The sequence below is a fragment of the Stegostoma tigrinum genome, chromosome 6, assembly GCF_030684315.1.
Source record: "Stegostoma tigrinum isolate sSteTig4 chromosome 6, sSteTig4.hap1, whole genome shotgun sequence".
Lineage (NCBI taxonomy): Eukaryota > Metazoa > Chordata > Chondrichthyes > Orectolobiformes > Stegostomatidae > Stegostoma > Stegostoma tigrinum.
Window position 1 is genome coordinate 107931554 of NC_081359.1, and position 288358 is coordinate 108219911.

The 288358-nt window shown below is 46.0% G+C and overlaps 2 protein-coding genes across 9 annotated transcripts in view; both read left to right on the plus strand.

Annotated features, from left to right (window-relative positions):
* The first annotated feature begins 7920 nt into the window (after positions 1–7920).
* On the plus strand, positions 7921–211455 carry gdpd5b (glycerophosphodiester phosphodiesterase domain containing 5b). Of its 6 annotated transcripts, XM_048533552.2 has the most exons (18): positions 7921–8424; positions 61494–61726; positions 86658–86829; positions 132255–132358; positions 140970–141063; positions 144938–144997; positions 151858–151956; positions 153360–153453; positions 154413–154558; positions 164951–165033; positions 166955–167105; positions 168714–168935; positions 175850–176007; positions 180048–180195; positions 187817–187899; positions 193688–193702; positions 201542–201654; positions 210088–211444. In XM_048533552.2, the coding sequence occupies exons 3-18, from the start codon at positions 86713–86715 to the stop codon at positions 210207–210209; spliced, it is 1809 nt and encodes a 602-aa protein (XP_048389509.1). In that variant the 5' UTR covers positions 7921–8424; positions 61494–61726; positions 86658–86712; the 3' UTR covers positions 210210–211444. The 6 variants fall into 6 exon arrangements, with proteins under 6 accessions (XP_048389509.1, XP_048389508.1, XP_048389512.1 ...); XM_048533551.2 differs by lacking the exon at positions 61494–61726 and having other exon boundaries at positions 210088–211442; XM_048533555.2 differs by lacking the exon at positions 61494–61726 and having other exon boundaries at positions 201542–201692; positions 210088–210200.
* Positions 211456–271987: 60532 nt separating this feature from the next.
* The window catches only part of LOC125453023 (kelch-like protein 24), a 23950-nt gene continuing 7579 nt past the window's right edge, over positions 271988–288358 (plus strand). For 2 of the 3 annotated variants that reach the window (XM_048532035.2, XM_048532037.2), the window contains exons 1-6: positions 271988–272409; positions 274585–275484; positions 276033–276217; positions 278319–278437; positions 284154–284342; positions 287331–287519. In XM_048532035.2, coding sequence (XP_048387992.1) covers positions 274610–275484; positions 276033–276217; positions 278319–278437; positions 284154–284342; positions 287331–287519 — 1557 coding nt within the window. In that variant the 5' untranslated portion in view covers positions 271988–272409; positions 274585–274609. Of the gene's footprint in view, positions 272410–272992; positions 273186–274584; positions 275485–276032; positions 276218–278318; positions 278438–284153; positions 284343–287330; positions 287520–288358 lie in introns of those variants that run through there. The other variant, XM_048532036.2, reaches the window with a different exon arrangement.

The window sequence follows — 288358 nt, forward strand, 5'->3', positions numbered from 1 at the left end:
CAAAAGTGATTTTCTGGGATTTTTAGTGTCATTGAAGAAGGAATGTATACTGACCCTGAAAGTGTGAGAATTCCCCTACTCCTAACCTTCCCCTACAACTTTATCACAGTAACGCCTTACAGTCACAGCCAGGACACCTGACTGGACAGTGTACACAATCCTGTTCTTTACAAACATCAGGCTGCATCGTGTCTACCTGTAGCTGGAGAATAAATAACAGAATTAATCCCTTTATACAATGGTAGCTTTATAGTGAGCTTCCAATGTAACAAGAAGCCTCAAAGAGCTACAGAGGAATCAAAATGCAACACTGAGCAGCATTTTGGGGTCGGTGACCAAAAGCTTGGTTAACCATCTTAAAGGAGCAAATGAGAGAGAGAGAGAGAGAGAGAGAGAGAAATGAAGAGAGTGAGGGCAGGAACTGCAGAACTTTGAGTCAGAGTGTGGGTTAAGGTACCTAAGGCCATAAGACATATGAGCAGAAATTAGGCCACTCAGTCCATCGGGTTTGCTCCACCATTCAATCATGGCTGCTAAGTTCCTCAACCCCATTCTCCTGCTTTCTCCCCGTAACCCTTGATCCCCTTGAATAATCAAGAACCTATCTATCTCAGTCTTAAATGTACTCAATGACCAGAGAATTCCATAGATTCACTGCTCTCTGGCTGAAGAAGTTTCTCCTTATTTCCGTTCTAACAGGTTTTCCCTTTACTCTAAGGCTGTGCCCTCAGGTCCCAGACTCTCCTCCCAATGGAAACATCTTCCCAACATCTACTTTGACCAGGCCATTCTGTATTCTGAAAATTTCAATTAGATCCCCCCTCATCCTTCCAAACTTTGAAAAGTATAATCCCAGAGTCCTCAAATGTTCCTCATATGTTAAACTTTTGCAGTTGAAGAGTGGTTTTATTTAAAAAAACGCCTTAGATAAAATTATGCTTTCGGAACTGCAATAGGAATATTTGACATTTCTAAACCTGGCATAATGCATACATTTTGATAAAAATAACTAAAGTGGATTTATTTGACGCATCTATGAAAGAAATAATGAATAGTTAAGTAGAATCCCTTCAGTGCAAAAAGATGCCACTCAGCCCATCTAGTCTGCCCCAATCATCCAAAGAGCATCCCACCCAGAACGCTTATTTACTTCGGCTAATCCACCTAGCCTGCACATTCCTGGACATGACTGATAACCGAGCATGACCAATCCACTTAATCTGCAAATCTTCGGACTGTGGGTGGAAACCGCAGCACCTGGAGGAAACCCACACAGACACGGGGGGAGCGTACAAACTCCACACAGACAGTCACCCGAGGGTGGAATCAAACCCAGATCCCTGGTGACATGAGGCTGCAGCGATAACAACTGAGCTACTGCGCCACCCAAACACTGAAATTTCATTTTAAGTAAAAGCAAATGGTGGAAGCCTGAAATAAACTCAATGATTGCTGGGGAAACTCAGCAAGTCTGGCAGCATCTGTGGAGAGAGAAACAGAGTTAATGTTTTGAGTCCAGTGACCCTTCTTCAGAACTGAATTCTGAATAAAAGTTATATATATAGGAATCGAAAAGTTGACTCTCTCTCTACAGTTGCTGCCAGAGATTCTGCTGCAATTCCTGCTTTTATTACTGAATTACTGTGTTCTTTTTAAATCTTTTAATTTGTACCTTTGTTCATCATGTTGTACTTAGATTGAATCTTAAATTAAGATGCACTGAATTAAGATGATATTTTCTGCAACTGATTATGATGATTGGAAAAAGACTTCCTCATGACATGACCAATATATGTATGATCTTAGCTATTTTAGAAACATGACTGTTGTTAATGCTGTGTCTCAAACCAAATGCATTTGTTCTCATCATGGCCCAGCAAATGGGTGGAATAGGTTTGTCTACATCACCCTGTTTCTCACTAAATGAAACTGTAATGTGCAGCTGCACAATTCGCCTTTTATCCCCACAATTAAACAAACACAGCTCTCACTTTTCTTGACTTCATAAAATTTCAGCTTTTGACATGATAATACGAATGTGATCCAACTGGAAAAGGTCACAAACAAATTAAAGAGGTGTAACTATCTTGAGAACCACAGGCTGTGGGCCCAGTAAGCAGACAGCTAAAGGCACTGATGGAGTGGTTATTGTGTGAATGTGCAAGAGACCAGAATTAGAGGAGTGTAGAGATTTGTGCTGGTTCTCAGGCTGGAGGAAGGAAGAGAAATAGGGAGACAACTGAGACCATGGAGGGATTTGAAAATAAGGATGAGAACTTAAAAAAATTGATCCATGACAGGACTGGCAGCTAATTTAGGCCAGTGAGTGCAGCGTTGCCCAAATCAGGCACTGATCCAGCCATCCACCATTTATTGCCACAAAGCACAGGAGCAGAAATAGGCCATTCATCATATTGAGTCTGCACTGAGTCTCATCATATTGAGGTATGTTCCAGACCCACAGCAACGTGGTTGATTCTTAACTGCCCTCTGTGCAATTAGGGATGGGCAACAAACGCTGCCTGGCCAGCAACATCCTCATCCCGTGTATGAATATAACAAAAAAAAAGAAAGAAGATATCCATTAGGAGAAAAACCTCATCCCACCTCCTTGACCTGTCCGTCTTCCCTGGACTGTCCTATCCCCTCCCTACCTCCCCACCTATACTCTCCTCTCCACCTATCTTCTCTTCTCTCCATCTTCGGTCCGCCTCCCCCTCTCTCCCTATTTATTCCAGAACCCTCACCAAAAAATCCACTCCCGCACATCCCAGATGTCCAAGTTCTTCAAGGACCGCAACTTTCCCCCTGCAGTGGTTGAGAACGCCCTTGACCGCGTCTCCCGCATTTCCTGCAACACATCCCTCATACCCCGCCCCCGCCACAACCGCCCAAAGAGGATCCCCCTCATTCTCACACACCACCCCACCAACCTCCGGATACAACGCATCATCCTCCGACACTTCCGCCATCTACAATCCGACCCCACCACCCAAGACATTTTTCCATCCCCACCCCGTCTGCTTTCTGGAGAGACCACTCTCTCCGTGACTCCCTTGTTCGCTCCACACTGCCCTCCAACCCCACCACACCCGGCACCTTCCCCTGCAACCGCAGGAAATGCTACACTTGCCCCCACACCACCTCCCTCACCCCTATCCCAGGCCCCAAGATGACATTCCACATTAAGCAGAGGTTCACCTGCACATCTGCCAATGTGGTATACTGCATCCACTGTACCCGGTGTGGCTTCCTCTACATTGGGGAAACTAAGCGGAGGCTTGGGGGCCGCTTTGCAGAACACCTCCGCTCGGTTCGCAACAAACAACTGCACCTCCCAGTCGCAAACCATTTCCACTCCCCCTCCCATTCTTTAGATGACATGACCATCATGGGCCTCCTGCAGTGCCACAATGATGCCACCCGAAGGTTGCAGGAACAGCAACTCATATTCCGCTTGGGAACCCTGCAGCCTAACGGTATCAATGTGGACTTCACCAGCTTCAAAATCTCCCCTTCCCCCACCGCATTCCTAAACCAGCCCAGTTCGTCCCCTCCCCCCACTGCACCACACAACCAGCCCAGCTCTTCCCCTCCACCCACTGCATCCCAAAACCAGTCCAACCTGTCTCTGCCTCCCTAACCTGTTCTTCCTCTCACCCATCCCTTCCTCCCACCCCAAGCCGCACCCCCATCTCCTATGTACTAACCTCATCCCACCTCCTTGACCTGTCCGTCTTCCCTGGACTGACCTATCCCCTCCCTACCTCCCCACATATACTCTCTCCACCTATCTTCTTTTCTCTCCATCTTCGGTCCGCCTCTCCCTCTCTCCCTATTTATTCCAGTTCCCTCTCCCCATCCCCCTCTCTGATGAAGGGTCTAGGCCTGAAACGTCAGCTTTTGTGCTCCTGAGATGCTGCTTGGCCTGCTGTGTTCATCCAGCCTCACACTTTGTTATCCATTAGGAGAACCCTACTTACAGCCAATTATAAAGTTCATGTGTGGAAGGAACTGTCTGAGGAACTGGTGGGTGTGGGTAACAATTACAACATTGAAAAGACATTTGGATAAGCACATGAGTAGGAAAAGTTTGGAGGGGAATGGACCAGGAGCAGGCAGGTGGTACGAGTTTAATTTGGGATTATGTTCAGCATGGACTGGTTGGACTGAAGAATCTGTTTCCATGCTGTGTGACACTGTGACTCTATAGTACCAAGCTAAATGAGGAAAACATTCAATTTTGCAATGATTGATGGCAAGTCAGAAGATTGGGCAGAATATTAAACAGTTAGGAGTCTGCAGTTCATGCACTGGACTGATCAGCCATCTCTATAAACTCAACAAACTGGAGTTGAACTGAGTCACCCTTAAACTCAAGGGACTGTCTCAGAAGAAGTGTATACATCAATATAACTGATGCAAGTGTAATACAGAGATAGCAGGAACCGCAGATGCTGGAGAATCTGAGATAACAAGGTGCAGAGCTGGATGAACACAGCAGGCCAAGAAACTTTTCTGAAGAAGGGTCTAGGCCTGAAACATCAGCCTTCCTGCTCCACTGATACTGCTTGGCCTGCTGTGTTCATCCAGCTCCACACCAAGTGTAATACAGGTTAGGTCTATGTAATTGTAATTTAACCTTTGAATGAGTTTCAATCATTTATCCACACCATCGGCCAGATTGTCTATTTCCACCAATTTAACATTGTCTGACTCCACCGTATTCTCACTGATCAGCAGAAATCCTCATCATGCCTCTACTTGACAATGCAGTCCTGGCTACTCTTCCTCCTAAATCTTAAGGTTACTCAAAAGCCTCTGTTCCTGTTGGCACTGGGGGACAAATGTTTCTGTCTTTGCCAGGGTTGGAGGTTTTGAGATACAGGGAGAGGGTGAATAATCTGGGGCCATTTCCCCTGGAGCTTCAGAGCCTGAGGGATATGAGAGGCATAGATAGGGTGATTGGTCAAGGTATTTTTCCCAGGGTAGGGGAGTCCAAAACTAGAGGGTATAGGTTTTAGGTGCCAGGGGAAAGATTTAAAAGGGACCTAAGGGGCAACTTTTTTATGCAGAGGGTAGTGCAGGTGTGGAGCAAGCTGCCAGAGGAAGTGACGGAGGCTGGTACAATTACAACATTTAAAAGGTGTCTGGATGGGTATATGAATAGGAAGGGTTTAGAGGGCTATGGGCGAAATGCAGACAAATGGGACTGGATCAGCATGGACAAGTCGGGTCGAAGGGTTTATTTCCATGCCATGGACCCAGGTTTGATTCCACTCCTCGGGTGACCGTCTGTGTGGAATTTGTATGTTCTCTCCATGTTTACACGGGTTTCCACCAATGTTCTGTGGTTTCCTCCCACAATGCAAAGATGTGCAGGTTAGATGGATTGGCCATGCTAAATTGCTCATATGGTCCAGGGATGTGTAGGTTAGGTGGGCTATCCATAGGAAATACAGGGTTAGAGGAATGTGGTATGGGGGTGAGTCTGGGTGGAATACTCTTCAGACGATTAGTGTGGACTCAGTGGGCTGAATGGCCAATTTCCACACTGTAGGGATTCTCTCCATACCTTCCCACCCTCCCCTTGCTCAAAGATAATTCCAGCTTGAATCGTTCCCAGTTCTGACGAATGGTCACATAGCTGAAACCTTCACTCTGTTTCTCTCATGATATGGCCAGACCAGCTGAGCACTTTCTGAAGCACGCTCTCTGATTTCTGAAGAAGGGTCTAGACCCAAAACGTCAGCCTTCCTGCTCCTCTGATGCTGCTTGGCCTGCTGTGTTCATCCAGCACTACACCTTGTTATCTCAGGTTCTCCAGAATCTGGAGTTCCTACTATCTCTGAGCACTGTCTGTTTTTATTTCAGTTTTCCAGTACAATATTTTGCTTTTCGTCATCTGAGACTCAGTTGCCTGCATCCTAATTGGCATCAAGTCCCCTTCCCCTAAAGTCACTGTGCTCACTCATTCATGTTGAGATCCTTATAAGCAGCATCTCAATATGAAAACTCTCACCATGGTTTCAAATCCCTTGATGGACTCATCCCTCCTGATCTCTGTAGTCATCTTCAGGTCCTCAGAGGTACAAGATTCAACTAATTCTTGTGCAAGATAACAAAGTGTGGAGCTGGATGAACACAGCAGGCCAAGCAGCATCTTAGGAGCACAAAAGCTGACGTTTTCGGGCCTAGACCTTTCATCAGAAATGGGGGAGGGGGACAGGGTTCTGAAATAAATAGAGAGAGAGGGGGAGGTGGATCGAAGATGGATAGAGGAGAAGGTAGGTGGAGAGGAGACAGACAAGTTAAAAGAGCGGGGATGGAACCTGTAGAGGTGAGTACAGGTGGGGAGGTAGGGAGGGGATAGGTCAGTCCAGGGAAGACGGACAGGTCAAGGGGGCAGGATGAGGTTAGTAGGTAGGAAATGGGGGTGCGGCTTGAGGTGGGAGGAGGGGATAGGTGAGAGGAAGAACAGGTTTGGGAGGCGGCGATGAGCTGGGCTAGTTTTGTGATGCAGTGGGGGAAGGGGAGATTTTGAAGCTTGTGAAGTCCACATTGATACCATTGGGCTGCAGGGGTCCCAAGCAGAATATGAGTTGCTGTTCCCATAATCTTTGGGTGGCATCATTATGGCACTGCAGGAGGCCCAGGATGGACATGTTGTCTGAGGAATGGGAGGGGGAGTTGAAATGGTTTGTGACTGGGAGGTTTATTGCGAACCTATCTCTAATTCTTGTGCAGCCTGTCTTTAGTCTCTCCACTGCTGATAGCTGTGTCTTCAGGTGCTCTGGAACACACTCCCCAAACCTCCACATCTTGTCTTCCTCCATCAGTTTTTTTTTTAAACTTTGGCCAAGATTAGACTAGATTTTGGCCATTGGTGTAAAAGCTGGGGACAGTCAGTAGGTCCGTGGAGAGAGAAACACAGTTAATGTTTTGAGTCTGGTATGACACTTCTTCAGAAATTCAGAACACATTCTCTAGCTTTGGGTAACCTTTCCTACAGACACGCTGTTTTGTTTTTATTGCAGTGGTCCAGAGGCAGGAACTCCTGCTTTTGGAGATATGGGCTCACAACCGTTTAAATTTAACAAGTCAATCTGGAATATAAGGTGATGGTGACCGTGGCAACGACCGGCAATTAGCATTAAAAGAAATCCCCATCTAATCCACAGAATCCCTACAGTGCAGAAAGAGGCCAGTTGGCCCATCAGGTCAGTACTGACCCATCCTGACCCACCTCCCCATTTCCCATGGCTAATCCACCTAACCTGCTCAATTTTGTACTGCGGGAGGAAACCAGAGTACATCCACGCAGACACAGGTAGAATGTGCAAACTCCACACAGACAGTCGCCAGAAGGTGGGCTTGATCCCAGACCCTAGTGCTGTGAGTACTAACCACTGTGCCACCATGCCGGCCACTTAGGGAGGGAAATCTGTCGTAGTTACCCGGCCTGGTCTACATGTGACTGCAGACACAGGGCAGCTCTCAAATCCCTTCTGAGATGGTTGAGTAAGCCAAGGGGCAATTGGGGATGGGTAATAAATTCTGGCCTCGCTGGTGATGGCCACGTCCAATGAAAGGATAAGGAGAAACAAGGTCACTTTGTGATATCGTAAGAACTGCTGATGCTGATGTCTGAGATAACAAAGTGTGGAGCTGGATGAACACAGCAGGCCAGGCAGCATCAGAGGAACAGGAAAGCTGGCATTTCAGGCCTAGAGCCTTCATCAGAAAAAGCTTTTGTGTCAGCTTTTGTGCTCCTAAGATGCTGCTTGGCCTGCTGTGCTCATCCAGCTCCACACTTTGTTATCTCAACATTTCCCCGTTGTTTAACCAAGGAGGACGCTACACCTTTAAATGTGCAAGTACGAGGGGCGGGGTGTGAATTGGCACCGCCTTCTACACGTTGCTTGAGATCGAGGGAGGAAGTGGAGCTCACAGACTCGGTTTACAATTACACCAGTTGAAACAAAACCAGGGAGGAGAAATTGACAGAGAGTTCGGGGATTGACAATGCTATAGACTGGACATTTACAGCGGCATCAAATCTATTGATCCACTGTGTGCTTTATAAGCACAAGAAATCAGTGCCTGTGTGTTTTAAGCGTCTCTTGATTATAACAAGAACAATTTAATTCGTTCCGAGAAGCTCCAACACACGCAGAAATACATCGAAGCCAAGGAGTTACTCTGTAACCTTGCGGAGTTTTCGGCTGAAAGGGACATTGTATCCAATCAACCGGGTCGTGTCTTCAATGTGAGACAAAGACTCGCCTCAGACTCTCTCTGCTGTTACAACCTATTGTTAAATTACTCACAAGTCTCCCCTCTCCCTTACTACCCCACAGAATTTCTTAAAGGAGACTTGGATTTGTGGCTGACACACAAACTGTGACTGTGAATCAATCCGAGGTAAGTTTGTTGGCTTTTTTAAAAAAAAATTCGTGTATCGATTCAGTTCTGTTCCGCAGCTTATTTATTTATTTTAGTGCCGCGTAGCTGGGTCAGGGTCAGTTGGCCAAGGTCCCTCCCTCGTTCTGTGTGGACTGCCTTATTAATCTGTCATTCTTTTCACATTAAATTGAGACCCTTTCGTGATTTCTGCCGTGAACCCTTTTATTTGCTTATTATTTGGGGTGGTGGAAATAGAGGTCAGGTTTTATAAGGCACTTGTTTTCACTGAGGTGTTAAGTATCCGTTGTACATAATTCTGTTTGCTTTTACCTATATAATGCCTAGGATGTTTTAATGTGTGTGTAATTATTGTACGTATTTTAAAATGGAATGGGTATTTTCTCTATCTGACGTCTGGGCTGTTAGATGTTCAGGCATTGCAACCTGACCGGGTGTCCCGCTGATTACTGAGAGTTGCGGGAGTGGGAATCATTCAGATCTCTCTCTCTCTCTCACTGTGTGTGTGTCAGTCTCCGAGTGGACATCAACTGGAACCAGAGACGATAAAACCCGTGCGCCCTGAAGGTGTCCAGACAATGTAGGGCTCAGCTGGGCAGAGAAAAAGGGGTTTCTGTAACTGAAGTGGAGCCTCCTCGTCCTCTGGGACTTAGAGCGCTGGGTCACTTCTTTCAGCTTGAGTTGATCTCGGCTGTTGGTCACGTTCGAGTTGTGACATTGGGCATCCTTTGCTCTGGTCCCTGTCTCCGTTTGTAGGGTTGTGCACCTCCCCTTGGGAATTCTCTGAACCGCCTTTTACGCGGTCTCTGGGTTCACTTGCTCTCAATGTGTTCCCTCGACATTCCCTGTTTTTCATCTTTCACCCGCTGTCCTCATTCTCGATGATCTCCTTGTCCTTGTGTTTTTTTTGTACTTGCTCATTCCCTTTCCTGGGATCCCCTATTCTTTCTCCTGCTGTTTTCTGGCCACTCGGCCACTCTATCCCCCTCCCTCACTTTTTTGCCCTTGTCTGGATTGGGGAAGGAGGAAGGGGGCTAGTCTCATTTGGCTACAGCCAGTGGGCTGAAGGAACTTCATTGTGGCTTTTTCTGCTCCCTGTAACCCTGGCCCACGAAAAGGGAGCAGTTAAGTTGTTGTTCCGAAGTCTCAATTTCTCCCTTTCTCTTGCATCGGTGCCTTGATCCCAGGCTATTCCTTTCTAGAGTGACTCAAATTCACAATATTGCAAACCACACTCTCTCTCTTGCTTTCTGAGAATCCTTTTTAAAATATTTGATGGACCTTGAACATCCATTGGCAAATTGGCATTGAAAACATTTCTTCTGTGTCAATTTCTGTTCTGCAGCTTGCTTATTTGGGGGGTTTGGGAGTAAAAGTCTCATGAAGGATCAGGATGGGCTATTGGAAACATCCAGCCCAAGTCTTGATTTGATGAGGTTACCTCTCTAAGGAGAGATTGAAGGGTTTAAAAAAAAGCAAACTTGCAAGGTATAGGGAGAGACTGTAGAAGTGGGTGACAATTCAGGTGGAAAATTGCCAGTGTGGGTGAGAAAATTTGAGATTGAAGCTGCATGTGACTCAAATTAAGGGAGTGCAGTAGGCACTGGACTAGAGCCCAGGCTAATATTTTGAGGCAGAGGTTTGAATCCCATCATATTGGATGGTGACTGGAATCCAATAAAATGGAATTAAAAGCTAGGCTAATGGTGACTGCATAACCAGTATCGATTTTAATGTAAAAACCCATCTAGTTTACAGTTTGTTTTTAAGGAAGGAAATCTGTCATCCTCATCTGGTCTGACCTACGTAAATCCAGACCCACAGTAATATGGGTCTGAACTGCCCCCTGAAATGGCCTGGCAATCCAATTAGCACAAGGGCAACTAGTGATGAGCAACAAAAGCTATCTTTTCCGATTTGATGCCCATATCAAACAAAGATAATAAAAAATCAAGCAAGAGCGCCTCAAGCCTGGTCTACCAGTCAAAAAGATCATGGCTGATCTGATTGCCCCCTTAAACTTGCCATTCCATCTACCACACCATAACCACTCTCTCCCATGCAGTCAAGAATCTAACCACAAAACCATTCTGATATGTTCACTGTCTCTCCACAGTCAGTCTTGAATTTCTCCAGCAATTTCTGTTTTTTGTGGTCAGATTTTCAGCATCTGACTTCCTGGGTATATTTAAGCATCTAATCACCTCCTTTTGCTTTTTAAGAAAATATTAAATGAAGGTCCTGGCAGTGTGCTCGTGAATTGAAAAGATTCATGACCCTTGCTGAGAGGAAAAATAAAATTGGAGAGAATGATCTGTACGGCTGTGAGAGTCTTTGCTGATTGGGAGGATTTGAATATGAATGTGGGCCTTTTAAATGATAGGAACTGCAGATCCAGGAGAATTAGAGATAACAAGGAGTGGAGCTGGATGAACACAGCAGGCCAAGCAAGATCAGAGGAACAGGAAGGCCAATGTTTCGGGCCTAGACCCTCCTTCGAAAAAGGGTCTAGGCCCGAAACGTCGGCCTTCCTGCTCCTCTGCTGCTGGGCCTGCTGTGTTCGTCCAGCTCCACTCCTTGTTTTCTATGTGCCTTTTAGTGTTGTGATGCTGGAATATGGCAACAGAAGAAAGCAGAACGAGATGCTACAAATCTGGGATAATCATTGATAAATTAAGCAAGAGAAATTTCTTTCTCCGAATAAGTGGGACTGCCCCAATACAGGGTGTGGTACAAGTGAATAGTATTGGTGCCCTTTAAGAGTGTGTGCAAATGAAAGAGGTGACATTGAGGGTTACCATGCTGAAGGAGGAGGCAAAAGAGGACCATAGATGCTAGCATGAATTGGTTGCGCTGAATGGCCTTTAGGGGATGGGATACAGTAGCAGAGTTCAGAAGGTTTCAGATGGATCACTACTCTTCAAATGAATTCTGTGCCCTGCAAGCATCACTGAGAACTCCTAATTGCTACCCATTCTGCAACTCTCCCTGTTTAGCTCATGGATACAGCTTGCTTCAGTGATGTGAGCCGAGCGTTTTAGAGAGAGACCTGCAATGGCAGTGTGTGATATGTATCTCAAATGAAATGTGGCTTCTTGTCTCTTGTATTCTATGGTGACAACAAACCTCTGAAGGTCTGAGCCAAATGCTCACCAATGGGACTAGATTAATTTAGGATAACTGGTTGAATTGGGCAAGTTGCACCAAAGGGCCTGTTTCTGTGCTGTACAATGGACTGTAAAACATGCCCGTCCCTATATTATGGCCTATTTTTCAGGTGGAATACTCCTCATTTGCCTGGATGAGTGCAGTTCCAACAACACCTCAAGAAGCTTGACACCATCCTGGACAAAACAGCTCACTTGATTGGCACCACATCTACCAACACTCTCACGCTCTCCCACTGAAACTCTGACAAGCAGTGTGGTACTATATACAAGATGCACTGCAGAAGTTCACCAAGGCTCCTTGGACAGCACCTTCCAAACTCCTGACCTCTTCTATCCAGAAGAACAAGGGAGCAGATACATGGGAACACCACCTTCTGCAAGTTCCCCTCCATCCTGACGTGGAAATGTATCACCATTCCTTCACTGTTGCTGGATGAGAATCCTGGAATTCTGTCCTGAACAGCATTGTGGGCCCACAGCACAGGACTGCAAAGGCTCAAGAAGACCGCTTGCTACCACCTTCTCAAGGGGCAACTAGGGATGGGCAATAAATGAAGCGAGTGATGCCCTCAATTTGTGGGTGGAGATAAAAATCCACTTTATTGCAAATGGGTTTTTTTTAAGTCAAGATGTGATGAATGTCAAGTCAATGAGACAGAATGGGTTTGATACATCATGACTCCACCCTCCCTCCCAAGTTATTGAAAGAGCTCTACACTGCACTAATCTGATTGTTTTTCCTCATGGCAGACCTCCTGTGTGACCCCTTCTTTTAAATTTTTCCACCATTGGTCAGGCCTTCTGCTGTTGTGGATCCAAGGCTCTGGAATATCCTCCCTGACCCCTTCCACTCCTCATCATTTCTGAAACCCTGTTTTCCCCCCCTCCCCAAGTCTTTTCAACCTCAGTTTTCATGACTCCTTGATGTCTGGAGGCAGCCTTGAGTAGGAAAATGATAGTCAAATTATGCACAGCAAGATCCCACACCAAGCAATTGAGTTACTCACCACTTTGACTGTCCAATTTTATGGATGTGGAGTTTGAATAGTGGACTTTTTCGAGGGACTAGCCCTGCTCTTTATAATAGTGCGCCCCCTTCCTTAGGGGCTAGGTAAAGCATCCATTTAATATCTTGAAAGTTCACACCTTCTGATGTTGCAGGACTAACTCAGCTGTGAGAGTGTAATCAGTTGAGATTCAAGCACTGCAGCTGGTCTTGAACCTGCAAACTTCTGACTCTGAGAAGAACCTGCTTACCCACCGAGCCACAGTTGCTGGTGACCCCAATAGTGCCTTTTGAGTTGAAATTTGTTTGGCACCATTGAACAAATGTTCCACACTGTTTTGACAGCCTCCAGTGCCACTTCCCATCTCGAGTCTCCCTCTAGGCCATCAAAAAAACCCCAAGGGTAGTGTCAATGAATTCACTGACATCTCTCCTCCCTACAGTCACTTTTGTGTTTGGTCCCCTCCCATACATGGGCAATTTGTGGCCTCTGGATCTGTGAGCAATTGTTTTGCTTGGGCAGGACCTTTTTTGGACAATGGTGTTGAGAGGAGCTCTTGACATGATCTCATTGCTTGGGAGGGGAGGAGTGATCACGTGAGCATATCTTAGGTACAAAGAAAGATTAGTGGGTTTGGGCTTTTCTCCCTGGATCAGAGACGCTTAAGTGACCTAATCAGGTTGTTCAAAATTCTGAACAATTTTTACAGTAAAGAAGGACGTTCTGTTTCTATGGGTTAGTGTTTCAGTAACATAAGAGGTCACAGTCTCTAGCTTCTCAGCAAGAGAGCTAAGAGTGAGATGAGGAGAAACCTTTTTACTCGGCTCCTCTGACCCAAGGCTCCAGGCCCCCTTTCACATCAGTCCTGGCAAACAACCTCTCTCTAAGTTTATGGTCACTTGTCCTGCCATTTTTGTTTAATTATTCATTTGTGGAATGTGGGCATTGCTGCCTGGCCAGCATTTCCTGCCTGTCCCTAGTTGCCCTCAAAAAGGTAGTGATGAGCTGCCTTCTTGAACCACAGCAATCCTGCCGCTAGGGGTTGATGCATGATATCCTTGGGGAGGGAATTTCACGGTTTTGACCCAGTGACAGTGAAGGAATGCCGATTTGATATTTCTAAGTCAGGAGGGTGAGTGGCTTGGAGGGGATCTTGCAAGAGGTGGTGTTCCCATCCCATGTGTCTGCTGCCCTTGTCCTTCTAGATGGAAGTGGTTGTGGGTTTGGAAGGTGTTATTTGAGAATCTTTGGTGAATTTCTGCAGTGCATCTTCGTAGATAGTACACACAGCTACCGAATTTCAGTGGGAAGTGGTGCCAATCAAGTGGGCTGCTTTATCCTGAATGGTGCCAAGCTCCTTGTGTTGTTGGAACTGCACCCATCCAGGGCAAGGGGGGTGGGGGGGGAGTATTCCATCACACTCCTGACTTGTGCCTTGTACATAGTGGACAAGAGTTGGATGGTCAGGAGGTGAGTTAGTCGCTACAGGATTCCCAGCCTCTGACCCGTTCTTGTAACCACTGTGTTTATATGGTAAGTCCAGTTGAGTTTCTGGTCAACGGTAACCCCCAGGATGTTGATAGTGGGGGATTTGGTGATGGCAAAACCACTAAATATCAAGGGGTGGTGGTTAGATTGTCCCTCATTAGAGATGGTCATCGCCTGGCATTCGTGTGGCGCGAACAGCACTTGCCATGTGTCAGCCCAAGCCTGGATATTGTCCAGACCTTGTTGCATTTGAACATGGATTGCTTCAGTGGCTGAGGCCTCGAATGGTGCTGAACACTGCACAACCTTATGGAGGTGTGATGTCTAACATGTTCTGTAGCCAGTCCTGTCAAGTGCCTTTTGGCATTTTGCCTCATTTTAAAGGTGCTGTGCAAATATAAGTTAAGTGTCAGTTTAATTCCCAATCCATGTGCTGCCTATTGCATTGCGTTCTCAAATTGGAGTATAACTTATATTTACATAGTGCCTTTTGTGGGGCATTTGAAGGTCAGAGCTTCACAGTTGCTGGTTACACCTGAAAACAACCTCAGCATTATGATGTATGCGATGTGACAATCAATCTTCACACAGTGATCTCCCACAAATAGCAATGTGATAATAGCTGTATAATTTACAATTACATAATTGCTTGCTCGTACAGAACTTGAGTATCAGTCAGGCTTGCACTGCCTCATTTGCACATGCTGGAAGCTACATATTGTCATAGGCAGGGACTTGACTCCCGTAAACAGGAGAACATGTTCAGGCATTGCGTCTTTTTTGAATTTAAAAAGAAAAATATCAGGGTTAGTAATTTTCTTACATATTCTCTGGCTCCTATTTTTTTTCCTAAAACTATAAATTGTTTTTCCCTTCTGAAATTGGACATTCTTGCATCTGTCCTGATGGTCAAGTATAGGTAAAGCTGTCATTGTCTAACCAGTCCATAGAGCTGCTCTCTTGTTGAAGAAGCAACTGGTAGTGGTTTAGCCTGAGAGTCACACCATGTAGTTCGTAGAATCCCTACAGTGTGGAAGCAGGCCATTCAGTCCAAACTGACCCTCCAAAGAGCATCCCACCGAGATCTTAACCCTGCATTTCCCACAGCCAATCTACCTAGCCTGCACATCCCTGGACACTATGGGGTAATTTAGCATAGCCAGTCCTCCTAACCTGCATGTCTTTGGACGGTGGGAGGGAACCAGAATTCCTGGAGCAAACCCACGCAGATATGGGGAGAATGTGCAAACTTCTCACACATAGGCAGTTCTTCGGGTTTTTACTGAGTATCGGTCAGACTTGCAGTGTGCCTTGTTTCCACGTGGCTGAGGCTGGAATGGAACCTGAGTCCCTGGTGCTGTGAGGCAGTATTGTTAACTGCTGAGCCACTACGTTGCCCCAGGCTGTGGGGAAACTTTAGGAAGGAGATTTCCTCATGGTAACTTCAGACAGTGCAGAGCATTGCCAACAGGATAGGTTCAATGCTCTGCATCCCAAATCAGCCATCCAGCCAACTGATCTGATGAGTGGACATGTTTGGACACCATGCCTCCTGTTTTTTTCCCCCTCTCTTTTTTTCGAGCTGACTTAATCTTTAAAATACATTAAGGGAGAAGCTTTGGGAAGGATTTGGGAGAATTCTCAACTGCTTCCCAAATTGGGAATCTTTCTTTTGATGGCTGAGAAAGGGCCTCTGCTTACTGTTCCTTCTGAAAGGCAGACCCAGTGCCAGGAAATCTCTCCTTCTGTGCTCAAGCCCTGGAGTGGGTCTCCAACCTGAAACCTTTTGGTTCAGACAGGAGGTTGGCTGTGGCCACTCTACAGCTGCCCCCTTGTACAGCCAATGTATTGCAATGGCTGATCAGGCTTTGGTTTTCTCTCTCTCTGTGGGGCTGGGGGAATTGAACCAGATTGATGTCAAAAGCATGTTTCCTGTTTTCATAGTTTGGAATTAAGGATCATAGCTTAAAAATAAAGTATAAAACTGAGATGGAATGTTTTTCTCTTGGCTTGAGAGTTTCAGTAATTCCCTTCCTTCCTTTAGAATGCAGAATCTTTAAATATCTTTAATGCTGAAGTACGTAGATTCTCAATGAAAAATTATTGCATTTGAATATAATAAATATCTGGAATTAAGAAGCTAATGATGATCATGAATCTGTTTGTTGTCAAAATCCATCTGGTTCACTAATGCCCTTTAGGGAAGGAAACTGCCATCCTTACCTGGGCTGGTCCACATGTGACTCCAGACCCACAGCAACGTGGTTGGCTCTGAACTGCCCTCTGGGCAATTAGGGATGGGCAATAAATGTTTGTCTAGCCAGTGATGTCCTGAACTGTGAATGGATAAAGAGGGGGGTAAAAAGTAACACGAGCCTGGTGTTGAAGTTAAAATCACATCAGCCACAGTCTTATTTAATGGTGCAGCAGGCTGAAAGGACTGAGTGGCCTGTTTGAGTATCTGACTGCTAAATAATTTTGGGATGTGGGGACTTTGTGTAAGTTGCACATTGGATGTGTCTCTGGGCAACACTGCACACTGTTTGTTTGTTTACAGGCCATTTGGCCCAATTGATCCATGTTGGTATTGGTGCTCCTTCACGGTCACTGAAGCAATCTGTTCCTTTCTTCACCTTCTCCCTGTGGTTTTTCATGTCAATGTTGGACCACTCCCTCGGTGAAGAGATTGCCCCTCAATTCGTTAAAGAGAATTAGTCATGGTTCTCCTCTGACTAGAGTTCGACAGGATGGAAACAGGCCCTTTGGCTGAATCTGTCAATGCCAACTAAGTTTCCTAAACTAAAATTGGCCCACATCTGTCTGAACCTTTCCTATTCATGTACTTGCCCAAATGTCTCTTGAACGTTGCCACTGTACCTGCATCCACTGCTTCGTCTGGCAGCTCATTCCACACGCGAAACTCCTGCTGTGTGAAATGTTGCTCTTCATGACCCTTTTCAATCTTTCTCCCCTCTCCCTAAAAATATTCCCCCTACCTTTTGAACTGCTGTACTTTCGGGAAAAGACTTTTTTTGGTATTCAGCTTATCCTTGTGATTTTTTTGACCTTGATAAGGTCACCCTCAACCTCCTACGCTGGGTGGAAGGAGGTCCCAGCCTCTCCTTAAACTCATTGTGGCATCTTGGTTGGAGGTTTGGCCTTCAAGTCACATTGTCAAAGTCCAGGAGTTGCTCTTCAGGTGCAGTTCTGAGCAAAACCCCCTGAGACCGTGATCACAGCATTGAAAAAGCATCTGGCTTTTTTTTAGTGTCCTGCCTTTTTTTGTTTTTGAATTTTTTTTATCTGCTTGTTAGTTATCAAAACATTGACAGTGAGAAAAGGCAGTTTGACAGGACGGGCCTGTTGACCATCGTGCAATGAATTTTTTTTTGGAAATGCTTTTGACCGTGATTGGAAGCCAGGGATAGGACAAATCAGCGTGTGACGCACACAGCCTCCCAAGTACGTTAACTGTCCCGAGAGGATTCCTGGAGTGTTTGAATCTTTGCTGATTGGGGGTGGCGGTGTGTGTCTGTGTTCGGTGCGCTTACTTAAAATCATTGAATCCTGCAGCGCAGATCAAGGCCATTTGGCCCATTGAGCCTGTGTTGGCCCACTTCAGTCCTACACCTTTCATAATCTGTTCCCTGTATCTATTCAAAATGGTCAATTTAAAGGCACAGCTGATTTTTCTTTTTCCCCTAAAACCTTTTTTTAGAATCTGATTCTGCCAGCCTTTCAAACAGTTATTGCAATGTGCAGTGAAAAGATTGTCCCTGCTCTCCCAGTTTTTTTTTAAAGTTTGTACTTTAAATCCCTGGCCTCTGGTTGTTGACCTTTCTGTCAAGAGGAGAGGGGTTATCCATGCTGGGTCTCTGAGGAACCATCGCTCTTTGTTCAGCGCTGATTAAAAATCTCTTTCGAGCGCAGCAGGGCTAGGAATTGAACAATCCCAGTGCAATTACAAAGCTAGGTTGTGTCTGGTATTCCAAGATAATAAAATGTGAGGCTGGATGAACACAGCAGGCCAAGCAGCATCTCAGGAGCACAAAAGCTGACGTTTCGGGCCTAGACCCTTCATCAGAGAGGGGGATGGGGGGAGGGAACTGGAATAAATAGGGAGAGAGGGGGAGGCGGACCGAAGATGGCGAGTAAAGAAGATAGGTGGAGAGGGTGTAGGTAGGGAGGGGATAGGTCAGTCCAGGGAAGACGGACAAGTCAAGGAGGTGGGATGAGGTTAGTAGGTAGCTGGGGGTGCGGCTTGGGGTGGGAGGAAGGGATGGGTGAGAGGAAGAACCGGTTAGGGAGGCCTCCCTAACCGGTTCTTCCTCTCACCCATCCCTTCCTCCCACCCCAAGCCGCACCCCCAGCTACCTACTAACCTCATCCCACCTCCTTGACCTGTCCGTCTTCCCTGGACTGACCTATCCCCTCCCTACCTCCCCACCTACACCCTCTCCACCTATCTTCTTTACTCTCCATCTTCGGTCCGCCTCCCCCTCTCTCCCTATTTATTCCAGTTCCCTCCCCCCATCCCCCTCTCTGATGAAGGGTCTAGGCCCGAAACGTCAGCTTTTGTGCTCCTGAGATGCTGCTTGGCCTGCTGTGTTCATCCAGCCTCACATTTTATTATCTTGGAATCTCCAGCATCTGCAGTTCCCATTATCTCTTGTGTCTGGTATTGTTCGGGTAAATCTCTTCAGCCAAGGACTTGCTGTACTTCGCAAAGCATCACAAAGAAGGTAAATGTAAACCAAGACCGGGAATACTTGCAAAGTGATTACAAATGACTGGCACAGCCTTGGCCTGAAAATTTTCTTTTGAGTTTTAATGGGATGTGGGTGTCGCAGGCTGGGCTAACAGTTATTGCCCGTCCCTAGTTGCCCCTGAGAAGATGATGACGAGCTGCTTCCTTGCACCGCTTCAGCTCATGTGCTGTAGGTTGACCTGCAATGCCCCCGAAGCAATTCCAGGACTTTGATCCAGCGACACTGAAGGGATGGTGATATTGTTCCAAGGAACGACAGAGAGTGATGAAGGTCCTAGGCCCAAAGCATCAGTTTTCCTGCCCCTAAGGTGCTGCTTGGCCTGGTGTGGTCATCCAACTCCACGCCTTGTTGTCTACGACAGAATGTGACTTGGAGGGGGTGGCATGTCCATGCATCTGCCACCCTCTTCCTTCTAGATGGAAGCGGTTATGGCTTTGCAAGTGCTGTTTCAAGAAGATGGAACATCGAACAATACAGCGCAGAACAGGCCCTTTGGCCCTCGATGTTGCACCGACCTGTGAACTAATCTAAGCCCATCCCCTTACACTATCCCATCAACAGCCTTGTGTAGATATTACTGCTGCTACTGAACATCGGCGGTGGACAGAATGGATGTTTGTGGATGTGGTACCAATCAAATGGATTTGTCTTGGATGGTATTAAGCTTTGTGAGTGTTATGTGAATGGTGTAGTTCCAAGAAGTGGAAAGTATTCCATCACACTCCTGAATGGGATGGCACAGGGGCCCCTGGGGCCAACCCAGCCTTAGATGATTCTGTCTGATGTCTCCCCGTTATCTGTGCGGGTTTCTTCCCACAATCTGAAGATGTGCATCTTAGGCTGGATTAGCCATGTAAATAGCCCATAGTGTCCAGGGATGTGCAGGCGAGGTCCGTTAGCTGCGGGAATTTTGGGGGTAGAGTATGGATCAGGGTGGGGTTTTATTTTGTTAGATCTGGGTGGGATGCTCTTTGAAGGGTTGGTGCAGACTGAACAGACTGGTTTTTATGATTTTAGTTGTGCCTTGTAGATGATGGTCGTTGCTTGGGGAGTCAGGAATTGAATTACTGGCTGCAGAAGACCCCCTCCCCCCACCCCCGACCTGCTGTTGTAGCCCCCTGTGTCTAAATGGCTAGCCCATGCTCATGGACGGGTTGGGCTTGTGAGAAAGTGCTGCGCATCCTCTAGGCCCACGAGGGGGCTAAGCTCCATAAGCTGTTCGCGTTCTTCATGTGTCAGGACATAGTGACCAGTGGCAAAACGTCTCCATCGTTTGGGGGTGAGACTGTGAACTGGAGGATTGTAAACCTCACAGGGCATCGTGGCCCAGCCCAAAGGGACCAGGCAACAAAATACTGCCCCAGCCAGCAATGGCTAAATCTCTCGCTGAAAAGCCATGCAGCAGGTCGGAGCCTCGGGCCTGCTGGTCTGGTGTGGTTCACTGACTTGATTGACATGAGGAAGTGTTGTGTTTGCACATTTAGTGATTGATGCTAACGGACTTGAAGGCAGCCTGTGAGACGGTGGGACACTCAGTATCATGGGACAGTATGTGCTGGGCACTTTACTAGACTTCAGGTGTGCCCTTTGTGTGAACCCTTGTACATAAAAGGACCGAAATTGGGTTAAACTAAACAGTGAGCCTGCATTAATGTACCATCTGTTAGGATATTATTGGTGATGAGACGCAGATAATACTTTAAGCCACAGGCTAATCCCACCACCACCCCTGAGAGCCGATGTCAAAAATCCCATAGCTGCAATTTCAAAGATGTACTACCCTGCCCCTATATTGCCTCCTTTGCAGTGTGCCCAGTTCAATATTTACCCCTTGACAATGATACTGAAACACATTACACTTGTGACCAGGTTTGCTGTTTGTGGGAGATTGCTGTGCACAATTTGGGCTCTGTATTTTGGAGATTACAGCAGGTACTGCACTGAAAAAAGCACCTCCAGTGGTGCTGAAGTGTTTGAGCTCTCCTTGTGCAAGGTGCTATATTAGTTCAGCATCAGTGCCCCATGTTTTAACTTCATAATGTACAGCAGTTCTGTGCTTCAGTTACCTGATATTGGTATTATTTACCTTATACAATGACTCCAGCTTATCTTGAGGATTCTGACTGAGGCTGGAAGAGCGCACTAAAACTCCTCACACTTCATTTCCAAAGTTATTTCTATTTGGTTAACTGTTAATTAAAGTTTCAAAGTTATTGATAGAGTCAGTTTAAAAAGTCTATCTGTATCACATTGATCAGTTTTGTTTTTAAACTGGACACAATTCCTGATTGAGGACGTTTTGCTTTGGTAATACATGAAAATTTTACAATTGGATAAAGAACACAGTCACAGATTTAGAACTATGAATGTCTCTGTCTTTGAATATTACCAAAACACACGCACACCTGCACACACACATGCACATCTATCAGTCAGTGAGAAACAAAAACCGGTTTCTCTGCAGAGTTTGACTTATTCAGGAAAAACAATGTTTTCTGATTCTGATGATCCGTAGATAATTGTCTGGCAGTTACGCTGAATTTTCTTATTCATTCTGCACAATAAAGTACTATTTAAAAAAAAAAACAATATTTTTTAACATTGGCCAATATATATTAATTATTTTCATGTTTTCAGGTTCATAGTTCCTTGGAATTAAAGTTGTAGGTAGACAGGTTAGTGAAAAGGCATTTGATCTGCTTGCCTTTATTGGTCAGCTTGTTGAGTGTAAGAGTTGGGAGGTCATGTTGTGGCTGAACAGGATATTGGTTAGGCCACTTTTGGAATATTGTGTGCAATTCTGGTCTCCCTGCTGTAGAAACGATATTGTGAAACTTGAAAGCGTTCAGCAAAGAAACCAAGGTTGGAGGGTTTGAGCTATGGGGAGAGTCTAAATAGCCTGGGGTTATTTTCTCTGGAGCCTTGCAGGTTGAAAGGTGACCTTCTAGAAGTTTTGGGGCATGGAAAGTGTGAATAGACCATGCCTTTTCCCCAGGGTGGGGGAGTCTTAAACGAGAGGGGAAAGGTAAAGGATCCGAGGGGTAACTTTTTTTTTCCAGAGACTGATGCCTGTATGGAACGAGCTGCCAGAGGAAGTAGAAGGTGGTACACTGACGACATTTATAAAGTTTCTGGGTGGGTACATGAATATGAAGGGCTTTAGGGGATATGGGCCAAATGCTTATTTTAGGATATCTAGTCAGCATGGATGAGCTAGACCGAAGGGTCTGTTTCCATGCTGTACAGCTTTGACTTCTTTTCAATTTGTCCTTTTTTTTTGGAAATGTCTTTGGTGTCAGCAATCGAAACAAATACTTTAGGGGTGGGTTTTCCTTTTGAAGGCAGAAGGATGAAACCTAGATCTTTTAGAGTCTGTTGCTGTGATGTTTTAACACGTGTGGCCAAGTCATTGACCACACATGGTTGTCCCTGGCATCTTAGCAGACCTGGTTTGCTCAGGAAATATTTCTAAGTGCCTTCAAACACGACTACAGAAGAAAGAGGTTTTACCTTAAACTTGAGACTGTGTGTTTTCTGCAGCGATGGAGAGATCAGCTGGGCAGCCCTTGTGTGTTTCATGTCCTCAAAATGGGTAAAATAACATCGTTTGCAAGACAGCCACCTTTTACTTTTTAAAGAAAAAATGCCCGTTGTTGGGGAGTGTCTACAGGGAAACTATTATCTCCAGTTGTGTGATTTCTCAGAAGCCTTGTTGGAGAAAAATCTCCATTGCCTACAGTGACTTTTCAATGACCTATTTTAAAGGAATCACTCCACTCAATTCAATTTGTCAAAATAAATCTAATTTTCCTCAAATTAAGTAATCCAAGACACACACGTTGATGTAACAAGAGCGATTTGGACACTTTTTTAAAACGGCCTAAGTTTATCAATCTATTGCTCTGTTGTTTGCACTTGATCAGCATAGGGCACTGTGCAGCGTAAGTTAGTGAATTTGGTAATCAAATCCTTCATGAATTATTGAAGAAATTGATGGAAATGTTGAGCTGTCTCTCTTTTTGAGAATAATCTGTGCCTGTCTGCCTCTCTGTGCCTGTCTGCCTCTCTGTGTTCAATGAGAGTTCATCATTATGCTGTCAATGAATCCTGTACAATGGGGGAAAATATTTATGAGCTCACAGTGACACCATTTGGCCTTCCATTATCTGTCCTTGCTCTTTGGAAGAGCTTTCCAATTAAGCTCATGACCTTACCAAAGGTGGAAGCTTGTATTTAATTTAGCCAATTGCCCTTGTAAGGATAATGACTAATTGCTGTCCTTCCAGCTTGGCAGGCAGCACATTTCAGATCCAGGAGTTAGATTAGATTAGATTCCCTACAGTGTGGAAACAGGCCCTTCGGCCCAACAAGTCCACACCGCGCCTTGGAGCATCCCACCCAGACCCATTGCCCTATAACCCACACACCCCTGAACACTACAGGTAATTCAGCATGGCCGAGCCACCGTGCCTGCACATCTTTGGACTCTGGGAGGAAACCGGAGCAGACATGGCAAGAATGTGCAAACTCCACACAGACATTCGCCTGAGGCTGGAATCGAACCCAGGTCCTTAGTGTTGTGAGGCAGCAGTGCTAACCACTGAGCCACCATGCTGCCTCACGTTAGTATCCTTTTTTTTAAAAAAGAATCTCTAATTACCTTTCCCATATTGGGTCAGTGCTATTATTGACTGTCAGGATGTGGGTGTGGCTGGCTAAGCCAGTATTTATTGCCCTTTCCTAACTGCCTATGTGGCAGTTAAGAGTCTGGAGTCACATCTAGGCCAGACTGCCTAAGGACAGCAGTTACTTGAGCCTGAAGGGCATTAGTGATGCTATGGCTTTTTAACTCTCCTGACAATGGTTTCATGGTCACTATTAGACTCTTGACTCTAGATTACGTTAACCTTTTGAAGTAAACTAGATTCAAATTCCATCAAAGATAGTAGGAACTGCAGATACTGGAGAATCTGAGATAACCAGGTGTCGAGCTGGATGAACACAGCAGGTCGAGCAGCATCACGGGAGCAGGATGGCTCACGTTTCGGGCCTAGACCCTTCCTGAAACGTCAGCCTTCCTCCTCCCATGATGCTGCTTGGCCTGCTGTGTTCATCCAGCTCGACACCTCATTATCTTAGATTTAAATTCCACCAGTATTTGAACCCTGGATTACCTGGGTCTCTGGGTTCATAGTCTACTGACACCACCACTAGGCCATCGCTTGCCTCTGTCACACTCCATGGTAAAATGGGTATGTTCTATGTGTCCACACCAGGAGGTACATGGTGGGCAGGACATGACAGCAGAGTGCAGGCTGTCACAATCCCTTAATAGGAGAGTGCTCTTTCAGTGACTGAAAATTGACCTGGACCAGCCAGGTAAATATTTCAGATACAAGAGCTAATTGGATGCTCTCGGGGTTCAGTAGTGTCCTTTCCTTTGAGCCAGGGGGCTGGAGTTCAACACCTGCATCCCTCCCCCGCCAACATCCTGTATGCCAGGTGATGGATTCTGCAGGGAATGAGCCATCTTCAAGCTCCCCAAAACTATTACAGCATTCCCCAGTCACAAGATTATTCGCTCCACCGATGCATCATCCAGGACAAAGCAGCCCCATTGATTGGCCCCACATCCACTCCCTCTGCCACCGACTCTCAGTAGCGGCAGTGTGTATTATCTACAAGATGCACTGCAGAAAGTCAAAGATCCTCACTCAGCCCCTTTCAAACCCAGGACCACTTCCAACTGGAAGGACTAGGGCAGCAAATACATGGGAACATCACCTACCTTCAAAATTCCTCTCTAAGTCACTCACCATTCTGACTTTGGGGGATGTATCTGTCCTTAAGTGGTGTTGGGTCAAAATCTGGGAATTCCCTTCCTAATGGCATTGTGGGTGTCCCTAGATAGTACTAGTTACAGCTGTTCAAGAAGGCAGCTCACCACCACCTTTTCCCCAGGGCAGTTTTGGGGAAGTCTAGTTGGTGATTTGTGCATCCCACAAACTAATATCTTTTTACAGCCACTGCAGTGTTTACTTGAAATCAGGCCATGCCTCAATCTTTCAGCTTCTGGCTGCAAGGATATTGATTGTCACTGGACATAAGCTGGAGAGATGTGGGGAGCGTGCTAAATGGCCTGTTGTAGCTGTAAAAGAGCCAATTTAAGCCTGCCACAGTATAGATTGTGGTGACGTGAATAATTTCATTCTGGCTGAGCCATAGCTCAGTTGGTAGAGCATCAGAATTGATGTGGTTGTGTGTTAAAGTATTCTGTATACATCTGCTTGGCTCAATCTTGCAGGTAATCATGTGAAAGACCAAGCTAACAAACTTGACTCAAGTGGGTAGGCCTTGATTGTACTCTATTAGAATTTAGGTAGCTCAGTATCGGTATAATTAAATGCACAGAAACTATATTGTGTTTGTATAGTGTCATTGACGACCTTAGGGCATCTGACTGCACTTCAGAGTCCATTGAGTCCTTTTTGTTTTTCAAGTGTGGCTGCAGTTTGAATCTATACAACTTGGAGAGAAAGTATCTTACAGGTGAGATTTAAGGCATGTGAGAGATTACAGGCAGTCCCTGGGTTGTCTTCTGGTGTCTGCTTACAACAATGCAGGACAATGAAAAGCATATGTTTGAATGTAAATGAAATATTTGTATGTATTTAAACTTTAAAACCATGCTTGGGATTGCGGTTATCGGTATGAACGTAAAACATAGAACATGCCCTTCAGCCCACGATGTTGTGCCGACCATTGATCCTCATATATGCACCCTCAAATTTCTGTGACCATATACATGTCCAGCAGTCTCTTAAATGACCCCAATGACCTTGCTTCCACAACTGCTGCTGGCAACGCATTCCATGCTCTCTCAACTCGCTGTGTAAAGAACCCGCCTCTGACATCCCCTCTATACTTTCCTCCAACCAGCTTAAAACTATGACCCCTCGTGCTAGCCATTTCTGCCCTGGGAAATAGTCTCTGGCTATCAACTCTATCTATGCCACTCATTATCTTGTATACCTCAATTAGGTCTCCTCTCCTCCTCCTCCTTTTCTCCAATGAAAAGAGCCTGAGCTTAGTCCACCTCTCCTCGTAAGACAAGCCCTCCAGTCCAGGCAGCATCCTGGTAAACCTCCTCTGAACCCTCTCCAAAGCATCCGCATCTTTCCTATAATAGGGCGACCAGAACTGGACGCAGTATTCCAAGTGCGGTCTAACCAAAGTTTTATAGAGCTGCAACAAGATCTCACTACTCTTAAACTCAATCCCCCTGTAAATGAAAGCCAAAACACCATATGCTTTCTTAACAACCCTGTCCACCTGGGTGGCCATTTTAAGGGATCTATGTATCTGCACACCGAGATCCCTCTGTTCCGCCACACTGCCAAGAATCCTATCGTTAATCCTGTACTCAGCTTTCAAATTCGACCTTCCAAAATACATCGCCTGGCATTTATCCAGGTTGAACTCCATCTGCCACCTCTCAGCCCATCTCTGCATCCTGTCAATGTCCCGCTGCAGCCTACAACAGCCCTCTATACTGTCAACGACACCTCCAACCTTCGTGTTGTCTGAAAACTTGCTGACCCATCCTTCTATCCCCTCATCTAAGTCATTAATAAAAATTACAAACAGTAGAGGCCCAAGGACAGAGCCCTGTGGAACACCACTCACCACTGACTTCCAGGCAGAATATCTTCCTTCTACTACCACTCGCTGTCTTCTGTTGGCCAGCCAATTCTGTATCCAGGCAGCTAAGTTCCCCTGTATCCCATTCCTCCTGACCTTCTGAATGAGCCTACCATGGGGAACCTTATCAAATGCCTTACTGAAGTCCATATACACCACATCCACAGCTCGACCCTCATCAACTTTTCTAGTCACATCCTCAAAGAACTCGATAAGGTTTGTGAGGCATGACCTGCCCCCGTCAAAGCCGTGTTGACTGCATTTAATCAAGCCATGCTCTTCCAGACGGTCATAAATCGTATCCCTCAGAATCCTTTCTAACACCTTGCAGACGACAGACGTGAGACTTACTGGTCTGTAATTGCTGGGGATTTCCCTATTCGTAAGATGAATGTTCATAACCAGGGGCTACCATGTACTAATGTACTAAGGGCTACCCCGCCCACAGCCTATGCTGCTGACGGAACCCCGCCCACAACCTCCACAGACAGCAACCCCAGAGTAGACAGCCACACTGAGCCCTGCCGCATCTTCACCATCCCCGCAGACCTCCCACTGACTGAGGACGAACGGTCAGTCCTAAGCAAGGGGCTCACCTTTTGTCCCCCTACAACCACACATCAACGAATACCAGTCATGTTTGGACATCGAGCAGTTTAGCCGCCGCCTTCGCCTCCACGCTTACTTCAACCGGGAGCCTAACCCTCTCTCCACTGACCCCTTCACCCGCCTCCAACACAAGTCCTCCTCCTGGACACCACCCCCAGGCCTCCTACCCTCCCTCGACCTCTTCATCTCCAACTGCCGTCGAGACATCAACCGCCTCAACCTCTCCACCCCTCTCTCCCAGTCCAACCTCTCCCCCGCAGAACAGGCAGCCCTCGGCTCCCTCTGCTCCAACCCCAACCTCACCATCAAACCCACAGACAAGGGTGGCGCAGTGGTAGTATAGCGCACTGACCTCTGTCGCCGAGGCCAAACGCCAACTCTCCGACACCACCTCCTACCGCCCCCTCCCGAGCACCAAACCGTCATCTCCAACACCATCCATGACCTTATCACCTCAGGGGACCTCCCACCCACAGCCTCCAACCTCGTTGTTCCCCAACCCCGCACGGCCCGTTTCTATCTCCTTCCCAAAATCCACAAACCTGCCTGCCCTGGTTGACCCATTGTCTCAGCCTGTTCCTGCCCCACCGAACTCATCTCCACCTATCTGGAATACATTTTCTCCCCTTTGGTCCAGGATCTCCCCACCTACGTCCGTGACACCACCCACGCCCTCCACCTCCTCCAGGACTTCCAATTCCCTGGCCCCCAACACCTCATATTCACCATGGACGTCCAGTCCCTGTACACCTGCATTCCGCATGGAGATGGCCTCAAGGCCCTCCGCTTCTTCCTGTCCCGCAGGCCCGACCAATCCCCCTCCACCGACACCCTCATCCGCCTATCCGAACTCGTCCTCACCCTCAACAACTTCACTTTGAATTCCTCCCACTTCCTACAGACTAAGGGGGTGGCCATGGGCACCCGCACGGGCCCAAGCTATGCCTGCCTCTTTGTAGGTTACGTGGAACAGTCCCTCTTCTGCACCTACACAGGCCCCAACCCCACCTCTTCCTCCGTTACATTGATGACTGCATCGGCGCCGCCTCTTGCTCCCCAGAGGAGCTCGAACGGTTCATCCGCTTCACCAACACCTTCCACCCCAACCTCAAGTTGACCTGGGCCACCTCCAGCACATTCCTCACCTTCCTGCACCTCTCAGTCTCCATCTCAGGTAACCAGCTAGAAACTGATGTCCATTTCAAGCCCACCGACTCCCACAGCTACCTAGATTACACCTCCTCCCACCCACCCTCCTGCAAAAATTACATCCCCTATTCCCAATTCCTCTGCCTCCGCCGCATCTGCTCCCAGGATGAGGCATTCCACTCCCGCACATCCCAGATGTCCACGTTCTTCAAGGACCGCAACTTTCCCCCCATAGTGGTCGAGAACGCCCTTGACCGTGTCTCCCGCATTTCCCACAACACATCCCTCACACCCTGCCCCCGACACAACCGACCCCAGAGGATCCCCTCGTTCTCACATACCACCCCAACAACCTCCGGATACAACGTACTATCCTCCGACACTTCCACCATCTACAATCCGACCCCACCACCCAAGCTATTTTTCCATCCCCACCCTTGTCTGCCTTCCGGAGAAACCACTCTCTCTCTCCCCGCGACTCCCTTGTCCGCTCCACACTGCCCTCCAACCCCACCACACCCGGCACCTTCCCCTGCAACCGCAGGAAGTGCTACACTTGCCCCCACACCACCTCCCTCACCCCGATCCCAGGCTCCAGGATGACCTTCCATGTGAAGCAGATGTTCACCTGCACATTTGCCAATGTGATCTATTGTATCCATTGCACCCGGTGTGGCTTCCTCTACATTGGGGAAACCAAGCGGAGGCTTGGGGACCGATTTGCAGAACACCTCTGCTCGGTTCGCAACAAACAACTGCACCGCCCAATCGTGAACCATTTCAACTCCCCCTCCCATTCCTCAGAAGAAATGTCCATCATGGGCCTCCTGCAGTACCACAATGATGCCACCCGAAGGTTGCAGGAACAGCAACTCATATTCCGCTTGGGAACCCTGCAGCCCAATGGTATCAATGTGGACTTCACAAGCTTCAAAATCTCCCCTTCCCCCACTGCATCTCAAAACCAGCCCAGCCTGGCTCTCCTTCCCTAATCTGTTCTTCCTCTCACCCATCCTTTCCTCCCACCCCAAGCCGCACCTCCATTTCCTACCTACCACCTCATCCCGCCTCCTTGACCTGTCCATCTTCCCCGGACTGACCTATCCCCTCCCTACCTCACCACCTATACTCTGCTCTCCACCTATCTTCTTTTCTCTCCATCTTCGGTCCGCCTCCCTCCCTCTCCCTATCCCTCTCTCTGATGAAGGGTCTAGGCCCGAAAACGTCAGCTTTTGTGCTCCTGAGATGCTGCTTGGCCTGCTGTGTTCATCCAGCTCCACACTTTGTTATCTTGGATTTTCCAGCATCTGCAGTTCCCAGTATCACTGCTACCATGTACTAATCTTTACTTTAGAGTTTGGTCTTTTTGATCCAGTGGCGTGTGGGTTTGGTCAAGGTGTTTGAAGGGGTTTGATGTTTAATTAGTTTCTGGAGCTATGTTTTATTTTTGAAATCATTGTGCGAGAGGGTACCCCTGTGGTGTTGATGAGGGTTCGTTTGAATTGGGAGAAAAATTTACAACAGAGCTTTGAACATGAGCTGGCTTGCCTTTTCTCGAAGGAGCAGGAGTTTTTTTTTAATGCTGGGAGGGTAGAATGACACAATCGTATTTAAATAATAATGAAGTCTCTTGTCCATTTCTTATTGTCTTTGTCTATCCCCACACCCGTTACAAATCTTAGGTCATCATGAAGTAGTGGTATTGGAATGCAAGGGTGTACCATCACTGTTGAATTTTTATAAAAATGAAGTTATTTCCTGAAACTGTTTAATTTGCAATTGTTTGTGTGATGCTTTTTTATTAGCCTCACCACTCTGTTTTACAGAAACGGGTGTCTTGCTTCCCATTCTTCAGTGTGCCGAGGGAGTTGTCTTTGGAGGAAGACAATCTCCACAATCTCCAGTTTAACTGACTGACCTGATTAATCCACTGATCCCTGTAAACCTGCTCATCAACTGATTCCAGAACACTGCAGCTTCTCCTATATCCTAAGTTTCTTCATGTCCCATTCGTCCATCATCTGTGTGCTCATGAATCTGCATTGACTAAAGCTTCAGCAACACTTCAATTTTGTAAAATTCTCACCCTCCTCCTTGAATTCTTCCATAGGTTCACCGACTTCGCCACCCCACTCATTTCCGTCATCAACTCCAGACCCCATGATCCTTCAATTTTGACTTCATCCATCCCCGATTTTTTTTTTAAAAAAACATCTGAAATGAAAACAGGTGCTGGAGAAACACAGCGAGATCTGGCTATATATCTGGAGACAAAGTTTAACATTTCAAGATGTTTCATACCGTCGCACAGACCTATGGTCCAGAAAAAGGCCCTTTGGTCCATTGAAACAAAAACAACCACCAAACTATTCTCGTCCCATTTTCCAGCACTTGGCCCATAGCTTTCTGCATTTGAAATGCCAAGATACACATCTAAATCCAGCTTAAACGATGATGAGTGTCGCTCCCTTAACCAGTCTTACAGGCAATGAGTTCCAGTTTCCCAGCACCCTCTGGGTGTAAATATTTTTCCTCACACCGCCTCCAAACCTCCTGCCCCTTATCTTTAAATCTATGCCCCAGTCATTGATACCTCCATCAAGGGGGCGGGTGGTGGGGTGGGGTTGGAGAAAATATTTTCCCATCTACTTTGTCAGTGCCCCTTTATAATTTTTATGCATCTCAATCATGTCTTCTCTGTCTCTTCGGCTCTAGAGAAAACAACCCCAGTCTTGTCCAACTTCTCTTCATAAATGAAACTCTCCAGTCTAGGCAACATGCTGGTAAATCTCCTCTGTGCCCTCTCCAGTGCTGCCATGTCCCTCATCTGATATGGATTCCAGAACTGAGCACATTATTCTAGCTGAGGCCTAACAAACGTTTTATACTGTTCCAGCATCGTTGTCTTTCTTTTAAACTCTTGCCCCCCTTAGCTGAGGCACAATATCCCTTATGCCTCCTTAATCGCTTTGTACCTGTCCTCATACCTTCAAGTCCCTCTGATTCACAGTTGCTGCCTTCAGAACTGAAAAGGGGCAGCCAAGTGATAGGGCTTGTGCTGTTCAAAGAGGGTGTGAATGTCGATGAATTTGTTCTGCAATACCAAAGGAAGTTGCGATTGTTATGGAGAAGAGAGAAGGCATTTGTCCAGAGCAAGTGTTAATTGCGGAATCGAAGTCTAATTTTTGGTTGTTCTCTCAATAGCACCTCGGTCTTCAATTGATTGGAAGTTATCTTGTGAATTCCTGTCTCGCTCATGCTCTTGCTTTCTCCTTTTAAAGATCCCCTAATATCTTGGCACTTGGCATAATGTTTTGTTTGATTATTTCTGGAAAGCCCTTTGGGATAATTAATATGCACTGATGTTTTAAAAATGCAAGCCATTATCTTTTCTCAATATGTTGTTGCTGTCGACTTCTAACAGGCATTTATACTATTGAGTGCTGCCTTCATGAGATGCCTTCTCTGTATGATGGAGAGAGAGATTTTTGCTATGAATTTCGTATGCAGATTTCTTTTGCTCTTTGTTACACTTAACATAGAACAGTACAGTGCAGAACAGGCCCTTTGGCCCTCAATGTTGCACTGACCTGTGACCTAATCTAAGCCCATCCCCCTACACTATCCCATCATCATCCATATGCTTATCTAAGGACTGTTTAAATGCCCCTCATGTGGCTGAGTTCACTGCACTGGCAGGCAGGGCGTTCCACGCCCTTACCACTCTGAGTCAAGAACCTGCCTCTGACATCTCTCAGAAATCTCTGAAATCTATCAACCCTCAATTTGTAGCTATGCCCCCTTGTACAAACTGAAGTCATCACCCTCAGAAAAAGACTCACTGTCCAGTCTATCTAATCCTCTGATCATCTTGTATGTCTCTATTAAATCCCCTCTTAACCTCCTTCTCTCAACTGAGAACAGACCCAAGTCCCTCAGCCTTTCTTCCTAAGGCCTTCGCTCCAGACCAGGCAACATCCTGGTAAATCTCCTCCGCACCGTTTCCAATGCTTCCACATCCTGTAATGGGGCGACCACAACTGCATGCAATATTCCAAATGAGGCCGCGGTAGCGTTTTTGTATGGTTGCAGCATGACATCACGGCTCTGGAACTCAATCCCTCTGCCAATAGAACCCAACACCCCGTAAGCCGCCTTTTAACAGCACTATCAACCTGGGTGGCAAGAACAGTTAGTGTTGATGTAGGCCACTTGAGCCATCAGATCCACACCAACCCTCCAAAGAGCATCCCATCGAAACCAAGCCTCCTATCCTGTCTCTAACCGTGAATTTCCCATGGCCAATCCGTCTTACCCCCACATCTTTGGACCTCTGGGAGGAAACCCACGCAGACACAGGGAGAACATGCAAACTCCCCACAGTCAGTTGCCTGAGGGCAGAATTGAACCAGGGTGCCTGATGTGCTAACCACTGCGCCACCGTGCCGATGCTCCCCTCTTTATTACCCCACCTGCCCAACACAAACCCACTTGCAATTAAACTTCTAAATTTCCCATTTTCTAACTTGCTAACTCTTTGTTACCTGTTAACACAATAGCTGAAGCAGCTATTAAAACAGTGACAAAATACATTGCAAGGAGCAATTGTTGAGTAAAAAGTTTGAAATCTTCTTTTTTCGATTGAAATAACTGCAGAGAGGACAGTATCCTGTCAACAATTCACTCTTTGACAGTACAGTGGCTGTAACCGGTCAGTCTCCTGCACTAAGATTGTAAATCCCTTGATTATATTGGTCAGCTTGTGCCTCTTGATTTGGCCCAGCTTAACAACCTCAATCAATGCCCTTGTTAATGTGCTGAACCTGGTTCCAATCACTGATAACTGTGATAAGACTGTTTCAGCTTATTCTTACCTCGTGTAAAATAATTAAAATTTCTTCACACAAATGGAGAAGATCAATAAGCTTGTCGCCATCTGATTTCACTCCCTCACGTGGGAGAATTTAGTGTTGTGGTCATGTCACTACCCTAGTAAACCAGAGGGCTAGGTTGATGCTTTGGTCACCTCGGTTAGAATCCTACTGTGGGGGGAGGGGGCGGGGGATGTGGGCGTAGCGGAGTGATTAAACAGTACGTTTGAAATCCGGGGGGTTGGGTGGAAGTCTGACAATCCATGATGCAGGAATTTTTTTTTGCTCCGCCAGCAGAGAAGGGCAGAAGGGTCTGCTGATTCCAGCAATGGCAGAGTGAATGATTTGCCAAGGACCAATTTAGCCAATTCTGCCTTTCAATAAACGGGCAGGAGTAAACGCAGTCTCCTTATCTCACATTGCCACTTTATTCGCCAGTGCTTTGAGGCAGGTGCCAAGGGAAGATCTGAGGAGTTGCTGCTCCAAGTTGTGCTGTAGCCTTTGTCAGCAAGGTTTAACAATCTCTCAACTATTTTTAGCATCAAGATCATTGGTTTGTGTATGAGCACATCCTGAGTTTGGTACTGAAGTGCATCACACATTGCTGCAGTGTTTTCTGCCTTCCTCTCTTGGAAATTGTTACCTTCAATAAACCCAAGAGTTTTGCTACATTGGACAGTTTCCTGCTGTAACTTCGTTCAGCCCAACAGACCCAAGCCCGTCCTTCTGGTGTGTGGAATGCACTGCCGGTGTGTAGTGGAGTCAAACATTAGGGATGTTAAAGCAACTCTTGGATTGGCATGTGGATGATAGTAAAATGCGGGGTAGTTTGGTCTGAGGGTAGGATAATAGGTCGGCACAAAATCGTGGGCTGAAGAACAGAACAATACAGCACAGTACAGTCCCTATGTTCTATGTTCTTTATCCTCTAGTCATGCTTGCTTTCCCCCACCTCCCCCCGCCGCTTCTAATCTTGCCCCGTCAGCATATCCCTGTAATTTCTTTCTGCTTATCTAGCTTTCCCTTAACTACATTGATGTTAACCTTTCATCTGAGGGGTTGGCAAATTGTCACCAGGGATGGTGATCACACATAACCAGCTATTGTGTGCAACAATTTCCTGATAATATTGTGATATGTAAGCAGAAAACTGAATCTGTTCAAAGCTAACTTGGGAATTGCAGTTTGAATATGTAATAGTGACTTAAAAATCTCGGCCACTTCGTTTAGAAAGAAATCAATGCCAAGGCTGAGTTTTGAAATAATGTTTCCATGGTGCATCAGTTTGACACAATTTCACTTCACACTTAATATTTTAATCAGCTGCTTTGCGGAGGCACCACTTCAGAAAACCTTTGGTGGCGTGTGCAACTGACGTTCGCTAACAATAAGGTTGCAAGGATTTTATTGCAGACAGACTTGTCAGGTCACACAGCCATAGCAGCACAGAAAGACACCCTTTGGCCCGCCGTGTCCATGCCAGTCATCCAATGTCAGCCTGTTCACATCCCATCTCCCAGCACTTGGCCTGTCATCTTGTGGCTCATCTAAATAATACTGTTAAATGTTTTGAGGGTTCCTACCTCTACCGTTCTGAATCGGTGAATTTCAGATACCCAACATCGTCCAAGTGATAATGGGAACTGCAGACGCTGGAGAATCCAAGATAACAAAGTGTGAAGCTGGATGAACACAGCAGGCCAAGCAGCATCTCAGGAGCACCAAACTTGACGTTTCGGGCCGGGACCCTTCTTCAGAGAGCCTCCAAGTGAAGTATTTTCACCTGCAATCCCTTCTTAAACCCTAGCTCCTTACCTTTTAAAACTCTTCCCCTCTGGTTATTGAACCCCCCCCCCGACTAAGGGGAAAAGGTTTCTCCTAACCTGCTGCATTTGTGATTGTACAACCTCAATCAGGACCCAGTGCACCTTCTCATAAGACTGAAGATCTGGAAGAGATCATTGAGCTACCCAAGTCTGTTTTGCCATTCACTAAGATCAGGGCTGACCTGACTGAGGCCTTTGTTCCACTCTTCTCCCTGTCCCCAGTTGCACTTCACCTTGCCTTGTGCCAATCATAAATTATTCCCGTTTATCCTTTTCATTGGTCCCTCCTCCTCCACTCTCTCTCGGGGAAGGGGATTCACTACCCTTGGCCAAATCATGGAGGTCCATAGAATCCCTATGGTGCAGACAGAGGCCTTTTGGTCCATTGAGTCTGCACTGAGCCTCTAAAGAGTATCCCACCCAGACCATCCCCTGCACCCCTGCGTTTACAATGGATAACTCGTCTAACCTGCCCATTATGGGTAATTGAGCACGGCCAATCCACCTTAACCCATACATTGTTGGACCGTGGGAGGAAACCCACCCAGACACAGGGAGAAAGTGAAAACTCCACACAGTCGCTCAAATCTGGAATCGAACCCGGGCCCCTGGCGCTGAGAGGCAGCAGTGCTAACCGCTGAGCCACCTTGCTGCCCTACTCCTCTCTGTTAAATGGGAAACCCCTTGTCTTTAAATTGCACCCCTCAGATTCTCTGAGGGGCAAACAACCTGTCAAGCCCCCTTGATCAGGCTGACAAGAGGAGGCTGAGAGGTTTGAAGGGATGATTGATTTTGTGATGAGTAATAGAGGTGCAAAGGGTTGGGAGGGGCGGGGAGGGGAATTAGACGGTGAAACTATTTTGTCTGATGTAGGGGGTTCGGATCAAAAGTTAACTTCAGAACTGCCCATCACACTTGGAAGTGACATTGTCCAACTTTTAGAACCCCGAGCACTGAGTAAGAAATCTATGTTGGGCAAGGATGAGGACAGACACAGGAGAGAAGCAGAGAAATGGAGTTGTAAGGTTCAAATTGGGCACCACCTCATCAAATGGCTGAACTGAATCAATCGACAGGGTAGAATGGACCTTTTTTTTCTGATCATCTTGGGTTCTGCCACTGTAAGACAGTGAGATCTATGGCACGTCAGTGTGGTGGAGCAGGACTAAGCAGGCTTGCAACTTCAGGAGTCAACTGAATCTTTGAGCTCGGCTCTGATCCCAGCATCACTCGCCCATGATAAATGTTTGAGGGAAAACAGCCAAATAGTACACGAGATTGTAAGATCTGGAGTATGAGATAACACCGTGTGGAGCTGGTGGAACACAGCAGGCCGGGTAGGAAAGCTGATATTCCAGGTCGGGGCCCTTCAGAAATAGGGGAGGTTGGGGGGAAGAGAGCTCAGAAATAAGTAGAGAGGAAAGGTAGGGCTGGGAAAGGTAGGTGAGTACAGGTAGATAGAGGTGGGGATTGGTCATTGAGGTGGGAGGAACAGGTAGGTGGGAGAGAAGATGGACAGGTTGTGTCAGGTCAAGGAGGCAGGGATGAGAGGGAGGGTTAGTTGTGGGATAAGGCCGGGTGGGGGTGAGGAGACTTTGAAGCTAGTCAAGTCCACTTACTACATAAATTAGGCACCTACAAGTTTTTTTTTAAAAAAGAAACTGTGATATGTAATATGACCCCCCCACCACCCCTGCCCTGGAACATTAATATTAATTGAACATTGGGGATAATACTCCTATCCCAGAGATTCTGTTAAATTTGTCATTGATGGAAGGTGGAGCTTAGTGCAGGATCTAGGCTAAAGAAAAGATTTTGCCTCTGACAGTGTAGCGTTCCTCGAATATTGGCATTGAGTTTTTTTGTGCTCAAGTGTTGGAGTGGACCTTGAAGCCTTGACCACCTTACTCTAGGGTGAGAATCTATATTGTGTATTTTTAACGCCAAGACAGAGATAGTTGACCAGAAAGGGAATCAGGAAGGGAGAAAGGGTAGTAGAGTGGATGTAGGAAATGTCGAGATACCAAGGTGTAGAGCTGGATGAACGCAGCAGACCAAGCAGCATCACAGGAGCAGGAAGTTGGCCTGCTGTGTTCATCTAGCTCTACACCTTGCTATGTCGGATTCTCCAGCATCTGCAGGTCCTATTATGTCTGAGAAATGTTGAATCTACCATGATGCTATTGAATGACAGAGGGGCTGAATGTCCTAACTCTGCTCCTATTTCTCATGGTCTTTAAGGCCTTGTGCAACATGTTGCAGCTGATGAGAGGACCAGAGTCTTCACAGGGGTCATGACTTAGGCATGGGAGTGAACTTTGAGCCATTTCCAAGAGTCATTGTGAGAGAAGAACATTGTGTTTTTTTGTGTATCTGTGAAGTAAGTGGAGGATGAGTAGTGGGGGTGGCATATTAATTGTGCTAATTAGGGCCCTTGCATAATAGCAGTTGTCATTAAGAACTTTGTGGGGAATTTAACAAAATACATTTCTTTGGTGAGGCTCTGATATCCTGTTAATTAAGCAAAAACAAGAGGTCACATCACATACACAAATTTCCTCTAATTGGCCCAATTGATGTGAATTGAAAGAGAGACAAAAGCACTGTCTCTTTGGCGTCTGGCAGTGACACTGCAGCGTTCTGTCAATCTATGAACAGAACTCTGTCACTGTCAGAAACTTGAAAGAAGATGTAGGATGATGAGTTTCCTGTCAGTTGATCTAAACTTTGCAGATCGCCTCCTTTGAAAACAAAAAAACACATTTTTAGTTGGCCACACTTGAACATAGCCACGACCTGTATTAATGTAGCACCTTTCTTAGAATTAATGCCGCAAGAGTTCACAGGACTGTTCTCAGCACAATCTTGGCACAGTGAGATAACACAGCAGACCAAGCAGCATCATTGGAGCAGGAAGGCTGACGTTTTGGGCCTACACCCTCGTTCAGGTATTGGGGTGGATGATCAGTAACCCGACGGAAGGAATTGGATTTCAGGTGCATCCTGAGGGAGAATGGACTGGCAAGGAGGGAGTTCCAGAATTATGAAATTTCAAAGCTCCTTGGGTCATACCTTCCACCACTTCCATCTCCAAGTACAAAGGCAGCAGATACATAGAAACAATGCCACCTACAATTTTGTCTTCCAGTCACTCACCTTACTGACCTGGAAAAAGGTCATCATACTTTCACTGCTGCTGGATCAGAATGCTGGAATTCCATCCCTTAGGGCAGTGTGGGTGCACTTAGAGCACAGGAACTGCGGCAATTTAAGAAGGCAGCTCACCATTGCCTTCTCGAAGGGGGACAACTAGGGATGGGCAATAAGTGCTTGCCAGCTAGCAATATATACGTGCCATGAAAAATTTGCTCCTGATTCCATGCTTGAACACAATTTGAGTGTGTAAGGAATTAGAAATGTCAGTCAGGCTTGCAATGTGTAGAAGCTGCAATGATTACACAGGGTCTTGTTATTTTCAGACAGGCAGAACATGGAAACACATTGAGTCCAAGCCAGAACACAAGGGAAACTCCATTTACTGGTTCATTTCTCGGAGCAATGGCTTAACTAATTAGTCAACTTGCCTGGTTTAAAATTTAAACCAAGCTTGGCAATGAATTGCCATTCACCATTGTTACAGAGATAGTAGGAACTGCCGATGCTGGAGTATCTGAGATAACACGGTATGAAACTGGATGAACACAGCAGGCCAAGCAGCATTGGAGGAGCAGGAAAGCTTGACGCTTTAGGTTGGGACCCTTCTTCAGACCCTTTTCTGAAGAAGGGTCCCCACCCGAAACGTCAAGCTTTTCTGCTCCTCTGATGCTGCTTGGCCTGCTGTGTTCATCCAGCTCTACACCTTGTTACCTGTCATTCATCTTTAACAGATTTTATGTGAGAAGGATGAAAGGGACCTGATTTTTCACATCTGATCTGAAAGTCAGCATGTCCTGAGAGAGTGTAGCAGTTCCTCACTACTGCACTGTGTAGAGTCAGCCTGGAGTGGATGAGAAGACTTCTGGAATACTGCCTTCAATTTTGGTCTAAGATAATAAAATGTGAGGCTGGATGAACACAGCAGGCCAAGCAGCATCTCAGCTTTTGTGCTCCTGAGATGCTGCTTGGCCTGCTGTGTTCATCCAGCCTCACATTTTATTATCTTGGAATTTCCAGCATCTGCAGTTCCCATTATCTCTGATTCAATTTTGGTCTCCCTGCTATAGGAAAAATGCTGTGAGACTTGAAGGTTCAGAAAAGATTTACAAGGGTGTTGGAGGGTTTGGACTATAGAGAGAGGGTGAATAGGCTGGGGCTATTGTCCCTGGAGTGCCAGAGGCTGGGGTGACCTCTGTAGAGTTGTATTAAAAAATCGTGAGGGGCATGAAACGGGTGAATAGTCAAGGTGTTTTCCCAGGGTAGGGGAGTTCAAAACTAGAGGGCATAGGTTTAAGGTGAGAGGGGATAGATTTAAAAGGGGGTCAAAGGGGCAACATTTTCACACCGAGGGTGGTGTATGGAAGAAGCTGCCAGAGGAGTTGGAGGAGTCTGGTACCGTCACAAGATTTAAAAGGCACCTGGATGGGTACATGAAAAGGAAGGGTTTAAAAAGGGAAATGGGCCAAATGCTGGCAAATGGGACGAGATTAATTCAGGATATCTGGTCAGCAGAGACAAGTTGGACCGAAGGGCCTGTTTCTGTGCTGTACAGCTCTGTGACGAGAGGGTGCCTGGGCCAAGCTGAAGATGCAGCCACCTAGTTCAGGAAATAGGAGAGTTGAGGGCGGGTGGGAGCGGGGGTGGGATGGGGAATTAGCCTGGGCAGTGAGTCAATGGAAGAATGAGCACACAGTACTTAAACATGTCGTGTGCAACCCAACTCCTCATGTATTATGCAGGGACGAAGTAACTCGGAGATACGTTATGTACAAGGTAACATGAACTGCTCCAACTACTTCTATTTCTGAAGTAATTCACATTTTTACAAGGGAAAGACTGTCTCAGCAACCTTCCACAATTAATTGACACCAGCAATCTGAAATCTTAAACCTTCAGTGGACTTCATCGAGTGACAGTATGCTTCCTCTGTGCCATTTTTCATCTGTTCATTTCCATTCCTTCACTGTAGCTGTGTCAAAACCCTGGCGTTCCCTCCCTAAAGGCATTGTGGGTCTACCCGTAGCCCATGGGCTGCAGCGGTTCAAGAGGGCAGTTCACTAACACCTTTTTCAAGGGGCAACTAGGGAGGGGCAATAAATGCTGACCCAGACAGTGACACCCTGATCCCATGAGTAAATAGATATGTAATTTCCGTGACAGAAGTCAACACGGCAAAGAGCTCCCAGAGGCGGAGAGAGAGTTTTTGTTTTCGAGAAGTATTTCTTGTAAGTCAAAGTGTTGTTTGTCGTGGATCACCATTTTTGAATTATACTGATCTGTGGAAAGTGACAGGACAGGTGGCATAAATTATGAATATCTTTGCATCCGTTGGACCTTGCAATTAATATTGCAACAGCAGTGTCTATTTGCATTTGGATAACACCTTTTGATCTTGGTCTGCGGGGCTGCCAACAAATATTTTGCTGAGGGAGAGAAACATCAATTTTTATTTTAGCAACATCAAGTCTTATTTAAGAAACCTATCGCTTGTGGTTCCATCATGCCATGTGTGGGATCATGTGACATTGCATTACTTCCTGTGGTGCATCCCTATTCACCTATGTCACAATCTGACTTAACCCATTACACTACACCCTTTTGGTGCAGTAACCTATTATAACCTACACCTACTGAACAAAAGCTTCAAGCCCAGACATGTGAGACAAACGAGTGTTGGAGGTTCTGAGGAGGAGAGAACAAAATGAAACTTGAATGGGATGAGGGAATGGTGGCAGGGGGGGGGTCAGGGAGGGTAGAGGAGAGGGGAGTGGTATTCCAGAACCAATGATCCCAACTGTTGAAGGTGTGACTTCTATGTTGTTCAGAATAATGTCATTGAGTTTTGCAAAGGGCCAGAACTGAAGGGGGTTGAGTGGACTTGGGGCTGCAGGAAGTTGCAGAGATTCATAGGAGTTTGTAAACCGTGATGAGAGTTTTATATTGAGGTTATATCTCTGGGAAGGAGGGAGCTGGTTTGTGGCCAAAGATTGGCTAAGAGTATGTATTGAGCAGCTGGGTGAAGTCTGGCTTAATTGTGTCAGCTTGGAAGCTCTCACCCCAGGATTGTTCTCCTGCCATTGAAAATGACCAAGTGTGTGTTCAGCCTGACTGGTAACTGGGAATGTTATAATATCAGCTCTGTCGTTGACTTTCCAGTGCCTTTTTTTATAGGACCCCCATGGTCCAACATCACAGATGCTATTTTCCAACACCTTTTTTATTTACAGGAGCTGTGTCCCCTCCCCTCCCCTCCCCTCTCTGCTACATCCTGCCTATGTGATGAGACACCTTACGGTAATAAAATGTGAGGCTGGATGAACACAGCAGTGTTCATCCAGCCTCACATTTTATTATCTTGGATTCTCCAGCATCTGCAGTTCCCATTATCACAGACACCTTACGGTGCCCAGATTGCAACATTGTTTTCTTAACTGTTGCTCCGATGAAAGCTACAGTTGCCTTCTGAATTGCAAATTCATGCCCTTCTCTCCAGTCCTCCTGCAGTCTCTCTCTCTTTCCCAAATTTGTGTGTTAGCTCCCTCAGCCCTAAAGTTATTTACCACCACCTCATCCATGGGTTTCTCTTCGAATTCTGACTTCTTCTACATGCCTGCACAACTTCATTCCACCATTAGCAGCCGAGGCCCTAAACTCTGGAATTCATTCTATCGACCTCTCTCTCTCTCTGGTTCTGCTTCTGCTTCTCCCTTCTTCTGTAACAAGTTGTTGCAAAGTACATGTGACTGAGCTGTTGGTCCCTTCCCTGTTCAGTCCACGTGGCTTGTTGCAGCCCTCCTGTGAAGCGCTCGGGGTGTTTCACTACGTTAATGGTGATATATAAATGCAGGGTGTTAGCCTTGTCTCACCACCTAATTTTTCTAAAATCCATTTCCGTGTGGGATTTGGGCACTGCTGACTGGGCTAACGTTCGTTGCCCATCATTAATTTCCCCACAGAAGGTGGTGGTGAATTCCTGGTAAGTGGCATACTGATTGCGTCACTGGACTGGTCATCTGGAACATCAGGATAATGTTCTGGGGGCAAGGGCTCAAATCTGAGTGTGGCAGCTAGTGAAATTTGGATTCAATAGAAGTCTTTTTTTCCTGTTTTAAAAGTCTATTGGGGACCATGTCATCAGAGTTGACTGTTGTCAAAACCCTATGTCGTTCACTAATGTTGTGTGTTTTTTTTTTAAAGAAATTTGGTGTCACAATGCCCATATGCCATTAATCACTTAAAACAAACAAGTCCCTGTGCAATAGGGAGGCCCACAATGCCATGAGGGAGAGAATTCCAAGATATTGACCTTGACAGTGAAGGAATGGTGATGGGTTGCCAAGTCGGGATGGTGAGATGCTCGGAGGGGAACTTGCAGTTGGTGGTGGTCCTGTGTGTCTGCTGCCCTTGTTCCTCTAGATGGAAGTGGCTGTGGGCTTGGAAGGTCGTGGATAATAAGATGTAACGCCTGAGAGAGATGGCCGGCCTTTCTACGGCTAATCCCGTGTGATCTTTCTACTCCTGACTGAAAAGGCAAATGGAGCCTTTGTCTTGAGGGATAAATCTTTGTAGCATACCCTCAGCTTGGCAGTGGAGTCCCAAGGTTGATATATTTTTCTTTAAACTGAATTTTCTGGTGTGGGAGTTGAATCCATGATAATGTGAGGTCTGAGCCAGGAGTGTTACACTCTGAATCACAGGCACAAGGCTGTCTGTGCTTATTTTTCTGTGTGAAAGTCAGACTCCCTATTCGAAAGGAGCTGTGTGTCATGTAATGTCTCTTGGTCCGACTGCTAAGATTACTTTGAGAGATCCACACAATATTGCCACTATTGGAGCTTGTGAGCTGAGGGTACAATAGTCGCGCAGTCCATCTTATCTCTCATCACTCGAAGCATGACATGCTGCTTCTGTTGTAACCTTAATAACATTATCCTAACCCAGTCACTAATGTCAGAGATAATGGGAACTGCAGATGCTGGAGAATTCCAAGATAATAAAATGTGAGGCTGGATGAACACAGCAGGCCAAGCAGCATCTCAGGAGCACAAAAGCTCCTGAGATGCTGCTTGGCCTGCTGTGTTCATCCAGCCTCACATTTTATTACCAGTCACTAATGTGCCTGATTAATATAGTGTTTACACAAACAACAGTTTGTGTAAATTCCATTTGGATTTTTCACTACAATACTGACCGTGCACGGCTCCTTCTATTACGGGAGATAACATAAACCCTATTGCAGCAGGCTCCAACTCTCAGTTGAAGTAAAATCACGCTAGTGGGATTGTTTCTCAGTCTCCGAGTCAGCGATTCCTGAATCCACGATCAGGAGAGTGCATCAGCAGTGTTGGTTTGTTCCTTAATGAGCTGTAATGGCTATCCTGTTTGACCTTGATCCAGTAAAACTGCTATCGGGGATGTAGACTTGGCCAGGCTGGAGCTGGCAATGGTTGTGAGAAGCATGGGCAATCCATCATGCCCTGGCTCTCTGACACAGTTGTTCTGACCCACTTCAAAGCATTTCACATAAAACATGTTCCTTGGACACAGAGTGCTGCAACTTAATGATTACAATCTTCCAGGAACCAGCTGGGCCTGTGCCAGAGTGTCCCTGAGGATTGCCAGCACTGAGTCAGTACCCATCTTGTTTAGGTATGATAGTGAGAGCCTGTTACCCACTTCCACCTCCCCCCACCCCGATTTGATCACTTGTTTAGACTTGTCATTATCACTTGTCCTGCCCAGAACCATAGATGTTATGCAGTGCTGTGCTGGTTTGGTCCATTCGGTGTGCTCCAGCTGGATAAACTAGCCACCCATTCCAGTCCCAGATTTCAGCTCCTGAGCTGTTGTCTTGGGCTGGAAAATGGCAATAACATTCACACCAGACAATGACCACCTACAAGTGAGAGAATCTAGCCATTGCCCCTCGACATTCAATGACATTACCATCACTGCTCCGCCGCGCCCCCCCCCCCCCCCTCCCCAAAAGTTACCATCGACCAGAACCTGAACTGGATTTGCTGTGTAAACACCAGTGTTTACAAGAGCAGGCCAGAAGCTGGGAATACTGTGGTGAGTGGCTCCCCTCCTGGCTTCACGAAGCCTGTCCCACCATCTACAAGGTGCAGGTCAGGAGTGTGATGGAATACCCCCCACTTCCCTGGATGGGTGCAGCCTCAACAACACTCAAGAAGCTTGACACCATCCAGGACAAAGCAGCCGCTTGATTGGCACCACATCCACTTCCTCTACCGCCAGTACTCAGCAGCAGTGTGTACCATCTACAAGACACGCTGCAGAAATTCACCATTGATCAGGCAGTCCTTTCCGAACTCTCAATCACTTCCATCTAGAAGGACAAGGGCAGCAGATCAATGGGAACACCACTCCCTGCAATTTCCCCTCCAAGCCACTCATCATCCTGACTTAGAAATGCATCAGACATTGTTTCATTGTCACTGGATCAAATTCCTGGAATTCCCTCCCAAATGGTATTAAGTGTTTCCCTGTAGTAGATAGACTGCAACAGTTCAAGACAGCTCAACACCACCTTCCCAAGGGCCAAGTAGGGATGGTCAATAAATGCTGACCCAGCCAGCGATAGCAGCTTCCCATGAATGAACAAAAACAAGTCAGGATACCTGCCTCAAGCTGCACCTCCATTTCCTACCTATTAACCTCATCCCATCTCCTTGACCTGTCCGTCCTCCCTGGACTGACCTATCCCCTCCCCACCCATACTCTCCTCTCCCCCTATCTTCTCCTCTATCCATCTTCGGTCCAACTCCCCCTGTCTCCCTATTTATTTCAGAACCCTCTCCCCATTCCCCCCCCCCCCCCCCCCCCCCCCACCTCTGTGTCTAGGCCTGAAACGTCAGCGCTTGTGCTTCTGAGATGCTGCTTGGCCTGCTGTGTTCATCCAGCTTCACGCTTTGCTATCTAGGATACAGATCCTGGTTACTTTTGAATTTGAGGATTTCCTCGTCAACTGGAAAACTGGGCAGTGAATTCCAGGCTCTCCCTAACCCTCTGGGTGACAAAGGATTTCATCTTATCCCTTCCAATGCTTCTCCTAATGGACCTACATCTGTACTATCCAGCATTGGTCTCCCCACTCAAGAAGACAGGCCTTTGAGCAGATTTTCTTCATCCACCTGAATCTCTCCTTAGCATGCTGTCAAACTTTCCTTTAAGAAGCACCCCAGGCCAATTTTTAACTAATTCAAAAGCATTACACACAGCTTTTTATTATTGCTCATGGGCATCACCGGCTAGCCGTTTCTTGTCCACCCCCAGTTGTGACTGGTTTGGGCCATTTTGGCAGGCAGTTAAGAGTTGACCCTATTGCTGTGGGTCTGAAGTCACGTGTAGGCCAGGCTGGTAAGGGTGGCAGATTTCCTTCCCCAAAACACATTGGTAAACCAGATGGGTTTTCCTGATGAACAGCTAACCACCGTCCCTGAGTTGTTATTTAATAAGTTAGCTAATAATACTAGGGTGGCACGGTGGCTCAGTGGTTAGCACTGCTGCCTCACAGTGCCAGGGACCCAGGTTAAATTCCACCCTCGGGCAAACTGCCCGTGAGGAGTTTGCATATTCTCCCCATGTCTGCGTGTGTTTCCTCTGGGTGCTCCGGTTTCCTCCCACAGTCCAAAGATGTACAGGCTAGGTGGGTTGGCCGTGCTAAATTGCCCCGTAGTGTTCAAGGAGGTGGACTTGAGGTGGTTTCTCGGAGGATGCTCTGAGGGTCGGCTTGGACTTGTTGGCTCGAAGGTCCTGCTTCCACACTGTAGGAATTCTATGATTCTGAGTTTTGTGGTCATTGAGTGAATTTAAATCCCACTAACTGCTGCCTAGGTGGGATTTGAACTCGTTTCCAAAGGATTGATGTGGCTCCTGGATTAGTTGGCCAGTGATTTTTATCATTACACCACCATATCTCCCTCCTGTCATAGGGTTGTACAGCACAGAAACTGATCCTTCAGTCCAACTCATTGCCAACCAGGTATCCTAATTTAATATCGAGTCCCATTTGCCAGCATATGGCCCATATCCCTCTAAACTCTTCCTATTCATGTTGCAGTTGTATAGGACTTTGGTTTGGCCACATTTGGAATACTGCACACAGTTCTGGTCACCACATTACCAAAAGGATGTGGATGCTTTGGAGAGGGTGCAGAGGAGGTTCACCAGGATGCTGCCTGGTATGGAGGGCGCTAGCTATGAAGAGAGGTTGAGTAGATTAGGATTATTTTCATTAGAAAGACAGAGGTTGAGAGGGGATCTGATTGAGGTCTAAAAAAATCATGAGAGGTATAGACAGGGTGGATAGCAAGAAGCTTTTTCCCAGAGTGGGGGACTCCATTATTAGGGGTCATGAGTTCAAGGTGAGGGGGGAGAAGTTTAAGGGAGATACGCGTGGAAAGTTCTTTACGCAGAGGGTGGTGGGTGCCTGGAATGCGTTGCCAGTGGAGGTGGTAGAGGTGGGCACAATAGCATCATTTAAGATGTATACAGACAGATACATGAATGGGCAGGAAGCAGAGAGATACAGATCCTTGGAAAATAGGGGACAGGTTTAGATAGAGGATCTGCATTGGCACAGGCTTGGAGGGCTGAAGGGCCTGTTTCAGTGCTTGTAATTTTCTTTGTTCTTTGTTTTGTTCTATTCACATAACCATCCCTTTTAAATGTTGCGATTGTACCAGCCTCCACCATTTCCTCTGACAGCTCATTCCATACACACTGTAATCTCTGCATGAATAAGTTGCCTCTCAGGGTCCTTTTAAATCTTATCCCTTTCACCTTAAACCTATGCCCTCTAGTTTTGGACTCCCCTACTGGGCAGGGTGCTGTGGAAGATCTTAGCTATCCATGCCCCTCACAATTTTTAAACACCTCCCTTAAAGGCACTTTTCAGCCCCTGATGTTCCAAGGAAAGTAGTTCCGGCCTCTCCCTGTAGCTCAAACCCTCCAAGTTCTTTTACAAAAATTTTTCTGAGCCCTTTCAAGTTTCGTGACACTTTGCCTGTGGCGGGGAGACCAGAATTGAATGCAGTATTCCACAAACTGTTTTTCCCCCATACAGTCTCAGGCCCCCGTTCTGCTTGGGTGACTCAGAATTATTTTGTAAGACATAAGGGAGGTGAGGGGAGAGAGAGTGACGAATGCTGGGTCAATATTTAGATAAGAACAGGATAGAGCAAGCTGTTCCTCTCTGTCCTACTCAATCCACTAACCCCGCTCTCAATGTGAATCACAGCTGGCCTGTGTCAGCACAAGCTTTCTACCACAGTTATTTACCTTGGCAAGGGATTTGGGAAGTGGCTATGTAACTTGCTCTGTAACTTGTGCCTAAAAGTAACGCTGGGCAGCGTGTTTATTTTTTATTCCTCGTACAATCCTGTTATTGCCAGAAGAGAGAGCAGGCTCTGCATGGCAGAGATTTAGAGAAGGGAGACTAAGGGATGGATCCTGTGTGAGAACCAAAACCAAACACTCACTCTTAAATTTGGAGGGAGAAAAGGAGAGAGGGACTGCATTGCATTGCATGTGGCAGCTGTGGGTGATTTGAGCTGTGCTTTTCAAAGTGGATCTCTTCCGAGAATTGTTAGACTCCCAACAAGGCCATTTGATTCATCAGTCCCTGTGCTCACCCTTTTCCAAGGAAGATGCAAATTTGTACTGTGTTTCACCAGTCCCCCGGACATCAGCAAGAAAGGTTTACTTGTGCTCCTAGTTCGCGCATTCGGTCCTTTTGAAGCATAGCTATTGTTGTGACAGAGGACAACCGAAGCCAGTTTGTGCACAACAAGCTCCCACAAGCAAATGTGACAAAAATGCCTCAGTCTCAAGCTGGGAACCTTCCCTTTTTGGTGGCCGCATTTGATCGCAGACCTCCATTTGGCACTTGGTTAGTCAATGCCTGCATTTTTGAAGTTCTCATCCTTGTGCTCAAATCTATCTTTGTCGCCCCAACCTCTCTTCCTGTCTCTGTAACCATCTCCAACGCTAAGCCCTTGGAGATATCAATGACTGCTGTTTCAATCCTGGTCCCTTCTGCATTCCTGCACCCTAAATGTGCCAATAGGACTGACTATGTATGTTCAGATGAGTGCATCTCAGTACTGGAATTTCTTAACTTCACGCGTGGTCTCTCTCTTGATCGCACTCATTGCAAAGTTGCAGCAAATCCTAACCTTGACCTCTAGTCCACGTTTTTAGCTGTTTGCTTTAATGCCTTTCTGTGTGGCTCAGAGTTAACTGAATTCTGAATTATGTCTCTGTGAACGTGAGATTTTGTCAGCAGTACAATACAATTAAGCATAGCAACAGGTCCTTCAGCCAACCACACCCAGTGCTGATTCCTCGCCCTTATTTAAACCTGTTACTTTAATGCCCATGCACGGTTCCTGTTCACTTCCCATTTGTGTCTCTCTCCAGATCCAGCTTTCAACATTTTGCTAACATGCCTGCTTCCATCACCCCCTTTGTGAAAAATTTTCCCTTCTTTCTTCCCTAAACTTTTTCTCCGCTCACCTTGAACCTGTGCCCTCTTGTAGCTGGTCTTTCCACCCTGGGAAAAAGTCTCTGGCTATCCACCCTATCTTTGCCTCTGACAATTTTGTAGACCGCTATCAAGTTGCCCCTCAGCCTCTGTTCAGTGGAAAGACAATGTGAGTTTATCCAACCTGTCCTTATATTTAAAACCCACTCCTAAGGCCAGGCAGCATCCTGGTAAACCATCTCCAAAGCACTCGTGTTCCTCTGGTAGTGTGGTGACCAGAACTGTACATAATTTTGTAAATGTGGCCTAACTGAAGTTTTGTCCTACTTTAGTAACTCTCGATCCTGTTGTTTGCCCAGGACTCCTCCAGCTCTGAGTGAGTCAGAACATCGAAATGAAGGTTCAAAATATTTATTCATGGACATAGGCATGGCTGGTGAGGCCAGCATTTATTACCCATCCCCAATTGTGCAAAGTGTAGTTATTGGCTAATCACATTGCTGGGGGCCTTGAGTCTCATGCAGGTCAGACCAGGTAAGGGCAGCAGATTTCCCTTCTCTAAAGGACGTTAGTGAAACTGATGGGGGGGTTTACAACAATTCACAACAGCAACAGTGATCATCAGACTAGTTTACTTGAATCTCCAGATTTTGTTTTATTAAATTCAAATTTGACCATTTTCCTTGGTCAAATTTGAACCCATGACTTTAGAACATCGGTAGAGGACTGCTATTTCAGTGATTTGAGTACTACAGCAAGAGCGCCTCCAAACAACATGAATAAACTTGATTGTGCTTTGCTTTACATAAAAGGACATAATTTTGAACATGTAAAGCAGGAGGTGGGGAGGGGTGAGGTTTAAGGAAAGATGTTTTTCCCCAGAGAGTGTGGTGGGGGTGTTGCGAGGCAGTTTGGAATTCGCTGCCTGGGAGGGGAGTTGAGGTCAGAGTTTTTTTTTAAAGAAGTATTTGGAAGAGCACTTAATGTCCTAACATTCAAAGCTGAGACTAGTGCTGGCTGGTGGGGTTGGTGTAGGTAGTAGCATAGCTTTGGCAGGACAGCCTTCGAGGGCTGAATGGCCTCTTCTGTACGGTATGATTAAATGGTCACCATTAGATCAACTTTCTCATACCAGAATTTTTTTTTAAAAGAAAAGTTTTTGAGTTCCAAGTTAACAGCCTGTTCTGGTGGTATTCAACCCTCATCTCCATGACAGGAGCCTGGGGTCTGGGATTATTTCTGCTGTGATATTACTAGAACATCATCACCACCTCCTCCGCCAACATTCCAGTGCGCTTTCCTGCTGAAAGTGCACACAATTTCTGGAAACGCATCCTGTCAGACAGCATTTTGGGAAGTTCTGACACGAGGGCAGCAGAGATGGATATCTAGCAATTTATCAGGAAACCAAACACGCACAAACTAATCAGCACCCTGTGTGCGTGTCTACCACTTTTGTTGGCTCATTCAAATAGCCATACAGATATCTAACACGGAAACAGGCCTTTTGGCCCAACTCCTCTGCGCTGACCAGATATCGTCAGTTAATCTGGTTCCATTTGGCCCATATCCCCCTCAACCCTGCCTGCTCATAGACCCACACAGAGATGTTTTTAAAATGTAATTATACCTGCCTCTGCCGCTACTTCTGGCAGCTCATTCCATATGAACACTACGTTCTGCATGGAAAAAGTTGCCTCGATGTCCCTTTGTAAATGTTACCCCCCTCTCTCTCTCACCTTTAAACCTGTGCCCTCTGGTTTTGGACTCCCCTACTCCAGGGAAAGGATCTTGGCTATCCACCCTCTCCATGCCCCTCATGACTTTATAAACCTCCTGAGGTCACCCCGCAGCCTCCGATGCTCCAGGGAAAATAACCCAAAACTGTTCAGCCCCTCTCTATAGCTGAAACTCTGCAACATCTTTGTAAATCTCTTGATAGAATCCCTACAATGCTGAAGCAGGCCATTTGGCCCATTGAGTCCAAACCGAGGAGCATCCCACTCAGACCCATCTTGTTAGCCTGAAATCCTGCACTTCCTATGGCTAACCCATGTAGCCGACACACTACGGGCAATTTAGCATGGCCAATCCACTGGCCTGCATGTCTTTGGACTATGGGAGGAAACCGGAGCACCCAGAGGAAACCCACGCAGATATGGGGAGAATGTGCAAACTCCACACAGGGTCCCTGGTGCTGTGAGGCTGCAGTGCTAACCACTGAGCCACCGTGTAGCTCCAAGTCGAACCCCAGCATTTCTGTTGCAGTGCTTGCACACAGGCCCCTGCCGCAGCGATTCCAGAGCTGGGCAATGTGATACCTGGCTCTCTGGAATGCCAGTCTCTGGTAGAAGCAGTTTGCCAGGATTGGAGTGGGCCATTACAAGGAGTAATTGCTGGTCTCCGATTAGCCTAACCTGTAACTCCAACATACCAGCAGTGAGCCAGAAACCTGCTCTGAGAGCAGTGGCTGGCTGCTTTGGACGTGTCCTGCTTTTAGTGCACACCGCAATCTGATGTTCTTGCACTTGGTCATGGGGCTTTCCTAATGAAGGCCGCTCCTGGAGGAAGGCAGTGAGTGACGCTTTCCACTTTGCGAAGCAAACCTTCCACAGCAGAAAACCGACCAACTTAATCCTAACAGGAGTGTCCCAACGCCTGTACTTCAGATCAAAGCTCTGCTGGCACTGTGATTCCTCTGAGATTCTGGTCTGTTCTCACAAGCCTCTAGCACATCGGATCTCATTGGTCAAGGGCCTTGGAGTTCTGACAATCATTTTGGAGTCATTCCCAGAACCTAGAAAGGTATATAGTTTTGTTCTGTTTTACAACCCCTCCAGGTTTGCAGATGATACCTAGTTGGGTAGGGGGGTGGGGTGAACTGTGACGAGGATGCGGAGATCCTTCAGCATGATATTGAATGTTTGGGTGAGTGGGCGAATCAATGGCAAATGCAGTATAAATTTGGATAGATGTGAGGTTATTCACTTTGGAAGCCAAAACGAGAAGGCAGATACTACCTGAATGGCTGTAAATTGGGAGAGGGGAGTGTGCAGCAGGACCTGGGTGTCGTTGTGTACCAGTTGCTGAAGGTAAGCATGCAGGTGGTAAAGAAGGTGAATGCTATGTTGGCCTTCATTGCATGAGGTTTTGAGTACAGGAGCAGGAATGTGTTGTTGCAGTTAAACAGGGCCTTTAGTGAGACCACACCTGGTAGATTGTGAACAGTTTTGGCCTCCTTTTCTGAGGAAGGATGCTCTTGCTCTCGAGGGAGTGCAGCGAAGGTTTACCAGGCTGATTCCAGGGCTGGCGGGACTGACGTATGACAAGAGATTGACTAGGTTGTGATTGTTTTTGCTGGAGCTCAGACGAATGAGGAGGGATCTCGTAGAGACTTAGAAAATTCAAACAGGACTGGACAAGGTAGATGCAGGGAGGATGTTCCCAGTGGTGGGTGTGTCCAGAACCAGGGGTCACAGTCTGAGGATTCTGAGTAGACTATTTAGGACAGAGATGAAGGGACGATTCTTCACCCAAAGAGTGGTGAGCCTATGGAATTCATTACCACAGGAAGTAGTTGATGCCAAAACATTGAATGTATTCAAGAGGCAACTAGATGATAGAGCACCTGGGCTGAATGGGATCAAAGGTTTTGGGGAGAAGGCAGGATTAGGCTATTGAGTTGGATGATCTGCCATGATCATGAAGAATGGTGCAGCAGGCTTGAAGGGCTGAGTGGGCTTCTATGGTTCTATTGGGCAGATTTTTTAAAAAAGCCTTAATTCCTTTATGTTTCATTGATCAATTTTTATCTTTCCTCGCTCCCTCTGACTGATGCAAGGAGATGAGCACTACAAGGTGACTAGTTATAACAATACTGTCGTAATGTTATTACCAGTTAATGACGACAGGATAAGTCATCCAGCATCCCAGGCTAATGCAATGGGGGTATGAGTTCGAATCCCAGGCTGTGAAATTTTGAACGGAATTTCAAAAAGTCTGGGGTCTTAAAACCAAACCAGTCTAATTGTTGTTAAGCCCCACCTGTTTCACTCCTGTCCTTAAGGGAAGGAAATCTGCCAACCCTACCTGGTCTGGACTACATATGACTCCAGATCCAGAGGTCCACTGAGCAATAAATGCTGGATTTGCCAGTGATGCTTCACATTTCTATCATGACTTATTTTAGCTTAATCACATTTGACACCTTGTATTCTTTTCTGTCCTACTCTATTGCAACTACATTGTTTTTATTCCATCTCACCACTCGCTTTGACCCTTTCCATACTAGCCTGTCTTGCTCACCCACTCTACACAGTGAGGCTACTCATGTGTGTCTACAAATCATTCAATCCCATCCTCGCACAACCCCAGCTCACATCCCAGTGAAGGACACAGGATAAGTGAGCTGTTCTTTATCTTTTGTAGCCATCTGCAAACTGAACCTGCCCTGGCAGTGTTGAGGGACCGTGCAGAGGGAGCTGTATTCACTCTCTGACCCCGTGCTGTCCCTGTCCTGGGATTGTTTGATTTGAACGAGTGTACTCAATATTTAACCCTGTGCTGTCTTCGCCCTGGGTGAGGGAGAGGAGAAAGGAGAGCTGCTGCACACGTAAGAACAAAAAGTGTGATGATATTGTACCTTCAGATAGGCAGCTTGGGGGTGATTATTGAAGGGGCAGTTTGAAATGAATGAACTTGGGAGAGAAGGAGAATCCGATTCCCTGTGTGTGGAGATGTGGCCAGTTTGGTGGGTGGTGTGGGATACAGGCGAAGTGGCGAAACAAATCCCATCACCAGACTGAATTCAAGGCAGAGAGTTTGAATTCTGGAGCATAATCGTGTAAAGCGTAGACTCACAGTCCATGGATTGATGTGATTCAAGAAAGCAGCTCATCATCACCTGTTACAGGATGATGAGGGGTGGGCAATAAATATTGTGCCCAACCGGTGATGCTCACATCCTGGGAAGAAGTAAGCAAAGAAATGGAGGCTGCTAGCACCCCTCTCTTCCACTGGTGGCACGGTGACATAGTGGTTGACACTGCTGTTTCACAGCACTCAGGACCCAGGTTCAATTCGGCCTCAGATGACTGTGCAGCCTCCACGCAGACGTTCTCCCCGTGTTTGCGTGGGTTTCCTCTGGGTGTTCCGGTTCCCTCCATAACCTGAGGATGTGCAGGTGGGAATGGATTGGCCAGGCTAAATTGCCCCATAGTGTACAGGCTGGGTGGGTTAGCCAAGGGCAATGCAGGTTCACAGGGATAGTGTAGGGAGGTGTATCTGGGTGGGTCGCTCGTCAGGGGGCTCGGAGTGCGCTTGATGGGCTGCATGGACTGCTTCTACCCAGTAGGGATTCTATGATTGTTCCTCCTGCTGGCTCCCACGGTGACCTAATTTTAGACATCACCACAACACCAATTCTTCATTAGAATGCTGGGATAGGAGTCAACGGGCTGCAATAGGAACTCTTCTTCCTTGAGAGTCCTGCTGTGCTCCAATTCCCCAGTGGAATGGGGACCCGACACATCCTGCCTTGGTAATACACTGGGTGAACTTTGCAGGTTAACATCAGCTGCCATGCCTCTGTTTTATGGATAACTGATGTCTTATTTTGACCTTGCAGTTCTCCTTTTGTGTTTTTTTTTGTTTAAAAAAAACACGACAAGGGCCACTCAGAGGATGCAACCTTGGAAGTTCCGGATTGCTGTTTAATAAATGATGAGTTGGCTCAGTTGCTCTGGAGGGAGCATGACCACAGGGGATAGTATCCTCTCCCAGCCTGCCTGAAGCTGCTGTAAAGGAAATTTGTCACCATCTTGAAGCCCACCCACTGGTACCCAAGCTGTTGTGGCAACGTGGCCAGAAGGCAGGTCTATAATTAGATAGCAAGCTGCCTGTGATCTTGATCCGCACAGTGGGTGACTCCTGAAGTTTTGGAATGAATGAAACCACCAAAACAATTGCTTCCTGCTCACTCCCACTGTCAACCCCGACAGAGGCAGTCAGAGTCGGGGCGCTTGAGATGGTGGGTTGGGGTGGTGAAGGGGTGGAGAGAGGAAGGAAGGAAGGAGGCCCGGGAGGAGTGGAAGGAGCAAGGGAAACATAAAAAATAGGTGCAGGAGTAGGCCATTTGGCCCCTCGAGCCAGCACCACCATTTGATTGGATCATGGCTTATCCTGCAATTATAGTATCCCTATTCTTTCTTTCTCTGCATTCCCCCTTGATCCCTTTAGCCAGAAGGGCCATGTCCCTCTGGATATATCCAGACAAACTATTCCCAACAGCTTCCTGTGGGAGAGAATTCCGCAGGTTCTCAACTGAAGGAATTCTTCCACATCTCAGTGCTATATGGCTTACCCATTATTCTTCGACTGTGATACCTAGTTCTGTACTCTCCCAACATCGGGGGCATTCTCTGTGCATCTAGCCTGAACAGTCCCATCCGGATTTTGTTTCTGAGACTTACCCCACTCCCAACTCTCCAATTCATCCAAATTCCAGTGAGTACAAGCCTAATTGATCTGTTTTTTTTTCCCTCGTATATCAGCCCTGCCTTCCCAGGAATCAGTCTGGTGAACCTTTTGCGAGACTCATTCAGTATGAAGAATGTCCTTCCACAGACTAGAAGAGCCAAAAGTGCATACGATACTCCCAGGTGTGTGGCATCACCAAGGCACTGTATAACTGCAGCAAGCCATCCCAACTCTTGACACTCAAATCCTGGGAAAGCAGCAGGTGGAGGGTTTAGAGAGGAATGTTTAGAATGGGGAAGGTTGGCAGGGGCAGCATGAGAGGTGGGTGTGGTTGGTGTGACAAGACAGTAGTTTGAGAGAGGCAGTGTTAAGTTACTGGAACAAAACACTGCGGAGCCTGAAATCTGAATTCTCAACCAAATATGCTGACAATATGCAGTGTTAAAGGCCTGTTCCAAATGTACTCACCATGTTTTGGTGACGTGGTTGGGAGGCATCACCAGTGATCCCAAGGAGAAACCAGTGACTCAGTCCCCATCAGAATGGAAGGAGATCTCCAGGAGATGGAAGAAAATGGAAGGTTACCCAGAGAAAACACCGCCTATGGATTGGGGAAATTCCATTGTCTTTGAGAGGAGATGAACAGGCGACTAGAAATTCCCCTGGATCTCCAAGATCTTCATCAGTCCATGACCAGGAGTCACAATAGCTGGAGTCATTAGTGACATATAAGCGACTGCTGGACATGCGCATGGACAGCAGTGAATTGAGGGGAATGTAGGTTAGGCTATTTTATTTTTTCATTAGGATTATTCCACGGCACAACATCCTGAGCCAAAGGGCCTGTACTGTGCTGTACTTTTCTATATTCTATGTCCTAATCCTGGATGGGGTTATACCAGTTACAAAGTGTGGAGCTGGATGAACACAGCAGGCCAAGCAGCATCCGAGGAGCACAAAAGCTGACTTTTCGGGCCGAGATGGCCTGAAACGTCAGCTTTTGTGCTCCTGAGACGCTGCTTGGCCTGCTGTGTTCATCCAGCTCCACACTTTGTTATCTCGGATTCTCCAGCGTCTGCAGTTCCCATTATCTCCGGGATTACACCAGTGCTGGCTGGGCATTCCGTTTTATGGTGGTATTTGATGTAAGAAACGATGATACGAATGTGACCTGAATCTTCACTGTTCACAGTATTCAGCATACCCTTTACATCTCTGAGGCTCCCAATGACCAGGGAGTCCAGAACCTGGGTGGGGGGGTGGGGGTGTCACAGCCTAAGGAAATGGTGTGGGCCATTGAGGACTGAGCTGAGGAGAAATGCCTTCACTCGGAGTGGGGAGCCTGCAGAATTCTCTGCCACAGAAAGCGATTGAGGCCAAAACATTGTGTTTAAGAATGAGCTCGATATAATTCTTGAGGGTGTACAGATCCGAGGGAATGGGGAGAAAGTGGGACTGGGGCACTGAGTTGGGTGCTGATCCTATTGAGTCATGGAGCGGGCTCAAAGGGCTGAATGGCCTACTCTTGCTCCTCTGTTCTGTTTCTGAGTGCATGGTGGTCATATTTCATACAAAATGTGGCACTTGCGATAGTGCAGCACTCCTTCGTTGCTGCTTTGAGAGAGTATCAGACCCCAGTGTGACAGCTGGACCCAGAGCATATTCCAGTCTCTGTGCCTGGCTGCATGCAGGGGAGGGGAATGGGAACGGATGGAGGGACTGAGGCCAGTGAGCATGCTTTTCATAAACCATTTCCTCACTGTCCAGAGTCACTACACCCGACCAAGGAGCAGAACTCCAAAAGCTTGTGTTTTCAATTAAAAACCTGTTAGGCTATAACTGGGAGTTGTGACTTCTGAGTCTGTCCTCCCCAGTCCGACACCGGCACCCTGCCCCCTCCCTCAGATTGCTGGTCTGTCCTTTACGTACCGAGCCGTTGCTCTGGGCACTCGTCGAGCTTCCTCTTCGTCGCCTTAGGCTCCCCAGGGTCAGAGAGGGTGCCAGCCAAGAACATTGTCTCAATCCGTCTTAGTTTCTTCTCTCTGATGTCCTGGAATGTCAAGAGAAAGGACTACCAGGTCACTATTGCCTGCAGGCATCAGTGCAGTGCTCAATGAGTGGCTTTTTGTGATGAGCAGTGAAATTGCTGATAACTCTCGCTGGTACTGCACAGCTATTGTGTTTTAAGAGTCTTCTCTGAATGCATTACTGTGTGCTGCGATTCTGCAGGAACCAATATTCAGCTCGAGTTTTAATTTTTTCCCCTGACCGTTTTTCAAAAAAAATTGTTCTTAGGATCGCTCAAATATTCGTCGTCACCCCTCCTCTTCTCTGGTCCATTCTTGTTAAACTGTCTTCCAACCAACTGAATTATTCATGCCCTTTTTTATGCAGGTTTTGGAGCAAAGAACGAGCTTGCATTTATGTAGCACCTCTCCAGCTTCCAAAGTGCTTTTACAGCCAAATTATGTACAAGGGTAGTGTAACCATTGACTAATTTGTGCACTAAAGCCCCAGTGGACAACTGAAATAATGATCCACTAAACTAAGGGGATGTAGGCTTAAGCAGAAGAGTTGATTAAGACAGATAGGAACCCTCCCCTGCTCATTAGAGGCGATCCCTGAATTTTCTGCGTCCATCTGAATGGTCGGTTAACACCCTCTGTTTAATATTCTGCTGGAACATTGGGAACACTAACAGATGCAGTGCTGTTCTGAGCACCTACGGTCATAAAGTCAGAGTCATATAGCACAAAAACAGACCCTTTGGCCCAACTTGTCCATGCTGACCAGATATCCTAAATTAATTTAGTCCCATTTGGCCCATATCCCTCTAAACTCTTCCTGTTCATGTACCCATCCAGATGCCTTTTGAATGTTGTCATTGTACCAGCCTCCTCCACTTCCTCTGGCAGCTCCTTCTGTGCACGCACCACCCTCTATTTGAAACAGTTGTCCCTCCTGTCCTTAAAATCTTTCTCCTCTCGGTTTGAACCTTGAACATGTGTGCTTAAACTTTCAGAATGAGACTTGAACCGAGCCTGCCTTTGAGGTAACACTTCTCCGAATGGAATGTGTAAACGTGACCACCCTCCGGGTCTCTCGTCTGTGCTTTCTCATGCCCGCTTTTTGTCAACTCTTGACACCCTTCAAAGAAGAAAGAACAATACAACACAGGAACAGGCCCTTCAGCCCTCCAAGGCTGCACGGGCACGTTTTGCCCATCCATACTCAAACTGTTTTCACCTACAGGATCCGTATCCCGCGCTGTCCTTGCTGTTTATATATCCATCCAAGTGCTTCTTGAATGCTGCTAATGTGTCGGCTTCCACCACCTTCTCTGGCAGTGTGTTCGAGGCACTCACCACCCTTTGTGTGAAAAACCCGTCTTCTTGCACCTTGAGCCTGTATCCTCTAGTAATTGACCCGTCCACCCTGGGGGGAAAAGCCTCGTACTTTCCATTCTAAACATGCTGTTCACAATCTTAAACTTGTATTAGGTCACCCCTCTTCTTCCTGCATTCAGTGAGAAGAAGCCCAGTCTATCCAACTTTTGTTCAGAGCTAAAATCCCCCATACCACGCAGAATCATCGTAAACCTTTTCTGTACCCTCTCCAAAGCACCCACAATCTTCTGGTAGCGTAGAGACCAGAACTGTACACAATATTCCAAGTGTGGCCTAACTAAAGTTCTATAAAGCTTCAGCAAAACTTGCGTATCCTTGTACTCAGTGCCCCCTCCAATGAAGGCAAGCATCCCATAGGCATTTTTTTTAAAACCTTATCTACCTGTGCTGCCACCTTCAGTGATCTGTAGAACCTGTACACCCAGATCCTTCTGCATATCAATACTTGTAAGGGTTTTGCCATTTGTTGTATAACTTCTACCTGTACCTCCCCTTCCAAAACGCATGAGCTCACATTTTGTCCAGATTTAACTTAATCTGCCATTTTTCTGCCCATGCGTCCAGCAGATCTATATCCTGCTGTATCCTGTGATAATCCTCCTCCCCATATGCAGCTTCGTCAGTCTTTGTGTTGTCAACAAACTTAATAATTAGACCAGTTATGTTTTCTATTAGACTATTGCAATGCGGTTTTCCTTTGGGCCTCTGCAACTGCCTCAGGACGCTGCTTCATATTTTAACTGCTGGTTGCTCATCGACCGTAGCGTTCGGAAAGATTTAAGCTCTTCTTAATTTATGACAGGATATAGTTCCATCCAAATCAGTCTTTATGAATGTCATGTACTCCCCACACGATCTCTAGAATATATCTTTCTGCTGCAAGACAGTCATGTTGCTAGAGAGGAACTTAAACATACTTCTACCTTGGAAACCTTCATAAAACGTGACCTAATGAGCGTAAACAGCAACTCGTATTTATTGAGCAGCCTCTGATGTGACACAGCATCCTCAGTGCTTCGTTGGAATGAAGTAGCATTGACAACCAACAGAGTTAGATGTTTTGATTGAGAATCAGCAAAGCTAATGAAATCAGAAACCGAAATTACTGGGGGGAGAAAAACATCTGCTATGGCAACATCTTTAGAGAGAGAGCAGAGTTCATGTTTCTGATCTGGTGGCCTTTCTTCTAAACTTACTGCCACACTTGCGGAGGGTTTTTTCAGCGACTTCTGTTTTTTTCACTTCTGATTTTCAGCATCCAGAGATCTCTTTTTTTTTTAAAATACTAATGGGAATGTCGGTCCTTACCTCCAGGGGATCGGAGTACAAGAGTAAGAAACTTTTCCTTCAATTGTACAAGGTGCTGGGATGCTACTGACTGGGACTTAGAAGAATGAGAGGTGATTTCATAGAAACATATAGGCTTCTTAATGGGCTTGACAGGGTAAACGCTGAGAGGATGTTCCCCATTGTGGGAGAGTCTCTGGAACCAGGAGGCACAGTTTCAGAATGAAGGGATGCCAATTTAAGACTAAGATGAGGAGGAATTTCTTCTAAGGGTTGAGAGCCTTTGCCTGTGGGGGAAGAGTCCTTGTTTATATTTAAGGCTGAGCTAGATTCAGAAAGGGCATAGAGGGTCTTGGCAGGAAGGTCGAGTATTGGAACAACAGTGACCTTATTGAATGGCATTGCAGGCTCGAGGGGCCGAATGGCCTACGTACGTGGTCCAACACATAAGCAGAAGCTCGTTTGGAGAATGATTAATCAGGAAGCGCTGTTTAAAGTGAGAGTTAGGGAGGGAATTGCAGAGCTCAGGTCCCAGGTGACCTATGGCATGTCTGCCAACCAAAAGTGAAGTGATGAAAAATTGAAATAGCAGGAGAAACTCAGCGGGTCTGGTAGCTTCCTTGGGAGAGAAAGCAGTGTTAGCCCCTCTTCCAAAGAAGGGTCTGTCTGGATCCGAAACGACTTCAGCAATTTCAGGCATCCAGCAGTTCCCACGCTTTTGTTTAATTTTGGGTAAGTGATTAAATCTCTGGGATGCTGACAAGGTTAGAATGAGAGCAGAGAGATGTCAGAGTGTGGCAAGGATGTTACAGAGATGGGCAATCACAATGTATCAAATTGGGCAAGAAACAACATTGAGATTGGTCAGATCGACAACATAACCCTGTAGTCCAACACACACCATAGTTTCTAGCTTTATTCTGGAGACCCTGCCCCAGGCCAGAAACCAACTCCCCAGGTAATACTCAATTCACAGTGCTGATGAAGAAGATGAAACACCTCAGGCCGTCTCTGTCTCTGTCGGACCCAGCCTCTTGTTTCATTTTACAAATCAACCATCTAATTACCAAATTAAATCAAATGGGAGGCAGTGGCCTAGTGGTATTATCGCTGGACTGTTAATCCAGAGACCCAGATAATGTTCCCGGGACCCGGGTTTGAATCCTGCCAGGGCAGATGGTGGAATTTGAATTCAATAAATATCTGAAATTAAGAATCTACTGATGACCATGAATCCATTGTCAATTGTTGGGGAAAACTCATTTGGTTCACCAATGTCCTTGAGGGAAGGAAATTGCCATCCTTACCTGGTCTGGCCTTCATGTGACTCCAGACGCACAGCAATGTGGTTGACTCTGAACTGCCCTGAAGGCAATTAGGGATGGGGCACTAAATACTGCCTGACCGGTGACACCCTCATCCCCAGAATAAATTTTTAAAAAAAACAAATAACCAGCAGTTTCCACCAGGGACAGAATTAAAACAATGTGTTTTACAAAGAAAAGGGAAAAAAACTCCATCAAAGTTGGAGGGGCAGATGATCCGCTGTATTCTCCTGTTGTGCTCACCTTTTTAGTCTGAATAGTTTGTGGGTCTGCTGTGGCTTAGTCTCCAACTTACAGCTGTTTATGTGCTCTCTCCAAAGGATGCCCAGGTTCTGAGGTAGTTGTGGAAGAGGGGCAGGCAAGAACCCAGCCCTGAAATACCAAGACCAGTGAGCATCACCAGCTCTCCACTTGGTGCCAGTTCTGGTTTGCCCTTGAATGGTATTTCAAACACTGGCCGCTTGGCTGTGGGAGGGCTATGAAGAAGATGAGGAGCTGTCCAAGGAGAAAACTGAAACAAGCGAAGTTACAAGAGCTGGGGTGCTCTGTACAGGTGGGGCTGAAGCTGGGGATGTTGTCCTTGGTGTAGGGTGGATGAAGAGAGAATGTTACTGCGACACTGTAAGGAATGGGGATTTTGCTGAAGTGAATATGAAGGAAATATCTCGGAGTGCCAGTCCGTTTGGATAGTTTCACCCAAAGAATACCATTCGGCAACCAAGTGGTCAGTGTTTGAAATGCCTGGTGTTTGTGTGTTTGGTGCTATCGTTGCATGCTGCTTGCCTAGATATCCTCCACCACCTCCCTCACCAGGGGATGCTGCCTGGTCCATGATATATTTGCAAATTGTTTTGGTGATGGTAGGAACTGCAGATGCTGGAGAACCTGAGATAACAAGGTATAGAGCTGGATGACCACAGCAGGCCAAGCAGCATCAGAGGGACAGGAAAGCTGACATTTTTGGGTCTGGACCTATCTTCAGAAAACTCTTCAGCTTTCCTGCTCCACTAATGCTGCTTGGCCTGCTGTGTTCATCCAGCTCTATACCTTGTTATCTTATATTTGCAAACTGCAGTTTTGAAGCTGTCAGTGAATGAAGTGTAGGTGTCATGGAATTTTGGCAGGTTTTGGATTATTAAGGAGTCTGTCAAACTCCATTGTTTCCCATCTTTGCAAACAACAAGATTGTTTTGGCGAAATGTGACAAAGTTCCACATTCTTCAATCAGTGAAGAGAAAATCCTGCTATTAGCCACTGTGATAGTGAGATGGTAAACGGTTAGCTTCACACAGACGCGGATCCCTCAAGAGTTACTTTTAGCAGATCGTAACTTGCAACATGTTTTAAATTTCGGGATTGTATCAGTGATAATGGGAACTGCAGATGTTGTAGAATCCAAGATAACAAAGTGTGGAGCTGGATGGACACAGCAGGCCAAGCAGCATCTCAGGAGCACAAAAGCTGACGTTTCGGGCCTAGACCTTTCATCAGCTTTTGTGCTCCTGAGATGCTGCTTGGCCTGCTGTGTTCATCCACCTCCACACTTTATCTTAAATTTTGGGACTATTGCTTTCTTTAAAAAAAAGCAGATTGTATTCTGGTTTATGAAAGGGAATTGGAAGTTATCTAACAAAGATTTCAAGATCATAGAAATGGCTGGTGGTGCTGGCTTGAAGGGCCGACCGGCGTACTCCTGCACCTATTGTCTATTGTAACTGTGTGTGTGTGTGTGTGTGTGTGTGTGTGTGTGTGTGTGTGTGTGTGTGTGTGTGTGTGTGTGTGTGTGTGTGTCTGTCTTGAATTGGGTTGGCCATGCAGAGAGCTGGCATGGGTGTGGTTGGTCAAATGGGCTCTCTCAGAATGATGGTCATTGTCTAATTCGAGGCCAGGTTTGACCTGAGGAAGCAACTTGAAGGTGACATTGAGGATTGCCTCAGGGTAGGTGCAGAGAACACATGACACAGTCTACAAATGATATGCTCAAAGTGAAGAATTTCAAGTAAGCATCTCTGCCTCGAGCATGGTGACAACGCGAAATTCAATGTCACAAACAGCTCTTTTTAAAGAAACTCCCCCATGGGGGTTGTGTAGGCTGTTGCTGGCTGGTCTGGCATTTATCACCCATCTCTAGTTGTCCCTTGAGAAGTTGGGGGTGTGCTGCAGCGTTGAACTAGTGCAGTCTGTGTGTTGTAGGTAGATCTACAGAGCCCTTAGAGTGGGATTTCCCGGATTTTGACCCAGTGACAGTGAAGGAATGGTGGTATATTTCTGTCTTAGGATGGTGAGTGGCTTGGAAGGGAATCTGCTGGGGGTGGTGTTCCCATATATCATTTGCCCTTGTCCTTCTAGATGGAAGTGATTGTTGGTTTGGAAGGTGCTGTCTGAGGATCTTTGTTGAATTTCTGCAGTGCATCTTGTGGGTGGTACACACTGCTGCTACTGAGCGTCGGTGATGGAGGGAGCGAATGTTTGTCGATGTGGTGCCAGTCAAGCGGCTGCTTTGTCCTGGATGGTGCCAAGCTACAGGACTGTTTTCAGGGCTGCACCTATCTGACAATGGATTGGGTTACATGGTTGTCTGTTAAACTAGGCATTCACACCCATAAACTGGGAGCCAATCGCATCATTGTTAGCAGGTACGAGGCCACTGGTCACAACTGCACCCACCAGTTAGCTACTTGTTACTGGCCAAATAATCAAGCGGATTGCTGGAGCATACAGTAGGATATAGATCAGTTGGAGGCGTGGGTAGACAAATGTGAGGTGCTGCATTTTGGAAGGTCAATTTCAGGTACAAGCTGTACAGCGAATGCCAGAACCCTGAGGAGTATTGATGCACAGAGGGATCTGGGTACGCAAGTCCCACAGATCATTTGAAGGTGGCAGCACAGGTAGTTAAAATAAAAGGCTTCACTGGAAGGCATGATGTGGAAATACCGGTGTTGGACTGGGGTGGACACGGTCAGAAGTCAGTGTACCACCCACAAGATGCACTGCAGAAATTCACCAAAGATCCTCAGACAGCACCTTCCAAACCCACAACCACTTCCATCTAGAAGGACAAGGGCAAATGATATATGGGAACACCTCCCCCAGCAGATTCCCTTCCAAGCCACTCACCATCCTAAGACAGAAATATACCACCATTCCTTCACTGTCATTGGGTCACTAAGTTATAGTCCAAAAGGTTTATTTGTAAACACAAGTTTTCAGAGTCTTAGTCTTCCTTCAGGTGTTGGGTTCATTGGAAGGGGCATTGAGTACACAGATAAACAAGTTAAGCTACAGCTTTACAGAATTTCAGTTACACCACACTGGGAATGTTGCATACAGTTCTGGTTACCACATTACCAGAAGGACGTGGATGTTTGGAGAGTGACAGACAAGGTTTAACAGGATGTTGCCTGGCATGTGGGATTTTAGCTGTGAAGAAAGGTCAGTTAGACTAGGATAACAAGGTGCGGAGCTGGCCAAGCACCATCAGAGGAGCAGGAAAGCTGATGTTTTGGGCCGAGAGTCCTCAGACAATTCTCGGCCCGAGACGTCAGCCTGCCTGCTCCTCTGATGCTGCTTGACCTGCTGTGTTCATCCAGCTCTACACCTTGTTATCTTAGATTCTCCAGCATCGGCAGTTTCTGCTATCTCAGCTAGACTGGGTTTGTTTTCTCTGGAATGCAGGAGGTTGCGAGGCAACCTGATTAAAAATTTATCATGTTGTGAATGGCATGGACAGAGTGGAAAGTATGAGGCTTTTTCCCAGGGAGGAGGGGCCAATTACTAGGGGACACAGGTTCAAGGTGGCTAAGTTTTTTTTTAAACAAAGGGTGCTGAGTGACTGCAACGTACTGCCAGAGGAGGTCGGCTGACACAATCGCAGCATTCAAAAAGCACCTGAGCGAATGAATGAATAGGAAGGGAATAGATGGATTCGCATCCTGCAAGTGAAGACAGTTTGCCCTCCATTCTAAAACTGCCTCCCTGCAGGCTTGGGGGGCTAAAGGGCCTGTTCCTGGTCAGTATTGTGCTTTTTCTTTGTCCTTTGTTCAAATCTCCCTTCCCATATCCCCAGGCTCCAATCTGTTTGCAGTAAACCTTGGCTACTGCTTTGAACAAACAGCACCTACAAATCGTCAGGGTCACTTGCTTTTAAAATGTGCGGCAATCCCTGTCCCAGTACTTAGTTTTGTAAAAGCATTCTTCCCGTTTCAGCCCTCAAACAAAACTACAGAAAGATTAAAAATATTTGCTACCAGCTGTGTGACCCCTGCTTCAAAGCAAAGATTCTTTATAGAGCTGCAAATTTCCTTGTTTTGGTTCTTGCTCTGAGCTGGTTTAGCTCCTGGCTGTTGGAGATGAGATTGAAACATACAAAGGAGCAGGAGGAGGCCATTCAGCCCTTCCAGCCTGCTCCGCTATTCTTCACAATCATGACTGATCAGCTAACTCAATGGCATTGAGATAACAAGGTGTGGAGCTGGATGAACACAGCAGGCCAAGCAGCATCAGAGGAGCAGGAAGGCTGCCGTTTTAGGCTGAGACCCTCCTTCAGAAATGGGGCAGGGGAACGGGGTTCTGAAATAAATGGGGAGGTGGATAGAAGAGAAGATAGGTGGAGAAGAGACAGACAGGTAAAAGAGGTGGGGATAGAGCCAGTAAAGGTGAGCGTAGGTGGGGAGGAGATGGGTCAGTCTAGGGAGGACAGATAAGTCAAGGGGGTGGGATGAGGCTAGTAGGTCGGAGACGGGGGTGGAGCTTGAGGTGGGAGGAGGGGATAGGTGAGAGGAAGAACAGGTTAGGGCGGCAGGGATGAACTGGGCTGGTTTTGGGATGCTGTGGGGGGGGAGGGATGATTTTTAAGCTTGTGAAGTCCACATTGATACCATTGGGCTGCAGGGTTCCCAAGCAGAATGAGTTGCTGTTCCTGTCACCTTTTGGGTGGCATCATTGTGGCACTGCAGGAGGCCCAGGATGGACATGTCGTCTGAGGATTGTGGGGTGGAGGGGGGTGGCAGTAGTTGAAATGGTTCGCGACTGGGAGGTGCAGTTGTTTATTGCGAGCTGAGTGTAGATGTTCTGCAAAGTGGTCCCCAAGCTTCAGCTTGGTTTCCCCGATGTAGAGGAAGCCACAACAGGAACAGCAGATGCAGTATACCACATTAGCAGATGTGCAGGTGAACATCTGCTTGATGTGGAAAGTCTTCTTGGGGCCTGGGATGGGGATGAGGTGTTGGGACACATGCTGACAGCGCCGGGTTTGGTGGGGTTGGAGGGGAGTGTGGAGCGGACAAGGGAGTCACAGAGATGGTCCCCCTGGAAAGCAGACAATGGTGGGGATGGTAAAATGTCTTTGGTGGTGGGGTCGGATTGTAGATGGCGGAAGTGTCGGAGAATGATGCATTGGATCTGGAGGTTGGTTGGGTGGTACGTGAGGATGAGGGGGATTCTCTTTTGGTTGTTGTGGGGCGGGGGTGTGAGGGATGAGTTGCGGGAGACAAGGTCGAGGGCGTTCTTGACCACTGCAGGGAACAGTTGCGGTCGTTGAAAAATGAGGACATCTGAGATGTTTGGGAGTGGAATGTCTCATCCTGGGAGCAGATGTGGCAGAGGCAAAGGAATTGGGAATAGGGGATGGCAGTTGTTTTATTTGGAAGAAGGTGGATGAGAGGTGGTGTATTCAAGTTAGCTGTGGTAGTCGGTGAGCTTGAAATGGATATCAGTTTCCAGGTGGTTGCTAGAGATGGAGACAGAGGGGTCCAAGAAGGATAGAGAGGTATCAGAGATGGTCCAGGTGAACGTAAGGTTGGGGTGGAAGGTTTTGGTGAATTGGATGAACTGTTGGAGCTCCTCATGGGAGCACGAGGCAGTGCCAATACAGTCATCAATGAAATGGAGGAAGAGGTGGGTTTTGGGGCCGGTGTAGGTACCAAAGAGGGACTGTTCCACGTAACCTACAAAGAGGCAGGCATAGCTTGGGCCCATGTGGGTACCCGTGCCCACCCCCTTTTGTCTGTAGGAAGTGGGAGGAATCAAAAGAGAAGTTGTTGAGGGTGAGGACGAGTTTGGCCAGGCGGATGAGGGTGTTGGTGAGGGGGACTGGTTGGGCCTGAGGGACAATAGTCTAGTCCTGCTTTCTCCCCATAACCTTTGATCCATTTGCCTCAAGTGCTATATCTAGCTGCCTATTGAATACATCGAATGTTTTGGCATCAATTACTTCCGGTGGTTTTGAGTTCCACAGGCTCACCACTCTTTCGGTGAAGTAATGTCTCTTCTTCACTGGCTTATCACTGGAACTGATCTGGTCAGAGTTGATAAAGCATTCATTCACACAGGGGCTAGTTTTTAACAGAGAGGATGTTATGCATGTGGAATGAGCTGCCAGCAGAATTGGTTGAGGCATGTACATTAGCATTTAAATACATGGATAGGAAATGTTGAGAAGGATGTGGACCTAGTGCGGGGAAATGGGGTTAGTGTGGATGGACTTTGTGGTCACATGGACCCGTTTTGGGCTGAAGGGCCTGTCCCTGTGCTGTCGGACTCTGTACATGTTTTGATAGTGCGTTATACTCTTCAGTTGATTGTTCATGTTGAAGTATGTGCATGAACAGGGGTCTCCCCTTGAGCAACGCCAAATAGGGAGCAGGAATAGGCCATTTGGCCGCTCGAGCTTACTCATCCCCCCCCCCCCCCCCCCCCCCCCCCCCACCTTCATCTAAAACATGTTTTTACGGTGGAGATAGATTGTTGAACAGTAAAGGAATTCAGGGTCACAGTAAGCGGACAGGTAAGTGGAGCTGGGTCCATGAAAAGTTCAGCCATGATCTTATTGAATAGCAGAGCAGACTAGATTGGCCAGACAGCCTACACCTGCTCCTACTGCTTCCATTCTCAGTAAGATCATGCCTGATCTGATCACAATCTCCAATCCACCCTTTCCCCCTTCGCAGCAACCTTTTCTGCAGAACCCCCGCCCCCCGCCCCCCACCTTTCACCACACTCTGTGGCAGAGAATTCCACAGGCTCACCACTCTGTGGGTGAAGACATTTCTCCTGATCTCAGTCCTAATTTGCCCTAACCAGTATTTACTACTTTCAACATTCACTCCCCCCACCACCGAGACTCAGTAACAGCAGTGTGTACCATCTATAAGATGCACTGCAGAAATTCACCCAAGATCCTCCGCCCTTTCCAAACTGATGACCACCATTTCCATCTGAAGGGACTAGGGCAGCAGATATATGGGGACACCACCGTCTGTGAGTTCCCTTCCCATCCACTCACCTGTCCTGGATGTGAGTTTGCCCAGTGAGCAAACTCACATCCAGAACCTCAACCTGAGCTACAAATCTTCTCAAAACTCGCTAGCACTCACTGTCCTGACTTGGAAATATATCCCCCTCCCTTCAGTATCACTGGGTCAAAATCATGAAGGAAGGCAGGGGTGTAGACTGGTGTTGGAGGAAGTACAACCTAGTATTTCCAAACAGAGATGGCATGCCCAACACCAGGATTGTGGTTTCTGAAATTTAAAGGTTAATTTGTTCAAAGTTGATGAGATGATAATGAAGAACAGATAGACATGAAGAAAAATTACTTTTAATGATTGGAATTGAGGGAAAGGGAGAGTTGCCTGCTTTTGCAATTCCATCTTAGGGTTTAACACAAGTACTGAACCCACTCATGGAATCCTTGCAGGCACAGTAGCAAGACATTTGGCGCATCAAAGGGTTATCATGTAATCTGCCATTACACAGTACCTTTATTGTTAGCCACTAACAGGCAACTGGGGATGGTCAGTAAATGCTGGCCTAACCAGAGAAGCCCATGTTTCGTGAACAAATAAAGGAATTTGAAGATCATGCTGCCGTCCAATCATGACCTTTTACTGAATGGTGTACCAAGCTTGAGGGGCTGAATGGCCTGCTCCCAATCCTTGTGTATTTGCCTGCAGCAGTTGCGTGTAGGAAGTGACTGGGTCAGGGTTTCAGACAAGGGCATTTCTGCTTAATCAATGGGAGGTTTGCTCAGAAAGGCTCTGTCATGTCGAATGGGTGGATTATCCCAGTTACTCCCCCTCTCCCCCTCTTCCCCCTCTCTCCCCCTGGTGTTTATCTGGTTTAAATCCGTGACTCCGCTGTTGTTTTTAGTTGTGTTTTCTCTCTGACGATTGAGCGCTGTAATTTAGCCGCCCTGGGTGGTCTCATCTTTGCATTGTTGCTTTTGCAGCATTAAGTCATTCTGGCCAGCATCAGCCACTGAGCTTTGGTTTAATGCCTGGGGAGGGTGGGTGAGAATCAGCATGCAGGGGTGGGGAATGGACACGCAACTCGAGAACAGTGAAAGGACGTGTAACCCCCTCCAATCTGGTCGACTGCCATTGGCTTTGAAGCAGTTTTGGGTTTGTTCCAGTTCCTTCTGTGGCTTTTTCAGCTCATTCTTAGAAGGTGGTCTTTCAGGCCCTCTAATCCTATTTCTGCCATTCTGTTCAACCCTGCTTGATCCAAGTTTATAACAGTAAGAGCAATGCTCAACCAGATGTCAGTGGTTACAGAGTAGAATAGCAGCAGTACTGACATGACTCAATTACAACGGAGGAATGCAAGCAATGAGCAGAGCTGATCCTGTTGGATTGTGAAGATGAAAGAATTCTAACGAGCCCCCAAAGGCTCAGTCACAGAATGAATTGCCAAAGTGCAATAATGAAGTCTGGGAAGATCCCTCAAACAAAGACTTAGTCTCCACCAGGCCATCAGCTGGGATTCTGATAGATAGTTGTTGATAAGGGACATGGAACATAGCAATAAGGAACAGTGGTAGGTCTTTGAACCCCTCTAGCCTCATCTGGAAGAAAAACCTGCTACGTTGAATTGACTGGACGGCTGATTGCCAATGTAATGACAGCAACAGCCAAGGTTCAATTCCCACCTTGGCTGAAGTTGGGGTTTAGGGTGTCACCTTGTGAACCTCTCCCATGGCTGAAGTATGGTGACCCTCAGGTTAAATCACCAGTCTGCTCCTCCAATGAGAGAACAGCCCCATGGTTCAGTCGGACTATTGTGACTGAAGCTTTACCTCTGAGTTTTTTGCTCCTCTGCCCTCTTATCAGGGGGTAGATCACTGGTAATGTTGGCAAACATTCCTGTGAAGCATCTTTAGGGACGGCACGGTGGCTCAGTGGTTAACACCGTTGTCTCACAGCGCCAGGGACCCGGGTTCGATTCCACCCTCGGGCGACTGTCTGTGAGGAGTTTGCACGTTCTCCCCATGTCTGTGTGGGTTTCCTCACACAGTCCAAAGATGTGCAGGCTGGGTGGATTGGCCATGCTAAATTGCCTGTAGTGTTCAGGGATGGGTCTGGGTGGGATGCTGCAAGGGTCGGTGTGGACTTATTGGGCCGAAGGGCCTGTTTCCACACTGCCGGGATTCTACTCTATGAAGTCTTGGGCGTGTTAAGACAATATTTAGAGAGTTACTAAGGGATGGGTAACAAACCTTGGATATTTGTTGACTAATTGGATGCTGTGTTTGGAGAGACATGGACTGCCCTTGGGTATTTCTGGGATGGTTGAATTATGAAGAACACAATGGCCTGTTCAGCAGGGTCCCAACCTCATCTATGTCCTCGTGCTGTCTGACCTCTAATGACCTCCCCTGCTGCCCACGAAGATGGTGCCATCTATTGTTGCTGTCTGTATGAAAGGGCAGATTGGCCATGGGTCTAACCCTTTATCTGAGAGACGGCACTTCTGGCAGTGTGGCACTTCCTCTGTCCTGGATGGGAGCTTTGGTCTTGACTCTGTGCTCAAATCTTTCCAGGCAATTGAACTCATGACCTTCAGAGCATGACTCAGGCAAGTGTGCTACCCACTGAGACCTGGCTGACATGCAAAAGTTAATTGGTAGGTAACAGAAAGTAATTATAGACCTTGAGCCATTTTGGGTTCAAGGATGTGAATTGCTTCATCAATATGGTCGTGTCTGTCCCATAGCAGAAACCCTGAACAACTAGAATGTTACTCCATACTGTTCTGCCGTATTTAGTTGTTGAGGTGGAAATGCAGGTTACCAGAGGGACACAGATAATTGGGGAGCTATTAGTAGGTTATGCAAGCTGGTAAGTAGTGTATAATATAGGAAAATGTGAAGTTGTTCATTTTTCAAAGGGAGAAGAAAACCATATTATTGCAACAGAGAAAAACTGCCGAAAGCTGCAACACAAAGGGACTGAGGGGACCTGTGCATGAAACATAGAAAGCTAGCACACAGGGGCAGCAGGTACTCGGGAAGGGCCATGGAATGTTGGCCCTTAATTCAAGGGTGTTGGAGCATAAGAGCAGGGAAGTCTCACTGTAACTGTAACTGTACAAGGTGCTGGGGAGACCACATCTGGAGCACTGAGAGCAGTTTTGGTTCCCCTTATTTTAGGGAAGATATCGTTTCATTGGAGGCAGTTCAGAGAATGTTCACTGGGATGATCCCTGGTAGGGAGGGATTGTCCCACAGCAAATGTTAAACAGGTTGGGACTGTACTCACTGGAGGTTAGAAGAATGAGAGGTGATCTCATTGAAACCCACAGGATTCTTAAAGGGATTAACAGGGTAAATGCTGAGAGGATGTTTCCCCTCATGACAGAGTCTAGGACCAGAGGGCACAGCCTCAGAATAAAGGGGCACCAATCTACGGCCAAGATGAGGAGGAATTCCTTTTCTGAGGGTCAGCATTCTTCGAAACTCATTGCCTCAGAGAGCAGTGGGGCAGAGTCCTTCTGTATATTTAAGACTGAGACAGATTCTCGATCAGTTGGGAAATCGAGTTATTGGGATAGGGCAGGAAAGAGGACACATGAATATTAGATCAGCCTATTGAATAGTGGAGCAGGCTTGAGGAGTTGATTCCTGTTCCTATTTCTAATTAGAATGACAGGAAGTGACTTGCTTTGGGGGAGATAATATCACTGGACCAGTAATCCTGAGGTCCAGACAATCGGGTCCACGTTATACACAAAATCCCGATTGTGGACATGTGTTCAGATATTGCCATGGCATCTGGGAGAATTTAAATTCAGTTAATAAATGTGGAGATTCTTAACATCAGTGGCAACTTTGACAGCTTGCTGTAAAAACCCTAAACAAAACCAAAACCAAACAGCTGTGGATTCTGGAAATTAGAAACAAAGAGAAATTGCAGAAGAAACCCAGTAGGTCTGAAAGCATCTGTGGAGAGAGAAATCTGTAAATGTTTCTGAGCCAATGGCCTTCCTTCAGTTCTGGAACTGAAAGATTAACTGTGCTTTCCCTCCCCAGATGCTGCCAGATGTGCTGAGTTTCTCCCAGCAATTTCTCTCGTTGTGAAAACCCACCTGGTTCACAATTGTCCTATTTTTTGTTGGGAAGGAAATGTACTGTCCTTACCTGGTCAGGCCTATGTGTGACTCCAGACCCACGGTGATGAGTTTGATTCTTAACTGCCCTCTGAAATGGCCTGAGCAAGCCACTCGGTTCAAGGGGCAGATGGGACAGGACATAAATCCTGGCCTTGCCAGTGACGTCCCCATTGCAAATAATTTATGAATTTAAAAAAAAATTCAATGTACATTCTTTGAAGGTTTCACTACTGTATCTAACATTATCAGGGAATGGCCAGGGACTAATTGCTTTGTGATGATCGCCATTGGGCTTTGGAGAATGAAGGGGAGCATGTGGTTGTGGCTTGGTGGGAGCAAGATCAAGTGCTCAAATCTCTGGAAATGTGACCAACTCGAGCTGGTAACTCTGGTAAAAGATAATAGGAGAGTGGGGTTGGGCAGTATAAATCATCTGATCTTGGAGTATCAGAGGATTGGGTCATTGTTTGACGTAGCAAAACGAAACGTTGATTATTCATTCACGAGGATCCCTCTCCCCCTCTCCCCCTCTCCCCCTCTCCCCCTCTCCCCCTCTCCCCCTCTCCCCCTCTCCCCCTCTCCCCCTCTCCCCCTCTCCCCCTCTCCCCCTCTCTCCCTCTCTCGACAGAGGAGGAGCTCATATTTCTTCAATTACTCACCTTTGAAACTCTCTTCACATGATCAGAATTGGTTGACCTCGGACCTTGGGAATGTTTCCCTCTGGTAAATGTATCTCCCCAGCCCGGCTGAAAGAACATGTCTGGGGCCAAGTACAGGTGCCTTTTTGTCTTTTAAATGTTTTCACCAAGTAGTTACATCACGCAGACAGGCCATTTGGCCAACTGATCGTGCTGACATTTTATGCTCCACGCAATCCGCCTCCTTTCCCCCCTGTCCCCCTCTGATGATTTCCAGCTTCATGTTAAGTCAGTCCATGTTATTCAATGATCCACGGTAACAGGTTTTTTTTCAGTCAGGGTTGCAAATGGAGCTACTGGGCAGCCAGGGTCCCCGCTAGTGCATGTTCTTTACAGGGGTCCTCCAGCTGTCTGGTGGGAAGCTTGGGTGGAGGTTGTTGCAAGTAGAAGTTCCAGTACAATCAGTGATCGCGGCTGTTCCCAGACCCCCAGCTCAGCTCTGTGAGACGCTGTGGAGTCCATTGGCCAGGTGTAGATCGGATGTGGGCGGCTGCCCCCTGCTTGGCTTTCTTCAGAAATATTAAACAAAAGCCTGATTTGGCAGCACTGAATGTGAGGACAGGTGGAATCCATGAGGACTATATTGACTGGCGTTCAAAACAATGAAGTGAATCTCCTCGAAACCCTTTCTAATCCGAAGAGGACTGGACAGGGTAGATGCAGGAAGGATGATCCCCCATGACTAGGGAGTCCAGAACCAGTTTAAGGATCTAGGATAACCTATTTAGGACTAAGATGAGAAATCTCTTCATCCAGACAGTGGTGAGCCTGTAGAACTCTAACGCCGAAAGCAGTCTAGGCCAAACTGTTGAATCAATTAATGTAATTAGATATAGCTCTTGAAGCTCAAGTGATCAGAAGATTTTGGGGGCTGGTGGTAGTAGCAGGAACATTGTATTTTTTTTAATGTGGCGTTAGATATGTTTGGAGTTAAATGGATCCAAGGGTATAAGGAGAAATTGGGAACAACGGATTGAGTTGGATCACAAGGGATGAGCTGTGATCCTGTTGAATGGCAGAGCAGGCTCAAAGGGGAATGAGAAAAAGAAAACCAGTGTGTTAGGGGCTGGATTGTACTGCCTGGCAATGTGGGGGAGGGAGGTTCAACTGAGCTACTGAAGAGGGGCATTGAATGGTTATTTGGACAGAAATGGTGTGCAGGGATATGGGGACAAGGCAGGAGATTGGCATGAGCGGGTAGAAACAGTAAAGGCAAGAGGCCACCAACTACGCTAACCATTGTGTAATTTTGAGCGTATTATCTCTACTTTGCCCGATAGGTGTTTTTAAGGTTTTGCTACTGGGCGTTTTGTCAAATTAGTTGTGGATTGATTTATTTTATATCTATAGGTTATTGGTTTTTCCCGCTCTTATCCCCACACAGCATGTCATAAAGTCTTACAGCCTGGAAATCGACCCTTCGATCCAGGCTGAATATAATCTGAAACTAAACTAGACCCACCTGCTTGCACCTGGCCCATACCCTTCCAAACCTTTCACATTCATGTACCTATCCAAATGTCTTTTCAATATTGTAACTGAACTGGCCACTTCCTCTGGTTTTGGCAAGGGATTACTCAGTGGCTACTGGTATCCTTGACGTTTTCCAGACTGGATGGGAATCCTGGGGATTGAGATACCTTCCTTCTCCTCAGCACAAGGTTTGGAGGAAGGGTCACTTGACTCCACCCCAAAATATTAACTCCGGTTTCTTTCCGTTGCCAGACGTGCTGAGCTTCTCCAGCAATTTCCATTTCTTTTAAAATTGTTGATTTATAGCATCCGCAGATCTTTCAGTTTTTATTTGACTTAGTTTCCCTCGTTTTCCCTGTTTCGGTTTTTTTGGCTTCGGTCTGCATGTTTACTTTTCTGAACAACAAGAGCTGGGTTCTTCCCTGGTGGTCATGCTGGCTTTCGTATAGGGGAAGGGCCTAGAGGAAGAGATGGAAACTGCCATTTCGTGCCAAACAGTAGATGTATAATAAAGATAATAAAGTCTGAAGCTGGATGAACACAACAGGCCAAACAGCATCTCGGGAGCTTTTGTGCTCCTGAGATGCTGCTGGGCCTGCTGTGTTCATCCAGCTTCAGACTTTGTTATCTTGGATTCTCCAGCATCTGCAGTTCCCATTATCTCAGATGTATAATAAAGCCTCTTTTTTACATCTCTGAATGTCTTTTTGTTGCCTAACTCAACAAATCCTCAATAGTGAGGACCTCGTTCAGTTTACTCCCTGGGTCTTCTGTTCTCTTCGACTTTTTGTGAGATTTGAACGCACAAAGCTTTAGCCCAGGCAGACTGATGTGCTACCCACTCCCAGGCACATCTATATTGACTTTTTTTCTTCATTCATTCACAGGATGAGGACATTGTTGGCCAGGCAGCATTTATTGCCCATTTGTAATTGTCCAGAGAGCAGTTCAGAGTCAACCATATTGCTGAGTGTCTGGAGTCATGTGTAGGCCTGACTAGGCAAGGATGGCAGTTTGTTTCCCTAAAGGATGTTAGTGAGCCAGATGGGTTTTTCCCTCGACAATTGACAGTGGATTCATGGTCACCGTTAGACTGTTAATTCCGGATATTTATGGAATTCAAATTCCACCATCTGCTGTGGTGGGATTCGAATCTGTTTCCCCAGAATGGTATCTGGGTCTCTGGATTGACAATCCAGCGAATTAATACCGTCAGGCCATTGCCTCCCCTTTTTTTTTTTTTGCAGTACTGCCTTCAGTTTTGGCAGAAGATGGCAACCCATGAGCCAAAAGGTGGTAGGTTCAATTCCAATAGCAGACCCTTAGGGAGATGGCCCATTTCAGCACTCCTCCTGTCAGAGGTCCTTCCTTGGGCATTGGACCAAAGCATCATCTGCCACCTGCAGGAACAGGTTAAAAAAAATCCCGTAGCACAATTTGTCAGGAGAGCATCCTAGGCAATGTTTACCCTCAGTCAGCATCACAACAACTTATTATCTAGTTGTTACTTTGCTTCTGTTTTGTGGGAGCTTGCTGTGTGTATATCAGCCATTCTGTTTCCAGTGTTATAAGACAGACTAATGGGGGAGATGATCATTAACTCACATGTAGATGATGTTCTGGGGACCTAGGTTCGAATCTCGCCATGGCAGATGGTGGAATTTGAATTCAATTTAAAAAGAAATCTGGAATTTAGAGTCTTAACAGTAACAATAGAACCTCTGTCCATCGACAGAAAAGCCCAACTGGTTCACTCATGTCCTTCAGGAAAGGAAATCTGCTGTCCTCATCTGGTCTGATCAAGATGGCATTCCAGACCCTCTCTGAATTGGGTGTGTTTTAACTGGTCTCTGGGAAGTGAGGAGGGGGCAATGAATGCTGACCTCGCCAGCAACTTCCACATCCTGCAGATGAATTTAAAAGAAAAGCTTCAGTTTGGGATATCAAGATGTGTTGAGAGGTGCTATGTAAATGCAAACCTTCTGGCATTGTTTCCGAGTTCGACAGAGGTATTTAATTATTCATTTGCTGTTCCTTAAGATGAACCTATCGAGATGAAGGGAGCCTGAGCTTGAATTAAATGCTTTGTTATATTGAGTATCAGGGGTGAGAGCGCTTTAATCAGTGAGAAAGACTGGCATATAATGGCCAAGCTGTAGTGACCCCTCCATTTCCTGTCATGTTATTTTTGTCTGCTGTTAATCTGACATTTATATTGCCCTCCTAATCAATATTTTGTTGCTGTATTGTTTTGCTTCCTGGTTACACTGAGCAAGAATAGACTGCATAAGACCTGATCAGTTACAAGTTGTGAGCTGGGCTTGGAAGTGAGAGGGGCTGTTTGTTCTTGTTACTGAGGGATAGAAGGTGAAGGGTCTGTCTCTGAGCTGGTGAAGGTCAGCCTGGCACTGCCAATGGGTGAAAGCTGTGGATACCAGCCTAGCTGATTCACCAGTGGTGTTGAGGGACAGAAAGTTACCATCCCAACTTGGTCTGACTGTCATGTGACTCCCATCTGCTCTCTTGCTCTCTGAGAGCAACCAGGAGCTGTTCTATAGGGTGGTCAGTACCTCCCAGGGCTAATTGACAGAGCAAGATGAGCTCCACCCAGAAAACCCTGCTTTCCTGGTGGCGGTTTGCCAGATATTGGGTAGGCCATTTAGGACAGAGATGAGGAGAAATGTCTTCACCCAGAGAGCTGGGAGCCTGTGCAATTCTCTGCCTCAGAAAACGGTTGAGAACAAAGCATTGAATGTTTTCAAGAAGGAGTTGGTTATAGTTCTTAGGGTTAAAGGGAATGGGGAGAAAGCAGGATAACAAGGTGTCGAGCTGGATGAACACAGCAGGCCAAGCAGCATTAGAGGAGCAGGAAGGCTGATGGTTAGGGCCTAGACCCTTCTTCAGAAACTTTTCAGAAACTGTGTTCATCCAGCTCGACACCTTTGTATCTTTAGATTCTCCAGCATATGCAGTTCCTACTATCTCTGGGAGAAGGCAGAAACAAGATACTGAGTTGGATGATCAGCCATTGGATGGTGGAGAAGACTTGAAGGGCTGAAAGGCCTAGTCTTCTATTTCCTATGCTTCGAGTGTCGATTTCTCAGTTTATCGGTGCCTTGTTTGTTGTCGCTAAACACGAATGTGTAGCTTGGGATCTGCTGAGGTCTCACAAGAGACTTGCGTGTACTACGCAGATATGCTGTAGCAAGCTGTTCAGTCAGATGTAATGACATCCTTCTGTTTTTGTGAGCATGTTGTCTGAACATCCTTCACCACGTGGTAGCAGTCACTAGACTCATGCCAAGGACTGATCAAAGGCACCTCCAGCCTTGTGGATATAACCACAACATGTGAGCTGAGCATGTGGTCTCTCTGGTGTTCATAACATCATCCCAAGATCCAACTCTGCAAGTTCCCAAGGCTGCATCTACTCATCAAGCCTCAGAGTACTTTTACAAACCCACGTGTGCTACCCTCTGGAAGGACAGGTGCAGCAGTCACATTGGGAACACCACCTCCGACAAGTTCCCTTCCAAGCACCCCCCCCCACTATCCGGAATAAAGGGGCACCAATTTAAGACTGAGACCAGGAGGAATTTATTGAGGGGTGAGAGTCTTTGGAACTGCCAGCCACGGAGATGCTTAAATGCTTAATCAGTTGGGAATTAAGGGATATGGGGAAAGGTCAGGAAAGTGGACTTAAGGAATGTTGGATAGTTCTGATCTTGCTGAAATAGTGCAGCAGGCTGGAAGGGCTGAATGGCCTACTCCTGCAGCTATTTCTTATGATCTTGAGCCAACCTGAAACATTGACTCCACAGCTTCCTTTGATCCTGTTTTATTTTTTGACTTCCGACCTTATAGTGAGGCCCTCAACCCAGAACTGTGCAACCCTGAGGCAAGAACGCGACCAATAAGAACACAGTCAGTTATCAAAACCTTATTTTTAAATGAAGTGCAGTGTTTTCCCAGAAGTAATTATCTCCGATTTTGTTCAGAGATGTTTTAGTGAGTTGTAGTCACTACATCGCGAAGGTTCTTTAGCTTAAACATAAAGCAATGAAGACCTGACGCCCAGAGGAGCCTTCAGGCCGTTGATTGATGTAGCACTGGTTTTGCTATCTGTAGTGCACTGAAGGTGATAATTAAAGATGTGGCATACTAATTAAAGATGAGAGGCTGGGGTGGCTGTGTGGGAAATAATACCTTCTTAAGACTTGAAGGGCTAAGCTGAAAATTGCCTTCTTGACTAGGGGACGATTTGCATGATGAACAGAAGAGCAATGTTGATAAGAATGGTACGATAGAACTATCTCGACACCCCCACGCACTGTGTTGGGAATCTGCTCTTCATGTTACAGTGAGGCAACCAAGATTTGCCTTTTAGACAATTAAAGGCAATCAGGAGTATGGGGAGAAAACAAACATGCCATTGGAATAGAGAATCAGCCATAAATCCAGTGGATTTCAGCCTCGGGCTGATTGGCCTGTTCCCAGTTTGCATTTGCACCTATCCATTGCTGTGACTTGACCTGGTCACCAGCTCTCCTGTCAGTGAAACACTGTCCTTCTTTCTTAACCAATCAAAACCCCTCTTCATCTCGCACCCTTCCACTAACACATCCTTGACGTTCCTTTTGCGTTAAGGGCCCCTGGTTGTCGTCACCCTTGCTGCTGCTTATCCTGCCCTGACACCCTCGTGCAGGCCTTCAGAGGTCTCTGCAGCTGCTGACTGTAACCCACTCTGTGCTGCTGTCCCACATCCTGCTGTCTGTGCACTGGAGCTCATTCCCAAAATCTGCCAGTCCCAGTCCTGACTCACTCCAAGCTACTCCCATCTCCACCTCCCCCACCATCCCCCTCCCAAACCCTCTCCCCTCTTTCCTGGTTAAGCCATGTCTCAATTTTGTATTGTTTGCTTTCTCATTTCCACATGGACCTTCATCTCCTTATGTCTGGAATTTCCTCCTGCTCTATAACCCTCTGGGGTTGCTGTTTCCCAGTTCTGGCCTCTTGAGCTTTCCAATTTTAATTGTTTCGTTATTGATGGTAGTATGTTCTGTTCTGACGTTTTCTCCCTGAATATGCCACCCCCACGCCCCCATCTCCTTTTGACCGTTTAGACCAACTCTTGGCCATTTATCATGGAATGACAGAATTGATACAGAGCAAAAGTAGGCTTTGCAGCCCTTCATACCTGCTCTGGTTCTATAGTGCCAGTCTCCTGCCTTTCTCCCATATTTCCTGCGCACCATTTCGATCCAAATAAGCATCTAATGTGTCTCTCTCAGATGCCTCAAATGATCCTGCCTCCTCCACATTTCCAGGTAGCACATTCTAGACTGTATCTACTCGCATCATCCTTACTTTGGCAGTTTTTTTCCCTCTCTAATCATTTGTGGGACGTAGGTGCTGCTGGCTGGCCAGCATTTCTTGCCCATCCCTAGTTGCCCTTGAAAAGGTGGTGGTGACCTGCCTTCTTGAACCACTGCATTCTTTCTGCTGTGGGTGGATCCACAATGCCATTAGGGAGGGAATTCCAGGATTTTGACACAGCGACAGTCCAGGAATGACGATATATTTCCAAATCAGAATAGTGAGTGGCTTGGAGGGGAACCTGAAGGTGCTGGTGTTCCCATGTATCTGCTGCCCTTGTCCTTCTAGATGGAAGTGGTCGTGGGTTTGGAAGGTGCTGTCTGAGGGTCTTTGGTGAATTTCTGCAGTGCATCTTGTAGATAGTACACATTGCTACTGAGCAATGGTGGAGGAGGGAGTGAATACTTGTGGATTTAGTGCCAATCAAGCGGCTGCTTTGTCCTGGATGGTGTCAAGATTCTTGCATGTTAGTGAATCTGCACCCATCCAGGCAAGCGGGGAGTAATCCATCCCACTCCTGACATGTGAGAGATAATGGGAACTGCAGATGCTGGAGAATTCCAAGATAGTAAAATGTGAGGCTGGATGAACACAGCAGGCCAAGCAGCATCTCAGGAGCACAAAAGCTGACGTTTCGGGCCTAGACCCTTCATCAGAGAGCTGATGAAGGGTCTAGGCCCGAAACGTCAGCTTTTGTGCTCCTGAGATGCTGCTTGGCCTGCTGTGTTCATCCAGCCTCACATTTTACTATCTCCACTCCTGACATGTGCCTTGTAGACAAGTTGAGGGGAGTCAGGCGATGAGTTACTCGCTGTAGTATTCCCAGCTTCTGGCCTGCTCTTGTAGCCCCTGTGTTTATGTGGTGAGCCCAGTGGAGTTTCTTGTCGCTTTTAAATCTAAGCCATCTCATTCTTTGTTTTAATTCATGCACCAATGAGGGAGTTGCTGACTAGGTCAGCATCTCGAAGGGCAGTTCAGAGTCAACCTTGTTGCTGTGAGTCTTGAGTCATACGTAGGCCAGACCAGTTAAGGATGGCAGTTTTCTTCTGTGAAGGGCGTGAGTGAGCCAGATGGGTCTCTTTTGACAATTGGCCATGGATTTGTGGTCTTCATTAGACTCATGATTCCAGATATTTATTGAGTTCAAATTCCACCATTTGCTGTGTGGTAGGATTTGAATGCAGGTCCACAAAACATTACCCAGAACTCTGGATTAGTAGTCTAGTGAGAATACCACTGGACCATCGCCTCCCCTTATTGCATTATCACTGGATTAGCAGGCCAGCAATCCAGGTAATCTTGTGAAGTGGGTTCAAATTCCGCTGGAGCAGATGGTGGAATTGAGAGTCTGATGACCATGAACTAATCTGACAAACGACGCCATTGTTGATTTGTCAGAAAATCCTATCTCGTACATTAATGCCTTTAAGTGATGGGAATCTCCCTGGTCTTGTCAAAATGTGAATCTTGACCCACAGCAATGTGGTTGACTCTTAACTACCCACAGGGTAATTAGGGATGTGTAATAAAAAGGGTTTGGCCAGCGATGACCGTATCCAATGACTGGGAAAAATCCGCTTTTTTTTTGTTGTTTAACATGAACGGTAAACTTTCCATTGTTATACAGCATTATTCAAATTTGTTTCATTTCCAAATGGCTGTGGTTCATTTCCTGGCAAGTGTCTGTCTTGTAACTGTTATGGCTACATTTGGGATAAAATAGTGGATTTACTGTCCCATCAAAATTATTCTCCCCTTTTGAAGTGTAGCCTAAATTTTGATGCTAATTTCACTATTTTAACAAAAAGCTTAATTACCATTATTTAGAGTATTTTAAATCTCATTTCACGGGCTGAACTATCCTTTCTCTTCACTCGATCAGCTGAGAGGGAAAGTTCTGCCAGTATGTGCTCAGGGATGAGATCATAGAAGTTTTGAAGTTCTCGCAGTGAATATTTTAATTAGATAAATCTGGCTGATCGAAAACGCAATGATTATTTGCATGGAAATAGTATGTGCAGGCATGAGAAGAAAGTGGGGGATTGGCATTAGGTAATAGAATCACTGCAGGTAAACTGGGCCAAATGGCCCACTTCTGCGTTGTAACAGATTTGTGAGCCCAAGACGGATGGCCTAGGGTTGTCAGAGGTAGAAGTCTGGGTGGCAGACCATAGGTACTTCTCTGTACTGTGTGGCAAACACCATGCAAATAGATGATCCAGTCATTATCATTTTGCTGCTCATGGGATCTACCCCGTACACAAATTGGCTGCTATTTCTGCCCACATCACAGCAATGGCTACACTTCGAAGATTACTTCATTGGCTGCAAATCAGTTTGGGACAGCCTCAAGTTATGGAGAGCAGGCAGGAAAGTGGACATGAGGCTGTGAGGGTTGAGATCAGCCATGATTGTATTAAATGGTGGAGAAGGCTGAATGCCTACTTCCTAGTGCCTAATGCCTAGTTGTGTTTTATCTTAAACGTTGATAACACATGATTTTGTCCTGATGCTGCCTCTGGCTCAGTTGATGCTGTGCAGTGGCAAGTTGTCCCTATTTTTTTCTTAAAATTATTCATTTGTTGAATGTGAGTATCGCTGACTGAGCCCATGTTTATTGTCCGTCTGTAGTTGCCCTGGAGAAGGTGGTAAACAGTTGCCGTCTTGAACCACTGTGACCCGTAATGCCATTAGAGAAGGAGTTCGAGGATTTTTGACCCAGCAACAGTGAAGGAATACCAATGTATTTCCAAATCGGAATGTTGAGTGGCTTGGAGTGCAATTTGCAGGGAATGGTGTTCCCATGTGTCTGCTGCCCTTTTATCCTTTGTAGATGGAAGTGGCTGCAGATTTGGAAGGTGCTGTCTGAGGATCTTTGGTGAATCTTTGCAGTGCACCTTGTGGACGGTACACACTGTTGCTACTGAGCGTCGATGGTGGGGGGAGTGGGATGTTTGTGGACGTGGTGTCAATCAAGCGGCTGCTTAGTCCTGAATGGTGTCAAGCTGCTTGCGTGTTGTTGGGGCTGCACCCATCCAGGCAAGTGGGGAGTATTCCATCCCACTCCCGACTTGTGCCTTTGTAGATGTTAGGACAGGTTTTGGGAAGTCATAGGTGAGTTACTTGCCATAGTATTCCTAATCTCTGTGTGGTGCGACTAGGTGAGTTTCTGTTCAATGATAACCCCCAGGGTATTGATCGTGGGGGTTCAGTGATGGTAGCACCATTGAATGTCAAGGGGCGGTGGTCAGACTGTCTTTTGGTGATGTTCTTAGCTTGTGTGGCGTGATTGTAACTTGCCACTTGACAGCCCAAGTGACGCCACACTCGGTCAAATGCAGCCTTGGTGTCAAGGGCTGCCACTGTCACCTCACCCTCTGGGATTCAGCTCTTTTCTCCATGTTTGAACCAAAGCTGTAATGAGATCAGGAGCGGAGTGGCCCTGGTGGAACCCAAACTGGGTGTTGCTGAGCAGGTGCTGCTTGATAGTGCTGTTACTGACACCTTCCATCACTTTACTGATGATCAAGAGGAGACTGATGGGGCGGTAATTGGGCAGGTTGGATTTGTCCTGCTTTCTGTGTACAGATCATACCTGGGCAATTTTCCACATTGTTGGGTAGATACCAGTGTTGTAACTGTGTACTGGAACAGCTTGGCTAGGGGATCGGCAAGTTCTGGAGAACAAGCCTTCAGTACTGTTGCTGGAATGTTGTGAGGGCCCATAGCCTTTGCAGGATCCAGCCTCCCTTGTGGAGGGGCCAGTGAGACAGGGCATGGATTTAAGGTGATGGTAGGAATTGTACAGGAGATGTTAGGAAAAGCTTTGTCACCTAAAAGGTGACGGGAATTAGCAACTTCATTGCCTGCAACAGTGGTAGAGGCAGAAACCCTCATAAGATTGAAGTATTTAAACATGCATTTGCAATGCCAAGGCAGGCATGGCTATGGGCCAAGTATCGGAAATGGGATTAGAATAGATAAGATGGTTGTTTTTGACAAGTGTTTGTGATGGCCTGAAGGGCCTTTCTCTGTGCTGTAAATCTCTGACTATATGATGCTCTGTCTTGGGCATATTGACTTGAGGTGAGCGAAGCACGACAGGGACCCATTCAGCTCAGAACAGAGCTTTCCTCCCAAATGAAAATATAACCCTAGTGTTTCCGGGAATCCGAAAGAGAAACTGAAAGTGTGGTTTTGGCAGCATCTGTGGACTGAAAAAAAAACAGTTGAAGGTTTCAGGTCAATGAGCATTTATCAGAACTAGAAGAGGTTAGAAATTAACATTATTTCAGTGAGCGGAGAAGTGGGGACTCTGAGGAATGAATAAACAGGAAGATGGGTAAGAGATGGTTGTGCAAATGGCCAAAGAAGTATTTTATTTTATTCTTTCATGGGAAGGTGGACAGTTCTTGGCCAGACATCCATTTATTGCCTGTCCTCAATTGCCATTAAAGCAAGTGGCCATTTCCAAGGACAGGGAAGTCTGAAGTGATGTGTTCTCCAGACCAGGTAGGAACGGTAGAGTTCAAAAGGATGTTACTGAAACAGATGCATTTCCACAGAAGTTGGTGGTCATCTTTATAGAGATTAGATTTAAATTCCAGATTCAGGAATTGAAATTAAATTCTCTGGATTTGAACCTATGCTTCCAGGCTCCTAGAGTACTTATTCTCTGACTCCACCACAACGCTTTCAATGATGATGAGATTGATAACGGAGCAGAGGATGTTCCTACAAAAGGTGTGATGAAACAGCAGACCCAATTCTGGTATCTACTGTCCTGAAAGTTGGGTCAGAAGTCATGAGAGACTAGATTTAATGCCAAAACAATGGTGGACAAAGAGAAATCTGACAGAATCCAAAATTACGAATGTTTCTGATAGAATAAGCAAAGGAATTGTTCCCAGTGCTGGGAAGGTTGGTAACCTGAAGACAACACAGTTAAGGTAATTTAAGAAAAAAAGTTGGATAAATACTTGGTCAAAGAGTTTACAAAATGGCTGGGAAAGAGCAGCCAGAGTGAGATTCCTTGGATCACTTTCTCAAAGAAGGCCAACGCACTAGAGCTACAGTTTAGGAACTGGAAGAGTCCACTCAGCCCGTCGAGCCTGCTCCACCATTCAATATGATCATGGCTGAACCGATTTTACTCCGTGTGAATTCAGAACAGAAACGGATCATCCGCAATCTTTTGATTGGAGGAGCGGACTCCAGGGGCTGAGTGGCCTGCTCCTACTCTGCATTTGTCTCCTTTGTAAGTAATCTACATGCTTCTGCTGTAAAAATGAAAACAAAAGTTGTTGGAGATCACAGCAGCAGCATCCATAGAGAGAAAGCAAGCTAACATGTCAAGTCTAGGTGACTCTTCAGAGCTCTGAAGTGTCATCTTGACTGGAACCGTTAAGTTTCTGACCTGCTGTGATCTCCAGCTTCTTTTTTTGTTTTCAATGCAGATTCCAGCATTGGCAGTAACTTTCTTCCGCCTTAAACAAAATCGATACTCTGCTTTTAAGGTTCTTGCAAAGATCTGTAGCTTGGGTCATGGATATGGTAGCTGACCTGCTCGCTGAGCTGGCTGGTTATCGTATAGATGTTTTGTCCCCATGCTAGGTAGCATCATCAGTGTGGCCAGTTGTTCCATCTCACTGAGAAACCGGATCACACAAGCACCAAGTAGAGTAGAACAACATCACTTCTTCAGAGGCCGCATTGATGATGATAGCTGGCATGGTGACAAGATGTCTGAACTTCCTCTACCCAGCTCAGCGAGCAAGTCAATAACCTTTTTGAAGAAGGGAAGTGGATTACTGTGAATAGTTTTGTGCCTCTTTTAGCTAAAGAAAGATATACTGGCATCAGAAGTGGTACGGAGAAGGTTCACTAAGCTGCTGGATATAGAGACTTGTGTGTGTGTTTGTGTGTGTGTGTGTGTGTGTGTGTAGAAAGTTTTTGAATGGGTTGGGCTTACATTCTTTGGAATTTAGATGAATGAGCGATGACCTTAATGAAACAAAATGATTCGTGAGGGTACTTGACACGGTAGATGCGAAAGGTTGTTTTCCCTTTGTGCGGGAGAGGCTAGGACCAGAGGGCATCATCTCAGAATAAGGAGTCACCAGTTTAAGACAGATTTTTTTGACTGGCATTATGCAATTGGCTAAAGGGTTTTCTCTGTGCTGTAAACCTCTCCAACCCTGAATCAATGGAAATTCTTTACTACAGACAGCTGTTGAATTGGTTTAAGTGTATTTAAGGCTGAGAGAGACAGGATTTTTAATTACTAAGGGAATTGAGGCTTATGGGCAAAAGGCATGAAAGTGAAGTTACAGATTTTCAAATCAGCCATGATCTCATTGAATAGTACAGCAGACTTGATGGGCTGAATGGCATACTTCTCTGACTTGTAATGGTGTTCTATATTCTGAAGTGGCTTCCGGTGCACAATGAGTCTGGTGTTACTGAGCTCCATGTTGTGTTTACAAAGGTGTTGGTACTCTCCACCTTAACAATAATGCATCCTATTTTCTTCCCTCCCTGCCCCACAAGGAGCCCTGTGACCTGATGGGTTGCTGAGGTCCGTTCCAGCAGCATCTGAAGGAGCATGGTCAAACATCAACCACTTCAGTACTACGAACCACAGCTGTGCCTGTCCTGCCTCACGGGGATCTATGGCTGCAGATGGAAAAGGTACCAGAGGTCTCACGACAGTACGACCAAGGTCAGTTCTGACATTTTTGGAAGCCCTCTTGCCTGATACCTGTGCTGGTGAGTTCTGAGCAGAAACAAGGCACCCTCTGTTGGAATTGTGGAACAATTTCCAATTAGACACATTGGTCAGAAGTCACCAGACATTATTGTAGTGATGTCCCCTCCTGTATTTGCACGTTGATGATCTGCGTTTGTAACCTATCCCAGGTTGGCAACAGTCACATACAAGAGAGGGATTGATTTTCGAGTATTCCCAGCTGCTACAGCTCGTGGCTGTGATTTTAGGGATGCCTCTCGCAAATTGTGGAAAGCCAAAGTTGGCAGTATTGGATCTATCTGGAGGTATAAATTAGGCCGGTGTTATTGTGGAATTTAGAACAATAAGGGAGTATCTCATGGGCACACATGGGCCTTTCTCTAGGAGCTCAGTAGGATAGACTGAGCCATTGCTTGAAATTCCCTGACCAGCAGAAACACGGGTGCTGTCTTGAAATGTTTTTGAGGTGAGGAGGAATGCCTTCACCTGGAAACTTGTGAATGTTTAGAATTCTCTACCCCAGAGGCTTGTGGGTGTGCCATTGGTCAACATAGTGAGGCAGGGATAGAGAGATGTTCGGTGTTTCCAGGAGTTGAAGAATAGGGGAGAGAGGGCAGCAGGGCTAAGTGGAAACCCAATTCGCCATGATCATACTGAATACTGTAGCAGGCTTCGGGGACCAAATGGTCTACTCTTCTGTTTTGTTGTGTGACTTGTTTGGAACGCCATTTGACTTGCAAGACATTAGTTTGTTTTGAAGTTGCATTGTGGATGGTATGGCACTCTTGTCCGAAAGAGGTCAACAAAATCACAAGGGGCATGGACAGGGCGAATGGCCGAGAGCCTTGTCCCCAGGGTAGGGCAGTCCAAAACTAGAGGGTGTAGGTTTAAGGTGAGAGGGGTAAGATTTAAAAGGGACCTAAGGGGCAACTTTTTCATGCATGAGGTTGGTGTTTGTGTGTGTTTGTGTTTGTGTGTGTGGAATGAGCTGCCAGAGGAAGTGGTGGAGGCTGTTTTGAGGGATGTGGGCCTTGATTTAATTCTGGACATCTGGTCGGCATGGACCGAAGGGTCTGCTTCCCTGCTGAACATCGCTATGACTGTAAACTCCAGTGTTGAGGCGTTTTTTTTTCCTGGTAGAACGACTGACTATGAACATCCTGGATCCTGCTGTGAAATGGACATCCTTGTTGTACGTTTCTCTGCTTCAGAATCAGAACAGGATGTTATAGAGTCATACAGCACAGACACAGACCCTTCAGTCCAACTCGCTCTTGCTAACCATGTTTTCCCAAACCAAACTAGTCTCGTTTGCCTGCGTTCGGCCTATATTTCCTCTAAACCTTTCCTATTCGTGTAACTGTCCCACTGTGATTTAAATGTTGTAACTGAACCTGCATCCTTTGCCTTGCTCTGGCAGTTCATTCCAGACTTAAACCAATAGCTGTGTGAAAACATTGCCCCTCAGGTCCTCTTATAAATAGTTCCTCTTGCATCTCACTCTAGCTCTGTCTCTTCCCACCCCTGCCCCAACGTAAATACCCAGCCATTTCCTTGCTGCTATTACTTTTCACACACAGTTACAGCACTCAAAATGTTAACTCTGCGTTCATCCACCAGATGCTGCATAGATCTGCTATTTTTGACCTTCTGCCTAGTGATGGTTGTCTTTATTGTATGGTAGCCAGAAATGTGCACAGCAGTGTGGTCCACATTTGGAACAAACAAAAACAGAAATTGCTGGAGAAACTCAGCAGGTCTAGTGGCATCTGTGCAGAGAAAGCAGCATTAACATTTTGGGTTTGGTGCCCCCCCCCCCCCCCAAACTCGATTGCAGAAAGCATTAAACCTGGATCCAAACTTCCTACTTTCCAATTCTATCCCTTTGGATATAAAGCCTCGTGATTTGGTTTGCTTTGCTTTTAGTCCTTGCAGGAATTTGGGATTCCTTGTTCCTGTACTTCTGATAGACTTACACTTTGCGAAAAATGGTAGTGAACGAGAGCGTGGAGTTGAGCCTTTCTCAAAAGCTTTTGGGACGGGTACGTGCCCCATGGCACTACCTTTTACCAAACCGGGTCCACCTGCCAACCAATCAACAGGCCTCTTCATGCTGTTTCAATTGTTGTTCCCTTTGAAATTTGCTGTTCGTGCAATTCCATCCTGACGGGTGGAAGACAACTGGAACTTTGATGACATATCTCTCTTATTGTTAGTCATACTAGAATTTGAATTCAGATTGGCAAATAAGCAGAGGGAAATAAAGATTGGATTCAGAGAGATCAGAAAAGAGAGACTGCAAAGCAAGAAAACAAATGAAAACTTGAAACTTTATTTTTTCTTTTAAAAAAATCTTCAAATAATTTATCTCTTGGAGATACAAGACTGTGTACAGTTTCCTTCTTTGCTTTCTGGGTACAAGAGGTTGATTGCTATTGACGTTGTGATTATCATGTCATCAAAGTTGTACTTAGACTGTGTTACTTAGAAGCTTTGACTTTTTTGTTTGCAACAGATTTAATTGTAAGTGAGTTTTGAGAAGATTTGTAGCTCAGGTTGAGGTTCTGGATGTGAGTTTGCTCACTGAGCTGGAAGGTTAGTTTTCAGACGTTTCATCACCATTCTTGGTAACATCATCAGTGAGCGTCCGACGAAGCGCTGGTGTTATGTCCCGCTTTCTATTTATCTGTGTAGGTGTCCTTGGGTTGGTGATGTCACTTCCTGTTCTTTTTCTCAGGGGATGGTAGATTGATTTGAAGCCAATGTGTTTGTTGATGGAGTTCCGGTTGGAATGCCATGCTTCTAGAAATTCTCGTGCGTGTCTCTGTTTGGCTTGTCCTAGGATGGATGTGTTGTCCCAATTAAAGTGGTGTCCTTCCTCATCTGTATGTAAGGATACGAGTGATAGTGGGTCATGTCGTTTTGTGGCTAGTTGATGTTCATGTATCCTGGTGGCTAGCTTGAATTGTAAGTTTATGTGCATGTCCTACAAGTTGCTGGGAATCGTGGAGATGTTGCAAATGAACTATCAATTGTTCCAGGCATGTTGTGGAGTGATTTGCTTAGTTGGGATAAGGTTGGCAACGTTTCAGAATCAGTGCTGAATATAAAGGAGTTGAAGATTGATGTCCAGCACGCTGCTGTGAGAATCCTAGAGAAAATTATTCAGACCTTGCAAAGAAAAAATGGTGTGTTTTTGGTCATTTTCTTTGAACGTTTCCTAAAAAGCACCCTTTGTTCCCCAACCCCTACCCCCCTCTTTAGTGTTAGACAGGCACGTGCTATCCAATTGAGTAATGAGTTTGCTAGCTTGCTAATTGGTGGAAGAAGGCAGTATATCGTGTTTTCTGAGCAGAACCATCAGGGGAGATCAGACCACACAACTTACAGAGACACACTTAATCAGAGTTGGTAGCTCGAAGGTGGTGAGATGAGTTGACCTGCTCAACCATTTGGGAACTGACCACATGGAGCACCAGTCTTCAAGGACCCAATGGTCAACTCCTGCTTCTCGTGACATTAAAACATAGTGAGCGTCGTAGAGCTGTACAGCACGGGAACAGACTTTCCGGTCTAATGTATCCATGCTGACCAGATATCCTAAATCGTCGAGTCCCCATTTCCCAGCATTTGGCCCATATCCCTCTAAACACTTCCTATTCATGTACTGATATCCACATGCCTTTTAACTGTTGTAACTGTACCAGCCTACCACTTCCTCCAGCAGCTGATTCCATACACATACCACCCTCTCTGAAAATGTTACCCCTTAGGTCCATTTTAAATCTTCTGCTCTCACTTTAAACCTGTGCGTGCTAGTTTTGGACTTCCCCCTACCCAGGGGAAAAGACCTTGGCTATTCACCCTATCCATGCCCTTCATGATTATGTAAACTTCTAGAAGGTCACCACCTCAGTCTCTGGAGCTTTGCTGCTTTAGAAATTCAGGGACGATGGAGGCATGGTGATAATGTCACATAGGGCCGAATGGTGGTCTCCTCTTTACCCTGTGTAATGGTGACCTGGGCCGATTTATAGGGATTGAACATTCATTGGTATCACTCTGCTTTATGAACTAAGCCATTAGGCCCATCTAGGAAGCAAGACCATTCTAGAACTCCTGAGATAGTGGGAACTGCAAATGCTGAAGAATCCTGAGATGACAAGGTGTTGAGCTGGATGAACACAGCAGGCCAAGCAGTGTCAGAGGAGCAGGAAGGCTGACATTTCAGGTCTGGGGCCAGATGCTCCTCTGCTGCCTGGCCTGCAGTGTTCATCCATTCTAGAATTGTTCTTTCTAAAGAGCTTCCAGGTGTTTCATGTCCTGTTCTCTTTGGCGGCCCTCCAGCAGTGACCTTGATGTACCTGAAACCTCAGGCCAAACCTGGAAGATTAGGAAGCTGAGGGCTCAGTGAGGAATGTGGGGTGTAAGGGGGGGTGCAAATGGTGCTCGTGTTTTGCCTGGTTTTCTGAGCAGCAGGCCCCTGCTGTCTCTTTGCTTGTACTTAATGCCTCCTGGGCCGTTGGGGTAATTATTGACTGCACGTTCTTGTTGCTGTCTGGTTTCTTCAGCAAAGAAACTGATAGGGGAGGGAGTGTGTATGGGTGGTAAGGGACGTGTTGGGGGAAGGGAACGTGTAGGGTTGGGGAGAGGAGGTGTGGGGAGGGTTGTTTGTCAGGGGAAACATGGAGAGTGAGTGTGAGTGTGAGAGAACTTGGTCAGTAGGATAAAGCCTGGAGGGAGGGATGTCAATGTTTTGGAATGACATTACAAAGAACGTAATGAGATGGAATGACTACTATCTTTTCTCAATTGAGGCCCCGTTGCTTTGAGAGACAGTGTCTGCCTGTAATTATGAAAATGAAGTCTATTAAGAAGCTGAGAGTTTCTGTTGATCTGTGCCTCCTCTCTCCGGCAAGACTTGTTAGTGTCACTGGCACTAATAGCCCGTCAGCACCCAGCCAGGCGAACAGTGTTGATTTGTTAATTATTGAGCTTGATCGTCCGTCAGACAGACCCCAGCTGATCCCAGTCTGGCTTTAACACGTCCCATGGTGGGTCAAGTCCGATTTGGCAGCGGGAGGCACCCAAAGGTGCAGGATGACCTGGCTTTCTTTGGGATCTGTGACTCCGAGGCTAACGCCCCCTCTCTTCCCCGGCTCAAAAGGTCAGTTTAAAGCCCCACTCCAGCTGCTGGAGCGTGAACATTTGAGGTTGCCACTGCTAGTCTTGAGGGAGTGTTGCACTGCCGTAGGTATCATCATTCTAATGAGCTGTTAATCTGTTCCTCTGCATTCTCCAGTGCTTGGCATTGTTGGAAACACAAAATGGATTGTCTTGAGTACTCCGATTAAGGGAATCGGTTTTAGTTCCAATGTCATTAAGATTGATTCCTGCTGCTCCTGGGACCCGTGCTGTTTGAAAATTGGTTGTTGTATTTCCTGCATTTACAATAGTGACTACCCCTCAAAAAAAATCTACTTCCTTGGCTTGTAAAGAGTTTTGGAATATTTTTGAAGATTTGTGGTTGTTAGGGTTTTAGGATATTTATTTTGTCCCTTTGTTTTGAAGGAAGGTTTTCAAACAGAGGACAAACTGCCTGTTGAAAGTTTGCAAAGTGAACAGCTTATGAGGTCTTGGTTTTTATTTAAAGTTGGAACAATATAAGCAGCCTGAATGGGTGGCGGTCAAGCTCTCACAGAAGCAGGATTTTTAGTATTCTTTCAAGCTTTTCAGTAGCAGTTTTTGTTGGGCCTATTGCTGTAGTACATCTCTCACTGCTACAAGTTCTCGATGTTTTTCCTCCTGGGCTGTTAAAATTGCATGCCAGCCTGTTGCTTTTGCCAAGAGTGTGTTGATGGGATGTTAATATATTGGAACAGTTACTGTTTAGTAGATAACTAAGCTATTAGTCAACATTTTTCTGCTAAAGTTACAGCTAAGCCAATTTTTTCTTCTCCTGTTGCATTTTCACAAGAGTAGATGAATAAAGTGTGTTTTGCTTCAAAGCTGGTAGTTTGACCGAGTGAATTGCGACTAGAACGCAACACCTTAATCTGCCTTTAAAATAAGAAATAGGGTTTAGGCTGTCTGGTCTGGTCCATAATATAGCGATGCATGTTATTTTGGTTTTACAGACTCGCTTCCCATACATTGTTTCCAGCTGTGATGAAAATCAAGGTCTCCCACACTTTCCCTTTTATTCTGTTGCCTTCAGGATGTCACTGTCTTCCAAGGCGTTTGAGTAACTCTATATGTGCCTTGTATGACTTGACCACCTTGGATGGTGCGTTCAGTTGAGGGGTCACTGCGAGCGACGATCCGTTCTTGACTTTTACACCATCCCCACCCTGGACACCCGCCTTGCCCCTTATCTCTGGAACCGTCTCCCCCTGCATCTTTGCCACTTTGGTGAAAAGCCCTTTGCTTCGGCCAAACTGTCCCTCCCAGCACTGCAAATGGTGCAATATGAATTCGGCTAATATCTGGAAATAAGGGTCTAATGATGGCTGAGAGCCTATTGTCAATTATGCGCATGGGGCAGTGGGTGGGGTGGTGTGGGGGAAATCTACCTGGCTCACCTTTAGGGAAGGAAACTGCCTTCCTCACCTGGTCTGGCTTACATGTGACCCACAGCAATATGGTTGACTCATAACTGCCCTCTGGGCAATTAGGGATGGGCAATAAATGCTGGCCTAGCCTGCACCTACAGGGAGAGTGCAGGGAAGTGGAGTTGAAATGCCCATCAGCCATGATTAAATGGTGAAGTGGACTCGATGGGCCGAATGGCCCCCCTTCCACTCCCATGTCTTATGGTCTTGAGGACTCCCTCATCTGAGTGAATTTTTTAAAAAAAACTTTCCAATCGAGTAATCCTGCAAAGTACAGAAAGATGAAGGGCGTGAATTTGAGTTCATACATGTAAATGTTGTGGTAAATTACTCAGTTGGTGCTGGAACATAATGTGGGAGACAAGGCTGCCACGTCTCAGGGTGACTATGTTTCTGGAAGTAAACAGCCGTTACTCTGCCTTTAGGGGGAAAAAAGAATAATAATTCTGTGATAAAGGCACTAACAAAGGGCACTGATCGTTTTCTCAAGCTGATCAGTATGTGTGCTTCTTCAAGGTAAAACGCCTAGACTTTTAAAGATCATTGCATTATTTGAGTTATCATCATTCTGAGCAGATGATAGATAATATAATCCATGTCATTACTGAATCAACCACGTTTGTGTTGGCCATAATGGGATCTCCTGCTGATCCTCGTCTTCCACTTTATTTGCTGTTTTAGTTTTCAATGGGATGAGGCCATCGCTGGTGACGTAGCGTTTGTTCACCTGCCCCTAATTGTCCAGAAGACTGCTGAGAGTCAACCACATTGCTGTGGGTCTGGAGTCACATGTAGGCCAGGCCAGGTAAGGATGGCAGGCTCCTTCCGTGAAGGACATTAGTGAACCAGATGGGTTTTGACAACAATGGATTCACGGCCATCATTAGATCCTTAATTCCAGATATTCTACTGACTTCAAATTCTACCATCTGCCGTGGCGGGTCCCGAGAATGTTAGCTGGGCTTCTGGGTTAACAGTGTAGTGATAATACCACCGGGCCATTGCCTCCCTGCTTTGTAGCAACTTGTTGGATGTGGATTAACAGTCCTGTTTCCTCTGCTACAACAGTCACCATAATTCACGCAAGCCTCGTGGCTTCCTGAAGTTGAGGGAGGCGCTATGCTAATGCAAGTTTGTCTTTTTGCTCAGAGGCCATCCATCAGCATGGGTTAGATAGGTGGCTCAGTGGTTAGCACTGCAGCCTCCCAGCACCATGGACCTGGGTTCTATTTCAGGCTCAGGCAAGTGTCTGTGTGGAATTTGTGTGTGCTCATTCTCTCCGGGTTTCCTCTATGTGGTCCGGTTTTCTCCCACAGTTCAAAAATATGCAGGTTCAGAGCATTGGCCATGCTAAATTTCTGTGTCCAGCGATGTGCAGGCTAGGTGGGTTAGCCATTGGAAATGCAAGGTTGTAGAGATAGGGTAGGAGGGTAGATTTGGATTGGATGCTGTTTGGAGGGTTGGTATGGACTCATAGAACATAAAACAGTACAGGCCCTTCAGCCTACAATGTTGTGCTGACCTATTATCCTACTAAAATCAATCCACCCTGCATATCTGACATTCAGAAAGACTTGATGGACTGAATGGCCTGCTTCCACACTGTAGGGATTGTATGATCAATAATTAAGTTTTTAAAAAGAAAGTTCCTTGCTGCTGGATTGGCCAGTGTTTTTGGACCAACCCTAATTAAGAATCAACCATGTTGCTGGAAAAGCTCAACAGGTCTGGCAGCATCTGTGAAGGAGAAAACAGTTAATATTTTGGGGCTGGTGACCCTTCCTCAGAACCGATGGTAGTTGGGAAAACGTCAGTTTATATGCAGAAAATAAGGATGCGGAGTAAATGATAGCATAGAATCCAAAGCGAAGGAAGAACAGTTGGACAGACAAAGGAATTGATACTGATCAGGCTGGGAGGGTGAATAGTTGTTAATTGGGCCTATCAGTGATGAACAACAGGGGGTGTGTACTGGTAGGGCATGGCAAGGCCTGGTGGGTGAGGTAGGGTACTGGGACATGGGAAAGTTTAGACCCTAAAATGGAGATTTCCTACCTGAAGTAATCAACATTGTCACCCCCACCCCCACCCCCCCACACTTCCCATCCCAGTGTGGCCTGTCATTGTGGAGCTGTTGATAGGGCTGCTATGTTCAGCCCTGGTTGTTTGCAGGGACATGGGGATGCAGTGTATGGGGTCGTCATGCTAAGGTGGCTATCCTGATCTGAGCTCCTCTGCGTGACCCAGGAAGCTGATGCGAGGCACAGTAAGTGGTGTCTAGGCCACACAGCCACAGTTAGTTGCAGAGACTCCCAAACACCTGACACGGTTCTCTGTGCTATGAGTTGTGGACAACCTTTTGAAATACCCTCAAATGGGACTTGGAAAGAGGAAAGCCCTCATTCTGCTTGGTAGAACGACAGGGTCATGTTATACACAAGTATGCACTCCACTACTGCCGTGAATGTGATCCCCTGTGTAATTAGTTCCTGGTGATTTAGTTCTTCGCCCTGGGCAGACAATACAAGATAGGATCATCATTGTGGAATTCTAAAGCCTGTTGAGTCTGGACAAGTCAAAAACATGTGCCAAACTATCCTACTTCCATTTTCTAGCACATGATCCACAGTTTTGGCATCTCAAGAACAGACCCAAATTCTATTTAAGCAACAATGGTTACATTCTGGTAACCCAGCCCAAGGGATGTGAAACCAAGTTAGGATGTGCACGTGTTCACTCAACAGCAAAAATACTGAATTCTAAATGCAAACTTAATGTATTCATTAAAAAGAGAAAACGTAAGATTTGCGGGAATAGAAGCAGAGCAAGCTGGAGAAACTGTGGGTCTGGCATCATCGATGGAGAGAGAAACGGAGTTCAATGTTTTAAGCCCAGTGACCCCTCGTTAGAGCTAACTGGACTCGAACTCTGTTTCTCTCTCCATAGATGCTGCCAGACCCACTGAGTTTCTCCAGCAATTTGTTTTCATTTCAACTTTCCAGCATCTGCAGTATTTTGTTTAGCTCAGATCCTCTGAAGTCTTGGGAGGGCTGCAAGTGAAAAGCTTGTTGTTTTTTCCTGTCAGAGATTCTAGAACAAGGATGTCACCCTTCAAAAATGAGGGGTGGTCCATTTCTGACAGACATCAGAAGAATTCCTTCTCAGTGTCATGAGTCTTTGAAGTTCTTCCTCAAAAGGCAATGACACTGTTCTGATCCAACTGGTGGTAATACAAGGCAAGTTGGATCCCAAAGTGATACCTGGCTTGATAGGAGTTTGATTTAATGTCCCTTTTGATTTAACATTAAGATCAATCATGGGCAGCCTCTTGTGAATTTGTTAAATATCCTTTTAACAAAAACTCAAACTTCATTACATAAAAGAAAAGCAAGTTATATCACACTCGACAAAAAGTTCCTTGCTCAGCCAGCATATTTCTAGTTGGATATAAGTGTGGAGCTGGATGAACGCAGCAGGCCAGGCAGCATCAGAGGAGCAGGAAAGTTGACGGTTCGGGTCAGGGCCCTTCTTCAGAAAAAGTCCCAAGCTGTCAACTTTCCTGCTCCTCTGATGCCTGGCCTGTTGTGTTTCTCCAGCTGCACACTGTTGTCTCTGACTCCAGCATCTGCAATTCTTACTATCTCTGTAATCAGTTTAATTTTAGCTGTGCATTCACTGTCATTTTCTAAATTTAACATCTCTCCTTAAGATGCATAAAATGAACTGTTCGCTGGGACTCTGCTCGTTGGACTTTAGAAGAATGAGAGATAATCTCATTGAAATGTACAGGATTGTCAAGCTGCTTGACAGGGTAAATGCTGAGAGGATGTTCCTCCTCCTAGGAGATCCTAGGACCAGAGGGCACAGTCTCAATAAAAGGGTCACCAATTTAAGATTGAGATGAGGAATCTCTCTTTTCAGAGGGCTGAGTGTTTTTGGAACTCCTTGTTGCGGAGAGCTGTGGGGACAGAGTCCTTGTATATTTAAGGCTGCGATAGATTCTTGATCGGTTGGGAATCTAGGGCTACACGGCAGGGGCAGGAAAGTGGATGTGAGGAATGTCAAATCAGTCATGGTTGCATTGAATGGTAGAGCAGGCTCGAGAGGCTGAATGGGCTGCTACTGCCCCTATTTCTTAGGGTCTTGTCTTTCTAGTTGGTAGCAGCTATGATGCTGTTGAACGAGCATCAGTAGGTTGCTGCAGCACATCTTATTAACGCGTGGAGATCCAAGTGGAAAAAGTGCAGCCTAAATTCAGACAGTCCGATGGGAATGGTGTGTTACAAAATGCTGTGTAAATGTTACAACCTCTGGGATGCCTCACTGAGAATTTTTTCTTTACTTTTAGCCTTGAACGGTGGTGAACCACCTTATTCTGAGTTTTGCTGCTCACTGCAATCAGTTTCTTTCCTACCTTTTTGTTGTGCATCAGTGAATATATGAACATGTTCCAAGGCCTTCAACAGCATACTGTCAGTTGTGTCTAAGGTTTACACTCTCGCTCTCTTGAGGCACAGTGCAGCGAATGATTCAATCACTCAATTCTGATCTATTCTCCAATTCGATCGTGACTGATCTTCGTGTTACTTCAATCTGCTAGCCTTGGCCCTGTAACCCTGAACCTCCTTTACTTAATGAATATCTTTCAATTTCTGTTGAAATTTACAACTACCCCTTCCTCAGCCTCAACAGCTTTGAGTGGGATTGGTGACTGGGGGGAGGGGTGCGGCAGAGGTGGTAGATTTCCAAACCCCTTTTGGGTGAACAAGTGCTTCGGGATGACATCCCAAGCGGAAAGGCTCAGATTTAAGGACCTTGGAATTCCAAGCCCCGCTCTTCCCCTACACCACCCCCCAATCCTCACCCTGACTGTAGAGGACAACATCCGCCTATATCACAGCTTTTGACTTTCATTATCTGAAGCATATGCTAACACTTTGTTTGTGTTTCACAAAAAACTAGCTTCTAAATTTAGCTGGTAATAGGGAAACTAGTAGAATGTTGGCATTTACTGGCATGTACAGACTCAAAGGGCCAAATGGCCACCCCTTTCTATTTTCTATTTTTCTTATCTATATTTCAAGGGGACAAGGCATAAAGATAGGTAAGCTTTGATAAAACTGCGCAAGTTATGTATCAGACCACAGCTGGAACACTGACTAATAGTGGGCCCCTATCCAAAGGATAAAAAATATACTGGCTCTGAAAGAGAACATTCACTCAGCTGATCTCGGATATGGAGAGATTGTATTACGTGCTGAGGTTGAGTAGGTTGGGCATCTACTCATTGGGAAGTAGAAGAATGAGCGGTGCCCTTATCAAAACATACAAACTTGTTAGGAGTCTAGACAGGGTAGGTGTAGAAAGGCCATTTCTCCTCATGGGAGATTCTAGGACCAGAGGGCATTATTTCAGTAAGGTGTCACCTGTTTAAGAGCGAGATGAGGAGGAATTTCTAATGGGCTTGGTGACCCTGTGACATTCTTTACCGCAGAGGGCTGTCGAGGCTGGGTCATGAGGTATATTCAAGGCTGGGGGGGGAAGAGTTTTAATCGGGAAGGGAATGAAGCGTTGTGGGGTAAAGGCAGGCAAGTGGAGTTTGAGGATTATTGGGTCAACTGTGATCTGTTTGGTCAGTTAATGGGCTGAATGGCCCACATCTGTTCCGACATCTTGTGGTTTACGAAACACCCCAATCAGATCGCCCCATATCTTTGAAATTTGAAGAACAGCAGGCTCAGACTTTTACAAATTCATCCATCTTCAAACCCCAGTATCATTGTTGCACATTGATTTTCTCCCAGCCTCCTCCTAATATCAGCATTTTGCTTGAGTGTGGAGTACTTGCAACATAAGGATCTGGAACGTAGGTTTAAAAAGTACATATCGGAAGTCAAGGGACTTTAAGATGGATTGATTAACATCCTAATTTGGACCTTGATGCCTCACCCAGGTAACCTCATCGAGAACTGACTTTGCTTTCAGACATGATCGATCATGTCTGGGATGCAAATATCACCACGCCTCTCGTATATGCTGGTCTCCAGCTGTCTTTGGTTTCAGGAAATTGCCTCAAGTAAAATCCAAAGTTAAACATCTCCTATGACAAGGTGATGGGGCTGCGGTGAAACTGCATTTCCTTTCTCAGGATCACATCCCACAGCAACAGCACAGATTAAATCCACGAATTATACAGAAAGTATAATCCCAGATGTTGGTACTTTTGGAAATTTTCTTTGAATGGGTTGGATAATGCCTCTGGACACTTTTTTTTAAAATGAGCTTCGAGCTGCAGGACCATAGGAGCAAGAGGAGGTCATAGACTCCTGCAACACAGAGACCCTTCGGCCCATCTTGTCCATGCTGACCAATTTTCCAAAACTAAACTAGTCCTACTTGTCTGGGTTTGGCAAATCTCTCGCTCTGTTGCTTAGACCTTTTTTCTACCAGTAAGTCTGGTCTGTCATCGAACTGCATATAACACTTTTGCATCATATCCCTTCACATCTCTCTTTCACAATAATCTCGCCATTTCACCATTTAAAATTATTTCCTGATTTCAGGGGGGAAAGAAGTTTTAATTCACGCACGGGACGTGGGTAATGCTGGCCAATCATTTTGATTGGATCAGTATCATTAGCCTGACCAAGGCCATTCAGCTGCCTCTACCAGAAGTTTGGTTGCTTTTGCGTTTCTGGACCAAGCTAGCCCCTGGTCTGCATCTTGTTGTCCAGAGCCTTTGATCGGCTAGAAATAGGAGCGGCAGGAGATCGTTTGTGACTCCCCCAGAGCATGGCAGATTCTGGGGTATTATGTCAGTATAAGATGGCGATAGATTCTTAGTTAGTAATGTTGAAGGGTTGTGGAGAGCAGATAGGAAAGTGGAGTTGGTCAAGATGAGATCAGCCTTGGTCATATTAAATGGTGTAGCAGACTCAAATGGCTGAAGAGTCTACAGCTCCTATCCGCATTCTTATTTGAGCCCTCCAATCTGCTCTGTCATTCAACCAGATCATGGCTGACTATCCAGCTCAGTCCCCTGTTTCTGCTTTCTCTTTCACCCTTGGAACCACATCTAACTCCTCCTTGAAAACACTCCATGTTTTGGCCTCAATTGCTTGCTTTGGCAGAGAATTCCGCAGGCTCCCCCATCTCTCTCTGGGTGAAGAAATTTCTCCTCATCTCTGTCCTATATGGCCTACCCCCTATCCTTGGACCGTGACCCCTGTTTCTGGGTCCCTGGTCATCGGGAACATTCTTCCCGCATTTATCCTGTCTAGTCCCAAAGAATTCTACTGGTTTCTGTGAGATTCCCTTTGTATTCACCTGAGTTGACAAAATACAGACTTAAGCAATCCAGTACCCACCGCACTCCCCCACCAAAGTGTGGAGCTGGATGAACACAGCAGGCCCAGCAGCATCTTAAGAGACGTTTCGGGCCTAGACCCTTCATCAGAAAAGGGGGATGGGGAGAGGGTTCTGAAATAAATAGGGAGAGAGGGGGAGGTGGATTGAAGATGGATAGAGGAGATGATAGGTGGAGAGGAGACAGACAAGTTAGAGGCGGGGATGGAGCCAGTAGAAGTGAGTGTGTGTGGGGAGATAGGGAGGGGATAGGTCAGTCCGGGGAGGTCGGACAGGTCAAGGGGGCGGGATGGGGTTAATAGGTAGGAAGTGGAGGTGCGGCTTGAGGTGGGAGGAAGGGATAGGTGAGAGGAAGAACAGGTTAGGGAGGCGGGGACGAGCTGGGCTGGTTTTGGGATCTGCTCAGCCTACAGGTCATGACCTTGAAAAACTACAGAGTTGCTGGAAAGGCTCAGCAGGTCTGGCAGCATCTGTGAAGGGAAAAAGCAGGGTTAACGGTTTGGGTCCAGTCACCCTTCTTCAGATTGCTCTGGTCACTTCCTAGGGTCACCGGACCCGCAACGTTAACTCTGTTTTTTGCCTTCACTGATGCTGCCAGACCTGCTGAGCTTTTCCAGCAACTTCTGTTTTTATTCCCGATTTACAGCATCCGCAGATCTTTTGGTTTTAACTTGAACATCTGTCTGGGCAGCACTGTGACGCTAGGCACTTGTACCTTCATCAGACAGACCAAAAGTGATCGTTGAAAGTAGGAAGAGTAGAAAAGAAAACAACATTCTGACTAGCTGCTGTTTACTGGAAACACGAACTGTTTTGATGACAATAATTTTTTCCATTTTGGCTGACGAACATCAGCCGTCACCCTCAGTGGTTTTTTTTCTGCCTCTACTTTGGTTTCAGTTCTGAGGAAGTTCATCAACACAGTTTCGTCATCCCGGTGCTGCCTAGATAGAGCCCCGTTGCCATGGTGAAGGACGGGGCACAGAAACAGATGGGCAGAAGCACCATGTTCGTTTAGCCTCCAGTGTATTTCCTTTACCTGACGTGCGATTCCTCATCTAGCCCTCAAGGGGCAATACTGAGTAACTGGTGATAGTGTCATGGCCATGAAACTGATGACTACCTGCCTGATGTCCAGACTGATTAGCGAGTTGGGTGCCATGGTGGGATTTGAACCTCTACCATCAGAGCAGAGTCCTACAGCACAAAACAAAAACAGGCCCATTTGTCCTCCTGGTCCATGCTGAACATAATCCCAAACTAAACTTAAGGGCAGTGCGGTGACTCAGTGGTTAACACTGCAGCCTCACAGCACCAGGGACCCGGGTTCGATTCCAGCCTCAGGTGACTGTCTGTCTGTGTGGAGTTTGCACATTCTCCCTGTGTCTGCATGGGTTTCCTCCCACTGTCCAAAGATGCGCAGGCTAGGTGGATCGGCCATGCTAAATTGCCCGTAGTGTTCAGGGGTGTGTGAGTTTTAGGGGGATGGGTCTGGGTGGGATGGGGCAGTGCGGACTTGTTGGGCCAAAGGGCCTGTTTCCACACTGTAGGGAATCTAATCTAATCTAAACTAGTCCTACTTGCCTGATCATGACTCTGATCCCTCCAAACCTTTCCTATTCATTTACTTGTGGAAATGTCTTTAAAATGTTGTAACTGCGTCCACATCCTCCACTTTCTCTGGAAGCCCATTCCATGTGTCAACCACCCTCTGTTTTGGGGAAAAAAGCCCCCATATTGTTTATTTTTTAAAATCTGTTTCCTCTCACCTTCTAAATATGGCCCCTAAATTTCCCAGTCTGGGGGAGAAACCATCTACCATTAGCCCTATCTGTACACCTCATGATCTTTGTAAACATGTATAAGGTCACCTCTCAACCCTCTATGCTCCAGTGAAAAATGATCCAGCCTCTGCTTAAAACTCAAACGTTCCAGACGTGGCAACATCCTGGTAAATCTCTTCTGGACCCTCTAGCTTAATATACACTTACCATCCCAGCAGCTTTACCACAAGGCTACCACTTCAGTACAACATGCCAACTTTAGCCTAGTGTGACGAGACAATGCCTCCTCACCTTCACCTGTGCAAGCTGCCATGTTCTCAGTCCTGAGAGTCCTTGGGTGTTGCGGGAGACCCCATCACTGTTCAGAGGATGCACCTTCTATGTCAGGTGATTGACCATTTTGGGGACAACGATCGGGACGCTGAATAAAAGCCCCTATGGTCAACCCAACTCCTCCTATTGCAATCGTCAGTGTTGTGGTACAGCAGGAAGACATTCAGCCCATCGTGGCAGGGAAAATTTGCAGCAGAAATTTCTTCCCTGAGTCCGGGGTGCTTGTCCAATATGAACTCTAGATAAATGGGACTCGACCTCTTCAGTGTTTCACTCAGGAAGTTCAAAGCAGCAGAGGGATCTTGTCCACAGATCCCTGAAGGTAGCATAATGGATTAAGAGAGCATACAGGCTACTTGTTTTTGTCACTTGTGGCCAAGATTATAAGAGCAGGGAGATGATGTTGGAGCTGTACAGGACTTTGGTGAGGCCATAGCTGGAGCACTATGCAGTTCTGGTACTATAGGAAGGATGTGATTGCACTGGAGGGCATGCAGAGGAGATTCACCACATTAGAGATAGTAAGAACTGCGGATGCTGGAGCCAGATAAGGCAGTGTGGTGCTGGAGGAACACAGCAAGCCAGAAGAGCAGGAAAGTTGACATTTCGGGTTGGGACCCTTTTTCAGAAATGGGGAGAGGAACGGGAGCTAGGAGATGAATAGAGTGAGGAGGGGTGGGGCTGGGAAGGTAGGTGGATGCAGGTAGGGAGTGGTGAGAATTGGTTGGCAGGAAGGTTGGGGCAGATGGGTGGGAGAGAAGATGGACATGTTGTCTCTGGTCAAGCAGGTGGGGATGAGGCCAGAGATGGGGAGATTTTAATACTGACGAATTCAATCTTCAGGCCATTGGGCTGAAGGCTCCCGAGGTGGAATGCCTGAGATGGAGCATTTCAGCGACGGAGAGAGGCTAGGTACGCTCAGGTTGTTTTCTTTGGAGCAGAGAAGGTTGAGAGGGTCCTGGTCGTGGTGCAGAAGATGATGGGGGGCTTGGACAGGATGGCGAGGAAGCAGCTGTTCCCCTTCGTTGAGAGGGCATAATTTTAAAGTGAAAGCTCGGAGGTTTAAAGAGGATTTGAGGAAATAGCTTTTCACCCAGTTTGTGGTGGGAATCTGGAATGCCCTGGTGGGGAGGGTGGTTGAGGTGGGAAATCTCTCAACCTTCAAAAAGTACTTGGATGGGCGCTTGAAATGTCTTATCGCTGATGGGAAAAGTGGGATTAATCTAGGTAAATCAGCAGGAATTCGAAAGACCAAAGGGCCTCTACTTTGATTTTGTGACTGTACATTGATTCACTGGTGGGCTGGGTGGGCGGTGGTGCTGGATCCTGCAGCTAACAGCATCAGATGGACCAACTTTTGAGGTGATAGTAGGATAGGCCATTCTGGTCTGCCTCACCATTCAATAAGATGTGCAGGTTAGGCTGGATTTGCCATACTAAATTGCCCACAGTGCCCAGATATGTGCAAGCTAGGTGGATTAGCCCTGGGAAATGCAAGATTACAGGGACAGAGGTGTTGGGTCTGGGTGGGATGCTCTTTGGAGGGTTAATACGAATTTGATGGGCTGAATGGCCTTCTTCCCCAGTAGGGATTCTATGATTAGATGATTCTAAAGATCATGGCTGCCCTTTATAACTCTCTGCATTCCTGCCAATCACAGATAAATGTCATCATTTACTCCCCAAGAGAAAATTTGCATGACCCTTGATGCTTCTGTGAACAGGTGATATGCTGTTTCTTGAGTTTGAATTTGATTCCTTTAGAATGGTCCAGGATGCAAAAAGGATTTAATAGGAAATTAGATGAACACGGGAGGAGAAAAGACGACACAAATGATAAAATGATAAAACTCATCTGAAGGAAGGAGTGGGCAAATCTCCAGGCTGAATGTTTGCCTCCCGTTTACTATTTCCCATTTGGAAAGGAGGTTAATAACTGGCAATGTGGTGGCCTAATGGTGTTGTCACTTGACTGATAGTCCTGAGAGCCAGGTAATGTTCTAGGGCCGTAGGTTCAAATCCCATCGTGGCACGTGTGGAATTTTCAATTTAGTAACAACCCTGAGTCAAGAATCTAATGATAACAGTGAAACTATTGTTAATTGTCATAGAAAAATCCATCTGGTTTGTTGGAATCATTAGAGATGTACAACATGGAAACAGGCTCTTCGGTCCAACATGCTCACCTAAACTAATCTACTCCCGTTTGCCAGCATTTAGTCCACATCTGTCTAGACCACTTACATTTATTTACCCACCGAGATGCCTTTTTAAAATGTTGTAATTACATCAGCCTCCGCTACTTCCTCTGGCAGCTCATTGCAAACATGCACCACCCTCTGTGTGGGCAGGGAAACTGTCTGAGTCTTGTTTAAACTTTTTCCCCCCCCTCGCCCTAGTTCCTACTATCTCTTAAACATATCCCTCCTGCCCTGGGGGGAAAAAAATATTTTGGCTATTTGTCCTATCCATTAACTCCCATGATTTTATTAACCGCTGTAAGGTTACCCCTCAGCCTCCAATGCTCCAGGGAAAGCGGCCCAAGCCTGTTCAGAGATAGCAAGAACTGCAGATGCTGGAGTCGGAGATGAAACAAGGTAGAGCAGTAGGAGCACAGCAGGCTAGGCAGCATCAAAGGAACAAGGAAGCTTTCTGACGTAAGATAATAAAATGTGAGGCTGGATGAACACAGTAGGCCAAGCAGCATCTCAGGAGCACAAAAGCTGATGTTTCGGGCCTAGACCCTTCATCAGAGATGGGGTCTAGGCCCGAAACGTCAGCTTTTGTGCTTCTGAGATGCTGCTTGGCCTGCTGTGTTCATCCAGCTCCACACTTTGTTATCTTGGATTCTCCAGCATCTGCAGGTCCCATTATCTCTGATCACAAGTTCTCTGACGTTTTGGGTCAGGACCCTAACCTGATTCAGTATCTCCTCAAACCCTCCAGCCGTGGCAACGTTGTTGTGAATCTTTTTGGAACCCTTTTCAACTTTAACAACATCTTTCACTAATGTCCTTTAGGGAAGGAAACTGCCATCCTTACCTGGTCTGGCCTACATGTGACTCCAGACCCACAGCAACATAGTTGAATTTTAGCCACATGGTAATAAATGCTAACCTGGCCAATAATGTTTATATCCCATGAATGAATTATTTTTTAAAAGTGACAAAATATGCATGAGGTTTTTCTTTGTAAAATGTGTCATGCTGTTAGAGAATCTGGAATAGCCTTTACTGTAATGTGTGCTCGAATGAGTGCAATGGAAAGTTTGTAATGTCACCTCTTGGAGCCATCTTAGGTAAAGGGTACTTAGGTCCAGATAGTTAACATGTTGTCGTGGAAGTGAAATAGTGAAAAGAAAATTAGCATAGGAATAGGGTTTCAAAGTTCAGAATGAGAGTAGAAAGTGTCTTTAAAGTACTCAAGTTATAGACCTTTCTCCAACCAGGCTTCAGAATGAGGCCATGCTTCCTCCATGTGCTGGCCTCCACCCAGGACTTGCTTTGCTCCATCTCCGAGCTGTGGCCCACACTCTCCCTGCTCCGGGATCTGGCCTGCCTGCTACTCACTCCCTGGCCCAAGAGTCTCCCTGTTCCTTGTTCCCCACTCCAGGGCTCGGCCCGCTCCCTGCTCTCTAGCCTGCGCTCGCTCCAGGAACGCAGTACCTGTAGCAGTGGTGGATTAAGGAGGAACTTTCAAAAGAGCACTACTTGGGATGTTTGCAGGACAATGCGTGAGGGGGGGGCTAACTGGAATGTTATTTTGGAGACCTGGAACTTATGCAATGAACCAAGCTCCTTTTGTATATTGACTACAGTTTGCTGAACATGACTTGAAATGTTAAACTTACTTCAAGCTCTGACCCCTGACCTTTCAATGCAATACTCATGTCACCTGGAGTTCCCACCTGGCCATTCTGACAGGGGCTGAACTTTGTGCTCAATGCATTCTAAAAGGAGCAGTTTAAGACTGAGATCTTGTCTCATTGACATGAAGTGGCCATAGCGCACAGCTGAGCACTTTAAAGGCCTGTTGTATCTTCGCAGTGTCCAGTTTCTTCCCTTGTCACACATTATTGCTGCTTTTCACAACATGGGCAACCAGTCAGTTCTCCTCCTGTATCGATTTTTGTATCAATCCTCCTGTGCCAATTTTGTGTGGTCCCGGTTCTAATTTATTTCTGTTTCGGCTGGAGACTGCTGTCTGCTATTTGAACCTTGTGACCGGAGGGTGATCGTGAGGTGGGACGTGGAACGAAGAGATGAACAACAGGTTCTCTCACTTATCCCATGAGCGTGCAGAAAGGTGCAGGGGATGGGATGTTGGTATTTCTCTTGAGAGAGGTGCCCAAAAATCACCCCCCCCCCACCCCCACCCTGATGGCCAGGTGAAAGTTGGGAATTCAGTTTCTCAAACTTGGACATCCCTATAGCCTTCCCAAATGATGGTGTCAGGAAACCCTTTTGCATACATTCTCATCCATCTTTAGAGGGGAGGTTGAGTAGATTGGGAACAATAACAGATGTTGCTGGAAAAGCTTAGCGGGTCTGGCAGCTTCTGTGAAGAGAAATTAGAATTAACGTTTTGGGTCATTATGGTCATTATGCTAATGGAGGGGAGTTTGAGTGTAGATTTGTTGCTGTGTTCCCTCATGGGTAGGTCATTGCCCAGGGATATTATCCCTGGATTGTTCGTCCAGAGACCCAGATAATGTTCTGGGGAGCAGGGTTCGAATCCCGCCACATTCGATGGTAGAATTTGAATCCAATAAAACACCTGGAATTAAGAGTCTAATGATGACTGTGAATCCCTTGTCGATTGTTGAGGGGGGGAAAGCCCATCTGTTTTGTGGTTCACTAATGTCTTTTAGGGAAGGAAACTGCCATCCTTTACCTGGTCTGGCCTACATGTGACTCCAGACCCAACAACAACCTTCACAGAATATCAGACGTCTGTCAAATGTCATTGCTGTCTTCATGATAAAGCTCCTTGGTTGTTCACACAGCTGTAATTGGTATCAGTTTGGCAAATTTCTGTATTCACTCAATTGCTCTTTTCTTCAGTAAATGTCTGAGGCCCATAAGCCAACTGCTAACTGAGCTCACCTATTGCTTAACATGGGTTTCTTAGCCTTAGGTCTCCATGAGCCTTGCAGAATTACTTTGTACACAGCCTTCTGTTCCTGGCTTTCGTTGAAGTAGCCAAGGGTACTTTTTACTTTCCAGCCTTGATTGCTTAGACTGTCAATAACGGCACCTCTGATGTTAAGGGCTTTTCTTTTTCTCCCTGTATCAACCTGCTTCTGAGTCTACTTACACCTCTGAGTTATAAAACTCCAGCAAACACCCAAGTCACAGCCTCCTCTGGTACCTCGCCATTGGTTTATGTCCAGTCCTGTGATTCCTTGGAACTGCTGCTTGCTTTTTCCCTATTTCACTGTTCGAAAATGACTTCCTGACCTTTAGAGCCGAAAACTAAAATCTATTTTTCCACTGCTATATAGGACCATAAGACCTAAGTGAAGTTGTGAACTAACAATAAGATATGATTAACCTATTTCTCTCGATCAGTGTAACATTTAGATGTGAAATGCAGCCTGGTCATTATCTTGTGGTCAGTTGTGGGATCTTAATGGTACAAATTAGTTATCACACTTAGACAAGCCCTGATTGTCTGACACATGATGTTGGCAGATAGATATGTTTCCCTGCCTGTGGAATGAAATGAATCTACTGCATTTCTGCTTTTGCTGAAATGTATGTTCTGGCAACTGCTGCATTGCACAGCTGGACAGAGGGAGCATGACCAGGGCAGTCATTTTTCCAAGGGAGAGACCTGGCATCTTCCCAATTGTGCATGAAGGTTAAACACGGACAAGACCCTTCAAAAGCTGTGTGTTCAAACAGTGTCTCCATTCCCTGCCTTTATTTTGTCACGTATTCCTCTTGCTTAAAATGAGCCAGGTTGGTGTGGACAACATAGTGATTCCACTTGGTGGCTGGGGGTAGTGGGGGTGTTGTAGGGGGTGCCTGGTCTTCAATTCTCAGATGTGGTTCCAGTGATTCACAGATGACTCCTACATCAATCAGAGCAAAATCCTCTGTGTTGATGAAGTTGGCTGTTTTGTGATATAGCCTCCTCAGTGCGACGTGGATGGCTGTGACTGTCTGTGTGGAGTTTGCACATCCTCCCTGTGTCTGTGTGGGTTCCCTCCGGGTGCTCCGGTTTCCTCCCACAGTCCAACAATGTGCAGGCCATGTGGATTGGCCATGCCACGTTACCCGTAGTGTTCAGGCATGTGAATTTTAGGTGAGGTAGCCATGGGGAATGCAGGGCTGCAGGAATAGGGTAGGGGGGAATGGGCCTGCGTGGCACGATCTTCAGAGGTTGGTGTGGACTAGTTGGCCCGAATGGCCAGTTTCCAGATCTGTGGGGATTCCATAACAATGTAAAACCCTGCGCTGGGCCTATGTTGATAAAGCCTCCTACCCAGATTATAGCGCCTCACTCATCACAGGGAAGCGTGATGTGATTTTGGTCAAGTTGTATCAATGACTGCCTTGAGACGTTTGTGGGCCGAGGGTTGAGAGATTGCACACAGGTCCCTGGTTTAAAAACCTCGTGCAGCTGTCACTGAGGGGAGGTGATAGGCTATTGGTATTAGATGGTTGAATTTTTAAAAAAATGCAATTAAGAGTCTACTGATGAGCATGAATCCATTGCTGATTGTCCGGAAAAAATGTCCATCAGGTTCATTCATGTCTTTTTCCGGGAAGGAAACTGCCATCCTTACCTGGCCTGGCCTTGTGACCCCAGACCACAGCAATGTGATTGACTCTTAGCTGCCCTCTGGATCATTAGTGATGGGGCATTAAATGCTGTGTAGCCAGCGATGCCCTCCTCTCATGAAAGAATAAAGTAAGAAGAACCTTGGCAGCTCCTGGGACATCCAAGTGTGGGGCTGGATGAACACAGCAGGCCCAGCAGCATCTCGGGAGCACAAAAGCTGACGTTTCAGGCCTCGACCCTTCACCAGAAAAGGGGGATGGAGAGAGGGTTCTGGAATAAATAGGGAGAGAGGAGGAGGCGGACTGAAGATGGATAGAGGAGAAGATGGGTGGAGAGCAGAGTATAGGTAGGGAGGGGATAGGTCAGTCCAGGAGGACGGACAGGTCACGGGGGCGGGATGAGGTTAGTAGGTGGGAAGTCGAGGTGCGGCTTGAGGTGGGAGGAGGGGATAGGTCTGAAATAAATGGGGAGAGAGGGGGAGGTGTCTGCAGTTCCCATTAGCTCCTGGGACAGGTTGGGCACCCACTTGTTAGGTCCAGGTCCAGCTCCAGCTGTTGGCGCCAACAGTAGCAGTGTCCAGGGGCAGCCTTGCTCATCGGGTGGAAGTGGCACTGAGGTTGAGAGACTCTGGGCCTCCATATCCCAAGGGACCCTCAGCCGCGACCCCTCCATTCGAAATCTGTGCGGCAGCTGCTGGAGGTTGCTTCTGGTCCTGGAGCATGTTCCTCTGTTCCTCTGCATCTTTATAGCATTGAGGCCACTGCGACAATGACCTCTGTTGGTCATTGTCCCAGGGAACCTCTGGGGAGTATCAGAAAGGGGTCAGGTTCTCAGTAATGTGAGGGTTTAGTCAGCGCACTCAGCACAAGTGACCCACCACACGGTGGGACATGAAGGACCCCCACAAGGAGGACCTTTTGGAATGGCTCTGCCTTTGGGATGGAGTCCTTATTCCAGTGTACGCAACATAAACCAATCCATGCAGATAGAATCAGAGATTTCAGTAGGATTTCTGATAGCTTCTACCCTCCCCCCTCCCTCTACCCCACTCACAGCATATAAGAAAGACTCCATTTAAAAAATAATGGGCCACGGACCCCGTGAGGAATGGGAGTTACCTCCTCAGCCACTTTGAATTTGAAGTAGAGGAGGGCACTGAGACCGGAAGGGGACATGGAGTTGAGCTGAGGCGAGGGAAGGGGGCTGTGATGGAAGTTTGTTTCATTGCGGGCTGAGTTTCTAAATAAGTTTTTGCATGTGCAATCTGCATAATCCTTGGCCTAATCGCCTTTAACCCTCGTCTCTGAGTCATTGCCAATGACGGACTGATCTGCACAAAGTCAGACAAGGAGCCGTTTTGGGAAGCGGGTGGCGAGGTGAAGTGAAGTGGTGGTAGATTCCATCTCATCAGTACAAAACTGTAACCCCAGGTGGTGGGAGTAGAGTTTTTGAACGCATTTTGGGCAGAGGTGGAGCAGGGATGTCTTGTTGCAGCTGTGCAGGGCCTTGGTGAGGCCCCACCTGGAATATTGTGTACAGTTTTCGTCTCCTTTTCTGAGGAAGGATGCTCTTGCTCTCGAGGGAATGCAGCGAAGATTTACTCGGCTGATTCTGGGGATGGCGGGACTGATGTATGAGAAGAAATTGACTAGGTTAGGATTGTTTTCTCTGGAGTTCAGTCAAATTGAGGCGGATCTCCTAGAGACTTAGAAAAAGTCAAACAGGACTGGACAGGGTAGATGCAGGGAGAGTGCGTCCAGAACCAGGGGTCACAGTATGAGGATTCAGGGTAGATCATCTAGGACTGACGTGAGATATTTCTTCAGAGTGGTGAGCCTGTGGAATTCATTACCACAGGAAGCAGTGGATTCCAAAACATTGAATGTATTCAAGAGGTGACTAGATATAGTACTTGGGGTGAATGGGACCCAAGGTTGTAGAGAGAAAGCAGGATTAGGCTATTGAGTTGGGCAATCAGTCTTGATCGTGAAGAATAGCAGAGCAGGCTTGAAGGGCCAAATGGCCGCCTGCTGCTTCGATCTTTGATGTTTCTATATTCTTAATGGGCAAGGGGCTGAATGGTTATAGGAGGTTGGCAGAAATATGGAGTAATTAGATCGGCGTTCATCTTTAGGAATGGCAGGGAAAGTTCAAGGGGCCGAATGGCCTGCGTCTACATCTATTTCATTCATTTCCATGTCCAGAAGCCAAGTTGTACCTGCTGTATCCTCAAATAAAACAACAAACCGGAGATCTGCAACTAAGACGAAAAGTTCTGGAGAAATTCAGCAGGTCTGGCAGCATCTGTGGAGAAAAAGCAGACTTGTTGTTTCGAGTTGTTCCGAAGGTCGGCCATGAGCTCTGATTTCTCCTGAAAGATAACTCCAGGAAGCAACTGTAAGCAGAGAGGGGGCATGGGAAAACTGCAGTCGGCAAGTTTAGAGAGAATCTCAAGACGTTTATTAAATATATCGAGGGCAAGAAGTCCACCAGGGCAAGATTAGGGCCGGTTAAGGACCAAGAGGGCGATCCGTGTGTGCAATCGGAACATTAGTAGGGTTTTAAACATGTACTCAACATCTGTCTTCTGAAAGGGAGGAGAAGCAAGACCTGGGTTTTAGAAGATGCATTGAACTTCTTGAGCAGATTGATGCAAGCAATGAGGCATTGGACGTTATGGTTGATGTACAAATGGACTAATGCCCAAGTCTATACAAGTTATACTGCAGCCTGTTGTGGGAGCTGCGGGACAAAATTATAGAGGTCGTGCCCCAAATTTTTAAGTAGTCTCTGGCCACAGGGAAGTTGCCAGAAGACTGCAGGATGACTGTTATGGTTCTAACTTGTACGAAGAATGGTGGGGATAGACCAGGGAGTTACAGACCACTGTGGCTAACGTCAATGGTAGGGTAACCATCAGAGAAAGTTCTGAAGGAGAGAATTTATCATCTTTTAGAGAGGCGAGGTTTGATCAGGGGTTGTTAGCACAGGTTTGTCGGAGGGAGGTCATGCTTAACAAATCTGGTGGAATTTTTGACGGAGGTATTCGAATCAGAGTAAGGCAGTTGATGTAATGTAAATGGATTTCAGCAAGGCCCACAGGAGAAACTGATAAAGGATATAAAAGCTCATGGGATCCAAGGTAACTTGGCGTGTTGGATCCAACATTGGTTTAATGACAGGGACAGAGCTCAGTGATAGAAGATTTTGTGTGACTGGATCCTGGTGTATCACAGGGATCGGTACCTTGTCCCTTTTATTGTTTGTAATGTTTATAAATGATGATGAGAATTGGGAGGATGATTATTACGATTGCGAATGATACTTTGGCCAGAAGCTGATAGGAGGAGGAAGGTTTTAGGTTACAGGAGGATATCAATGGATTGGCCAGAGACAGTAGGAACTGCAGATGCTGGAGAATCTGAAATAACAAGGTATAGAGCTGGATGAACACAGCAGATCAAGCTGCGTCAGAGGAGCAGGAAAGCTGACATTTCAGGCCTAGACCCTTCCGGAAACATCAGCTTTCCAGCTGCTTGGCCTGCTGTATTCATCCAGCTCTACATCTTGTTATCCCAATGGATTGGTCAGGTTGGCAGATCCTTGAAAGATGGAATATAGCTTTGGAAGAAGTAATGAGTCAAGCGAATACTCTGTCAAATGACAAGACACGAGGAAGCCCAGAGGAAAACAAACGTTTTTAGAATTTCTATAAAATTGCTACAGTGCAGATAGAGGCTTTTTGAGTCTACATGATCCTCTGAAGAGCATCCCACCCGCTTCCTGTAATGCCATGCCCAATCCACCCTAGCCCGCACATCTTTGGACTGTGGGAGGAAACCGGAGCACCCGGAGGAAATCCACGCAGACAGAATGTGCAAACTCCACACAGTCACCCGAGGCTGGAATTGAACCCAGGTCCCTGGCGCCATGAGACAGCAGGACTAACCACTGAGCCACTGTGCTGCATCTTGGGGTGCTTGCTCACTGATCCTTTGAAGGTGGTAGGGCAGTTTAAAAGGGGAGTTAAGAAGACGTATGGGACACTTGTTTTTATCAGCTGAGGCTGAGTTTATGAGAGCAGGGAGGTCAGAATCCTACAGCACAGCAAAGCCCCTCCAGCCCAACAAGTCTGTACCACCAAAATAGACTGGAACGTACAGGAGTCCCACTTTGCTACACTGGGCCCATAGCCTTGAATGTTCTAATACTAAGGGGCATGTATTTAAGGCAAGTGGGGTAAAGTTCAAAGGAGACGTGAGTGACAAAAACAAAAAGCTCGGCAGGTCTGGCAGTTTCTGTGAGGGAGAAAACAGTTAACGTTTCGGGTCCAGTGACCCTTCCTCAGAACGGTTAAGCTCTGAGGAAGGGTCACCGAACTCGAAGTGTTAACTGTGTTTTCCTTCGCAGATGCTGCCAGGCCTGCTGAGCTTTTCTAGCAATTTGGTTTTTGTTCCTGATTTATAGCTTTTGCAGCTCTTTCGGTTTTTATTTTGAGTGGCAAGTCTTTTTTTCAAGAGAATAGTGAGAGTTAGAATGTGCTGCCACGGGTAGTGGCTAGGAGTGGCAGAGTGGGGGATGTGGACCAAGGGCAGGCAGAAGAGATTAACTTAATTTAATTTGGTGCCATGTTTGGCACAACTGGCGAAAGGGTCTGTTTCTGTGCTGTAGTGCGCTATATTATGACAGTTCAAGTGGTCATGCAAGTCATTTTTAAATGTGGTGAGGTTTCCTACCTGAACAATCCTCCCAGGCCTTGTCTTCCAGACCCCCACCATCCTCTGGGCGAAGGAGGTGTTCCTCCAATCACCTTTTAATTCACCTGCCTCTCACTTGACAATTATGCCCCCTCATTATTGAGCCTGCAAAAAGACCAAATAGTTTCTTCCTATCTCATATCTCCAGTTCCCCAGGAATGTGCCAGGGCAAACTGAGAGCAGGACGTGGATGAATGAGGGTCCGAAAGGCTGCTGTGCCCACGGTAGATCCTGCTTTGTGTGTTTGTCAATGCCGTCTCAGGGTGGCGGGGGGAGAATGGTCTGTGGAAGCTGCGGGACAGCAAAGACGTTCTGGGTAAATAAAAACAGGAAGGCCAAGGGCCGAGACCAGTCCCCGAGGATGCTGACTGACCCTCTCAGGCCTGGCCTCGTTCAGCCGTGGTGACTAAAAACAGAGGATGACGACAGACAAAACACAAGCAGCAAATCATCAGAATCCGCATCCTGCCCAGTGTGGTGTGCCCAGAAATGAGTCTGTGGGTGTGAGGCTGGGAAAGGACTGCAGGTCAGACAGCATCAGAGGACCTGGAGGGTCAATGTTTTGGGCTGAAACCCTTTATGTCAGGACTGGAGGATTGTTTTAGATTTCTTCAGTGGTGAGAGATGTGGACTGCAGGAGAGGAACAGACCGGAAATTTTGAGAGAGAGAGAGAGAGAGAGAGAGAGCCAGTCAATGGAGGATGGGTATCTGGCAATTTGAGAGTTGGGTGGGGTGGGGTAGAGAAAGAATGTGAAAAGAGATGAAGAAGAAAAGAATGCTTTTCCCAATTCTGGTTTCTTCCGCCCCTCCTCCTCTCCAGAAACATAGAAGATAGCCCACAGTGCCCAGGGATCTTTAGGTTCGGTGTGTTAGATACGGGAAATGCAGGGTTAGGGGAGTGGGTCTGGGTGGGATGCTGTCCGAAGGGGTGGTGTGAACATGTTGGGCTGCATGGCTTGTTTCCACACTGTAGGGGGATTCAATGATTCTATGCAGAGACAGTTGTAAAGGAGCTGAGGAAGATGTGCGAGAGAAATAATTATCTGTGAAATGTTACTAATTGCCTGCCTGCTGTCCTCTCTCCCTTATTTCATGTAGATTCCTGTTTTTCAGATTCAATCATTTCTCCCTCTCTCAAGTCTCTGCTTCGGCATCAAGCGCTTGCCCCTGCTTTATGGGAAAGTGAGCTGGACAGTTGACACCATTTTAGGGATGGAACTAGGCCCTCTTGCGTTAAAGATTAATCTTACCCTCTCTACTGTTTTACTGACTCAGAATGATGAGCGCAGGCGTGTTTTAAAAACGTCATTATAGTTTTAAAAAGTTGTTTCACTTGTTCTCATTTATCATTTTGCTCAAATGTGCACCATTGCTGCAGCGAATGTGAAACGAGCGGTAATGATGTGTTTATTGAAGTGTCTCCCTGGTTAGCATCTAAACTCACTCGTCCAGCTGGTCCTGGAATTAAAAACTAGTCTAGTGACGACCATTGAGTTTGTTGGATTTTTATCAAACCTCATCTGGTTCACTAATGTGATAATGGGAACTGCAGATGCTGGAGAATCCAAGATAATAAAATGTGAGGCTGGATGAGCACAGCGGGCCCAGCAGCATCTCAGGAGCACAAAAGCTGACGTTTTGGGCCTAGACCCTTCTTCAGAGATGGGGATGGGGTGAGGGTTCTGGAATAAATAGGGAGAGAGGGGGAGGCGGACCAAAGATGGAGAGAAAAGAAGATAGGTGGAGAGGAGAGTGTAGGTAGGGAGGGGATAGGTCAGTCCAGGGAAGACGGACAGGTCAAGGAGGAGGGATGAGGTTAGTAGGTAGGAGATGGAGGTGCGGCTTGGGGTGGGAGGAAGGGATGGGTGAGAGGAAGAACAGGCTAGGGAGGCAGAGACAGGTTGGACTGGTTTTGGGATGCTGTGGGTGGAGGGGAAGAGCTGGGCTGGTTTTGGGATGTGGTGGGGGAAGGGGAGATTTTGAAGCTGGTGAAGTCCACATTGATACCATTGGGCTGCAGGGTTCCCAAGCGGAATATGAGTTGCTGTTCCTGCAACCTTTGGGTGGCATCATTGTGGCACTGCAGGAGACCGATGATGGACATGTCATACCGCTTTGCAGAACCCCTCCGCTCGGCTCGCAATAAACAACTGCACCTCCCAGTCGCAAACCATTTTAACTCCCCCTCCCATTCTTTAGATGACACGTCCATCATGGGCCTCCTGCAGTGCCACAATGATGCCACCCGAAGGTTGCAGGAACAGCAACTCCTATTCCGCTTGGGAACCCTGCAGCCTAATGGATGGAAGTAGGAAGAAAGATTGATGAGGCACTGAAGGCTATGTGGACATTGTGAGCAGCCTTTGTTGTCGTGCCTTTAAGTGCTCCAGCAGATCTTTTTATTAAGAAATATTTCTGTTTGCTCCCTGCTTTAGGAGACTGTTATCTGAGAATGTGAACTGGAGCATGAAGTTCCTTGCAGGGCCTAATTGGTTTCCTGTAAACACCCCACAGCACACGAATAAAAGCACTTTATAAAGCAGGCTGAAGTTCATGTGAAATGTCATAAAGCGTCCAGTCAATTTCATCCTCTGAAGGCAGCTGGCATAGCCTTGGAAAGAAGGAAAAGTTGATGGAGCTCCCTTCACGTCCGTAGGGCATCTGAAGTATTTTAAAGTCAACCAGTTGCATCTGGAATCTGGTCTTTGGTTGGTGTAGTCTTTGGTTAGCTCAGTCTTTTTGGGGCTCTGGTTTGTGATCCAGAGTGACAAATATCTCATTGCACAACGGAGGAGCTGGGAGTGCACTGGTGAACGTTCATTGTGAGATTGTAATAGAGCTGAATTAGGCCATTCAGCCCATCAGGTCTGCTGCCCCATTCAATTGTAGCTGAGCTGTTTCTCAACCCCTTTCTCCCTGCAATCTCTCTGACCCCCTTCCTGATCAATAGCCTAACTACCTCTGCCTTATAGACACTCAAGGACCTGGCCTCTGCAGCCCTCTGTGTGGTGATGACTTCCACAGATTCACTGTCCTCTGGCTGAAGAAATTCCTCCTCATCTCCATTCCAAAGGACCGTTCCTTCACCCTGAGGCTGTGCCCTTGGGCCCTAGCATCTACTCCTAGTGGAAACATCATCTCCACATCCACTCTGTCCAAGCCTCTTACTATGCTGTAAGCTCAGACCAGATTGTACTCCCCACCACCTGCCCCCTCATTCATTCTTCAGCTCCTTTGAGTACAGACCTAGAGACCTTAACCTCTCCTCATATGACAAGCTTTTCATCCCTGGGATCGTTCTTGTAATTCTCCTCTGGAATCCCTCCAAGGTCCACACATCCAGCCTTAAATCTGGGGCCCAAAACTGTTCTGAATATTCCAGATATTTATAATTATATAATTTTACGGCATCAGCAGTACGTCTCTGTTGGGATAATATCCTATCACTTTTGTGTTCCATCTCTAACACTGTATTATCTCATCATTACCATGTTGCTGTGCACAAATTGAATACTGTATTTCCTAAACTACAACAAAGTCTAGGTTAAGCTAAAGTTTAGAGGGCAAGAGAACTGTACTCTCATTAGAGATGACTGGTAACGGTTTAACCTGAAGGCCACCATGTTTCATGTGAGTTTGCGAATTTGAGACCTTTGGTGTGGTAAATGTCCTGCCAACTGAGCTGTTCGACCTCCAGATGGTTACAGAATGGAAAGGAAGGTAGGGATTGACAAGTTAATGAGGACACAGTACTAGAGGAAGCCAGCTAGAAATGTAAAACTGGATAGCAAGAGTTTCCACGTATATTTAAGAAGGAAAAGGGGAAGTAAAGTAAGTGTTGGCCTTATGGAGAATAAGAATGGGAAATTAATCATAGAATACAAAGAAGCAGCAGATGAAAGGACCTAACGTTTTGTATCTCTCTTCACTACCGATGATCCCAGTAATAGCTGTAAATCAAGATGTGGAGGGAACATAGTGAACTAGCATTTACCAAACTGATGGTGCTGTGGATTGCCAGGTCCCCAGCTCCTGATAGACTTCATCCTCTGGCCTTCAAGGGGCAATATGACTGGATTCTGTCAGAGTGGAAAGTAGTAAAACTAACCCTACTGTTGAGGATGGGAGAAGGCAGAAAACAGGAAACTCTAGGTCAGTTAATGGTAGTCATGGGGAAAATGTTTTTATTCATTCACAGGATGAGGGTGTCACTGGGTAAGCAGCATTTATTGCCCATCCCTAATTGCCCAGAGGGCAGTTCAGAGTCAACCACATTGCTGTGGGTCTGGAGTCACATGTAGGCCAGACCAGGTAAGGATGGCAGTTTCCTTCCCTAAAGGACATTAGTGAACCAGATGGGTTTTTCCGACAATCGACAATGGTCATCATTAGATTCTTAATTCTAGATATTTTTTTGAATCCAAACTCCTCCATCTGCCCTGGTGAGATTCAAACCTGGGACCCCAGAATGTTATCTGGGTCTCTGGATTAACAGGCCAGTGATAATACCACTAGGCCATCGCCTCCCATGTTCGAATTTGGAACGATTGTATCTCTATGCTCAGAAAAATGCAACCGGGAAGAGTCAGTATTGTTTCGTGTAAACTAAATGATGCTTAATAAATTTATTGGAGTTGATTGAAGATGTAATGTGGGGTGGATAAAGGTGGATCCTGGATTTCAGGAAGGCATTTGACAAAGTACTGCATAAAAGGTTATTTTGGAAAGTAGGAACTTAAGGAGAGAAGATCATGTTTGGCTAGCCAGCCAGCCAGAGGGTATTGTTAAATCTTCTGATTGTCCTTTGATCTCTGCACCACAGAGAGCTGTGGGGCAGAGTCTTTGTGAATAGTTGAGGCTGATATTGAGTCTTGATCAGTTGGGGAATCAAAGATTACAGGGCAAGGACAAGGAGGTGGATGTGAGCAATGTCAGAACAGCTGTGATCCTATTGAATGCTGGAGAGAGTTGGGACTTCAGCTTTATACATTTCAAATCCATGAAATAGAAAATGCACACGGACAGCTCCAAGCTAAGGAAGAAAATGTGTCATGAAGAGGACTTCAGGAGGTTACAGTTCAAGACAGAGGTGGAGTTAGTGGGTAAAATCTGTCAGATTGACTACAACATTGGAAATTGTTAAACTGCTCACTTTTGGTAGGAAAAATGGGGAAAAAAAATGCAGAGAAATTGAACATAAAATTAAGGACTTTAAGCTTCACAATGCAGGATGTGGATGTGCTTGCATTGGGGTGGAAAATGTCAGAAGTCACAAGATGAAATCAAATAAACTTATTGGGCTATAATGCTGGTAACAAGGTGTGGAGCTGGATGAACACAGCAGGCCAAGCAGCATCTTAGGAGCAGGAAGGCTGACGTTTTGGGCCCAGACCCTCCGTCAGAGCTCCTGAGATGCTGCTTGGCCTGCTGTGTTCATCCAGCTCCACACCTCATTATCTTGGATTCTCCAGCATCTGCAGTTCCTACTATCTCTGGGCTGTAACCTGGTGCTGTGTGACTTCTCACTTATACGGGGCATTGGTGAGATGTCTCACATACTGTGTGCAGTTTTGGATTCCTTATCTAAGGAGGGATGTCAATGCAGGCGATTTACAGCATCAATACCTGGAGACGGCAAGTTCCTGTCCAAGCCAAGTTTGGACAGACTGGACTTGTTTCCACTGGAGTTTGGAAAGAGTGAGGGGTGATTTGGGTGGAGTATTTCAGATCCTGGATATGGTAAGGATGCTACCTCTTGTGGGTCAATCCAGGACCAGGGGCCACTGTTTCAAAATTAGGGCTGACCCATTTAAGGTGAAAGAGAATTTTTCTGAGGTTGTGTGACTTTGGAATTCTGCCTCAAAGAGACAGGGTCAGTGAATATTTTTAAGACGGAGGTAGAGACATTCTTGTTAGACAGGAGAATCTGAGGTTATTCACGGTGAGAGAGAGAGTGGAATTCAAAAGAAACTGATCAGTCGTGATCTTATTGCATGGCAGAGCTCCTTTTATTGAGTGGTGTATGTGTATGTGTATAGCTGTACCCCCTCATTTCCAGCTGCTTGAACATCTCTGATTTTCGGTGTTCCACCATTAGTGGCTGTATCATCTGATCATAAGAACTTAATTTGAGAATTCCTTCCCAAAAGTGTTCTTCTGCTCTGTCTGTCTCTTTCTCTCCCTCCCCCTTCCTTTTAAAGACATTCCTGACAAACCAGCTTTTGATTTCCTGTCCTGATTTTTCTCTCCGTGTTTAATATCGGATCTGTTCTTAATATTCCAATATCCTGAGAGAGGGGCAAGGTGCAAGGGCATGCTGAAGAATTTGCACTGTTTGCAGGTGATGGCTGTGGAACACACAATACTCCAATATCATGGAACCAGAAAGTTATTGTGTGACACTTGCAGATGGCCCAGGATGGACATGTCACTCGGGGAGTGGGCGGGAGAGTTCAAATGGTTGGCAACCAGAAGGTGGTGTTGGTTATCGCATATAGAGCACAGATGCTCCTTGAAGTGGACCAAAGCAGTAATTGGTCTCACCAATGTGGAAGAGGCCACATCAGGAGCAACAGATGTAGCAGATCAGGCCTTGTCCATTGTCACAATGATTCCACACACAAACTGGAGGAACAACACCTCATATTCCACCTTGGGAGCTTACAGCCAGTTTGTGAAATCACCCCCAACCCCAACTTCATCCAATGTCCAACCACCCCACCCATCCCCGCCTCCTGTCCATGTTCTGTCCCACCTATCCACCCCACCCTCCCCTCTGACCAATACCCATTACCCCTTCCTGTTCTTGTCTATCACCATCCCATCCACCTTTCCCCTCTTTCTTCTATTTACTTCCCAGCTCCCTTCCCCAAGCCTGATGAAGGGTCTAGGCCTGAAATGTCTACTCTCCTCCTCTGCTGCTTGACTTGCTTGAACCAGCTCCATATTGTATTGACTTTAAAATGATATCCCCTTATTATTGACCCTTCAGCGAACGAGAACAGCTGCTTTCTATCCAGCCTGTCCATGTCCCTCATAATCTTATACATCTCTATAAGGAGCCCCCCTCCACCTCCTCTGCTCTAAAGATAACAGCCCGAGCTTATCCTGCCTCTCTTCATCTCTGAAATGCTCCATTCCAGGCAGCCCCCTGGTGAATCTCCCTCTGCATCCCCTCCAGAGAAATTGCATTGTCATATCTTGGAGGGCGATAAGACAGTGTATTGTCTTGCCCACATTTGACACACCTGAGGCGAAGAGGAATTGAATTCTGCAGAGGAATAGGAATGAAACATTTCCTTTGTGGGGGGTGGGGGGGAAGCGGTGGTGGGGGGGAACTTGTGAATAATGTGGCATCTCCAGTTCATTTACTGTTTTCCCATTTTAGTTCAGTCTGTTAGACAGTTCTCGTGAGTCTTTTATTCAATAAAGGTATTTACTGGCATGTTATTAATACTCAGCCCTGCTGGCACCAATATTCTTCAAACTCTGCAGTTCAGCAGGACTGCAAGCTTCAGTGAATGGAATTCCTTCAACGCAGTGTCGGGTGACAATAAACCCACAACACAAGGACTGCATCTTAAAACTGAGAGCTTACAGCCTTTATTAAAGCGATTGCACAAGCAGACTTCTGGCGACAGTTTAATAGCTCAGAGCTTTCCCTTTTATTTCCTGCCTTAGTGTGGGGATTGAGGAGGTTTCGCCTAAGCAGTGGGGGCCCCCTGAATACTGCTGGTGTCGAGATGGAGCTTTAGAAATGTTGGGGGGAGGTGGGGGGGGGGTATTTTGACCTGGCGTAAATTGTCCAATTTCAAAGCATTTGGAAAGATTTTAGAAATCATGCTGTTCCTGCAACGTAGGCAGCAGTCAAGAGTCATCCACATTGCTGTGGGTCTGGAGTAACACGCAGGTAAGGATTGGCAGATTTCCTTCCCAGAAGGCGTTAGTGAACCAGATGAGTTCCTACTGCAATTTTAAGGTCATAGAGTTGTACAACATGGATAGAGACCTTTCGGACCAGAGTCTAATCTTATTTGCCAGTATTTGGCCCATATTCCTCAACGGTTCCCATTCCAATGTCATTGTACCATCTGCCCCTTTCAAATCTTTCACCTCTTACCTTTAAAACTATGGCTTTTGACTGTAGTTACACGTGTTCCCCATCTGTGAAATGGAAGGTTGTGAGTTGAACCCCATGTCCCCAGAGTGTTAGCTTGACGTTCTCGATTCTGAGACCAGTGACGTTACCTCCACATCACCACCTCCCGACTCGGGGTGAGAGAGCCATAAACAAATCCAGCTCCGGCTTCTCTTCACATAGAGGGTGGTCAGAATGTGGGTGTGTTTCTCCGCTAACCCCCCCCCCCCCCCCCCCAACCCCCCACTTTAATTCTTCAATAGGATTTTGGGGTGGGTGGGTGATCTGCATTAGTTGACCATTTGGATGTGCCCCCTTGAACTGGATGGCTTGCTTGGCAGTATTAGAAGTATTCCACGTTATTGAGGGATCAGAGTGGCATGTGCCGCCTGCCTGTCTCTCCGTTCCTAGCCTCCACTAATTCCTCTCAGTCTGTTTTGAAATGCAACCTCTGTCCCAGCGCTTCTGAACTCTCTCCCAAAAGGCTTAAGTCTCCCTACATATATCTCCGCAAAAACCTGAATCTTCATCCATCACTGTCCTCTTCTTGCCTCTTTATATCCTCAGTGTTTTGTCTTCATCAGCATTCTTGCCTCTGAATCAAGGTATTGTTGGTACAAATCGCACTCCTGGGACTTCAGCACAACACAGAATTGTTCTGAGTGGAAGGAGGCCATTCAGCCCATCAGCTCTAGTATCTAGTGGCAATCTCCTGCCTTTTCCTTCATTCTCTTGCATGCTATTCTGTACAAATAACAACTCGATGCCCCTCTTGAAAGCTTCAATTGCACCTGACTCCATCACATTCCCAGGCAGTGCATTCCAGACCCTAACTACTGCTGTGTAGCAAGTATTTTCTTATGTCGCTCTTTGTTTGCTTTAAATCTGTGCCCTCTCTTTTCTTTCTTTATGTATTACAAGGTGGAACAGCTCCTTTATCTACTCTATCCAGCTGGTTCATGATTTTAAAAACCTCAATCAAGTTCCCTCAGCCGTCTCCTCTCCAAGGAGAGCAGTCCCAACTTCTTCCGATTTGCTGTGTTCATCCAGCTCTACGCCTTATCTCTTCTTCCAATCTACCCTCATCGCTGATATTTCTCCTCTCCTGGAGCCATTCTTATTAACCTGCACTCTAAGGCTTTGATATCTTTCCTATAATGTGGTGCCCACAGCTGTATACAGCACTGCAGCAGAACTCTAATAAGGGTCTTGCACAAGTTGAGCATCGCCTTCCTGCTCGGGTATTCTGTGCTCCTATGAATAAGGCTGAGAACACTGTGCTTTATTAACTGCTCCCCAACTGTACTGTCACCTTTGATGACCTATGCATGCCTGCACTCGGGTCCTTCTGCTCCTGCACCCCCTTTAGATTTGTACCCCCTGTTTTATATTGTCTTTTCCAGTGCTCCCCTGCCCAAAATGTATCCCCCTGCACTTCTTAGCAGGCAGTTGCGAGGTGGTACTCTCTCTTTAATGAGAACTCTTTTTCCCCATCAATTATGCGCTGGATGTATTTTGGAAAAGGGGAGGACCTTCTTCCCAGTGTTCCACCTGATAATTATCCCTCCCCAGATGACTTGGTCACTTGTGCCCTTGCTACTGCTTTTCTTACACAGAAGTGCTACATTTCAAAGCAAAGACCTACCCTTCTGGCGATAAGGAGCTTTGGGTTGTTCCGAGGTTACTGTAGAATTGGAATTTTTCTTTTCCATTGTGAACTGTTGGTTGACATAGTCACATGGAGAAGCCACAATAGGATGGGTGAGAACTGGAAAGGATGCCCAATTCTGGAATATTGTTCTGACACTGATGTTGAGTTTTCTTACTGGGCAGAGCAAGAGTTAACATTGTGCCTGGCTGTGTTTTACGTTGACACTGCCTTAAATGACATGACGTTCCATTTTTAGCATCAACTTCTCTCTGTCAGAGGGAGGAGCAGCAACGTTGACAGAAATGCTAACCAGTAATTCATCCTGGGAGACAGTTAGAGACATTACAGGGTGCTACTTAAACAATGTGTTGTTGTTGAAGAATTCCCTCGCTAAATCTCTGTCGCCTTTTGAGGATTGTTGAAAACCTTTCTCTTTGACCAAGTTTTCAGGTAATGTTGGAAAATATTTTCAGGCAAACTTGGTAATCTTTGCTGACGTGGCTCAGTGCCACGCTACATTCAATAATCTGATGTGTCTGACTATTTCAATGTCATCCAAGGCCCTGTCTGTCCATGAGCTCATCTAATACTTGACTGACATGATATAAAATTGCCCAATTCTATTTGACCCATGACGTCCTGTGTTCATTGACAGACTGGCATTTGACAATGCTTTGCCTTTTCAACCCACATCTTCCTGTTCAGGTTCCTCTCGCGCTCTCGCTCTCTCTCTATCCATGCTCCTCCTTGACCCAACACGTGGTCACCTGCTATAAGGCCTTACACTTTGACCCTGGGTCACTACTGAAATGTCTTGGGAGGGATGAGGAGTGGTTGCAGGAGTGATGCCCCGATAATGGGGGAGTTCAGAACCCAGGGTTGCAGTTCAAGATTAAGGGGTAAACCTTTTGGGGCTAAGAGGGGAAGAAATTTCTTCAAGAGGGTGGTGAGCTTGTGGAACTCACTACCACAGAAAGCCCTTAAGGTCAAACTGTTGTGTTGTCGAGGAGGAGGTAGATTACAGCTCTATTGGTTAAAGGGACCAAAGGATAGATGGGGGTTGGTGGGGGAAGGGCAGGATGAGGGTATTGAGCTCTCTGATCAGTCATGATGGTAATGAATGGCAGAGCATGGTTGTGGGGTTGAATGGCCTATTCTTTCTCCTAACTTCTGTAATTCTATGGCTAAAAGGGCTACACAAATGCAACTTCTGTTTGTTGCTTTAGATAAGCTGCGAGTGCGATTCTTGATGCAGAGTGGAGCTTTGCAAAGCTATGAACCTCCAGATGATAACCCAGATGATGTACAACAGTGGGAGCTGATAGATTGGTGACGCCCAGTGTCCCACCACAGCACCCACACCCAGCTCGGTGAACACTGTATACCTGCTCACCTTGGCACAGTTTGACACAGAGGGGACACGCCTAGGGATGGATGCTGAGTGTGAGCTGTAGCCAACAAGCATGGCAACGCTTTCTTTCTTATCTCTCAAATTTCTGGAACATTCCAGTCAGCTCCCCTTCTTGAAAGCAGTGGCTGCAGCGACATGCCTACCTGGGAAGGTGGAATGGACTTCAGCACGAGAGACACACTAGTTGAGAGTGGGGGAGGGTGAGTGAACTAACAATGGGGCCGTGGTGCCATGGTGGGAGGACATAGCAAGGTAGGAATGGTAGTGGACAGTATAATGAGAGGAATGGATGCTGCTCTCCACAGCTGAGAGTGGGAATTCCAGTAGCTGAATTGCCCACCAGTGCCAGGACTGAGGATGTCTCGGGGTTGGAGAGTGACTTTTCCTTCCATTTTCTTCATCCATGTTGGTACCAACAGTCAAGTATTAGATAAGGGAGGAAAGGGATTTTCGCTGAAAGACTTTGGACTGGAAGCGGAGTTTAGCACAAACCATTGTTGCTGAACAAAGGCAGGCAATTAAGAAAATGGTTCTCAACCCACAGTGAAGACTGTGTATCCCAGTGAGCAAGAAGGAGCCTCAGAAGGGAATGAAGGATACGTCAGGGACGTCAGTAGATAGAATATGTTTGGGTTTACAGAAGGTATTTGGTGAGGTAGCGTGTATTAGGCAACTTAATAAGAAAAGAACCCAAAGTGTTGGTGGTAGTCAGATAGAAGATGGACTAACCAATAGAAGGCTGCCAATCTGGACTGGGGAACGCTTTCAGAATGGTAATCGGTAACTAGTGGAATGCCGCAGGGATCTGTGCGAGGGCCACAATCATACACGACACGTATAAATGATTTAGGCGAGGGAAATTTAATGTACCATAGTCAAGTTTGCAGATGATATACAAATAGGTGGAAAGGTAGGTCTAGAGGCTAAGTGAATGAGCAGAAACTCAGCAGATGCAACTTAATTTGGCCTAATCGGGAGGAATGGAGGAACTGAAAATTACCTCAGAGCCTGTGAAAAGCAGAGAACAGAGGGATTTTGGAGTCCTCATTCATCCAAGTTAAACAGGGAATGGAGAAGGTAGATGGGATGTTGGCCTTTATTTCAAAAGTAATGGAGTTTCAAAATGGGGAGCTTTTTAGGAAATCTGTATAAGGCCTTAGTCAGACTACAGCTGGAATACTGTGAACAGTTTTGGGGTCCTTATCTTAGGAAAGATCTACTGGCATTAGTGGTAGCCTAGAGAGCGTTCATTGACCTGACACCGAGTATGAATTGACTTTGTTACAAGAGGTTGAGTAGACTGGATCGGTACTTTGTTGGGGATCAGAAGAATGAGAGGTGACCATATTGAGCCATGCAAGATTCTCAGAGGACTTGACAGGCTAGATGTGGAAAGATTGCTTCCCTTTGTGGGAGAGTCTAGGGCCAGAGGGCATCATCTTAGAACAAGCAATCGCACAATTATGACAGAGATGAGGAAGAATTCCTTCTCTCGAAGGGGAGTGAATCTGTGGAATTCTTTATCACAAGACTGTTGTCGAGGCTGGGCCATTAATATGCTCAAGGCTGAGAGAGACAAATTTTTTAATTAGTGAAGGAATCGAGTTAGGAGAGTGGAGTTGAGGACTATCAGATCAGCTACAATCTGATTAAATGGTGACACACACTTGATGGGCCAAATGGTCTACACCTGCTCCTATATCCTATGGTATCTCAGTGCAGTGCTGTACTGCAGAGTGAGCATAAGACACAATGTTCAGACCTCAGAGTGGGACTTAAGCCCACAACCCACTGGTTTGAAGAGGTAGGAGAGGTACCCTGAGCTATCTCTGACCTTTTTCTGTTGGGAGCTTGAGAACCTGACTCTCCATGCCTTTGAGACTGAGAAGGCAATAGTGTCTGAATCTTGGGTGTTGTCCAGGAGGAGCTATAATGTGGAGGTGGGAAATGACAACTTTGTGGCAGCGTCTCATTGCTCTTGGCGCTCTCCTTTGTTTGCCGTCTTTGTCGATAAGCTGTGTCACTGTAACCAGTGTTTGTGAGCTGGGCTGACACAGGCCTGCAATTAGACAGTCTAACCCCATCTGTTGGGAGATGCTATTTTCTTTACCACTGAAGCAATTCTGGCCCCAGATAAGAGGAGCTTCAATTTCAGACATCCTGTTGTCAGTTTCTGCAGACGCACTGATTACTGTAATTAACTTTTAGTGGCAATGAAGGGTGAACTTAACCTTTTAAGGAGCAGGGGTGGTGGTTTGGGACAGAGGGGGGTGTAGTTTCTGCACCTCGGTAACTTTGTTTGATGTGGCAGAGCTTGATCACCAGCAGTTTGCCTTTAACCCCTTGCTCTCTCTTGTCAAGTGGTTTGCTCTAATCCATTTAACCGGTTTTAAACATTTACTGGATGATTGGCAAGATGGATAGGCAGTTAACATGCTAGCCCTCATTGATCAGACCTTTTTAGGGTGTGGAATTGGGACATGTTGAGTTTGCGTCAGATGTTTCTGAGGCCTCTTCTGGAGTACTGTGTGCAGTTCTGGTCACTGTTACAGAAAGGATATTATTAAATTGGAGAGGTTTCAAAGAACATTTACCAGGATGTTGCCAGGAATGGATGGTCTGAGGAATAAAAATAGGCTGGGACTTTTTCTGCAGGTGCGTTGGAGGTTGTGGGGTGACCTTATAGAGGTTTATAAAATCATGACGGGCAACTTTTTTTATATCGAGCAGTTTGTGGAATAAACTTCCAGAGGAAGTGGTAGATTCAGGTACAGTTACAACATTTAAATGATACTTGGGTAAGTACATGAATAGGAAAAGCTTAGTGGGACATGGCCCAAACCCACAGGCAAGTGGGTCTAGTTTGGTTTGGTAACATTAGTTGGCGTGGACTAGCTAGACCGAAGAGTCAATTTAGATGCTGTGTGACTGAGTCCGCACACTGTTCTTCAAGGGAAGAGTGTCAAAACATGAAGACGATGATCAAGCAACTACAAGCCTTCCTATCTGTACCTCTGGGATAAAAAAGTGCAACGGTACTGAAATGAAAACCAAACCTTTTAAAATTGAACCAGATCAACACTCAGAAAAGATGTTTCGTGAGAATAAATAGCACAAAGGAGTAGGAAGGGTTTGGAGAGATATGGGCCAAACGCAGGCAGCTGGGACTGGTTTTAGTTTGGGAACATTTTCAGCATGGACTAATTGGACTGAAGGGTCTGTTTCCATGTTTAATGACTCTGAGAAGGAGAGTTCTTCATGGTAATGTCAATCGATGTGGGAATTGAACACTTGACATTGGCAACATCATGCATGACAAGCCAGCCAACTGCGCTAACTGTTGGAAAGTACTTCTCCACTCGAGCTGCAGGAACTGATGCTTGTTGAGTCATTGCCAAAGGAGCTCAATGCTTGCTGTGCAGATGCCTAGCCTCTTCCTGTTGCCTTTATGTGCCCTGCCATGGGCGGCGAGCAAGCTTCCGCCTCCAGTGTCTTGACACCAGTGCAGACTTCCCAAACATCGTGTTCCATCAGCTGTTGTGTAGGAGGCTGAAGTCATCATCTGGCAGCGCTGACAAGGAATACATTAGCACTTCCCCAGCAACAAGGCACCTCTCAGCTGCTGACATTTAGATGCTGGCTCTTTCAGTCTGCTTATGCCCAATGCTAGGCTCAAGGGCGGTGCAAAGCAAATGGAACTCAGTTGCTAGGGGTTACCATAGCATCCGCCTCCCCTGATTTCCTTGGACTTGTAACCCCTGCACCCTGTCCACCACCATTACCACCGGGCTCTTATTTTTTCACTTTGGAGATGATATGGAAGAACGCAGTGTATGATTAGGTGAGAGGTCACATGATAAACTCTCCAGGAGAGTGTCCTGCCATAGTTGGCAACTCTACCAGCAACACAGGAGAGATTTATCCAGCTTGGTTCCTGATTCGTAAACTCGTGAATAATGTGAGCTATTGTGCAATGGTGCTCATTTGTTTGATTATATAATTCAGCCCAAATGAATATTCTGCTTGTGCTGTATCCTTCTGTGGTGCATAGAGACCATTCAGCCCGGTGCACCAGCCTATTGAACTTTATGGAAACTGTTCAGTCACTTCCATTTCCCTTATCCTTTCTTGTATGGCCACACAGTACCTCTCCTGTTTAAATACTCAACGACCATGCAATAGAATACAGCCCCTTGTGAACAGTCACATAGTCAGCACAGGCTGGTTGGATTCCAAAGCCAACGGCTGAAATCGAAGCAATTGAAACAAGTCTGTCCTTTCCCAAAGTGCTTTACAGGAAATAAAAGCATAATTTGTTTCTGTCATGAGAGGGTACGCTGATACTTGAGCCCCACTACTCGCAGGGGTCATTTGCGGAGTTTTGCAAAGTCCCTGGTTTACCTGCCCCATGGACATGGGTCAGCCGAAGGCTCCCTTGTTTGTCCTTCCTCTGTCTCCCTTCACTCGAACCCATTGTCTATTTTAGGCTGTGGCTGTGTAAGGGAATCATTCGCATGATGAAGCGGACTCCAAATCCCCAGCACAGTGCAGATGTAAGAGGATCTATTTTTAAAACCAATTCTTGGGTCGAGCTACATGAGTTCTCCCTTACACAGAGGGACTGAGGTGAGTCAGGTCGAGTCGTAAGGGAGGCTTTACTCTTCCTTCCTGTAGGGTATGCGTATCTCTGGCAAGGTCAGTGTTTGCTGCGCATCTCCGTTTGCGCCTGAATTGAGTGATGTGCTGGGCCATTTCAGAGTGACCCACATTGCTGTGGGTCTGGAGTCACGTGTAGGTGAGTCCAAGTGAGGACGTGAAGAATTCTTTCTCCAGAGGATGTTTGTTTTTGTTTTTGTAATGATGGTTACCAGCACTGACGCTAACTTTTGACTTTATTTTCTTGATTTTAATCAACTGAATTTTAAATTCCTCCAACTGGGATTTGAGCCCATGTGTTCCAAGCATTAGCCAGGTCCTTTTGATTACCAGTTCCCCTCTGTGACATTGCCACCACACCATCATTTCTCTAAGCTGGGCAAGTATTTTTTTGATTGGCTTGTGGGATGTGGGTGTTGCTGATTGGGCCAGTATTAATTGCCCATCCCTAGTTGCTCCTGAGAAGGTAGTGGGGAGCTGCCTTCTTGACCTGTCGCAGTCCGTGTGTCTGGATGTGAGTTTGCTCGCTGAGCTGGAAGGTTAGTTTTCAGGCGTTTTGTCACCATTCTAGGTAACATCATCAGTGATGTTCACGAACATCAACTAGCCACAAAAAGACATTACCCACTATCACGAGTATCCTTACATACAGATGAGGAAGGACACCACTTTGATTGGGACAACACATCCATCCTAGGACAAGCCGAACAGAGACACGCACGAGAATTCCTAGAAGCATGGCATTCCAACCGGAACTCCATCAACAAACACATTGATTTGGAGCTCATCTACCACCCTCTGAGAAAAAGAACAGGAAATGACATCACCAACACAAGGAAACCTAAACAGATAAATAGAAAGCGGGACACAACACCAGCGCTTCGTCGGATGCTCACTGATGATGTTACCTGGAATGGTGATGAAACGTCTGAAAACTAACCTTGCAGCTCAGCGAGCAAACTCACATCCAGAAACTCAACCTGAGCTACAAATCTTCTCAAAACCCACTAGTCCATGTGTGTAAGGGTGGGGGAAAGAGGATGGATATGTTGATGGGTGTGATAAAGAAGGGTAGGAGATGGCTGTCTGGAACTTAAACATGGGTGAGATCCAATTTTGTCTTGTATTTGTGCTGTAAAAATGAAGCAAACGTTTTGCAAAGATATTCTAAGGAGGAATGTAATGAGGAATAGTTCCCTCGAACTTCTATTAGAATCGTAAAATTCCTTCAGTGTGGAAGCAGGTTATTTGGCCCATCAAGCCTACACTGGCCCACTGAAGAGCATCCCACCAGAAAGACCCCTTTACCCTATCCCTGTAACGGCACTGCTAAATGGTTCCATCGTGTCCAACCAGCTAACCTGCACATCTTTGGGGACTGTGGGAGGAAACCCAAGCACCCAGAGGAAACTGATGCAGGCACGGGGAGAATGTGCAAACTCTACACAATCGGTCACCTGAGGGTGTAATTGAACCTGGGTCCCTGATACTGAGAGGCACCAATGCTAACCACAGAGCCAACGTGCTGCCCCATGATCATTAGATGATCACTTTTTTAAAAAAAACATAAGGGAAGGACCCACAGAACTCTGTCCCATTTTGGTCCAAGCTTGTGTAAAATTTATATCTTATACAGGGAGCTGAGAAGACCGGGGAGAAACTGGATTGTGTCCTGTGCTGAGAGGCTCATGCAGAGTGTTCAAACTCTGCTTGTGTTTCTGAATTGGTGAGAAAACCCACGTGGGTCTGAGCTACTTTTGTAATGGAGTAGGTTTGGACCAGAGGCTGTCTGGTGTCAGGAGAGTGACCCGAGGTTAATTTGTGTTGAGGGGCCTGCCTTGTGCTTTGAACACAGTTCTGTCATACTCGGCATCCTGACATGTTCTTGTTTCTCTCTCTGTAGTGGGAGCGGCTATGGTTCCTTATCCTCTGCACCACCTTCTTCATGACTCTGGTCTGGTTCTACTTCTGGTGGGAAGTACACAACGATTATAATGAGTTCAACTGGTAAGTGGAATGAGGTGGTTTCATGATGTTTAATGTGACAGTGGTCATAATGCACTGTGTAAACTTTTAGACGTCCTGGAGCTTTGACTGCAAAGTGGTTAGTAATGTTCGTACCATTCAAATGCCAGGCAATGACCATCTTCAGCATCTAGCCATCTTCGCTTCACATTCAATGGTGTTACCATCACTGAATCCTCCATTATCAGCATCCTGGGGCTCATCATTGACCAGAAACTCAACTGGGCTCACCACATAAACACAGCAGGCACAACAGCATGTCAGAGGCTGGGAATCCTGTAGCGAGTAACTATCTCCTGACTCCCCCAAAGCCTGTCCCACCATCTACAAGGCACAAGGCAGGAGTGTGATGGAATACTCCCCACTTGCCTGGATGGGTGCAGCCCCAACAACCTCAAGAAGCTTGACACCATCCAGGACAAAGCAGACCCTGTTCAATTGGCACCACATCCACAAACATCCCACTCCCTCCTCCACCGATGCTCAGCAGCAGCAGTGTGTACTATCTACAAGATGCACTGCAGCAATTCACCAAAGATCCTCAGATGCACTTTCCAAACCTACGACCTCTTCCATCTCGAAGGTCAAGGGCAGCAGATACATGGGAACACGACCCCCCGCAAATTCCCTTCCAAGTCACTCACCAACTTGACTCGGAAATATATTACAATCTTCCATGTTGCTGAGCCAGAGTGCTGAAACTTTCACCCTAATGGCATTGTGGGTCAAGAAGACAGCTTACTACGCCCTTCTCAAGGGGAGCTCGGGACGGGCGATAAATACCAGCTCAGCCAGTGACGCTCATGCCCCAGAAATGAATAAAACTAAAAGCTCTCTCCCAACAACGCTGTGTGAATTTGATTGTACAACACCGCAGCAGTTCAAGAAGGCAGCTCATCACCACTTTTTCTCCAAGGTAGTAAGGAGCGGACAATAAATGCTGGCATGGACAGCGATGCTGAAGTCCTATGAACAAACTTTTTTTTTTTGAAAAATGAGGTGGTCAACATGTGCCCACTAGACTCGAGCCATCGACAACAAAGCATTAAAAATCAAAAGAACTGCAGATGCTGTAAAGCAGAAACAAAAATAGAACTTGCTGGGAAAAACTCAGCAGGTCTGACACCGTTTGTGATGAGAAATCAGAGTTCATGTTTCAGGTCTAATGACCCTTCCCCTCAACTGCAGTGCATTACTGTCTGGTGAAGTGGTTTTGTTATGTCAGAGAGGGAATTATTAACCAGGACAGCCCCAGGGAAACCATTTTACCTCCTTAGATGCCCCCGCCACCCCCGACAAGCCACACGACAACTCTTCAATTGAAGTAATGGGCCAATATAACTGGAAACGCTGGAAGAGATCCTGGGATTCCTGGGCTCCTTGTGGTGAAGGATGAGTTAAAGAGGTCGTGGTACAAGTGACCTTTAACAATGTCCCACTGAGAGGGGTGGTGTCTTTGCTAATAATGGGGTTTGTAATAGAGTTGATACAGCAATTGTGTCTTTCCAACACTGCCACAGGCTGTCAGGGTCTATAATTACACAGATCGTCCCACACTCGCTGTTATTCTCTGTAAAGGTTTTGTTCTTACTCACTGTGCCAAAATGATACAGAAGCCGTTAGCAAATCAGAGAGAGAATTTACGTTTCTATAGCTCCCTTTGGGTCCTCAGAATGAACTCCCAGCCATGGAACTAGGACCACTCGTTTAACAACATGGGTAGGGCCACGATGAATTTGTGCATAGCAAGCTCCCACAACCTGCAAACGATCAGATTGTCTTGTGTTCTGTGTGACATTGAGAGAGAATTATTCAACAGAGAAGGTAGAGGGATCCTGGTGTCCAAGCCCCTTCTGAAACATGTCTCCCTGTGACAGTGCAGCCCGCCCACATTGGGAATGTTAGCCTGGGCTTGGGGCTCAGTTCCCTGGAGTGAGCCTGGCATCATCTCTACTCTGACTCTGAAGTGCTGAGCCACTGCTGAATGGTGAATATAACAGGTGTCATTGCATAGCCCCTCTCTGACCCTGCAGCTCCCGGTGCTTTGTGTTTATGGAAAGGGAATAGCTGGCATTCCGGCTCCACACTATTTCTCCCTTCCTTCCAGTACATCCGTTTGATTCCAAGGAATTTACAATCATGCCCTAATGCAGTGGCTGGATGAATAAACCAATCCTCCCGTGTGGCACTGAAGATGAATGGATAAGGAAGGTCCCACGTACCGAACCACTGCTGCCTTTTTTGCTCCTTGATAAGATCTATACGTAGCACATCAGATCATTGTCAAATACCTGGACATGCCCCTATTCCTAAACAGCTGCTTCCCCTGCTCTCAGATCCTTGATTCAATTCCATCTGGCTCTGTGTCCAATACCTCATTGATTTGTCCTCTTTGTAATGTACTATGCAAATACAAGTTGTCATTTGCTGTGCTTCCTACATTGACGCATCGAGCCTGCATAAAGCTCTGGTTGCCGCATTTCAAGGAGGATGTGAGCTTCCTGGAGATTTGCCAGAATGGTTCCAGGGTGGTTTTTACTTTAAATTCACTTGTGGGATTTGGACATTTTGTTGCCTGTCCCCAGTTGCCCCTGGTGAAGGTGGTGGTGAGCAGATGCCTTGACCCACTGCAGACCATGTGCTGTGGCACAGTATGCTAACGAAGGAATTCCAGGGTTTTGATCCAGTGGCAGTGAAGGAATGGTGATTATATTTCCCAGTCATGATGATAAGTGGCTTGAAGGGGAATTTACAGGGGGGTGGTGTTACCATGTATCTGTTGCCCTTGTCCTTCGAGACTGAAGTGGCCATGGGTTTAGAAGATGCTGTCTGAGGATCTTTGGTGAATTTCTGCAGGGCACCTTGTAGATCGTACACACTGCTGCTACTGAGCATCGGTGGTGGAGGGAATTGATTTCGGACTTGGTGCCAATGTTCAGTTGGAAAAGCTGGGATTTTTTTTATCAGCGATAACAAGGTGGAGAGCTGGATGAACACAGCAGGCCAAGCAGCATCAGAGGAGCAGGAAGGCTGAAGTTTCCGGCCTAGATCCTTCAGAAATCTGTCGAGTGAAGTGAATTTAAAGTTAAAAACCGCCCTGGACCCATTCTAGTGAATCTCCAGGAATTTCTGAAGAAGGATCGAGGCCCGAAACGTCAGCTTTCCTGATCCTCTGACGCTGCTTGGCCTGCTGTGTTCATCCAGCTCTACACCTTGTTATCTCAGATTCTCCAGCATCTGCAGTTCCTACTGTCTCCTTTTTTTTAAATCATTCCCTTGTGGGATGTGGGTATCTCTGGCTGGGCCAGCATAGATTGGCCTCACAAATGTGGTGGTGAGCTACCTGTTGAACCAATGCAGGTAGTGATGCAAAGGGGATCAAAGAGAAATTTGATGCATTCTGTGGCAGATTTTGACAGCTTCAGATAAAGTGAACAAAACAACACTGATCATACCCAGACAAGGGGAGACCGATTTTCCCCAAAGTCCAAAGATGTGCAGGTTGGGTGGATTGACTATGCTAAAATTGCCCAGTATTCAGGGATATGTGGGTGAGGTGCATTAGCCATAGGAAATGCAGGGTTACAGGGATATGGTACAGGAATGGGTCTGGGTGGGATGCTATTCGGATGGTCAGTGCGGACTTGTTGGGATGAATGGCCCGTTTCTACACACTCGGGATTCTATGATTCTGTATGCCTCGTTTGGAACAGGAGGAAGAATATTTTGTTTTTTTACGCAGCAAAATGGTAACGACCCACAAACTGCTGCATATGAGGTGGGGGATGTGGAAAGCCGAGATCCCGAAACTCAAAAACATAAGGACCGCGAGGTGATGGCCTAGTTCATGCAGAGACTCAGGCAGTGTTCGAGGGACCTGGGTTCAAATCTCACGATGGCAATTTAAATTTAAATTTTTACCAATTCACTTGTTTGAAAAAAAAATCTGGAATTAGGAGTCAAATGACAGCCATGAATCCCTTGCTGATTGTCAGGAAAAACCCATCTGCTACTGTCCTTTAGAGAAGGAAACTGTCATCCTTACCTGGTCTGGCCTACATGTGACTCCAGACCCACAGCAATGTGGTTGACTCTGAACTGCCGTCTGGGCAATTAGGGATGGGCAATAAATGCTGGCCTAGCCAGAGATGTCTTCATCCCACGAATGGATGGATGTGGGTACAAATGCATGGTTTAAAAGATACTTGGATGGATATCTCAATTGGGACGTTTTAGGTGGATATATCAATGGGAAAGGTTTGGAGGGAAATGGACCAGGAGCAGGCAAGTGGGACTAGTTCTGTTTGTGATTATGTTCGGATGGACTGGTTGGACCGAAGGGTCTGGGCTGTATGACTGTACATCTGTAAAGGCTATTCGGCCCCTCGAGGCTGTTCTGCTATTCGTTATGATCTTGGCTGATCTGATCATGGCTTCAACTCCACTTCCCTGCACGCCCACAGCACCCCTGTTCCTCATCCTCCCACCAAATTCGATGACAAATCAGCCTCCCTCTGAGGGTTTTTGACTCGGCTTGCACTGCCCTTTGGCTGGAGAATACCAAACGCTGATAACTTTGAGAGAAGAAATTCCTCCTTGCCCCCAGATGAAATGGGAGGTTCCTTATTCTGAAACTCTGCCTCCTGGTTCTGGAGTTCTCTCAGGGCAGTGAGCGCTCTGTGTCTGACCTAGTCAGGCCCCTCAGAGTCTGAGATCACCTCTCATTCTTGTAAACTCCAATGGATACAGGCCCGGCCTGCTTGATTTTTGGCCGCTCGACAGTGTCTCTTGCCCAGAAATCAGTTGATAGAATCACTCACTGCCAGAGAAGGCTCAAAGAGGAATGCATGTTTGAGGGAAATAAACTTTCAGAGCTCGGCAGCTATCAAAGGGCAACAGGTTGCTGCATGGATAACCACGTGGACTTGATGGATGAATGGCTTCCTCCTCCTAAGCTCTAATGTCTCTGTCACTGTGGCTGTTGAGTCCCTGTGTGTTACGAAGCTGATTCATAACTAATTTGTTTTCTGCTGGATTTAAGTTGTGAAAGATTGTGGAGAAGTTGGATATGTTTTGGAAACTTGGCATGATTGCTTTAAAAGAGGTCATTGAAATGTCACAGTGAATATCGTACATTTTTTTCCCCTAATAAAGGCTTTCTAGAAATCGCATGTTGATAATACCTTGCTCTGCTGCTGACCCTGCGGGGGCTGGTTTTGAACCAGGACTATTTTGGAGGTGTTCTTGATTTTTTTTTTTAAAATCTGGCCTTCAGTTGGGGAACTAGAAACCTGCAAGTGAGATCTGCCCAGTTCACCTCCCTTTCCTGGAAGATTGCTGTTATTCAGTTCAGGGAGAAACCCATTTGCTCTTCCAAAAGAGTTGAAAGAACAGCTAAATATTGTACTTCCCGAGAAATCTGAGTCTGCTAAGACTCCAGAGAAGACTGTGCATGGTCAGTGACCTGGCTACACACGACTGAACATCAGAATAAGAGATTTTGGAACACTTTATGTTCTATCCTTCTGTCATCTTGACTAATCTAAGGCCCTGTGGCGTTGTTGCTACGCTATTAATCCAGATGGCCAGCTAATGTTCCGGGGACGTGTCTTCAAATCCTGCCATGGCAGATGGTGGAATTTTGAAGTCCATAGAAAAATCTGTAATTAATAGTCTAATGATTATCATAACACTGTTAGAACATAGAACATAGAACATAGAAAAGTACAGCACAGTACAGGCCCTGCGGCCCACGATGTTGTGCCGTGGAATAATCCTAATCCAAAAATAAAATGACCTAACCTACATTCCCCTCAATTCACTGCCATCCATGTGCATGTCCAGCAGTCGCTTAAATGTCACTAATGACTCTGCTTCCACGACTACCACTGGCAAACTATTCCATGCACTCTCAGCTCTCTGGGTGAAGAACCTCTCTCTGACGTCTCCTCTATAACTTCCTCCTAACACCTTTAAAACTATGACCCCTCGTGGCAGTCAATTCTGCCCTGGGCAAAAGTCTCTGGCTATCGACTCTATCCATGCTTCTCATTACCTTGTACACCTCGATCAGGTCACCTCTCTTCCTCCCTCGCTCCAGAGAGAAAAGTCCGAGCTCGGTCAACCTCTCCTCATGAGACAAGCCCTCCAGTCCAGGCATCATCCTGGTAAACCTCCTTTGCACCCTCTCCAAAGCCTCCACATCTTTCCTATAATAGGGTGACCAGAACTGTTGTTTGTAGCCGAAGTCCATTGGTTCACTAATATCCTGTAGGAAAGCAAATCTGTTGTCCTTAGTCAGTCTGGTCTACATATTACTTCAGACCCACAGCAATGTGGTTGACTCTTAATTGCCCTCTGGGCAATTAGGAGCCGACAATAAATGCTGGCCTAGACAACAACGTCCATATCCTATCAATAAACTGAACATCTCAATTGACCAACGAGTAATTCTTTCTTTGAAAAGAGAGCTGTGTTTTTCCCTAGACCCAACCATAACCTCTCTGATGAGGGGTCTGGGCCCGAAACGTCAGCTTTTGTGCTCCTGAGATGCTGCTTGGCCTGCTGTGTTGATCCAGCTCCACGCTTTGTTATCTTGGATTCTCCAGCATCTGCAGTTCACATTATCTCTGTATTCTCCCTTCCTTTTTTCCCCCTGAACTCTGAGTCTTTTGGTGATATTTAGAGGGATTTATAGTTCTATGCATGTTAACATATAGGAGCAGAAGTAGGCCATTCAGCCCATGGAATCTGCTCTGAAATGCAATGAAATTGTCGCTGAATATGTTTTGCTTTGATTAGAAACCAACAATGGTGTTTATTGTGAAATGGTGGAAAAAAAATTGTTTATTCTGTGTAATAAATTATGGAGGAGTGAGTGGTGTGACAATGCGCTACTCCAGCCTCAGTCATAACCGATTGCTTCTTGTCATGTATATAAATGATTTGGACGTGGTTATAGGAGGCATGGTTAGTAAGTTTGCAAGATGACACCAACATTGGAGGTGTAGTGAAGAAAGTTACCTCTGAGTACAGAGGGGCCTTAAACAGGCCAATGGGCCGAGGAGTGGCAGATGGAGCTGACGTTAGATAAATGTGAGATGCTGCATTTTGGAAAGGCAAATTAGGTCGGGACTTGTGTTCATAGCTCCTTGAAAGTGGAGTCGCGGGAGGACAGAGTAGTGAAGAAGGCATTTGATACGCTTGCCTTTATAGGTCAGTGCATTGGCAGTAGGAGTTGGAAGGTCATGTGGCTGTACAGGACATTAGTTAGGCCACTTTTGGAATGCAGTGATCAATTCTGCTCTCCTTGCTATAAGAAGGATGTCGAGACTTGAAAAGGTTCAAAATAGATGTGCAAGATGTTCCCAGGGTTGGAGGGTTTGAGTTATAGTGCGAGGCTGAGTAGGCTGGGGCCATTTTCCCTGGAGTGTTGGAGACTGAGAGGTGACCTTATAAATTTTCATAAAATCATGATTGGCACGGATATGGTGAAAAGCCAAGGTCTTTTTCCCAGGGTCGGGGTGCCCAGAAACAGTGGACATAAATTTCAGGTGAGAGGGGAAAGATTTAAAAGAGACCTAAGGGCCAACTTTTTGACGCAGAGGGTGGTGTGTGAATGGAATGAGCTGCCAGAGGAAGTGGTGGAGGCTGGTACAATTACAACATTAAAAGGCATCTGATGGGCATATGAAAAGGAAGGGCTTAGAGGCATGTGAGCCAAATGCTGGCAAATGGGACTAGATTAACCTAGGCTATCTGGTCATCATGGACAAGTTGGACTGAAGCGCATGTTTCTGTGCTGTGCGTCTCTCTATATTGATGACTATATCACTAACCTCTGGGATTCTCTTCTCAAATCCTACCCCCTGCCCTCCCTGGTTGCTTCTCTAAGAACCAACTTAAAATCAACCTTTTTGACCAAGATATTTAATCCTGAGTCCTGATGGCCATGGCATTTCAGAGGAATGGTGCTGGAGTTGAGGATTGTTGGTTGTGTGGATGGACAGGAGGAGGTTGGGACTGTTGCAAAAATGAATATTCAGGGGGAGGTCTGATGGAGGTGCTCAATTGGGGAAAAAAAAACACACTTTTAAGGAGGGTTTGGACAGAATTGGGTAGAGTTGTTGTTGCAGTTAGCAGGAGGATCCAACACCGGAGGGCAGAAATCAGCAGCAGAAACAATGGTGACATCAAAGAAAAGGTTTTATTCCAGCAGTGATTGATTTAGGATGCGGTACACCTCACCCAGAAGCAGATATAATCGAGGTTTTACAAAGGGAGTGGATTGTTCCTGGCCCTTTTTCCCCATTTCCCACCCTCCGGTCCCACTACCTTACTTGTGTTCTTCCAACACTTGGTGTGTTGATCTTGCGGAGAGCCAGTATCGAGGGGACAGGCTGAATGGACACCTCCTGTGTGAAGGCACTGTTACGTAATTGAGGCTCTTTGCTAAATTCCGTTCTGATAACTTCTTGTGAAGCTCCATGGGAATGATTTTACTGCATTGAAGGCTCAGTACAAATATAGGTGGCTGTTGTTTTGTTAATTCAGTGATAACTGGCCTCAAGTTGCCCTGTTGTGTTTTTTTCAGGTACATGTACAATAAGAAGGGTTACTGGAATGATTGGTCAGTCCCAGTGCTGGTCCTAGCATCGACTGGATTCATATATGTGACGTTTTTACTGGTAAGTTTGGAAGGAGATCTTTCTGTCTGAACTGCAGGGAACTTTGTTTTTCGGATGATGTGGAAATATTTGGGATGAAATTAACTGTGGGATTTGCAATGTTGCCTTGATGGAGGAGAAGAAAAGTAGGGGGCATAGCCTGGAGGAACAGAGAGGGAGAACTGTGCAGTGACACCAGGATGCCTTGACTTCCTGCGTTACTTTGAAACCTATAGGATTTTCAAAGGGCTTAATGAAAAGAACCGCGGATGCTGTAAATCGGGAACAAAAACAACATTGCTGGAAAAGCTCAGCAAGTCCAGCAGCATTCATGAAGGAAGAAACAGCTAATGTTTCAGGTCTGGTGACCTTTCCTCAGAACTGACAAGCAGTGTCAATGACAAGCAATTTTCCAGCAATGTTGTTTTTGTTCTTAAACAGGGAGTGGATTGTTCATGGCACCTTTTGCCCCCTCTCCCCACCATCTCTAAACAGGCTTGACAGGCTAAATGCTAAGCAGAAGTTTCCCCTCATGGGTCAGTCCATGACCAAAGGGCAAAGTCTCAGAATAAAGGGGCACTAATTTAAGACTTAGATGAGGAAGAATGGGGCTCCTTGCACTCTGGAGGCAAAGTCCTTGTGTATATTTAAGGATGAGATAGATTCTTGACCAGTTGGAGATTGAAGTGTTGCAGGGAAAGGACAACAAAGTGGATGTGAGAATGTTGGATCAACAATGATCTGATTTTGATGGCTGAACAGGCTTGAGGGGCCAAATGGCCCACCCCGGTTGCTATTCTTATGGTCAAGGGTTGAAAGACAGTGAAATGTGGTTACGGTAATGTGCTGACACAGGGGAAGAATGATGCTGTGCACTCGTTGCCCAAGCTGCTTCCCTCGTGGTACCCTCATTTGGGCCCGAATGTGAAGGCACCATCCGTGGGGAAAGGGTGACAGTGTGAGTGCGCCCTACTATTTGGCAGTGTAATTGCAAGGTGGAATCTGACACCAAAGAGAGCACGAGCGATCCAAATGATGTCACATTGCCAGAAATGTCTATCTTTGGCTGAACACTGGGTCCACTGACCTTGATGAGCATTGGGTTCCTGGGCCACCCGCACTCTTCCCAATGTTTAGTTCCTCCTTTCACGGGAAGGCTTGACTTGGCCTGACCTCCCTGCTGATAGATCCTGAATGATGGCATCAATTTTTTTTTTTTTTGACTCATTCTCTGAGGATATGGCTGTTGCTGGCCCCCAAGTGCTCTCCATCCATAACTGCCCTTAAACTGAGTGGCTCGCACAGACATTTCGGAGGGTGGTTAGGAGTCAGCTGTGTTGTTGGTGGTGTTGATGTTGGTTTGGAATCTGGGTGAGGATGGCAGATTTCCTCCCCTTTAAGAGTGGCTCAGTGGTTAGCACTGCTGCCTCACAGCCACAGGGATCCAGGTTCGATTCAACCCTCGGGCGACTGTCTGTGTCGTATTTGCATGTTGTCCCCGTGTCTACATGGGTTCCCGCTGGGTGTTCCAGTTTCCTTCCACAGTCCAAAGTTGTGCAGGGTTGGGTGGACTGGCCGTCCTGAACTGCACCATAGTGGCCAAAGAGGTGCAGGCTGGCTAGACTGGCCATAGGAATTACAGGCATAGGCTGGGACCATGGGTCTGGGTGGACTACTCTTTTGAAGGGTTAGTATGAACTCACTGGGCCAAATGGCCTGCTTCCACACTGTAGGGATATTATGATTCTTTAAGACACCAACAGCAAACCTGAGCTGCAAGAGAGTTAGGGGTCACTACGGAGGAGGTGCTCGGGAAGCTGAAAGGTCTGAAGGCAGATAAATTACACCAACCAGAGGGACTACACCCCAGGGGTCTGAAGGGGTTAGTTGAGATTGGTGGATCTTTCAGGAACCACTGGAGTTAGGGAGGGTCCCAAGGGTCTGGAAGATGGCTAAAATAATGCCCCTGTTTAAGAAGGTAGAAGGTAGGACATTGTAGGCTGATTAGCATGACTTTAGTTGTTGATATGATTTTAGAGTCCATGGTTAAGGATGGTATTGTTGGGTACTTGGAAGCATGTGGTAAGATAGGACTGTGTCAGCAGGGTTTTATCAAGAGTAGGTCATATTTGACAAGTCTGTTGGAATTCCTTGAGCTGATAACGAGTAAGTTAGATAAATGAGAGACAATGGACGTGATCTATTAGGATTTTCAAAAAGTGCCGCACAGGAGGCTGCAAAATAAGATGAGCCCATGGTGTTAGGTGCAAGGTACTGGCAGGGATAGAGGATTGGCTGACTGGCAGAGAGTGGCACTAAAGGGATCTTCTTCTGGATGGCAGCCAGTGACTAGTGGAGTTCCACAGGGGTCAGTGTTGGAACCACAACTAGTCACATTTGACATTTCTGCTCTGGCTGAAGGAACTGAGGGCATTGTTACCAAGTTTGCAGATGATACAAAGAGAGGTGGAGGGACAGGTAGTGTAGAGGAAGTGGGAAGGCTGCAGAAGGATTTGGACAGGCTGGGAGAATGGGGAAAGAAGGGGGCAGATAGAAAATAATGTGGGAAAGTGTGAGGTTATGGACTTTGGTAGGAAGAAGGGAGGCGGAGACTATTTTCTAAATGGGGAAATGCTTTCGAATTCTGAAGCGCAAGGGGATTCAGAAGTACGGGTTCAGGATTCTCTTAAGGTTAATGTGCGGGTTAAATTGGCAGTTAGGACGGCAACGTGAGCCGAAATTTCAAGTGGGCTGGAATGCAAGTGTAGAGATGTATATCTGACTGGGTATAAGGCTCTGGTCAGACTGCATTTGGAATATTGTGAGCATTTTTAGGCCCTGTATCTAAGTAATAATATACTGGCATTGGAGGGGGCCCAGAGGAGGTTTGGAAGAATGATCCTGGGGATAAAGAGTCTGTCATATGAGGGGTGGTTGAGGACTCTGGGTCTGTACTGTATGCAGTTTGGAAGGATGAGGGGGGATCTGATTTGAAACTTAAAGAATACTGAGGGGCCTGGGTACAGTGGACGTGGACCAAATTCTTCCACGAGTAGGAGAGACGCAGCCGCAAGGGCCCAGACTCCGGGTGAGGGAATGACCCTTTAGAACTGAGACGAGCCAGAGGGTGGAGAATCTGTGGAACTCGTTACCACAGCGGGCTGTGGAGGCAAAGTGCTTGAGTTTGTCTAAATCGGATAATGAATAAGTTCCCCGTTAGTTAGGGGATCAAGGGTGATAGGGAGAAGGCAGGAGAATGGGGATGAGAAACATATCGGTCACGATCAAACAATAGAGCAGACTTGATGGGCTGAATGGCTTCAGTCTGCTCATAAAACCTATAGCCTTAGAAACAGTGGTGAGCCGAATTGGTTTATTTATAACAATTGATGACGGGTTGTCATGGCCACAATTAATGAGATTCCAGATTTATTAAGTGAATTTAATTCTGCTAGGCCCCGTGGTGGGCTTTGAAACCGTTTCCAGAGCATGGCTTAGGCCTCTGGATTGATAGCCCAGTAACATTACCATGACGATATTGTTTCCATCTGATGATGACGAACTGACTTTACTTTTCACCTTCATCACAGAAAGCTGTACAAGAGGCTGATCACCACATCTCCCCCCCCACCTCCCCACCATGTCTTAGGTACGCACACATCTCGACCAGCTTTGAGTTCTGGGGCAGTTTGAAATGGCAGTGATGCACAATGGGGTCCACAGGGCAGGGAATCAAATGGACGGTGCTCGACGAGTGATGATTCGCTGCTGCAAGAGGGTGCAGTGTGCTATAACATTCAAAGAGCCAGGTTAGGCACTATGGGCTGAATGGCCTCTTTCTGTGCTGCAAGTTTCTATGACTCCACTGACTGATGTAATACGGACTCTCTTTCAGATTTTAGCATTATGCCACATCGCGGTGGGGCAACAGATGAACTTGCATTGGCTGCACAAGGTAAGTGTGAGAAATTGGGCTGGGTGACTTTTGGCTTGGCTCAGCTTTTATTCCATGGCGTTTGGAAGAGGTGGTGGTAACTTGGTCCAAGCACATAGGATCCTCAGGGGACTCAACTGGGTGGATGTGGAAAGGATGTTCCCCCTTGCAGGAGGCTCTCTAGAACTAAGGTATCATAGCTTACAAGTAGGGAGGAAAGTATTTCTGCTGTGGAAAATCTTTCCTCTCCAAGCGCTGCGACTCCCTTCCTCTTTAAGGTACAAGGAGATAGATTATTGACAAGTGAGGGGCTGAAGGTTTATGGGAATGAGGCGTAATGGTGTTAGCCATGACTTTTATGGAATGGCACAGCAGGATTGAGGGGCTGAATGGCCTAACCCTGCTCCTAATTAGTATGGCTCTTATTTCTCTGTCTTGATTGCTGAATCACCTCTTGCTTTGCTTCCGTCAGCCATGGTACTAGTCTGGTGCCCAATTCAATGATTGGAGCCATTAGCCATTGGGACAGTTATAATGGGGAAGAGAATGCGGCTATTTAGGTAGCTGTTCCAAAGAGCTGGTGCTGGCATCACTGCACAAATGGCCTCTTTTCTGCGCTGTAAGCTGTGGGTTTTATGATTTTTCCTTGATGATTTGCCAATGGAAATTCCTCCTCATGTCTGTCTTAACTGTGCAACTCCTTAAAATGAGATGATGCCGCCTGGTCCTGAACTATCCCACCAATGAAACAACCACATCTCCCCTGTAAAGTCCCCCAAGATTCCTGTATGCTTCAATAAGGTCACTCTCATTCTCTAAACACCAATTTGTACAGGCCCAACCTACACACACTCTCCCCACAAAACAGTCCCTCCGTACCAGCCAAGTGGACCTTTTCTGGTCTGCTTCCAATGTCAGTCTATCCTTCCTCAAATAAAAAGTACAAAAACTATTTGCCATTTTCCTGCTGTTGCTTGATTAGTGCCTTACATACTTTATTTCAAAGGCATTGAAGTACCAAAATAGGGACATTTTGATTAAAGGCCAGTGTTCCACTTGCCTTTCCTGTTACCCACTGAACTTGGATACTAACTTCGTGTGAATCATCCATGAGAACTCCCAAATCCCTCTGTTGTGTAGCATTCTGCCGTAGTTATCTGTTTAAATAATATTCGGCTCTTCTGTTTGTCTTGCCAAAGTGCATAGCTTCCTATTCCATCTGTTCAATAGTGTTCAGGATGGTTGCTGATTGTCCTCCTGGTGTATGTCGATGAATGTCACTTAATAGAGGAGGTTGTCACTCGGATCTTCGCATGTAATTTCTTCAGAAGATGTCAAGAACGCTCAGGTGCATAATTCTTTAAAATTTGCGCCACAGGTAGACATGATGATTAAGGAGGCATTTAGCAAGCTTACCTTCATTGCTCAGAGCTTTTGGATCTTGGAGGTTCAGTTTGTACAGGACGTTGGTGAGGCCTCTTCTGGAGTACTGTGTGCAGTTCTGGTCGCCCTGCTATAGGAAGGATATTGCAACTTAGAATACTGAAAGGCCTGGACAGAGTGGATGTTGGGAAGATGCTCCTATTGGTAGGAGAGACTAGGACCTGAGGGCACAGCTTTCGAGTAAAGGGAAAACCTTTTAGAACAGAAATGAGGAGAAATTACTTCAGTCAAAGAGTGGCGAATCTATGGAATTCACTGCCACAGAAGGCTGTGGAGGCCAGGTCATTGAGTACATTTCAGACGGAGATAAATGGGTTCTTGATGATCAAGGGTTATGGGGAGGAAGTGGGAAAATGGGATTGAGAAACTTATCAGCCATGGTTGAATGGTAGAGCAGACTCGATGGGCAGAATGGCCTAATTTCTGCTCCTATGTCTAATGATCTTACAACTCAAATTGAAACTTATTAAGCTGGACAGGGTTCTGAAAAGATTTACCCACGATGTTGCCTGGAATGGAGGATTTGAGTTTCAAGAGGCTGGATGGGCTGGGACTTTTTTCACTGGAATGCAGGAGATTGAGGGGTGGCTTTATGGAGATTTATAAAACCCATGAATGGTGGAGATGGACAGCAAGTGCTTTCTCCCTAGTGTGAGTGATTTCAAGACTGGGAGACTTATTTTTAAGGTGAGAGGGGAAAGATTTAGAAAAGACGAGGGGTAATTTTTTTCATACAGACGGTGGTTTATGTGTGGAATGAACTTCCAGAGGAAGTGGTGGATGTGGATACAGTTAATGCTTAAAAGACATTTGGATAAGTACAGGAATAGCAAAGATTTGGATGGTTAAGGGCCAGGACCCAGCAGCTGCGACTAGTTTAGTTCACATTATGGTCGGCATGGACTGAAGGGTTTGTTTCTGTGCTATATGGCTTATGACTATAACGAATCCTTTTGGACCCTTGTCTAGAACTGCTGTTCCATTACTTTTGCTCTCACTGGACTGAATTACAATCAGCAACAATCTGCATCCTCCATAGGAGGAGATAAGTGAGGTAGCTGATTTTTCTCAACAGGCTGGACCTTCAGCTGCAACCAGTATCCAAACAGAACTGTCCCCACAGTACCGGTAACCCTCGGTAACACGGACCTCTGTTGAAAAATCCCCAGGAGTTGGCTTAAGTTGTGTGACTTCTGCTTGGTGCTGTTTGATTAACGGTGCCTCATTGACCTGTTCAATGGATGAATCTCAAACTGGGGGACATGGTTACAAGATCATAGACGTGCTTTTAAAACTGAGGAGTGAAGGAATTTCCTCTGAACGATGGGAATTCTCTACCAGAGACACAACCGCTAAAAGTTTTTAAAGGTGGATTTTTGAAGTATCAAGGAGGTGAAGACTATCAGGAGCTAGCAGAAAGGAGCAGTTGACATCCAGAGCAGGACAGACTTAATGGTCCAAATGGTATACCACTGCTCTTATTACGTTGTTGCAACCTTTTTGTTTTATCAAAACAAAAGAACAGCTTCAGACAATCAAAGCAGCAGACTCCATAATCCTTTCTTGAATCTCCAAAGAACAAATTAGATATTCAGAGATTCTCCATTTGGAGATAATAGGAGCTGCCGATAAGACGATAAGACATAGGAGTGGAAGTAAGGCCATTCGGCCCATCATGTCCACTCCGCCATTTAAATCATGGCTGATTGGCATTTCAACTCCACTTCCCTGCACTCTCCCTGTAGCCCTTGATTCCTTGTGAGATCAAGAATTTATCAATGTCTGCCTTGAAGACATGTAATGTCCCGGCCTCCACTGCACTCCGTGGCAATGAATTCCACAGGCCCATCACTCTCTGGCTGAAGAAATGTCGTCTCATTTCTGTTTTAAATTTACCCCCTCTAATTTTAAGGCTGTGCCCATGGGTCCTAGTCTCCCTGCCGAATGGAAACAACTTCCTAGCGCCCACCCCTTCTAAACCAGACATTATCTTGTAAGTTTCTATTAGATCTCCCCTCAACCTTATAACCAGTAATGAGTACAATCCCAGGATCCTTAGTCGTTCATCATACGTTAAACCTACCATTCCAGGGATCATCCGTGTGAATCTCTGCTGGACACGCTCCAGGGCTAGTATGTCCTTCCTGAGGTGTGGTGCCCAAAATTGGACACAGTATTTTAAATGGGGCCTAACTAGCGCCTTATAAAGCCTCAGAAGCGCATCGCTGCTTTTATATTCCAACCCTCTTGAGATGCTGGAGAATCTGAGATAACAAGGTGTAGAGCTGGATGAACACAGCAGGCCAAGCAGTATCAGAGGAGCAGGAAGGCTGACGTTTTGGGAAGGGTCTAGGCCTGCTGTGTTCATCCAGCTCTACACTGTGTTATCCTTCTCCATTTGGGTCTGCCAAATGTGATCCTCGCCGCCCCCCCCCCACCCCCCGCCCTGCCCCTTCGCACCCCCCACCGCCCTCGCCACCTCTCTCCCCCCCCCCCCCCCGCCCTGCCCCTTCGCACCCCCCTCCGCCCTCGCCACCTCTCCCCCCCCGCCCTGCCCCTTCGCACCCCCCACCGCCCTCACCACCTCTTCCCCCCCCCCCGCCCTGCCCCTTCGCACCCCCCACCGCCCTCACCACCTCTTCCCCCCCCCCCCCGCCCTGCCCCTTCGCACCCCCCACCGCCCTCACCACCTCCCCCCCCCGCCCTGCCACCTCTCCCCCCCCGCCCTGCCCCTTCGCACCCCCCAACGCCCTCGCCACCTCCCCCCCCCACTGGGTGTAAATACACCACTACCCCTCACCTCCCACCCCCACCGCACATGCGCACCAACCGCAGCTCCCACCGCGCACCCCCCTCACCCCATCCTGCCCTGACCCTGTATGAGAAGCCAGGTTGCAACCTTTTAACTTTTTAAACTTTTGCTTTCTGATTCGTTTCAAGTTGAATTTTCAGACAGACGCAAAGCTGGAGACTAATTCTTTTTGTACTAACTCTGGAATGGAATGAAACGGGTTGCAGAGACATGCTAATCATCAGTCCCAGTATTTTCTTCACGTACTGGTTTTAATTGTATTAAATCCTTAAGTTATTTGCCTTGATTATTTTTCGATTTTCTTCCCACTTATGTTCCTCTGCCCTCCTCTCTCTCGCTGTGAAGAACAGTACAAAATAGTCAGCCAGTTTGCTGCCTTTTAAAACAAAGTTGTTCATGGGATGTGGGTGCCACTACTTAGGTCAGCATTTCAAATTATTTAGTCTGATGTGCAAGACAAATCCATTTCTCTCGACACTAAGCTATCCTCTCTCGCTTAATATACTTAGAAAAACCTTGGGTACTGCTCACAGTCTGTCTGACAAGTTTTTAGTGTACGGTCATTCAGCATGCAAACAGACCCTTCGGCCCAACTGGTTCATGCCGACCATAATCCTAAACTGAAATAGTTCTCTATCCTTCTAAGCCTTTCACAGAGCCCCTACAGAGTAGGAACAGGCTATTTGGCCCAACAGGTTCACACTGCCGCTCTGAAGAGCATCCCGCCCTGACACATGCCCCTATCCTTTCTCTCTAACCCTGCATTCCCCAAGGCTAGCACCCGTAACCTACATATCCTGAAAACTCTGGGAAATTTAGCATGACCAATTCACCTCACCTTTGCCTCTTCGGACTGTGGGAGGAAACCCACACAGACTTGGGGAGAATGTGCAAACTCCGCGCAGATGGTTGCCCGAGGGTGGAATCGAACCTGGGTACCTGGCGCTGTGAGGCAGCAGTGCTATGCATTAAGCCACTGTGCCATCTGCCTTTATTCTTTTAAATGTTCATGAAATTATCTAAATGTCTTTTAAACATTGTAACTGTACCTGCATCCACCACTTCTTCTGGAAGCTCATTCCACACATGAACCATGGTGTTTAGAATAAAATTGCCCCCAGGTCTTTTTAAATCTCTCTCCTCTTACCTTTAATAGTATGCCCTGGAGTCTTGAAATCTCAAACCCTTGCAAAAGACACCTGCCAGTCAGCTTATCTACACCTCTCATGATTTTATAAACCTCTATAAAGTCATCCCTCAATCTCCTATGCTTCAGTGGAAGATGTTTTCGCCTTTCCAACTTCTATATAATTCAGACCTTCCATTCCAATTTCTAATGGCTGTGGATGTTGGGAGTTGATGCTTTCAAGGTCAGGATTGGTTTATTTAAAAAATATTGGCTCAAGGTGTCAAGGATTGTGTGGAGCTAAGGTGGATTTTTGCAATTGAGGTATAGATTGACTATCTTCTCCTGAAATTCTGGAAGAAAGTGGATAGGCTAAATAGCCTCTTCTTCCTGTTCTAGATGCCCAAGACTTTTAGAACATAGAACATAGAACATTACAGCACAGTACAGGCCCTTCGGCCCTCGATGTTGTGCCGACCTGTCATACCGATCTCAAGCCCATCTAACCTACACTATTCCATGTACGTCCATATGCTTATCCAATGGCAACTTGAATGTACCTAAAGTTGGCGAATCTACTACCGTTGCAGGCAAAGCGTTCCATTCCCTTACTACTCTCTGAGTAAAGAAACTACCTCTGACATCTGTCCTATATCTTTCACCCCTCAATTTAAAGCTATGCTCCCTCGTGCTCGCTGTCACCATCCTAGGAAATAGGCTCTCCCTATCCACCCTATCTAACCCTCTGATTATTTTATGTTTCAATTAAGTCACCTCTCAACCTTCTTCTCTCTAATGAAAACAGCCTCAAGTCCCTCAGCCTTTCCTCGTAAGACCTTCCCTCCATACCAGGCAACATCCTAGTAAATCTCCTCTGCACCCTTTCCAAAGCTTCCACATCCTTCTTATAATGCGGTGACCAGAACTGTACACAATATTCCAAGTGCTGCCGCACCAGAGTTTTGTACAGCTTCACCATAACACCTTGGTTCCGGAACGCGATCCCTCTATTAATAAAAGCAAAAACACTGTATGCCTTCTTGCCACCCAGGTTGACAGGGCTGTTAACTTTCAAGGATCTGTGTACATGGACACCGAGATCTCTCTGTTCATCTACACTACTAAGAATCTTACCATTAGCCCAGTACTTTGCCTTCCGGTTACTCCTACCAAAGTGCATCACCTCACACTTGTCTGCATTAAACTCCATTTGCCAGCTCTCAGCCCAGCTCTGCAGCTTATCTATGTCTCTCTGCAACCTACAGCATCCTTCGGCACTGTCCACAACTCCACTGGCCTTAGTGTCGTCTGCGAATTTGCTAACCCATCCTTCTATGCCCTCATCCAGGTCATTGGGCAACTGAGGACATTGTACTGTAGCTTTCTCACCTCCATCTAGTTCCCCTGCACAACCCTGCGCTTTCAAATCATCCTCCCCTTGATAGTATGGACCACCTGTGGGAGTTGATGCAAAATGCTAACTTCTCTTTATTCTCCTAGGTTGGGTTAACTGTGGTTCTGGTAGCTATTCTGGTTGCTGTGATCTCAGTTAATCAGTTGTGGAATGAAGAATGGGATATCATTTTCATATCGTTCCAAGTAAGTATTCCTTAGTCTCTCTCTCTCTCTCTCTCTCTCTCTCTCTCTGGTAGTCTCTCTGTCTCTCTCTCTGGTAGTCTCTCACTCACTCCCCCTCTCTCTCGGCCAGGATTGATTTGTACTTCTCTGTGAGAAATGGGTATCGTGGACTGGCTTAGCATTGATTGTCCATCCCTAATTGCTGTTGAGATTCCACCGTGTTTTTGTGGACTGTAGTTCCATGTAGGCTGTGACCAGGTCAGGACAGCAGATTTCCTTTCCTCAAGGATGTATGTTGACAGGTCACATGGTTGCTATTAGGCGAGCTTTTCATTATAGTTCTTTATTGAAGGCAAATTTCACCATTTGCCATGGAGAGATTTGAACCCATGTACCCCAGAATTTGGTGCCCATCCTAAGTGTCTTGAACCGAGTGACTTGCTTGGACCATTTCACAAGACAATTCAAGATCACATTGCTGTGGGTGTGGAGTCATATCTGCTGGACTAGTTAAGGACAACTGATACCTTCCCTAATAGGTACTAGTGTGCCATTGGGTTTTGACAGCAGCCAATGATATTCATCACTGGCTTTCAGTTCCACACTTTCATGTTTCAGAGATGTTGTGACACACCTCTGCAGCAGGGAGGCTCGAAACAGAGAATAGGTGCAGGTGTGGGCCATTCGGCCCTTTGAGCCTGTACCACCATTCGATATGATCGTAGCTCATCATGCAATTTCAGTCTCCCGCTCCCACTTTTTCTCTCAATACCCCTTGTACCTTTTAGGCGCGAAGCCACATCTAGTTCCATCTTGAATACATAGGTACGGATGTGACCACTAGAACACACGAGCCCTCCAATTCCAGATTTATTCATTGACTTCAAATTGGATCAGCCGCAGCGGGGATTTGAACCCATAACTCTGGAGCATGAACATGGCTCGTTGGGTATCACTAGTCCAGTGACAAATCACTATCATGCCCACACCCTCTCTCTGCTGTGCTCAGCTTGTCAATTTTCTGTTCGTTTTTGCATGTGGTGGATGGTCTTCAGAGAATCGGGGAAGGAGGCTGTTCATGTTGTCTTGCCTGTTCTAGCTTGTCTCCACAGATGTTGTCAGCTTCCAGTATGTCAGTATTTTTCCTGTGTTTTTTTTGTTTCCAGGGTCTATATAGTTTGCTTTGATTTCAGTTTATCTTCTGTCTTTGCAAGGCCTCTTCAGTCAGCCCGCACTCTCTGCATAGACCCTCAATCTTCCCCATTTCAATTATTTGTCCATTTTTCTCTTGAAAAGTTACTGTTGAAACTTTGTCTACCACGCAGCACCTTCCAGATCACCATTGACTGCTGCATCAAAGGTAGACCAAGCAAGAAAGTGAACCGTGAGATTGATGGTTTTTTGTTTTATTTCCACTCGAACAGGCTACAGCACCTTTCCTGCACATTGGGGCTGTTGCTGCTGCTACAATATTGGCCTGGCTCATTGCTGGGCAGTTTGCCCGATCAGAGAAAGTTGGTATGTAATTGCCTGTTTTAATGACTGTGTTCATAATCCTAACAGCTAACTTCTACCAGACGACAAAGTGTGAAGCTGGATGAACACAGCAGGCCAAGCAGCACAAAAGCTGAAGTTTCGGGCCCAGACCCTTCATCAGAAACGTCAGCTTTTGTGCTCCTGAGACGCTGCTTGGCCTGCTGTGTTGATCCAGCTCCACACTTTGTTATCTTGGATTCTCCAGCATCTGCAGTTCCCATTATCTCTGATCTCAAAGCTAACTTCTCCCATCTGCCTAGATTTTTCTGGAACAGATTTTCTGTCTTGCCATGTGCCTTGGGAGTTAGATTTCTGTCCTAGCTTTGTGGTGAGCTTGGTGGTTCGCTTTGCTGGGAGTTGAGCTGCTAACCGCTCAGCGAGGGCCATTGGTACTTGAAGCTTATCTGAATAATGACAGCGACTATCTGTCATCGTAAACCAGGAGATTGCAGGTTTGAGAAAGGAACAGAAGAACAACAGTGAGAAATGGGATGAATTTGTTAAATCAGAAGCAGAGAGGAAAATGAAATGAAATAAAAACAGACTAGGTAAACAGAGAGCAAGTAAAGACAGAATCTTTAACAATCTAACAACTATTTCAAAGCAGGAGAAATGAGACTTCAAAATGTCAACAACTATTTTTCTGGGTCAAGGAGGAAATACAAGTCTCATTTAAAAAGATCCTTATGTTGTTGAGTGTCAGCCTTAACTTTTCATGACACGTTTAATGAACGTATAATGTAAACTAAGATTGTTTTATGCTGCCATTTCTATAAGGCTGATTGTACAGAGGCATAAATCATTTGAGGATCAGCAGCTTAAAGGTGTATTGCCATGACACTACCAGTCAAGTCTTGGCCCATTGTCTTAATCAGCATCTGCTTAGTCTCAAAGACCTTTACTGTCTTGCCAGCTAATAATTTTCACTTGTTTGCTTTCAGTTTTTCAGATATTTCTACTCTTTGCATATCTTGGATTCTTGGTAGCACTTTACCTGGTCCCTCTGATCATCTACTCTCCCTGCATCATGAAGAGGGAGGATTTGAGCCGAAGGCCAACGATCATTGGAAACAGGGGTGTGCCGATGGTATGTAACCGCCAGTAGCGCTGGTGGGCCAAACGGCCTGCTTTGTAAATTTCTACAAGGTTCCATGTTGCAAAGTGGGAAAGTATCATCAGTTGAGTTGGTGAGACTCCTTCAACGTTCCTTGAATGGATTGGTCTGGGCAAGTGTGGGTTGGAGCAAGGCTTTTCCATCAGCTTCCTTGATGAGCGACTTGTAGAATGGGATGTTTAAGCCAATAGGGAGAGGCTTCTTGGGCCGGGCGATGCTGGTGCAGGTGGAACCTAGAGGGCGGGTTTAGTATCAGTCAAGCACATTTTGGCTCTACGCTGTTGCTAGACCTGTGCAGTGGCAATGATCAATGAATCAAATCCCAGCGTGACCGTAGCGGCAAATACGACGGACGGCTCCTGATTTGTGGATTCTTCCACAGGGTTTCCCATCTGCCTTCCCACCAAATCGCAGCAGCAAGTTACTGGAGAGCTGCCCAGTGAGAACTGAGGCAGAGGTTATGGCCTGGAGAGGCAATGGTCTCGTGCCATCATCACTAGGTAATGGTTTGGACCTTGAGTTTGAATCCCGCCATGGCAGATGTGGAATTTGAATTCAACAAAAATCTATAATTGAGAATCTTATGATCTTGAAACTATTGTTGATTGTTAGAAAGACCCATCTGGTTCACTGATTCCATTTAGGGAAGGAAACTGCCATCCTTACCTGCATGTGAATCCCGACCCGCAGCAATGTCTTTGACTCTTAATCATCCTCTGGGCAATTGCAGATGCGCAGTAAATACTGGCTAGGCCAGTGATACACACATTCTGTAAATGAATGAAAGAAACAGGTCAAATTGAGCCTGAAGGAGGGTCTAGGCCTGAAACGCCAGCTTTCCTGCTTCTCTGATGCTGCTTGGCCCGCTGTGTTCATCCAGCTCCACACCGTGTTATCTCGGATTCTCCAGCATCTGCAGTTCCTATTATCTCTGATACCAGGTATGGAGGGACTGTTTTAAGAGGAGAGATTGGGCCTGTACACCTTGGAATATAGGAGTGACCTAACTGAAATATTTAAAATTCTTGAAGGACTTGACACGGTCGATGTGGAAAGCTTGGTTCCATGTTGTGGGAGAGTCTAGGAGCAGAAGGCATCATCTCAGAATAAGGAGGCAGACATTTAAGACAGAGATGAGGAGGAATTTCCTTTCTGCTGAAGTTGTGTCATTAAGCATAGTCAAGGCTGACACAGACTGATTTTTAATTGCTAAGGGAATTGAGGGTGATGGAGCAAAGACCAGGAAGTGGAGTTGAGGATCATCAGATCGGCCATGGTCTCTTTGAATAATGGAGCAGACTTAATGGGCTGAATGGCCTATTTCTGCTTCTATGTCTTTTATGTTCTTTTGCTGCTAATTTGTGTGTTTTAATTCTTTTTTACACAAGCCCCATTTTGAAGATGAGAATTAGAGACAGAATTAGGCTACTCGGCCTCTTGATTCTGCTGTACCATTCGATAAGATTTACATCTGATCTGGTTACACCAAGTTCCCATCTACCCCAGACAGCGTTCTCTTTTGAGAAATATCAACGGGCTGGTTCGCAATGTGCCCTATTTGTGGGAGCAGGTGTTGAGTACAGTCCAACGGCCTGATTTCTCAGCAGTGAAAAGTATATTTGTTCGGTTCTTTTGTGTGTCGGGGGCAGGGGGTGGGGGTGGCTTAGGGTTGGTTAGTAATTCGTGAATATCCAACCTTTTGTTAGAATGTCCTTGGAAGAAATGAGACTGGATACATCAGAAACTTCATATGAAGACTATGTGATGAGTCAAAATTAGATGAGCATTGTATTCCAATGCTCTGTCTGAGTGGTAGTGTCGTTATGGTAACAGGGCACCCGAATCATCACCAGGTCATTCGTGTACATGTGTCGTGTTTGGGCTCGAAAATAATGTGATTGTAAGTAGCTGTTGCTAGCACTGTATTTGTTTCTGCATGCCTTTTTTGCATTTTGCCTAACTTTGAGAGTTTCAGCATTAGCATAAATGTATTTTACTTAGTTCAGTGAACTGCTCTCCTCAGTCTTGTCTCTCATTGCTCCTCTCTCCTGTCAGTTGGTGAGCTGTAGGAGCAGATTTTGGCCACTTGGCCCACCAGGACCTCCTAGATATTGAACAGTGGGCTGGAGATGCTGAGCAGGTCTGGCAGCATCCGTCGAGAGAAATCTGTTAACGTTTCCATAAGACCATAAGACATAGGAGTGGAAGTAAGGCCATTCGGCCCATCAAGTCCATTCCACCATTTCAATCATGGCTGATGGGCATTTCACCTCCATTTCCCTGCACTCTCCCCGTAGCCCTTGATTCCTTGTGAGATCAAGAATTTATCAATCTCTGCCTTGAAGGCATCCAACGTCCCGGCCTCCACTGCGCTCCGTGGCAATGAATTCCACAAGCCCACCACTCTCTGGCTGAAGAAATGTCGTCTCATTTCAGTTTTAAATTTCCTCCCTCTAATTTTAAGGCTGTGCCCACGGGTCCTAGTCTTCCTGCCTAACGGAAACAACTTCCTAGCGTCCACCCTTTCTAAGCCATACAGGTCACATGCTGCCAGACCCGCTGAGTTCAGGTCCACTAACCTGTCCTTGGACCTGATCGCAAGGATGATAATGTTGGTTTTTATGTAGAAGATAGGTGAATATAAAGCCCAAAGAGAGAGAGAGAGAAACAGTTGGATGGACCATGGAGAGCATAATGATTAGCCTTGGAGAATATCTGCTAGTGAGGACTATTAGTAGCTAGCAGTGAGGTGTGTTTCGTAGCAAATTATGTGACATTAAGGCCTGGTGTGTAGTTGGGGTAAATTTGTGAGAGGAGCTCATGCCTGGACCTTATGTTGTGCTTCTTTGGAATGTTGCAGAAGGCCCTGGACGGAGATGTTAGTGCGAAAGTAAAAGGGGGTTTATTGAAATGGCAAATGGGAGGTTGGGGTCGTTACGATGAGCAGAGGTTTACCCCAAAGCAGCCACCCAGGCTGTGTTTGTCTCTGCCGATGATCTCCTCCTTGACTTTTGACTGGAGTGGACACACAGGGCCGAATGGGTCCCTTTTGTGCTGAAAATGTCAGAATTTTTAGTCTTGAACCAACTTCTGTTGTTTGTGGAAAGTTGCTGCTCCAGATCTTGAGAACTTTAAAAGATGTTGTATTTATCAAGCCAGTGACTTGGAAACCCATAACAGCTCAGACAGGTTATCTACCAAATAGTTGATGAATAGATAACAAGACTACTATGAATGAGACAATTAAAGAGAGATGTTGCTCTTCTCTGTGGAAACCTACAGCTTAAAAGGATTAATCATTTATTATTTCAGTTGAATGATAATCCTATCTGATAGGCCAAGGACTCTCCTATACTGCAGTCCCTCCATTTAGGTTTGTTTTGGAACAGATGTAGCTCAGTTACTAGCACTCTTGCTTCTGTGCCAGATAGTTGAATGTCCAAGTTTCATACCAGAGACTGAGCATTAAAACATCTGGGAAGAGAAAAACAAGCCATCTCACTGAAGAAATGCTACACTGTCCGATTCCATCTTATAATGAGACGTGAAACAGAGACCCCTTTCTACCCAAAGAAAATATAAAAGCTTGTATACATGCTCAAACAGATCCAAGAACAGCTGCTTCCCTGCTGTTATCAGACTTTTGAACGGGCCTCTTTAATGTTGATCTCCCTCTGCACCTTCCTGGCAGCTGTAACATTATATCCTGCACTCTGCTGTGTTACCCTGATGCACTAGTATAGAACGATCTGTCTGTGATACACATAAGACAACATTTTTCACTGTGCCTGGGTACACCCGCCAGTTTTGAAACAAATCACATCAAATCTTGAAACTTAAGGGACAGTTGTTTAATTGTAATCACATTTAATAATTCTGTGGTTCCCAAATTTGTTGTGTTTCTGATATGTTTAGGTATATTTTAAATTCAAGGTTATTTTCTTGACAAATGCAAGAATTTGGGAAAGTATACAATTTCAACTTAACAATATTTCAATCTATTTTTTTCTGCTGGGAAAGGTTCTGAAGCACCTAATTGTCAAGTGTTTATTTTAAACTTAAGCTGTTTTTCAAGATTTTCAGCTAGCAAATCCAAAGTACTGCACGCACAGAGTACAATTTATCAACATGTGCATTGTTTCTAGGAGCCTAACCTAACTCTGATTTTTAACATGGAATCCTATGGGAAACCATGATTCAATTAAAGCCACTCCACTTAATGCCCTAATTTTCGACATGAAGCGAGGACTCAGTGTACAGACTTAGCACTTTGCTAAAAGTGACAGGCATGTTGTTAAGCTTTTGTCTTGTACTCAGCAGTCACTAGTTTGTAACTGAACTTTCATGTATTTGCTGGAAATATTGCCATGCAAATCAAGGCTCCCTTGCCTGGTTTTTCACAAAGGAATAATTAACGTTTCCTTTTTAAAAGTAAAATGGTATTCTGATGGGTGTAAGGTGAAAAGATTGGACAGTATACCTGTGTTCCTCAGAAATAGGATGTAAAGTCAACTGGTGTTTATCCTTCAGTCAACAAGGTTGGAAGAATGAGAGGTGATCTCATTAAAACATAGAGGATTATTTTTCTCTATCCATTTTTGGGATGTGGGTGTCGCTGGCTGGCCAGCATTTCTTGCCCATCCTTAGTTGCCCTTGAGAATGTGGTGGTGAGCTTAAAGGGCCTGACAGCCTAAAATGTTGAGAGAATGTTTCCCTTTGTAGGAATTAAGAGAATTCATTTAATTATGACTTTGAAACCGTTATCGATTTGTCTCTGGAGTTGTGGGGCGGGGGTGTGGTCCATCTGGTTCACTAATGCAGTTTAGGGAAGGAAACTGCCATTCTTACCTGGTCTGACCTACATGTGACTCCAGACTCTCAGCAATGTGGTTGACCCTTAACTGCCCTCTGGGCAAATAGGGATGGGCAAATAAAATGCTGGCTTAGCCTGTGATGCCCTCATCCTGTGAATGAATGAATAATAGGCACCAATTTAAGATGAGAATGAATTTCACCTCTTGTAGGGTTGAGAGTCTTTGGAACTATTTGCCACAGGGCTGTGGAGACAGACTCCTTGTGTTATATTTAATTGATTTTATTGTTACATGTAGGGTGGCACGGTGGCTCAGTGATTAGCACTTCAGCCTCACAGCACCAGGGACCCGGGTTCGATTCCAGCCTCGGGTAACCGTCTGAGTGCAGTTTGCACATTCTCCCCGTGTCTGCGTGGGTTTCCTCCGGGTGCTCCGGTTTCCTCCCACAGTCCAAAGATGTGCAGGCTAGGTGGATTGGCCATGTTAAATTGCCCATAGTGTTCAGGGATGTGTGGGTTATTGGGGGATGGGTCTGGGTGGGATGCTCCAAGGGGCGGTGTGGACTTATTGGGCTGAAGGGCCTGTTTCCACACTGTAGGGAATCTAATCTAATGTATCAAAATACAGTGAAAAGCATTGTTTACGAGCACTACAGGCAGATCATAGTAAGAAAAGGATATACAGATCAAAAAGCCTTTAGACAAAGGTATAGCATAGGGTGTGCACTAGGTGAGATCAGTGTTAGCAAGATTGGCATTGTTTGAGGCTAGAGAGTCCGTTCATCAGTCTATTAACAGCTGTGGAAAAGCTGCTCCTGAGCCTGCTGGTGCGTGTTCAAGCTTCTGTATCTCTGCCTGATGGAAGAGGTTGTAGGAGATCATTACGGGGGTGCGATGGGTCTTTGGCAGCCTTTCCACAGCAGTGAGCCATGTAAATGGAGTCCATGGATAGACGGTCAGCTTCTGTGATGGTCTGGGCTGTGCTCACAACTTCCTGTAGTTTCTTAGGGTCCTGGGCAGAGCAGTTGCTGTACCAGGCCGCTATGCCCCCAGACAGTGGTGCATCTGTAGAAATTGCTGAGGGTCCTTATGGACAGGCCAAATTTCATAGAACATAGAACATAGAACATAGAACATAGAACATAGAACAGTACAGCACAGAACAGGCCCTTCAGCCCACAATGTTGTGCCGACCATTGATCCTCATGGATGCACCCTCAAATTTCTGTGACCATATGCATGTCCAGCAGTCTCTTAAATGACCCCAATGACCTTGCTTCCACAACTGCTGCTGGCACCGCATTCCATGCTCTCACAACTCTCTGCGTAAAGAACCTGCCTCTGACATCCCCTCTATACTTTCCACCAACCAGCTTAAAACTATGACCCCTCGTGCTAGCCATTTCTGCCCTGGGAAATAGTCTCTGGCTATCGACTCTATCTATGCCTCTCATTATCTTGTATACCTCAATTAGGTCCCCTCTCCTCCTCCTTTTCTCCAATGAAAAGAGACCGAGCTCAGTCAACCTCTCTTCATAAGATAAGCCCTCCAGTCCAGGCAGCATCCTGGTAAACCTCCTCTGAACCCTCTCCAAAGCATCCACATCTTTCCTATAATAGGGCGCCCAGAACTGGACGCAGTATTCCAAGTGCGGTCTAACCAAAGTTTTATAGAGCTGCAACAAGATCTCATGACTCTTAAACTCAATCCCCCTGTTAATGAAAGCCAAAACACCATATGCTTTCTTAACAACCCTGTCCACTTGGGTGGCCATTTTAAGGGATCTATGTATCTGCACACCAAGATCCCTCTGTTCCTCCACGCTGCCAAGAATCCTATCCTTAATCCTGTACTCAGCTTTCAAATTCGACCTTCCAAAATGCATCACCTCGCATTTATCCAGGTTGAACTCCATCTGCCACCTCTCAGCCCATCTCTGCATCCTGTCAATGTCCCGCTGCAGCCTACAACAGCCCTCTACACTGTCAACGACACCTCCGACCTTTGTGTCGTCTGCAAACTTGCTGACCCATCCTTCAATTCCCTCGTCCAAGTCATTAATAAAAATTACAAACAGTAGAGGCCCAAGGACAGAGCCCTGTGGAACCCCACTCACCACTGACTTCCAGGCAGAATATTTTCCTTCTACTACCACACGCTGTCTTCTGTTGGCCAGCCAATTCTGTATCCAAGCAGCTAAGTTCCCCTGTATCCCATTCCTCCTGACCTTCTGAATGAGCCTACCATGGGGAACCTTATCAAATGCCTTACTGAAGTCCATATACACCACATCCACAGCTCGACCCTCATCAACCTTGCTAGTCACATCCTCAAAAAACTCGATAAGGTTTGTAAGGCATGACCTACCCCTCACAAAGCCTGAGTTACCTGAGGGAAAAGAGGCATTACTGTGCCTCCTTGACTGTCCCCTCTACGTGGGAAGTCCAGGATGGCTTTTCGGGGTTATTGTCACTCTGAGAAACTTGATGCTTTTCACTCTCTCAACCTCGGTTCTGTTGATGTAGTTGGGGGTGTGTTCCCCTCCTTCCTTTCTGAAGTCAATGATCAACCCTTTAGTTTTGTTGATGTTGAGGGGGAGGGTGTTCTCATTGCACCGTAAGCAGAAAGAGGCTCTCAATCTTGGAAAGTAGAATGAGGACCATAATAATTGTTATCATATATTGTGCAATTAGATTACAGGGTTAGATACAGAGTAAAGCTCTCTCTGCACTGTCCCCCATAACACACTGTTAGGACAGTAACAGCAACAGGTTAGATACTGAGTACATCCTCTTCTACACATTTCTATTAAGCAAGTGATAAAGATTTGAGAGTACTAAGCAACTGCACTTATCGAGTACAGAAAGTCTCTGATGGTATTAAAGTCTTTTTGCTGAAATATATTTTACATGTTGTCACATTGCCCCATCAAGTGGTCAATTTGAGTAATGCAAGTTTGGAAAACGATAACAATTAACTACTGCAGATGCTGGAAATCGGAAAGAAACACGGAAAAGCTGGAAGAACTGTGGCATGATATTGCAATTATTCTTTTGTTGTTCACATGGGACAAACTGTATCATGGGGTGAATAGACAAGGTCTCTTCCCTCTTTCGGGTCAGAGGGGATAGATATAAAAAGGGGCAACTTTTTCACACAGGGTGATGCATGCCTGGAATGAGGTGCTGGAGGAGGCTGAGACAACTAAAAGACATCTGGATGGGTACATAATGGGAGGGGTTTAGCGGGATATTTAAAAGGCAGACTTGCATTGGTGTAGCACCGTTCACATCCTCAGGAGATCCTAAAATGTTAAATCTTTTTGAAGTGCTTTTGAAGTGTCCTCGCTGTAGTAGGTTTGGAAGCCTGGCAGCCCATATTAGGCACATTATCTTCAGAGGGACGGTGTGGACTTGTGGGGCCAAATGGCCTGTTTCTACACTGTAGGGATTCTATTAAAAAATGAATTCTATGAACTTAGAATACTGTACTTGCTGTTCACAACATGGAGACACACACATAGACACACAGGGTGTCCCATTATCTCTCATATTAGGCACAGCAAGCTCCCACCAGTGTGATAAAGACCATACCTGCTTTTTGTCACATTGAAGGGTCATTGTTGGCCAGGATCTTGGGGTGATTTCATAGAATTGCAACAGTGTGGAAAGAGACCATTTGGCCCATCAAATCTGCACCAACCCTATAAAGCATATCCCATCCAGACACTGGAGCTGGAGTGCTGCAACTGGCCAAAGACGGCAATGTTAGTGTGAGAGCAAGGTGGTAAGTTAGAGTGGCAAATGATTGGAAATTTGAGGACATGCTAGAGACTGAACAGAGATGTACTGCACACCCTGTGTGTCTATGTGTGTGTCTCCATGTTGTGAACAGCAAGTACAGTATTCTAAGTTCATAGAATTCATTTTTTAATAGAATCCCTACAGTGTAGAAACAGGCCATTTGGCCCCACAAGTCCACACCGTCCCTCTGAAGAGCACCCCACCCAGATCCAATACTCCTGCATTTCCATTGTCTAACCCATTTAATCTACACATCCTTGAACACTACTGGCAATTTTGCATGGCCTATCCACCTAGTCTGCACAGCTTTGGACTGCAGGAGGAGGTTTGGGGGCCTAAATCGGACAATGAAGAGGGCAGAGGTCAAAGGGCAGTTGCTCTATCTCCTGCACAGGGATGTGCAATGGGAGGGGAATGAATTGTGGAGGGTGATCGGTGAGACAGCCCAGGTGTTTTACAGGGAACAGTCCCTGTGGAATACTGATGGTGGAGGGAAAAACATTTGTGATGGCATCCTGTGGAAAAGATGGAGGCTGATACTTTGGAATGGGGAAACAAGCAGGGTGGAATGTGAGAGCAAGGAGAAACCCATCGCCTTTCCTAAAGGAATTGCGTCGGACATGGTTCAGGACCCTGTCTATGAGGGGGACTTTCCGTTTGAGCAAGTGGTTTATGATACACAGTATCGTTGGAGCGTACACGAGAGAGAATGGAATGCACTTCTTACAGGAGGCAGGGTGTGAAGGGGAAAATAAAATTGTCAAAATAATAGTGGGGGTCAGTGGGTTTTGTAGTGGATATTAATGAATGAAGCTGAGGAATTGAATGCTGGGACAAGTTTGAAAGGATGAATGGCTTTCCCTCATTTTGATGAAACGAACAGATTATCAACACTTGAAATTATTGGTCCACCAGAAATGAAACGCTGTCTTATGAGGAGAGATTGAACAGTTTATGTCTATACTGTCTAGAGGTTTTTAAATTTATTTGTTCGCAAGATGCGGGCATCACTGGCTGGGCCAGCATTTATTGCCTGTCAATAACAACCTGGGCAGCAGTTGAGAGTCAACCATGTTGCTGTGGGTCTGGAGTCACGTGTAGGCCTGACTGGATGAGGATGGGCAGACATCCTTCCCTGGATCAATAGTCTAGTGATAATACCATTGGCTCCCCTATTTAGACGAATGTGAGGAGATCTAATTGAGGTCTCTGAAATGCTAAAGGCATCAATAAAGATGACACAGATTGGGTGTTTTGTCACTTGCAGCGATCTAGAATGGAAAGGTGTTAGGGTAAGGAACGGCAGAATCAAAACAGAGATGGGGAGAAATTACTTCTCTTAAAAAGTCATGAATCTTTGGAATTCACTATCCCAGAGTGTGGTGGATGCTGGGACACCTGAGTACATTTAAGGAGGAGATAAACAGATCTTTAATTAGTAATGGATTGAGGAGTTATGGGGGAGTGAGCAGGAAAGTGGAGTTGAGGCAGAGATGAGATCAGCCATGATAATATTGAATGGTGCAGCAGGTTTGAGGGGCTGAATGGCCTATTTCTGCTCCTGGTTCTTTTGCCCCTTGGGGTGCTGGATGGAGGGGGTGGTGAGTTGGGGGAAGGCTGTTATTTAACTGAGTTTGCCTGAGCGCAGTCAAAACCAGGAAGAGGCCATCTCGGCTTTGGAAACACACGCGTCCTGATTTCCTGGCTCTCTGATCTGACCCCGTCTTTTGAATTCCCTTTCCCCACAGCTGGCTCCGGAGAACACCCTGATGTCATTCCAGAAAGCAGCCGAGTGGCGAGCTGATGGTTTCAACATCAACGTGACCATCAGGTGAGATCAGACACTTCGCTGAAAACCCAGACGGGGATCTCTAACTCATTGTCCTTCACCTTCAAAGAGATTTTGCCCCGTAACACTGCTGTTAGCAACATGGGCTTGATGGTTCTGTTGAGTGATTTCTGTCCTGCTGTCTCTCAGCCTTAGGATAAGCGGACAATCATTCAGGATAATAAGAGGGCAGAAATGTCTTTGCTTGGTGTTGTGAATCCATGGAATTATATACCCTACAGAGCTGCAGGCGCTCCATTATTGGAAGCATTTCGGTTGAGGTAGACAGCGTTTTCATTTCTCGGTGAATCAGAAGTTCTAGGCAGGGAGTGGAAAAGCTGGGTTAAGTCAGAAACGTCAGAACTTAGAGCAGGAGTCCTTAGAGACTGCTCCGCCATTATAAATTCATGGAATCATGCAGCATGGAAACAGACCCTTTGGCCCAACTTGTCTATGCTGATCATGTTCCCAAACTAAACTACTCCCGCTTGCCTGCTCCTGGCCCATTTCCTTCCAAACCTTTCCTATTCATCGAAATGTCTTTTTAAATGTTGTGATTGTACCCACATCCACCACTTCCTCAGGAGGCTCATTCCAAATGTGAACCACTCTCTGAAAAACTTAAAAACAAATTGCCCCCATGTCTTCTTTTTAAAATCTCTCTCCTCTCGCCTTTAAAAATATGGCCCCAAGTCCCGAAATTCCCCATCCTAGGGAACAGACAGCTACCATCAACTTTACCTATACCCCTCATGATTGTATAAACTTCCCAACCTCCTATACTCCAGTGAAATAAGTTCAATATGATTGTGGCTGATCCACTATGTCAATATCATATTCCCTTCCCCATTCCCATCCCTTCATGCCTTCAAAATCTAAAAATGTATCCGTCTATATGGTAGGTGGATGGCCTAGTGGTATTATCACTGGCTTGTTAATCCAGGGACCCGGATAATGTTCTGAGGACCCACCATAGCAGATGGTGGAATTTGAATTCAATTAGTATCTGGAATTAATGGTCAAATGATGACTGTGAATCCATTGTCAATTGTCAGGAAAAACCCATCTGGCTCACTAATGCCCTTTAGGGAAGGAAATTGCCATCCTTACCTGGTCGGTTCTACATGTGACTCCAGACCCACAGCAATGTGGTTGATTCTGAACTGCCCTCTGGTCAATTAGGGATGGGTAATAAATGCTGCCTGGCCAGCCATGCCATCATTCCGTGAATGAAGAAAGGTAAATGAAGACATTCAGTGACTTGTCCTCCCCTTCCTTATCTGGTCTGGTCTGTGTGCGTACTCTCACTCTCACTTAGGCACATTTCATTCACATACTTACACAGGCCATCCCACACACCAATGCTCTCACATACTATCCCTTTCTGCCCCATCACAAACAAGGCGTGACTTCCCAACACCCACTCACTCAGCTGCCCCTCTTCAAGTTTCTAGCTGGGCTGCTGTCCATCTGATGCAGGGGCCCCCACAATGACCTCCAGGAAGGAATTCCAGGATTTTAATCCAGCGGCACTGCAAGAACAGTGATATGTTTCCAAGTCAGGACGGTGCATGGCTTGGAGGGGGACTGGAAGGTGGTGGTGTTCCCATTGTATCTGCTGCCCTTGTCCTTCTAGATGGAAGTGGTCATGGGTTTGGAAGGTGCTGTCTGAGGATCTTTGGTGAATTTCCGCAGTGCATCTTGTAGATCGTACACACTGCTGCTGCTGAGTGTCAGTAATGGGGGGAGTGGATGTTGAAGGTGAACAATGTGGTGCCAAATCAAATAGGCTGCTCTGTTCTGGTTAGTGTCAATTTTGGTATTGCCTGTGTGCTGTTAGCTGGTCTAGTTTGGAGACGTATGGTATTGGCCAACATGCAGCTGATCGCTCGTTGCCTGTTTATGCTTTACGTTCCCACTTTAGCTATGACGGTGTTCCATTCCTGATACATGACACAACACTGAGGCGGACAACCAATGTAGAGGAGCTGTACCCCAACAGGGTCTTTGACAATGCCGCCATGTTCAACTGGACCAACCTGCAGATGCTGAATGCTGGCCTCTGGTTCTTTCAGGTAGGTTCCCCACCACACTCGGGTTTCCCTGCTTCCCTCCACGTGACAATTTCCCTGTCTTCCCTCCCTCTGCCGGGACTACAGCCAAATAAAGGGGGATCAGAATGCCCTGACCCCATTCTCTTCCCAACCACTTAATTTTCCTGGGAATTGCTCTCTGCCTTTAATCCCAAATTGCTTCCTTTTTTTGAATTCATGTGTGGTATGTGAGCATCTCTGGCTGGGGCAGCATTTATTGCTTGTCCCTAGTTGCCCGTTGAGAAGGTGGTAGTGGACTGCTGCCTTAAACTACTGCAGTCCATGCACTGTAGGGTTACTCAGAATGCCCTTAAGGAGAGAATTCCAGGATATGGACCCAGTGACAATGTCATGTTTATTCCCAAGTCAGCATGGTGAATGGCTTGGAGGTGTGGTGTTCCCCTCTATCTTCTGCCTTTGTCCTTCGAGGTGGAAGTGGTCATGGGTTTGGAGTGTACTTTCAAAGGATCTCTGGTGAATTCCAGCTGTGCATCTTGTAGATAGTACACACTGCTGCTACTGAACGTCAACGGTGGGGGGAGTGGATGCTTGTGGATGTGGTGCCAATCAAGTGGCTGCTTTGTCCTGGGTGGTGTCAAGTTTCTTGTGTAGTTGGAGCTATCCCCATCCATTCCTGACTTGTGCCTTATAGATAGTGGGCACAGGCTTTGGGGAGTCAGCAGGTGAGTTATTTGTTGCAGGATTCTTAGCCTGTCATCTACAGGTTCAATGCATCCCTTCTTCAGCTCTGGACTATTCCAACACACTCCTGGCTGACTTTTATAAACTTGACCTCATCCCAAACTCCTGCCATCTGAGTCCTAGCCTACCCCAAGTCTTCATCTTCTGATCCACATTGGCTCCTGAGCAAGCAATGTCTTGACCTTGAAGTACTCAAACCCCTCCATATCTTTGCCTGTCCCCCTCTTCATGATGTCTTCGAACTGAGTGTCCTCCAATGTCCTGCACGCCTTCAGTTTTGCCCTGGTTTTAATTCCTGAAGCTTTTGCTGTTGAGCTTCCAGTTGTTGAGGCCTGGAGCTCATTCTGCAAACACACCTTCGCTCATTTCATTTGCTCTTTACGAACGTCCCACTACTGGAGTCACAGTCATACATCCTGGAAACAGACCCATGGGTCCAACCAGTCCATGCTGACCATTGTCCCAAATTAAACTAATCCTACCTACCTTTATCCTGGTCCATATCCTTCCAAACCCCTCTTATTCTTGTACTCATCCAAATATCTTTGAAATACCTACATCCACCACTTCCTCAGGAAGTTCATTCCACACGTGAACCGCCCTCTGTGTTTTTAAAAAAAAATCAATTGTCTAGTCTTATATCTAATTTAAATCTTTCTCCACCTGCCTTTGCAGCCCATGCAATTTAAATTGACCGAATAGATCTGATTATTCAAAATGATTGAATAAATCTGGAATTGAAAACGAGTCAGGAACGGTTCCTGCTCCTCTGATGCTGCCCGGCCTGCTGTGCTTCTCCAGCTCCACACTATGTTAACCCAGGAAACTATCGCCCACTTGTCGTAGAAATGTTTGCATTTTAATTAGTGTTTGTGTTGCCGGTTTTAGGAGGACCCATTCTGGACAGCACAAGCTCTCTCACAGAAAGACAATGCGGAGGCTTTGAACCAGTCACTGTGTAGACTGGCAGATGTGCTCAGCCTGGCGGTGCACTGGAACAAAAGTGTGATGGTGAACCTCAGGAGACCACCCCCTGAACATCCCTTCTACACTTCCTGGATCAACGTCACCCTGGAAACCATCCTGGAGTCCGGAATTGCCCAGGACCTGGTGAGCCATTGGTTGCCATCACAGTCTAGCTTTAGACCGTTCATATAATCATAGCGTCCCTGCTGTGTGAAAGCAGTCCATTTGGCCCATCAAGTCCACCCCACACCACACCTCAGAGCATCCTACCCACACCCTTACCCTGTCCCTGTAACCCTGCATTTTTCCCCGTGGATAATCGATGGATGCTATGGGGCTATTTAGCCTGGCCAATCCAGCTAGCCTGCACATCTTTGGACTGTGGGAGGAAACCAGAGCACCCAGAGGAAACCCAAGCAGACACACGGAGAATGTGCAAACTCCACACAGACAGTCACCTGGGGCTGGAATTGAACCTGGGTCCTTGGCGCTGTGAGGCTGAAGTGCTAACCACTGAGCCACCATGCCACCCAGTTGTAACCAAGAAAAGAAATTTGACACAAGTGATGTGGAGGTGCTGGTGCCAGATTGTGGTGAGCAAAGTTAGAGGTCACACGACATCAGGTTATAGTGCGACAAGTTGGTTTGAAATCTCAAACTTTCGGGCACTTTCAACTAAACCCGTTAGACTATAACCAGGTGTCTTGTCGCTTCTGACTTTGACATAGAAAGGCAGAGAATAGGAGCACAAATAGGCATTTGGTCCTTTTTGTGAGCCTGCTCCACCATTCAATATGATCATGGCTGATCACCCAACTCGGTCCCCTTTTTCTCCCCAAATCCCTTGATCCCTTTAGCCCCAGGAACTAGGTCTAACTCCCTTCTGGAAAACCATTGTGTTTTGGCCTCACCTGCTTTCTGAGGCAGAGAATTCCACAGGCTCCCCACTCTCTGGGTGAAGACATTTCTCCTCGTCTCAGTCATAAATGGCCTGCCATGTGTCCTTAACCTGTGACCCCAACTCCGCACCCCTCCACCCCCCTCCCCACCATCCCACTGGTTCCTGACTCCAGAGTCATTGGGAGCGTCTTTCACGCTGTCTCGTCCAGTTAGATGTGGATGGGAAATAATTGTCTGATCCATCAACAAGAATTTACAGCATTTTCATTTAATTAACACAATGAAACCTGCCAATGAGCTCCCCAGGAACAATATCACAGAGAACTTGACACTGAATTGTGTGAATCAAACAGAGGAGATAGTAAGAATTTGGGGTGGCACGGTGGCTCAGTGGTTAGCACTGCAGCCTCCCAGTGCCAGGGACCCAGCTTCAATCCCATCCTTGAGCGACTGTCTGTGTGGAGTTTGCACATTCACCCTGTGTCTGCACGGGTTTCCTCAGAGTGCTCCAGTTTCCTCCCACAGTCCAAAGATGTGCAGGCTAGGTGGATTGGCCAGGCTAAATTACCCGAAGTGTTCAGGGGTGTGTGGGTTACAGGGGGATGGGTCTGGGTAAGATTCCTCAAGGGGCGGTGTGGACTTGTTGGGCTGAAGGGCCTGTTTCCACACTGTAGGGAATAGAATCTAATCTGAAAAAACTGCCGATGCTGGAGTCAGCGATAACAGTGTGGAGCTGGGGGAACACAGTGGAGGGGTCAGAAATAAATAGAAAGGAGGGGTGGGGCTGGGGAAGGTAGGTTGGTTGGTGGTAGGTGAGTGCAGGTAGGGAGTGGTGGGGATTGATTAGTGAGGTGGGAGGGGCAGATAGAAGATGGACAGGTTGTGTCAGGTCAAGGGGTAATGGGTGACTTTAACTTTCCTAATATTGATTGGAACCTCCTTCGAGCAGAAGATTTGAATGGAGCTGTTTTTGTAAGGTGTGTTCAGGAGGGTTTCCTAATGCAGTACGTTGACAGGCCGACGAGGGGAGAGGCCATTCTAGACTTGGTGCTCGGAAACGAGCCGGGGCAGGTATCAGATCTTGTGGTGGGAGAGCATTTTGGTGATAGTGACCATAACTGCCTCACATTCTACATAGCTATGGAGAAGGAGAGGATTAGGCAGAATGGGAGGATATTTAATTGGGGAAGAGGAAACTATGATGCGATTAGACATGAGTTAGGAAGCATGGACTGGGAGCAGTTGTTCCATGGTAAGGGAACTATAGACATGTGGAGACGGTTTAAGGAACAGTTGTTGGGAGTGATGAGTAAATATGTCCCTCTGAGACAGGCAAGAAGGGGTAAGATTAAGGAACCTTGGATGACGAGAGCGGTGGAGCTTCTAGTGAAAAGGAAGAAGGTAGCTTACATAAGGTGGAGGAAGCTAGGGTCAAGTTCAGCTAGAGAGGATTACATGCAGGCAAGGAAGGAGCTCAAAAATGGTCTGAGGAGAGCCAGGAGGGGGCACGAGAAAGGCTTGGCAGAAGGAATCCGGGAAAACACAAAGGCATTTTACACTTACGTGAGGAATAAGAGAATGGTCAAAGAAAGAGTAGGGCCGATCAGGGATAGCATAGGAAACTTGTGTGTGGAGCCTGAGGAGGTAGGGGAAGCCCTAAATGAGTTTTTTGCTTCTGTCTTTACGAAAGAAACCAACTTTGTAGTGAATGAAACCTTTGAAGAGCAGGTGTGCATGCTGGAATGGATAGAGATAGACGAAGCCGATGTGCTGAAAATTTTGTCAAACATTAAGATTGACAAGTCGCCAGGCCCGGATCAGATTTGTCCTCGGCTGCTTTGGGAAGCGAGAAATGCAATTGCTTCGCCACTTGCGAAGATCTTTGCATCCTCGCTCTCCACTGGAGTCATACCTGAGGACTGGAGAGAGGCAAATGTAATTCCTCTCTTCAAGAAAGGAAATAGGGAAATCCCCGGCAATTATAGACCGGTAAGTCTCACGTCTGCCGTCTGCAAGGTGTTAGAAAGGATTCTGAGGGATAAGATTTATGACCATCTGGAAGAGCATGGCTTGATCAAATACAGTCAACACGGCTTTGTGAGGGATAGGTCATGCCTTACAAACCTTATCGAGTTTTTTGAGGATGTGACTAGAAAAGTTGATGAGGGTCGAGCTGTGGATGTGGTGTAAATGGACTTCAGTAAGGCATTTGATAAGGTTCCCCATGGTAGGCTCATTCAGAAGGTCAGGAGGAATGGGATACAGGGGAACTTAGCTGCTTGGATACAGAATTGGCTGGCCAACAGAAGACAGCGAGTGGTAGTAGAAGGAAAATATTCTGCCTTGAAGTCAGTGGTGAGTGGAGTTCCACAGGGCTCTGTCCTTGGGCCTCTACTGTTTGTAATTTTTATTAATGACTTGGACGAGGGAATTGAAGGATGGGTCAGCAAGTTTGCAGACGACACAAAGGTCGGAGGTGTCGTTGACAGTGTAGAGGGCTGTTGTAGGCTGCAGCGGGACATTGACAGGATGCAGAGATGGGCTGAGAGGTGGCAGATGGAGTTCAACCTGGATAAATGCGAGGTGATGCATTTTGGAAGGTCGAATTTGAAAGCTGAGTACAGGATTAAGGATAGGATTCTTGGCAGCGTGGAGGAACAGAGGGATCTTGGTGTGCAGATACATAGATCCCTTAAAATGGCCACCCAAGTGGACAGGGTTGTTAAGAAAGCATATGGTGTTTTGGCTTTCATTAACAGGGGGATTGAGTTTAAGAGTCGTGAGATCTTGTTGCAGCTCTATAAAACTTTGGTCAGACCACACTTGGAATACTGCGTCCAGTTCTGGGCACCCTATTATAGGAAAGATGTGGATGCTTTGGAGAGGGTTCAGAGGAGGTTTACCAGGATGCTGCCTGGACTGGAGGGCTTATCTTATGAAGAGAGGTTGACTGAGCTCGGTCTCTTTTCATTGGAGAAAAGGAGGAGGAGAGGGGACCTAATTGAGGTATACAAGATAATGAGAGGCATAGATAGAGTTGATAGCCAGAGACTATTTCCCAGGGCAGAAATGGCTAGCACGAGGGGTCATAGTTTTAAGCTGGTTGGTGGAAAGTATAGAGGGGATGTCAGAGGCAGGTTCTTTACGCAGAGAGTTGTGAGAGCATGGAATGCGTTGCCAGCAGCAGTTGTGGAAGCAAGGTCATTGGGGTCATTTAAGAGACTGCTGGACATGCATATGGTCACAGAAATTTGAGGGTGCATACATGAGGATCAATGGTCGGCACAACATTGTGGGCTGAAGGGCCTGTTCTGTGCTGTACTGTTCTATGTTCTATGTTCTATGTTCTAAGGTGGCAGGGATGAGAGGAAGGGTCGGTCATGGGATGAGGCTGGGGGAGGTGGGAGATTTTGAAACGGCAGAATTCCATGTTTAGGCCATTAGGCTGTAGGCTCCCAAGGCAGAATGAGAGGTGCTGCCCCTCCAGTTGGCAGGTAGCACTGGAGGAGGCTCAGGATGGGCATGTCGCCTGTGAAGTGGGAGGAGGAGTTGAAGTGGTTCGCGACTGGAAGGTGGTGGTGTTTGTCGCAAACAGATTGTAGGTGCTCTATAAAACTGTCTCCGAGCCTCCGCTTGGCCTCTCTGATAGAGAGGAGGCTACATTGGGTGCAACGGATGCATTCGGCCACAGTAGTGGATGTGCAGGTGAACCTCTGTCTCATGTGAAAGGTTTAGTTTTGTGCCTTGTAGGCGAGGTGGGGGGAGGCTGCGGTAGGTGTGGGGGCAGCTGTTGCACTTCCTGCGGCTGCGGGAAAGGGTGCCGGGAGTGTTGGGGCTAGTGGGGAGTGTGGAGCGGATGAGGGAGTCGTGAAGAGAGCGGTCCCTCCAGAAGGCAGATATGGGTGGGGAGGGAAATATAATCTTTGGTTGTGGGGTTGGATTGGAAGTATCTGAGAATGATGCGTCGGATATGGAGGTTGGTGGAGTGATATAAGAGGACAAGGGGTTTCTGTCTTTGTTGCAGGGAGGGGGTGTGCGGGATGAGTTGTGGGAAACGCAAGAGATGTGATTGAGGGCATTTTTGACCACTGGAGGGGGGAAGTTGCAGTTTTTGAAATAGGAGGACATTTGGGATGTTTGGGAGTGGAATGCCCCATTTTGGGAGCAGACGCGGCAGAGGAGGAGGAATTGGGAGTAGGGGGATGGCATTCTTGCAGGAGGATGGGTGAGAGGCAGTGTAGTCCAGGTAGCTGTGGAAGTCGGTGGGCTTGAAATAAATGTTGATTTCAAGGCGATTTGTTTCTGGACTGAAGTAGAGGGGGGAAAGACAGAGCCAAGGTAAGTGGAGATAAGTTCAGCAGGGTGGGATCAGGCAGCGAAAATGTGTCGGACAGGGCAGTTGGGCATAGGGATTTTGGGAAGGAGATAGAAACGGGCGATGTGGTGTTGAGCAACAATGATGTTGGAGGCTGAGGGCGGGAGGTCACCTGAGGTGATGAAGTTGTGAATGGCTTGAGGGGTGGCGTCCTGATTTGAGGGGGCGATAGGAGGCGGCATCAGAGTTGGCGCCTGGTCTTGGCTACATTAAGGTCAGTGTGTCATTCGGCTCCGTGGTACTGTTCGGTCGTTTGATAAGGTTCTTGTTGATGATGTTGTGGCCTTAACTCTGCTAACCCTCCTAACCGTCAACTCTTTTGCTCTGTCAGATAACTGTCTACCTCAGCCTTAACTGTATTCAGTGACCCTCCAGAAATATATGGGGAAAAGCGTTCCACAGAGACACAGACCCTCCGAGAGAAGAAATTTCTCCTCCTCTCCATCTACAGTATTGTTGTGGCAGGGCCTCAGGACCCTGGAGTGGCGTTGTGTGGATGTCCCAGAGAATACTCCACTTAACTAGCTCTGTAAGAGTTAATTAGACTGGAGAAAGTGTGTGTATAAGAGAAGCAAGTGGAGAGAACAGTGTCACTAATGTAATAGTAAGACCGGAGCCTGGTCTTGCATAGGAGTTACAGTAGGATATTCTTGGGCTGGAGTAATTAAGCCGTGAAGAGGGATTTGATTAGGACAGAGTGAAAGAAAGTGAGGCTGGGGTGGGGGAAACCTGATTGGGGTGTACAAAGGGCGCACTGGACTAGTAATGGTGAGATTTCTCACACATCTAGCCTCTCCAATCTTAAGGTCCAATGACTCAGTGGTTAGCATCAGGGACCTGGGTTCCTCTGAATTTCGCTGAATGACCCTCTGTCATTCAATGAGATTGTGTCTGGTCTGATAATCCTCAACTCCCCTCTTCTTTTCCACATAACCCTTGATTCTCTGACTGATTAAAAATCTATCTCAGCCTTGAACATATTTGATGACCCAGCCTCGACATCCCTCCACAGATTCACTCCCTTCTCAGAAAAAAAAGTCTGCTGTTCTCTGTCTTAAATATGTCGCCCCTTACTCTGAGATGGTGCCCTCTGGTCCTAGGCTCTCCCACAAGGGGAAACCACCTTTCCACATCTACCCTGTCAATTCCTCTGAGAATCTTGTATATTTCAATAAGGTCACCTCTCATTCTTCTAAACTTCAATGAGTTCAAGCCAATCTTCCCAACTCTCCTCATAAGACAGTGCCTCAACACCCGATAACAGGCTGGTGAACTTTCTCTGGACTGCCTCCAATTCCTCCTTTTTAGTTAAGGAACCCAGAACTGTTCACAATATTCCCACTGTGCTAACACCTTGATTTTAAAATGCTTGTCTTTGATTTTCCATTGCTACTTGTCTGTTTGGCCCACTCTATCTCTGTGATCACCTCCAGCCCCACATTTCCTATGCTACTCCTGCGTTTGCCAGATTTGAGCTGCCTCCCCATTGGTGGCCATACTTTTAAATGCCTGGGCCAAAAGCTGTGGAAATCCACACCATCACTGCGCACCCTCCCCACACTCACCGCTGCCACTCCAAATTCTCCATGTCTCTATCCCCCTCTCCTCTCTGTTAAGAGGTTTCCTTGAATCCAAGTACCTTCCCAAGTGTGTGACCATGCGTCCTGATGCCTCCTCGTGTGACATTGCATCAGATGGTCTGTGGTCGAGGCACTATGCAAATGATCACCTCCATACCACGTGTTATTGGTTGTGAGCTCTTGACTGTCTGTCTGCTTTTCAGGTGATCTGGCTCCCGGAGGAAGACCGATGGATGGTTCGCCAAGTGGCGCCAGGTTTCCAGCAGATGTCCTCTGTGAAACAAAATGCGACAGCGCTACACGAGCAGGGCATCATGGGGTTAAACCTGCGATACAATAAGGTCAATGCGGAGGAGGTGCGGTACGTCTGACTGCTGAAGTCTTTGACATTGCCCATTTTTTTAAACTCAATAGTGGGCATCTCTGGCTGAGTCAGCCATTAAAGTCCAGAGTGTAGTTAATAATCACATTGCTGTGGGTTGTGTTGAGGCCAGACCAAGTAAGGATGCCAGATTTCCTTCCCTAAAGGACATTGGTGAACCAAATGTGGTTTTCTTTCCCAACAATTGATCAACAGGTTCATGGTCATCTTTAGGATCTTAATTCCAGATATCTTTTGAATTTGAACTCCACCATCTGCTGTGGTGGGATTCGAACCCGTGTCCCACCTCTGAAGAAAGGTCCTTGGACTCAACATTTTCTGTCTCCGCAGATGCTGCAAGACCCTCTGAGTTTCTCCGGCAATTTCAGCTTTTATTCCCCAGGGCATGACTTAGATCTCTGACTTAATAGTTTAGCAATAATACTACGGAGAATTTATTCCATAGAGATATCCAGTCCGTGCTAATGGCTGTATTGGGTACAATTCTAGGAGCTACTTCATTCCTTTTAACTAACGTTCCTCTCCACTTAGCAATAGGGTTAGGGGTTAGGCCCTTTAGATCCCTGAAGCCCTTCCTTGATTCAGTGAGATTGTGGCTGATATGTGACCGAATTCTATATACCTGCCACCAGTGAGATGGTGGCATAGTGGTAATGCCAGTAATCTGGATCCCAAGGCTAATGGTCTGTGGGCATGAGATTGAATCCCACCATAGCCGATGGTGAGCTGTGAATTCAATAAAATCTGGAACGTACTGTTAGCTTAATGTAATCATTGTTCTAAAACCTGCCTGGCTCATTATTGTCATAGCCATCCAGCACAGAAACAGACCCTTCAGCCCAACCAGGCCCATGCCAACCATAATCCCCAACTAAACCAGGGGCACCTGCCTGCTCCTGGCCCATATCCTCCAAATCTTTCCTATTCATATACCTATCCAAATTCTTTTCCATGTTGTAATTGTACCCACATGCTCCACTTCCTCTGGAAGTTCATTCCACGTGCGAACCACCCTCTCCGTTTTTAAAAAAAAAAATTTGCCCCCTTTTTTTCTCGCATTAAAAATATTCCCCCTAGTCTTAAGCCCTGCTTCTAGGGAAAATACACCTATCATTAACCCCATCTATACCCCGCATGAATTTTTTTCAATCTTTAAAGTCCCTCTCAACCTCCTAACTTCCAGTGAAAGAAGTCCCAGCCTATCCAGACTTCGTTTATAACTCAAACCTTCCATGACCTGGCAACATCCTGGTAAATCTCTTCTGAACTTTCTCCAGCTTAATATCTTTCCTATAACAGGGCGACCAGAATTGAATGGTTCAGGTGGCAGTGGCTCAGTGGTTAACACTGCTGCCTCACAGCGCCAGGGACCCGGGTTCAATTCCACCCTCGGGGCACTGCCTATGTGGAGTTTGCACATTCTCCCTGTGTCTGCGTGGGTTTCCTCCGGGTGCTCCAGTTTCCTCCCACAGTCCAAAGATGTGCAGGCTAGGGTGGATTGGTCAAGCTAGATTACCCATAGTGTTAAGGGGTGTGTAGATTAGGTGGGTTATCAGGGGGAATGGGTTTAGGGGATGCTTTGAGGGTCTTTGTGGACTTTTTGGGCTGAAGGGCCTGTTTCCACACTCTGGGGATTCTATCATTTGAACACTGTACTCCTGACAAGGCCTCCTCAATGTCCTGTACAGTTTCATCCTTAAGGGAGGGAATCTGCTGTCCTTACCTGGTCTGGCCTACATGCGACTCCAGACCCACGATGTGTTTGATTGTTAATAATAAATGCTGGTTTAAGGAATGGCACCCACATCCCAAGAACAAATAAAAAAAAAATTTCAGCTGCTTCAGTTGTTCCAGCTTGAAGTGATAATGTAGTATACCTTGCTCCTAAATCATCATAATGTAAATCTATCAGTTTTGTGTTGCAATGAAATAAATTTATTTGTTTGCGGGATGTGGATATTACCGGCCGGAACAGCATTTACTGCTCATTGCTGGCCGAGTGTGAGAATGTGATGGTGAGTGTCTTTTGCTATATACGGCAGTCCTTGGCGGACTGCCTACACCCACGGTGCTATTACAGGGTGAGTTCCAGGAATTTAACCCAGTGGCAGGGAAGGAATTTTGAACCTAATAATAAATGTCTGGGTAACAACAGCTGTTTGCAGCAGGCAATTCTGAAGTTATGCCATTCTTTGTGGTTCCCTTGTGGAAAAAGTTGCTATAATTTTGAGACTCTGCGTAGTGGTTATGGACTTCTCAGCCTCCAAAATAGGGTTCTGTGTCTGTGTCTCTCTCTCTCTCTCTCTTTTTTCTTATTATCTGTTCCCCTTTGATCTTGAACATGTCCTGTCAATCAAATCACCTTTCTAATTCCAGAGAATACATCTTGTTTTTGTGAAATCTCCTCTTAATTTCTAGTACGATTACCCTGCATTTTTGTCTGATGCTGTTGTATCTGACTGAAGATTTGATTTGAGTTGGTTTATTGTTGTCACACATACCTAGGCACAGTGAAAAGTTTTTTATTTTGTGAGCAGTACAGACAGATCATCGCAAACAAGGACATACAGATCCGTAGATCACTTAGACAGAGTGAAGCATACAAGTTACAGCTGCGTAGAATTTGCGCAAAGCAAAATCAGCACGAGCAAGATTAAGAGATAGTAAGAACTACAGGTGCTGGAGTTAGAGATACCACAGTGTGGAGCTGCAGGAACACAGCAGGTCAGGCAGTATCAGAGGAGCAGGAAAGTTGACCTTTCAGGTCAGGACCCTTTTGAAGCCCGTTTCTGAAGAACGATCCAAAACCGAAACATCAACTTTCCTGCTCCTCTGATGCTGCCAGGCCCGTTGTTTAACTCCAGCTCCACACTGTGTAATCTATGAGCAAGACTACCATTGTTTGAAGATGGAGTACATAGTACATATGTGTAATTCCCTCTGTAATCTAATCAGTATAACCTTTACTTCACTGTTTTACAGTCCTTGAGATGCAACCTTCCGTGAGTTTTAATAACCATTTTCTCCACCTGCTTGTGGTAATTTTGTAGAGTTATAGAGCTATACAGCATGGCTACAGGAATCTGTTGAGGCCCAAACTTTGAAGAAAAATATAGTCTGCTCAACTGAAGGGAGCAAGGGTATAGTGAGAAAGCAGGAACAGGGGGCGGAGATGGATGGTCAACCATAGTTATTGTAGTTGGTAGAGCAGGCTCAGACAATGTCTGTAGTATGGATGCAGGCTATTCAGCCCACTGAGTCCACACCAACCCTCTGAAAAGCATCCCACCAGAGCCACCTGCCGACCCAATTCCTGTAACCCTGCATTTTCCATCACTAGCTCACCTAACCTACACATTCTTGGACATGACAGGCAATTTGGCATGGCCAATGCACTCTAACCTGCACACCTTTGCACTGTGGGAGGAAACTGAGCACCTGGAGGAAATCCTGCATGGACTGTGGGAGAATGTGTAAACTCCACGCAGACCGAGGGTGGGACCGAACCTGGGTCTCTGCCGCTGTGAGGCAGCAGCACTAACTGCTGAGCCACTGTGTCGCCCACCAAGCTCAAAGGGCTGAATGGCCTACTTCTCCTATTTTTTTATTGTAGGTCAGGCAGCATCTCTGTGAGAGAGAAAAACAGAGAGGTAGACTTTTTTTTCATGAATAGTTAGCTCTTTTGATCACTTCTTGCCCCCAACTCTTCTGCACCCCCCCCCCCAGCTGTCCCCAACTCATCCCCACCACCAGCTTCCCCAACTTGTCCCCCCCACCACATGCCACATTGAAGATGTTAATATTACTGTCAAGTTGTTGATGCATCCAGAAGGTGGGGTATTGGGGGGAGGTGAGATCAGTGGTCGATGTGGGGCAGTTGGATATTATGGGATCGAACCTGGAGGGACACTCTGTCTGTAGAGTTTGCAGCAGCTCCTTCCTAGGTTAACGCTGCCTTCACCTTGTGTTGAAATCTGGGCCTCACTTGTTGCTTTTCTTTCTATTTCTCTCGACTGCAGTGAGTATGCTTCAGAAAACATCAGCACCAACCTGTACCTGGTGAATGAGCCATGGCTGTTCTCGGTGCTGTGGTGTGCTGGGGTGCGGTCGGTTACATCTGATGCTTGCCAAGTCCTCAGTGAGGTGCGGGCTCCCACCTGGATAATGGTGAGTAAGAGACACAGCGTTGGGCTACAGAGATACTCTGTCATTGGGACAGGAGAGGGCTATTCCGCTCAGTGATGCTCAGTTAGGGAGTGGTCAACTGTACGCTAATTCCATCGGCTTGCCTGAGCAGTCTGACCGCGAACAAAACTCTTAACGGTCATCGAACTGAAATTCTAATTGGAACAGGGCAAATAGAAAGCAGCTTAGTTGAAGGGTCAGTAACAAAAAAGTGGGGGGGGGGGGGCATACATTTTCATTTACTCCTCCACCGTGTTGCTCCTTGCCTAGCCCCTAAACCTGCCCCCACCCTCGTTCTTTCCCCCTACCCCGCCTGCTCTAATGCTCCTCCTTCATTCTCCCTCCCCTCCCCTCTCATCTTTGGTGGCCTGTCTTGCCCTTAACAGGTGTTACACATAAATTGTACAGTTGGAAAATAAGTCATGGGTAATTTGGTGATGGGGGGAAAGAAAGCATTCAATTATATGTGAGAACACTTCCGGATATAGAAGAGGCAAAAAATAGGGGGCATAATTTTAAGATGATGTCATAAGCTGCACATCACTGAGCATAAGTAGCACAGTGTGGGCGGAGTTTTAATGGTCTGCAGAAATACACTAGTCTACTACTACATGACACCAGACAATGAAGATTGAGAGTGACAGAAACACACACAGAAGGTAGTTTAGTCTTTATCTAATGTTCGAGCCTGATATAGATATGTTTACTGTGTAAGGCATTAGTATTATCGGTGAGGCGATGGGCCAGTGATATTATTGCTGGACTGTTAATCCAGAGACTCCGATAATATTGTGGGTTAAGAATCTAATGATGACTACGAATCCATTGTTGATTGTCAGGGAAAAACCCAACTGGTTCACTAATGTCCTTGAAGGAAGAAAACTGCCATCCTTACCTGGTCTGGCCTTCATGTGACCCCAGACCCAAAGCAATGTGGTTGACTCTGAACTTCTTTCAAGGCAGTTGGGGATGGGTAATAAATGCTGCCTGGTCAGTGATGCCCCGATCCCATAAATGAATAAAAATTGCATTAATATACAAGAAATAATGTTACTTTGAAATTTGAGCATGTGGAATCTCTACAATGTGGAAACAGGCTGTTTGGACAACTAACTCCATACTGTCCCAGTAAAGAGCATCCCACCAAGACCCACCCCTGTTCTCTATCCCTATTACCCTGATGCTCCCAAGGCTGTGCACCCCTGGAACTAAAGATGATTTGTGACTTTGTGTCTTCTCCTAGACCCAGTCTATCTTGAACACAAAATCATAACGTGACACCAAGCCGCATGATAAAAGATGTCAAGCTCTCATGTTAAGCTCCTGACTCCTGGTTGGTTCCTTCATTAACCAGTGGTATTAATTTCTCCCTATCTTAACTATCAAATGCTTTCATCATCTCGATTAGATCTTGACCATTTCTGAGGGAAGTTTAAAAACCTCATTGCTGTGTGCCTGGAGTCACGTGCAGATCCAACTGGGTACGATGACAGATTTCCTTCTCTAAACTTCTAACCTAAAGGATATTACTGACTACCTGGGCTTCTATATACAGTGATAGCTCCCAAGGCCTACTGTTCAGTTCCAGATTTATTAATTGAATTCAAAATCCATCAAAATGTCAGTGGTGGGATTTGAACCTGTGTCCCTAGAGCATTAGTCTGTCAGAAAGCAGAGAGTTGGGATAAACGGGTCTTTCTCAGGATGGCAGCTGGTGACTCGTGGTGTTTCACAGGGTCGGTGTTGGGACCACAGCCTTTCACTCTAAACATTATTGATCTAATAGAAACTGAGGGCATTCTGGGTAAGTTTGCACATGATACAGAGACAGGTGGAGGGACAGGTTTTGTTGAGGTGCTAAGGAGGCTACAGATTTGGAGAGTGGGCAAAGTAGTAGCAGATGGAATACAACATGGGAAGGTGTGAGGTTATGCACTTTGATAGGAAGAATAGGGGCAGAGACTATTTTCTAAATTGGGAGAAAATGCAGAAATCCAAAGTGCAAAGGATTCACTTAGGGTAAGCTTGCAGGTTGAGTAATGCTGGCATTTATTTCAGGAGGACCAGAATATATAAGCAGGGAAGCACTTCTGAGGCTTTATAAGGCTCTGGTCAGACCACATTTGTAGTATTATGCGCAATTTTGGGCCCCATACCTCAGGAAGGATGTACTGGTCCTGGAGTGGGTCGAGAGGAAGTTCACGAGAATGATCCGGAATGGAAAGCTTAACATATGAGGATTGTTTGAGGACCCTGGGTCTAAACTCAATAGAGTTTAGAAGGATAGGGGTGTATCTAAATGAAACTTACAGAATACTGAATGGCTTGGACAGAGTGGAAGTCTGGCATGTGCTTCCATCGGTAGGAGAGACTGGGACCCGAAGGCACAGCCTCAGAGTAAAGGGAAGATTGTTTAGAATGGAGATGAGGAGAAACTTCTTCAGCCAGAGAGCTGTGAATCTATGGAACTCAGTGCCACAGAAGGCTGCGGAAGCTGGCTCATTGAGTACATTTAAGACTGAGATTGATAGGTTCTTGATTACCAAGGGTTACGGGGAGAAAGCGGGAGAATGGGTTTGAGAAACTTATCAGCCATGATCGAATGGTGAAGCAGACTCGATGGCCTGAATGGCCTAATTTCTGCCCCTGCCCAGGCCTCTGGATTACTAGACCAGTGGCACTCGCACTATTCTATCATCTTGCTCTGTATTCACTCTGAATTCCTTTCAGAATCTCAGCAAACCTATTTCTCCTCACCATCATCTCACATTGCTGTGCGCACACAGAAATCACATGATGCCAGGTTGTAATGGGTTTATTTGAAAACACAAGCTTTCGGAGTGTTGCTCCTTCATCAGATGAAGAGGCTATGCTCCAAAAGCTTGTGATTTCAAATAAACCTGTTGGACTATAACCTGGTGTCTTGTGACTTCTGAGCTTGTCCACCCCAGTCCAACACCAGCTCCTACGTATCCCTGCAGAAATCAGAGGGATGCTCTGAATCTTTGATATGGCATTTTAAAATATGGATGTGGCTATTCTATAGGACAGTATTATATTAAGAAATCTCCATCTGTTTGCTGGTAACACATTGTTTATCTGCCTCTGATTTTCTTACTTGTTTCTAATCATTTTGTCTCGATCTTGCTTTGTATTTTATTCGCCATGGAAACTGTGTCTCTGAATCCCTTCAGACACAGACACACCTTCATTTCACAATGCACCCTGGGTTAAACCTCTCACATCGATCACACTCTCACATATAACCTGATTCTCATGCTTTCCTTTGTCTTTTTGTTCTGCTTTCCCTTCTGTTTGCTGTTTCACCTTACACTAATCCTTTGTCTTTTTTTTCTCAGTCCCACCTGCCCCCTTGGACCTTTTTTTCCTTTTTACCCTTTCCACCTTCTCAATCCCTTAGTCTTTCCCTCCCACTTGGTCTCTCTATTGCCCCCCCCCCCTCCCCTGAGTCTGTGGGCCCATTGGCACCCCCCCCCCCCCACTGAGTCTGTGGGCCCATTGCCCTCCTCTCCCCTGAGTCTGTGGGCTGGTGGAATGACAGGTAGAGTTTTTAGTGGAAGTAAATGTGAAATGTTGCGTTTTGGCGAGACGAACCAAGGCAGTTAATGGTAGGGCTTTGAGGAGTTGTGTTGAACAGACGGACCTAGGAAAGCAGGTGCATAGCTCCTTGAAAGTGGAGTCACAGGTAAACAGGGCAGTGGATAAAAGCAGTAGACATGCTTGCCTTCAGAACATTTGGTGCAGGAGTTAGGATGTCATGTTACAGTTGTACAAGACATTGGTAAGGTAAAAATTGGAGTAATGCGTACCATGCTGGTACATAGATTAACATGGGCGTTACCGGGATTGGAGTGTTTAAGTGGTAAGGAGAGATGGGATGGATTGGGGCTTTTTTCCTGGAGCATCAGAGACTGAGTTGTGACCTTAGAGGTTTATAAAATCATAAGGGGCATAGAGAAGGTGAATAGCCAAGGCCTTTTCCCTAGGGTCAGGGAGTCCGAAAGTTGTGGGTATGGGTTTAAGGTGAGCGGAGAAAGATTTAAAAATGACCCGAGGGGTAACTTTTTCGCACAGAAGGTGGTGCGTGTATGAAATGAGCTGCGAGAGGAAGTGTTTGAGGCTGGTACAATTACAGCATTCAGAAAGCATTTGGATGGGTATATAAGAAAGATTTGGAGGGATATGGACTAAATATAGGCAAGTGAGACTAGTTCCGTTTAGGACACCTGTTTGGCATGGATGAGTTGGGCCAAAGGGCCTGTTTCCTTGCTGTATGTCTCTATAACTCTGACTCTTCCTGTGTCTGTGTGTGTGTGTGTGTGTGTGTGTGTGTGTGTGTGTGTGTGTGTGTGTGTGTGTGTGTGTGTGTCTCTTGCTCTCTCTCGTGCTGTCCTCACTCGCGCTCCCTCTCAGTCCACTGTGCATGCGTCTGTCTGCCTCTCTGTTTCTCAATACCCCCCTTCCCTCACTCTCCTTGCTTTCACTTTCCCTGTCCCTCCTGACCTTTTGTCATGTACACTGTACTGATCCACACAGTCCCACGGTATGAGTGGATCCCCAGCCCACTGCATAAGACTGGGGCACATGGGGCTTCAGGAGTTTAATCCCTCCACCCCCAGTGACTGACTCACATCCAAGTGACTCCATCATTAAGAGACCTCTGTTTCCTAACTGAGGGCAGGCTTAGTCCTGGAGGTTTTAAAACATGGCCACTAGCCACACTGGCCATTCCCCAATCATTGGGACACAAGGGGATGAGAATGACACTTAGTATTCGAGAGCTTTGTATAGACAACGTTTGGAATTCTGAGCAAAGTTTTAGTCTCTGCATTGCAGGAAGGATAAGCTTCTTGCATTACAAGATAAATCTCACTGACGTGCTGCGTAGTCTGTCTAGAAGAATGGATCATTGTCTCATTGAAGCGCACAACATTGTGAAAGTGTTTGATAGGGTAAATGATAAGAGATTTGTTTTCCTGGGGAATCTCGAACACTCGGGGTATGAATCAGTCTGGGGATAAGGACCCGATCATTTCAGACATGTTTCTATAATGTGTTCATGGGGTGTGGACGTCTCCACCACTATTATCCAGAGGGTTATTAAGAATTAACCACATTGCCATGGGTCAGGAGTCACATGGGCCAGACTGGGTAAGGAAAGCAGTTTCTTTCCCGAAAGGACATGTATGAATTGGATGGGTTTTTGCTAACAACTGACAATGGTCACCATTAGACTCTTAATTCCAGATTGTTATTGCATTCAAACTTCACCATTTGGCGAGGGCGTGGTTTCAAACCTGGGTCCCCAGAAGATGACTTGGGTCACTGGATTAATAGTTTAGCGTTAGTACCACAAGATCAATGCCTGCCCCCCCATACTGTCCCCATCAAACACTCCTGGGACAGAGACAACTTGGGCTTAGATACAGAGTAAAGCTCTGTCTACACCATTCCCCATCAAACACTCCCAGGACAGGGAGGGTACAGGGTTTGGATACAGAATAGAGGGTTGCTTTTCACACTGGAGGCCTGTGACCAGTGGTGTGCCGCGAGGATCAGTGCTGGGTCCGCTGCTTTTCGTCATTTTGTATAAATGATTTGGATGTGAACATACGATTATATGGTTAGTAAATTTGAAGATGAGACCAAAATTGGAGATGCAGCAGACAGCGAAGAAGTTTACCTCAGAGTACAGTGGGATCTTGATCTGATGGGCTGAGGATTGGCTGATTTTTTTTTTAGATAAATGTGAGGTGGTGCATTTTGGAAAGGCAAATCAGGGCAGGACTTAGATATTTAATGGTAAGGTCCTGTTTCTGTGCTGTGCATCCCTATGGCTCTACACTGTCCTCTAGCCAATCACCCACAGGACAGGGACAGCACAGTTTAGATACAGAGTAAAGCCGCCTCCTCACTGTTCCCATCAAACTGTTGAAGGACAGGGACAGCACGGGGTTAGATACTGCGATGAGGAGCAATGTCTTCCCTCAGAGGGTGGCGAAGATTCGGTTCTGTCTCCTCCAGAGGGTTTTGAACGCCCTGCCGTTGAATATATTTAAGAGCTGGGCCAGACAGAGTTTTACTGTTGGGGAATCAACAGAGGAAGAGCAATTCGGAAAGTGAAGTTGAAGCTTAGGATCAGTGTGGATCGTATTGAATGGAGCAGGAGGCTTGATGGGCAGAATGGCCTAGTCCTGCTTGGATTTTGGATGTTTATGTCCTTTGTTGTTCTTGTAAAGATGCACAATGAGCAGGCTGTTAAAAGAGGAGCAGGAAAGCTGATGCTTCGTGTCTAGACCCTTCAGAAAGAGAAAGGGTCTAGGCCCGAAACGTCAGCTTTCCTGCTCCTCTGAAGCTGCTTGGCCTGCTGTGTTCATCCAGCTCTACACCTTGTTATCTCAGATTCTCCAGCATCTGCAGTTCCTACTATCTCTGAGACCATTAAAAGGGTTTGGGATAGAAATGCAACATTTGAGCATTCTCAGCAGGAAGTGACTCTGAACAATGCACAGGCTATAGGGAAGTTTACGGAGATTAATCCTCAGAGTTCTCTCTTTTGTTGTTACAGTTTCCTGTGAACTCATTTGTATTTGGGATCAGAGTAAACAGGATGCCAGCTGCTGTTCTTTTCAGTGGTGTAAAATCAGTCTCCCCTCCACATTGCCACCTTTAACCTCCATGACTGACGGTCTCAGTCACTGGGGAGTCAAACCCAGACAGACTAATTGGCCAGATGGTTCCATTTTCATCACGATAATCAGTGCCTTTTTCTCATGTGGTAGAATCTCTGTCACCAACCATTTTTAAAAAAAATTCACACTGTATCTAACCCCGTGCTGTCCCTGTGCTGGGAGTGTTTGATAGGGACAGTGTAGAAGGAGCTTCTCCCTGTATCTAACCCCGTGCTGCCCCTATCCTGGGAGTATTTGATACAGATAACAAAGTGTGGAGCTGGATGAACACAGCAGGCCAAGCAGCATCTCGGGAGCACAAAAGCTGACGTTTCGGGACTTGACCCTTGAAGGGTCAGTGTAGAGGGAGCTTCACGCTGTATCTAACCCCGTGCTGCCCCGGTGCTGGGAGTGTTTGATAGGGATAACAAAGTGTGGAGCTGGATGAACACAGCAGGCCAAGCAGCATCTCAGGAGCACAAAAGCTGACGTTTCGGGCTTAGACCCTTCAAGGGTCGAGTCCCGAAATGTCAGCTTTTGTGCTCCTTAGATGCTGCTTGGCCTGCTGTGTTCATCCAGCTCCACACTTTGTTATCTTGGATTCTCCACCATCTGTAGTTCCCATTATCAGTGTTTGATAGGGACAGTGTAGCGGGAGCTTCACCTTGTATCTAACCCGGTGCTGGGAGTGTTTGTTGGGAATGGTGTCAGGGTATTTTTACCTTCAGTTTAAAAGTGCAGGTGAAGCTTTACTTTCGGTTTCAGTGAGTAGAGGGCAATTAGCTCTCTCTAACCCATGCTGTCCCTGTGCTGGGAGCATTTGAAAATGAATTTTACAGTATAATATGTATCCTGTAAGCTTTGACGTTCTGTAGCCTGGTGGATTTAAAGAGTTGATTTCCTTTCTGCAGTCGCCTGGTGAATACTATATGATTTGGATAACCTCCGACGTCATTTCGATCACCATCGTGGTGGGCATTTTCATCCTGCAGAAGTGAGTGAGACCGAGAGATTTTCCTGTGGTCTGTTTTGCACGATGCATGTGGGCCTGGAAAGTAAAGCATACCCTGTCCTCGCCTGTCATTCGGTACAAGGCAATTTATTTTTTACATCTGTGCTGAAACGTCCTGTTTGTGTCGTTTTTCTCGTCGAGCTGGGAAATGGGAAGAGTAAGTAACCCGCGATGTTGGCACACAGCCTGCCAACTAGTACGACCATAAAGTACAGGAGCAGAAGTAGGCCATTCAGCCCATCGCCATCTGGGGGTAGGGTACCATTCCTGCTATTGCCTCGCGTTCACAAAGTGCTGTCCAAAGCCACCCGACTTGCCAGCAATTGCAGTCAGTGCTGTCCTGAGCTCTGAGTGTGCAGAAAGGGTTCCAATGCCTTCTCCCCATGACTCCTTCCTGTCAAGGGTTTAGTGGCTGTTGAGGGAGCCATTAGGAGAGAGGACGTGAGTGAGGAAGAATTTTGTAAAGAGGGATTAAAGGAGAGGGACACTGTCATAGAATTCTTACAGTGCAAAAGGTGGCTATTCATCCCATCATACCTGTCCTGAATGGACAGTGTATACAGTCTCATTTCACCCACATTCGCCCCACAACTGTAAGCATTGTGTGTCTTCTTCTCACTAACTACCCAATTCCTTCCTGAAAGAATTGAGTACACACCCGCCCCCCCCCGCCGCAAACTCTCAGGCAGTACAATCCAGCACTTGCTGTGTGAAAACAGAGTCCTGGAGCTCTACACCACAGAAGAAGGCCCTTCAGCCCATCGAGACCATACTGGTCAAAACAATCGCCTATCATTGTAATCCCATTTTCTAGCACTAGGCCCAGAGTCTTGTATGCCCTGACATCGCAAGTACACATCCAAATATTACTTCAATGTTATGAAGGTTCCTGCCTCTCCCACCCCGAGTTCCAAATTCCCTCCACCCTCTGGGTGAAAACGTTGTTCCCCATCTCTTTTCTGTCCTTTTTATCTTAAATCTGTGTTCCTGGTGATTGATCCTTCTATTAAGGGGAAAATTTCCTTCCTGCCTATCCTCTCTCTGCCTCTCAATTTTACAACTGTCAAGCATGACCTCTGTCTCCCCTGCTATAAGGTAAACAATCCCAGATAACAAAATGTGGAGCTGGATGAACACAGCGGGCCAAGCAGCATCTCAGGAGCACAAAAAGAACATTACAGCACAGTACAGGCCCTTCGGCCCTCGATGTTGTGCCGACCTGTCATACCGATCTCAAGCCCATCTAACCTACACTATTCCATGTACATCCATATGCTTGTCCAATGACGACTTAAATGTACCTAAAGTTGGCGAATCTACTACCGTTGCAGGCAAAGCGTTCCATTCCCTTACTACTCTGAGTAAAGAAACTACCTCTGACATCTGTCCTATATCTTTCACCCCTCAATTTAAAGCTATGCCCCCTCGTGCTTGCCGTCACCATCCTAGGAAAAAGGCTCTCCCTATCCACCCTATCTAACCCTCTGATTATTTTATATGTTTCAATTAAGTCACCTCTCAACCTTCTCTCTCTCAAAAACAGCCTCAAGTCCCTCAGCCTTTCCTCGTAAGACCTTCCCTCCATACCAGGCAACATTGCAGTAAATCTCCTCTGCACCCTTTCCAAAGCTTCCACATCCTTCTTATAATGCGGTGACCAGAACCGTACACAATACTCCAAGTGCGGCCGCACCAGAGTTTTGTACAGCTTCACCATAACCTCTTGGTTCCGGAACTCGATCCCTCTATTAATAAAAGCTAAAACACTGTTTGCCTTCTTAACAGCCCTGTCAACCTGGGTGGCAACTTTCAAGGATCTGTGTACATGGACACCGAGATCTCTCTGCTCATCTACACTACCAAGAATCTTACCATTAGCCCTGTACTTTGCCTTCTGGTTACTCCTACCAAAGTGCATCACCTCACACTTGTCTGCATTAAACTCCATTTGCCAGCTCTCAGCCCAGCTCTGCAGCTTATCTATGTCTCTCTGCAACCTACGGCATCCTTTGTCACTATCCACAACTCCAGCGACCTTAGTGTCGTCTGCAAATTTACTAACCCATCCTTCTACGCCCTCATCCAGGTCATTTGTAAAAATGACAAACAGCAGTGGACCCAACACCGTCCCTTGCGGTACACCACTAGTAACTGGTCTCCAGGATGAACATTTCCCATCAACTACCACCCTCTGTCGTCTTTCAGCAAGCCAATTTCCAATCCAAACTGCTATATCTCCTACAATTCCATTCCTCCACATTTTGCACAATAGCCTACTGTGGGGAACCTAATTGAACGCCTTGCTGAAATCCATATACACCACATCAACCGGTTTACTCTCATCTACCTGTTTGGTCACCTTCTCAAAGAACTCAATAAGGTTTGAGAGGCACGACCTTCCCTTCACAAAACCGTGCTGACTATCCCCAATCAATTTATTCTTTTCTAGATGATTATAAATCCTATCCCTTATAACCTTTTCCAACACTTTACCAACAACTGAGGTAAGGCTCACTGCTCTATAATTACCAGGGTTGTCTCTACTCCCCTTCTTGAACAGAGGAACCACATTTGCTGATGTTTCGGGCCTAGACCCTTCAGGTAAACAATCCCAGTCTGTCCATAACTGAAATTCTCCAGCCCAGGCAACATCAATCTCCTCTGCACCCTGTCTGGTGCAGATGTTTTCCACTGTGATGCGCTTGCAGCTTTTTCCAAATCTGCACGTTCCGTTCCTGAGCCTTTCACAAATGGGGCCAATTTCTCCCTATCGACTGTCCTGAACCCTCATGATTTTGAACACTTGGATGAAATCTCCTCTTGATTCTACGAGGAAAAGTAATTTGAAGCTGAACCAGACCAATTGTGTAAATACTGCGACTGAAATAACTATACATTACCCTCCTGACTTGTGCCTTGGAGATGATGGAATACCCCCCCCCCCCCCCCCCACTTGCCTGGATGGGTTCAGCCCCAACAACTGTCAAGAAGTTTGACACCATCCAGGACAAAGCAGCCACTTGATTGGCCCCACATCCACAAACATCCCACTCCCTCCACCACCGATGCTCAGTAGCAGCAGTGTGCACTATCTACAAGATGTACTGCAGAAATTCACCAAAGATCCTCAGACAGCACCTTCCAAACCCATACCCACTTCCATCTAGAAGGACAAGGGCAGCAGATACATGAGAATACCACCTCTTGCAAGTTCCCCTCCAAGCCACTCGCTGTTCTGACTGAGCAAAGGATTGGCAATATTTTTCTGTTGCTGGGTCAAGATCCTGGAATTCCCTCCCTAATGGCATTGAGAGTTAACCTATAGCACGTAGATGGCAATAGTTCAGGAAGGCAGCTGCCCACTACCTTTTCAAGGGGCGATTAGGAATGACCAATCAATACTGGCCCAGCCAGGGCTGCTCACATCCTGTGAGTAAATGCTGAAACTATTCACCCTTCTACAAATGAAGTGAGGGGCAATGAGGAGGACTGTGCGTGTGTGCGTGTGAGAGAGAGAGAGAGAGAGAGAGAGAGAAAGAGAGAAGGAAGATGACAGCTGAGCGGGTACTTTATCAGATGTGCCTTAATGGCACTGAACAGTGGTGAGCACAGCTGGTCAATATAAAGCAGTCACCACTATGGTGTTGAATTGGATGGTGTGCCTGCTCTCTGGCTCATCGTAGCTCTGGTGGTTTGATATTTTGGTTGTCAGCTCGTTATTGAAGGCCAATGTTGCTGACTCTGAGCTCAGAAATAGTGTGGAGTTGGTTCCTGATGGCCAAAGGGGCTGACCACTGGTAGACTACAGGTCTGTACGTTAAAATCCACTGGGACCGCCTCCAAGCACCCCTTGCTCCCCTCTGTCGCACTACCTGGCATCTCGGGAGGAAAAACACCAGGCCTTTTGGGGGTTGGTTTCCATGAAGGGGTGTGTGTGAGGGCACAATCTTTCCCCCTAGGTTAGGAAGCACAGTCTGAGATATTTCAAGGAGGATATTGAGTCTCTCTCTCTCTCTCTCTCCCTTCATTTCTAACAATATACAATCCCAATTCCTTCCATCTTCCACCAGCAAGAGCCTCCAGGACCTAGTCTCTTCCCATCGTCTAGACTCTCTGTGAAGTTTCGGTTGTGTTGTTGTGCAATTTTTTTCCTTTTGATAATTACCTCCTGCTTTTTACTGACTCTGTTCATTGATGTGTCCATGCCATGTTGGATTAGTGGGTGTAAGTGTTACTTTCCCTACTGTATTAGTGGGTAAATGTCCTTTTTCTCATTGCCTCCCTACCCATGTGGCTTGATTAAGTGTCCGTTCTCCCTATGGGGTCAGGGTGGAGGGAGCGTGTTTCGTTTTGATTTCTCTCTCTACCAGGCTTGGTGAGACACTCTCATCCATGCTGGGTTGGTAGGTAAGTGCCAGTTTATTTCCACTGGATCGGGGGAATGCCTGGTACTTGCATGGGCATTAGCAAGTCATTTTCTTCCCCCCCCTCCCCATTGCATGGGCACAATGCCAATAGGTGCCTTGCTCCTTGTGTTCACCCAGGGAAGTTAGTGGCCAAGTCCACTGGAGGGCCAGCCTCAAACTGGGCCTGCACACTGCGGCTCAGGGTTTGGGAGAGCCTTGTAGGCCGTTGCCATGGTCAGGACTGTTGGTGGGTGGAGATGGGGGTAGGCCAGAGCAGGGAAAGGAAAACTATTAGACTCTTAGTCCCCTTAAAACTCAACTTCTAAATGTCAACTCCCTACTCTTTTGCGTTGGTGAACTGGAGAAAGGAGTGGGAACTGGTCACAAGTCCTGGATCAGTCTGGACCCACAACACCCAATATCAAGCCAGAGATCCTGAATCAGGTGCAGTTAGAGCTGGGGTGGAGGGGGGGGGGTGGGGTTCGGGTGTCGGTGGGGGGTGGGGGGGCATGATTTTGAGGTGGTATTTTGGGTGGGACAATGCTATGGAACAGTTTCGGTTCTTGAATGCATCTTTACATTAAGACTCGGGGGTATCATTCAATCCATGAACTTCTCTCTGCTGTTTTTGCACAATGCGATTGATTGGCCTGATCTGAAATGCAGGAAAAACAAAGCTGATTGGAATTTTGTTCAAAGGAAATGTCATAAATATTGAGCGATGCCCCTGCTCTGCATTCACCCTTTTCATTGTGTCTTTCACCCTTTTTCTGCTTTTCACTGATGTTTATCTTCCTCTGCTCTTTTTCTTCCTCCTTTTATTTCCTCCCCTCCCTCTCTCGTTGTCTGTCTCTCTCCCGCTCACTCGCTCTCTCGTTCTCTTTCTCGCTCTCTCGTTCTCTTTCTCGCTCTCTCTCTCGCTCTCTCGTTCTCTTTCTCGCTCTCTCGTTCTCTTTCTCGCTCTCTCGTTCTCTTTCTCTCTCTCTCTCGTTCTTTCTCTCTCTCGTTCTTTCTCTCTCTCGTTCTTTCTCTCCCTCGTTCTTTCTCTCCCTCGTTCTTTCTCTCCCTCGTTCTTTCTCTCCCTCGTTCTCTCTCTCCCTCGTTCTCTCTCTCCCTCGTTCTCTCTCTCCCTCGTTCTCTCTCTCCCTCGTTCTCTCTCTCCCTCGTTCTCTCTCTCCCTCGTTCTCTCTCGCTCTCGATCTCTCTCTCTCTCTCGATCTCTCTCTCTCTCTCTTTCGTGTTCTGTCTCTCTCTCTCTCGTGTTCTCTCGCGTTCTGTCTCTCTCTCTCTCTCTCTCTCTCTCTCGTTCGTTTGTTCTCGCGTTCTCTCTCTCACGTTCTCTGCTGCATTCTGGCATTTCACAGCTATCACTTGATCAGGTAATGCTATTGCTTTCAGTTTGACCTTTGTACTGTACTAGGGGGAGGCTCAGTCAGAGCGAAGAAACGTGTGAATTTGGGCTTGTCCCAGCACATCCCTACTGCCCCTTCTTTAGAACTCCGTACTCATCTTTCCGATCCTGCCCCTCACTCCCTAGCCCCATCCAAATCTCACTCACCATTCCTCCACCACATCTTCCTTTTGTAGTCTCTATTCCACCTGCCTGTCTGCACCGCCCTCTTCCATTCCATTCCATCCCATCCCATCCCATCCCCCCTCCTTCACCCCACCTCCCCCCCATGTCCCTCCAGCTCCTGATTTCTCTCCCTGGCCCCTCGATCATCTCCCCTCCCTGTCATGTCCCTCTGTCTCTTCCCCCTCCTCTCATCGTCCCACTGACTCCCTTCTCCTGACCTCCTCCCTTTACTCCTGGCCTAAGAGTGCAGCCTGTCTCCCTTACCCTTGCCTGTGCTACTGAGATGCTGGGTGGGAATAGGCCTCAGGATCTTCCTCTGTATTGGGGCGTTGCGGGGATGAGGGATTGGGAGGTTGTGGTGGTGGGGAGGGGTTGGGAGTCAGGTATGGAATCCTGCTCCTCATTCCAATCTGGTTTCTCCCCACTCTGACATGAGCAGCATGCCCAGATTGACGGTGAGATTGTGATTAATGGTGTTATTTTCAATTAACATGTTTAATGAGCCACTATCTTCAAGTCTCTGGGTTGAGAATTTCCAAGGTTCACCATCCTCCTTGAAGAGATTACTCCTTATCTTGGTCTGAAATGACCTACACCTTATTCTGAGAATAAGCTCCTCAATTCTCCATGTTCCAGCCCAGGGAGAGGCGTTCAGTGGGAAATCTCCTTCTGAAACCTTGATAATGTAGGACCTGAGAAAACTATCCATTTCAGTCAGGTTGCCCTTTGTGCTTCTAAACTGCAGAGAATCTTTTCCTCACTCTCTCCCTTAGGGACATGGAAATATAGGAACAGAAATCTTAGGAATGGGACAAGGCCATTCTATATGATGGTGGTAGATCATCCAACTCAGTCCCCTGTTCCTGTTTTCTCCCATAGCCTTTGATCCTTTTAGCCCTGACTCTGTCTCTTCCCCTTGAAAACGTTGTGTTTTGGCTCAACCACTATCTGATGAAGTTGTACTCTACTCGGGATGAGCTGTCATCTCAATCCTAAATGGCCTACCCTGTATTCTTAGACTGTGACCCTCTGGTCATTGGGAACATCCTTCCTAAATGTTACCCTGCCTCGTCCTGTTAGAATTTGATAGGTTTCTGAGATCACACCCACCCTCCTCCAACCAGTCTCCGACCCTCCAACCCGTTCTCCTGAACTCCAGTGAATATAGTCCAAACTGAAAAGGTCAGCAGGTCTGGTAGTGTCTGTGGAGAGAAAGCAGAGTTAACGTTTCTGGTCCAGTGACCCTTCTTCAGTACCAATTGACCCTATTGGTCCCACCATCCCAGGACTGCACACGGTACTCCAGATGTTGACTCACTTAAGGCCCTATACCATTGCAACAAGACATCCCCATTCCTGTATCATGCCAGTGATCACTGTGCCGTGCCTTCTGGCAGTATACTTGCAGGGGTTACTGACTCCAGTTGTCATGGGCACTGGTCCCCTTGGAAGAATCACAGGACATGACATTTGGCCCATCGTGCCTGCACTGGTTCTTCAGCTTATAGCCATTTACTTGCCTTTTCCCCATGTCCCTGTGCACCATTTCTATGTAAACAAACATCCAGTGTCCTCCTTGAATGCTGCCCTCGCCACATTTCAACGCAGTGCATCCCAGACCCTAAGAGGTAGAGTTCAAATGGAGTTCTGTTATGTAATGGTGAAAATCATTCAGTGGCTCTGGGACTGAGCAGTGCCAGACTAGAGCCCACACCTGCCATAAAGATATAAGGAACAGGAGTGGCATTAGGCCATTGAGTGTATTCAGCCAATGTGGCCTTATCTCCATTATCTTGCCTGGTTTCCCCCAAACACTTTGTGTTTCCCTTGTTGATCAATGAAACAACTGAGGATGTTGAGGCTTCCTGAGCCCCCAGCTCATGAGCAAGGATCTATCAACGTCTCCTGTTTGATCTTCCACACCAATGCCAATGGTGGTCTCGTTGATTGGCAAGGGGAGGTAATAGTTTTTGGGAATGAGAGCTCGTTTTCAATTCTCCCATTTAACAGGCATCTCCCACCTCCACTAGGAGGGATTCCCTTACTCCTTTGAAACAGAAAAACCAGAAGTGAAACTCAGCAGGTCTGGCACCATCTGTGGAGAGAGAAACATGGTTAATGTTTCTGAGCCGGCCACCCTTCTTTAGAACTTGCCCATTGATGTTGATGGGCCCTATCTAAATGGAACGTCCCAGGACATTGCTGCTATCATGCTTGGTTTGCTCGATAATAGAAGATATTTGCATGTATGTGTGAGGAGGCAGGTAAGACTTATGGACCTGCAGGTTTTTTTTCCCAATTTGATCTGGCTTTTAGTGGCTTGGTCAGCATTTTACACATCTACGCCATCCTGGCTTGGAAATACATTGCCACTCCTTCGGTGTCACTGAGTCAAAATCCTGGAATTCCCTCCCTAAATGCATTGTGGGTCTACCTCCAGCACATGGACTACAGCGGTTCAAGAAGGCAGCTCACCACCATCTTCTCGAGGGGGCAGGGATAAATGATTGACTGTCTATTGACGTTGTGGGTCTGAGGACAATAATTTGTGTTTTTCCTTCTCAGCCTGAACCAATTGTCACAGAGCAGATGATCTCCGTGATAGCATTTTACACAAGAGTGTAATGTGTTTGCTTGTTCCTGTAATGCTGTAATAGCACCCCAAGTTTGTGTTGTGTCTGCTACACTGGGGTAGCTTTTGATGCCCGGAATACTGCGCACACAAGGGAAATAAAATCATTCCAATGTTCAGTTAGGATCCAGAGGAGGCCATTCAGCCTCTTGAACTCATTCTAGCCCTCAGTTACGTTATTGCCAAGTTGTACCTGAACTTCATCTTGGTTCTGTAACACTTCATATCCTTGTGTACGTAACAAAAAGATTAAATCTCTCTGTTTCTGTTACTCCAGGGGTAATTGGAGTAGTTTGGGGCAGCCCTCTCTGTCTTTGCCATTTCCTTGCTTTCTGTCATTGGATGAGTATGCTGCAAGTGAAGAAAGCTGGTTGACTGTGAACTAAAGCTCAGGAATACCATGAGCTAGCTGACACTGTCACTGAAGGGAAGTGGACCACAACTCGTCACCAGAACATATCCAAAAATCCTGGCCCATTGGACATGCCGGTGGGAGTTTGTATGGTCACCCAGGAATGGGCTGGAAAGCAAGAAGGCTGGCGAAATGGTGTGGGAAAGTGCTGTGTGGCATTCCAATGCCCTGCATGTGGAGGGAAAGCTGGCCAATTCAGAACCACTATTCCCTTCTCCCCTCCAATCCCATGGTGCTGTATTGGGAGAGTGATTCCTGGTCGGCAGTCAAGACCCTTTGGTGGGGGTCAGGGCAGGGGAACCTGCTTTCTGGTGCCTGCCGTCATCAATAACCCCACCGCCTCCCTTCCATCCTTGGTGGGGCATATCTTACTTGGCCCACATGTCTTGAGGGCAGATATTCATCAATGGATGCTGTTCCTATGCTGCAGCTGCAGCAATGATCATGCTTCTGGTGGCATTGTTGAGCTGCTGGTCCTCAGAATGAATGGGCCATCATTCCTTTTGTGGGTTAGGTGCCATGCTTGATAGGTTACCTGGTACTATCTTTTCTCACCACCACCTCCCACCCACAAGCTGGATCACAAAATTCCCAGCCCTAGTATCTGGTGTTATGTTGAAGTTGGCCAAATTATCAATACAGCCAGCATCCCCTGGGGCTGAATGAAAACTTTATTTTATATACAATTTACAGCACAGAGCCAAATGTTCTGTGCTGGTGAATCACATTTAGTTCCAGTTATTCCAAATAAATCTTGCAGTCTTGCCCTCCAGATTCCATTCATTCCTTCCAGAATGCTTCAAACTTCTTCTTGAATGTAGCTAAAGCTTACTGGATTGGCTGTGACCTCATTGAATGGCAGAGCAGACTTAATGGGCTGAATGGCCTATTTCTGCTGTGTCTCATGGTTGATGGTTCAACACATCCGTCGCCTCAGCTCTTGTTCTTGCCAAGCTGTCTTCCGGGCTGAGAGATGCTCGCACTTCCTATATCTGCACTATTCGGTTTCCCTGACCTTAACACCTCACTGTTGATGGTTGTACCTTGCCTGGCCAGACCCTATTCTACACGTTGATAACCTGATATCTCTCCATACCTCTAATTGTCCACTCCTTAAAACTGAATTCTTTGATCTAGTTAAGGTAACTTGACCTAATCTACCTGGTTCAATGCATGATAATGGAACAGTGGGATCTTTTTGTTACATCAATGGTGCTGTATCAGTGAAAGTTGTTACTAAACCAGTCTTGCAGTCTTCTGAAGAAGGTCCTGACCTGAAATGTCCTGCTCCTCTGCTGCCTGGTCCACTGTGTTCCTCCAGCTCTACGCTGTGTTATCTCTGACTCCAGCATCGGCAGTTCGTGCTATCTCTTGCAGAGTGTGTGCAAGGTCTCTCTGTGTGTTTGTATTTAATTGTGCCTTTTATCAGTTTGGTACTGGGGAGTCGGCCAAGTCTTTTTCCTCTGAAAGGAGTGTTTAAGGTCCAGGATGAATCTAAACTCACGTGATTTCCCAGTTAAAGCTCTGAATTTGTAGCTTGTTCCTTGGACGCTGGCCCATTATCTCTCTCCCTGGAGAGGGCTTGGGATATGAGACTACCTGCAGCCAAGCTCATTTCTTGTGTCTCCTAGCAACAGGTTGTACAGCAACCGTGGCTCCTGGCATCGTTGATTGGCTGCATTCCAGGTTGCATCATCAGGACCTTCCAGCCCCACCCGCATGCCCACCCAAATCTCTGCAGCACACCAACTTCTCACCCACCCCACCTCACCCAACAGTCAGACAATTTGTAGGGCAGTGACAGCACAGCATGTGGCCATTAGGCCCATCATGCCTGCACTGGCTGTTCAGCTGAGCAAGTGCCGTTTTCCCACCTTCTGCCCACACCCCTGCACATAGTTCTTTTCAAGTAACAGTCTAATTCCCTTTGGAAAGCCTTGAGTGAACCTGCATCCCCCACGCGTTCAGACAGTACATTCCAGACCCTAACCCCTTGAGTGACCCTCCACCCCCCCACACTCTCAGACAGTACATTCCAGACTCTCACCACTCTAGTGAGCAGCTTCCTTCCCCAAAGGATGTATATGAACAAGATGGGTTTGTCCCTGTCAATGGACTAAAGCTTGTCATTCAACTCCTAATTCCAGATTCATTGTTCTAAATTTTTAAAATTTTTAAAAAAAGAAAAAATTTTGGATGCATCTTCTCACCATTTTTCAAGATTCAATCTAGACCTTGGTCTCTGTGATCTGTCCCTTTAATTTTAAATAAGTTGACACCAGTAGCGAAATTAAATTGTAGAAAACATTCTCAGTAACATGACTGAGAAGAAACAGAACACTGGTTAAATGTTACATGCCCAGTTTCTGGAAACTAAAGGAAGTGCGTGTTATAATTTTGATTGTCCTGAACCAGCTTTACAATCCTGATGAATGAACAAAGTGAAGTGGAGTTTTTTTTTTGCTAGTGGGCACTTTGCAATTGCCCAGGAGCCCTTTAATGCTTTTGCATTTCCTTGTGTTTCCCTGCCTCCAGCGTTGTGTTCATCCCTGATATTAATCCCCTCCCAAGTGGCTGGGCCCTCAGCTCCCTTGGATCTGTAATTCCTTCTTCATATCTCTCCTCTGAGATGCTTCTTAAAATTTGCAGTTTTGGAAAATCTATTGGTGGTCTTGGTCAAATATCTCCTTGTGTGACTCTGTGCATTACTTGGTTTTGTAATGCTGCTGTCATGTGTCTTGGGACATTTCATTACAAATGGTCATTTGGTACTACGTAATGTGAGAATTGCTGAAAAAAAAATGGTGTGTGCCATGGGAGCTGTTCATCTTCCACTTATCAGGATGCTTTGCAAGAATACCAATTAACAGCGTCTGTACAGCCTGAGAAGTGTGTGCTGATTGGCTGGGAATTTGTAGAGAATGCAGCATTAAGGTGGTGATTGACTTTTTAAAATTTATTTATGGGATGTGGGCGTTGCTGGCTGGGCCAACATTTATGCCCATCACCAGTTGGTTAACTGCCATTAGACAAAAGTAGGTCATCTGACTCATCGTTTCCGCTCCACCATTTAGCGAGATCGTAGTTGATCTGATAACCCTTAACTCCACTCTTCTGTCTTTTCCCTTGATTCACTTACTGAAGAAAAAAATCTATCTATCTCAGCCTTGAATGGGCTTAATAACCCAACCTCAAGAGCCTTCTGAGTTTTTTTTTAAAATTCTACCGATTCGCTGCCCTCTAACAGAAAAAATTCTTCATCTCTGACTCAAATGTGCAATCTCTGATTCTGGAATGCTACTGGTTCTTGATTGGTGGATCAAGGGCTACGGGGAAAAGGCAGGAGAATGGGGTTAAGAAGGCTATCAGCCATGATTAAACAGTAGAGCAGATTTGATGGGCCAATTACCAAATTCTGCTCCTATGTCCTTATGGAGTCAGCCAAGTTTGATTAAATTTTAAACGAGACATGTTGACTTCAGTTGGTCAGTTGCCCTCATGAATACACTGGAGAATGTCTGTGCCTGTCTTGTTGAGTTGAAACAGGTGCAGTGGGAATGAATATCCTTTCCATCTGTAAAGAACAAAGGAACCTATATATTAACGTACGTAGTTTCAAGTGCATTCCCCTCTACTTTGACATTCTTGTGAATATACTGATGAGTGGAAGGTAAAAATCTTTGAGAAAAAACATGCCTTTATTTCAGCAATGTTCACATTTCACTATATTAAATGTGCTATATAAATACACGTTGTGTTATCAATGAAGATGGTAATTTGATTCTTAGAGTGAAATGTACGTCTTTTTCTGTCCTAAGGTATTTTTCACTTTGAGAGTGTAGTCATTGTCATGAGGCCAGCAAGCTGGACCTCGTAGAATATGAGTTCCCTGATTGCACCAGATTAACAGCCCCAACCAGGGACCCTTGGCTGACATAAAAGGGCAAACATCAGGGATATTGAACCCCTGGAATGCCTGACTCAGTGCGAGTCAGCGCTGTTGTCAAAGGCTATGAATTTGTAAATAAATTGGTGATGGGATACCAGTCGCTGAAGTGCTTTCAGTGAGTTTTTCTTACATTATTGCAAATCTAGATGAGGCCTAGGAGGAGCTTCAGCTTCCTAGTTTGATGGTAGGCTGGGTTCCCCTCTCATCAATGGATGAGACCAGATTCCCTGCTGTAACTTTGATGTGGTGAACTTCTGATTTTTGGTGACAAAAACAGAAGTTGCTGGAAAAGCTCAGCAGGTCTGGCAGCATCTGCAGAGAGAAATCAGACATAAAATTTCAGATTGCATGACCCTTCCTCAGAACCTTTTGAGCTCCTGATTTTGGTCGGCCTTTCTGGACAAGACACAGCAATTGAGCAAACCCAAGGTTGGCTGTTCTGCAGAGACTGCCAGGGGGGTTAAAGTAAGATCGAACCACCTTCCTTCCCTTGCCTACTCCCCTTGGGGAGGGGGTGGGGAGTTGGGGGCTGGCGGCCAAACTCTGCAATTTGAGATTGTTAGTCAGATTTCCTCCAACGTTACCAAAATGATCACTGGCATGGGACAGTGTATTGCTTTGTAAATAAAACTGTACTTCCACATTACAGATGGCGACTGGGTACCTTGAGGACCTATAACCCCGAGCAGATTATGCTGAGCGCAGCAGTCCGCAGATCGAGCAAGGATGTAAACATAATGAAAGAAAAACTCATTTTTGCAGGTACGATGCAACCCTGCTTGCATCTTTAAGTGATCAAGGTGAGAATGACTATTTCCTTAGTCGTGAGACAGCTTACAGAGCGTGCACGCGTGTGAGTGTGAGAGCTTCCTTTGTTCTTTCATGGGGTTTGGGTGTCACTCTGAAAGGTCAGCATTTGCTGCTTCTCCCTCGTTTTCCCCCTCAAACTCACTTGGGAAATTTTGGAGGACGACTAAGAGGCAACCTCATTGCTGTGGGTGTGGAGTCATATGTCAGCCCCAGATCAGCAGATATAATTCCCAAAAAGGCAGCAGAAGTTTTATGTGGAGTTTTGTGGTCAGCACATGATAGGAAATGTACAATTGCTCGAGATAGAGGGGATTTACAGGAATGTTACCGAGGCTTGAAAACTGCGGCTATGAGGAGAGATTGGACAGGCTTGGATTATTTTCCTTAGACCAAAGGAAGCTGAGGGCTGCCTCTAATTGAGGTGTACAAAATAATGAGGGGCTTGGATAGAGTGAATGGGGAGGACCTGTTTTTCCCCTAAAGGAGAGGTCAGTTAGCAGAGGGCAGAGAATGAGGGTGATCGATAAATGGATTAGAGGCGACATGAGGAATGGCCTTCTCGCCCAGAGGGCAGTGGGTGTCTGCAATTTGTCGCTGAGTTTGGGGGTTGGGGTGGAAAGCATCAACTCGTTCAAAAAGGAACCCAGAGCTGTCCCTGAAGAGCTGGAACCTGTAAGACTACAGAGCAGGTGCTGGGAAGTGGGATCAGAAAGGGTGGCTATTTTATTCAGCATCCAACCCACCCACCCACACCGCCCCCCCCCCCCCCCACACCCCCCACAGTTATTGGTAAAAGGCCGTGCTCCAAAAGATTATGCAACCTCTATGTAGGAAAGGATAGGACGCAAGATGAGGATAATTTGGGTGTCCCTACAGCTGTTCAGAATGACGGCTCATCACCAACTTTTTGAGGACACTTAGAGATTGACAATAAATGCTGCCCATGTCAGTGACACCCACATTGCATGAATGAATTAAAGAAAAATTCATCCAAAATTGCAGTGAGCTTGACTCTGATGGTTTGTACTTATTGGCTTTCTAGCATAATGGGTTTCAGTCTTATACCAGAGTTAGGCTTGTTGTATAGGCTGATCGTTTAATATGGAGGGAATTGTTCTGTAGTCATTAGAAATCTTGCCCTTTGAATGAGGTCCATTTCAAAATAGAATGGTTTCACATATGCTAAGGATTGTGGGTAAGGGGCGCCTCCATTTAAGACCACACATAGGATCCAAGATTAGAATTGTCAGGTCGTTTTTGTTATGGGATTGGAATGGAGTCCAAAGATCACGTGCCCTTCAAGGCTGCTTGCTTCAGCTGGAGGATCTAGATCTAAGAGTAGTAGTCTCAGGAGAAAGCAAGAGTCATAGTCTCAAGTTTACAAGATGGTAAGCATAGATAGAGTGGATACTCAGACTTTTTTTTCCCCCAGGGCAGAAATGACTATTACGAGCGGGCATAATTTTAAGGTGATTGGGAGATGTCAGAAGTCGGTTCTTCGCACCGAATGGTGGGTGTGTGGAATGCACTGTTAGCAGTGGTAATGGAGTCAGATGCTTGAAACTTTCAAGCAACGCTTGGATAGGCACATGGACGATACTAAAATGTAGGGTATGCAGGGTCGATGGATCTTAGTAGGATAATAGGTTGGCGTAACATCGTAGGCTGAAGGGCCTGTACTGTGCTGTCTTTTCTATGTAAAACATCAGTGATTTGAGTGGAGTTTTGGGAAATGCCTTCACTTCAAAACTTTTGGAATTCTATCCTTCAGAGTGCTCGAGATGCTCTGAGTATATTCGAGGAAGATGTTGACATATTTTTGGAGGTATTGAGAAAATCTAGGAATATTGCAATAGGGTGAGAAATAGGAGACCTGAATGTTGGTGAGGTGGGCTGCAGAGATCAGATGGCTCAGTTTGGGGGTGAGTTGTCCCAATATCCTGTCAGTACTCCACCTTGTGTACTGTATCACCCAGTATAACACAGCAATTGTATTCATTGCAAGGTCAAGTTCCATACTTTGCAGAAAGGTAGAAAAGCAACTTGCATTTAGATAGTACCTTTATGATTGCAGAATGCCCCATGCCACCATCAGACAAAATTTGATCCTGAGCCATAGAAGGAGGCATTAGATTTAAAAGAAACCAAATGCTTGGTCAAAGAAGTGGGCATTGAGCAGGGTTTTTAAAGGAGGAGGAGCCAGGGCTTGCAGTAGAAGGCGTGGCCAGCAGAGATCAAGATTTCTGTTTCAATGGCGCAGTTTTGAGAAGGGAGTGCGTCCCCCGCTACTGTAACGCCCCCGACTCCTTCCTCCACTACCACTACCACCCAGCAACCGTCACTCACCTGTGGCCTGGCAATCCAGGAATGGTCCTCTGCCTAGGGTCAGGTCATCATGGGACTGGCTCCCATGGTGCTGCCATTCAGTTTGAGCCTGTGGCCAATGGTTGGCAAACCCCCTCTTCCAGGGCTCCTGGATATTGGCTGCAAGGACCTCCACAGGCCTGAGAGACCCATAACACTGAGCATCTTCTCAAGTGAGGTGGATTTTTTTAAAACCTGGAGATATCACTGGTCAGGCCAGCATTTATTGGCCAGAGGACAGTTCAAGAGCCAACCACATTGCTGTGGGTCTGGAGTGACATGAAGGCCAGGCCAGACCAGGCAAGGATGGCAGTTTACCTCCTAAAGGACATGGCAACACTGCTGTTGAGGGCACCCACTGAAGGCCTTAATCCCAGACTACAGGTGAATGACGGTGGGAGGGAGTGGATACGATCGGGAGGGAAATCGCTGTGGAGGTTGTTTGCCACAAAGGGTAGGGTGGTTCCCAGTTTCCATCCCAATTTTGGGTATATTGATGGATCTTTCCTTGACAATGTACATGGTCATCATTAGACTCTTTAATTCAAGATTTTCTTTTTTCATTGATTTCAAATTCTACTGTCTGCTATGAGGGGATTCAAACCTGGGTCTCCAGGACATCACTGGGGTCTTTGGATTAATTGTCCAATGACAATACCACTAGACCATTGCACCCCACCAAGTTTCCTCTCACTGACTGTCCGGTGAAGGGTCAGGTCCGTCTCCTGCGTTAAACACTGGCCATTAGCTCTGCTTCTATCTCTGTGGTTGGCACGGTTGCATAAATACATTTGGTACTTTTTCCATTTTTTGTTTCAGATTTGCAGCATTTGCAGATCTCTTGCTTTTTGTCCCAAGCTCTAGTATGCTTCGTGGAACCTCTCTACCACACACAACATCTTTGATACTTAACCTTTACCTCTTTGATCACCATTCTGAAAAACCCCTTGCATTGCTCACATTACTATGATGGTAGAGATATCTAAATGCAGAGGTAACATGGTGTAGAGCTGGATGAGCAAAGCAGGCCAAGCTGCGTCACAGGAGCAGGAAAGCTGACATTTCAGGCCGAGACCCTATACCTAAGTACATGTTGTTCTTATTATGACCTTCACTCGCCATGCTCATGCAGGCGTGGAATTGAAAAGGCAATGAATGATTCATGAACGTGAGAGGTTAGTCACAGGAATACTCATCGATAGAGAACCATAAGGCCATGCAAGCCTAGACAGAGTCCCTGGATTGTCCAGTGGCTTCTACGTACCTAAGAAGGGTTGGTTTGCTCCGTTGGCTGCAAGAACTTGTAGTTATGTAGGACCCTGTAAATACCAACATTTTTACAGCAAAGGTAATACTTATGAAACTTAGTCGCTATGATAATGTCAGAATTTGAGCCACCACATTGCTTTTTGTTGGAGTTTGCTGTGCAGAATGTGATTAACTGTTCTGTTAGTAATGTTTGTTAAGGGATAAGTATTGGGCAGAAATTAAAAAATGCAGAAAGCTGGAGAAACTCAGTAGGTCTGGCAGCATCTGTGGAGAGAGAATGTTTTGAGTAAAATATCACTCTGCTTCGGGTACCTGGATGCTGGGGAGGACTCATCTGATTTTTGGCATGAGTTCTATAAAATCTACAGCAAACAGGCAGGCAGCACCCTCTAAACACTCTTGACCCCCTCCCCCTGAGTTGCCAAAAACGCCCAGTTCAAAATCCTAAAACAGCAGTGCCCACTACCCAAGATAACAAAGTGTGAAGCTGGATGAACACAGCAGGCCAAGCAGCATCTCAGGAGCACAAAAGCTGATGTTTCGGACCTAGACCCTTCATCAGGAAAAAGGGTGATGAAAGGTCTAGGCCCGAAACGTCAGCTTTTGTGCTCCTGAGATGCTGCTTGGCCTGCTGTGTTCGTCCAGCTTCACACTTTGTTATCTTGGATTCCGCAGCATATACAGTTCCCATTATCCCAGCTCTGCCACTAATTGACAGATCCAGAGGGTGGGGACTTCTTTCCAGTGAAGGGCACAAGGCTGACTCTTGAGTTTGTTTAGATGCCCTGTCATCAGTGGTGTGTTATGGCCGTGATGTTGGCTTCTAACAGGCCAGCCTGCTGGGTGCTTGAGGCACACTTGACAAGCAAGGTTGCTTGTGGGCTCTGAAGAGTGGAAAAGAGGAGTGGGGAGGTTCTGTCTTGATCAAAGGCATTCAGTGCCTAATCAATATACCCAAAATTAGGATGGGAACTGGGAACCACCCCTACCCTTTTGTGGCAAACAACCTCCACAGTGATTTCCCTCCTGACAACACCGTATCCACTCCCTGCCACCATCATTCACCTGTAGTCTGGGATTAAGGCCTTTGGTGGGTGCCCTCAACAGTGGTGTTGCCATTCAGTAGATCTGCAAGGCAGGATGATAGCAACTTGTTCTGGGAGGACAGCACTCCATCAGTACTGCACTCCAGTGTCAGCAGTGATGGGACCAAACACAAGAGCAGGACTTGAATGTTCAGAGGCAAAAGTCCCCCCCAGCTGGCCCCCTGTCCCCTCCACCAGATCAGCCATAATCTGATTGAATGGCAGAGAAGGCTGTACATAAAATAGAAATAATATTTTTGCCATGCAAGTGCCAGACAATGACCCCCTCCAATAAAGAGGGTCTCTCACCATCGTCCTGTGACATTCAAACAGGCAACCATTACTGAGTGTGTTACCACTAACATCAGTGGGGTTACCATTGACCAGGAGCTGACGTGGATTTAGCACGTAAACACAGTGGCTACAAGGGAAGGCCAGAGGCTAGGAATACAGCAGCGAGTAATTCAACTCCTGTCTTCCTCGTTCTTGTCCATCATCGACAAGGCACAGCCAGGAATGTGAAGGAATATCCCCCACTTGCCTGGATGAGGCAACAGCATTCAAGAAACTTGACTCCATCCCCAGGACAAAGCAGCCCACTTGACTAGCTCCACATCCACTAACACTCATTCCCTCCACCACCGACACTTAGTACACATGGCTGCGACTATCTACAAGATGCACTTCAGAAGTCCAGCAAACCTTCTTTGACAGCACCTTCCAAACCCACAACCACTTCCATCTCAAAGGACAAGGGCAGCAGATGTATGGGAATACCATCCCCTGCACGATCCCCTCAATATGGGCCTAACTACAGCACATGGACTACAGTAGTTCAAGAAGGCAGCTCACCACCACTTAAGGGCTACTAGGGGTGGGCAATAAATAGGCAGCGATTCCCACGTCCAATAAACAAACTTTGTAAAGTCAGAAACTGAGACTTTCCAACTGACCAGAAGTGAATTTCAGTTAGAAGCATGATATTGCAATTTGCTGATAGTGCCAAAAGTGTGGGAGGCACTAAAGAGGTAGAAGATTGGCTCAATATACAGGATAACCTCAATGGGTAACCTAGCCTTAAGCAAAGGTGAAGTGAGTATGAGAGAAAAGTATCTGTCTCTGAGGCACCCCACCAAATTCCAAACTGCTGGTTGTTACACAGGAATGATTAACCAGTATGGTGTTGACTCATAGTAAGAGCTGAAAGAGAGACAGATTATAGAGTGGGTGCATACACAGCAAATGGGACACAATTAGCACCTTTTCTCGCTCTTTGTTTTATGAGGAAGATTGATGTCTTAAGTTATTTCTTGGAAGATTTGAATCTACGTTAGACAAAGGGACTGAAATTGGAGAATGGATATTTAAACCATAAACAACAACTAACACAGGTTGATAAGGTTATGGTAATCGATGAATTTTTATTTCAAACAAAACTGGTACACAATTAGGGATAATAAAATGTGAGGCTGGACGAACACAGCAGGCCCAGCAGCATCTCAGGAGCACAAAAGCTGACGTTTCGGGCCTAGACCCTTCATCAGAGAGGGGGATGGGGGGAGGGAACTGGAATAAATAGGGAGAGAGGGGGAGGCGGACCGAAGATGGAGAGAACAGAAGATAGGTAGAGAGGAGAGTATAGGTGGGGAGGTAGGGAGGGGATAGGTCAGTCCAGGGAAGACGGACAGGTCAAGGAGGTGGGATGAGGTTAGTAGGTAGCGGGGGGTGCGGCTTGGGGTGGGAGGAAGGGATGGGTGAGAGGAAGAACCGGTTAGGGAGGCAGAGACAGGCTGGACTGGTTTTGGGATACAGTGGGTGGAGGGGAAGAGCTGGGCTGGTTGTGTGGTGCAGTGGGGGGAGGGGACGAACTGGGCTGGTTTTGGGATGCGATGGGGGAAGGGGAGATTTTGAAGCTGGTGAAGTCCACATTGATACCATTAGGCTGCAGGGTTCCCAGGCGGAATATGAGTTGCTGTTCCTGCAACCTTCGGGTGGCATCATTGTGGCACTGCAGGAGGCCCATGATGGACATACCATCTAAAGAATGGGAGAGGGAGTGGAAATGGTTTGCGACTGGGAGGTGCAGTTGTTTATTGCGAACCGAGCGGAGGTGTTCTGCAAAGCAGTCCCCAAGTCTCCGCTTGGTTTCCCCAATGTAGAGGAAGCCACACTGGGTACAGTGGATGCAGTATATCACATTGGCAGATGTGCAGGTGAACCTCTGCTTAATATGGAAAGTCATCTTGGGGCCTGGGATAGGGGTGAAGGAGGAGGTGTTGGGGCAAGTGTAGCATTTCCTGCAGTTGCAGGGGAAGGTGCCGGGTGTGGTGGGGTTGGAGGGCAGTGTGGAGCGAACAAGGGAGTCATGGAGAGAGTGGTCTTTCCGGAAAGCAGACAAGGGTGGGGATGGAAAAATGTCTTGGGTGGTGGGGTCAGATTGTAGATGGCGGAAGTGTCGGAGGATGATGCGTTGTATCTGGAGGTTGGTGGGGTGGTGTGTGAGAACGAGGGGGATCCTCTTTGGGTGGTTGTGACGGGGGCGGGGTGTGAGGTATGTGTTGCGGGAAATGCGGGAGACGCGGTCAAGGGCGTTCTCGACCACTGTGGGGGGGAAAATTACGGTCCTTGAAGAACTTGGACATCTGAGATGTGCGGGAGTGAAATGCCTCATCCTGGGAGCAGATGCGGCGGAGGCGGAGGAATTGGGAATAGGGCATGGAATTTTTGCAGGAGGGTGGGTGGGAGGAGGTGTATTCTAGGTAGCTGTGGGAGTTGGTGGGCTTGAAATGGACATCAGTTACAAGCTGGTTGCCCGAGGTGGAGACTGAAAGTTCCAGGAAGGTGAGGGATGTGCTGGAGATGGTACTGAGAGGTCAATTAGGGGATAGCGTTACATTCTTGCTACGTTTTTGAGGTTCTAGTGATAGTACTGTGTGCAGTTGTGACCTCCAGAACAAACAGAAGTATTGGAGAATCTGAGGAAAAGATGGAGAAAAATGTCTTGAGAGGAAATATTGAACAAGTTGAACCTCTTCTTTTTCTCTGACAAAGAGCAGGTTCGGAGACCTGGTCGAGGTGATAGAATTGTTACGGTACAGGAGGAGGTCATTTGGCCGACCATGCCTGCATCAGGTCTTCAAACGAACATCAATCCCATGTGCCAATCTCCTGCCTTTTTTTTCCATATCCCTGCACACCATTTCTATCCAAATAATCATTCAAAGCTGATTGAATGCTTCAACTGAACCTTGCCCCAGGCAGTGCCTTCGAGATCCTAACTGGCGTGTAAAACTATAAAGGGATTTAAGCTAGGATTAGTCTTTACCCAATGATTGCCAAGTATAGATATTTTCAAACAGCTAGTTCGGTGTTATCATGCATATTTGAGGCAGATAAGATTAGAACCTGGAATTTCCCCAGTGAGAAGTACAGACACAACATGGCACCCGATTGACTGGTGAGCAAATGGAACTCTGTCCTCTTTATGATTGAGTATCGATGGATTGGAGAGAAACTTTGACACATATAGAGGTTGGAAGGAATTTCTGATCCTTTTATGGGATGTGGATGTCACTGGTGAGAGGCCGGTATTTGTTGACTGTCCTGCTTGCCTAAATAAGCTGAGTGATGGGCTGACACTGACGACCTCTCTCTCCTTGTGTTGCAGAGATCAACAATGGCGTGTCCAACTCTGATAACGGCTCGCTGTGCTCTGAGAGCGGGTTTGAAGGCTTTGCAGATGATGTCAGCCCCCTGGGCCGTAACAGGACCAAGACGCGGATCGACTGAGAGGCGTCGGTGGGCTGTGACTCCTCATCACTACCATCACCCAACTACTACTTCCACCCCGACACACACCACCCTTGACTTTGAGACGTCTGGTTTCGGCAACAGCCCCATGCTCACCGTCGCACCCCCCCCCCCCCCCCTTCCCCCGACCCGACCCGACCCAACTCTGCCTCCCTCCACTCCCCACCCCCCGACGTCCCCCTTTGTTTGAGACATGGAGAACGTGGACTGGGGTACCACTCTGAACTGAGCCGTCATCGTGGCAATACTGAACTGTGTTTTGACGGGGGGGCTGCGGGCGGGGGGCTTGGTGGGAGAGGGACAAGGCACGAAGGAGGGGCTGCTTAAGGGTATGGGGGGGCGGGGCCTCAGAATAGTGCTGTGCACGTGAAAGAAGAGGGTTTTAAAAAAAACAAAGCCCCCCCTCCCTGCCCCTCCAAGAATATTCTCTGGCAACCAGCCTCTCTGCATCTGTTCCAGATTGAGTCAAGCATGAAGTATGGCAGGTCCTTGGAAATGAAGTGGACTACGATTGTAGGGACCTCTACTGCCTGCTGTTTGCCAGTTGAATAGATCCTTGCTTCCTGTGGCGAGATTGTGGAATTTGGTTCTTTCCTTGTTTTCCCATCCATTTCAAGTTGGCTGGTTGTAATGTTCAGTTTACATATTTTTGTGGGTCTGTAAAATTACATTTAAATATATATTATATATATGTATATGGAAAAAAACACCTGTTCTACTTGCTGGCAAAATGTTCAGAGGTGCACGCAGAGTTTCGTTGAGTTCATATCTGTGCATAATGGGTGATTTTTTTTATTATTTGTGTGATGTGAGAAATTCTAGGTAGGCAAAATTATTTTCTAGGTACTGTTAATGGTCAGCCTCATATCTGTGGAGTCCCACAGACCAGGTAAGGATGAGAGACTTCCCTCCGTGAATGTACAGATACAGCAGTCAATGGGAGGTAAGTGGTTTGCACCAGGTTTTTTCTTGAGTTTAAATTTTGCCATCCACCATGATGTGATTCAAAGTCGCATTCCCAGATCATTCGCCTGAGGTCCCAGATTTCTGGCCAGTGGTGTTACCAGTTCGTTACCATCTTGCCCCTTAAGATCGACCAACAGCAAGTTTCTTGCTGAGCTTGGGATTGTCAGCTGTGGTTCTTCATGTACTCCTGGAGATCCCGTGATATGACCTTGACCTGCAACTCGCTCGTCTTTGTCGTCTCACGTTTTGCTTAAAGGACAACTTCAAAAATGATGGTGAAAGTATTTTTCTTAAAAATGGTGCCCTGTGGTTTTCGTCCTTGGGTTTTGCTGATAGCAGTGTGTGAGCAGGCTCAGCTCCAATTCAGGTGAGACCAGACATTCCTGGAGGAATGTCATCCTTACGTGAGCACCATCCAACTCTGAGGCAACAAAACTGTGGATGACCTTTTGTTGTGTTTTACTCCAGCCTTTGAGAGCCATTTTGCCATCGATTTCCGTCTGTATTATGACACAGGAAGAAACAACAAGATTCAATAAGAGGTTCTCAGAATTGGAACTCCATGCACCAATGATTCCTGAATTCGCTATAGAGGCTCTCTCTCTGTGGGACAGGAGTTTGATTGCCTTAAGTGGGCAAAATGCCCAGTGCAATTCTTTCAATACACTATATCCTTCCCTTCCGTGGTAAATGAGGGTCATGGTGCGATTGCTTCCAAGTGTGTAAATGATAAACTTTTGTGTAACCTGAACTTTCACCTTCACCAGTAACACTTACATATGTAAATATTGTATTGCTTTAACAATGTAGCCAGTCATATCCAATGAGTTGAAAGACATGTTCACCAATAGAAAACAATTCAATGAGAAGCAAAATTAACTAAGTATGGTGCACGCTATCTCTAATGAGTGGGATATCATCTGACCTCTGGTGTGGTCCCAGCTAATTCATGCTCATCTCCCTGCGATGTCTGTCTGGATCAGATGTGATATGTAAACAGTGGATTCTGATGCTTCTCAGGATGATTTGCAAATTGCACTTACCAGCAATCATTGGTCTTAGAATTACAGAATCCCTACAGTGCAGAAAGAGGCCATTTGGCCCATAGAGTCTGCACTGACCCTCTGAACAGCATCCTCCCCCAAGCCCAGCCTATCTCCTTATCCCTACGTTTATCAGGCCTGACCCACCTAACATGCGCATCAGTGGGACTAGATTAATTTAGAATGTCTGGTTGGCATGGACTGAAGGATCTGTTTCTGTGTTGTACGTCTCTATGATGCTATTCCTGGGCTCTATGGGCAGTTTTCCGTGACCAATCCTAATAACCTGCACAACTTTGGACTGTGGGAGGAAACCGGAGCACCTGGAGGAAACCTCTGCTGGCATGGGGAGAATGTGTAAACTCCACACGCACAGGCTTGTTGAGTTAGTCACAACAAATAATGCTTGGACGTGATTAGGGGACCATTTGCTTTCCAACAAGCTCATTGCAAGTATTTCATCCTTTATTGGTGTGTCTCTGAATTTAATTTTCCGTCCTATATTTACTGTCAGCCCATCCTTCCCTGTTCTATTGTGCAAGTGTTGAAATATTGTGCACTTGGAATATTGTGTTCAGTTCTGGTCGCCTCAATATAGGAAAGATGTGGAAGCTTTAGAGAGGGTGCTGAGGAGATTTACCAGGATGCTGCCTGGACTGGAGGGCAAGTCTTATGAGGAAAGGTTGAGGGAGCTAGGGCTTTTTTCACTGGAGCGAAGAAGGATGAGAGGCAACTTGATAGAGGTATACAAGATGATGAGAGGCATAGATAGAGTGGATAGTCAGAGACTTGTTCCCAGGGTAGAAATGACTATTATGAGGGGGCATAATTTTAATGTGATCGGAGGAAGGTATAGGGGAGATGTCAGAGGTAGGTTCTTCACACAGAGAGTGGTGGGTGTGTGGAATGTGCTGCCGGCAGTGGTGGTGGAGTCAGATACTCTGTTTTTGTTCTAAAGTTGTTGGAAAAGCGCAGCAGGTCTGGCAGCATCTGTGGAGGAGAAAACAGAGTTAACAAACGTTTTGGGTCTGGTGACCCTTCCTCAGATACTTTAGACGCTTTTAAGCAACTATTGGATTAGCATATGGAGGATAGTAAAATGTAGGGTACGCAGGATAGTTTGATCTGAGTCGGATAATATGTCGGCACAACATAGTGGGCTCAAGGGCCTGTACCATAATATGTTCTAATGTTGTTGATTGGCCCTGTAGGCTAGCCCAGGAAATGGTGTGCCGAAAAGTATGTACCTGAGGACTTTGCACTATTGGTCAACAGGCTGTGCTTTCTTCATGAAGAAACCCCCAGATAGTTTGCAAGCACCGACCAAAGTAAAATTCCTGTCAAGCTTTGGCGTCATCTGCTGAAGTTAATGTACCTATTCCCACATCTGTCTGTTGTTGTCAGCATCACCAGGAAGTACTTGCCAATATACAAGTCTGAGTTGAATGGCATCATCAACCCATGGTCCCACAGGGAGTTGAGAACCTTGTGAGGAGGTCACAGTTTTCACATCGATAGTGCTTAACATAAGCAAACATTGATCTTGTTTTTTGAACTCGACTGTGCGGAAGCAAGCAGCATAATTTCGAAATGGCAAGAGATTATAGAACTGGGGTGCAGAGGGATCTGGGTGTCCTGGTACGTGAATCACAAAAAGAAACATATCTAGGTACATTAAGCGATTAGGAAGGCAATGGTTTGTAAAAGTAGTGATGTTTTGCAACAGTTGTACAGGGTATTGGTGAGGACATGTATGGAGCAGTGTGTACAGGAGGGGATTGAGGAGGGAAGATTATTTGACGAGGAAATGTATGGGCTGGGACTGTATCCAGTGGAGTTTTGAAGAATAAGATGAGATTTTATTGAATCATTTAAGACCCTGAGCAGGCTTGACAGGGTGCATACTGAAAGGATATTTCACCTTTATGGGGGGAGTCTAGAAGTAGGGGACAGTGTGTGAAATCATGGGGCCTTCCATTTAAGATTGAGAATATGTTTCCTTTGAAGATCATGAGCCAATAAAGCTGGCCAGATGGCCTACTGCTCCTAGTTCTAATGTCATTATGAGCCTGCCCTACTGTTCTAGATAGAATCTGAAAGAAATGTGGATGCTGAAAATCAGTAACAAGAATGGAAATTACTGGAAAAGCTCAACAGATCTGGTAGCATCTGACCCAAAAACATTAACTCTAGTTTGTCTCCGCAGATGCTGAACTTTCCAGCAATTTCTGTTTTTGTTTGCTCCTAATCAAATTGAGGAGCAACCTTAATGTTATTTTCCTGCACAGCTCCCAGATCCCTTTGAGTCTTTTTTTAGTGTTGTGGGGAAGGTTTAAACTGGAATATCAGGAGACTGGGAACCTGAGCAGGGAGACCGAGATGAGACTGAGACTGAGATGCAAGGATTGAAACAAAAGCAGAAAGATGAGCAAAAATGGAAGGCTTTTTTTAAGGTGGTGAATAAAGGAGTCTACAGTGTAAATAAACTTAAGATGACTAACAAGGTTAAAAAGGACAAGTCTTAAAGACAGTATGTCTTAATGCATGGATCACTCACAATAAGAATAGATGAATGAACAGTTGTGATACAGTTGCAATTACAAAGACGGTGCTGCAGGGTTACCAAGGATGAGGACTGAACATCCAGGTGCATTCATTATTTAGGAAGGACAGACAAAAGGATAAGAAGGTGGGGTAGCATTGTTAGTAAAGGAGTAATCAATACACTAGGAAGGAAACAAAAACATTGGTGAAACTCGGCAGGTCTGGCGGAAGCAGAGGTCACATCTTGAGTCCGGCGTGTCTTCGTCAGAACTGGACTTGAAACATCAACTTTGCTTTCTTTCCACAGATGCTACTGGACCTGCTGAGTTTTGCCACTTCATTTCCTGTTTATTTTTTGTTTCTGATCTCCAGTATCTGCAGTTCTTCATTTCATAATAGTATGGAATGATATTGGTTTGGAAAACCATGAAGTGAAATCAGTTAGGGTGAAGATAAGAAACACCAAGGGGCAGAAAATATTTTTAGGAGTTGTCTTTAGGGTCCCAAACAGTAGTGAATAGGAGACAACATATTAAACAAGAAATCGGAGATGCATACAACAAGGGTGAAACTGTAATTGTGGATAATTTTAATGTGCAAATAGATTAGACAGGCTAAACTGAAGGTATTGTCGAGGAAGATTAGAATTAGATTTTATTGTCATACTCAAGGAATGCAAGAATACAGGAACAAGTATATATAGTCACCATTCTCTGGCATCACCTTGGTTACAAAAGGCAACAGGAGGAATAAAAGAAACAAAAAAAAAAGAGAAAATCCAGATCTGGATATTTTTGCTTTATGTACCATCTTTTAAAAAAGGTGTATCGGATGCTCAGCTAGATTTCCTGTAGTGTGTGTAAAGTGTTTCATTTAAACCAATACTTTGAGGAACTATCCAGAGAACGGACGATTCAAGGATGGGTACTGCACAATGAGAAATGAATAACCATCTTGTTGTTTGGAGCTCATTAGGAAAGAATAGTCAGAATATGATAGACTTCTTCATTAAGAATGAGAATGACGTTGAATCTGAAAAAAGAGTCTTGAATATAAATAAAGGGGACTGTGAGGTTCTGAGGTGTGAATTGGCAAGGATGGATTGGGATCCTTACTAAAGAAGTTGTCAGTCAATAGGCAATGGTTCATATTTGAAGAACATACATGAATGACGATATTGCTGTCTTGCCCTGAAAAAGAAAAGAGGAAAGGTGGTTCAATCATGGCTTACAAAATAAATTAAGGATAGCTTTAATTCCAAAGTGGAGATGTATAAAATTGCAGGAAAAACAACAAGCTTGGAAGACTAGGAATATTTTAGAATTTAGTAAGAGGATAAAAATATTGATCAAAAAGGTTGAATTAGAGTATGAGTAAAATTGCAAGAGACATTCAAACTGACTAGATATAACACTATAATTTGGAATCAAAGAAGTAGAGAAAGGATTGAATGCATACTTTGGATTGATTGTCACAAAGGAGGGTATAAATAACAACCCCAGAACCATTGGTCTATTGAGAGCATAGAATTGAAATGAAATTGGTCTTTGTAAATGATGCTGCAGAAATTTAATGGGATTAAAGGCTGACAAATCCTGATGATGTATTGCCCAAAATACAGATTCTGGAGCAATTCCAACAAATTGAAAGATGGAAAGGAGGGAGTGGAAATAAAATAGAGCCTTGCAGTCCAGTTAACCTAACGTCAGCAATGGGGACAAAACTAGGGTTTGTTATGAAAGCTGTGATGTCAGAACATTTGCAAAGTATTAATAGCCAGCATGGGTCCATGAAAGGCTAACAAATCAACTACAGTGTTTTTGTAGTTAGGAGAATAGAGCTGGGAGAACCAGCAGTTGTGGAGTATTTAAGAGTTACTGAAAACTTTTTTGATAAGGTCCTACAAGCATTGGTGCTTAATGTTAAAGGTCATAGGGTGGGGGTATTATATTGGCATTGATTAACAGACAGGAAATATAGAGTGGGACCAAATAGGTCTTTATCCAATTGGCAGGCATTGACTAATGGGGTATTGCGAGGATTAATGTTTGGATCTCGGCTATTCAGAATATATACAGGCACAGTCATACAGCATGGAAACAGACCCTTCAGTCCAACCAGTCCATGCCAACCAAGTTCCCAAACTAGTCCCACCTGCCTGCATTTGGCCCATATCCCTCCAAACCTTCCTAATTCATGAGCCTATCCAGATGTGTTTTACACATTTTAACTGTACCTGCATCCATCCCTTTCTCTGGCAGCTCATTTCACACATGACTTGGATGAGGATACCAAATGCAACCCTTCCCAGTTTGCTGATGGCACAAAACTGAGAGATTGTCAATTATGTGAGGAGGCTTCAAGGTGATTTAGAGAAGTTGAGTGAGTGAACAACACATAGCAGCTGTAGTATATGGTAATAAGTTTGAAGTTATATGCTACAGCGCAAAAAACAGTATTATTTCAATTGTGATTATGTAGGGAAGCTTGGATGTTCAAATGGATCTGGGCATTCTTGTACACCAGTCAATGAAAGTAGACAGGCAGGTGCAGCAAGCAATTAGGAAGGTAAATGCTATATTGACCTTTATACCAACAGGATTTGAGTTTAGAAATAGGGATGTCTCATGGACATTGTACAGGGCTTTCGTAAGACCACTCCTGGAATGCTGTGTACAGAATTGGTCTCCTGACCAGAGCAGCAATATATATAAAATAAACAAAGAATTGTGGGTGCTGGAGATCAGAAACAAAAACAGAAATTGCTGGAAGAACTCAGCAGGTCTGGCAGCATATGCGGAGAAAATGCAGAATAAACAATTCGAGTCCAGTGACCCTCCTTCAGAAATTCTGTTTGGAGGGACTTGTCATTGAGGGAGCCCAGTGAAGGGTTCACTAGGCTGTCACCCAGGGTTGGTAGCTCTGTCCTATGAGAGAGAGGTTTGACTGGGCCTGTATTCGCTAGAGTTTAGAGGGATGAGATGGAGACCTGATTGAAACATATAAAATTTGAACAGGGCTGGACATTCTAGGTGCAGGGAAACTGGTTCCCCTGGGTTGGGGAGTCTAGGACCAGGGCCACATTCCCAAGATGCTTTGGGGGGGCACATTTAGGGCTGAGATGAGGAAGGATTTCCTCACTGAAAAGGTAGCTCCTGTAGAATTCTCTCCCTCCAGAAGGCTGTGGAAGCCAAGTCATAGATTTTAAAGGTCTAAGGTGAAGGGAAGAAAGTGGGAATATGACATTGAGGTAGAAAATCACCCATTATCATATTGAATGTTGGAACAGGCTCAGAAAGCTGCATAGCCTACACTTGCACTTAGATTTCTGAAAAACATAGAAACTATCAATTTTTGTTTTGAGTCTGCTCAATGATTGAGCTTTCACTGCCCTCTGGACTAGAGAATTCCCAAGGTTCATCACACTCATGCTCTTGTTTCAGTCTTAAATGACCTTCCCTTATCTAGAGTCAGTCTAAGGGAAACATCCTATCTTGCTCTGTATCATGCTTTGTAACAAATTTGTAAGTTTCAATGAGATCACACCTAAGCCTGTGAAAATCTAGAAAACACAGGTTCAATCTCTTCAATCTAACCTCCAAGACAATGCTGCAATCTCCGGGATTAATCTAGTGAAGTTGCATTGTAATGAGCTTGCTGACTTGTTTTCATTCATACGTTTTGTCACCATGCTAGGTAACATCAGTGTGGCCTCCAATGAAGCAATGTTGTTCTACTCTGCTTAGAATTTGTACTGTCTCGTCCATTTTGGTGATTACTGTCATGTCTGGCTTTGCTCTGTATGGATTGGTATATGGGGTCCAATTCTATGTGTTTGTTGATTGCATTAAGAGTTGAGAACCATGCCTCCATGAATTGCCACGCGTGTCTATGTTTGGCTTGGGTTGCTATAGTTATGTTGTCCCTGTTAAAGTGACTGCCTTCATCGTCCAACTGTACTGACATTAGGGAAAGTTCATTGTGTTGTTTTGCTGCTAGCTGATGGTCACTTATTCTAATGGCTAGTTTCCTTCCTGTTTGTCCGATGTAATGTTTGTGGCAGCCATTGCATGGTATTTTGTAAAGTATGTTGGCTCTGCATGTCTTGGAAATGAGGTCTGCTTGACAGTTTGTCCAGATCCAAATGAACATTGTTCACGTCAGTCGACATCTACTCAGCCGAAGAAAAACTGGCCACATTACTAGAGGATGCAGGAATGCAGACCACCAGCTCCCTCAGCAATAAACACTACTAGACTTGTGCCTCACCACACACTTTATCTTTAATGGTCAAGTATACAAATAGATCAATGGCACACCCATGGGGTCACCCATCTCAGGACTCATTGCAGAGGTAGCCATGAAAAGACTAGAACACACAGTGCCCTCCTGCCACCCCTATAATTCAACCTGAACTGTGGATCTGGTATGTAGGCCACACATTTGTCATCCTTTAAACGCACCAAGCTAGAAGAGACCCATTGCCTCATCTTCAGTATATTGGCTGGGATCAAATTCACAAGAGGTGAAGAAGAAAACAACAATTGGCTTCTGTTTCTGGACATCAGAGTTGAACATATGACCTATAGGGTGTTCCAAACCTCAGTATACAGGAAAGCAACCCACCCTGACCCAATCCTCAATTTCCACAGCAACCAGTCTAGTGTCCGCAAACAACACTGTGTTAGGACACTATTTAAATGGGCCACCACTCACGGCAACACATCAGAAATATGCGGGAAAGAGGAAGAGCACCTATACAAAATCTTCACTATGAACGGATATCCCCTCAACTTCACCCGCAGACGCCTACTAAATGGACAACATCAAGAGGACACAATGCAGCCTAACACACTGAAAACACTGCCCCACATCAAGAACATAGGAGTCTCATTGCCAGTTCTCATAAGACCACTAAGAATCGTGGTAGCACATAAGTCCACAGTTGTGCTAGGACAAGCACACACGAAGATTGGAGACCCCCATACCACAACATGCAGAACCGACGTAGTTTACAAGATATCTTGCAACGACTGCCACAAGCATGATGAACCTTCCCTTTATATCAGCATATTCGGACAATGAAGGTCATCAGTTTAACTGGGACAACATAACCGTCCTGGCCCAAGCTAAACATAAACATGCATGGGAATTCCTACAGAGGCATGGTTCTCCACCCATAATGCAATCAGCAAACATGTAGAATTGGACCCCATATACAAACCCGTACAGAACAAGACCACAAATGACCATTCTCACCAAACAGACCGGACAGTACAAATTCCACATGGTTTGGAACAACATCACTTTGTTAGAGGCCTCACTGATGACGTTACCCAGCAAAACATCTGAATGAAAACAAGCCAGCTCGACAAACAAGTCAACGGTCTCACCCACAACCCGAGCTACACATCTTTTTAAAAACCTTAAAGCTGCATTGCAGTCTTAAGTACAGGTACATCATTCCTTACATAAGACTAAAACAGTACACAATGCCCAGCTGAAGCCTCAACAAGGGCTCTGAACAACTGCAACAGGGCCTCTTCAGTGCTAAAGTTGCCTATAAATACAATGATTACAAGAACAAATCAGAGACTAAGAATACTGCTGTGAGTAACTCACCAACTGATTCCTCCAACCCTGCTCTCCATCTATAAGTCACAAATCGGGAGTGTGACGGAATATGAACCCCACCTGCCTGAATGAGTGTAGCTCTTATATCACCATCCAAGATAATGCAGCCTGATTGATTAGCACCCGCATTCATGAAACATTTACACATTCCACCAACACTCAGTAGCATCAGCGTGTACCATCGACAAGATTCAGTAGAGAAATTCACAAAGTTCCATCGACAGCACCTTCCAAACCCACAACTGCTACCATTTCACAGAGACATGGGAACACCATCCCCTCTTCAAGGCACTCACTGACCTGACTTGCAAAACAAATCTCTAATTCTTCAGTGTCACAGGTCCAAGTCCTGGAGCTGCTTCCCAAGGACATTGAGTCTACCTTCAGCACGTGGATTGCAATGGTCCAAGAAAGTTGCTCTTCACCACCTTCTCGAGGGCAACAAGCAATGGGCATTAAGTGTTGACCCAGCCAGCAATGCTAACATATCCTGGTTAAAGAAGAATTTCTGAATTGTCAGTTCAGCATTGAAACGTCAAACTATTCGAACCTCATGAAAGATTCTCCGGCACCATTGTCACTATTTTGTAAAGGGTTCTTTGCCGCAAGCTTATTTATTAGCTATTTTATTTTAATTACACAAAACTGAATCTGGAATTGCCTAACTCCTAGTTGGCATTAGGACATTACAGAGGGATGTCCTAAGTTTTGGCAAGCCAGGCAGTAGAAACTGTTTGATGGGAATTCTCGTGATGGAATCATTTATAAAGTCTAACAACAATCAGATGGTAGAACGTAGCATAGAAAATAAATACTAGGGTCTTGTCAGAAAGATATGACAATTATCACAGGTGGATTTTAATCAATGTGCATATGGGAAAAATCAGACAGACAAAGGTAGCCTAGAAGCGATTGTGTGCAATATTATCAGGATAGTTTTTAAAATCATGATGTACCTCAACTACTAGTGTGCTGGGGATGTTCATAGCATTATTATTTAGAAACTTGGGTTTTCAAGAGGATAAATCCATGTATGTGTAAAAGTTTGATTTGTATTTCTGTGTTGTGAGTTAAAAAGGGAAGGACACAATTTTATTTTCATTTGAGTTCTATGTGGTAGGTTTTCTGGAAATTTCTTTGTGACTTAATGAGGCTTTAAAAACTCTTGAGGTGAATAGTTCAGTGCTTTGGAAATACGGATGAGAGGGAGAGAGGGAGAGAGGGAGAATATTTAGAGATAATAGGAACTGCAGATGCTGGAGAATCCGAGACAACAAAGTGTAGAGCTGGATGAAAACAGCAGGCCAGCAATCCTGATCCGATGATGCTGCTTGGCCTGCCGTGTTCATCCATAAGACCATAAGACATAGGAGTGGAAGTAAGGCCATTCGGCCCATCAGGTCCACTTCACCATTTAAATCATGGCTGATGGGCATTTCAACTCCACTTCCCTGCACTCTCCCTGTAGCCCTTGATTCCTTCTAAAATCAAGAATTTTTCGATCTCTGCCTTGAAGGCATCCAACGTCCCAGCCTCCACTGCACTCCGTGGCAACAAATTCCACAAGCCCACCACTCTCTGGCTGAAGAAATGTCGTCTCATTTCAGTTTTGAATTTACCCCTCTAATTTTAAGGCTGTGCCTACGGGTCCTAGTCGCCCTGTCTAATGAAAACAACTTCCTAGCGTCCACCCCTTCTAAACCATACATTATCTTGTAAGTTTCTATTAGATCTCCCCTCAACCTTCTAAACTGTATTGAGTACAATCCCAGGATCCTTAGCCGTTCATCATATGTTAAACCTACCATTCCAGGGATCATCCGTGTGAATCTCCGCTGGACACGCTCCAGGGCTAGTATGTCCTTCCTGAGGTGTGGGGCCCAAAATTGGACACAGTATTCTAAATGGGGCCTAACTAGAGCTTTATAAAGCCTCAGAAGCACATCGCTGCTTTTATATTCCAACCCTCTTGAGATAAACAACAACATTACATTCGCCTTCTATATTACAGACTCTACCTGCAAGTTAACCTTTTAGAGAATCCTGGACCAACACTCCCAGATCCCTTTGTACTTCTGCTTTGGGAATTTTCTCACCATTTTAGAAAATAGTCCATGCCTGTGATTCTTTTTTCCAAAATGCAAAACCTCACATTTACTCACATTGAATTTCATCAGCCATTTCCTGGACACCACCTCCTCAGTACTACCTGCCTGTCCACCTATCTTTGTATCATTGGCAAACTTTGCCAGAATGCACCCAGTCCCTTCATCCAAGTCATTAATGTATAAGGTTAACAGCTGCAGCTCCAACACTCGTCACTGGTTGCCATTCCGAAAAAGAGCCTTTCATCCAACTCTATGCTTTGTTATCTGAGAAACATATTTAGGCTGTTTCCCAGCAACAGGGTGTATTTTGACAGAAAGAGCCATACAGAGGATTAGGGAATGTGCAAGTTTCTTTCAGAGAACGAGAAACCGCTCTTTGAGAGCAAAGGGCCCTATAAAAGCAGCAGAGCTCTTTTCTGCCATATTTTGGAGACTAGTTGTAAAGATGGCTTGAACGGCTTAGTGTCAGTGAGAGAAAAGCTCCTGAAACAGAAGGCTTTGGAAGGGAAGTAGAGTTTAAGGAAGCCATGTTAGGAAATAAGTGAGCTAAGTTAGCAGTCCATTTAGGAATCACAGGAAGAGATGTTAACTAAAGAAATTACATTGGCACATTTCTGAATTCACTCAAAGTTAAACCAACTACAGCCATGCAAGGTAAACAAGGACTTTAAAAGTCATAACAGAGGCTCCTTTCACTCAGATTTGATATCTGCATGGTTATTGATGAGGGTAAAAGAATTGTAAGTGTCTGAAATATAGATTCAATCAGATTGTCTTAAATAATTCTTGCATAATGTAGTATAGCTAGTGTTTTCTTTCCTTTTGTGTGTAATGGATTTTTATCTTGTGTGAAACAAACAATGACAGTCTCTTGTGAATATACTCAGTGACTGGCAAACACAGTGAACAAATTGCAAAAATAAAATTACAGTTTATCAAGCAAGGCTTCACTTTCAGATCTGACTTGGCCCTCAAAGCAAGAGGACTCAAATACAGGTGTAAGTATGATTTATTCAGTGTCGTGGTCCCATCAAGTTCTCAGAGCCTAGTTTTAGAACAAAGGAGCCATCGTCTGAGAATTAGAACTAGACCATTCAGCAGAAATATTTAGAAACATATAGAACATAGAAAAGTACAGCACAGTACAGGCCCTTCGGCCCACTATGTTGTGCCGTGGAATATTCCTTATCCAAAAATAAAATAACCTAACCTACATTCCCCTCAATTCACTACTGTCCATGTGCATGTCCAGCAGTCACTTATATGTCACTAATGACTCTTCTTCCACGACTACCACTGGCAAAGTATTCCATGCGCTCACAACTCTCTGGGTGAAGAACCTCCCTCTGATGTCTTCTCTATACCTTCCTCCTAACACCTTTAAAACTATGACCCCTCGTGGCAGTCAGTCCTGCCCTGGGGAAAAGTCTCTGGCTATTGACTCTATCCATGCCTCTCATTACCTTGTACACCTCGATCAGGTCACCTCTCTTCCTCCTCCTCTCCAGAGAGAAAAGTCCGAGCCCAGTCAACCTCTCCTCGTAAGACAAGCCCTCCAGTCCAGGCAGCATCCTGGTAAACCTCCTTTGCACCCTCTCCAAAGCCTCCACATCTTTCTGATAATAGGGCGACCAGAACTGGACACAATATTCCAAGCATAGTCTCACCAGGGTTTTTTAGAGCTGCAGCATAATTATTTTTTCTATTCTGGATTCACAGAGGTGGCTAATCTCAAATTGAATGTCATTTGGAATGTCAGATGCAGCTCAGATGGAAGCATTTCTAACCTCCGCAGCAGAAGCTATGGAGTTTGAATCCCACTCCAGAGACTTGCCGAATGCAAAAATAATTGATGAATGAAGTTTACCATCATGTCATAAAGTCATACAGCATGGAAATAGACCCTTGGGTCCAACTAATCCATGCTGAACATGATCCCTCCAATCTAATCCCACCTGCCTGCCCCTGGCCTATATCCTTCCGAACCTTTATTATTCATGTACTTATCCAAATGTTTTTTTTAAACATTGTAACTGTGTCCACTTCTGCCACTTCTTCAGGAAGTTCCTTCTACGTGTAAACCACCCTCTGTGTAAATAATGTGCCCCTCATGTCTTGTCTTCAAAAATCTTTCTCCTCTCACATTTAAAAATGTGCCCCCTTGTTTTGAAATCCCCCACCCTAAAGTAAAGACAGTAACCATTACTCTGTTTCTATTAACTCTATCTACACCTCTGATTTATTTTATAATCTTCAACAAGGTCACCTCCCAACCTCCTACACTCCAGTGGAAAAAAAAGTCCCAGTCTATCCAATACGTTTTAGCCGGAAGAACGGGGAGCTGACTTAGTGCTTGTAAAACACGTCTGTTCAGGGGTAGCTTTGAACAATGAAGTGTGAAGCAATGGTGTTGATTCTGGGCCACTACTGTAATTGTTTTTCAGTAGCTCCCAAGTAAGGGACGAAAGCAACTAATCTTACCTGGTCTGGCCTACGTGTGACTCCAGGCCCACTGTAGCATGGTCCACACTTAACTGCCTTCTGAAGGGCTTTGCAAGCTGTTCACTTCAAAGGACTAATTAGGGATGGGCATCAAATTCTGGTCTGGTTCCCATCCTATCGAAGGATAAATAAAGGTGCTGATTGACAATTGTCAAACATTGAATCCAATTACACAGATGCTGATTGCAAAACATTGAATGGTAGACTTCATGTTGGTAGATGTCGAGAGCCATTATTTGCAAAATCCTGTTCACTTTAGCGCAGAATTATTGCTGCGCAGAAGGAAACCATTCAGATGCTTGTGACTGCCCCAGCTCTCTGAAAGAGTATTTCAGTTTATTATTTGGCCGTGATGATGGGTGGGGGTGTGGCGTTGCTGATTAGGCCAGCATTCATGGTATAGCCCTAATTGTCCAGAGGCCATTTGAGATGCAACCCCATTGCTTTGGGTCAGAAGTCACATGGAGGCCAGGCTAGGTAAAGATCGCAGTTTCCTTAAAATGGGTATGGATTTTGTTTCACCCCTTGACGATTGTCAGTAGTTTCACAGTCATCCTTAGACTTCTAATTTCAGATTATTGTTGAATTTAAATTGCACCATAACATTAGCCTGGATCTCTAGTGACTCCACATCTAAGCCTTCATCTTGAGAAGGTGGAGTGAGCTGCCTTATTGACCTGCTGCAGTCCATGTTCTGTAGATAGACCTGTTATGCCATTAGGGAGGGAATTCCAGGATTTTGACCCAGCAATAGTGAAAGAACAGTGATATATTTCCAAGTCAGGATGGGGAGTGACATAGATTGGAACTTGCAGGGGTTGATGTTCCCATGTATCAGCTGCCTTTATCTTCTAGGTAGTAGAAATTGGAGGTTTAGAAGGTGCTATGGGAGAATGGTACATACTGAGTGTCGGTGGGGTGGGAAGGGAATTATCATAGAATCCCTGCAGTGTGGAAACAAGCCTTGACCCAATAAATCTGCACTGATCCTCAGAACATCCTACCAACCAAATGTTCTCAACCAGAGCACTCCTGCCAGACAACACTGTCCCCTGACCATCGAAATCTGCAGCGAGCCCCTGGACAGCGTGGGCCGTCTCCCATGCCTTGGTGTGAGTAGGCATTGTTGTTGGAATCCAACATTGACTCCAATGCAGCAATCTGGCCTTCAGACACCTGAGGAGCAGTGTTCGAAACTGAGTCCAAGACCTCCAACCCAGGGCCAAGCTTGTGGGCTACAGAGCAGCCGTGTTTCCCATTTCCTGTATTCATCAGAAATGTGGACCAAGTCCAGCAGATCCCTCAAATGCTTGGAAAGTTATTACCAGTACTGCCTTCACAAATCAATTTCAGGATTAAAAAGTACTCATGTGCATGTTCTTTCCCAGGCCATATTCCACGTACTGTGCTGGTTACACATGACCAACTGCGATGGGCCATCCATATTGTTAACAAAATGGGATGTGGAATAAGCTGCTGGCAGTGGTAGTGGAGTCAGGTATTTTTAGAGACTTTTAAGCAACTCTTGGATAGGCACATGAAGGATAGTAAAATGCAGGGTAGTTTGATCTTAGTAGGATAATAGGTTGGCACAACAGCGTGGGCCTGAGAGCCTGTACTGTGCCCGACTGTTCTACGATTCCCCAAATGAGTGCTCGACTTTGTGGAGTTCAGAGTAAAGCGATCACTAGGAGGGCAGAAGCAAAACCTCCCCAACAAATGCAAAGATCCCATCAACATGTGGGAATTGCTTGCCCTAGAAAACACACATCGGAGGCTAAGCATCTGCAAAGATGTCAAGCTCTTTGTCTATTACCACATCGCAATGAAGTGAAGCAACAGCAAGAGCACATTCAATCAATAGCATTCCCCATACCCTGTCAACAAACACCACTAGCGCCCCCCTATGGCAGGGTCGATGGCTCCAGGATCAGACTATTTACCAACAAAAGCCACGCTCCCCAGAGAAGAAGCGAGTCATCCTGAACCACAAGGAGCTGCTACAGAAGGAGGATGGGCTGTTAATCTAGCAGACTATTTCATCCTGGGTAGTGTTGAGCTCTTTCACCTTCTCTTCTCTCCACCAAATCTGTAAAATGACATTAAATCTTTTGTCCTCCTAGCCAGTGTTGAGCTCCTTAAGTGTTGTAGGACTGCACTCAGTTAGACCATACGAAATAGGAACAGAATTAGGCCATTCAGCCCCTCGAGCTGGCTCCACCATTCAATTGGATCATGATTGATCTGACTTTCCTCATGTCCAGTTTCCCATCCTTATCCTGTGACCCATGATTTCCCACATTCAGGCACTTAATGTTTTTCTCCCACCTTCTACTCAAAACTTTGAGCAGTCTTCCTTGTCAAATAACAATCTAACACTTCTTTTTTTAAATGAATAAATAAGAAGAAGTAACGGCATTGTGACATTAATTGTTGGACTGTTAATCTAGAAACCTGGCTTTGAATCCCAACACAGCAGGTGGTGGAATTTGAATTCAATAAAAGCCACAAGTCAGTTGTTGGAAAGATATCAGTGATAATGGGAACTGCAGATGCTGGAGAATCCAAGATAACAAAGTGTGGAGCTGGATGAACACAGCAGATCAAGCAGCATCTTAGGAGCACAAAAGCTGACGTTTCGGGCCTAGACCCTTCTTCAGAGACGGGGATGGGGAGAGGGTTCTGGAATAAATAGGGAGAGAGGGGGAGGCGGACCGAAGATGGAGAGAAAACAAGATAGGTAGAGAGGAGAGTATAGGTGAGGAGGTAGGGAGGGGATAGGTCAGTCCAGGGAAGATGGGCAGGAAAAGGAGTTCGGGATGAAGTTAGTAGGTAGGAAGTGGAAGTGCGGCTTGAGATGGGAGGAAAGGATGGGTGAGAGGAAGAACAGGTTAGGGAAGCAGAGACAGGCTGGGCTAGTTTTGGGATGCAGTGGGAGGAGGGGACGAGCTGGGCTGGTTGTGTGATGCAGTGGGGTGAGGGGACGAACTGGGCTGGTTTAGGGATGCAGTGGGGGAAGGGGAGATTTTGAAGCTTGTGAGGCCCACATTGATACCATCGGGCTGCAGGGTTCCCAAGCGGAATATGAGTTGCTGTTCCTGCAACCTTCGGGTGGCATCATTGTGGCAGTGCAGGAGGCCCATGATGGACATGTCATCTAAAGAATGGGAGGGGGAGTGGAAATGGTTTGCGACTGGGAGGTGCAGTTGTTTGTTGCGAATGAGCGGAGGTGTTCTGCAAAGCAGTCCCCAAGCCTCCGCTTGGTTTCCCCAATGTAGAGGAAGCCTCTCCCCAACCCCCTCTCTGATGAAGGGCCTACGCCCGAAACGTGCTCCTGAGATGCTGCTTGGCCTGCTGTATTCATCCAGTTTCACACTTTGTTATGGTGGAAAGACATGACCAGTTCATTCATGGCCTTTAGGGGAAGGTAACTGTTATCCTTACCTGGTCTGGCCTACATTTGACTTCAGACCCACAGTAACGTAGGTGACTTTTAATAGTCTCTAGGTAATCAGCGATAGCCAATAAACACTAGCCTAGCTAGTGATGCCCTCCCAGAATTATTCAGCACACAAACAGACTCTCCAGCCCAACAAGTCCATGCTGACCACATTCCCAAACTGAAAAAGCCCCACATCCCTATGCTTGGCCGATATCCTTCCAAACATTTTTATTCATGTACTCATCCAAATGTCTTTTAAACATTGTAAATGTAGTCACATTTACCCACTGCCTCTGAAAGTTCATTCAACACCTGAACCACTCTGTCTTTTAAATAAAAGTTTTTTTTTTTCAATTTTTCTCTTCTCACATTAAAGGTATGCCCCCTAGTCTTGAAGTCCCTCACCCGAGGCAAAAGTCACCTATCAATACACGGCATGATTTTATAAACCTCCCTAAGGTCACCCGCCCGCCAACCTCTGCTGCTCTCGTGAAATTAAAGTCTCAAACTGTCTCGCCTCTTCCCATAACTCAAACTCCCCCTTCCCAACAGCATCCTGGTAAATCTCTTCTGAACGCTCTCCAGCTTAACAATATCCTTTTTTTATAACCGGGTGACCAGAACTGTGAATAAAATATCCTCAATTAAACTTCATTTACCACAGTGCCAGACAGTGCATATCAGACCTTAGTCGTCTGTTGCATGAGAAATGCTTTTTTTAAATTTGTTAGAAACTGAACTGTTAAATGACATCACATTAAGGAGGCATGGGATAGGGGGAAATGTAGCAGATTGGATTCAGAATCGGCTGACCCTTAGAAGACAAAGGGTGGCAGTGGATGGAAAATATTCAACATGGTGCTCAGTTACGAGTGGTGTACCACAAGGATCTGTTCTGGGTCCTCTTCTATTTGTGATTTTTGTAAATGATTTGGATGAAGGAGTGGAAGGGTGGATTAGCAAGTTTGCGGACGACGCCAATGTGGGTCGAGTTGTGGACAGTGCGGAGGGCTGTTCCAGATTACAAAGGGACATTGATAGGATGCAGAGCTGGGCTGAGAAGTGGCAGATGGAGTTTAACCCTGAAAAGTGTGAGGTGATTCATTTTGGAAGGACAAACTTGAAAGAAGAGTACAGGGTGAATGGAAAGATTCTTGGCAGAGTGGAGGAGCAGAGGGATCTTGGGGTTCATGTTCACAGTTCCCTGAGAGTTGCCACCCAGGTGGATAGAGTTGTTACAAAGGCGTACAGTGTGTTAGTTTTCATTAATAGAGGGATTGAGTTCAAGAGCCGTGAAGTTATGCTCCAGCTATACAAAAGCCTGGTTTGGCCACATCTGGAGTGTTGTGTCCAGTTCTGGCCGCCTCATTACGGGAAGATGTGGAAACGTTGAAAAAGGTGCAGAGGAGATTTACCAGGATGTTGCCTGGAATGGAGGGAAGGTCTTACGAGGAAAGGTTGAGAGATCCAGGGCTTTTCTCTTTAGAATGGCGAAGGATGAGAGGTGACTTGATTAGAGGTGTACAAAATGATCAGAGGTACAAACAGAGTAGACAGCCAGAGACTTTTTCCTAGGGTGGAGGTAGCTTTTACGAAGGGACATGGTTTTAAAGTGAAAAGGGATAGCTATCCGGGAGACATCAGAGGTAGGATCTTTACTCAGAGAGTGGTAGGGGCGTGGAATGCATTGCCAGAGAGGGTGGTGAAGTCGGCCTCATTAGGAGCATTTAAGCGGCTGTTAGATAGGCATATGGATGATAGTATAAGTTGGGGTGGAGGTTAGATAGACCTTAGGTTTCGGGTAAAAGTTCAGCTCGACATTGTGGTTGAAGGGCCTGTAGTGTGCTGTATAGTTCTATGTTCTATGAGGTTATCGAATGTATGCTATTAATGAGCATGTGCTGCCTAATCAGATTGGCGATGTGACAAAAGAATGATCGTCTTCCCTGGAAATCTTAGTGCGTGAGGTCTGTTGCCAAGCCCTTAGTTTTAAAAAAACTGATCAAAGTTTCAAAATGTTTGATTAATGAAAACAGAAGCAGATGGAAAAACTGAACAATTCCAGCAGGATCTATGGAAGTGAGACACGGAGTTAACATTTCAGTTTGAATATGCCTTTGTTTCTTTTAGTTTATGTGATATGGATGTTGCTGGCTGGATAATGCCTTTGAAAGTTAGTTAGTTTCTCTGAATAGATTCTCTCCTGTTGGGGCTTGTATTGACTGGCACTTAAATACAAAGGTTGTTAGATTTTTTTTGATCATTAAGGCAAAGTGAATGATAAGGCATTCATCATGATTTCACTGAATAGGAAAAGAGATTTAAGGGACTTGTTCTGAACATACAGTATCCTGGACTTGAAATGTTAACTCTGTTTCTCACTCCACAGCTGTTGCCAGACCTGCTGAGTTTCTCCAGCAATTTTGTTTTTTGTTTCATGTTTCCAGCATTGGCAGGTCTTTGTTTTATTCCTCTGTAAGGGGCTCTAGTGGCTGTGCAGCACTCCCACAGTGTTATAACATGCTTGTCAGCCTGGATTCTGTGCTGAACTCCCTAAAATGAGACTCGAGTCAAGAATATTCTGGGTCAAGAGGTCAGAACACTGTTATCCAAAGTACTCGAGATTAAGTGAAGTCCAAGGAAACATCAAAGCCATATTTGGCCGCATCCGATGCCATCATAGCCTTACTTGCTATTCGACTGTTGATACTTTATCCACACCTTCTCATACTTTTGATCACCTATAAAGACTTGCTTTTCAGCATACCAACGCTCCACTTACACCATTTATAGCATCTTTTGATGCTCTTAATACCTAGAACTAACTTGCAATGATCTCTCTGCCTGCAAATTCTGTGTCTGTGTATCCCCCTCCACTTCACCTGATGAACGGGCAGTCCTCTGAAAGCTTGTAATTTCATATTAAAAATGTTCAAATGCTACAAGATTTGGACAATATCTGGTTTTGGGCTGACAAGTAACAAGTATTTTGGCTTTTGGTGAGAGGATTCGAGTACAGGAGCAGGAGTGTCATTATGCAATTGTACAGGGCCTTGATGAGACCACACCTGGAACATTGTGTATACTTTTGGCCTCGTTACCTGAAGAAGGATGTTCTGTCTATGCAGACAGTGCAACAAATGTTTTCCGGACTGATTCCTGGGATGGCAGAACCAAAATATAATAGCCTTGGAGATAGTAAGGACTGTGGATGCTGCAAGCCAGATTTAATAGATGAAAAGGACAGCAGGTCAGACAGCATCTGAGGAGCAGGGAAATCAATGTTTGGGGCCGAACCCCTTCATTCGCACTGGGGACGGGGGAGGGGAGTAGGCCTGGGGGGAGCGGTAAGTGAACAACTCCTCATACTTTGCCTTGGGAGCTTACAGTCCCATGGCCTGAATATTGACTTCACCATCTTCAAAATCTCTCCTGCCTGCAACATGTCCATCTTTTGACTCAACTATCCAGTCCACCCTTCCCAGTGCCTAACCACAAGAACCCCCTACCTGCATCCACCTATCTTCATCTCACCTACCCTCCCCTAGCCCCAAACCTTCCCTCAATTTATTTCTGGGCTCCCCTCACCCTCCCTGGCTCTGACTAAACGTTCCGGCCCGAAATGTTGACTCTCCTGCTCCTTGGATGCTATCTGACCAGCTGTGCTTTTCCAGCTCCACATTTATTGACTGAAGCACGATAGACACTGAATCAGTTTGAATTTTATTCATTGGAGTTTAGACGAATAAGGATCAGGAGTAAAATTAGGCTCATTGCCACATACTCAAGTATCGGGATAGATGAGTATTCAGCGAAAAGTGTATAAAGTTGCCGTTTCTGACAGCATCTTAGGTACAGAGATACCTAGGTGCAAATTTTAAATGTAAATTAGAAAAAATAAGGCAATAAAGGTAAAAGGTGAGCCTTACAGTCCTTCTAAATCAGGGAGTCTGCACTAAGATTCCACGAGGGCGTGTGCCCCTCAAGTCCACACCGACATAACTCTCTGCCACCAATCCTGTCCGAGGAAAGGAAGTAAGTAGAAAGAAAAAGAGAGAGAAAACACAAAAAGAAGAGAAACGGAATTGTGGATGAATTCTGGTTTACGAGCACTGCTCCTCCCCTATTAATTAATAGTGAGGGGCCATCCCAGAGAAATATACAAGACTCTAATAGGACTAGACAGGACAAACACAGGAAGGATGTTTGTGATGACCAGGGGTTACAGAGTAGGTATTTTTAGACTGAGAAGAGGAGAAATGTCTTCACCCAGAGAGGGGTGATCCTGTGAAATTCTTTGCCACAGAAAGTAATTGGGGCCAAAACACTACAGATGAATAAAATAATGAACTGTGGATGCTGGAAATCTGAGACAAAACATTGCATATTTAATAAAGGAGATATAGTTCTAAGGGCTAAATGGATTAAAGGGTATGGGGAGAAAGCAGGAACGGGAGACTGAGTTAGATGACCCACCATGGCCGTACTGAATGGCTTACTGCTGATAGTTTCAATGTTTCTATGAGAATATGATCAGACACAACTTACCTCGGCGGTGTTGTCCTTGGAGACACTATCTCATTACCAAAGATGTGGAACCTCCTTGCCTCTTGCAGAAAAGGTAAACACTCCTTCGAGCTGAGGATCAGCTCGTCCATTTCGACTTGCTCAACAAAATATATCCGATCCAGTAAGGGAATTCGAATGTGCTCCAAAAGCTCTTTCAGCACATGTCTTCTACCGGGCAGGTCATGTGATCAGTGGGGATGAACGAGTATTTGGGAGAAAGTGGGAACAAGGGACTGTGTTGGATGATCAGCCATGAACACATTGAATGGTGGAGCAGGCTCAAAGAGATGAACAATCCATTCCTGCTTCAATTTTCCATTATTGCCTGGCAATGACATTTTCCAACAAGAGAGAATCTAACAATGATGTCTGGCATTCATTACTGAAACCCCACACTCAACATCCTGGTCCATGACCACTTCTATCTAGAAGGGCAGCAGATACACGGGAACACCCCCATCTGCCTTAGCTCTTTTGGCACTATTTTGGGTCATTTCCTTCTGAAGCGAGGCAAAAGGAGGGAATATGTGAGACAAGGACAAGAGATATAAGGGAACACCATCCCCTGCAAGTTCTCCTCCAAGCCACTCACCATCCAGCCTTTGAAATATATCACCATGCCTTCAGCATCACTGGGTCAAAATCTTGGAATTCCCTCCCTAAGGGTCGACTGTCAGCACATGCACTCCAGCGGTTCAATAAGGCAGCTCGCTACCACATTTGTAAATGCAGTGAATGATGTGCAATCGTTCTGGCTGAACCAGTGACTCCCATATACTATGTATGAATTTTTACTTAATCCATTCCTGAGATGAAGGAGCTGCTGGATGGCTATCATTTATTGGCTGTTCCTAGTTGTCCCTGGTGAAGGTGGTGGTGAGCTGCCTTCTTGAACCTCTGCAGTCCATGTGCTGTCAGTTGACCCTTAGGGAGGGAATTCCAGGATTTTGGCCCAGCGATGCTGAAGGAATGGTGATATGTTTCTATCTTAGGATGGTGAATGACTTGGAGGGGAACTTGAAGGTGGTAGTATTCCCATTTGTCTGCTGCTCTTGTACTTCTAGATAGGAGTGGTCGTGGGTTTGGAAGGTGCTGTCTAAGGATCTTTGGTGAATTTCTGCAGTCCATCTTGTAGATGGTGCACACTGCTGCTACTGAGCGTCAATGGTGGAGGGAGCGAATGTGGTGCCAATCAACAGGCTGCTTTGTCCTGGATGGTGTCGAGCTTCTTGGGTGTTGTTGGGGCTGTAATCATCCAGGCAAGTGGGGAGTATTCCATCACACTCCTGACTTGTGCCTTTTAGATTGTGGGATAGGCTTTGGGGAGTCAGGAGGTGAGTTACTCGCTGCAGTATTCCCAGGCTCTGACCTGCTCTTGTAGCCACTGTGTTTATGCAGTGAGTCCAGTTGAGTTTCTGGTCAATGGTAACCCCCAGGATGTTGATAGTGGGGGATTCAGTGATGGCAAGCCCACTGAATATCAAGGGATGGTGGTTATATTGCCTCTCGTTGGAGATGGTCATCACCTGACATTTGTGGGGTGTGAATGTTACTTGCCACTTTTCCGGTCAAGCCTGGGTCTTGTCGCATTTGAACGCGGGCTCCTTCAGTGTCTGAGGAGTTGGGAATGGTGCTGAAGGTTGTGCAGTCGTTGGTGAACATCCCCACATCTGACCTTATGACAGAAGGAAAGTCATTGATGAAGTAGCTGAAGATGGTTGGCCCTAGGACACTAGGAATTCAATCAGAGATGTCCTGGAGCTGAGATGACCAACTTGCCACAATCACGACCATCTTCCTATGTGCCAGGTATGGCTCTAATCACCAGAGAGTTGCCCCAGTTCCAGCTTCTCAATCGAATATGGCCTTGATGTCAAATGCAGTCACTTCCACCTCTGGAATTCAGCTCTTTTGCCCATGTTTGAACCAAGGCTGTAATGCGGTCAGGGGAATGAATGACCCTGGTGGAACCCAAACTGGGTGTCACTGAGCAGGTTATTGCTGAGATGTGCTGCTTGATAGCACTGTTACTGACACCTTCCATCACTTTACTGATGGTCGACGATAGGCTGATGGGGCAGTAAATGGCTGGGCTGGATTTTTCCTGCTCTTTGTGTCTAGGACATACCTGGGAAATTGACACATTGTTGGGTAGATGCCAATGTTGTAACTGTACTGGAATAGTTTGGGTAGGAATGTGACAAAATCTGAAACACACATCTTCAATACTATTTCTGGAATACTGTCAGGGCTCATAGCATTTGCAGTATCCAGTGCCTCCAACCATTTCTTGATATCCCATGGAGTGAATCGAATTGGCTGAAGACCACTGGGGGAGGCTGAGATGGATCGTCCACTCGGCACTTCTGGCTGAAGATTGCTGCGAATGCTTCAGCCTTATCTTTTGCTCTGATGTGCTGGGCTCTTCCATCATTGAGGACAGGGATATTTGTGGAGCCTCCTCCTCCAGTGAGTTGTTTAACTGTGTGCCACCATTCACAACTGGATGTAGCAGGACTGCAGAGCTTAGATCTTATCTATTGGTTGTGGGATCGCTTAGCTCTGTCTATCACTTATTGCTTTCACTGTTTCGTGTGCAAGTAACCCTGTTTGGTGGTCACACCAGGTTGACACCTCACCTCCAGGTATGCCTGGTGCTGCTCCTGGCATGCCCTCCTGCACTCCAAGGTTGATCCCCTGGCTTGATGGTAATGGTTGAGTGGGGGATATGCCAGACCATGAGGTTACAGGTTGTGCGGGAGTACAATTCTGCTGCTGTTCATGGCCCACAGGAGCTCATGGATACCCAGCCTTGAGTTGCTAGATCTGTTGAAAGTCTGTCCCATTTAGCACGGTGACAGTACCACACAATAAGATGGAGGTTGTTTGCAATGTGAAGGTGGGACTTCATCTCCATAAGGACTGTGTGATGGTTACTCTAACTGATATTGTCATGGACAGATGCAATTGCACCTGGCAGATTAGTAAGGACCAGGTGAAGTATGTGTTTCCCTCTTGGTTCCCTCACCACCTACTGCAGACCCAGTCTAACAGCTGTCCTTTAGGAACCGACCTCTAGCACTGCTGGCAAGCCACTCTTGGTGATGGACATTGAAATTCCCCACCCAGAGTACATTTTTTGCCTTTGCCATCCTCAGTACTTCCTCCACATGGTGTTCAACGTTGAGGAGTACTGATTCATCAGCTAAGGGATAATGGTACATGGTAATCAGCAACAATACCATTAACATGAAGCAAGGGGACTTCATGTGGTCCGGAGTTAATGTTGAGGACTCACGGGGCAACTCATTCGTTACTAATTGTATACCACTGTGCAGCCATCTCTGCTGGGTCTGTCCTGCCAGTGAGACAGGAGATATCCAGAGATAGTGATGGTGGTTTCTGGGACATTGTCTGTAAGGCCTGATTCCTTGTGTGTGACTATGTCAGGCTGTTGCTTAACTAGTCTGTGAGACAGCTCTCCCAGTTTTGGCACTAGCCCCCAGATGTTAGTGAGGAGGACTTTGCAGGGTCAATGAGTCTGTTTCTGCCACTGTTTCTTCTGGTGCCTAAGTCAATGCTAGATGATCCATCTGGTTTCAATTTTTTGTTGAGACTTCAGAGTGATTGATACACTGAATGGCTTGCTAGGCCATTTCACAGGCAGTTGAGAGTTAACCACGTTGCTGTGGGTCTAGACATGTAGGCCAGACCAAGTGAGGGTGGCAGATTTCCTTCCCTGAACAATCGTGAACCAGATGGGTTTTTTCCAACACTTGACATTCATGACCATTTGAAAGAAATTGAAGTGTTATTCACTGAAAATGGGAACTGCAGACGCTGGAGAATCCAAGATAACAAAGTGTGGAGCTGGATGAACACAGCAGGCCAAGCAGCATCTCAGGAGCACTTTCGAGTGGTGATCCAGCAGTAACAGGCTTAATTGATTCTTAGGCTCTTTCATCACCAAACTGGCTCTGATTTTATTGCCATATCACATTGCCCTAGCCTCCCTAATCAATAGAGGTATTTATTTATTTTATCACAACCTTAAAAACCTCAATCTAGTCACCACTTTATTGTTGTGTTGATCACTATAAATAAATTTTATTTACGTACTCCTGCTCCATAAATTGTTTCTTGCAGCTCTGATAACGTTCTGGATAATTTGCAGTGCTCTCCTTTGAGTTGCTCATACACCGATTTACACTTTGACCAAAACAAAATTGGAAGCCCCTGATAGGATGATGAAAATATACATTAATAGTTTAATGGAAAATTACAAGAGAGCATGGAAATTTATCAAATCGAACTACCGTTGTCCAGGGTGATGCTGCCGCTAATTCCCATAGTGCCCACCAGCCTCGAAAGGCTAAACTCTGGTTTTTAACATCACTCCAGATGCAATTTAACCAGAAATTTGTTTTGCAGCAGAACAGGAATGTCCTCTTTATGTACTCCAGTCCCTCAGCTGGACAACAGAGGAACAAGAGGTTTTATAAAGCAAAATCTTTAATGGGGTTGCAGGTGCAGAGAGACCTAGTTGTGTAAAAATCATTGAAGGTGACAGGACAGGGCGAAAGTGTATTTACTACAGCGTTTGGCATTCCAGGCCTTACCAATGGGGTGTAGGCTACAAAAGGAGGAACAAAAATGCAAGTTGCTGGTAAATTTCAGCACATCTGGCAGCATCTGTGATGAAAAAACAGAGTTAACATTTCGGGTCCAGTGGCCCTTCCTCAGAACTGATGGTAGCTAGGAAAATGTTAGTTTATATTGCAGAAGGTAAGGTGGGGGCAGGGGGTAAGGAGTAAACAATAGGAGAACATAGAGCCCAAAGAGAGAGAAAGAGCAGTTGGATAGACAAAGGAGTTGATAACGATCTGGCTGGGAGGGCGAATAGCTGTTAATGGAGATTGTTAGTGGCTAACAATAGGTAGTGTGTAATGACAGACTAAGCGATAACAAGGCCTAGTGTGTTGGGTAGAGAGCTAGAACATGGAAGAGTTCAGGCCCTCAAATTATTGAACTCGATTATTGAGTCTGCAGGATTGCAGGATCCCCAAGCAGAAAATGGGGTGATGTTCTTCCAGCTTGTGCTGAGCTTTGCTGGAAAACTGCAGCAAGCCAGAGACACAGATATTGACCAGGGAGCAGGGTGGTGCGTTAAAGTGGCAGGCAACAGGTAGTCCAGGGTCTTTTTTGCGAGCAGGACATAGGTGTTCTGTGAAGCAGTCACCCAATCTACACTTCATTTTCCCAATGTAGAGAAGACCACATTATGAGCAGCGAATGCAGTAGACTAGACTATGGGAAGTGGAGGTAAAGTGCTAATCCACCTGGAAGGTAAGTTTGGGCCCTTGGATACTGGGAAGGTAGGAAGTAAATGAGCAGGTGTTGCACCTTCGGTACTTAAAGGGGAACGTGCCATGGGGGCTGCGATGGGGTGTTGGGAGTGAAGGAAGTGTGGACCAGGGTGTCCCGGAGGGAACAGTCCCTGCAGAGGGCAGACAGAAGAGGGGAGGGGAATATGTGTCTGGTGGTGGCATCTCGCTGGAGGTGTTGGAAATGGTGCCTGATGACCTTCTGGATGTGGATGCTGGTGGAATGGTAGGTGAGGATAAGGGGAACCCTATCGCTATTGTGGGAGGTACACTACCCAGTCTTCAAAATAACAGCGATCACAACACCGCCTCGACACCAACGACTATCAATTTTCAGGTGCCATCCTCACCCACAACGTCTTCACCTTCGACACCCCAGTTCTTCACCCAGACACATGGCACAGCCATGGGGACCAAATTTTCTCCCCAATACATTTTCATGGACAAGCTCAGCAAGACTTCTTTGATGCACAGGACCCCCAACCAATGCTATACACCAGATACTTTGTCGACATTTTCTTCCTTTGGACTCAGGGCGAGGAATCACTGACATGACTACAGAGCGATATCAAACAAGTTCCATCCGACCATCAGATGTACCGTGGACTATTTTTTAGAATCTGTCTCATTCTTGGACGCCGGCATCTCCAGCAAGGATAGACACCTCAGTACGTCACCCTACTGCAAGCCCACGGATAACCTCATGATGCTGCACTTTTCCATCTTCCACCCTAAACATAGTAAAGAAGCCATTCTCTATGGACAAGCTCTGCATATACACAAGATCTGCTCAGATGAGGAGGAATGCAACGGAAACCTGAAGATGCTGAAAGGTGTGCTTACAAGAATGAGATATGATGCTCGAATTATCGATGGCTAGTTCTGCTGCACCACAGCAGAAAACTGCCATGACCCCCTCAGAAGGCAGGCACAGGACATGACCTATAAAGTACCTTTCTTTGTCCGATACTTCCCCGGAGAGGAGACACTACGCCGTGATCTTCACTGCCTTCAACATGTCGATGACCATGAACATCTCGCAAAGATCATCCCCATGCCTCTACTTCTCACCTTCAAACAATCTCAAATCCTAACCAGACCATTGATCATTGGAAACTACCCAGAATTCAAGACAATAATCAATCACCATACCACACAACCCTTCCGTGGCAACTGCTGCGAGACATGCCCAGTCATCAACATGGACACTGCCATCACATCTGGGACACCACCCGCCATGTGCATGGCAGATACTCATGTGACTCAGACAACCTTGTCTATCTCATACACAGCAGGGAAGGATGCCCGAGACATGGTATCTTGGCAAAATCATACAGACACTACCGCAACAAATGAATGGACACTGCAACAAACACCAGGCAGGAATGTTCCCTCCCAGTTGGGGAACACTTCAACAGTCAGGGACATTCGGCCTCCTATCTTTGAGGAAGTGTCCTTCAAGGCAGACTTTGAGATACACAACAATGCAGAGTTGCCTAGGAGAGACTGACAACAAGTTCCGTACCCATGAAGATGGCTTCAACCGTGATCTTGGGTTCACGTTACACTATGTCTAATCTCACCTGCTCTGTATCTGGAAAAGCTTCCTCACTAGAGATAACGAGGTGTGGAGCTGGATGAACACAGCAGGCCAAGCAGCATCAGAGGAGCAGGAAAGTTGACATTTTGGGTCTGGAAAAGTCAGCCTTCCTGCTCCTGAGATGCTGCTTGGCCTGCTGTGTTCATCCAGCTCTACACCTTGTTATCTCAGATTCTCCAGCATCTGCAGTTCCTACTATCTCTGAAATCTTGCTTACAGTCCTGCTTTGACACAATTGCCTTAATGACTTGTTATGATGTCTCCACCTTAATTAACCTGTACAGTTTTGGATTACTTGTTACTTTGGTTAGACCCTCGGCGTATGACTTTATACCAATCATGTTAGTCTAGTCATTTGGTTTGTTTCCAGCACCACCTTATTTTTATTTTTTTTCAAATAATGTCTCTGCCTCACTTAATGGCATTATAGGTCATCCCTTCACTTGCTGTTCAGCAGTTGATACTTTACTCACACCATCTGACACTTTAGACCAGTTGCAGAGACATTATTCAGTCTGTCAACACTTCAATGGCACCATTTGAACGATTTTTTGATCTCTGTCTATAAATTCTATGCCTGTGTGTGCTTCTCTTCAATCCTCATGACAAAGGAACAGTGCTACGAAAGCTTCTGATTTCAAATAAGCCTCTTGGACTATGACCTGGTGTCATGTGACTTCTGGAGATAGCAAGAACCAATGAAGGGTGTAAATCCAAAACATCGACTTTCCTGCTTTTCTGATGCTACCTGGCCTGCTGTGTTCCTCCACACTGTATTGTTGTATTACTCCTGACCTGGGTCTGTAAAGACTAACAGTCATTTATTTTGCACCTGGTCATCACATTGTCATAAAAAAACCAGAATACTGTGATGTTCAAACTGAAAATGCTGAAATACTGTGCACGTATGCCACTGCAGTAATTCACTAAGGCTTCTATGACAACGCCTTCTAAACCAGGACCACTTCCATCTCGAAGGACAAGGGCAGCAGATACATGGGAACACCACCCCTCTGCAAGTTCCTCTCCAAGACAATCACCATCCTGACTTAAAAATATATTGCTGTTCCTTCATTTTCACTGGGTCAAAACCCTGGAACTCTCTGCCTGATGGCATTTTGGGTGATCCCATCTTCTTAGGATAATTGAGATTCAAAATGACAGCTCACAAGCACCTTCTCCAGGCCCATGAAGCTTCAACAATAAAATACTGAACTAGCCACTGATGCTCACATCCCGTAAATGAATACAATATAAAATAATTACTCAGCAGTTCAGGGAGCTTTTCCAGCAATTTTTGTTTTTGTTGCGACTCAATTCGTATATTTCTCCTTGTAATGTTCACAGTGACAGTCCAAAGACAACAGTTTGCTTTCTGCTCTGCTCTGTGCTCGTCATCGAAGCACAGCAAATAACTGCGGAAAACAAAAAAATGCTGGAAATCACAGTGGGTCAGGTGGCATTCACAGAGAGAGAGAGGGAGCAAGCTAACATTTTGAGTCTAGATAACTCTTCATCAGAGCTGGACTGTAGATGCTGGAGATCGAAAACAAACAAAAATGGAAACTGCTGGTGGAACTCAATGGGTCTGGCAGAATGTGTGCAGGGAGGAAAAAAAAATTAATATTTCAAGGCAGCAGAACCTCAGAGAAACTCAGCAGCCCCTCTTTATACTAGATTTGAAATGCTAATGTTGTTTTTCTGGACAGGGCTGGACAAAGTCAGCAGTCACATGAGACCAGGTTACAAGCCAACAGAGATAACAAGGTGTGGAGCTGGATGAACACAGCAGGCCAAGCAGCATCAGAGGAGCAGGAAAGCTGACGTTTCGGGCCTAGACCGATCCCCCAGATAATCAGATTCTCTAGCATCTGCAGGTCCTGCCATTTCTGATACAATCCACCGGGTTTATTTGAAAACACAAGCTTTCGTAACACTGCCCCTTTGCCAGATGAAGTACTTCAAATAAACCTGTTGGATTGTAACCTGGTGTCATATGACTTCTGACTTTGTCCACCCCAGTCCAACACCGGCATCTCCTCATCATGTCTATTATCTGTGTTAAACATGATGTGGTGCGGGCTCAGGAAACCCTTTCTGATGTGGTAGCTTCAGTGCTGCATTTGCTGTACAGGCTGAGGAAATGGTGATCCCTGGTGTCTCCGGGTGGTCTCCTTGGCCAGATGAGCTTCTCACTTCCGGTGCCCTTCCATAGATTTGGCATGTGAGAGATCTTGGTTGTTAGTGACTGTCTCACCATTGGAGTCTACCACCTCGCTGGTCCTCTTCAGTATGGACACCCAGGAGATTCTGACCCAGTGGCCAGTTTCTGGACATTCTTAGTGGTATACATCCACCATTCATCAGATAAATGTGGCCAAGGCAGTGCAGATATCGTTGGTTCAGCAATGAGTGTAAGCTGATGGAATTAGCACACTCCAGGACCTCTGAATCAGTGACTTTCTTTCAACAAGGGATGCCAAGGATATATCGGAACAGCAAGCCTTCAGCTTTACCTGCTTCCTGGGGTATGTTCTCCAACTCTGCCCGCTGTAGAGTAGACTAATGGCAAAGGTCTGGGAGATTTGCAGCTCGGTGTTCTCAGTCAGTTAGCTGTAGTTCCACACTCTCTCGCTCAGAGGTGGTTTCTGTGATTCATGGAGTGATTTCAGTGTCAAATGACAGATTGCTGCTAATGGTGCAGACTAAATATGTGAAGCTGACAAGAACCTCCCATGGCAACTGGATGGTTATTCAGGTAGAAATGGTGTGTAGGATTATGGGGAAAAGAGATTGGCATTAGGAAATAGAGCTAGTGCAGGCACAATGGGCTGAATGGTCTCCTGCACCATAACAATTCTGTGATTGTGTGACCCACTGATGGATGGTAGAATCATCAATTTCCCGGACCATGATAGTTCTGTTCCCCGTGATGTTATGTTGCTCTCTATGACTTCTTACACCTTACTAAACTATCAGCACTAAATCTTGGAAAACTGGATAAATAACTTGATATGTTATCTAGGTCATTACTAAATAAAAACATTTAATTTGCCAACAGAAATCTTTGTCAGACTGCTGAGCAACTTTCTTCCAATTCAAGCACAGTCTTACAACTCTGTCTGCTTCCATCTGACAGATTTGTTCACCAGGTGCTTCCAATTTTAGTTAACAGCAGTGTGCGTGCCATTTGGGTGTTCATCTCAACTATATCGGAGCTGGTCTCTTGCTTCAGTTGATCCTTAATTTCAGTTAGGGTTATTACACATACCTGCTCCTCTACAAATCCATATTTTCCCTGATGGGTTGGAGGCTTAGAGGTGACCATGTAGAAGTTTATACCATCATGAAGGGCATGGAAAGAGTGAATAGCCAAGGTCTTTTCCATGCTGTACATCTCTACGACTCTATTAACTCATTAGCTCCCATTTCTATAATGCCTAGTCACTCTGTTTTTAGTTATTAACTTCAACAGCCTCCCACAACAGGTGTTAGATGAACAAGATCAAATCCCAGTTTCTGTCCCAATCTTATGTCATCTGTTTTCAGGGAATTAAATACGACAAATTATTTTATGCCTTTACGTGAATACCACAGCTGACAACAAGAGAGAAAGCAATTTTATAACGAACATGAAGTCCTTTATTTTGCTTCCTGGAGATAATCCATTGTAAACAAACTGAAGAGGAATGTTGCAGATAACTACAGTGTGAGTGCCTTACATTTTATGATCTTATTTTATTGACATACACCAAGTCTTGGAACCTCCACATGCACATAAAATGACATTGAGTTGAAGCCTTTTTAAGCTTTGTTCTATAAATTATAGCTGTTTATCAAGGTGATGAATTCTTACCATGTTCAAAAACATTTAGATAAATAAATGAATAAGAAATATTTGGAGGGATATGAGCCAAACTCAGGCAGGTGGGACTAGTTTAATTTGGGATTATGAGCAGCATGGATTCATGGACTGAAGGGTCTGTTTCCCTGCTGTCTGAGTCTGTGACTCTCCTCACAAAATGTGGAGGTGCCAGGGTTGGAGTGGGGTGGACAGGGTCAGAAGTCACATAAGCCCAGGTCATAGTTCAACGAGTTTAATTGAAATTACAAGCTTTCGAGCACAGTCACTTAATCAGGTGACTGTTGGACTATAACCTGGCGAGGTGTGACTTCTGACTTTCTCCTCACAAAAACATTCCAGACTCTAAGCCAAATAGGAGTTGATAACATTAAAATTCCTCAAGCTTATCGCCAACTCTCCACTGTTTCCCCAGTTTGTTGAGTGAAGGTGGGAATTCACACCAGCAGAGAATGATCATCTTCAAGAAAGTTTCCTATCTGTACTTTACCTTATTTCAGCCTATGAACAAATATCTTTGTGGGATAGCATATTTGATTGGGAACGGCGGGGGGCGGGGGAACCAATGGGTGGTAATGGTCTAGATAGATTGTCACTGAATTATTAATCCAGAGATTAATAGAAATGGGGTAATATTCTGGGGACCCTGTGTCAAATCCTGCCATGGTAGATAGTGGATTTTGAATTTAATAAAACAAATTGTCTAATATGACTGCTCTTGAGCCCAAAACGTCAGCCTTCCTGTTCCTCTGATGCTACTTGGCCTGCTGTGTTCATTCAGCTTTACACCTTGTTATCTCCGGTTCTCCAGCGTCTGCAGTTCCTACTATCTCTGTCTAATATGACCGTTGTTGATCGGTGGAAAACCCATCTGGTTAATTAATTACCTTTGGGACAGGTAATCTACCATACAGTTCTGAGAAAGGGTCACCGGACCTGAAACAATAATTCTGATTTTTTCTTCACAAATGCTGCCAGACCTGCTAAGCTTTTCCAGCAACTCGTGTTTTTGTTCTTGATTTATAGCATCTACAGTTGTATCAGGTTTTCTTTTAAATCTACCATCCTTACTTGGTCTGGCCTACATGTGACTCCAAGACCTGCAGCGATGTGGTTGTCTCTGGGATGGGTTACCGTCAGTTTGGAGTTTGCACATTCTGCTCGTGTCTGCCTGGATTTCCTCTGGGTTCTCTGGTTTCCTTCCACAGTCCAAACATGCCCATCCTGAGCCTCCTGCAGTGCCACAATGATGCCACCCGAAGGTTGCAGGAACAGCAACTCATATTCCGCTTGGGAACCCTGCAGCCCAATGGTATCAATGTGGATTTCACAAGTTTCAAAATCTCCCCTCTCCCTACCACATCCCAAAATCAGCCCAGCTTGTCCCCACCTCCCTAACCTGTTTCCTTCCACAGTCCAAACATGTGCAGCTTAGGTGACAAAGTGTAGAGCTCGATGAACACAGCAGGCCAAGCAGCATCTCAGGAGCACAAAAGCTGATGTTTCAGGCCTAGACCCTTCATCAGAGAGGGGGATGGGAAGAGGGAACTGGAATAAATAGGAAGAGAGGGGGAGGTGGACCGAAGATGGAGAGAAAAGAAGATAGGTGGAGAGGAGAGTATAGGTGAGCAGGTAGGGAGGGGATAGATCAGTCCAGGGAAGATGGACAGGTCAAGGAGGCGGGATGAGGTGGTAGGTAGGAAATGGAGGTGCGGCTTGAGATGGGAGGAAGGGATGGGTGAGAGAAAGAACAGGTTAGGGAGGCAGAGACAGGTTGGGCTGGTTTTGGGATGCAGTGGGTGGAGGGGACGAACTGGGCTGGTTTTGTGATGCAGTGGGGGGGGGGGGAAGAACTGGGCTGGTTTTGGGATGCAGTGGGTGGAGGGGACGAGCTGGGCTGGTTTTGTGATGCAGTGGGGGGGAGGGGAAGAACTGGGCTTGTTTTGGGATGCAGTGACCTTCCATATCAAGCAGATGTTCACCTGCACATCTGCCAATGTGGTATATTGTATCCATTGCACCCGGTGTGGCTTCCTCTACATTGGGGAAACCAAGCGGAGGCTTGGGGACTGCTTTGCAGAACACCTCCGCTCGTTCGCGATAAACAACTGCACCTCCCAGTCGCAAACCATTTCCACTCCCCCTCTCATTCCTCAGACGACATGTTCATCATGGGCCTCCTGCTGTGCCACAATGATGCCACCCGAAGATTGCAGGAACAGCAACTCATATTCCGCTTGGGAACCCTGCAGCCCACTGGTATCAATGTGGATTTCACAAGCTTCAAAATCTCCCCTCCCCCACTGCATCTCAAAACCAGCCCAACTAGTCCCTTCCTCCCTAACCTGTTCTTCCTCTCACCTATCCCCTCCTCCCACCTCAAGCCGCACCTCCATTTCCTACCTACTAACCTCATCCCGCCTCCTTAACTTGTCTGTCTTCCCCAGACTGACCTATCCCCTCCCCACCTCGCCCCTCCACTCACTGCTGCTGGCTACATCCCTGCCTCTTTGACTTGCCTGTCTCCTCTCCACCTATCTCCTTCTCTATCCATCTTTGATCTGTCCCACCCCTACTTATTTCAGAACCCCCTTCCCCTCCCCCATTTCTGATGAAGGGTCTAGGCCTGAAACGTCAGCTTTCCTGCTCCTAAGATGCTGCTTGGCCTGCTGTGTTCATCCAGCTCGACATCTTGTTATCTCAGATTCTCCGGCATCTACAGTTCCTATTATCTCTGATACAACTTTAACACACCATCCTGTTCCCTGACCAACATATCTGCCTCAGGCTTCCAGCAGTGCTCCAGCGAAGCTGGAAGAACAGCATCTCATTTTCCCTGTAACCTTCAGGACTCAATATTGAGTTCAGTAATTTCAGTGGATGAACATTGCCTTCCATGTCTATTACTTGCCCCTACACCCCAGGTTGGGCATGAAATGGGTTGTTTTAAGCACAGCCAATCATTTTTACCCGCTCATTGTCCCTATTATCACTTATCTAGCTTCTCTTCTTCCCCGCCTTACTATCAGTATCCCTTTGTCTGCTCTCTCTCTCTCTGGGCTCCATCTGTGCCTGTCTGCTCATTCCTTCAGCTGGCCCACCTCCCTATCATCATCCTGTCATCATCATCCCCAGCTTCCTTTAGTTCTGAAGAAGGGTCACTGGTCTCGAAACGTTAACTCAGTTTTCCTCTCCACAGATACTGCCAGACTTGCTGAGTTTCTCCAGCAATTTCTGTTTTCGTGTGTTTGGCATTTAGCTAAACTGAACAAAATGTCTGGGATAAATTTGGAGCAGAGCTGAGAAAGTGTCAGTGATTTTGGTAAAGTGCCATGGTAACTTTAAAAGAATAACTATAAAATGTACTCTATGATGAGAACTTCTCGGATTTTGACCCGGCAACGCTGAAGGAATGGTGTTGTATTTCCAAGTCAGGATGGTGAGTGGTTTGGAAGGAAACTTGCAGGGGATGGTGTTCCCATGTATTCGCTGTCCCTGTCCTTCCAGATGGAAGTGGTTGTGTATTTGAGAAGGTTCTGATGAAGGATCTTTGGTGAATTTCTGCAGTGCATCTTGTAGATTGTACACACTGCTGCTACTGAGCGTCGGTGGTGGAGGGAGCGAATGTTTGTGGATGTGGTGCCAATCAAGTGGGCTGCTTTGTTCTGGATGGTGCCAAGATTCCTAAGTGTTGTTAGGACTGCACTCATCCAGGCAAGTGGGGAGTATTCCATCACACTCCTGACTTGTGCCTTGTAGATGGTGAGTGACTGAGTTGAGTTACTTGATACAGAATTCTCACTTTCTGACCTGCTCTTGTAACAATGGCTGGGCATCAAAATAAAAAGGGCACATTCCCTGACTTGTAGCTAACACCTGAGGAAGGACTGAGGCTCCAAAAGCTTGTGTTTTCAAACTAACCTGTTGAACTAAAACCCGGTATTGTGTGACTTCTGACTTTGTCCAACAACCAGTCCTACACCGGTACCTCTACATCAGAAAGCCTTGACATTTGGAGAGGGTATGACAACTGTGAGACTTGAATCTGCACGTTGACCTTTCTTCTTGTTTAACATTGTCCTTCATTTTGGAATGCTCTGGGTTTTGAGTTCCGAAAAATATTTTTTAAATGAACGACCAAGTTAAACTGCTTATTTCTTAAACTGATGTTATTGTGTCGCATCACAGAATTGCAGAAGTTTTCTGGTGAGGACTGAGGTCATTCTACCCTTTGTGTCTGGACTGGCTATTCAAGTGAACACCATGGCCTACTGGCCCATCTCATACCATCAAAAACTCAGAGATATACAGCACAGAAACAGACCCTTCGGTCCAACTCGTCCATGCCAACCAGAAATTCCAAATCATTCTAGTCCCATTTGTCAGTATTTGGCCCATATCTCTCTGAACTCTTCCTATTCATATACCCGTCCAGATGCCTTTTAAATGCTGTAATTGTACCAGCCTCCACCACTTCCACTGGCAGCTCATTCCACACACACACACACACCACCCTCTGTGTGAAAAAGTTGTCCCTTAGGTGTCTTTTAAATCTTTCCCCTCTCACCTTAAACCTATGCCTTTTAGTTTTGGTCTCCACCACCCCAGGGAAAAGTACCTTATCTATTCACCCTATCCATGACCCTCATGATTTTATAAACCTCTATGAGGTCACCCCCTCAGCCTCCAACGCTCCAGGAAAATAGCCCTAGCCTATTCAGCCTCTCCCTGTAGCTCAAACCCTCCAACCCAGGCAACATCCTTGTAAATCTTTTCTGAACATTTTCAAGTTTCACAACATCCTTCTTATAGCGGGGAGATCAGAATCTCACACAGTAGTTCAATCGTGGCCTAACCAATGTCTTGTACAGCCACAACACAACCTCCCAATTCGTATACTTAATGCACTGGCCAATAGAGGCAAGCATACCAAATGGCTTCTTCACTATCCTATCTACTTGGGACTCCACTTTCGAAGAACTATGAACCTGTACTCCAAGGTCTGTTTGTTCAGCAACGCTCCCCAGGACCTTATCATTAAGTGTGTAAGTATAGTCCTGACTTGCCTTTCCAAAATGCAACATCTCACATTTATCTAAAATAAACATCATCTGCCAATCCTCGGCCCAGTCTGATCAAGATCCCGTTTTGCTTTAAAGTAACCTTCTTAGCTGTCTAGTACACCTTCAATTTTGATGTCATCTGCGAATTTCCTAATCATACCTCTTATGTTCACATCCAAATCATTTATATAAATGATGAAAAGCTGTGGACCCGGCACCGATCCTGTGGCACACTGCTGGTCATAGGCCTCCAGTTGGAAAAGCAATCCTCCGCCACCATCCTCTGTCTTCTACCTTTGAGGCAGTTCTGCATCCAGATAGCTAGTTCTCCCTGTACTCCATGTGATCTAACGTTGCGAACCAATTTAGAACATAGAACATAGAACAGTACAGCGCAGAACAGGCCCTTTGCCCCTCGATGTTGCGCCGACCTGTGAACTAATCTAAGCCCATCCCCCTACCCTATCCCATCATCATCCATATGCTTATCCAAGGACTGTTTAAATGCCTCTAATGTGGCTGAGTTAACTACATTGGCAGGCAGGGCGTTCCATGCCCTTACCACTCTGAGTAAAGAACCTGCCTCTGACATCTGTCTTAAATCTATCACCCCTCAATTTGTAGCTAGGCTCCCTCGTACAAGCTGACGTCATCATCCTCGGAAGAAGACTCTCACTGTCCACCCTATCTAATCCTCTGATCATCTTGTATGTCTCTATTAAATCCCCTCTTAGCCTCCTTCTCTTCAATGAGAACAGACCCAAGTCCCTCAGCCTTTCTTCCTAAGGCCTGCACTCCAGACCGGGCAGCATCCTGGTAAATCTCCTCTGCACCTTTTCCAATGCTTCCACATCCTTCCTGTAATAGGATGACCAGACCTGCACGCAATATTCCAAATGAGGCCGCACTAGCGTTTTGTACAGTTGCAGCATGACATCATGGCTCCGGAACTCAATCACTCTAACAATAAAACCTAACACACCGTAAGCCTTCTTAACAGCACTATCACCCTGGGTGGCAACTTTCAGGGATCTATGTGCATGGACACCAAGATCCCTCTGCACATCCACACCACCAAGAATCTTTCCATTGACCCAGTAATCTGCCTTCCTATTATTCTTCCCAAAGTGAATCACTTCACATTTATCTGCATTGAACTCCATTTACCATCTTTCAGCCCAATTCTGCAGTTTATCCAAGTCTCCCTGCAACCTGCAACATTCTTCCACACTGTCCACCACTCCACCGACTTCACTGTCATCTACAAACTTACTAACCCATCCACCTATGCCTGCGTCCCAGTCATTTATAAAAATGACAAACAGCAGTGGTCCCAAAACAGATCCTTGAGGCACACCACTAGTAACCAAACTCCAGGCTGAATATTTTCCATCAACCACCACTCGTTGCCTTCTTACAGAAAGCCAGTTTCTAATCCAAACTGCTAAATCTCCCTCAATCCCGTCCCTCTGTATTTGCTCCAATAGCCTACCATGTGGAACCTTATCAAAGGCTTTAGTGAAGTCCATGTACACCACGTCAACTGCCCTTCCCTCATCCACATGCTGGGTCACCTTCTCAAAAAACTCAATGAGGTTTGTGAGACACGACCTGCCCTTGACGAATCCATGCTGACTATCTCCAATCAAATTGTTGCTTGCTAGATGATTATAAATCCTATCTCTTATAATCCTTTCCAAAACTTTTCCAACAACAGACGTAAAGCTCATAGGTCTATAATTACCTGGGTCATCCCTACTGCCCTTCTTGAACAAGGGCACAACTTTTGCAATCCTCCAATCCTCTGGTACTAAACCTGTAGACAATGACGACTCAAAGATCAAGGACAAAGTCTCCGCCACCTCCTCCCTAGCTTCCCAGACAATCCTCGAAAAATCCCATCTGGCCCAGGGGATTTATCTACCTTCACACCTTTAGAATTGATAACACCTCTTCCTTAGTAACCATAATCCCTTCAAGTCTAATAGCCCATAAATCAGTCATCTCCTCTACAATATTCTCCTGTTCCTCAGTGAAAACAGATGAGAAATAATCATTTAGCACCTCTCCAATCTCCACAGGGTCCACACACAACTTCCCACTTCTGTCTTTGATTAGGCCTATTCTTATCCTAGTCATCCTCTTATTCCTCACATACCTATAGAAAGCTTTAGGGTTCTCCTTTATTCTACCTGCCAATGTCTGCTCATGTCCCCTCCTTGCTCTTCTTAACTCTCTCTTTAAATCCTTCCTAGCTAATCTGTAACTCTCCATCGCCTCATCTGAACCATATTGTCTCATCGTCACATAAGCCTCCCTCTTTTGCTTAACAAGAGATACAATTTCTTTCGTAAACCACAGTTCCCTTTCCTTATCGCTTGCTCCCTGCCTGCCAGGGACATACCTATCAAGGACATGCACTATCTGTTCCTTAAACCAGCTCCACATTTCGATTGTCCCCATCCCCTGCATTTTGCTAACTCATTCTATGCCTCCTATGTTTTGCCTAATCGCATTATAATTGCCCTTCCCCCATCTGTAACTCTTGCCCTGTGGCATGTTGCTATCCCTTTCCATTGCTAAACTAAACGCAACTGAATGATGGTCAGTCTCTCCAAAGTGCTCACCTACCACTAAATCAAACACCTGGCCTGGTTCATTACCGAGTACCAGATCCAGTGTGGCCTCCCCTCTTGTCGGCCCTTCGACATACTGAGTCAAGAAACCCTCCTGCATACATTGGACAAAAACTGATTCATCCGACGTACTAGAGTTAAAGCATTTCCAGTCAAATTTAGGGAAGTTAAAGTCTCCCATAATGACCACCCTGTTCCTTTCACTCCTGCCCAGAATGGTTTTGCCGATCCTCGCCTTCACATCCCTGGAACTTTGTGGGGACCTATAAAAAACTCTGAGCAGTGTTACCTCTCCTCTCCTGTTTCTCACCTCAGCCCATACCACCTCAGTGGACGGGGCCTCATCAAAAGTTCTTTCAGCCACCGTTATACTGTCCTTGACTAACAAAGCCACACCTCCACCTACCTTAATGAAAGATCTAAACCCTGGAACCTGCAACATCCATTCCTGACACTGCTCCATCCGTGTCTCCGAAATGGCCATAACATCGAAGTCCCAGGTACCTATCCATGCTGCAAGCTCACCTACCTTATTCCGGATACTCCTGGCGTTAAAGTAGACACACTTCAATCCAGCTTGCTGTCTGCCAGCACACTCCTGTGACAGTGAGGTCCTGTTCATGTCCTCCCTACGCTCATCCTCTTGTGTACTAGGACTACACCTCAGTTTCCCATTCCCCTTATGAGCTAGCTTAAATCCACCTGAATAGCACTAGCAAATTTCCCACCCAGGATATTAGTGCCCCTCTGGTTCAAGTGGAGACCGTCCTGTTTGTAGAGGTCCCACTTCCCCAAAATGAGCCCCAGTTGTCCATGTATCTGAAGCCCTCCCTCCTGCACCATCCCTGCAGCCACGTGTTCAGCTGAAATCTCTCCCTGTTCTTTGCCTCACTATCACATGGCACGGGTAACAAGCCAGAGATAACCATTCTGTTTGTTCTAGCTCTCAGCTTCCACCTTAGCTCCCTGAAATCCTGCCTGACATCCCTATCCCTCTTTCTACCTATGTGGTTGGTGCCTATGTGGGCCACGACTTGGGGCTGGTCACCCTCTCCCTTCAAGACCCCAAAGACACGATCCGAGACATCACGGACCCTAGCACCTGGGAGACCAGACATCAACTGTGAGTCTCTTTTGTTCCTGGCAAACCTTCTATCAGTCTCTCTAACAATTGAGTCCCCAATGACTATCACTCTCTTCCTATCCCCCGCTTCCCTTCTGTGCAAGAGGGATGGATTCTGTGCCAGAGGCCTGCACCCTAGGCAGAACCTTGTCAAAAGTCTTACTTGAAGACCATGTCATCATATTCACTGCTCTGCCCTCATCAAAGCTCTTTGTTTTTTCTTCAAAAAACTGAATAAAGTTCATGATTTCCCATGCACAAAGCCATGCTGACTATCCCTAATCAGTCCTCACCTTTCCAAATGTGTGTACATTCTGTCCCGCAGGATTCTCTCCAGCAGCTTGCCTACCACCGATATCAGGCTCACTGGTCTATAATTCCCTGACTTTTCCGTACTATCTTTTTTTTCAAATAGTGGCACCATGTTAGCCAACCTCCATACTTTTGGCACTTTGCCTGTGGCTGTCAATGATACAAATAGCTCAGCGAGGGATCCAGCTTCCAACAGAGTTCCAGGGTACACCTGATCAGGTCCCAGGGATATATCCACCTTTACGCATTTTAAGACATCCAGCACCTCGTCCTCTGTAATATGGATATTTTTCAAGAGGTTTGCTTACCTAATCCTGTAATTGACATCCTATCAACATTTCATTGTTTGATGCTCAAATAACTCTTACTTGGATTGATACAATGCTGCTGATTTCAATCTGACCTGTTTGTGGGAAGTAGCTGATTAGTGCTGTAAATTGGAGTTCGGTGAGGTATGAATTCAATAGAGCATTCAGAATCTGTCATCTCAAACACACACACACACACACACACACACACACACACACACACACACACACACACACACACACACACACACACACAGAAATAGAGTACTACCAATGACTCCATTCCATCCCCTTCACTCATATTTTTTGTGACTACTAGGATGCAACCATTTTTGTTATTGACAGGGAATTTCAAAAAGTGTTCATTTTTGAATCTTTGCCACATGCAATATAACACCTTCAGCACTTTTGGGAAACAGAGCTCAAAACGAGCAGGAGCCTAGATAGGGTGAAATGGACAATGGGAAGGACATCAATGTTGACTTCAGGAGAAGATTAGACTCTCTCTCGCACGTGGAGATGTTCAGAATATCAGGTTTTGCAATGTTAAATTGTCTAATTTCAAGCTAGATTGGAGTTGCGTATCTAGAAAATAACAAATTAAAGTTTTTTTTCATTCATTTAAAGGATGTGGATGTCACTGGCTGGACAAGCGTCCTTGCCCATCTCTGTTTACCCTCTGATCTAAGTGGCTTGCTGCTTCAGCAGACAATTCAGAGTCAACACATTACTGTAGATCTGCAGCCACATGCAGGACGCACCAAGGACAGTGGATTTCATTCCTTAAAAGAAATTGTTGAACTGGATGGGTTATTAAAAAATTGACATTGGTTACCTTTAAATTCTAGGTATTTAAAAAAAATAGAATTCAAAGTTCACCATCTACCACAGATTATTTAGAACGTAGAACATAGAAAAGTACAGCACAGTACAGGCTCTTCACCCCATAATGTTGTACCGTGGATTAATCCTAATCCAAAAATAAAATAACCTAACCTACATTCCCCTCAATTCACTGCTGTCCATGTGCATGTCCAGCAGTCGCTTATATGTCACGAATGACTCTGCTTCCACGACTACCACTGGTAAACTATTCCATGCGCTCACAACTCTCTGGTTGAAGAACCTCCCTCTGACATCTCCTCTATACCTTCCTCCTAACACCTTAAAACTATGACCCCTCGTGGCAGTCAATCCTGCCCTGGGGAAAAGTCTCTGGCTATCAACTCTATCCATGCCTCTCATTACCTTATACACCTCGATCAGGTCACCTCTCTTCCTCCTTCTCTCCAGAGAGAAAAATCCGAGCTCAGTCAACCTCTCCTCGTAAGATAAGCCCTCCAGTCCAGGCAGCATCCTGGTAAACCTCCTTTGCACCCTGTCTAAAGCCTCCACATCTTTCCTATAATAGGGCGACCAGAACTGGACACAATATTCCAAGTGTGGTCTCACCAGGGTTTTGTAGAGCTGCAGCAAAACCTCGTGGCTCTTAACCTCGATCCCCCTGTTAATGAAAGCCAAAACGCCATATGCTTTCTTAACAACCTTATCCACTTGGGTGGCAACTTTGAGGGAGCTATGCACTTGAACACCAAGATCCTGCTGTTCCTCCACACTGCCGAGAATCCTGCCTTTAGTCCTATATTCAGTATTTAAGTTCGACCTTCCAAAATGCATCACTTCGCATTTATCCAGGTTGAATTCCACCTGCCATTTCTCAGCCCCGCTCTGCATACTGTCGCTGTCTCGCTGAAGCCTGCAATAGCACTCGATACTATCAACGGCACCTCCAACCTTTGTGTCATCAGCAAACCTACTAACCCACCCCTCAACCTCCTCATCCAAGTCATTTATAAAAACTACAAACAGCAGAGGCCCAAGAACAGAGCCCTGTGGGACACCACTCAGCACTGACCTCCAGGCAGAATACTTACCATCTACAACCACTCTCTGGGTCCTGTCAGCCAACCAATTCTGAACCCAGACAGCCAAATCACCCTGTATCCCATGCCTCCTGACTTTATGAATGAGGCTGCTGTGAGGAACCTTATCGAATGCCTTGCTGAAGTCCACGTACACCACATCCACTGCTCGACCCTTGTCAACCTGTCTCGTGACCTCCTCAAAGAACTCAATAAGGTTTGTGAGGCATGACCTGCTCCTCACAAAGCCATGCTGACTCTGTTTAATCACACTATGCTTTTCTAAATAGTCATAAATCCGATCCCTCAGAATTCTTTCCAAAACCTTGCTGACCACATACGTAAGACTGACTGGTATGTAATTTCCAGGGATTTCCCTATTCCCTTTCTTGAAAAGAGGAACAACATTTGCCTCTCTCCAATCTTCCGGTACGACTCCCGTGGAGAGTGAGGAAGCAAAGATCTTCGCCAGCGGCTTAGCAACCTCCTCTCTCTCTTCCCGGAGCAACCTAGGATAAATCTGGTCCGGCCCTGGGGACTTATCAATCTTAATGTTTCCCAAAATTTCCAGCACATCAACTTCCTCAATCTTGATCTGTTCAAACCTGTTTTCCTGCTCCTCAAAGTTCTCATTCACAACAAGGCCCCTTTCCTTAGTGAAAACCGAAGCAAAAAACTTATTTAGGGCTTCCCCTATCAGCTCAGACTCCACGCACAAGTTCCCTACGCTATCCCTGATCGGCCCTACCTTCTCCCTGATCATTCTCTTATTCCTCACGTATGAGTAAAATGCCTTCGGGTTCTCCCTAATCCTTCCTGCCAAGCCTTTTTTGTGCCCCCTCCTGGCCCTCCTCAGTCCACTTTTGAGCTCCTTCTGAGAAGCCTGTAATCCTCCAAAGCTGTGCTAGACCCTTGCTTCCTCCACCTTACGTACGCTGCCTTTTTCTTTTTGACGAGAAGCACCTCTGCTCCTGTCGTCCAAGGCTTCTTAATCTTACCCCTTCTTACCTGTCTCAGAGGAACAAATTTATGCATCACTCGCAACAACTGCTCCTTAAACAGTCTCCACATGCCTGTTGTGCCCTTTCTGTGAAACAATTGATCCCAATCTGTACTTCCCAAATCCTGCCTGATAGCGTCATATTTTCCTTTTCTCCAGTTAAATATCTTCCCCTGGTAACTGCTCCTTTCCCTTTCCATGGCTATGGTAAATGTGAGGCTGTTGTGGTCACTGTCGCCAAAGTGTTCTCCCACCATGAGATCTGACACCTGTCCTGGGTCAATGCGGAGCACCAGATCCAAAATGGCCTCCCCCTCATTTCCCAGAAAATTAGCCTCCTGTTCTATATTACTAGTCTAGTGTCATTACCACTAAGTCACTGCCTCCATGTATATTTATTGAAATTTGGATATGTGGCCCATGTGATTCACGTTGCCATAAAGGTGGGCTTTGGGCAGGGAGAAGTCCATAAGAAAACATTATGGGATTGGGTAGTAGGTTTGTTAAGCTGTCACTTAGTGTCTCAGACATGGTCAACCTACAAGACTCTGAGCAAAAAAGAAAACAGACAGACAGTGCGCTTTTTTATTGGTCACCATACAGATTGCAGATAGGAACTTGTACGTGATTGAAGAAATCAGGATTGAAACAAGGCTGGGAGATTCACCTAACTTTGGCTACAGGGAGGAATTTCCAGGATCACCCTCACTGTGGATGTCAGTTTGAGGATTAGAAGTTACGTGGTTGGAACAGGAAGGAGGAAGCAAGATCATGGTGGCTGGGAAAAGCTTTGGACAGATACCTGGAGAATGAATTCTCTACTGAAGTGATGAAGTATTACTATAGAAGGGGGTTTATTGGTTAGTTTAAAAGTCAACACATTGTCTGTGGTCTCGAGCATAAGCTCTCTACTGAAATAGCATTTAGTCAGGGTTCGGAAGAAGAGTCTGGCATTAACCTGTTTCTGTCTCCACAGATGCTGTCTCGCCTGCAGAGTTTCTCCAGCATTCTCCATGTTTATTTGAGTGTCTAGTCAATATTACTTTTGGTTTGTTTGCTGTGGTCTAAGTCTTAAAACTTTTTTGGGTCATGTGCTTTGGCCACTCAGTAGCAGGATTTTTTAAAAATTAATTCATGGGCTCTGGATATCACTGCCCAGGCCAGCATTTATTACCATCCCTAATTGCTCTGAGGGCAGTTACATGTCAGCTATAGTGCAGTGAGTTGGAGTCACATGTAGGTCAGACAGGGTAAGGTTGGCAGTTTCCCTCCCTAAAGGACATTAGTGAACCAGATAGATTTTTCCTGACAATTGACAATGGATTCACAATCATCACTTAGGCTCTTAATTCTAGATCTTTTATTGAATTCAAATTCCACCATCTGCCATGGCAGAATTCAAACCTGGGCCCCCAGAACATTACCTGGTTGCTGGATTAATGTTTTAATAGTCATACCACTAGGCTATCATCTTCCCTTTAGCCACACATCTATGTAAAAATGATTTCTCTCTGTGGAATTTGTAACAGTAAAAAAGCTTTTTCTTGGTTTTGTAGAACCCAAAATCAGCTCAGATCTACATAGGCATCTTCAATTTATGAATGTCTGACTTTAGATGTTTGTAATTATGACTGTAATTCCACACATGGTCTAATTTTAAATGCTTGTACTTATGACTGTAATCCCGCACATGGTCTAATTTTAAATGCTTGTATTTATGACTGTAATCCCGCACATGGTCAAATTTTAAATGCTTGTACTTATGACTGTAATCCCGCACATGGTCAAATTTTAAATGCTTGTATTTATGACTGTAATCCCGCACATGGTCTAATTTTAAATGCTTGTACTTATGACTGTAATCCCGCACATGGTCAAATTTTAAATGCTTGTACTTATGACTGTAATCCCGCACATCGTCAAATTTTAAATGCTTGTACTTATGACTGTAATCCCGCACATGGTCAAATTTTAAATGCTTGTACTTATGACTGTAATCCCGCACATCGTCAAATTTTAAATGCTTGTACTTATGACTGTAATCCCGCACATGGTCAAATTTTAAATCCTTGTATTTATGACTGTAATCCCACACATGGTCAAATTTTAAAGACCTGATTTACAAGCATGTCCTGTACTTACAAACAGTTCCTTTCCATTTTCCTGCTTTGTGTACAAATCAACTTGTTCACAACCCAGAGATAACGGGAACTGCAGATGTTGGAGAATCCACGATAACAAAGTGTGGGGCTGGATGAACACAGCAGGCCAAGCAGCATCTTTAGTGCTCCTAAGATGCTGCTTGGCCTGCTGTGTTCATCCAGCCCCACACTTCGTTCACAACCCAGGGCTGCTGATATATTATATTACAATTCATTGCACACCACTAAAATAATGTATGGGATCAAACAGTGGAGGAATGTCTCAAGTTAAAAACACCTCTAATGACAGGGAATTTTCCATACCAGGCTTGAAAGCTGTCCCACCAGAGTAATAGGCAATCCGTGGAATGTGGTGTATCCGGTTTAGTCCATTGCGAGCGATAATGACAGGCTGATAACTTACAGGCAGGGATGATTAGACAGGAGCTTGTAATTTGCTGAGTAATTGTGGTGGTTAATCCTGCTTGACGTGTTAAATAGTTTAGATGCATCCTGTTCTTTGTATAATCTTCTGCCCTGTCCTCCTGACTTTCCTCAGTGTTGCCAGAGGTGAGTGGTGGTGAGATGGTATAGCCAGGGGGCGGTAGATTTATGGTATTATAGACTTCTCCACACCATAATCTGCAAAGCCATGGACCAGATACTGGTAAGCAGCATTACAGTGGGTGGCTAGTTTGTTTGACAGCAGTAGACATGATGGGCTGAATGTCCTCTTTCTGTGCTGTACCATTTCTGAACTTTGTGAGCTATGACTCAGCTATTGCTCCTGAATCAGAAGGTCATGAGCTCAGATCTTGCTTTAGAGACATACATGCAATAAAGGTTGGCCCAGCTTGCAATACCTCACATTGCTTGAGTACATAACAATTCAAGAACATTGCAATATCGAGGGAATGCTGTGCTGTTGTCCTTAAGTTGAAATCTTAAACCAGGCCACCATTTGTCCCGACAGAACAACATAAAAAGATCCTGTGGCAGTGTTTTTGAAGTACAGAGATATTTATCTGGTTATCATCCCTCAACCAAAATGGTGAAAATGGGTTATCTGGTCATTCTTCACTTTGCTGTGTGTGGGATCTTGGTGTGCAAATGCTGTTTGCTGTATTGCCTACATCATGGAATATAAAAGTAAAGCTGCTGTGCTACACTTGTGTAGGGCATTGCTGAGACCACATCTAGAGCAATCAGATCATCCATAATCCGACTGAATGGCAGAGCAGACTCAAAGGGCTGAATGGCCTCTTCCTGTTCCTATGTTCCATTGTTAGTGCACACACTTATGCTAAATCACAAAAAGCTAACTCCCAAGTTCAGTGGAAATAGAGAAAGTAATATTTGGCTTTCCTTCAAGGCGAATGGAGTATAAAAACAACAAAGTCTTGCTAAGCCTATAACAGGGCACTAGTTAGACCACACCAGGATTATAGTGAACAGTTTTGGTCCCCTTTTTTCTGGAAAGATAAACCGTCAATGGAGGCAGTCCAGAGAATGCTCACTGGTTTGATTCAAGGTGTCAGAAGGATTTTCATAGAGGGAGAGGTTGAGTAGGTTGGGCTTATTCTCTGTAAGACCATAACATATAAGGCCTTAATGAGGCCATTTTCCATCAAATCTTCTCTGCCATTCAATCATGGCTGATATGTTTCTCAATACCATTCTCCTGCCTTTTATCCACAACCCTTGATCCTCTTACTAATCAAGAACCAAACCTACCTCTGTCTTAAATACACTCTATAACTTGGCCTCCACCATCTTCTAAGATAATAAAATGTGAGGCTGGATGAACACAGCAGGCCAAGCAGCATCTCAGGAGCACAAAAGCTGACGTTTCGGGCCTAGACCCTTCATCAGAGAGGGGGATGGGGAGAGGGAACTGGAATAAATAGGGAGAGAGGGGGAGGCGGACCAAAGATGGAGAGTAAAGAAGATAGGTGGAGAGAGTATAGGTGGGGAGGTAGGGAGGGGATAGGTCAGTCCAGGGAAGACGGACAGGTCAAGGAGGTGGGATGAGGTTAGTAGGTAGATGGGGGTGCGGCTTGGGGTGGGAGGAAGGGATGGGTGAGAGGAAGAACAGGTTAGGGAGGCAGAGACAGGTTGGACTGGTTTTGGGATGCAGTGGGTGGGGGGGAAGAGCTGGGCTGGTTGTGTGGTGCAGTGGGGGGAGGGGACGAACTGGGCTGGTTTAGGGATGCAGTAGGGGAAGGGGAGATTTTGAAACTGGTGAAGTCCACATGGATACCATATGGCTGCAGGGTTCCCAGGCGGAATATGAGTTGCTGTTCCTGCAACCTTCGGGTGGCATCATTGTGGCACTGCAGGAGGCCCATGATGGACATGTATCTAGAGAATGGGAGGGGGAGTGGAAATGGTTTGCGACTGGGAGGTGCAGTTGTTTGTTGCGAACTGAGCGGAGGTGTTCTGCAAAGTGGTCCCCAAGCCTCCGCTTGGTTTCCCCAATGTAGAGGAAGCCGCACCGGGTACAGTGGATGCAGTATACCACATTGGCAGATGTGCAGTTGAACCTCTGCTTAATGTGGAATGTCTTCTTGGGGCCTGGGATAGGGGTGAGGGAGGAGGTGTGGGGGCAAGTGTAGCATTTCCTGCGGTTGCAGGGGAAGGTGCCGGGTGTGGTGGGGTTGATGGGCAGTGTGGAGTGAACAAGGGAGTCACGGAGAGAGTGGTCTCTCCGTAAAGCAGACAGGGGTGGGGATGGAAAAATGTCTTGGGTGGTGGGGTCGGATTGTAAATGGCGGAAGTGTCGGAGGATGATGCGTTGTATCCGGAGTTGCTCCACCATCTTCTGCAGTGGATTATCCACCTTTTCCTGAAGAAATTCCTTATCTCACTTCTAAAAGGTCATTCATTCACGCTGAGATCCTAGGGTCCTAGTCCCTCCTACTACTGGAAACATCTCCATATCCACTCTATCCAGGCCTCTCAGTATTCTGTAAGTTTTAATCCAAACGCCCTTATGCTTCTAAACTCCATCGAGCTCAGACCCAGAATCCTCAGCCCACTCCTCATATGACAAGCCATTCATCTTCAGAATCATTCTTGTAAATTTTCTCTGGACCCCCCTCTAACACCAACACATCCTTCCTTAGATAAAGGATCCAAAACTGCTCACAGAATTACAGGTGCTGCCTGACCAAAGTCTGAGCAGTAAATCTCCGCTCTTGTACTCTTCACTCTTTTGAAATGAAAGCTAACATTGCATTCAATTTCTATTGACCATTGACCAGAACCTCAGCTGGATTTACCACATTAATGCAGTGGCTACAAGAGCAGGTTATACGCTAGGAATACTGCAGCAAAAAATTCACCTCTTGACCCCCCAAAACCTGTCCACCATCTTAAAGGCAGAAGCCAGGAGTGTGATGGCATACTCCCCACTTGCCTGAATGAGTGTAGCTCCACTCAACACTCAAGAAGCTTGACACCATCCAGGACAAAGAAACTCACTTAGTCACCACATCCACATCCACTCCCTCGACCACCGATGCTCAGTAGCAGCAGTGTGTACTATCTACAAGATGCACTGCAGAAATTCACCAAAGATCCTTGGACACCACCTTCCAAACCCATGACCACTTGCATCTAGAAGAACAAAGGCAGCAAACACATGGGAACACAACTTACTTGCTTATTTCCCTCCAATCCACTCAACATGCTGACTTGCAAATGTATCTCCATTCCTTCAGTGTTGCTGGGTTAAAATCCTGGAATTCCCTCCCTAGCAGCATTGTGGGTCCACGTACAGTACATGGACTGCAATGGTGCAGGAAGGCAGCCCATCACCACATTGTCAAGGGGCAACTAAGGATGAGAAATAAAGGCTGGCCCAGCCAGCAGTGTACACGTCTCATGAGTAAATTAAAAGATTAGTTGTCCATTGAAAAAGCACCGTGGGATTGTGTATGTCCATCTGAAAATGCAGACCGTGTGCTTAACACCTCGTTCGAAATGATGGCATCTTGGAGAGGGCAGAGAACTGAGCTGGTAATGCATGTTCCCTGATTGTGCATTCAAGTCAACAAGATTTCACTTCATAGGCAAGGAAATAAGTTCAATACCCGTGACTACATTTATGATAATGAATGAGCTATAAAAGTTGCTATGACCTTGCTTATCTGTGTTCTTGGAAGCAATAAAGAACAAACATTTATAACTTCTTTAGAATTATTGAATCAAAAATAGCTAATATGTTTTTGATATTAGAGGATAAAAAGGACACAGCAACGACTTCACTGTTATAACTTATTGCTGTTTAGCCAGCTAAGCTCAAGCAGGACATGCGGAAAAGTTAGCGTCAGTGCGTATTGCTATTGGCAGGTGATGAGAGGAATTACTGGTGAGGGTGGGGAAGCAGGATTTTGTTGGTCTGACTGAATTCTCTGCTATGAAGTGCAGTCAAAGGGTGCGTAGGAACGAGAGTAGGCCATTCAGTCCCTCAAGCATGTTCCACCATTCAATGAGATCATGGTTGCTCTGTGCATAAATCTACATACCTGACTTTGACCCACATAGCTTTATACCTTTGCATAATTATCTCAGATTTAAACAACTGATCTAGTATGAACTGCTGTTTCTGGAAGACAGTTCCAAATATCTACCACCTTTTGAGTGAAGAGGTGCTTCTAACATCTCTCCAGAATTGTCTGGTCCTCATTTTTAAGGCCTGCAAAGATGCACACGTATTCAAGATGATAAGCGTAAAACTTAGTGATTAAGGCTCTTGTAGAGCAGTGGTAGTGTTCCAACCTCTGGGTCAGAAGGTCTGGGTTCAAATCCCACTTCCTCCAGAGGCATGTCTGAACAGGTTGGTTGAAAACAACATGAAATATGTTGGTCAGTCTGCTGATGACGACTCTAAAGAGTGAATGTTAGAGATCAGTGAAATGACAGGGGTGCAACAGCCACAGAGTTCTGTAGAGACTTTGAGGGTGTTTAATTATCGAATGATAAATCGGGACTTTTAGAATGGAGGGTTCAAAAAGGGGAGGAATTTCAGAAGTGTTGCAGCAATGTTGGTTTTTTTGTTCCTAATTTCAAAAGCGTGTTCTGGAGAGCTACCTGAATCAGTAAGTTCTCAGTCAAGCTAGAAAGATTTGGTGGATTTGGTGATGGGGCATCAGGCTAGCCAAATTGGGGATCAAGTAGCTGGGAGAACATCTGAAGAACTCATTATTGTCTAAAGGAGAACCGGACTGATTCCTGGGATGGTGGGAGAGAGAGATTAGTTTGATTAGGATGATATTCACCAAAGTTTAGAAGGGGATCTCCTAAAAGGTGAAAGGGGCTGACAAACTGCACATAGTAAGGATATTTCCTCACATGGGGCAATCTAGAACGAGAGGTTATAGTTTTAAGATAAGGTGTAGCAGATTGAAAACAGACATGAGACAAAATTACTTCTGTCAACAGGTCAGGAATCGGTGGAATTCACTCCCTCAGAGTGAAGTGTTTGCTGGGACATTGAGTAAATTGAAGAAGGAGGCAGACAAATGTTTACATTAGTTGTAGAATGAAGGATTATGGAAAGTGGGCAGGCAAGTGAAGTTGAGTTTGAGATGAGATCAACCATGATCATATCAAATGGAAGAGCAGGCTCATGGGGCTAAATGGCCTACTGCTGCTCTGGGTTCATATGAAACCAATAACATTCTAACAGGGCTACAGGATAAATACAGGAAGGGTGTTCCCAATGAGAGGAGAGAATAGGGGGTGGGGGGGTGTCTGAAACCAGGGTCACAGTTTAAGGATAACAATGTGTAGAGCTGGATGAACACAACAGACTGAGCAGCATCAGAGGAGCTTGAAAGCTGACGTTTCAGGCCTAAACCCTTCTTCAGAAATCACAGGCTGAGGATATGGGATAGGCCATTTAGGACTGAGACGAGGAGACATTTCTTTATCCAGAGAGTGGGGAGCCCGAGGAATTCTCTGCCTCAGAAAGTAACTGAGGCCAAAACATTGAATGTTTTCAAGAAGGAGATAGATACAGTTCTTGGAACTAAAGGGGTCAAAGGATGTGGGGAGAAAATGGAAACGGGGACGGAGTTGGATGATCAGCTATGATCGTATTCAATAATGGAGTAGGTTCAAAAGGCCGAATAGCCTACTCCAGCTCCTATGTTCTATATTTCTATGAATGATTATTGTATCATAAGGTTTAGATTATTGATAGATAGAGGGGCAAGGAACAAATTAGAATATAACTTCCAAATTAGTAGAGGGTGAACGCTATGCCAGTGGGAAAGGATCTAGACCAGGCAAAAATGCAACCAAACATTGTCAAGTAAAACTGTCATGGAACAATATTGATGTTTAATACAGAGATAGTTCAAGTACAGGGTCATACATTCCAACAAGGGTGAAGGGTCAGGGAAGCCAAGACAGAGCTCTCTAACAATGAAGAACATAAGTGAATATGATGAAATAGCTCGCAGCATGAGTCATTTGCCTTTTCTAGAAGCTATGTATATTCATAATAACTCTGTTGTTTGTAAGCAAAAGGAATCTGTTGCAGATATTTGTAGACGAGGTGATGGCCTAATGGTATTATCAGTGGAATGTTCATCCAAAAATCCACATCATGTTTTAGAGACCTGGGTTTGAGTCATGCCAATGCCGATGGTAGAATTTGAATTCAAGGTAATGGGGAAAAAAATCTGGAGTTAGGGGTCTGATGGTGATTATGAATCCAACATCAATTGTCAAGAAAAACCCATCTGGTTCACAAATCTTCTTCAGCGAGGGAAACTGCCATCCTTACCTGGTCTGGCCTACACGTGACTCCAGACCCAGAGCAATGTGGTTGACTTTTAACTGCCCTCTGAGCAATTAGGGATGGGTGATAAATAGTAGGCTAGGCCAGTGAGGACCTCATCCCATGAATGAATTTAAATGAATCTCCCAGGGCAGAAATGGCTAGCACGAGGGGTCATAGTTTTAAGCTGGTTGGTGGAAAGTATAGAGGGGATGTCAGAGGCAGGTTCTTTACGCAGAGAGTTGTGAGAGCATGGAATGCGTTGCCAGCAGCAGTTGTGGAAGCAAGGTCATTGGGGTCATTTAAGAGACTGCTGGACATGTATATGGTCACAGAAATTTGAGGGTGCATACATGAGGATCAATGGTCGGCACAACATTGTGGGCTGAAGGGCCTGTTCTGTGCTGTACTGTTCTATGTTCTATGTTCTAAAAAAACTTTTCTCATTCAGGAGAGGGTTATGGGGATTGCCAAATCTTACTGAACTCTCCATGGCAATGCCTTTCTTGATCCAAGTATGTCACCTTGACCTGAATGTAATCAGTGAATTTCGATTGGCCATTCACAGTTCCTACTAATCTCCTTATCAACCAGAGTGCAACCATCAGCACTTCTTCCCGTGCTATATAAATTGTTGTTCCCTTTCTAAGTTTGGCTTCCTGTGCTCCAGCCCTGAAGAGTGTAAGATGAAAAGCTTCAACTTTGTGAAGATTCTAAGCCACGTTTAACTTGTGTGCAACTGATATTTAAGGAGAATTTTGTCATGGCATTTACTGAGGAAGTGGATGCTGACAAACTATTCATACAATTGGAGATGGTAGCAGTCATTGAGGAGATGGAAACTGAGAGGTAGGATGAACTGGAAAGACTGGCTATTCTTGCAGTGGATACGTCACCCAGTCTGAATGCTTTATAGTAAAATGTGAGGCTGGCTGAACACAGCAGGTCAAGCAGCATCTCAGGAGCACAAAAGGTGACGTTTCGGGCCTAGACCCTTCATCAGAGAGGGGAATGGGGTGAGGGTTCTGGAATAAATAGGGAGAGAGGGGGAGGCGGACCGAAGATGGAGAGAAAAGAAGATAGGTGGAGAGGAGAGTATAGGTGGGGAGGTAGGGAGGGGATAGGTCAGCCCAGGGAAGATGGACAGGTCAAGGAGGTGGGATGAGGTTAGTAGGTAGGAGATGGAGGTGCGGCTTGGGGTGGGAGAAAGGGTTGGGTGAGAGGCAAAACAGGTTAGGGAGGCAGAGACAGGTTGGACTGGTTTTGGGATGCAGTGGATGGAGGGGAAGAGCTGGGCTGGGTATGTGGTGCAGTGGGGGGAGGGGGCGAACTGGGCTGCTTTTGGGATGCGGTGTGGGAAGGGGAGATTTTGAAGCTGGTGAAGTCCACATTGATACCATTGGGCTGCAGGGTTCCCAAGCGGAACATGAGTTGCTGTTCCTGCAACTTTCGGGTGGCATCATTGTGGCACTGCAGGAGGCCCATGATGGACATGTCATCTAAAGAATGGGAGGGGGAGTGGAAATGGTTTGCGACTGGGGGGTGCAGTTGTTTATTGCGAACCGAGCGGAGGTGTTCTGCAAAGCGGTCCCCAAGCCTCCGCTTGGTTTCCCCAATGTAGAGCAAGCCACACCAGGTACGGTGGATGCAGTATACCACATTGGCAGATGTGCAGGTGAACCTCTGCTTAATATGGAAAGTCATCTTGGGGCCTGGGATAGGGGTGAGGGAGGAGGTGTGGGTGCAAATGTAGCATATCCTGCGGTTGCAGGGGAAGGTGCCGGGTGTGGTGGGGTTGGAGGGCAGTGTGGAGTGAACAAGGGAGTCATGGAGAGAGTGGTCTCTCCGGAAAGCAGACAAGGGTGGGGATGGAAAAATGTCTTGGGTGGTGGGGTCGGATTGTAGATGGCGGAAGTGTCGGAGGATGATGCGTTGTATCCGGAGGTTGGTGGGGTGGTGTGTGAGAACGAGGGGGATCCTCTTGGGGCGGTTGTGGCGGGTGCGGGGCCACAATGATGCCACCCGAAAGTTGCAGGAACAGCAACTCATGTTCCGCTTGGGAACCCTGCAGCCCAATGGTATCAATGTGGACTTCACCAGCTTCAAAATCTCCCCTCCACCCACTGTATCCCAAAACCAGTCCAACCTGTCTCTGCCTCCCTAACCTGTTCTTCCTCTCACCCATCCCTTCCTCCCACCCCGAGCCGCACCTCCATCTCCTACCTACTAACCTCATCTCACCTCCTTGACCTGTCCGTCTTCCCTGGACTGACCTATCCCCTCCCTACTTCCCCATCTATACTCTGCTCTCCACCTATCTTCTTTTCTCTCCATCTTCGGTCCGCCTCCCCCTCTCTCCCTATTTATTCCAGAACCCTCACCCCATCACCCTCTCTGATGAAGGGTCTAGGCCCGAAACGTCAGCTTTTGTGCTCCTGAGATGCTGCTGAGCCTGCTGTGTTCATCCAGCCTCACATTTTATTATCTAGGATTCTCCAGCATCTACAGTTCCCATTATCTCTGAATGCTTTATATCTCAGTTAGCTATTGGAAATGGGAGTACAGATAGTGGGAGGATTTGCTCGAATCGTGCGGAATGGCTGAGCTACAGAGAAGGAGCCAGAGGATTGAAACCAACATTGACTCTGCATGAGAGGGAAGTGCTGATTGGTCAGCAAGTTGACTGTGATTGTTAGAGGCATTGCTATGGAGAATGCACCTATTAATGACGATCGACAGTTAACAACCAGGCTTTGTTGAAGAGTGTAAGGACATCACTTGTAACTACAGGCCGTTCAGATTCACAGAAGTGGTGGGTAAGGTTTTACAGACGGGGGTGGGGGGAATATCTCAATGCATTCGGAGAGGGTTTGAGTTTATTAAGAAGTTGTTCCTTGTTGCCAAGGGGCACCATGTGGATCAGAAACAGGAGGGCAACCACAGATAGATAGTCTGGGGACACCAGAGGTAATGGTGCAGGAACAGGAAGTCATTGCAAGTAATTCCATTACAGGGACAATCAGCTGAGCTGGAAGAACAACAGATGAGAGGATGGGATGGAATGGAATGGCTTGGGTTGTGCTGCTGATTGTATGGGCTTTTTCCTCTACAGACTCTGTAGAAGATATCAAGAGAAGAAGAGAGATAAATTCACTTCAGAGAGAGTAGGAACTGCCAATGCTGGAGAAGCTGAGATAACAAGGTGTAGAGCTGGATGAACGCAGCAGGCCAAGCAGCATCAGAGGAGCAGGAAAGTTGACATTTCGGGTCTCGACCAAGGGTCTGGAAACATCAGCTTTCCTGCTTTTCTGATGCTGCTTGGCCTGCTGTGTTCCTCCAGCTCTACCCCTTGTTATCTCAGAGAGATAAATTGTAGGTTTGAAATGCAAACAGTAAGTACTGAAAAAGCTCAGCAGGTCTGGCAGCATCTGTGGAGAAGAGAGTTAAAATTTCAAATCCAACACGACTGTACTTCAGAATTGAAAGGGCCTGAAAATTTTTTTTTTCTCTTTCTCCAATAACCCGGGGAGGAGTAGAACAAGATATTAAGGGTATCGAAAGCAAAAGGCAAATAGAATACTAATGGTGGTTACAGAAATGATACAGAGTAATGTTAGATGTTAGTGGTAGAGAATTGTTATAGACAAGAGACAATAGGTGCTGGAGTAGGCCATTCGGCCCTTCGAGCCAGCACCACCATTCATTATGATCATGGCGGATCATCCACAATCAGTATCCCGTTCCTGCCTTATCCCCATAACCCTTGATTCCACTATCTTTAAGAGCTCTGTCTATATCTTTCTTGAAAGTATCCAGAGAGTTGGCCTCCACCGCCTTCTGAGATGCAGAGCATTCCATATATCCACCACTCTCTGGGTGAAGAAGTTTCTCCTCAACTCTGTTCTAAATGGCCTACCCCTTATTTTTAAACTGTGTCCTCTGGTCCTGGACTCACCCATCAGTGGAAACATGCTTCCTGCATCCACAATGTCTAATCCCTTAATAATCTTATACATCTCAATCAGATCCCCTCTCGTCCTTCTAAACTCAAGTGTATACAAGCCCAGTCGCTCCAATCTTTCTACATATGATAGTCCCGCCATTCCAGGATTTGACCTCGTGAACCTACGCTGCACTCCCTCATAGCAAGAATGTCCTTCCTCAAAGTGGGAGACCAAAACTGCACACAATACTCCAGGTGCGGTCTCACCAGGGCCCTGTACAGCTGCAGAAGGACCTCTTTGCTCCTATACTCAATTCCTCTTGTGATGAAGGCCAGCATGCCATTAGCTTTCTTCACTGCCTGCTGTACCTGCGTGCTTGCTTTCATTGACTACTGTACAAGAACACCTAGATCTCGTTGTTCTTCCCATTTACCTAACTTGACTCCATTGACATAGTAATCTGCCTTCCTGTTCTTGCCACCAAAGTGGATAACCACACATTTATCCACATTAAACTGCATCTGCCATGCATCCGTCCACTCACCTAGCCTGTCCAAGTCACCCTGTATTCTAATAACATCCTCCTCACATTTCACACTGCCACCCAACTTTGTGTCATCAGCAAATTTGCTAATATTACTTCTAATGCCTTCGTCTATATCATTAATGTATATTGTAAACAGCTGCGGTCCCAGCACCGAACCTTGTGGTACCCCACTGGTCACTGCCTGCCATTCCGAAAGGGACCCGTTTATCACTACTCTTTGCTTCCTGTCAGCCAGCCAATTTTCAATCCAACTCAGTATTTTGCCCCCAATATCAGGTGCCCTAATTTTGTTCACCAATCTCCTATGCGGGACTTTATCAAAGGCTTTCTGAAAGTCCAGGTACACTACATCCACTGGCTCTCCCTTCTCCATCTTCATAGATACATCCTTAAAAAATTCCAGAAGATTAGTCAAGCGCAATTTCCCCTTCATAAATCCATGCTGACTGTGATCTATTCTGTAACTGCTGTCCAAATGAGTTGTAATTTCATCTTTTATAATTGACTCCAGCATCTTTCCCACCACTGATGTCAGGCTAACCGGTCTGTAATTTCCTGTTTTCTCTCTCCCTCCTTTCTTGAAAAGTGGGACAACATTTGCAACCCTCCAATCCGCAGGAACTGATCCTGAATCTATAGAACCTTGGAAAATAATTACCAACGTGTCCACAATTTCTAGAGCCACCTCCTTAAGTACCCTGGGATGCAGACCATCAGGTCCCGGGGACTGGTGAGCCTTCAGACCTAAGAGGCTATCCAACACCATTTCCTGCCTAATATAAATACCCTTCAGTTCGTCCATTACCCTCGGTCCTTCAGCCACTACTGCATCTGGGAGATTGCTTGCGTCTTCCCTAGTGAAGACAGATCCAAAGTACCTATTCAAGTCATCTGCCATTTCCTTGTTCCCCACAATAAATTCACCCGTTTCTGACTTCAAGGGCCCAATTTTAGTCGTAACTTTTTTTTTTCTTTTCACATACCTAAAAAAGCTTTTACTATCCTCCTTTATATTTTTGGCCAGTTTTCCTTCGTACCTCATTTTTTCTCTGTGTATTGCCTTTTTAGTTATCCACTGTTGCTCTTTAAAAGCTTCCCAGTCCTCTGGCTTCCCGCTCATCTTTGCTATGTTATACTTCTTCTCCTTTATTTTTATACAGTCCTTAACTTCCCTCGTCAGCCACGGCCGCCCCTGCCTCCCCTTAGGATCTTTCTTCCTCTTTGGTATGAACTGATCCTGCACCTTCTGCATTATATCCAGAAATACCTGCCATTGTTGTTCCACTGACATCCCTGCTAGGGTATTGAACCATTGAACTTTGGCCAGCTCCTCCCTCATAGCTCCATAGTTCCCTTTATTCAACTGCAATACTGACACTTCCGATTCTCCCTTCTCCCTCTCAAACTGCAGATTAAAACTTACCATATTATGGTCACTACCTCCTCATGGCTCCTTTACTTTGAGGTCCCTGATCAAATCCAGTTCGTTGCACAACACCAGATCCGGAATTGCCTCCTCCCTGGTAGACTCCAGTACAAGTCGTTCTAAGAATCCATCTCGGAGCACTCTACAAACTCCCTTTCTTGGGGTCCAGTACCATCTGATTCTCCCAGTCTACCTGCATGTTGAAATCTCCCATAACAACCGCAGTGATACCCTTGTGACAGGCCAATTTCTACTCTTGATTCAACCTGCACCCTGCCTCCTGACTACTGTTCGGGGGCTTGTAGATAACTCCCATTAGGGTCTTAGATAATAAAATGTGAGGCTGGATGAACACAGCAGGCCAAGCAGCATCTCAGGAGCACAAAAGCTGACGTTTCGGGCCTAGACCCAGCTCTGATGAAGGGTCTAGGCCCGAAACGTCAGCTTTTGTGCTCCTGAGATGCTGCTTGGCCTGCTGTGTTCATCCAGCCTCACATTTTATTATCTTGGAATCTCCAGCATCTGCAGTTCCCATTATCTCCCATTAGGGTCTTTCTACCCTTAGAATTTCTCAGCTCTATCCATACTGACTCTACATCGCCTGACTCTATGTCCCCCCTCCCAAGGGACCGAATATCATTCCTCACCAACAGGGCTATCCCACCCCCTCTGCCCACCAGTCTGTCCTTTCGATAGCACGTATAGCCTTGAATATTCATTTCCTAGGCTTCAGCTCTGCTGGGGGCATACTCATGCAAAGACGTTGGGAAAACGGGACAGGTCGGTTGGAAGAGGGGCAATCGATGTGGAGGCTGGTGTGTGAGGTCTAAAGCTATTCAACACCGTGAGACCTGAGGGCTGGGCTGCAAGGTGCAGAACTGGAGAGTGAGATGCCTTTCCTTAAATTTGCGCCGAGTTTGCAGCAGGCCCTGGCTAGAAATGTTAAGATGCAGAGCAAGATTGCGCATTTGAAAGGAATTTGGAGCTCGGGGTAGCTAAAAGAAATTAAAGGAGAAGTTGGGGTAAAGAGGGCAGAAATCGTGCGACGAGAGGGCGAGAGAAACAAAAATCCCATGATGGGTCGCTCGCAAATCATTCCACGTCGCTTTGTTTTAAAAGCTGAACGTCAATTCGTCAGTCCAGGTTTTATTTCCTCCAGGAAGTGTTTGAATAGTGATCATTATTCCGGAGAACCGGGGGGGCGGTCTGTGTAAAGACATGGCCGTATTTATAAACAGCACTGGCTGCAAAACGCGAGGAGAGAGTCCTGAGTTCGTGTAGAGATTGGCACAGTCAGATCCCAAACGGAAGAGGTAAGACATGGACAGACAAAACAATGAACACGATTCGCAAACCAGAAGGATGTTTTTTTTACCGCCTCGCTGTTTGTTAATTTCTGAAATGTGTTAACTTCGTTAATTTCGCTTTAGTTTTTGCTACTCTTAGTTCATTCATGTTTAACCTACTTGATTGTTTGCTGTTTTGGAGACAGGGAGATAAACCATAATACTTATTTTGAATGTTTCTGTCACGTTTTCCCCCTCAAGAAATCGATTTCACTGGATGCCGTGGTTCAGTTGCAAAACGAATCGTTGATAGGAATAGAGTTTTGTTTGCCGAATTTTTTTGTTGTGTTTTGACAATGGTGTTCAACATTCTGCATTGAGGTCATGACCCAGTTGGAGCCCAGTGTTTTAAGTGAAGTACGTGTGTGTTTTGGGAGAGATCCATGGAGACAAAGAGCCAGTGAGAGAGATTAGTCTGTTTCCTTCTGTCAGTCTGTTAGAGTTTCCTTTGAAGAGCAGGACGCCGTGGCCAGGCTGCTAATCATCACTGAGAGGAGCTGGCTGAGGTGAAGACTCTGAATTGGGCATCGCTGAGAAAACATCTCTGACCACAAGCCCGCCAGGAAGTGGGCAGCACCTAGCATTCGCCAGACCCTGGGGGGAAAAGGTGAGGGTCACCCTGTCGAGTGGTTCCCTGAGGAGAGTGTCAAACTCGTTTAGCAGAATGTCTCATCACCAGGACTTTCCAACAAGTCATTGGACGTAAGGAGGGCACTACCTGTGAGATCCTTCGCACACACCTGGTGAGTCTGTGCCACGGCACGCTGCCCTTGAAGTGGTTGCAGGGGGTGGGAAAGGTGGGTGAGGGGGATGTTGTTGAGACTGCCACATATCCCTTGCCAGAGTGTTGCTTTGCAAAGGAAGTCTGGAGAGAGATGCAGTGCAATTTTGTTGAGGTTCGTCCTGAGCAGGTCTGTGACACAGGACTCTGTGCTCTACAGTCTGTTCTTCACGATGCCCACCAAGACAAACATCGACTGTGATTGGAGGACCATCAACTTGGTGAAAAACGCTCTGTGGTCTACCCAAAACTTGTTGATCGATCTTCCAGAACATGGAGTGGACCCTGATCGAGAGTTGCAGCCTGGCCCGTTCCAAGGTCCGGGACGACATGCTGAGGGACGCACAAAAGCTTGGGCCAGCTGCCACGAAAGCAAAGTGGGGAAAGAGCACCATCTAAGGTCTTTCTGCTGAAGTTAAATGGGGGTCTGTACAGTTATTGGGCCCTCCTTGTGCCTCAATGCATGTAAATATAAAGTGGCTCAAGTACAAGATGCTTTTGGTTTGTTCGGGTCGAGTTAAACTCCAATGTTTGTTTCCTTGATACAGAACCAAACTGTTTTTGTGACTATGTATACATACAAAGATATTTTTTACGAAGAAAATATATTTTTGAAATAAAAGAACAAAGAAAGGAAATTGTGGAGAAACTCAGCAGATCTGGAAGTATCAGTGGAGAGAAAACTGACTATTTTCTAAATTGGGAAAAGCTTCAGAAATCTGAAGCACAAAGGGACTTGAGAGTGAGTTCAGGATTCTCTTAGCGTTAACATGCAGGTTAAATGGCAGTTACGAAAGCAATGGTACCATTCATTTTGAGAGGGCTAGAATACAAGAGCAGGGATCTAGTGCTAAGGCTCTGGTCCGACCGCATTTGGAATATTGTCAGCAGTTTTGGATCTTGTTTCTGAGGATGGCTGTGCTAGGTTTGGAGGGGTCCAGTGGAGGTTTACAAGAATAATCCTGAGGATGAAGGGTTTGTCATACGAGGAGTGGGTGAGGACTCTGGTTGATATTTAGAGCCCAGTGAACCTCCGTCAGATTGGGTGAGGATCCTGAGACAGGCAGTCAGCATCATTGAGAGGATGCTATGAGAATCTCCCCTTGAAATACGTAGCAAGAAAGGGCAATGCAAGCCATAGATAGATCCTTGAAAAGCTGTAAAAGAGCTTGAATCAGGGAAAGAGAATTGAGTGACATGAAATGGATAGGTTTCTTAAAGAGTTGACACACTCACGATGAGCTGAATGGCCAGTTTGGTGCTCCCTGAGATACTGAGGAATATCTTTAGGAGTACCTATGCGATCATTTCTAACCCACATGTTCTAAAACATTTCACTTCTAACTGCTTCATTTCTTTAGGTGGACAGAAGACCCTTGGGAGCCAATGATGGGCTTCGGTAGCACAAGCCCAGAAGACCAGGCTGTAGAGACACAGATAAGCAGCAAGTCTTCCACCATAGACCTTAACCTGAAGGCATGCCATGCTGAAGACATCTTGCAAAATCTGAACACTTTTCGTAAGAGCAGGCTATTCACTGATGTTGTGCTTCGTGTTGACGGTGAAGAGTTCCATTGCCATCGAGCCACTCTATCTGCCAGCAGCATCTACTTCAGGACAATGTTCAGCCCCAATTTCCAGGAGAGCCAACGGGACACTGTCGACATCAAAGGGGTCTCAGCTGACACCATGGATTGTGTGATAGACTATATGTACGGAAGAAGGGGGATCATTCGAGAAGACAACGTTCAGAGTCTGCTGGAAGCCTCTGACCTCTTCCAAGTCTCCATGCTCCGACAAGGCTGTGTGGAGTTCTTGGAGAATCAGCTGGATCCTTGCAACTGCCTTGGCTTCTTGAACTTTGCCAACCTCTTTGCCATTCCCGGCTTGTCTGAGAAAAGCAAACAGTTCCTGCTGGAACGTTTTGCAGAAGTTATCCAGCATGAAGAATTTTTGCTACTACCCAAGGAATTCCTGTGCGATCAGCTGTCCAGTGACCTCCTAGCTATTCCAAAGGAAGAGACTGTCTTTGAAGCTGTGATGCAGTGGGTTCGTCATGACCTGCCCAGTAGAAAACATGCACTGAAAGAGCTTTTGGAGCACGTTCGAATTCCCTTACTGGATCGGATATATTTTGTTGAGAAAGTCGAAACGGATGAACTGATCCTGAGCTCGAAGGAGTGTTTACCTTTGCTGCAAGAGGCAAGGAGGTTCCACGTCTTTGGTAATGAGATAACATCTCCGAGGACAAGACCGCGGAGGTAAGTTGTGTCTGATTGTGGGGGGACCTGGTAGAGGCCACAGAGCCATACAGCACAAAAACAGACCCTTTGGTCCACATGGACAGTGTTGATAGAATTCAGCGGTTCCTGTTAGGTGAAGGATTAGTAACAATGGGGCACAATTTTAAGGTGAAAGGCAGGAGGCTCAGCGGAGACTTGAGGAGAATCGTTTTCAACTAGAGGGTGGTGGGAATCTGGAATCGACTGCCTGGGAAACCTTAAAGTAGTTGGATGATCACTTGTAATGTCATCGCATTCAAGGCTGTGGGCCTACTGTGAAGAAGTGGAACTAGTGTAGCTTTGGGAGTACAGACATGATGGGCTGAAGGGCCTCTTATGGACGGTCGGATTCTATGAATGCTCCTGAGTGTCAGAGCTTGAGAGGATGTTAGGAGTAGGTTGTTGTGTGGTACAAGGTCTTGTTCTCTTGATGCCGTTGTGTCTTGTTTTCTGGATCAACAGTGTAAGCCAGCAGAATGGAGCGGATAAAAACCTAACCTCACAGCAGACACTTTCCTTTCACGCAGGTTTGCGAATGTTGCGGAGGTGATCGTCATGCTGGGAGGCTGTGACAGGAAGGGTCATGCAATGCTGCCACATACCGAGCTGTACAACCCGGGGACGGGTGAATGGTCAGCACTGGCCAAGATCCCCGACTACTCCAAGTCGGAATATGCTGTGTGCTCCTTCAGGAATGATATCTTCCTCTCAGGTCAGCAGCTGAACCTTGGTCTTGTTGTGTAGTCGGTGTAGGGGAGCTCCGTGGATGAGTGAAATCAGGAAGTGTGGGAACATCAGTGCGTTTGTATGTAAGAGTTTGTGTCTGTGTGTGTCTGTGTGTCTGTGTCTGTGTCTGTGTGTGTCTGTGTGTGTCTGTGTGTGTGTGTGTGTCTGTGTCTGTGTGTGTCTGTGTGTGTGTGTGTCTGTGTGTGTGTGTCTGTGTCTGTGTGTCTGTGTCTGTGTGTCTGTGTGTGTGTGTGTGTGTGTGTTTCTGTGTGTGTGTGTGTGCCTGTGAGCATGTGTCTGTGTGTGCGTGTGTGCGTGTGTGTGTGTGTGTGTGTTTGTGTGTGTGTGTTTGTGTGTGTGTGTTTCTGTGTGTGTGTGTCTGTGTGTGTGTGTGTGTTTCTGTGTGTGTGTGTGCTTGTGTGTCTGTGTGACTGCGTGTGTGCATGTATCTGTGTGTGTGTGAGTGGGTGTGTGTGTGAGTGGGTGTGTGTGTGAGTGGGTGTGTGTGTGAGTGGGTGTGTGTGTGTTTGTGTGTGTGAGTGGGTGTGTGTGTGTGAGTGGGTGAGTGTGTGTTTGTATGTGTGAGTGTGTGTGTGTGTGTGTGTGTGTGTGTGTGTGTGTCTGTGTGAGTTTGTGTATGCGCAAGCACATGTGTGCAACCTTGTGAGTGTGCATATGTGTGTGAGGTTGCATGTGTATATGTATGTTAGTGTGTGTGTCTGAGTGTGTGTAAGCTTGAGTGTGTATATGATGTGTATATGGGTGTGAGTCTGAGTGAGCTGGTGTGTGCATATGGGTACATGTATATATGCGCGAATGTGTGTACGTGTGAGTGTTAGCATGTGAATGTGAAACCCCTGTGCAATTAGTGTGTCAGCTGTGCTCAATGGGTAACACGCTTGACTCTAATTGACAAAGTTCTAGAGTTGGGTTCCAATCCAGGCCTTGAGCACAATTGTCCATTCGCTACAGTCCTTTAGGGTATGAAATGTGTTCTCCTGATCAGGATAATATGTGACTCCAGCCCCACATCAATGTGGTTGACTTCTTGTTTGTCCTCTGAAATACCGAGCAAACTTCCCAATTCCTTGGCAGCCAGGGACAGGTGATAAATGCTGATTTTCCAGTGACACGCATAACCCAACAAGTAATAAAGAAATAAAACTCTTCAGTGGAAGAGATGAGAAGTATTTTTTTTTTCTCACCCAGTGGGCCCATTGAGCAATACGACCATAGTAATAGGAAAAGAAGTAGGCCGTTTGGCCACTCCATCCTGCTGTACCATTAACAGGATCATGGCTCATCTGACATTCCTCACATCCACTTTCCTGCCCTTTCCCCATAATCCTTAATTTCCCAACTGATCCACAATGTCTCTATCTTGGCCTTAAATTTACACAAGGGCTCTGCTCCCCCCCCACAGCTCTCTGTGGCAAGGAATTCCTAAGACACACCACCCTCTGAGAGAAGAAATTCCTCTTCATCTCAGTCTTTAAATGGGTATCCCTTTATTCTGAGGCTTTGTCCCTGATCCCAGACCCTCCCATGAGGGGAAATGCCCTCTGAGCATTTTAAGAATTCAACATGTTTCAGATAGAGTATTGAGCCTTTGAAACTCTTCCTCAAAAAAGGTGATGGAAGCAGAGTCTTTGACTGTGTTGAAGACAGAAGTGGATGGACTGTTGATGAGCAAGGGGCTGTTGATGTCAGTGTGTGCTGAAAGGGGACTGGGTTCGGTAGGAATGCAGCGTAATCAGGTCAGCCATGCATGGCAGACCAGAAAGGAAGTGCTGAATGGCCTACTCTTGCTCCAAGTTTGTATTACCTGTGTATGCTTCATTTTGAAAAGCTCGGAGCAGCATGCTTTTTAAATAGACAACACACAGGAACCCCTGTCTGGAAATTCCAGTTACTGTAGAATTCCAATTAGTGGAGTGCCAGATGAAAAGAAATTTGATAACTTTCCCTGGGGTGCTTTTGTAAACAAGTCATGTAAAATCCTATTTTAATGATCAGGTGGGAAGCAGATGAGCACTTGTTTCTGCCAGACTTGTCATAAAATGTCTTACCTCTATTTTGATTTACAGGTGGGAACCTGTACAGTAATGATGTGTGGATGTATAGCTGTCAGCTCAACATCTGGGTCAGAGTGGCTTCTTTAAATAAAGGAAGATGGAGGCACAGGATGGTGGCACTGCAAGGCAAGGTATGGACTGGGCATTGTTTTTGTACTGACCATTCAGCCCATCGAGTCACCACTGCCGTTCAATGAGATCTTGGCTGATTTGACAACCCTGAACTCCACTTTCCTGCATTTTCCCCCATCATCTGCATCTGCGATAACAAGGTGTAGAGCTGGATGAATACAGCAGGCCAAGCAGCATCAGAGGAGCAGGAAAGCTGACGTTTCGGGCTTAGTCCCGAAATGAAGCTCTACACCTCTACACCTTCTCCAGCTTCTGCAGTTCCTACTGCTTCTCTCCATCATCTGCATCTGCCCACTTTAGCTCTTTGTCAAGCGCTGCCCTTATCATAGAATGCCTGCAGTGTGGAAACAGGCCATTCAGCCCATCGAGTTCAGACCAGACTCTCAAGAGATCCAAACCATTCCTATTGTTGTGCCACTGCATTTCTCGTGGCTAATCCATGTAGCCTGCACACCCCTCAGCACTATGGACAATTTAGCATGGCCAATCCACCTAACCCACACCTCCTTAGATTGTGGGAGGAAACTAGAGCACTCAGAGGAAACCCATGCAGTCACGGGTAAAATATTCAGACTCTATACAAACACTCCCCAAAGGCTGAGATTGAACGTGGGTCCCTGTGGCTGTGAGGCAGCAGCGCTAACCACTGTGTCACCCACAGAAATCTTGTGATCTTAGTTTTGACATCCAGCAACCGTAGGTTTTGGGAGGTTGGAAGTTCCATACTTTTGTGACCTTATCTTCTGGCTCCTTGATGCCCTCTTGTTCTTGATCCAAAACATAAGTTTCCTGCCCATTTAAAGGCCTGGCTGCAAAGGAAGGGCATTGATTCGACCGAAGACCCACCTGCCTGTTCCAGGTGAATGTTAAAGACCTCATGAGTCCCAGAATAACAAACTTGTTACTGTGCTGAAGGAGGCCCCATTGGGCCCATCATACCTGCATCAGTTCTCCACGTGATCAGTTTGCTTATTGTGCCATTTCTCCCACCTTCTCCTTGTAGCCCTGAATGGTCCCCCTGTTCAGGGAACAGTCATGCTCCCTTTCCAAATCCTTGATTGAACTCGTCTCCGATGCACTCTTGGGCAATACATTCCAGAACCAAAACAGAAATTGCTGGACAAAACTCAGCACCTGAGGAGAGAGGAACAAAAACAAAGTGGCTGGAAAAGCCCAGCAGGTCTGGCAGCACCTGTGAAGGAAAAAGCAGAGTTAACATTTCGGGTCTGATGACCCTTCGTCAGAACATTACAGCATACACAGTCCTTTCAGTTTTTATCTGTGGAGAGAGTGCAGAATTAACGTGTCAGATCCAGTTACCCTTCTTCAGAATTGACAATAGCTGGTGTAAGGTTGGTATAGATGCTGAAGATGGGTTGGAGGGTAGGAGTAAATGATAGGATGAAGCCCAGAGAGAGAGAAACTCAGTTGAGCAGATCGAGGATAGGGTAAAAGGCAGCCTAGGAGGAGAAATGGCTGCTAATGGGCACTGTTAGTGGCTGACAATGGGTTGATTGTGGTAGCGCCATTATGATGACCAAGTCTGGTGTGTGGGGTTTGGGGTAAGGACATGGGAGAAGGTGCCTCAAGCCATACTATTATTGAACTCAATATTGAATCTGGAGGGTTGCAGGGTCCCCAAGCAGATAATGAGGTGTTGTTCTTCCAGCTTCTCTGGAATGCTGCAGCAAACCTGAGACGGAAATGTTGGCCAGGGAACAGAGTGGTGCGTTAAAGTGGCAAGCAATTGGAAGCCCAGGATCATTTTTGCAGGCTGCGTGTAAATGTTCTGTGAAGGAGTCAGCCTGTCTACACTTACCCAATGTAGAGAAGGCCACATTGTGAGCGGCAAATGCAGTAGATTAGATTGAGTGAAGAGCAGGTAAAGAGCTGCTCCACCAGGGAGGCATGTTTGGGCCCTTGGATACTGAGGAGGGAGGAAGTAAACAGGCAGCTGTGTGACACCTCCTGCAGTTGCAGGAGAAGGTGCCATTGGGCTGGGAGGGAGTGTGGGGTGTATTGGGGGGAAGGAGGAGTCGACCAGAGTGTTCCGGAGCGAACGGTCCCCGTGGAAAGTGGACAAGGGAGGGGAATATGTGTCTGGTGGTGGCATCCCGCAGTGTGTGGTGGTACTGATGGCTGATGGTCCTTTGGATGTGGAGGCTGGTGGGTTAGTAAATTAGGACAAGGGAGACCCTATCACTGTTGTGGGAGGGAAGGGAAGGGTGAGGGCTGAAGGGTGGGAGATGAGTTGGACTCAGCATAGGACCCAATCAACTACAATGCCGTGGAACCCTTGTTTGAGGAAAAAGGTAGACATTATGGAGGCCCCCTTATAGAAGCAGGCATCATTGGAACAGATGAGATGGAGAAGCTTGGAGAATGGAATAAACTCTTTACAGGAAACAAGATGTGAGGCTGTATAGGGACAGCACAGTGTGGAGCTGGAGGAACACAGCAGGCCAGGCAGCAACAGAGGAGCAGGAAAGTTGACATTTCAGGTTGAGTCCCTTCTTCAGAAGAAGGGCCATGACCAGAAACATCAACTTTGCTGCTCCTCTGATGTTGCCTGGCCTGCTGTGTTCCTCCAGCTCCACGCTATGTTATCTCTGACTCCAGCATTGGCAGCTCTTACTATCTCTCAATCGGATGTATAGTCAAGGTAATAATGGGAGTTGCTGGATTTTAAACCAGATGCTGATAGCTTGCAGAAGAAGAAGAATTTCTTCAAGTCACTTTTGCTTTTTTTCCTTTTTTATGTTAAATCTGTGCTCTCTCCTTCTTGATCCTCTCATGAGCAGACTCCCATTTACCTTCCAGAACCCTCATGATTTCGAACACTTCAGTCAGATCCCTTCTTCTCTCTAAAGAGAACAATCCCAAACTCCTCACCAACTGAAATTCCTCCTTCCTGTTGTCGTCTGCATTCTTCTGCACTCTTTGCAATGCATTCACATTCTTCCTTTCATGTGGTATCTGCAACTGTTCGTGAACTCCAGCTGAAGCTGAACTAGTGTCATATACAAACTCAACCTCTCCTCCCTCTCTGTGCTCCACATCTGTTTTAATAAAGCTTAGGATACTGAAGATTAATCAACTTCTCCCAGCTATCTTGCCAACTCTAATGCCTCATGCATGTATACACTCCAGATTCCCTGCTATTTCACACATTTTAGAATTTTGCCCTTTGTCTTACATTGGCTTCCTATGCTCTTTCTATTAAAGTGGCATGATCTTATGGCACGGTGGCTTAGTAGTTAGCACCTCTGCCTCAACGCACTAGGGATCCGGGTTTAATTCCACCCTTGGGCAACTGTCTGTGTGGAATTTGTACTTTCTCCCTGTGTCTGCGTGGGTTTGCTCCGGTTTCCTCCCACAGTCCACAGATTTACAGGTCAGGCAGACTGGCCGCGCTAAATTGCCTGTACAGTTCAGGGATGTGGGTTAGGTGGGTTAGCCATGGGAAATGAAGGGGTGCAAGGTAAGAGGTGGGGCTGGGTGTGAGGCTCTTCGGAGGATCAGTGTATACTTGATGGGCTGAATAGCCTGCTTCCACACTGAAGGGATTCTATGATTCCCACACTGTGTCTGTGTGCATGGATGTGGGAGAGTTGGTGAGAGACGGTTGGGGTATATGTGTGTTAGTGTTACTGTGTTAATCTTCTACAGCTTTTGTCCGAAAGTGTCCTTTCAGCTGTCCTAGCCTGAGTTAGTTCGTTCTTTCAAGGAGAAATCCAGTCTGTCCAACCATCCGCGAATTTCACAGTTGAACATAGCTTGACCTCACCGTGACATTTTCAATTGCCGCTGGTTTCACTTCCGTTATGACTGAGGCTAGAGGCTTGCACTGCTGTTCCAGTCTCACTGCTGCATGGATGACAACAGAAATTAAAAATACTTTCTCCAGTGATGACCAATTAAATATCTTATCTACATTTGGTTTCAACATAACCAGGTTCCTTAAAGAACACCATCGTTGGTTTATTATCAAAATGAAACTTCATGAATTTCTCTGCAGAAACTGACCTTTTGAAAAACACTTTCCCCAATGAATTACTATTAATTATTATAATAATAATAATTATTAAAGTTATTCTTTATGGCAAAGGATGAAATGTAGAATTTTCTGAATTCTGTTGCTGTGAAGTTCTGCGTATGTGGCCAAATCAGACACCATAATTGTCTTTGAAGTCTTTCAGGCTCTAGTCCCTCAGAAAATATTTTTGAGACATTTCTTCACTTATACTTTCAAACACACAAGCTTTACTCTGAACTCAACATGAGAGTGTTTCTTTTCACCACTGGAAGAGATCAACTGGGCAGCTTGTTCTCAGCAAGTTTCCCTCCAAGTCAATTTGCTCTTAGCAAGTTACCCACTAACTGAACCAGATAAAGTCTGCATCACTCCAAACCAATCACACTTCAAAACTTGAGCAGAATCTACAACAAAAAGAAAGTAGTAATGTGTTTTACAGAAAGCCTTTGAAACACAATTTGTGATGGCATCTGGATGGGTACATGAATAGGAAAGGTATAGAGGGATGTGGGCCAAATGCTATAAAATGGGACTAGATTAATTTAGGATATCGGGTTTGCGTGGATGAGTTGGATCAAAAGGCCTGTTTCCGTGCTGTCCATCTCTATGATTTAATGTCCATAGTGAACTTACAATGACTTCTTTTAATAACACTTTGGCCTATTGAGTCTGTGCCAGTCAAAACTAACCACCCAACTATTCTAATCCCATTTTCCAGCACTTGGCCCGTAGCTTTTAATGCCTTCACGTCGCAAGTGAATGTCCATGTACTTCTTAAATGTTATGAGGTTTTCTGCCTCTACCACCGTTACAGTCAGCGAGTTCCAAATTCCATCACCCTCTTAGGGAAAGCATTTTTCCTCACATCTCCTCCAAACTTTCTGCCCCTTACCTTAAATCTATGTCCTGGTCATTGATCCTTCCACCAAGGGGATAGATTCCTTTATCTCTACCCTGTCTATGCCACTTAAAATTTATACATCTCAGAGTCCCCTCCACATCGCTTCTGGCCCAAGGAAAACAGTTCCACTATGTCCAAACTCTCTTCACAACTCTCCAGCCCAGGCAACATTCTGGTAAATCTCCTCTGCACCCTCTCCAGTGCTATCAAAGCCCTCATCTAATATGGATTCCAGAACCACACACAATTCTCTAGCTGTGACTAGACTCATGTTTTATGCTGTTTTAGCACAATCTTCCTGATCTGAAACTCTATGCTTCAGCTCAGAAAGACAAAAGCATCCTTATATCTTCTTAATCACTTTATCTGCCAGTCCTGATACCATCAGGGACCGGTGGTCATACACCCCAAGGTCCATGTCCATCAGAATCCAGACTTCTTGAGAATTTGCTACACTTCTGGTTTCTCTTCAAGGTTTTGGTAAGAAACTCAACCTGAGACCTGATTTGGTGCAGAAGACAGAAACAGGAATTACAAGCAGGTGTTCGGATTAAGGTTATGTGCATCCCTCTATTCAACGTGATCACAGATGATCAATGCCATCCTCTCGTTTTGGGTCGGGATCTTTCTTCAGAAATATGAAACGTCAGCCTTCCTGCTCCTCTGATGCTGCCTGGCCTGCCGTGTTCCTCCAGCTCCACGCTGTGTTGTCTCTGACTCCAGCATCGGCAGCCCTTACTAGCTCTGACACACCAACTTGATTTTGTTTTATTTTCAGCTCTATGTTGTGGGTGGTTTCAATGGATTCAGCAGGATGTCCAGCGTTGAATGTTACGATCCCAACTTGAACTGCTGGTCGTTCACTGCACCTCTGTTGGAACCCGTGAGCTCAGCAGCTGTTGTCGCCTGTTTGAACAGGCTGTACGTGATAGGGGGTGCACTTAACAACCAACTGAATTCAAACAAGGTAAGGAGCCAATGTCTGTGGAAACACAAGGGGTCAGGCAGCTTCGCTAGCCTGGCTAGTTAAAGGGTTAGCCCTTGCATAACAGCTTAAATGATCCCACATGGAAATGAAAGGTCTCGGGGCATTACTTGGATGTCGAGCACTTCCCTTCCCAGTGCGATTTTTTTTCTCTATTTCCTTTATTCATTCACACCATGAGGACATCTCTGGCTAGGCCAGCATTTATTGCCCCATCCCTAATTGCCCAGAGGGCAGCTAAGAGTCAACCACATTGCTGTGGGTCTGGAGTCACATGTAGGCCAGACCAGGTAAGGATGGTGGTTTCCTCCCCTAAAGGACATTGGTGAACCAGATGGGTTTTTCTCAACAATTGACAATGGGCTCATGGTCATCATTAGACTCCTAATTTCAGATATTTATTGAAATCAAATTCCACCATCTGCTGTGGTGGGATTCAAACCCCAGTCCCCAGAATATTACCTGGTCTCTGGATTAACAATCCAGCGATAATACCACTAGGTTATTGCCTCCCCTTCAATTATCCTTCAATTGGAATCACTTTTAATAAGAAATGGATTACCTGGTTGTGATCACATTGATGTTTGTGGGAGGTTTCTGTACACAAATTGGCTGCCATGTTTCCTACATTGTAACAGTGACTATCCCATAACTCATTTGACAGGGCCTTCTAGAACTGCAACCTCTATTGCTTAAGAGTACAAGGACCGACAGATTCATGGGATCATGTCACTACCCCTACAAGTTCCCTTCCAAGCCAGATGCCATCCTGACTCGGAAATATAGCGCTGTTCCTTCAGTTTCACTAGGTCAAAATTCTGGAATTCCTTGAATTGCTGCAGTCCATGTTCTGTAAGTAGACCCATAGTGTACTCAGAGAGAATTCCAGGATTTTTACCTCGTGCCATTGAAGGAACATTCCAAATCAGGATGGTGAGTGGTTTGGGGTAACTTGCAGGGGCTGGTGTTCCCATGTATTTGCTGCCCTTGTCATTTCTAAATGGAAATGGTCATGGCTTTGGAAAGTGCTGTCTTAAGGAGCCATTATGAATTTCTGCAGTGCATCTTGTAGATTGTACACACTGCTGCTACTGAGCGTCAGTAGTGGAGGGAGTGGATGTTTGTGGATTTAGTGCCAATCAAGCGGCTGCTTTGCCCTGGATGGTGTCGAGCTTCCTGAGTGTTGTTGGGGCTGCACCCATCCAGGCAAGTGGGGAGTATTCCATCACACTCCTGACTTGTGCCTTGTAGATGGTGGGACAGGCTTTGGATGGTCAGGAGGGGAGTTACTCGCTGCAGAATTCCCACTCTTGTAGCCACTGTGTTTATGCAGCGAATCCAGTTAGGTTTCTGGTCAATGGTAACCCCCAGAATATTGACTGTGGGCTATTCAGTAATGGTAAGACCACTGAATGTCAAGGGGTGGTGGTTAGATTGTCTCTTATTGGAGATATTCATAGCCTGACATTTGTGAGGCATGAATGTCACTTGCCACTTGTCAGCCCAAGCCTGGATATTGTCCAGATCTTGTTACATTTGAACATGGACTACTTCAGCGTCTGAGGAGTTGCGAATGGTGCTGAACATTGTGCAAACATCATCAAACATTCTCACTACTGTCCTTATGCTGGAGGGAAGGTTATTGATGAAGCAGCTGAACGTGGTGGGGCTGAGGACACTACCCCCACGTGCTCCTGCTGAGATGTCCTGGAGCCGTGATGACTGACCTCCAAAAACCAAAATCTCCTTCCTATGTGCCAATTATTACTCCAACCAATGGAGAGTTTGTTCCCTGATACACATTGAATCTAGTTTTGCTAGGGCTCCTTGATGTACAATGTGGGAAAATGTGAAAAGTACGTAATAGAGCATTATTTAAATGGTAAAAAACCGCAGAAGTTTACAACACAGAGGAACTTTGGTGGGGGAGTGGGGGCAGGGCGCGGTGCTTGTGCATGAAACGCAGAAATCTAGCGCACAGGGATAGCAGGTAATCAGGAAAGGCTAATGGAATGTTGGCCCTTAATTCAAGGGTGTTGGAGCATAAGAGCAGGGAAGTCTCACTGTAACTGTACAAGGTGCTGGGGAGACCACATCTGGAGCACTGAGAGCAGTTTTGTTCCCCTTGTTTAAGAAAGGACATTATTTCATTGGAGGCAGTTCAGAGGAGGTTCACTGAGATAATCCTGGTAGGGACAGATTGTCTTATGGGCAAAAGTTAAACAGCTTGGGACTGTACTCCTTGGAATTTAGAAGAATGAGAGGTCACTGAAATATATTGGTTTCTTAAGGAGCTTGACAGCATAACTGCTGAGAGGATGTTTCCCCTCATGGGAGAATCTAGGACCAGAGGGCACAGTCTCAGAATAAAGGGGCACCAATTTAAGACTGAGATGAGGAGGAATTTCTTCTCTGAGGGTTGTGAGTCTTTGGAACTCCTTGTTACGGAGAGCTGTGGGGGCAGAGTCCTTGTGTATATTTAGGGCTGAGGCAGATTCTTGATCACTCGGGAATCAAAGGTTATGAGGAAAGGGTAGGAAAGTGGATGTGAGGAATGTTGGATCAGGCATGATTCTGTTGAAAGATGGAAGAGGCTCAAGGAGGCAAATGCCCACTGTTATTTCTACTTCTTATGGCATTATTTTCTTAAAGAAGGAGGCCATTCTGCCCAGCATGCCTCCAGCTCGACTATCTAGTGCCAATTCTGTTTTTTTTCCCTCTGTGCATTATTGCTATCAAAAAAAATCCAATGCCCCCTTGAATTCCTCAACTGAACCCATCTCCACCAATCTGAACCCACAATCGTTTAATATTTTCAGGGAGTGGTGAGGTTTCTACAGGCTGAACCACAGGTGATGTGTACGGGACTGACTAAAAGGGGTAGACCGAAAGGTGTAGCTGGCATACTTCCTCCTGTCCGGTTTCTCTGCAGATCTCTAAGAATCGATGTCTGTTTTATTTTTTGGAAAGGTGCAGTGTTATGACCCAGTGAAAGATGACTGGACGTTTACTGCCACAAGTCCATTTGCTCAGCGTTGCATCAATGCAGTCACCATAAACAATGTGATTTATATTATGGGAGGCCTCATGGAGAATATGTACAAATACGACCCAATAGACAACTACTGGACGGTGATGGACAATACTCCAGGACCTCTGGTAAGATATCATTCACTGGTCTGGGTTGCCTAGAAACTGAATGTTCAGGATGTCCTTTCTCTGAAGGCTTTGTGAGGTATATCAAAGTTTTACATTCTTTTTTTCAGCAATAACGTGTGTTAAAAATGGGTGGAACATGTTGGATGAATGAATAAGAACTGCATGAGCATTAGGCCAAAAATCACAGGACACCAAGTTATCTCACTGACACACACACACACACACACACACACACACACACACACACACACACACACACACACACACACACACTCTCTCTCACTGTCTCTCTCTGTTTGTTCCTGTCTCTCTCTCTCTCTCTCTTCACGCCCCCCCCCCCCACACACACACACACACACACACACACACACACACACACACACACACTCTCTCTCTCTGACATGCACATGCACACGCACACACACAAATATAAATCTATAGGGTGAATTTGTATTTGCAGATTTGTAATTTCAGAACCATTCTATTTTGTTCAAATAACACACAATTTGTAGACAGTCAAGGTGGCATTTTATAAATTCCTACTTTGGGAATAAAATCAGTCTGACTCCAAGCTAAAACACAGCCAGATTTTAAACAAGGCCTCTGGAATTTGCATATAAAGCCATCTTAGGTTTATTCAATACATTCACATCAGTTCTCTGACCCTTTGATCTTATACTTGTAAATTCTGTGTCTGATGCCACCTTTCTCACTAACACTTGAAGAAGGAGTGAGACCCCAAAAGCTTGTGTTTTCACATAAACCTGTCTGAGTATAACCTGGTGTCGTGTGATTTTTGACCTCGTCCACCCCAGTCCTACACTGGCACCTCCACATTG

What these genes read in the sequence shown, in the direction of transcription:
- gdpd5b (XM_048533552.2), top strand. Translation starts at nt 86,713, where the DNA reads ATGGTCAAACATCAACCACTTCAGTACTACGAACCACAGCTGTGCCTG. An exon ending in TATATGTGACGTTTTTACTG is followed by an intron (nt 141,064 to 144,937) that starts GTAAGTTTGGAA and finishes ACTCTCTTTCAG; the next exon opens with ATTTTAGCATTATGCCACAT. An exon ending in AGAAAAACTCATTTTTGCAG is followed by an intron (nt 201,655 to 210,087) that starts GTACGATGCAAC and finishes CTTGTGTTGCAG; the next exon opens with AGATCAACAATGGCGTGTCC.